Source organism: Canis lupus, chromosome 6 (genome assembly GCF_048164855.1).
Source record: "Canis lupus baileyi chromosome 6, mCanLup2.hap1, whole genome shotgun sequence".
NCBI classification, from domain to species: Eukaryota; Metazoa; Chordata; class Mammalia; order Carnivora; family Canidae; genus Canis; species Canis lupus.
In genome coordinates this window covers 43003016-43286443 of record NC_132843.1, presented here as the reverse complement: position 1 = coordinate 43286443, position 283428 = coordinate 43003016, and the positions used below count along the sequence as shown (strand labels likewise).

General features: G+C 51.9%; 2 protein-coding genes and 6 long non-coding RNA genes across 12 annotated transcripts; 4 read left to right on the top strand and 4 right to left on the bottom strand.

The window, feature by feature from the left end:
- Positions 1-1859: 1859 nt before the first annotated feature.
- Positions 1860-4458, top strand: LOC140634706 (uncharacterized). Its single transcript, XR_012032096.1, has 3 exons — positions 1860-2183; positions 2331-3433; positions 3534-4458. It is a non-coding gene; the product is annotated as an uncharacterized lncRNA (long non-coding RNA).
- Positions 4459-21767: 17309 nt separating this feature from the next.
- On the top strand, positions 21768-35780 carry LOC140635494 (uncharacterized). 2 transcript variants are annotated; one of them, XR_012032810.1, is made up of 3 exons: positions 21768-21907; positions 22419-22678; positions 35608-35780. It is a non-coding gene; the product is annotated as an uncharacterized lncRNA (long non-coding RNA). The 2 variants fall into 2 exon arrangements; XR_012032809.1 differs by lacking the exon at positions 21768-21907 and having other exon boundaries at positions 21930-22678.
- Positions 35781-52257: 16477 nt separating this feature from the next.
- On the top strand, positions 52258-145413 carry ITPKB (inositol-trisphosphate 3-kinase B). 3 transcript variants are annotated; one of them, XM_072830203.1, is made up of 8 exons: positions 52261-52528; positions 53796-55883; positions 130681-130780; positions 131981-132194; positions 136605-136809; positions 138279-138380; positions 139977-140048; positions 142147-145413. In XM_072830203.1, exons 2-8 carry the CDS (start codon positions 53988-53990, stop codon positions 142360-142362), a joined length of 2805 nt encoding a protein of 934 aa, XP_072686304.1. In that variant the 5' UTR covers positions 52261-52528; positions 53796-53987; the 3' UTR covers positions 142363-145413. The 3 variants fall into 3 exon arrangements, 1 of the variants encoding a protein (XP_072686304.1); XR_012032803.1 differs by lacking the exons at positions 138279-138380; positions 139977-140048; positions 142147-145413 and adding an exon at positions 108622-108802 and having other exon boundaries at positions 52258-52528; XR_012032804.1 differs by lacking the exons at positions 130681-130780; positions 131981-132194; positions 136605-136809; ... (1 more) ...; positions 139977-140048; positions 142147-145413 and adding exons at positions 108622-108802; positions 110486-113216 and having other exon boundaries at positions 52258-52528.
- Positions 67879-69681, bottom strand: LOC140635493 (uncharacterized). Its single transcript, XR_012032808.1, has 2 exons — positions 69326-69681; positions 67879-68174 (listed from the first exon to the last, which is right to left on the bottom strand). It is a non-coding gene; the product is annotated as an uncharacterized lncRNA (long non-coding RNA).
- On the top strand, positions 98182-99944 carry LOC140635491 (uncharacterized). The gene is made up of 2 exons (XR_012032805.1): positions 98182-99274; positions 99518-99944. It is a non-coding gene; the product is annotated as an uncharacterized lncRNA (long non-coding RNA).
- A 175-nt stretch (positions 145414-145588) lies between the features above and the next one.
- Positions 145589-149112, bottom strand: LOC140635492 (uncharacterized). Its single transcript, XR_012032807.1, has 3 exons — positions 148699-149112; positions 147232-147539; positions 145589-146208 (listed from the first exon to the last, which is right to left on the bottom strand). It is a non-coding gene; the product is annotated as an uncharacterized lncRNA (long non-coding RNA).
- Positions 149113-162349: 13237 nt separating this feature from the next.
- On the bottom strand, positions 162350-218945 carry STUM (stum, mechanosensory transduction mediator homolog). Of its 2 annotated transcripts, none has more exons than XM_072830202.1 (3): positions 218626-218941; positions 168010-168189; positions 162350-163360 (listed from the first exon to the last, which is right to left on the bottom strand). In XM_072830202.1, exons 1-3 carry the CDS (start codon positions 218819-218821, stop codon positions 163326-163328), a joined length of 411 nt encoding a protein of 136 aa, XP_072686303.1. In that variant the 5' UTR covers positions 218822-218941; the 3' UTR covers positions 162350-163325. The 2 variants fall into 2 exon arrangements, with proteins under 2 accessions (XP_072686303.1, XP_072686302.1); XM_072830201.1 differs by lacking the exon at positions 162350-163360 and adding an exon at positions 166387-166499 and having other exon boundaries at positions 218626-218945.
- A 20039-nt stretch (positions 218946-238984) lies between these two features.
- On the bottom strand, positions 238985-239818 carry LOC140634705 (uncharacterized). Its single transcript, XR_012032095.1, has 2 exons — positions 239730-239818; positions 238985-239267 (listed from the first exon to the last, which is right to left on the bottom strand). It is a non-coding gene; the product is annotated as an uncharacterized lncRNA (long non-coding RNA).
- Between the last annotated feature and the right edge of the window lie 43610 nt (positions 239819-283428).

The window sequence follows — 283428 nt, the reverse complement described above, 5'->3', positions numbered from 1 at the left end:
TGGCTCAGTTGGTCAAGCATCCGACTCTTGATTTTGTCTCACATTATGATCTCACGGTGGTGAGATCAAGCTCCAGGCCAGGCTGTGAGCTTGGCACAGAGTCTCCTTGGGATTCTCTCTCTCCCTCTCCCTCTGCCCCTCCCTCCCACTCCCATGCTCTCTCCCTCCCTAAAATACATATATCAATAAATAAATAAAATCTTTAAAATAGGCTTCCAGGGGCCAAGTTTGTTCACTCATTCATTGAACTCACACTGAGGGACAGACACGGCTTGAGGCACTGGATGTGTAATGATGGATTGGCAGCCATGGCACCTGACCTCATGGAGGTTATGCTCTATACTCCAGAATCTAGAAAAGGTACAGAGCAGATTTACAAACTAATGAAAGAATTTCTGATTGTAGTAAGTGCTTTGAGGAAGAAAATATAGGGCTCTGTGATGAATAGTGATTGGGATAGGGGGCCTGGCCCTGACTGGGTGGTTGGGGAGGGTCAGAGGAGGGAGCCTGGCCGGTGGATGAGTTTTGTGGCATCAGGGAACAAGAGGAATCCAGAAGGACTCAGGTTCTGGGCTAGGGTGGATTGCAGTATCACCTAATGTGACCAGAGAAAGTACAGCAGGTTTGTAGAAGAAAAACTAGGATCCCATCTTGACATGTTAAAATCTTTTTTTTTTTTTTTTTTTAGCTAGAGTGCTCAGGGCGGGTGGGGGCGGGGGGGGCAGAGGGAGAGAAAGAGAATCCCCAGCAGGCTCCATGCTCAGGGTGGAGCCCAAAGTGGGGTTTGATCACACAAATCCTGATATCATGACCTGAACAGAAATCAAGAGTCAGATATTTAACTGATTGAGCCACCCAGGCACACTCTGACATATTAAAGCTGAGTAGGACACCCAATTGTGCTTTATAACCCCTAATACATACATAGTGAGCATCACAAAGCATTAACATCAGGCATATTGACAAGAAAACGCACTGACCTTCCAGTAGATGTGTGGGCAAAGGGTGAGAAAACACAATTTAGAAATGGGAAGTCAGAGCGCCTGGGTGGCTCAGTCAGTAAAGCATCTGCCTTCGGCTTAGGTCATGATCTCAGGGTCCTGGGAGTGAGCCTCACATTGGGCTCCCTGCTCAGCACAAAGTCTGCTTCTCCCTCTGCTCCCCATTCATGCTCTCTCTTGCTATCTCTCTCCTTCTCTCTCAAATAAATAAATAAAATCTGTTAGAAATGGGAAAACAGTGAACAAACATGGGAAAATATTCAGTATCACTAGTAGGCCAAGAATCCAGCTTGAAATACTGATAAGGCCACACATTTGTAACTATTGAATTAGAAAAATACTTTTTTTAAAAATTTTTATTTATTTATGATAGTCACACAGAGAGAGAGAGAGAGGCAGAGACACAGGCAGAAGGAGAAGCAGGCTCCATGCCGGGAGCCCGACATGGGACTCGATCCCGGGTCTCCAGGATCGTGCCCTGGGCCAAACCGCTGTGCCACCCAGGGATCCAAAAAATACTTTTAAAAGAGGAATATCCAGCGGAGCCAGGGCGGCTTGGGTACTCCTCACACATTGACGGTGATGTCATAACACGGCACACATACTTTGGAAAGAAATTTGCCAAGTGTCAGAAAAACTCCTATATCCATTGACCTCATTTTTTTCACTTTGGGAGTTCTTTCTCTCTTTAGGAAAAGAGACTGTGTGCCCCTGGTATCGACCACAGGGGAAAATTTGAGCACAAAGATGAAGCAGTAGGGAGACAGTCATGGATGTGGTGGGCCATCTGCTCGGTCCCAGTGTGACAAGGCCTTCATCCACGACAGCGGGTTTGCTTGGGGTGGTGGGAGGTTCCTCCTGGCCACTGCGTAGATGCCCATAGAAGCAGAGGAGGCAGGGAGGCCACAGCCGGCCTCGGGCCTCTCGTGGGCTGCAGGCCTGGGCGCCCACAAGGAACTCATCTGGGTGCTGCATGTTCTTCACGCCCCCGCTCTGCATGGGCTTCGTCTTCAGCACACTTGAAATCGCAAGTGAAGTGGCTCAAGGTCATCTGGCGTTCAGCTTCTCAGCATGCCGTGTGGTGTTCGCTGCAGAGCACACCCCCAGCTGCTGACACGGTCACTAGGCAGTTTCCCTGGTGACTGCTAAAGCCGACCTGGAATGCGCTCTCTGTCTCCAGTGGTGAGCTGGAAATCAGCGGTCTTGGGGGGACGGGATTGTTCTGTAAGAGTCAAATGACCTCCCAGTGTTTCCATCTGTGAGAGGAGGCGGGATCTCCGCCCTGCCTCCCGGAGAGCCTGGTGAGTACAGTCTCATGACCCCTTGCAGCAGCTCTGGCCAAGGACGCTCAAAAAATCGCCCTGGCGAGTCAAACTGACCAGAGACTGGCCAAGGGAATCAGAGGAGGTGCACAGGAACGCTCCCATCACACCACAGAAAACTGAGCATCCGGAATCACTTCACCCTCCTTCCCATGACCAGCCACCCTCCCCGGAGAGACTCCTGTGTCCAAGTCGGAGAGCACTTGGGAGCACCCCAGGACCCTGAACCAGACCTGGGTTGTGTTTCTGGGTGCCGCCAAGCCAGCAGTCTGGGGATGGAGCTGCCACAGGAGGCCAGGGCAGGTGGCTCTTTGGAGAAGTGCCAGGGAGACGGACGGAGCACCCCCAGAACACTCACTGTCAGCCTCTGCTAACCTGCTGGGTACCCAACGTTTTCTGGAACCAGCTGTGTTCACTTGTCCCCAGTTTGGTCTCCCAGGAACACAGCAGCTAGATGCACCTCCCGGTGGCCACACACCTGCACCCTTATGCCCAGTGTGATGCGGACATCTGGGAGCGTGCCTCCAAACACCACAGAAGCCTGGGATCACTGTGTAAGAATGCTCTGACACAGATTCTGAATGCGTGGTGCTCTGCGCTCCTCCACCCCCACCTTGCTCTGACACCCAGCCCAGGACAGGCTGCTGAGCCCTCCTTAGAGATCCCGACTTGGCTTGTCACCACCCCCCAGCCCCCACCCCCACCGCCGTGCCTGCTATGTGGATCTGGCTGCACTCCTCCTGCAGATCCGTGGCCCTGGACCAGTGAGCCGTGGCTGGAGCTCCAGCCAGAGAGGCCTGGATTTCTCTCCTGAATCAGGGAACAGGCCCTGGCAGCTGTGCGGAGGGCCAGGAAGACGGGAGCTGGTGGCGGGAAGGCTGCAGAAAGGGCAGAGCACCTCCGTAGGGAGCTGCGGGAAGCACCTGTTTCCCCCCTCCCCAAAGTGTGGTCAGGGGCTGGGTGGAGAAATCAGCCCTACAAGCCCCCTGGAGCGACTAGTGTCCTGAATCTCTACAACCACATTTATTCCAAGGCTCTCGACAAGGAAGTCCCCAGCTAGAGAGACCCTGCCACCCAGACCTGTGCATCTGATCCTGGCGGGGCTTACAGGTAGGGGAGCATCCCCAGGGGCGGGCCTGACTTATTTCCTCTGACGCCAGAAGGAGGAAGCCGGTGTTTCCTGTTGTCTCACTCTTGCTCTCTCTCTCAGATGCTTGAGGACCCAAGGCTGAGAGCCCCGCAGCAATCCTGATCCCATCACTGCTGGTCACAATGGAGTCCTGAGCCTCACGAGCCCCCTGCTCTGTACGGCCCCGAAAGGCTGTTTATTAATAAGACCCCTGGGTTCTCACCCCAGACTCAGTGAATCAAAGTCTTCAGACCTGGAGCCCCAACTCTGTGTTTTTAAGGGTCCCAGGAAATTCTGAGGCACAGACTGGGGTGGGGACCACGGAGCCTGGTTAGCCCATCATGTCCAGATATGGAGAGGCCCCTGCAAGGTGTCTTGCTGAAGCCACACAGCTCTTAGCGACAGTTGTGGCTGGGCTCTTTCCTCCCCAAACAAGGTGAAATCCCCAGGTAAGACCCTTCCTTGCAGTCATGCTGGCACGAGGGTGCTGATCCTTCCCGGTGCTCCTGGGGAACGCAGTTGACATTTATTTAGTATTTGAGCTAGGCCCTTGGACGTTGCCCTTTTAACCACACCCCGGTGGAGGCACACAATTATGTATATATTAAAAGTTTTTAATCATGCAAAAGGAGGACAGAAAGACACTCCTGAGACAGACTTTCCATTTCTGGCTGCATGATCAATTTCCTGTCACTGGATGTGGTTCCCGGCTCACCTCCCTAAGGCTCATACCAGGAGAAAGCTGGCGCTGACAAGCATTCTCTGAAAAGGAGAGTTCGTTTCTTCTACTCTTGAGCCTCAAAGGAGCCAGCATGCAGACAGGGACACTTGGGTGGCTCGGTGGTTGAGCATCTGCCTTCGACTCAGGTCGTGATCCCAGGGTCCTGGGATCGAGTCCTGCATTGGGCTCCCCAGAGGGAGCCTGCTTCTCCCTCTGCCTGTCTCTCTGCCTCTCTCTGTGCGTCTCTCATGAATAAATAAATAAAATATTTTTAAAAAAGGAGGAATAAGGCATATGGATATCGAATTGCCATCTCTGTGATAGATAAAGCTGATATTGGAGAACATGGCTTGTCCTGGAAGTGAGTAGGTCCCCCCTACCTTACAGTCAACTCTGGACCAGGGCAGCCTCCAGATGGTGAGAGAGGCAGATGCCAGTTCCCCTAAACCATGAACCATGGACCAGCAGACCACAGTGTGTGCTGTCTCCCGGGGCCGAGTCGGCAGGTTGGAGGGAGACCAGGGCGTTGCCCTAATGGTACCTGGAAAGCTGGTCCTTCCCACAGTTGGAAGGCAACATGAAGAGAGGGGAATCACCGAAGGGGTATATTCCCTTCCTTGCTCAGCTTCTGTTCCCTGCATGTTTCCCTAGGACCTATGCAGGGAGGCGACAGTGGGCTGAGGCCTGATTAGATGTTCCTCGTTCTCCATCCTGATCACCTTACACCTGCCCACCACGCCCGCACCTTCCTCCCTCGCCTGCTGCCAGACGTCATCACCTCCCATCTGGGTCACTCCAGCGGGCCCTTGCCTTGGTCTGTTTGGGCTGCTATGACACAATACCACAGACACAGTGGCTTACAACATAAACAGGGGAAATTTACTTCTCACAGTTCTGGGAGGTTGGAAGTCCAAGGTTAAGGGGTGGGCAGATCTGGTGAGGACTATTGTAGTTCATAGATGGCTCTTCCTGCTGTATCTTCATGTGGCAGAAGGGGCGAGGGGGCTCTCTGGGGTCTCTTTCGCATGGGCACTAATGCCCCCACGATGGCCTCACTTTCAAGACTGCTCATCTCTCAAAGGCCCCACCTCCCAACACCACTTTGGGCTAGGTTTTCAGCATATGAATTTTAGGGGGACACGACATTCAGACCATGGCAGATCTCCACTGTAATTCACCTCTCACACACTCTTCCAGAAGCACAGATCTGGCCTTGCTATTGTGCTTCTAACACCCCCCAGGGGCTCCTCATGGGTTACAGAACAAGGTTCTGATTAGCCTGGCCCTCTGCCAGGGAAGAGCCCCAGTCTTCCAGTCAGGGGGACAGTGCAAGGACAGCGTGGGTTCCAGTTGCCAGGCCTGAAATGTCCTCAATCTGGGTTCCCTGAAACTGTAGCTCAATGCATTTGTTGAAGCTCACCCAAGTTGAAACGAAGAATCAAGGTCAGGTTCCTCGGCTTAGCATCAGCCCAGAAACCCAGACGTGTAACATCCACGGTCCAATGGCTGGATGTCTGATGAAGCAGATCGAGCGTGTGAGGACATGGGCGCGTTTCCCCAGTCCGACCCACGCTTGGGGCCTCCCATGACAGCCTCAATGTGGGGTCCCACTGGGTCCTCACGTGCATGGCACAGAAGGTCGAAGTTGGCTAACAAATCAGTACTAGCTCAGGCCCTCTTTTCTCTTGGTCCACGAGGGACCCCACAGACTTTAGGATGAAGCTCAATTTTGTGCTAGTGTTCACCATGGATGCTTCCCCTCCTGTCACAGATGGTGCCCCTACCATGGCGGAACTTTGTGTTTTCACCCGAGTAGACCAAAGCGGGAGAAGCAATGCAGGAGGGGACACCTGGCACACAACCTCTCACCATCCCGGGGGCCGTCCACCCTGGTGTTCACACTCCTGCGTCTACCTCTGCTCTCTCCTGAGCGACCTCAGGGCTGATGACTCACTGCCCTCCCGCCCCTCCTGGCCCCTTGCAGCGGGGTATCCAGGGGTCACTGCTGTCCCCTGTCCAGTGTCCTCTGGATGTGGAAATCAGCCCAAGAGGTGTAAAGTAAACTGTCCTCTGATGACAGATGGTTCTGGGGTGGAAAATAAAAGCAATGGAAGAATAATGATAGTAGTTATTCCAACTCCTTTTTTTTTTCCTTGTGGGGAAATGTCATACATAAAACAGAAGGAAGCGAGATTTTGCCATAAATATATCTTCCCAGAAGACTCCAACAGTGGCTCTGTTGAGTGGTCAAGGACTGATCTGGCGGAGCTAGTATATACACAGTCAAGGAGGAGAAAGAGGGCCCGGCCCAGGTCCTCGGAGGCCTCGACAACCTCTGCAGGCATGTCCTGGTGGGACCTGGCCACCCCAGACAGAGCAGATGGCAGAAGCCTCTGACAGCAGGAAGAGCCACCTGATGGCCTTGGGGTAGCCAGTCCGTGCTCACCCTGGCACCCCTCCCTGCCGGGGCCGAGGGCCCATCTCTGGATGAGGAGATGGGCAGCCAGCTTCCTTTTCAAGGGTCCAAGTGAGCACCCGACACGGGTGAGGAGGGAGGGTGGCCAGGTGGTTCCACTAGTGTCAGCAGGGGGATAGACCAGGTTCCAAGCCCATGCCCCTGGGGTCAGCTTGCTGCCATTTACTTCAAAGCACGGGGGGGCTTTTATGGATTATACGCTCATGTTCCGTCTGGCTCTCTGCCTCCTTGCGAGAGCGGAAGCTGCCTGTGGGTGGGGACTTTGTCATCCACTGTGTCCCTGACACCTAGAACTGTGCCTGGCACATTTAGGTGCTCAATAAACATTTGAAGGAATTGACCAATGCGTGGCTCAGTAACCAGTAACAAACACGATAACCTGACTCTCATATGCTATACGGTTCTATTTTGTTTTATTTTAAAATTTATTTATTTGAGAGTCAGAGAGAGCAAGAGAGAGAGCAAGCTGGAGGCAGGCAGGGGGTGTGGGGGAGAAGCAGACTCCCTGAGGAGCAGGGGATTCAGTCGGTTAAGCATCTGCCTTTAGCTCAGATCACGATCCCAGGGCCCTGGGATTGAGTCCCACATCAGGCTCCCTGCTCAGCAGAGCGTCTGCATCTCCGTCTCCCTCTGCAGTCCCCCTGTGCATGCATTGTCTCTCTTCCTCTCTCTCACAAATAAATATATCTCTTAAAATTTTAATTTATTTATTATTTATGATAGTCACACACAGAGAGAGAGAGAGAGGCAGAGACACAGGCAGAGGGAGAAGCAGGCTCCATGCACCGGGAGCCCGACGTGGGATTCGATCCCGGGTCTCCAGGAACGCGCCCTGGGCCAAAGGCAGGCGCCAAACCGCTGCACCACTCAGGGATCCCACAAATGAATATATCTTAAAATTTTTTTATTTTTATTTTTTGGGACGCCTGGGTAGCTCAGCAGTTAAGCGTCTGCCTTCGGCTCAGGGCGCGATCTTGGAGACCAGGGATCGAGTCCCACATCAGGCTCCCCGCATGGGGCTTGCTTCTCCCTCTGCCTGTGTCTCTGCCTCTCTCTCTTTCTCTATGTCTATCATGAATAAATAAATAAATAAATCTTTAAAAAAAATTTTTTTTTCTTATTTTGAAAGCACCGTATGGGCTGATTCCTCCCACAAACCATGGTTGACAACACTGCCCTCACTGCTTTGTGACCCCCACCCAGCATGTCAACTTACCTCCCTGGGCCACCAAAAGAGGGGATGAAATTGCACGATGCCTGTGGCCCCTTCTGTGTCAGGGACCTGCGTCTCTACTGCAGTCGAAGCCAGGCCATCCATGGGCCAGGTGTCCTGGCTCAGCAGTGGGGGACAGGCCTAGGCTGGCAGAAAGAGCCAGGACAGGAGGGCTGGGCTGGGGTGGAGCTCATGGGACCCAACTGCTTGCAGGACAAATGGGCTCTCAAGTCAAAGTGGCCTGTAGGCCACCCGACCCAGCTTTTATTTGGCTCTGAAGGGACAGCCATGGCCACCATGGGACATGCCTTCCATCTCAGCCAACAGATACTTACTCTATTGTGGTTCTGGTTAAAATATTCAAAGCCTACCAAATCGGGTAAGATAACCAGGTGGAAGAGAACTGGGTGGACTTTCTTTGTTATGAATCCTGGTGGGTGTTCCTAGAGGGACAGCTCTGACTCTCAAGCCCACCCCCACCGGCCACTGCCCAGGGTTTGTCAGGGGATGGAGGCAGGAATCCACGGAGGTGCATGGAATTGTGCACCGTGCACAGAGACAGACAGATGTGAATGAGCACACATCCAGCAGTGCTCTGCCACCGTGTGTGGCATGAAACATTAATGATCCCACTGACTCACTGGCCAGGTGACACCATGCACACCTCTTGCTTACTGACCTTCCACTTGGCCCTTCTGCCCCCTAGCTAGACTCAGTTGCTCTCCTCTCTGGGTCGGTGCCATCTCAGAGGTAGGGGTGGTGATGGAGTGGGTACCTGTGCACCCCCACGCTGTAGCCCTGCAAGCAGAGGGCAGGAATTCAAACCCTCACCCCCACCCTCCGTCTTGGTTTCCCTCAAGGCTATCTCTGTCTTGGTTTCCCTCTCAGGTTACTCCTGATTTTACCTTTAAACAAGATTTTTGTTTGAGCAGCAGAGCATCCCCCACTTCCTAGAGAACCCTGTTCTTATGGTCCCTCCCTGAAAGCCAGGAAGGGGTCCATTAAAGGACTGGTTCAGAAAGTGGGCTCTAACTGGAGGCCTCCACGGGGCTGCTCCCAGTGCACACACATGGAGGACAAGCAGGGTCCTGAGGTCACAAGCCCATGACCACCGCACCGATGGGGAGAACTGAGTGCAGCTCCAAGCTGGAGCATCAGAAAATCTGGAAGATTCCAAGTCATCTCAGCCAGTGAAAATGCTTTCAGATTACTTTGCTTTGTTCAATCTTACCTCAAACAAATAGGGACCTTCTTCTTCTTCTTTTTTCTTTTAATAAGATTTTATTTATTTATTCATGAAAGACACAGAGAGAGGCAGAGATACAGGCAGAGGGAGAAGCAGGATCCCCGCTGGGAGCTGGATGTAGGACTTGATCCCAGGACCCTGGGATCATGCCCTGAGTCAAAGGCAGATACTCAACTACTGAGACACCCAGGTGTCCCAGAACCTAGGCCTTTAAATGTCACGTGTGGACAAGGATCAGCAGATAACAAGGAGAAAATTTTAAAAAGAAATATTCTTATTTCCCAGAGTATTCTCCCCAGAACATTTATTCACTTAACATTTACTGAGCACCTACTGTAGACTGAGCCCCTGGCTAAGCATTAGGAATATAAAGTTAAAGAAGACTCACCTCTTACCCCGGAGGACCTGGCTGTTTAGTGACGAGTGACTTGAGCGTCTAACCTGGCATGATGAATACCAGAGTAGAGATGCATGGCTACACAGGGGGAGCTGGGAACACAAAGGAGACGGACTGAGTCCAGAATGGCAAGAGCTGGGGTAGGAGACAGAGCCTCAAGGAAGACTTCCTGGAGGACTTCCTGGAGGAGGAGGCAGTGGAACTCAGTTTCGAAAGATGGGTGAGGACGGTTTTGCCCATTGCCTTTGACATCTAACCACTGAATTGGGTCCCTTAGGTCAGAGGTCCTACCCAAGAAAGATGGCCAAGAATGGAGCCAGCTAGAGACACAGAGGGCAGAAAGGATCTCCAGGACCCTCAAACACCCAGGACATCTCAAAAAGATGAGAGAGTGCTCATCTCTCTCCTTGCTGGCCTCCTTGGAGGCCTATTTTTAAGATCATTCTGAGGCGAGTCCTTTCCAGGGCTGGTACCTTTGAGAGGGGCTTTGGGGCCCGTCGACATTGGGTTTGTCTCTTTGGGACCTTGATGCCTCTATAAGCTGTTGGTGTCTGGTGGGTAATCAGGTGGCACATTTATGTGCTGAGCACTTATTGTGTACCTACTGTGTGTCAAACCCTCCCTGAGCCAGTGGGGTCCACCTATGAGTCAAGAAGCCCTCAGCCCCAGAACCTGACAGCTTATTATGTGCACTTTGGATGATCTCAAGTAAAACAAAGTACCTCAAATACGCTTTTGCTCGCTAGAGCTCATTTAGGATTTCTTTCTTTTTTTTCTTTTAAAGATTTTGTTTATTTATTCATGAGAGAGAGAGACACACACACACAGGCAGAGGGTGAAGCAGGCTCCATGGAGGGAGCCTGATGTGGGACTCGATCCCGAGTCTCCAGGATCAGGCCCTGGGCTGAAGGCAGCGCTAATCCACTGAGCCACCCAGGGATCCCAATCCATTTAGGATTTCTTAAAAAGGAAAAAAAAAAATCTATTCGACTATCCTTTTTTCTTCTTTGGCAAAGATTCCTTCTTAAGAACTGCAGTGTTTCTGCTCGCTTGCTCAAGCATCCAGTGTGTTAATAGACTGTTTTCTTCCTGTGTTGCTTTTGTTAAGAAAAATGAAGGGAGCACCCCCTTTCCTTTCTCCTAATGACGCAGCCGCAGCCGAGCATTTTCAACCTGACACCCCCTCCCCCTGCCCCCTGCCCCACCACTTCCTTTCCCCACCTCTTCCCAGACCAATTTGGCATGTTTCCACTTTCCATCATCAGGTCCAAAGTGCAATGTGACAACCCGGTAGCTCCTGGGACTCACCCCTGCCCTGGGCGCTCTAACTTCCTCGGGTTCGCTTCTTCAGCACTTGCACTGGGGGCTCATGCGGTGGAATTGAGCAGATCTGAGTTTGAATCCTACCTCCAGCACCTACTGCTCACTCTGACTGGGTTTCCTCCTCTATACAGCTGAGCTGAACCACCAAGCCCAGTGTGGACTTTCTTAGGCTGGCAGAGATCCTGGGGGATGCAGTTCAGCATGGGAGGGGGCTGCCATGAAAATCTACTGGACATAAACACAGGGAATGAGTCTAGCATCAAGGCGATCAGCCGCCAATCACTCATCCAGCTGTGCAGACCTGGTATCCATGGAATGGGGCTCCCACTTCTTCCCATCCCATCCACCCTCCCCAGGGAGGCCAAGGTCAGGGACGATCCAGATGACTTTATCCCATGTGTTCTGGGAAACTCAGGACTGCCCTAATTTCTTTTTAAATATTGTCTGCAGATGTCCTCATCAAAATGGCCAAGAAATCCAATGTGTCGGCATCTGTCCAGTGCCCGAGACTACCCTACATACCGGGACTGGCACAGCGTGACCTGTTCCAGCACGGGTCCCATACTTCATTTCTAAAGTGCCATTGGTAAAGCTGTGATGTCCCTGGGGGACAGAACAGGAAAGGGTGGTTAGGTCCATATGGCCGGTCTCACCTGTGAGAAGCCACTCTTTGCTCAGGGCTGCGGGGACATCTGGGATCCGCAGTGGGCACTGTGCAAGAGCAGCCACCCTGCACAGGCCACCTGCCTTGAGCATGACCACTCACAGGCCGTATTCTGTGTATGGTCTTGATCAATTTTCATAATAATCCTGCAAGGCAGGCCCTGGCTTAGACTTTTCTAGGTTGCCAGGGGGTAGAGACAAATGATGTTTGCCCCGGGCTGGGGAGGGCGATTGTAAAGACATACCAGAGATGAAGAAACACAAGGTCTGTGGTGCCTGGACATCAGGACCTTGGGGAGAATCAGGATGGTGTTTGGGATCCTGCGGTGGCCGGTGTGTGTGCGGGTCCCGCCCAAGGGACACCGCGGGCCTGCAAGTGCCTCTCTTGCCCTCCCCCCCGCTCCCCCCCGGCTCTGTGCCTTCTACATCCCTCCCTCTGCTGCTGCTTCTGCTACTCCACAGATGCCCTCACTGCTATGTGCCCGATGGGAGTCCCCTCTGCATGGCTCCTCCACTGATCTCTGGGACAGTGGCTGCGGCCCTCCTGCGGGCCCACATCGAGGATCTCTGCTTATGGCCACAGGGCTGCCTTGGACTGTCCAGGTTCCCAGGCTCAGTCAGCAGGGGGGAAGGTGGGCTGCATGTGGAACGGGGCCCCCCAAACTCCGAAAGGGCCAGAGTTGCTGTTCTGCACCAGAGCTGGTGCAGGTGTTTGCTTTATTCAGAGATGAGAAAATGGGCCTCTGGGAAGAGTCAGTAGTGCAGGCAGAGCAAGGGTCACACTCAGCTCTGCCTTCTGCAAACCCTGTCACATCTTTGCTTCCTGTTTCTGTTCACCCATGCACCGTCGGAGGGAAAGGGGCTTCTCCTGACTTGAACCTGCTTTCAGCACCCATCCTGCTGACCCATCAACCCCAAAACAGCTCCCCACAGTTCTGCTTCCCAGCCGTTGACCTAGATCTGAAGATCCCTCTGCCAGAGTCCCTAAGGAACTAGCCAGTGAGGGTCCTGGCGTCCAGAGACCCCAGGGGACCTGCCATTGGCCTGATGGCCAGATGAGTCTAGGGGTGGTGGAGGCCAGGCCTGGGCTGACGGTATGATGGCAGAGCTAAGGGAATGGAGGGTCAGTAGGAACGGTGGCGCTGGGTGGCTGCAGGTCACAGAGTGCAATGCAAGTACGTGCAGGCCTCCACGTTATCCTTCCACCATGGGACCCCCCGATCAGCAGCTGGTGAGGTTTTGGCCCCAAATTACAACATGTGGTTGAAGGTATCACATTGAGACAGTGAGACAAACCATTCAAAATCAGGGCTGCCCTGGAAAATCCAGTACGTCTTGTGGTGTTTGGGTTGGGGTGTGCGGTTGGGTCAAACTTCGTTTTCGAGCTTCAGTTAACCACAGGTGGCTGGGGCCCAGGAAGGAGGTGGCTCTTGCAAAGAACTAGGGGCCGCCCTCGTGAGAGGCACCCTCCTCCGAGCAGCCAACTGCTTCTCAGTTCCTGCAGTGAGCTCCCGCAGATCGAGGGAGAAAGCTCTTGTCAGCTCATGAACTGCTCAGCTGTTCCTCCCATTTTGCAGATGAAGAAATAGAGGCCTTTGGAAAGTTAGAGGGCCCTTTCCAAAACCATAGAGCAAATGAGGAAGCTAACCCCAGGGAGTCCACACGTTCCTGTCACGTAAGACTCGCTCCTTCTGTCCTATCTGTCCCCAGTGAGGTATGGTGCCAATGTCCAGTGCTGGCTCCATGGCAACTAACAAATAAAAAGGGTGAAACTCCAGCTCAAGAGGTATATAGTCTGCTGGTGACGATAAAACAGGAAAGCAGAGTGGGACTGAAATTTTAGCCCATCTCTGCTCTCCAAGAGTGCCCCTGGGAGGAGTCAGAAGAGCCACCTCTTAAAAATCTGCACCATCAGTGCCCTAGGAGGTGAGCGGCCCCAGGACCACGCAAGCCTGACAAAGTTCTCTAACACTGAGACAGTGGGCAATAAGGAGCAGCAGTGTGTTAGGGAGCTCCCGGGTGCGGGAAGCAGGCCGGGGTGTGGTGGTGGGAGGTGCTGCAGCATGGCCTGGGCGGGGAGGGCTGGAGGAGGCCCTGTCACCACCCACAGCCTGTGCAGGAGCTGGCTGATGACAGGCGACCTCACCTCTACCCTGGCTGTCACAGCCCATCCCAGCCTCTCCTCTGCGGCAGGTAACCCCTGCCCCAGATAATGCAGTGTCTCCGTCCCAGTGTGGGTGTTGGCTAAGGTCTGGGGACCCCTGGTTCCATGCCCTCCCTCTCTCCTGTATCCCCAGCACTCGGCAGCCTCTCCACAGATGATTACTGGAGGACCGAATGGATGAGTGGATGACTGATTGACAACCAAGTGACCAGTCACCACGCCGGGCACTCTCAGAAAGCCTGAACATTTTGTTTGCTTCCAGTTTAGGGTTAGGGTAAGGATGAGATGAGAGTGATATGCTTTTCTATACTCCTCTGATCCCAAAGACTGCTTTAAAAAAAAAAAATCCATGTTCCTTTGGGGCCATTTTGCTTTCTTCTTTGTTTTCCTCTTTCAGTTTCTCACCATGGAAATAAAATATGGTCATTACAAGGATTTTAAAAAGTAGGATGAAAAGGGGCACCTGGGGCAGCCTGGGTGACTCAGCGGTTTAGTGTCTGCCTTCAGCCCAGGGCATGATCCTGGAGTCCAGGGATCAAGTCCCGCGTTGGGCTTCCTGCATGGAGCCTGCTTCTCCCTCTGCCTGTGTCTCTGCCTCTCTCTCTCTCTCTCTCTCTCTCTCTTTCATGAATAAATAAATAAAATCTTTAAAAATATTAAAAAAATTTTTAAAAGTGGGGGGCACCGGATGGCTTAGATGATTAAGTGTTGGATCCTTGGTTTCAGCTTAGGTCCTGATCTCGAGGTTGTGAGACCGAGCCCTGTGTTGGCCTCTGTGCTGGATGTGGAGCCTGCTTGGGATCCTCCACCCTCCCTCTGCTCCTTCCCCCCTAAGAAGAAAAAAAAAAAAAAGAAAAAGAGAGAAAAAAAGCCTCAAGAGGCTGGGAAAAAAAATCACTCGCGATCTCATCATGAAAAGGGTTCAACACAGCGTGTTGGCAGATTTTCTTCAGGACGCTGGTGTCTCTTGGGGACAGAAGGAGAATTTCAAGGGCCTTGGCCTCAGGTAACCCTCCAGGGCCTGCGTCTCCACTGTCCCTTGCAGCCATCTCTTGGATCCACAGAGGAGCCATTCCCACATCTTTGTCCCCTCCCTGGCCCAAGGGCTTTCCGGAGACTGTGGGGAGCTCTGGCTGGGCTTGATGGCGATGGCAGGCTTCTGGGCTTGGGCGTCCCCCCTGCAGCCTGGGGGCCAAGCAGTCCTAGTCAGCATATAGGTGTTTGGGGCTCTGTTCGTCTCTTGCCCTATTGTCCATTCTTGACTTTGCCCGAGGCCCTGTCTGGGCCAGGCCTTGACACTTCCAAACCCCCGAATCAGCCACCAGCATATGGCTAAAGTGAGATGGAACAATGGAAAGAGGTTTGGTCTGCAGGCTCCATGTACACAGCTGGACTTCCCAGGAGGAGTCTCAGGCCACATCCATGTGGGAGTCAGTGATGTGGTTGATTAATTATGTCTGCCCTGGGCCTGGCGTGGGAATATGGGATGGAAGCCCTTCCTGTCATTCCAAACATGTGAGGGTCTAGGCCTTCAATGAGCATGATGGGAAAGGTGGGTTAAATTCAGAGTCCAGGGCACCTGGGTGGCTCAGTGGTTGGGCGTCTGCTTTGGCTCAGGTCATGATCTCAGAGTTCCAAGATCAAGTCCCGCATTGGGCTCCCCACAGGGAGCCTGCTTCTCCCTCTGCGTTTGTCTCTGCCTCTCTCTCTGTGTCTCTCATGAATGAATAAATAAAATCTATAAGAAAAATTCAGAGTCCAGTGGTATATGCTAACGTGAGCAGTATTATTGGAATTCCCATGAGGGAAGACTCAAATCAGGCTGGAAGCTCCTGAGAGGAAGCCAGACAATGGCCGGGCAGGGAGGGGACCAGAGCAGGCTCCAGACTAGGGAAAGAATTTGACAAAAGCACCATCATGGCTTGTCCAGGGGAATGCGGACAGACCCGCCTCTCAAAATAATTATAGAACCTCAGAGAACGCGCAGCCAGAACTTAACGGGTAGGTTCAATCGTATCTAGATCAGAGGAAAAATGCATTTAAGCTTTTTTAAAGCGGTGACTGCTATTTTTAAACTAGTGAAATGTTTAAAAACACAGAGAGGAGGGAAAAGGCCCAAAGAATAATATAAGAAAAAGTTCCTCTTCATTGTTTGCATTTTGTCATATTTGTCTCCAGTCTCATTTTATTTTTATTTTTATTTTTTTTCATTTTATTTTTAAAAGTATAAAACATGACATGTGAGGCTTTGGCCCCTCAAACCATCACCCCATCTGATTCCCCAGATGCAAGAACCATGGCTATCAGAAATGCAAAGAGCATTTCTTTTTTTATTATTATTTTTTTAAAGATTCCATCCATTTATTCATGAGGCATCCTCAAAGACCATTTCTAGGATATGTTAAGTATTTCTACATATCCCCCTATGCACACTGAGACATTTCTCAATGACTTTTCATGCCTTTAGTTTTCAAGAGTCAGGGTAATTTTCTGTTTGCAATCAGCACAGACTGGAGCCTGCCCTGGCCAAGCACTTCCCCTTGAACACCGTGGAAATGCTCCTTCCGTCGACCCCCTGGTTGCCCACCCCTTCCTGGGCAGCTACCCATTCTTGTAGGTTGAACACTTCCATTTGGCATGTGTTGACATAATTCAGGAGAATTCTCGCCGGACTTTCTCTGTGTCTGTCATACCATACAACACAGAGCTAGGCTTGACCCGGAAGGTTGGTGCTCAGAGATTGCCAACCAAGTGTGTAAAACCCTTCCATGGGATTTCCTATGCCACATGTGGGACACTGATAACTCACTCCCTTTTCCTATGTTGTAGAAGGCATTCTCAACTTGGGGTCTTACAGACCTCAGAGAGTTTGTCACTAGGACCATATTTAAAATAATTGGATTCTTTTGTAACCTTACATGTTTTATTTTATTTCTATAAAAACATTATTCTGAGAAGGGGTCCACAAGCTTAATTAGCCTGCCAAAAGGGTCCTGGCACCCAAAAAAAGAGGCTAGAAATCCCTGTTTAGCTGGGCATGTTGCTGCCTACAATGAGATGACACTTCCTAGTTCGTTCTGACAAACATTGTGTTATAGAAATGGTGTTTGCCATTTCTTCAAAGAGCCCTTAAGAAGAGGAAATCTGTCCTTCTTTCTCTCTTCCTTCTTCCTGATTCCAGATTGCAGACATAATGGCTGGAGCTGCAGTAGTTATGTTGGGCCTTGGGGATGGAAGCCACAGATGGCAGCACAACAGGATAGAAGACCCTGACAACGTAGAGGGCTTCATAGCCCCAGACCAACTATCTCCAGGCTGTGTCATATGAGAAGGAAGTAAGCTTCTAGTTTACTGAAGTTGCTATTATTCTGGGCTTCTGGTATTTGCCGCCAGGCCTAAACCAAACTAATGAAGCAAGTTTCTCTGATGATAAATTGAAAATGGTATTGTTTATCTGAAGAGTTTTCAGAAATCACTCTCATTCTAGAGAAAGAATCATTTCAAACCTAGATGATGACTCCTTTAGTGCCTGATCTTACCTCGCATATTTAAACAAGACTGAACTGGTGGAAACATATTTTATTCAGAGTTTCCAGTTTTGACACAGCTAATGGAATTGATGACCTTTGAAACTAATTTTTCAGCCACTTCTTTCACCTACTTTGTCTCCTTCAAAGAGCATTTGTGAGTAGCCTGGCTTTGTACTGACCGGGTTCTTCATTTATGAAAGTGACTTTTCCTTACATCTTCAGAATCTTTAAAACCAAACAGTGAAGATTCTTCTGGCATGTCCATTACATTATTGATGGAGTCAGAATACGTGTACAATATCATAATTCTCAATGACACACTTTTTAAGGATGCTGTGGTTATGGAAAGGTAGAGAATAGCAGTGCCCATCCTCAGAAAGATGATGATGTAATTGGGACAATACGTGTGAAAAGGTAAACTGCATAGGACATGTGCCACAAGAATGGTGTCATCAGTAAGTGATAAGGTGACTTGAAAGAGGAAACAATTACAGTCCTTGGGAGGAGGGTATGGTTAAGAAGCAAGGAAAAGGAATGACCTCAAGGACCAGAGAAATGAAGGAAATGGGTAGACCAGCTGGCTGGAACAAAGTCTAGCTCTAGTGATAGCCCTATAAAGTCTTTTCCTCCTCCTCCAGGTAGAATCCATACACCTTTCCATAGAGCTGTGTCTTTATATAACTTTCTGAAGGCCTCTTCTTCTTCTTTTTTTTTTTTTTAAGATTTTATGTATTTATTTGAGAAAGAGAGAGAGAGAAAGAGAGAGCGCACAAGCAGGGCAAGCAACAGAGGGAGAGAGAGAGGCAGGCTCTCCACTGAGCAGGAAGCCTGATGCAGGGCTCAATCCCAAGACTCCGAGATCATGACCTGAGCTGAAGGCTGATGCTCACCTGATTGAGCCACACAGGTGCCCCACGAAGGGTTCTACTATCATAAGAGGGTGATTATCCCCATGAACTCTCTTGGGGAATGGACATCCTTATTTTATAAGCACCACACCTACATGGGCTTCTAAAGTTCTCATGAATGAATATGATTTCTTACCAGTGTATAGACTAATATTTAAAATTATGTAAACAATTGGGGCACCTGGGTGGCTCAGTCAGTTAAGTGTCTGACTTGATTTTGGCTCAGGTCATGATTTCAGTGTTGTGGGATGGAGCCCTGCATCTGGGTGTGTGCTCAGTGGGTAGTCTGCTTGGATTCCCTCTCCTTCTCCCCCTCCTTCTGCTCACATTTTCTCTCTCTCAAATAAATAAATAAATAAATAAATAAATAAATAAATAATGACCGATTCGATAGCATTTGGTACATTCACAATGTGGTGTCACCACCACCTCTCCCTGGCTCCACAATATTTATTTCCACCACTCCAAAGTGAAACTCCAAACCCATTAAGCACTTTCTCCCGTCTTCCCTTTTGTCTGGCCCCTAGCAACCACCAATCTGTGTTATGTCCATATGGATTTACCTCTTCTGAATATTTTATGTAAATGAAGTCAAACAATATGAGATCTTTTGTGTTTGGCTTCTTTCACTTACCATAATGTTTGCGAGAGTCATCCACATTGTAGAGCATATTAGTACCTCCTTCTTATGGCTGAAAAATACTCCATCCTGTGCACATAATACAATTTGCTTATCTGTTAGTGAACTTTTGGGCCATTCCCTTTGCTTTCAGCAAGGTTCCTACAAAAGGAACTATTTGGAAAACTGTAAATTTAGACAGGGTCTCATAAATATGAACCGAGATCCTCCTGGGATCACCATGTCAGCCCATAACACCCTCAGTTTGAGAGTGCACTCAGCTCCCCCGGCAGGGTTCGGAAAAACTCATAATTATAATCCTCATTTGTTTCTCAGCTTTACAACTTTGTGAGACAAACAGGATGGAAAAAATTTTCCCCACTTTATAGATGAGGAACCTAAATGCTGAAGTCAGGGGGCCTGACTGGAAGTGGTAAGAGTCAGGATGCAAGCCAGGTCTTATGACCAGATCTAGCCCCTACTGAGCACTTACCATTGACAAAAGCCACAGTGAAGGACAGAGTCTGGGTAGGAGGGAGCTTTGTGTGTCAGGAATAAATCTGATGGTGGATAAATGAAAGGAAACAATTGCAAGTCTGTAAAAGCCGGAATGAGCCTGGTCCCCAAGGACAGAGAATGTTTTTCTTGACCCAAACATGCCACCCTCGTTCTCCATCTTCTGCCCACACATCAAAGCATCTGACCAGGAATTCACATTTTGTCCCTGTGGGTCCCCTTCCTGCAGACTCGGGAAGGAGCTTTCCTGAATGTGGTGGGCATAGGGAGGGCAGAAAATGTTTGGAATGGGGGATCGGAGCATGCTGCCTATCACAGAGAGGTGCTCAGGCAATGTTAGCAGAATGAAGGAATGAATTGAATATGGTTCAAACACTTTTGAATCTTGCAACTTTTTCTGCTAGGCGATCCATTCTTTTTGCCTTGAAAACAAAAGCCAAAATCTCCATCAAACAGTGGCTGTCTACAGGTCTGAACCTGTGCCTCACACCCTCCTCTAGGAGAGGAAGGGGAGTAGAGCTTCTTCTGTGCATCAGTGGGATGGTAGCTAGACTGCTGTAGTAAAGAGACCTCAACATCAGAGGTTTTAAGAACACATGTGTTTAGAGATGCCTGGGTGGCTTGGTGGTTGAGTGTCTGCCTCTGGCTCAGGGCGTGATCCCAGGGTCCTGGGATCGAGTCCTGCATCAGGCTCCGTGCATGGAGCATGCTTCTCCTTCTGCCTATGTCTCTGCCTCTCTCAGTGTGTCTCTCATAAATAAATAAATAAATAATTAATTAATTAAAGGGAAAAAGAACATGTGTGTTTAAACCCCTCTCCTGTACAATTACAGGAGGTTAGGCAGCTTTGCTCTGCCTGGTCATTCAGAGACCCAGGTTCCTTCCAAGTCATTGCTCTATCACTCCAGGGACACTGTTGTCATCTGCTCACCAAAGCTTTTCCTGCAAGTTCCAACTGCTCAGTTGGTGGAAAGAGAGAAAAGCCCTGGGGAGGGATGCCTCTTCTCTCGATATCCTGCAGAGGTTGCATGTAGCACTTCTACTGAAAGATGAAGATCTTGATCTTCATCACCTGAGCATGCTAGCTGTAAGGGAGGCAGGGAAGTGTAGTTCAGCTGTATGCCCCAGAAAAAGGGGATAACAAGCTTTGCATCTTTACCCTCTGCCATATGCTTGCAGCTTGCTTCTAGAAGGTAGCATAGAAGGGTCACCTCTATTCCCAGGCAGAACGTCTCGCTCATTGGCTAGAGTCTTTTTCCTGACCTTTTCACTTTCACATGGAAGGAATCAACTTTGAAGGATGCATAGAACCCCAGGCTTGCCTGTGGGAGGAAGGACCCTGGGTCTGGAGAGGTGGAGGAGAGGGAAACTAATGGTTTCCATTGAGAGGGATGAAGCAAGCATGGCCTGGGTATGAGAGACACTCATTAATTCACCAGGGTGGTCTCCTCTGAGACTTGGAAAAAGTAAATCTCGGCCAAGACATTCAGCTTCCTGCAGTGGGCAATGACTACGTGGAGGTTTTTTGTTTTGTTTTGTTTTTTTAAGATTTATTTATTCATGAGAGAGAGAGAGAGAGAGAGGCAGAGACATAGACAGAGGGAGAAGCAGGCTCTCTGTGGGTAGCCCGATGTGGGACTCGATCCCAGGACCCTGGGATCACACCCTGAGCTGAAGGCAGAGGCTCAACCATGGAGCCACCTAGGTGCTCCAGTATGTGGAGTTTTCAGAAAAGTTTCTGACAATACAGGGATTTATATAAATTTTCAAGGTGATTTTAGGGAGGATACCAATGCTCTCCCAAATGCACACATGCACACACACCCAGTACATTCCTACTGGGGGCCCCTGGTAATTGGGGAAGTGGGGCTGGCTGACCCAGCCCATGTCTTATGCTGATTGACAGCTTGGAAGTAAGCCCTGAACACCCAGGGAAGCTGGCCCAAGAAGATCTGGTCTCCATCAGGTGGCATCCATGTCTTCTCAGCCATCTGCCATGAACTGTCCAGCTGTGCTTGCCCTAAGCCAGAACCAGTTCTCTCAGACTTCTGGGACTCTCAAAAACAAGAGCTCTCTCCTAGGTTCTTAGGACAACATTGGGATGCTGTTAGGGAAGAAAAAACTGGCAAGCAAGGAATGCAGCACATGGCCAGCCGTCTTCACGATTCAGAGGCTGTCAGGACTCCAAGCCACCCCGGCCTCCCTGCCTCTGGCCTCCTTCACAGCGCAGTGGCCAGCAGTGACAACTGGGATCGCAGCAGCCCGTGTACTGGCCCCGCAGCAGAGCCCCTCCAGGCCTCGGCTTCCCACCAAGGAGGGTTCAGATTTCTCCATTTTATTCTTCAGAAGATCAGCTGCCCACATCGCGGAAATTTTGATACCATTTCCAGCAGCTTCCTGTTCATCTCATCCCTAAGAAGGTGCTGGGGATTGTCTCAACAGTGTCAAAACGCGAGATAAATTTTCATGCCAGCAGCAGGCCAGAATCACCAGGGGTTGGGGGTGGGGCAGAGGGACAGGACGGGAGTGAGCAGTCTCAGGCTGACACACTGCAGACCAAAGAAACACCGTTAGCTCTTTTCCGGCTCCAGGAATAAAGACTCCCCCAGAGGGCTGCACTGTTCTTCCCTATTATGGAGATGCGGCTTGGCAGAGGAGCACCGTTCCCAATAAACAGAGGTGGGCAGCACCCGTTCCCCGTCTTTTCCTTTGGGAGTCATACAGGCTCCAGTGGTAGCAGAGAAATCCTCCCCACCACGGCTTTCACTTTGTTTAAATCGACAACACCTTGTGGGGTTTATTGCTGTTCTTGGGGCCCGGGCCTTATTTGGTCTTTGGAAGCGACCAAACATCCCTGCTGAGTCATGGCCCTCGTACTGTGCTGGTTGGTACATGGGGGAGAGAAGGACAGAGGGGTTTTAAAAAAAAAAAAAAGAATTATTTATTTGAGCGGGTAGGGAAGGGGCAGAGGGAGAGAGAGAATCTCAAGCCAATACCCCGGTGAACAGGCCATGTGCAGGACTTGATCCCAGGACCCTGAGATCATGACCTGAGCCAAAATCAAGAGTGGGACACTCAAATGACTGAGCCCCCCAGGCACCCCCCAGAAGGTCCTTCAAAAAACTCAGAAGATGAGGCAAAGACACAGGGGAGTACATATGTTGTTTACGTCCATCCTGGTGTTATGAAGGGCCATCGCTTTTGTGGACACAGCGGACTCTCTCTTTGATGAGAAGGGAACTCTGCAGGCTGATGTCACTGATGGAAGGAGAGGCAGGGTGCGCATCACAGGAGACGTGTCGTCACACACACTGGGTTCCGACTCTTGGCAGCTCACCTACTGGCCGTGTTTCCCCAGGACAGCCATGGAGCCTCCGTGAGACTCAGTTGCTTCGTTGGGAAAATCGAACTAAGAACACTGCAGAAGGCAAGGGCGAGTGGAATGTGGCGGTATGGACAGGGGTCGCTTGGGGTCGCTGGGGGGTTGGTGCTGCTGGGCCATGGGCACAGGGCCTCCTGTGGTCACAGTTAGCTTTGGCAGATTTGCCATGGGTCAGGCTCAGGAACCTCTTCTCACTCGCCACGAGGGTGTGTGTTCCCACAGTGGCCAGTTAAGGCCACCCTGTCCCACGGAGATGGATGTATAGACCAGAGTGCCCAGGGTTGATTCAGAGTGAGGAATTCGGTCACCAGCAGCACCGGGCAGACATTCCCAGCTGATGGTGAGTAATGGGGGACGATGTCTGGTAGGCGTGGCTAAGCAACAAGGGGAACCAGTGAAATCTGCTGAATGCAAGGGTCTCGTATCCCCACCCCACGGTCCCACAAACAGCCTGCACTGAGATTCTCCATCGTGCAGATTTATTAGCTCCCCAGCCAGGGTCCTTTCCCCCTTCTGACAACACATTTTTATCTAGGCATCACCAGCCACACCCCATGGGCTTCAGAGCAACAGACTCCACCCCCCGGGTCCCACTCCAGACTGGACCATGACTGGGGCCCCAAAACCCATAAAAAATTCTATACTCCCACCAAGTCAGCAGGAGAGGCAGCTACATGATTTCGTCTGACCCAGTCAGGATGGATCTCAGGAATCTTGCTGGAAATGTGGGGGCAGACTGCTCTCACTTCTGTCCTCTGTAGGATGTGGATATGCTCCTAAAACAGCTGCAGGTGATTTAGCTGCAGCTCCAAGAAGGGCAGGCTGAGGATTAGGCTGACCCATGGGGGAGGGCGTAGCTGAGAGAATAGGAAAACACATCTGGAATCCTGATTAAGCTGTGCCTGAAGCTACTTCCTCCAGACAAACGCTTTTCAATCAAAGAAGGGGGGGAAGGGAGGGGTGGCTTGGTGGCACTACCCTTTGGGGCATTTCAGAGATGTATAGGGTTCTTTTGGTTGTCACAGTGATTGGGGATGGTGCATGTTCCTGGCACTTCATTTGCAGGTGCTAGGGATGTTAAGTATTCTGTAATGTGTTGACTTTTCTACTCAACGAGAACTCTGTAGTCCTGCAAGACTTATGTATGTCTTATTTGACATCAATGTTGGTGAAAACTCTGTTGTTTTAGTCTGGGTTGTCCCAAGGAGCAGAGCTCAAAGTATAAGCTTATGTGTGGCTTATTTAGGAGGCAATTTTAGGAAGCAGAGAGAATTTAATGATAAATTTTATATGTCAAATCAACTGGACCTCAGAGTGCCCAGACATTTGGCTAAACATTCTAGGTGTGTCTGTGAAGGTGTTTTTGGATGAGGTTGACATTTGAATTAATAGACTGTATAAAGCAGATTGTTCTCCTTAATGGGGTGGGCCTCATCTAATCAGTTGAAGGCCTAAATAGGATAAAAGGTTGAGTTGGCTGTGTCCAACTCTCTCTGCATCTTAGAGCTGGGACATGGGTCTTCTGCTGTCCTGGATTCAGATTCCTTTTTTTTAGAATTTTTTTTAAGATTTATTTATTCATTCAGAGAGAGAGAGAGAGAGAGAGAGAAAGGCAGAGACACAGGCAGAGGGAGAAGCAAGCTCCACGCAGGAAGCCCGACGTGGGACTCAATCCTAGGTCCCCAGGATCACACCCCAGGCCGCAGGAAGCGCCAAACCGCTGCACCACTGGGGCTGCCCTGGATTCAGATTCTAACTGAAATGTACATTATAGGCTTTCCTGCTTCTCAGGCTTCAGACTTGGATAGAACTACACCATCAGCTCTCCTGGATCTCCAGCTTGCTAACTGCAGATCTTGGAAGTGCCCAGCCTCCATCCTCATGTGAGCTAGTTCTAGTTCCTCATAATAAATAAAACACCTGTGTGTCACACACACACACACACACACACACACGAAGGTATATACAGGTATATGAAAGGATATGTACATAAAGGTTTCCCCCACTTTTTGAAAGTTCATGTTATGTACTTTTTTTTTTTTTATGATAGTCACAGAGAGAGAGAGAGAGGCAGAGACACAGGCAGAGGGAGAAGCAGGCTCCATGCACCAGGAGCCCGACGTGGGACTCGATCCCGGGTCTCCAGGATCGCGCCCTGGGCCAAAGGCAGCCGCTAAACTGCTGCGCCACCCAGGGATCCCCATGTTATGTACTTTTTAATGAAAGATCTGCGCTAGTACCTGTTCTCACTAACTGAAAGATATTCACAGACTATTTTCACTTTTAAGAGAAAAGGTGAAAAGAAAAAATTGCCTCAGCATCCATTTTGCAGGAGGCTGTTACAGGGGCAGCACCTGGAGCAGTGAGAAGGGCCCCCCGGCTCCTTCCTCAGGACCCACACGCAGCATCTCAGCATCGGGCCGCCAGAACCTTGAACTGTGTCTGTGAGCCTCTGTGCTTTTTCTTGACTTGGTTTGTGCATCCATTAGCAAGATGAGTCCTTATGGTATTAGAAAGGCCTGCAGGGGTTATTTTTGGGGGTCTGGGAATGCTCAAATAATTTTCCATATAAATTAAGATAGCTGCTTCTTCATCGTACACCGTTGGGCTCGTGAAAGATTTTGTAGGAACACTTTACTTTCAGATAGCTGGGGAAGCCCGCAGATGTAGGTCTCCCATCATTCTGTTTCTCTAAAGAACACTGACTAATCCAGAGGGTGACATAAAGAAGGAGAAAGGCCACTGGTAGTCATAGGTTCAATCCTGCCTGAAGAAGGAGAGGCGAAGGCATCCACCCATGGTTCCTTGCTGGCTGAGAATATCCAGAGGCTACACTCCTTGCCACCTCCTCTCTGTGCATGTGCTGTAAGAGAGCCCCCCTGTATTATGCTGAGTGAAGTAAGTCAGTCGGAGAAGGACAAACATTATATGTTCTCATTCATTTGGGGAATATAAATAATAGTGAAAGGGAATATAAGGGAAGGGGGAAGAAATGTGTGGGAAATGTCAGAAAGGGAGACAGAACGTAAAGACTCCTAACTCTGGGAAACGAACTAGGGGTGGTAGAAGGGGAGGAGGGCGGGGGGTGGGAGTGAATGGGTGACGGGCACTGGGGGTTATTCTGTATGTTAGTAAATTGAACACCAATAAAAAAAAAAAAGAAAAAAAAAAAAGAGAGCCCCCCTGGGTGATGCCTGGGTGGTTCAGTGGTTGAGTGTCTGCCTTCGGCTCAGAGCATGATCCCAGGGTCCTGAGATCAAGGTCTGCATCAAGCTCTGTGCACAAAGCCCTCTGCCTATGTCTCTGCCTCTTTTTCTCTGTGTCTCTCATGAATAAATAAATAAAATCTTAAAAAAAAGATATATATATATAAAAAGAGAGCCCCCCCTCCCCTCCAGCAGCCACGACATGGAGAAGCCAGAACAGAAAGTCGGAGTCCTGGAGTGTCCCCCAGGCAAACCCCCCTTTGCTAAAGGCCGAAGTCTGCACAGGAGTGAGCAGTACAAGAGCTGGAATACCAGTCTGGCAGGCAGAGTATCGGTCCCAATCCCCAGAACCTGTATGTGTTGCCCTGCAGCAAAAGGGACTTTGCAGGTGTGCTCGTGTGCAGGACTTTGAGGTGGACAGATTGCCCTGGGTCATCTGGTGTGGCCTGATGGCATCACCACACCTCTGATAAGAGCGGCCCCTGAAAGTCTGAGTCAGAGAAAAAACAGCCTCGGGAACTCCTTGACTTCAGCACAGAAGCTGGTTTGGGGCTTCTGGCTTCTAGAACTGTAAGAGAATAAGCATGTTAAGAGTGACTTAAGCATGTTAGGAGTGGCTATGTTTGGTGGAAATTTGTTACTGCAGCCATGGAAAGTGCATACATGAGGAGGGTCTGAGCGGACACGGGGCATCTGATACACCTGACTACAGACAATGGAGCCCAGAAGCTAATCCATTCAAGTGAAAACCCAGAGCACCTTTCCTTTCTTTTTCTTTTTTTCTCAAAGATTTTATTTATTTATTTGAGAGAGAGAGCTCACACATGTGAGCAGGGAGAGGGGCAGATGGAGAGGGAGAGAGAATCTCAGGCAGACTCCATGCTGAGCGGGGAGCCCAACATGGGGCTGGATCCCACAACCCTGCAATCATGACTTGAGCTAAAACCAAGAGTCAGACATTTAACCAACTGAGCCAGGTAGGTGCCCCCAGAGCACCTTCTCCGCAATGTACAGTAGACAGGCTTTCCAGGGAACACTGGCCTCCACTTTATCCAGAGCTTCACTGAGAGCAGGTCCCCATTTCAGGAAATCCCATCAGCTAAGGCAGAGCTCCTTGTGCTAGCTGACCCATGAATCAACACCCATCACTCTGTGCTTGTCACAGTCATGCTGTATGGAGCTTCCAACACAGGCACCAGTATCTTACACCCCTACCACCACCTATAAGACAGGCCTGATATTTCGCAGGTGGCATCCTGCCACCCCCCACCACTTCATTCCTTCGGAACTACACTCTTCCACCAAGCTGTGATTCAGTCTAAAAATTACTCCCCGCCAAGTGCTCTAAGCAGCCCACTCCGCTGGAGTCGGTACCCAAAACCATGCTCTTCCAATTCAGAACAGGTAGATGCCTTGGCTCTAGGCCACTCCATTCTCCCTACTCTGGGGCCTTGGCTCAGACCCCTCCTGGGAGGCCCCCACCCCCAAGGTGGTGACCAGAGCCTCTTACCATCTTTCACTGGGCTGCTGTGCTCATCACATCTGTCTCTCGGTTTGCAATGTGCCTGGCGATTTCTCTCTCCCCCTCTAAATGCAAGCTTCTTGAGAATGGAAGCTGTGACCTGTCCCCTGATGGGGAGTGGGAGCTCAATAAATCTTTGGTAAAACCAGGTGTGCAGAGGGACACAAGGGTCACCCGCTGCCGAATGGCCCTCAGTTGGGGGAGTCACGGCACAGGTCAGGGCCAGGGAGGGGCCAGGGATGCTTGAGATCAGCAGCATCTTACTCAGGACTCAGCACAGTGAGTCACAGGACCAGTCAGGGCCATGGTGGAGGATCCAGCACAGAGGTGGGCTGCAAGTGTCCTGGGGGACATGGACAGGTGTCAGGGGTCTGGGTAGCAACAACTGCGTGCCGGGTGATGACACTGGAGGCCGAAGTGGACGGCTGCTGGGTGGGCTGGGCATCCTCCCTGGGTGGTCCCAGTCCGGTTCTCCAGCTCCCAGTCAATTACATGAGTTCCACCTACCCTTCCAGTAAACCCCTAGCCCCAACCTGTCTCAGATTCTTGCCTACTCACCCCAGCTTCCTTCTTCCCATGTCTCGCATCAGACCTCCACCTCACCCCCCCATCCCTGGGTGAGATCCACCCGGCTCCCCAGTGCTCCCCCTGCCCCGCACATATCGGGGTTCAGTTCCCGGTTTCCCCTATGCTCTGGCTGCCCCAGGATACTGCCCTCACTCCCCAGGCCTGCCGGGATTGTTGGGATTCCCACTCCCGTGAGACAGACCCAAAACCTGGAGATGCTATTAGCTCAAGACCCATGTTCTTTTGTTCATAGGCTCCTATGTTTCATTTCACTCTCCGGCACTATGTGTAATGAGAAACTATTTTCTTAGTTTAGAAGGAGTGCGACCTGCCCAGGGTCAGCTTTGGTTTCTCCCCGCTCTGCCCAGGGTCCCACCAGGACCATAGGAAAGTGACATTAATCTTTAGTGATTCCTTATTTTGTTAACCTGTGAAGGGCTCCAGGCTCAATGAAATTCTCTTGATAGAGGAGAGTAGAGAGATTAGTTCTGCGCCCCTGCCACAAGGCCCGGAATGCGTGCCAGCCCTGGTCCACATGTAACGGAGAGGCTGTCAGTGTCTCACCAGCTCTGTGCTGGGCACAAGCGTCCCCAATGTGTGAATGCAGAATGGAGGCACAGAGGGACTTCCTAAAGGTCACACAGCTAGCGACCAGCAGTCCTGGATGCTAAGCCCTGTAAGATGGAAATAAGAAGCAAAAAGGCAAATGAGGGAAGAATGAGGAAAAAGAGAGCAGCAGAGTATAACACCTCCTGGAAAACCATTAGGATTCCCTAATGAGATAATCTTCGTCTTCCAGAAGCTGGGGCAAAGAGCTAGCACAAGGGACTGTGGGCCAAGCAATACACATTTTCCTTAAAAAAATAAAAAGAAAGAAAGAAACTACTCTAGGTTTTAAAGTCCATTGGCTGGGGGACCAGAGAGAACCATCTCCTGTCCCTTCTCCAAAACAACAAACTTCCTCTTACAAAAAGGGGACCACAATGGCGATTTAACACAAACACAACTCTTCTGAAAAAACTTGCATATAGCATTTCACCATACCACCAGAGCCTCAGAGCTGATGGCACTGGGTTGTGATAAAAGACAGAGACCCACGTGGATGCAGTTTTGGGTCTGGATGCCTCCCAGGCCTCGGAGTGCAGGAGACTGTCCTCAGCCCGCACCCCATTCTGCCCGGCAAGCAAAGTGTGGTGTATCCAACAACACACAGGAGGCTTAGTCCCTGGGCTCTGGGGCTCAGAGCTGACACAGCGGGGTCTGTAACCCTAAAGGTCCATTGTGTTGACCAATAGTGGTCAGGCCCCCAGAGAAGGGCTTCTCCATTCCTCTTGCCCTGTATTTTCAAAACACAAGGTGATTCCATCTGAAGGCCACGAGCTTATGGGCTGTGTGGCTGCCAAAACTGCGGATGGATGCTGTTTCTGGAGCAGGGACATCTGAGCACTGGAAGAATGTGGGTAAGAGATGAATTAGTTAAGTGGCTCAGCCCTCTGCCCAGTGTGGGTGGGACGTGCTCATGGGCCACACAGCAGCATTTCCAGGAGGGCCTCCAGCACCGTGGGCTCCCAGGCGTGGTTCTGGAGGCCCTCAGAGAGCAGTTTGCCTCAGCTGAGCAAGCCGGTCATGGAACATTCTGCAGTGCTAACCAATCCTTTAATCTGTATACACAGTTGGTGCTCATGACTTGCAGTGATCGTGGTCTGTAAGATCACCACAAACATTGAGTGACTGATTCCAAACTGTTGTTCCTACTGGAAACGCAGGACCAGATTCCTACGTGTCTCTGCTCACAGTATCTTTGTCAACTGATTGGTACATACCTTGTTTTATGTGTGTTTCTGTATAGAGAAACCATATTTAGTACATACTGTTGTTTCACTGACCTTGAACTCGTGCCTGAATAAGACGTAGCTAACACAGTTTTCTCTATAGGCACTTCACAGCCTTCTATGTTCAGGATTGCTGCACTGCACACCACTCTGTGCTTGGGGACCAATTCAGACAGCAAAGCCACGCCCTAAAAAGCACAGAAAGTTGAGAAATGTGGGACTAAATAGACCACAGGAAGGACACTTGTTCTCAGCACTTAAGAGTGAAACAGGAGACAGAGTGCCATCTTATTGGACCTTAGCTTGGAGCACACGCATCAGGCGATCCGTCATCATGAGGCTGGGCATGTCTGCAAATGACTCAGGAAGCACTACAAGTATTGATCAGGGGTTACAAAAATGTTAGTGCGTAGGTGAATTCATACACACACAATGATGAGTAAGAAGGATGGCGTGTGTGTTGATCCCCATGTAACTGGCATGAAATGAGACCCCGACTTTCTTATTATGTTAATTAGTGAAGTATGGAAGGCTAAGATGCAAATAGTTTTATTTTTATAAAAAGATGTAATTAAATTTAATTAAATTAATTAAATTAAATGTAATTAAATTAATTAAATTTTCAAGAGTTTATAAAAATTTTATTTAAATAATTTTGATAAAAATGTTTATATTCATTAATTAGAATGATTTGGTCTTCACATTTATTTATTTTTTTATTTTTTTATTTTTTAAAGATTTTATTTATGTACTCACGAGAGACATGGAGAGAGAGGCAGAGACACAGGCAGAGGGAGAAGCAGGCTCCCTGCGAGGAGCCCAATGCCGGACTCAGTCCCACGACCCCAGGATCATGCCCTGAGCTGAAGGCAGAAGCTCAACCACTGAGCCACCCGGGCATCCCGGCTTTTACTTTTAATTGGCAAGTTTATATATTTTATTTTTTCATTTTTAATTTTTTTAAAGAGATTTTTTAAAATTTTATTTATTTAGCTTTTTAAAGTAGGTTCCATGCTCAACATGGCTTAAACTCACAGCTCTGAGATCAAGAGTCACATACTCTACTGACTGAACCAACCAGGCACTCGATATCTAAGTATTTTATTTTATTTTGATATTTAAGTATCTTAAAAGAAAAATAATTTTCGGCACCTGGATGGCTCAGTGGTTGCATGGCTGCCTTTGGCTCAGGTCATGATCCTGGAGTTCCAGGATGGAGTCCCACATCAAGCTCCCCACAGGGAGCCTGCTTCTCCCTCTGCCTATGTCTCTGCCTCTCTCTGTCTCTCATGAATAAATACATAAAATTACATTTATAAAAAAATTAAAAAGAAAAAGAAAAATAATTTTCTAAAAAAACATGTCATTTTATGTTTCCTTTATATTTTTGTGAAAATATACTAAAATTTTGTGAAAAAAATAAAATTTTGTGTACTTTGAATATAATTGCTTTTATTATTTACCCTTTAGATCATTACTGTTTGGAAAATAAATTATGTGAATATCTAATTATAATTATAATGAATAATGTTACTAAAATGAAAACAATTTATATGGAGGGGTGCCTGGGTGGATTAGCTGGTTAAGCATCTGACTCTTGGTTTCAGCTCAGGTCATGATCTCAGGGTCATGAGATGAAGTCACATGCCAGGCTCTGAGCTTGGGGGGCAAGGTATGGTCTGCTTGAGACCCTCTCTCTCTACCTCTCCCTCTGTCCCCACCCCCTGACTCTGACTTTCTCTCTCTCTCAAAGTCTTTCAAAAAATTTATATGGACCAAATACTATGATAATATGTGAATTATGCATGTCTTTATCTTGTTACTCATCTAGAAACCACCAGTCCATCATCAAACAGCAGGCATGTCCTACAATAATAAAATGTGGATGTCTTTGATATTTTGGTGACTTATGGTCACATAAAAATCATAGCTTTACACATATTTTTAAATGTTTTTGCTATAAAAATAATACAAGAGTGGAATTTGTCTTATTTAGGAGCTTATTGGTGTGATTTATTGCCTCTCACTATTTAGACACAGAGCATGAGGGGCTCTATTTGTGCTCTTGCTCTGGGGCCCACGTGCATCAGGTGAGGGGCTGTTACCATGGAGACTGAGGGTTTTGGGGTGTTTGGTGTGTCATGAAGAGCAGCAGCCAGCCCAGCACACATGTTGATATTCTGGTCAGGCCCAAACCTAAACTTCAGAACAAGGCAGAATGATAGCTTCGAATTAAGCTGGAAACCCCAGCAACCTGCTAAAGGTCATCCCAAGGCTGGAGAAGCCACCTGGCGGGCCGGTAGGGTTAGTGGAGGGGTTCAGAGCATGCAGGCTGGCCCTGATGGGAGGGCGGAGGCAGGGGGAGGATCCCTGTGGAGGCTGGTTGGGTGGGGGGTGGGGTGCAGAAGTTCCTTTGCTTGCTTGGCTGATCCGAACAGGGGCTAAATACCGGGCACCATCCTGCTCTGGAGGGAATGCCACACGCCTCTCCAGTGGGGCTGCATCCAGGTCCTGGGTGCACTCACAGCTCCACCACTCTGAGCACGGAAGGTTCTAGGCTGCCGAGCCGTGTCCTGGGGCTCCCACCTCTGACTATCCCTGAGCCAAGGCTCCTCCTGAGTGTGTCTGCAGGGAGCTGAGGACCACGCATGGAGGCTGTCCTCCCAGAGATGCTTCCAGCCGGGGTTGTGAACCCTCTGAACAAAGATTTAGGGGAGGTGAAGCCTTGGGGAACACAGAAAGTGACCTGGGCTCTACTTCCAGTTTCTCATTTCCGTACTAACTAGCTGTGCGACCTTGGACGACTGCTTTAACCTCTACGGGCCTCTGCTTCCTCATCTTGAAAACAATAGCATAGTCTTAGGTGATTTTTAAGGTCTCTCTGGCTTTGGAACTCCACGGCTGATCTGCCAGAGGGATTCCTTCTGTGTGTTTTGGACTATGTCCAGTATCAGGATTACTTACTCCAAAAAGCAGTTGTTCTTTTGTCTGTTGGCCTCAGGGGGAGCCCGGAAATTTTATGATGTTATGGGCCAGGGAGTGACTGGCAGCCGGGGCCCCCTGTCTCTGCGCCCTCATCACTGGAGATGGCGGAGACCCACCGATGGAGGTCACCCCAGCCTCATTCTCTGGTCACCCTCACTACCTTCAAGGAAGGGCGCATAAGACAATAGCCTCTTTGATGGCACCAAGTCTATGGGACTGTGACAAGCACCCCTTGGGTTCGGCTTGTAACCTTTTTAAGCCGTGACATATCTTTATCCATTTATTCCATAAATATTTAAATGGGGGTTGATACTACCTACATCATAGTATGGCTGTCAAGAGTGAGCAGTTCATAGAGAACTGTGGATGGTGCCCTACAAAAAAATGCCAATAAACTTTAGCTGTGGAGCACCTGCTACAGGCCAGGCACGTGCTAGATGCCCGATGCCAAAAGGAGGAAGGCCGGCCCCCATGGGAGCGGATGGAGGGGAGAAGGGCATGCGCACAGCAGCGAACCGTGGGAGATGATGTAACCCAGGAGGAACAGCAGTTATGGGGGTGTGGACAGGGAGGTGCTGATCTCTTTTGGGGCGGGAGAGAAGAATGGAAGGTCTGGTGGACATCCGTGGCTCCCCTACACCCAGTATCTCATCCCTTCCACTAGGCAGGTAGGGCTGATCCCAGATAAGAGCCGGTGACCCATGTATGGCCAATCACAGTATCTACATCCCCGGCAACAATCACTGGCTCAGGGGTGAGCAGGTGACACACAAGGGGACAATCAGAAAGTTACTGAGGACTTTCATCAGACCTACCAGAAAAGCTTTCATTCTCTCTTGGTCTAGGATCGTGAGTTTTAAGGAAAAGGCATGCCTAGAGCTCCTAGTGACTATCTCTAACTGTAAGTAGAGAGAGACTGAACCTATGTCAGAGGATAAAGCTGGGAGGGAGGGAGAAGGACAGGGAGATAAAAGAAACAGAGAGACACAGAGAGGAATCATGGCATTCTAAACCTCTGGAGCCAGCTATGCCTGAAGCTACAACCACTCCTAGTTATATCAGCCGGTAAAGCACCCCTTTGCCAAGACTAGATTATGTTGGGTTTCACACATTTGCAATAATCAGCCTTGGCTAATACAGAACATTTTTGGCCTACTTTAAATACAGAAAAATTTAAAGGAGAGAACATGTGAGCTGAAATTTGAAGAACATGCAGAATTTTATCAGATAAAGAAGTAACATTAATCCTTGGGATTCAGGCACAAATCATTCCCAGGAATTCTTGGGATGTCCCCCAAATCATATCCTGCATTTTCACACTTAATTTACTTGTTTTTAAATGTGAATGAATGACATAATAACAAACGATGGGTCATGTTTCTGTGGTAGGGTTTTATAATAGGTTTTTCAGAAGCTGCCCTTTTTAAAAAGGATATAATAATAAATGCACAATTTATGGTTGTTAAGAGGAAATATATGATGCTTGTAGATTATATATTTCAGTAATGAAAAAAATCTCTACCTGAAGTAGACATTTGTAATGGAAAACATTGAAAGGAGAGATGATGCATAGAAAATAAATACCAAATGCAAGTCATTTAAACAGAGAAGGCATTAATTGCCCTAAAGAACCAGCTCTGGGATGCCTGGGTGGCTCCGTGGTTGAGCATCTGCTTCTGGCTCAGGTTGTGATCCCTGTATGATGGAGTCACGCATGGGGCTCCTCGAAGAGAACCTGCTTCTCCCTCTGCCTGTGTCTCTGCCTCTCTCTCTCTGTCTCTCATGAATAAATAAATAAAATATTTTTTAAAGTGTTTTGTTTCCTTACCCTGATTTATGTTTTGCCTCTGAACTCAATATTGTTTTTGGTAATTCAGACTTTAGACCATCAGCAGGTTCCATGGCCACAACACTTTCGCTTCCTGTGTCTTTCTTCCCAGGGTCCAGCCAGGCGGGTGGGTGTTCAGCAGAGTCCATGCACTCTGGCTGGTGGGAAGGCAGGCTGCTCATAGCCCTGCTCCACCTTGGGGGTCTCCAGGCAGCTTTTGGCTTTCCCCCAGAATCCACCCTCTGTCTAAGACCATGCAGGGGCCAAACCCCCTGACTTCTGGACAGTTCAGTGTCCCTCCTCTCCTCATCTCTGTCCCCACCAGTTCCAGGGCCCTCAGCCACCCTTACCACTGAGCTCTGCCCCCAGTTTACCGAGACCATCTGTCTCTGCATCTACTTGTGTGGGCTTAGAGGGTGGCTCCAGGAGAAAGAAGCCCTGGGGGATGTGGGGCCACCTGTGTGCGCCCCTGCTCTCTACCACCTCAGCCCCATGTTGCTGGTTGTCCAATTTCTAGAAACAGGTGTCTCAGCTGCTTGCCCATTTTTTTTTGTTGTTGTTGTTGTTGTTTAAGCTGCCCACTATTTCTAGTACCTGTCCCTCCGACATGGCCAGATATGAAAGCCCTTCCCTGGTTTCTAGCAGAAAATTGCATTATTGTTTCTACACACTGTCCAGGTTTATAACATGTATGTTCTATTAGGCAGTCTTTCTTTTCTTTTTAGCAACAATTCTGTATTTTTAAAAAAGATTTTATTTATTGATTCATGAGAGACACAGAGAGGGTCAGAGAAATAGGTAGAGGGAGAAGCAGGATCCCTGCAGGGAGCCCAATATGGGACTCGATCCCAGGACCCCAGGATCACGCCTTGAGCCAAAGGAAGATGCTCAACTGCTGAGCCACCCAGGCATCCCAGCAACAATTCTATATTTAAATGGATTCAGTATTCTCCCCCAGGTCTTTTACAGTGATCTCTCCATTCTTGGTTCTTCATTTCATTCATTCCCTACAGGCTTGATTTTATAACAAGCAGGTTATTTTTTTTTTTTTTTCCAGGAAGGACTAAGGGTGCTCCATTCCCTAAGCCCTTTGTGAACACCTGCCTTTTGTCTTCCTACTGAAGTGGCACCTCGTCTGGCTATCCTTCTTGGTCATGCTCTCCTTACAGTGCTGCTTTCTTCCCTAGTTATTTCCCTAGTGATTAAAAAGACCTTGTGAAATGTTTAGAATATTGTTTCCTTTATTCTTCTGAAATATTGACACCTGCAGGAATGTGAATAATGTACAGATGAAAAGTCATCATAACACACCGCATGAACTCATCAGGCAGCTGGAACCTGGAGCGTCGCTGCTGTGGGTGCTCTCTCTGTGCTCCTCCCATGCTCACCTCCCACTCCAGTCCTCACAGGGAAGCACTACCCTAGTTCCTTCGGAGATGGACCGTGACATTATCTTCCAGTGATACACCACCTAATTTTGTTTGCTTTTTTTTTTTTTAATTTTGTTTGCTTTTTAATGTGATAAACACAGCCTGTTTCTGAGACTCGGCAACACGGATGTGTGTGTTTGTGGTTCATTTATTATGGCTGCGGTAAGGAGCATAATCAATGTATGAATTTATGAATAAACTGCAATGTCCTTACCCATTCAGCGGACAGTCAGGTTGCTTCTGTTTTTTTTTTTTTTTCCCCTACCACAAGCAGTACTGTTACGAACATTCTTGTGCCTGACTTCCCGCATAACTGCGATCACTTTTGTAGAATATATATAATATATCCAAGTGTGAAATCAGTAAGATTGCACCCAAGGTACACATTCAGGTTTGCCAGCTAATGCCAGATAGTTAGAGGTTAAACAAGCCAGCAACAATGGTAGACGGCCTTCCCCTGGCTCCATCTCCCTACCTGGAATGTCACTGTATGTGGGAGACAGAGTCCCATGGCCTGTTGTTGCTCACCTGGAGTGGTTTGGTTTTTCTGTGAAAATGGTTGAAGAATTTTTTTCTAATTTTTTAAAAAAGATATTTTTATTTATGCATTCATGAGAGACACACGCACACAGAGAGGCAGAGAATAGGCAGAGGGAGAAGCAGGCTCCCTGTGGGGATCCCAATGCAGGACTCGATCCCAAGACCCCAGGATCATGCTCTGAGCCAAAGGCAGATGCTCAACCATTGAGCCATCCAGGTGCCTCAAAGAATCTTTTCTTCATCACCAAAGTCCACTCATTTCTGCCTGACATTTTCTAGGAACACGGTTTATTCTGCTCAATTGTGCACGCAGCCCTTCTTTTCAAGGAAATTTGACTGATCATACATCTGCACACACCTTTGTCCTGCGTGTTGGGCTCTCTCCTCTCAGGCCCATCAATCATCCTTTTATTTAATACTGCTTTTCTCTCTCCAACATCTATTTCTTTCCTGTTCTCATTTATATTCATGGTGATGATCATAAGCCTCTAACCTCTCCTGAACATCACAATTCAAATGTCAACAGTATTTATTCTGTTCTTATTTCCAGTTGATACTTTAATTCTATCATGACCTTGCCTTGGGATCTCCCTCCTCCTCTCTCTCATCCTGCTGTTTCGTTGTCTCATCTCTGAGTCCTCGTTTTGCTGGATTCGTGTTCAAATCAAGCTGTAGAGCACAAACTCCTGTCTTCTGGAACTTTCTTCTGATGCTTGAGTTATGATGTCTTCTCACGTGGAGGCTGGCCTTTGCCTGCTGCATCCCCCCTTCCCTCTGTGGCCTGTTTTCATAGCTGTGAGGCTTCTCCTTCCCATCTGCTCACACCCTGGGCACCCGTTGGTTTAATTTGTTCTGATGGAGGGTGGGTGACTTCTTGACTCTGCCCTCTTATACCTGAGATCAGTTTGTTTTTCTCTCTGTGTCGTTGTGGGTTCAGGGGACCTCGGGGACAGGAAGCTCAGTGGATGGAGTGCTGGCCGTAGAAAGCTGGGGTCTCTCCCTCTCTGCACTTTTGGAGATATGTCTGGCTGGGCAGCACACTGAAGGTTTTCATTGTTGCCGGGCTCGGCTGGTTGCCCCAGAGCCCTCACTGGTCAGAATCAGCCCCACATTTTACCCCTTTCTCCCTAACAACCATCTCTACTACCTCTCAGTCCACAGAGGAAATGCACATGGATACCTACATCCTCGGCTTTGAAGGGTACTTTGGGGGTACTTGTCAGAATCCTCAGGACCTTCTAGATTCTCCACCACAGCTTCCAGGGGAGGAGGGACCAGGCTAGCCCCCTGGGCTTCTCTACTCCTTCCGGCATCTTGTTTCTTGTCTTGGTTAATGGTTTTTGAAGTTTATTGTACTAGCTATCCCTCATTCCTTATTTCATTGCTGTTGATTGTTATTATTATTATTATTATTTTTTGCTCATTCTTTATTCTTTTGGCTATTTTTGAAATAACAGCAGAACAAAACTTTACAAGAAATTTCCAACCTGCCATGTCATCCAGAAGTCCTTTACCTGTTGCACATTATCTGGCCACACCACAAGAATATAAATTCCATACGGGCAGGAGTCTTGTTTGGTTTATCCGTATCCCAAGGTCCTCAAATAGTGCTTGGCATATCGTAGGTGCTCAATAAATATTTGTAGGAGAGATGGGTAGATGGATGGGAAGCAAAGAAATCAATTAGGAACTGTTGTCACATCCCTGGCTTTAATTCTACTTTTCTCTCTCCAACATCTATTTCTTTCCTGTTCTCATTTACATTTATCGTAAGCCTCTCCTGAACATCACAATTTAAATGTCAACGGTATCTATTCTGTTCTTATTTCCAGTTGATACTTTAATTCTATCACGGCCATCTATCACGCAACGATGAGGTGAGCCTGAACAACAGCAGCAGAGATAGGGAGAAAGGGGTGGATGGGACACACACTGGGAGCCAGTATAGAACTGAGTGAGGTACCCTAGGTAGGGGAGGGGCAGTGAATAAGAAGCACCATCCACTGTTAATTGTAAAGGCCCTAGGATTTCTAGCTTGGATGAGCGAGTGCTATCACTAGGTTCTTAGTTGAGAGCAGGAGCAGAGATGGTAGGTTCTCCTTGAACTTGCAGGGTCTGATATCACTGGACTGCCTTGGCCCTGGGGGAGACATTCAAGATAGAACAGGACTGGATGGGGCTATGGTGTCATCAGCAAGGAGTTAGCTAAGAGAGTGGGGCAGAGGAATGAATCACACACTGGCATTTAAGGTGAGGGAGGGACCGGAGGCAAAAGAAAAAAAGAAACCAGATTCCATTAAGCTCCAGCTCCCAGAAGTGTTTCCAGAAGGAAAAAAATGACTATGCTGATGTCCCATTCATGCCCAGTTTGACTTCCTCCAGGCCCACCTTCTTCCCTATTCTGCTACCATTCACCCCTCACTCAAGTATTTGCAAAGTACAGGGGAAAAAAATGCAGCTTTAGAGCATCTCAAAAATGTGAAACTGCTGCCTTTAGCAACAGGAATGGTTCGATTCTTTTTGCATTCACTCAAGGGCACAGTATGAGTCATGTGAGGTTCTGAAAATTCAGCAGGAACTAGGCATTTTAATACCCTAATTGGCGAAGTAGGGGGGCGGCGTAGACACACACCCAGCAGGAAATGCTGAGTGTCAGACAAGGGACAATCCCGGGAAGGCTTACTCTCAGGTTCTGGAAACAGTAACATCAGCACACGTTGTGACTCCAGCCGAGTCAGCTGTCTCCCTGCCTGGGACCCAGACGTGGGCTGGGGATTCTTCCTGGGACCCCCAGCGTCCCCCACCCCCACCCCCACCCCCACCCTCTGCTTCCTACAGCCTGGGACTTATTTCAGGGCCGCGTTGATGATTTCATCCGAGTCCAAGTCCCATCTCTGCGGGCGGCACTTGGGGCCACATGACCTGTGTACCTTGGGCATCGTCACGAGAAAGAGACATTCGGGATTCTGGGCCTAGTTGGGTTGCCTTGGACTCCAAAGGGCTTTGTTATTGAATTGCCATGTGCAGATCTGAACCGGAAAGCCTGGCCCCGTCAGGCAAGAAGGGGTTCCTGTGTTACGAATTCTTATTCTTCTTCAATCAGCTAGCTGAGGCTTCAGAGTCAAGGTCAGGTGTCACGAAAATTACAATTATAATCACTAGTGACAGGACTGGCTAGCTATTGCTAAATTAAGATAAATTTTTCTATAGCTAATAATTATTCTTATTTATGTACTTATAATGCTCTGGGACAGACGAACTTCGACACGTGACCTCATGAGTCCTGAAGGTCATGGTCAACTTCATTTGATTTCTGAGGAAATACGTTCACTCATTTACCACTTCAGTGAAATGTGTCTCTTGCTGGCTGCCAGTTAAAAATGGGAGGAAGGATTCTTGTCTATGGGAACAGGAAGCCATAGTGCAGGGGGCGTTTTATTTCAAAATTTGTTGTTGGTGTGATAGTCATGGAAGACTTTAATGATGCAGAGTTTATACATAATTCTATGTTTGCACATATTTAAGTAGTTTTATACTAAAAAAGAAGAAGTTGTCAGTACTTTGAGGTACTTGAAAACACTGTTCCCTTAATGTGGGACAATGGATTGGTAAACTTTGGGTGCTAATGGTAAAATTACTCTCTTACACACTTAAAAAAAAGCCACTTGGGGCACCTGAGTGGCTCAGTCTATTAAGCGTCTGCCTGCAGTTCAGGTCATGATCTCAGGGTCCTGGGATTGAGCCCTGCATTGGGGTCCCTGCTCAGCGGGGAGTCTGCTTCTCCCTCTCCCTCTGCCCCCTATTTGTGATCTCTCTTTCTCTCAAATAAATAAATAAAATATATTTTTAAAAAACCACTCTATGGTGGTATAATGGACATACAAAAAGCCTATCAGACACATGCATGGGACTCTGAAACAGAAGCAGGTCCACAAGAGCCTCCGTGGTAATGGGAGCAGGTGGCCATGGCGGCTGTGCCTGGGCTCTGGCCACAGGACCAGCTATGTTGATGGTACCTTGGGTGGCACGGGACTAGTTCTCCACACAGTCTGGGCTCGGGAGCCTCCCTCTTTCCTGCCCCATTGTCCAAACCTGATTTAATGGCATTCTTCATGATTTTATGAGATCCTCAAGATCCTTTCTTGTTTTATCCTGATCTTCTGCTTATGGAAGCAAAGCTCAGTGTCTGCTGCTGGCCACAAAGAGCCCCATCCAGTGCAGGGCTCTGCTCCGTGACACTCCACAGCAGCGAGCCCCAGCATCCACAGCAGGCGGGCACGTGTAGGGACAGCTGGGGAGGGGGCCACTGGAAAAGCAGTGGCCTCACAAAAATCTTAGCCTCTAACAATCTATAATCTTTTACCACTGAGGCAGCCTTGATGTTGGGTATGTCTGCGAGAGCCCTGGACACAGACCGCTAAGGAGAGACCTGGAGTCCAGGCTGTGTCGCAGCCAGGGCTCGCTGCGTGTGTGACCCCGAGCAAGTCCCTGAAGTCCTTGGTTTGCACCATCGCTTGGCTATAACACGGCCTCAGTTACTGGCCGAGTTCTGATGTGGCAAGGCCTGTGCTACATTTTTATATCTGCCCTGGAGGCCTGTGGGGTGAGTGGCAGTAACCCTACTTTGCAGGTGAGGATGCTGATGCTCAGACAGGCTACCTAGCTTCCAAATTCACCAGGCTATACTGGGTGCGGCGGGGATTCAAGCCTGCATCTATCACAGACTCTGAAATCAAAGGACCCTATAGATAATAGGAAGAATGACGAAGAGGAAAAGTTCAGCTACCCTACTTCTTGTAGGACCACAGCGATATCCTTATATGTGACCTCCTTGGGGAAGCATCCCTTTAACTGCTGGATGGGTCCAGATTAACTCCCATCTCACAGCCCCCGGAGAATACCCCTGTCTGATTTTTCCTGGGTTATTTGGAGACGGTGTTAAGATCCGTCTCCTTCCGCAGAGACAGATGCTGCCAAGAGTGCAGGTGTTCACGCCCCTGTGCGGTCCCCTCCCCTGGAGTGTGGGTGGGACACAGGGCTTGCTTCTCAGCCAGAACTGAACAGAAGAGATGGGCCACTGCTCCTGTGACTGTGTTAGCAGACTGTCTCCAGTGCCTTCTCAGCTCTCGTGATCTGATGAAGCAAGTGGCCAAGCTGTGGAGGCACAGATGGCAAAGGATGGAGGGCAGCCTCTGGCCAGAGCCCGCAAGCAGCTGAGCCCCACCACCAACTCTGAGCGTGGAAGTGGACCCTTCCCCACGCAAAACCCCAGCCTGGCCAGTACCCTGAGTTCCTGGTGAACTGTTACGGGGCTCAATAGACGATTAGCTGCCAGCCGCTCAGAGGCAGGTGTGGGGTCCTCTGGGTCTTCAAGGTGTCTGCCCAGGACAGCAGCCCCCAGAACACTCGTGCCCCAAAGGACAGGTTTCTCAGGTCTCTGACCCTTCCCTTCCGATATGTCCCTGTACCCCACATTGCCTCAGAGACATGGTTCTAAAATACGGATTTAATTGTGTCGCTCCCCTCTTTAGACTTGTTGGTGGCTCCCTATCACTTTAAATAAAAATCCAAACTATTTAGCCTAGCAATCAAGGAACGTCACTGCTAAGTTCACCCAAACTGCTATTCCAGGCTCTTCTGGGCACTGCTACTGCCCCCTCCCCACTATGCTCCCACCACCTGCACCTGCCACCCCCAGCTGCTCCTTCCTGGCTCAGAGTCCTACAAGTGCTGTGCCCCCAGATGGAAGATGGTCTCTCTTCTTTGTCTGGTGAGCTCCTACTTAACTTTCACAGCCTTGATCAAATAACCCCCTCTTTTGAAGCCCCCCCACCTTCTCCCCAAGCCTGAGATCAGCCCATTACTGTGCTTTCCTGGAACTTCAAATGCTGTTAGGCCACGCATCACACTGAATTATAGTAATTTTTAAGGACACCTCGGTGGCTCAGCAGTTGAGTGTCTACTTTCAGCTCAGGTTGTGATCCCGGGGTCCTGAGACCAAGTCCTGCATCAGGCTCCCTGCAAGGAGCCTGCTTCTCCCTCTGCCTGTGTCTCTGCCTCTTTCTCTGTGTGTCTCATGAATAAATAAATAAAATCTTAAAAAAAAACATTTTTAAGTTCGGCCCCCTTTATATACTTGTATCCTTCTTCATGTCTCCTCACCCCTCACTTTCTGCCTGGAACACACGGGACTGCTTGATGAGTAAATGCCTGGCATTACTAATAAACCCAAGGCTGAGATGAGGCTTTCCAGGGGCAGAGGATAGCTAAACAGACCATGGCCATGGGGCACAGGACAAGCTCCATAGATACATGAAGTGTTAATGCAGGGAGGTCTGCAAGCACTAGAGATACAATCTCATGTTGTTGACACTGTCCCTTCACCATAAGGGACAAGCAGAGGGCCCAAGAGACTTCCTCTTTCTGCTGGAAACAGCCACCTAGTCTGTGTTAGAAGGCTGCAGAGTAACCTCTCCTGAGACTTTGTTCTTAAAGACCTGGCATGAAAACTACACCTCCTTCCTGTTCCTAAAATATTAAATGGTGGAACAGGCTTGATTCAAAGACCCTCCCAGCTCTCCTGGGCATGCTGATTGTGACCACTCAGACACAAGACTTGATAACCTAACCACAGAGAAAACGGTTTCTAAATTTCATGTAACGGGGTGCCTTGGTGGCTCAGTTGGTAGAGTGTGTGTGTTGGGTGTTGGGGTGTGAGTTAAAGCCCTCCCCTCCATACTGAGTGTAGAGATGAATTAAAAAGAAAACCTTTAGGGTACCTGGGAGGCTCAGTCAGTTAAGCATCTGCCTTCGGCTCTGGTTGTAATCCTGGGGTCCTGGGATCGAGTTCTGCATCTGGGTCCCTGCAGGGATCCTGCTTCTCCCTCTGTCTGTGTCTCTCATGAATAAATAAAATCTTCTAAAAAATTAAAATTAATAAAATCTTAAAACATTTTTTTCTCACCACTTATTTTTGTCCCAGGTGGGGAGGGGAGCACAGATGTCACACAAATCTAGTTATCCAGAGAAAGAGGAAGGGAAAAGGTGGAGACACTGTTCCTGACTGCTTCCCTGTCTAAGCAGGAGCCCTAAGAGCAGGCTTTAAGTCACAGTCAGGCCCCGCATGTGGGAGGGGATCCTTGGAGAAGGAGCGTGTGTAGTGAATACCATACAGCCAATATCTAAAACCAATAGCAAATTACTCGGTTTAAATTTAAAAGAGGTGTTGACACCACATTTCAACATGAGCGTTGGCTAGGTTCGCGTTTAGATATGAAAAGCAGGAGTACATCTCTTCAGTCTATCTCTTATCAGTTCATGGTTGATTCCAGACTGGAAAATATATATATACATATGAATAAACCACTGGCTCAGATAATGGTTGATCCATGGTTTTGGGTCTCCATGCTTGGGTCACAGCCAGTCCAACTGCACAGAAATCTGTTACTCGAGGGGTTGGGAAGTCAGTTTGAAACGAGATCATTTTTTCAGTGTCCCATGGAGATGGAGGGTACCTGTGCCCTTCTGTGCTTTGCTGAAGGGACATTTCCAGTCAGCATGGTTTCCTCTTCCCAGCCCCACTCCGAATATCTGGATTTAGGAAACTTAGAAAATCCTGTTTGTTCCCCTCGCCTGAGTAGCAGACATCAAACATTCAAGAAATATTTATCAGCCTTCTTAACATCGGGCACTGCAGATGCAAATTGGAACGAGGCTTCATTATTCCCTCCCTCCAAGGGAGGGAGACAAAAGGTAGCAGATTCCACCAGAGTGTGTAGTGAGGACTGGGTGGTTAGTAAATGTTTCAGGAAGGAAGGAATGAAGAAGTTGTTAACACAGGGAACCCCCGATGCTATGGAGTGTGTTCGGGAAGACACCTAGCTAGGACCGCAGGGTATTACAGTAAAATCTTTCCTGGGGGCACCTGGGTGGCTCAGTTGGTTAAGCATCTGATTCTTGATATCAGGGCGTGATCTCAGGGTCATGAGATCGAGCCCATGTCTGGCTCTACGTTCAGTGGGGAGGCCACTTGAGAGTCTCTTCCTCTTCTCTGCAGTCCGCCAATGCTCACGTGCTTGCTTGCTCTCTCTCTTTCTCAAAATAAATAAATAGAAATAAAATAAAATCTTTCTTCTTCATATCAACCTAGAATCATAGTAATTGCTATTTGCATTTTGCCCTTCCAGATGCTGACATGGATTGGTAGTGGCAGAGGGCAGCAAGACTCTGTGTGTATGCATTTAAAATAAATAAAGCTGTCTTTTCAAAAACACTATTTTTTAGGGGCCACTGGGTGGCTCAGTCTGTTAAGCATCTGCTGTCGGCTCAGGTCATGATCCCTGGGTCCTGGGATGGAGGCTCCCTGCTCAAGGAGGAGTCTGCTCCTCCCTCTGCCTCTCCCCCTGCTTGTGCTTACTCTCTCTCTCTCTGTCTCAAAAAAAAAAAAAAAAAAAAAAAAAAAAAAAAAAAAAAAATCTTAAAAAAATTTTAATTGTATTTTGTAAAGACTAAGGAATTAATTATGAATAAACATTGATGTAAGGCAAAGTACTAGGCGGCCAGGGGAAGATGGGGTTGTTCACGGAAACACTATGCCTGCTCACATAATATGGGGCCGACACAGAACCTGCCAGCTTTGTGGGAATGAGGTCTGGGAGGTCCCCAACAAGTGAGGCAACACTCTGCCTCTCTCTGCCCACTGCTGTTCCAGGCGCCGTGTTCTCTGATCGGGACGTGACCATTCCGTCCATCCTTCTGCTCACCCAGACACCCTTTGCTCATTTCTGATCCCTCCCTCTCAGCCCCTGCTTTACCAGGTTCACCTCTTGGTCTTTCTGCCGAGCTCTTGGAGTAAGGATTCCAAGATTCCATGAGAGGCCTTGCATTTTCACGCCTGGTCATCAGCCAGCCTGTGGTTCACTGTGTGTGGGACTCATGCCCCTTAGTCTAATTAGCTAGGAGCCCAGAGTGTTTTTTTTTTTTTTAAGATTTTATTTATTTATTCATGAAAGACACAGAGAAAGAGAGAGGCAGAGACACAGGCAGAGGGAGAAGCAGGCTCCATGCAGGGAGCCCGACGTGGGACTCGATCCCAGGTGTTCAGGATCACGCCCCGGGCTGAAGGCAGGTGCCAAACCACTGAGCCACCCAGGGATCCCCAGAGTGATCTTTTAACACCAGCATTTCTAACAAGGAGCGAGGCAGGCAGACTCACTTGGAAGGGCATGTGAGCTTCGAACAGGCATCTCTTATGTCATTTCACATGCCTGAGTGTGGGCATAGCCAACTGGATATCATTAGAGTTCAGAGTTTCTGGCTAGAACAGAGAAAATGCTCAGAGGCCCCAGAGCCCTCCATCACTGTTGTTGTCAGGGGATCACAGCACTGTTGGCACAGAAAGGAGGATCTCTGGGTGCAAAAGAAGCTCATTGTAGAACAATGCTTTATCGAATCTCTGCATGCATGCGGCACATTCTTAAATCCACTAAGTCCTGGTAAAGGGAAGTCCCTTCCCCTGCTTGTCCCCCCCAGCCAAGCTCCATGGTGGGAAGGACTTCCCACTGTCTGAGAAGGGGAAAGGGCACCCTTCTTAGTGGTGCTGATTCCTTTTTTTTTTTTTTTTTGCATAGTGATTTGATTGGCTGCTTGATTCATCTATTGCTTTGATTTAATTAACGTGTATAGTTACTCTTTGTGTGGCTAAGCCCTAAGGCTAGAGATATATAGATCAAGGCTCTTTCCTGGAAGAGCTCACCATCTGGTAGATGGGGATATTGAAGATGATTACACAGAGCATCAAATAATTTTACAGAGTCATAGATGATGGGGATGGGGAACACAGAGTTGTTCCGTGAAATTTTATGAGAGCATCAATGATTTAATGTTTTACCCATGGGAGATATTCTGTCTCTGGCACTGTGCTTGGCACTAGAATGAGGCTCATAACATCCTCATCAAAGGCTGTACCTACTCACAGCTATGTTTTTTAAAAATCATACTGATTGAGTTATGTTCATACACGATTCAAGTGCACATATTTGTCACTTTATTTTTTTTTTAAATATTTTTTCTTTATTTATTTATGATAGTCACAGAGAGAGAGAGAGAGAGGCAGAGACACAGGCAGAGAGAGAAGCAGGCTCCACGCACTGGGAGCCCGACGTGGGATTCGATCCCGGATCTCCAGGATCGCGCCCTGGGCCAAAGGCAGGCGCCAAACCGCTGCGCCACCCAGGGATCCCATTTGTCACTTTATTATTGGAAAAGTTTTCACTTGTGAAATCATCCGGGCAACCAAGATGGTGAACATAGCCATCACCTCCAAAACTTTTCATGTGCCCTCTGTCTTCCCTGTCTCCTGCGGCTCCCACAGCCCTCCATTTTCGGGCAGCCAACAATCTGCTTTCTGTTATTATAGATTTGTTGGTGTTTTCTAGAATTTTCCACAGATACAATCATACAATGGGTACTCTGTTTTGCCCAGCTCCTTTCACTCAGCGTGATCATGTTGAGACTCACCCATGCCATGTGTGTATCAACAGTTTATTTCTTTTTGTCCACGAGTAGGACAGTCCAGTGCCTAGATTGGCCACAACCTGCTTATTCTTTCACATGTTGACAGATATTTGGGCTATTTCTCAGTTTTTGGCCAATCCAAAGAAAGCTGCTATGAATACTTGTGTACAAACCGTTATATGGGCATATGCCTTTCATTTCTCTCATTTATTAAGAGAGAGAGTGAGGTGAGGAAGCTGGTGGAGGGGCAGAGACAGAGGGAGAGAGAATCTCAAGCTGACTCCTCTCTAAGCACAGAATCCCATGCAGAGCTTGATCTCACGACCCTGAGATTATGATCTGAACTAAAATCAAGAGCGGGATGTTTAACCAACTGAGCCACCCAGGCGCCGCTGTATGTTTAGCCCCTGAAGAAACTCTCCAACTGTTTTCCAAAGTGGCAATGTCACTGATATTCCCACCAGCAGCATATGAGAACTCACTTCCTCTACATCCTCACCAGGTATGTTTTTAAAATAGGCATGTAAGGGTGTTTCATTGTGGTTTAAATCACATTTCCCTATTGACTACTAATGTTGAATATATTTTCAATGCACATTTGCCACTTCCATACCTCCTTGGATGAAGGGTCAGCCCAGATTTCTGCCCATTTTTTACATTCTCTGATTATTGAGTTTTAAGAGTTCTATATATATTCTATATAGTATGACTTTAATCAAATATACACTTAGCAGGGCATCTGAGTGGCACAGTCAGTTGAGCAGCTGACTGTTGATTTCAGCTCAGGTTGTGATCTCAGGGTCCTGGGATCAAGCCCCTGATCCAGCTCCTTGCTCAGTGGGGAGTCTACTTAGGGATTCCCTCTCCCTCTTGCCCCTTCCCTGCTTGCTCTCTCTCTCTCTCTAAAATAAATAAATCAATCTTCAAATATACATTTTGCATATATTGTCTTCCAGTCTGTAGCTTGTCTTTTCACTTGTTTCAAGAAGAGGGTTTAATTTTAATGTAATCCAATTTGCCAACTTTTTTTCTTGTGGATCATGCTTCAGTTTCCTAAGAAATATTTGCTCAACCGAAGATCCCAAAGATTTTCTCTTATATTTTCTTATAAAAGTTTTATGGTTCTAGTATCTAAGTATAAAACTTAGATCTATAAGTCATTTTGAGTTAATTTTGTATATGGTACAAAATCTGGACTTGTACCATTGTGGAATTTCATATGGATATCCAGTTGTTACACTGTTATTTGTCAAAAGACTCTTTTCTCCACTTTTGTGTACCTATTTCTGACTACACATTCTGTCACATTTGTCTGTTTGTCTAACTTTATGCCAACATCATGCTGTCTTGGGAAGACAGCTTTATAATAAGTCCTGAAACCAGAGAGTGGTAGTCATTCCACGTTGTTCTTTTACACAGCTGTTTCGTTGAATCCAGATCCTCTGTATCTCCCTTGGAAGCTATAAATCAGATTGTCAGTTTCTACAAAAATAAAAAACCTCTGGGAAGATATCGATCAGGATTGCACTGAATCTGTAGATTAATTTGGGGAGAACTGACATTGTCACAATCCTGAGTCCTCCAGCTCATGCACGTGGAGTATCTCTCTGTTCTTTTAAGGCCTTGGAATTTCATCGGTGGTGTTCTGTAAATTTAATTCTGCGGTATCACACTTCTTCTACCATGGTCATTCCTGCGTATTTCATAGTTCCTGTTGTTAGTATAAGTATTATTCTTTCAAATTTTGATTTCTGATTTTTCATGGCTAATCTAGGGACACATGATTGTGAAGTCTTGATCTGTTACGGCTGTCATGGGCTGAATTAGGTGCCCTCAAAATGTATGTGTTGAACTTCTCTTTTTTTCTTTAAAGATTTTATTTATTTATTCATGAGAGAGAGAGAGAGGCAGAGACACGGGCAGAGGGAGAAGCAGGCTTCAAGCAGGGAGCCCGACGTGGGACTTGATCCCAGGCCTCCAGGATCATGCCCTGGGCTGAAGGCGGCGCTAAACCACTGAGCACCGGGTCTACCCCTGTGTGTTGAACTTCTAATTCCTAGTACCTCAGAATGTAGCTATATTTGGAAGTAGGGTCTTTAAAGAGGTAATTTAGGTAAAATTGGGTGGGCCCTAATCCAATATGACTGATGTCTCATCAGAAGAGGAGAGTGGGATACAGACACAGGGAAGACCATGTGAAGACACAGGGAGAAGATGGCCAAGAAGAGAGGCCTCAGAAGAAGCCAGACCTGCCATCATCCTGATCTCAGACTTCTTGCCTCCAGAATTGTGAGCAAATAGGTTTCTTTTGTTTATGCCACTCAGTCCATGGCACTTTGTTGCCACAGTCCTAGCAAATTAATATACTCGCTAAACTCACTTACCTACTAGTCCTAGAGCTCTATTGTGGACTCCGTAGGATTTTCCACATAAATAATCGTAACAACTGTAGATAGAGTTTTGCTTTTTGCTTTTCAATCTGGATGCCTTTTATTTCTGTTTCTCATCTAACTGAGTAGGACTTCCAGTACCATATTGAATGGGAGTGGTAAGAACAGACATCTTAACTGCTCCTGACCCTATGGGGCCAGCGTTCAGCCTTTCACCACTAAGTATGATGTTAGCTGTAGGTTTCTTCAGAGATGCCCTTTGTCAAGTTGAGGAAATTCCCTTTCTGTTCTTAGTTTCATAGCTATGATATTTAAAATTCCATCTCAAAAGTGGGAAAATGGAAACCCTGGAAAAGCTAGGCAAACTTTCCCTATCGTTTCCCTATCGTTGTAGGTATCTAGTAAAGGATATGGAGAAATAGTCACAAGCACTGATGTTAGATCCAGACTGTGCAGGTTCAAATTCAAGCCTTGCGACTTGCCAGCTATGGGCTTTGGGGGTAGATTACTGTGCCTTATTTATTTCATATGCAAAATGGGGATAATCAGAGTAGCTAGTTCATAGGGTTCTGAAGATTAGAATGTATAATCAGTGCCTGACTAATAAGAAGTGCTATATAATATTTTCCTCCTATGTTCATTCTTTTGTTTTAAGATTTTATTTTATTATTTGTTCATGAGAGACACAGAGAAAGAGAGAGGTAGAGACACAGTCAGAGGGAGAAGCAGGCCCCATGTAGGAAGCCTGATGCGGGACTCGATCTCGGGACTCCAGATTACACCCTGGGCTGAAGGCAGGTGCTAAATCGCTGAGCCACCCAGGGATCCCCCATCCTTTTCTTTTTTTTAAGATTTTATTTATTCATTTGACAGAGAGAGAGAGAGAGAGAGAGAGAGAGCTCAAGCATGTGGACTGGCAGGCAGAGGCAGAGGGAGAGGGAGAAGCAGACTCCCTGCGGAGCAGGGAGCCAGATGTGGGGCTCGATCCTACTACCGATCCTACTACCCCGGGATCATGATGTGAGCAGAAGGCAGGCATTTAACTGCCTGAGCCACCCAGCACCCCAACCCCCTATGTTCATTCAACATCATGGAAGACAGCTAGATTCTGCTTCAGGAGGCAAGTCGACTGTGCTGACTTCCAGGTACAGGTTTTGCTCCATCTTTTCGCCATTCATTGTGCTCTTGGTAGTGCAGGTAGAACTTTAGACTGCCAGAATTGTCATCTGGCTCTACCTCCAGCCCAATTCCTTCTGTGTGCCACCTCTGACCGGGTTCTGGCTCCTTTCTGAGCAAAAATTCTTCAGGCTAATTATACATTCCAGAAGCCTGAATTTCTCAGTTCTGGGAAAGGTTGCTGACGTCTCTAGCTGTGAGGTGACAGTGAGATTTCCCAGGGGCTGCGAAGCTAAATTTCCATGTTCACTGTATGCATTTCTAGGTCTTCCCTAGCAATGACACCTGATATGGGGGTTTGCATCTTCCGGAACAGTCAGAAATGAAGTCCATAGAATGGGTCTCCTGGGAACTGGCAGCTCCTCTTTCTTGCCACTAGGGAATTAGGGTCAAGGATAGGCCTGAGGTCCCTGCCCTAGCAACTGCCCAGATCCCCACTCAACACCTGAATAAAGCCTGGGCTCCTTTTAGTTAGCCCCATCGTGGGTGGGAGAGTAACTAGGCTCCATCCTTTCATGGCATATTTGGAGAAAAAAAATTAGAAAGGACTCAAAATGTCTGATTCCCAGAAATTCTTAGCTGAAAGTGCTCTTGGTTTCAGATTTGACATGAGTCTTTTACTGATTGAGCAGCAGGCTGCTTTGCTCACTTGAACAATATTGTTCCATAAACAAGCAAGAGATGCATTTGCTACAAACAAGGTCAAAATTTCCATCTAAATTTTACCTAAGAGGAATGTAAGGACTGATTCAGGCTTTAGATTTTTAAATCTCGGGAGCCTGGCAGCTGTGTTTTCACTCTTTCTACTAAATGCTGTAGTTTAGGATTTAGAGCATTATGAAAAACACACTTGCAGCACCAGAGCTCAAAGGGGGTTTGCTCCCCTGTCCTCACCCCCTTTTTATTGTTGATGGTGTGTGGGGGGGGGGGGAAGGCTCTCTAAAATGATCCAGCTACAAGAGACTGAAGGGTCTCAGGCTTTCTTAGTTTCAGGAATCCCCCTTTTCTTAAAATAACTGAACATGAAGTACAAAAATATGCCAATGTCACACTTGCTGTGCGCATTTAGTAAGAGATAAGTATGCAAGGTCCAGGCATGTTTATACAACTAGCAATCGCTCTGCAAAACCATCAACAGCTCACAGCCCAACAATCTTCCAAAATACTACACGATGCATTTAAAATCTGCAGCTTTGCAAGGAGGCGCCCACAAAGTACCTATTTCGAATTTGCATATTTGTATATGAGAACACACACCACACGGTGGATACACGATTTGAGCCGGTTTTAAAGGCTAAACAGGTCCCCACGATTTGCTTTGCTTAAACGCACACTCAAAACTTTATTAAAAACATTTTTCAAAAATAAGCAAGACATCAGCAAGGCTCGGTGGAGGGGTGGAAAATGAATCGTGTATCTTTAACCCGCAGAAGTTAAAAGACTTTTTTTTTGTTGTTAGCTAACAATGGAAACTTTTTTTTTTTTTTTTTTTAAGTGTTTCCCTCCCTCGGTCTTGCCAAGCAATAGAAAAAAAAAAAAAAAAAAGAAGAAAAGAAAAACTTGTTCCGCTGAGTTCAACCCCAGACGGGCTCACAACTTCCTTCCTGCTTTCCTCCCCCAAGCCCCCGCCTCTCTCCCTCCTCCCTCCCCACCCCCCCCACATTTTTTTTTAATCGCACATTGAACAAACACTGAAGTAGCCGGAGCGGACAGTGACAGGGGGGATCTGCGCGGCCGAGCCGGGCGTGCGGGGCGGCCCCTGCCCGGGAGCAGTCGCCCGGCCATCGCGCCCCCCCTTCTTGTCTTCCGTAGCTCGCTGGGGAGGTCGACCGTGAGCTTTTTCACTTTTCAAGCCATCTTGTTCCTCCGAGGTCTGCGTCCCTGGGCCGTAGAGTCTGCACGGGCCCGGGCAGCGGAGACCTTGCAGGTAAGTTTGGCGGCTTTCTCGCGGCTCCTGCCCGCGCGCCCTCTCTTCCCCTGCCGGGCCGTGCCCCGAGCCAGCCTGGGCGCCCCGGGGTCGGGAGGGCGCGGAGCGGTGGGCTTCGGGGCCGCGGAGCGGGTGTGAGCTGGGAGGGTGGCGGGAGCCGGGGCGCGGGACGGGAGGGGGCACGGGCTCGGGGCGCCCCCCCCCCCCGCTGGCCCTCCCGGGCGGCCGCCACCCCCGGCCTCCGCCTTCCCCGCGCGCTCCGGGCGTCCTGGGCTCGGGGGCCGGGCCGCTGGGCTGGCGCCGGGCGAGGCTGCCCGCCCGGGATGCGGACGGCCGGGCCCTGGAGCGCGGCGGCGGGAGGGGTGCGGGGCCGGGGCTCCCTCCGGGCTGCGGGCGCGCGGGTCCCAGCCGCGTCCTCGGACAGGGCGTGCGGAGGGCCGCCTCCCCGTGCGCGTCCACACACACACACACACACACACACACACACACACACACACACCCCTCCACGGGGGGCGGCGGCAGGGGCGGCGAGTATTGGTTCCGGTACCGGGGACGTGCAGCGCCTCGGCCCCGGGCGCGCGCAGGCGCGCCCACACTCCCAAAACACACTTGTTTGGGGGCAGGCGACGAGGCCAGCGCTGGAGACTGCCTTGGCGGCGGCCCTGCGGTGCACCCAGGCCTTCGTAGGCCGAGGGGCCCAGCCCCGAGCCCGGGCCCGGGCGGGTTAACGGCCGGCGCGCAGGCGTCCCCCTGCAGCCCGGCGCAGGTAGCTGGGGAGGCTGGTCCCGCTCGGGTTCCCCCCGAGAGAGTCCCTGGGGCCCGGGAGGGTGGAGCGGCGGATGCTGCGGCCCCGGGGAGCGTTGCCCTTTCTCCCGTCCGTAGCCCGGTTTGCTCGGGCCGAGGAGCCCCGCACAGGGCGGACCGGCCGTCCGCACCCTCGGAGGCATCCGGGTCCGCCGCGCCCGCGCGCAGCGTGCGGAGAAGCCGGAGAAGCCGGAGAAGCCGGAGAAGCCGAGCCGCCGTCCGCGGGCCCCCGCCCGCCCGCCCGCCCGTGTGGCTCGGGGGGGAACGGTTACTGTTAGGACGTTGTGGGGACCCCCTCCAAGCGCACCACGGCCTGGGGGCGGGGAGCGCCCGCGACACGCCGCCGCGCACCCCCGGGGGCCCCGACGTCCCGCGGCGGCGACCCCCGACAGCGCAGCGCCCGCCGCCCCTCGCCCCTGCCCTCGCCCCTCCCGTCCTGACTGTCGTCCTTGTGTCTCCACAGCGGCGCTGTAGTGTATGGAGCTCTGGGCGGGGGCTGGGCCCTCGGCGGAGCCCCCCGCCCGCAACCCCGGCCATGCCCCCGCCTCGGCGCGCCCAGCCGCGGCCGCCGGGCCTCCGGGGCTGAGCCGGGAGCCGCGCGAGGAGGAGGCGCCGGCGGCGGAGCCCGCGCGGGAGCCGCGGCGGACCCAGTACTATGGCTGTGTACTGCTATGCGCTCAACAGCCTGGTGATCATGAATAGCGCCGAGCAGGTGAAGAGCGGCGGGCCCCGGCCCAGCGGCAGCGAGACGCCCCCGCCGCCCGCGAGGGCCGTGCTGAGCCCCGGCAGCGTGTTCAGCCCCGGGAGAGGCGCCTCCTTCCTCTTCCCCCCAGCCGAGTCGTCGTCGCCCGAGGAGCCCGGGAGCCCCGGGGGCTGGCGGAGCGGCCGGCGCAGGCTGAGCGGCGGCGGCGGCGGCGGTGGCGGCGGCGCGGGCAGCCTGAGCAGCCCGAGTCGGGCGGGCCGCCCGCCGGGGGACGGGCAGCAGGCGGTGACCGCCGCGTCCCTCTCGCCCCCGGGGCCCGAGGAGGCCCAGAGGAAGCTGCGAATCCTGCAGCGCGAGCTGCAGAACGTGCAGGTGAACCAGAAAGTGGGCCTGTTCGAGGCGCACATCCAGGCGCAGAGCTCCGCCGCCCTGGCGCCCCGCAGCCCGCGTTTGGGCAGGGCTCGCTCGCCCTCCCCGTGCCCCCTCCGCAGCAGCAGCCAGCCCCCAGGGAGGGCCCTGGCCCAGAGCGAGGAACGCAGGACAAAGTCGTGGGGGGACCAATGTCCGGAGACGTCGGAGGCCGGCCCTGGCCGGAGAGGAAGGGCGCCCGGCCTGTGCCTCTCCGAGGGCGGCGAGGGGGCGGCCCCTCTTCCTGGCCCGGCCGCCCTGTCGGAACCAGGGGCGCGGGGTGCAGCAGCTTCTGCAAGAATGGAGAAGGGGAGCCCCGCCAGACCCCACTGTGGCTCACCCAGACTTATGGAAACTGACGAGAGGGTCTCTCCGCCCTCGGGAACACGCAGCTGCCCGGCTCCCCCGTCGGGGCTGCCCGGCGTCCACTTAGCGATGGCCGCAGAGGTGGCAGCGGGAGCCACAGCCAGTGGGCCACACCATGCACACGACCCTGGCCTCCCCGAGCGGCCGAGGGAGCCCCCGGTGCAGAGTCAGTGGCAGCCTCTGGGCAGCGCCACAAGCCTGGCCCCGGAGAGGGGCGGGCCCCTCAGCGGAGAGCCCCCCGGGAAGATGGGGAAAAAAGATCCGCCTGGTGGCGGTGGCGGTGGCGGTGGCGGTGGCAGTGGCGGTGGCGTGCGGGGCTCCGGGGCGCCTGAAGCCAGAAGGCCCGAGGACGGGACTGTGAACGCACCCTCGCAGCTTTCTGAGAGCCGGGTCAGGCCACTCCCAGACCCGGGCTCCTCCGGAGGCCCCGAGGTGACCCGGGGTGGGGCCCCGGTGGTTGGGGAGCCCCCGCAGCACTCCAGGGGGGCGGATGAAGGATCTCTGACGCCCACGACCACCCTGGGCTTGCTCGGGGGCCTCCGCTCAGGGGCCTCCACCCGGGAGGTGGAGGCTGGAATTGCCTCTGGTGGAATGCTGGAGCCTTTGCCTTCCTGGGAAACCGCAAAAGATCCGAAAGAACCTCCGTGCCTTTCAGGGGACAGGGTGGCCGAGCCGGTGGAGGCAGCCCATCTGGCCTGGACGTGTGGCACAGGGGTACCCTCGGAAGGCCCTTGGGGAAGCCCCCAGCAGGACAGAGCCACCCAGCCCAGCCCTGAGCTGCTCTCCCCAGATCAGAAGGACCAGCCTTCCCTGAAAGAGGCATGCAGCCCCAGCAGTATACCTGCTGTCATCATTACCGACATGGGTGCCCAGGAGGACGGGACCTTGGAGGACCCACAGGGAAGCCCTCGGGGTAGCCTGCCGCTGAGGAAGCTGTCCTCTTCCTCTGCCTCCTCCACTGGCTTCTCCTCCTCCTACGAAGACTCGGAGGAGGACATCTCCAGTGACCCTGAGCGCTGCCTGGATCCCAACTCTGCCTTCCTGCATACCCTGGACCAGCAGAAGCCCAGAGTGGTAAGTCTCATTCTGAGATTTTCCCTCAACTCATTTGCATGCCCCTCTTGTTTGTCCTCTCTACTGAGTCCAGAGGACTCTGATCAGGGCCCTGGGGCAGTCTCCACTTACCAAGGATCCCCTCCTGGGGTGTTTGCTGGGGAGGTACCTACACACTGGCCATGCACTCTGTAGCTTGGATAGTGAATTGAGTCACTTCGATGGCTACTTCCATGTACGTCATAAAAAACAGTATTTTACGGGACCTCCCTGTCAGGTCACCACTCACTTCTCGGGGAGATAGTATACATGAGTGTTACCAGAAGCTTCCCGATTAATCCTCGAAGATAATGAACAGAGCTGCTGAGCATAGCTTTTGTCTGATCAAGCGAAACACTTAATTGTGTGATACGTTTGGGCGAAGGAAAACTGACAAGGTCATCCAGTTACCTCTGCTTCTACTAATAGACCAGGAAAATGAGCCAAGTGATTCTGTGACAGGGCTCCGAAACCTGTAGATATGCTTGTGGCCCGTGGACTGGGTGAAGAACCACCCAGCCTCAGGTGGTTAAGTCAGGACATTGCAGTATTTGTGGGATCTGTGTAACCAAGATACAGTTTGATGTATGAATTAAAAACAAAACTCATGCTTTGAGCTACGCAGACAATTTTTTAAAATAACAGAATGTTATACTGGGTTGTATGCCTGAGCGAGGCACTGGGTGATCCGTCTAGGGTAGATAGCTCCTAATGCATGTGCTTATGCTTATTGGCCGGTATTGGTACTTCTCAGGTATGTTTTCAAATGCATTTTGTTTGTTTTAAGATTTTTTTTTTTTTTTTAATCTGAGAGAGAGAGAGAGTGAGAGAGAACAAGTGAGGGTAGGGGCAGAGGGAGAGGGAGACTCAGACTCCCCGATGAGCAGGGAGCCTGATGCGGAAATTGATCCCAGGACCCCGAGATCATGACCTGAACTGAAGGCAGATGCTCAACTGACTGAGCCACCAGGCGCCCTTCAAGTGCATTTGTTCTGATTGATCATACTGACATCTTATTCTGGTCATGGCAGTAGACAGGAGTTTATTTCTATTACGTAGTGAATCTCAGTTGCAGGTTGTTTTCACTCTGAGGAGGATCAGTGTTTTACAGAAGACGTTGAAGTTGAAGCTAGCACTTCTGAAAAGGTCCGGACTTTCTCTGACTTTTCCAGAGTATGGGGAATTTCCTAGTTCAGTGCTCAAGGGGGTTGGGGGAGGGGGCGGTTCTTGTGCTACCCTGGGGGAAAGTCTGCCTTTTATCGTAGTAGGTAGCCTTCTGACTTCATCTCGAAGATCAAATACTGTTCATCGTCCCCCAGTATCTCTGACCACGGCCACTCAGAACTTTAAGCTTCTACTCTGCATCCTTCTCGAAGGTATTTTGGACCTCAAAGCACGCCCCTCTTCTTGACTCCCACTTAACTCATCACAGTCTGAATTTTTGAAGACCAGGCGTTGCTTTTCCTGAGACTCCGCTTGCTGCCAACAATAGGGGAGGCAAATGTGTATGCAAAATCGGGCCCCATCACCCTGGCGTTTTGTGGCAGGCCAGGGCTTGCGGGCACGGGACTCCAACTTTGGGGGAGGGATGGTACACCTGGAAAGAGGTGGACAAGCTGTAAAGTGCTGCTCCTGGCAGGTGGGACTCACATCTCTCTACCTTGGTGCCGGCAATTACAGGCCTAGTGGAGGGGATGGTCCTCCGTTCCACTCTTCCCCTTGGCTTTTAAAACCCAGAAGTGTCACTGGCACGGCCAAAGTTGCTTTAACTTGTTCTCCAGCTTTCCACTGGGCCTTTCTAGTGGTGGATTAGCAGCTCCTATTAGCTGTTTCTCAAAACAGCTTCTGTGTCCCGGTGTGTGAAAAGGACTGTTGTCAGGAAGTCAGCTAAAGGGGAGATCAATAATGACGGGTGCTAATTTTTTTTTCATTTGCCAGAGGGATGCCAACTGAGAGGTCAGATGGTTGAGTGGTGTTCTGTTAGCAGACAGGTCCCCAGGTAGAGGTGAGGCGACGGGGGGGAGGTGGTGGTGGCGGGCAGGGTCTGACAGTTGAGCCTCCTACTCCTGAGCTCAGCTCAGGTCTTGATCCCAGGGTCCTGAGTTCAAGCCCCACATTTAAAAATAAATTAATTAAAATGAAAATTTAAAAAGGAGGCCTGCCTGGTATCCAGCCTCCTTCCCACCTTGCCAAAGGTTTTCAGACACCCACAGAGGAGAGCCAGGGAAAAATCCCCTCCAGCTTCACTCTGAGTCACGTGAGGCCGGTGGGGAGGGGCCAGTGGGGAGGGAGTGTGTGGGGGAAGGGTGGGCAGCCAACTGGAAATTATGGGATCTTAGGGACTTTTCAGCTTTTGGGTGAATGCTTGCACGATAAGGTGGGTTTTCTTTTTCTTGTATAGATTGTTATGGTGGAACCTTATCTGTGATTACTTGATATTGCTATTTTGTCTACAGAAGGCCAGACATCTTGATCAACTGGGCCTTTTGGCTGTGCTCTCAGTGCTTTATAGATAAACCCGAGCGGGTGCTGTCTGAGGAACCCCTTCTCTTCTGGGGACTCTGTTGCTTCTGCCTGGAGGGCTGCAGTCCACTGCGGGTGCACAATTCTCAGCCCTTCAGACTCACGCACGCTCCATCCACACTTACCTGCACACACACACACATACACACACCTGTCATCCTCACGCTCGCTCACATCCACATACTCACACACTCATACATGCTCACACTCACCCACTCATACACTGACATACACTCACACTCACATACTCACACACCCCCACCTGGTCACCCTCACATATGCTCACACTCACATATTCACACACTCACATGTTCATGTTCACATTTAAGTGCTCACAAGCCTTATCTTCCCACGTTCACATGCTCACACACCCTCATGTTCATGCTCACACGTGATCACACTCACTCATTCACTCTTATGTGTTTGCTCTCATAGTGCACTCAAGTGCTCACACTCATTTCTCACGACCTCACACTCCCACATTTACCCTCAGTGCTCACAGATACCCTCATACACACTCCCCCTCATGCATGTTCCCCCCACACACACTTCTGCTCACACACGTTCCCCCTCATATACATTCACCCTCACACATGCTTACACATACATTCACACTGACTCCTGCACGTTCCCCTCACACACACCCTCACATATTCTCACACACACACTAACACCCACTCTGGCTCACAGATTTGAAATGACACGTTCAGCCTGCCAGTCACCAAGTGCCCCTGTCCCAGCCCCACACTGAGAACCCACCTTTCCTCAGAGTTAACCCTGTCGTGCTTTGTGTGGCGCCTCCTCTCTTTCTGCGGAGGAGTGACTGTGGGGAGCTGTGCTGGCCGTGGCCACAGTCCAGGGAAGCCTGAAGCTGGGTCTCTCCCACTCATCATGGGTGGAAGCCCCAGGGGCCTGCGGACCGGAATCCCAAAGCCCTCCCTGTGGTTGCAGACAAAGTGAAAAGCAGGTAGCTTGGGAGTGCACTCTGCAGATTCTTTAGCCATTTAGATTATGCACATCAGCAGCAGCCTTTTCACTGGTGGAAATGTGCTGGGAAGGCTGGTCTCCTCCCTTGCTTCCACCAGCAGGAGCTGTGCAGACAGCCTCAGAAACACCCACAGTGTCTACGGCCATACCACCCTGAACGCGCCCGATCTCGTCTGATCTCGGAAGCTAAGCAGGGTCGGGCCTGGTTAGTACTTGGAAGGGAGAAACACCCACAGTGTAGGCTTTTTGCTTCTGACAGCCTGACACAGAGGCCTGTCCCTGAAGGAGAGGGCTCCCAGGCTTCATACCTGTCTGTTCGTAAAGGATCAGATGCTCGAAATTGGCTCAGAAGTGATTGTATTATATGCCTTGTGTCCCAGGGCTTAACTTAGCCACGCTCACACTAACTGGTCTCTGCCATCTGAACAGAAGCGAATTGCACTGAGCAAGGGTGGTGTTCTTGCTTTTTGTTCTTTAAGACAACTAAAAATCCCATCAGCACTTCTTGCCTTCCCTCTGTCATTCCATTAGGAAACCCCAGGCTTAATGCCATGAGTTAAGATATGCATGCATCTTACTCTAAAAAGTAGCATTTATTGATTTCTTCCAAAATTGTCTTATCAATTATGTGTATGGAAAGCAAAACAAAACCCTGGCCTAATTGCCTAGGGGATCCATAGAGTAATATCATACAAAATCCTTGCCCTTCTTAATGCTTGCCGTTTTTTGAGGTTTTATTTATTTATTTGCGAGAGAGCAAGCATGAGCAGCGGCAGAGGGAGAGGGAGAAGCAGACTCTGCAGAGCCGGGACCCCAGTGCGAGCCTGGATCCCAGGACCCTGGGATCATGACCTGAGCCAAAGGCAGAGAGAGACTTTACCGACTGAGCCTCACCAGTGCTTACTATTTCTTAAGGGCCCTTGGAATTTCGTTTCCTTTCCTTTCTAAAAAATATTGAGTAGTTCTGTGTTTTTTTGTTTTGGTTTGCTTTTGTGAGAGACAGAGAGAGAGAGAGAGAGAGAGAAACTAATACACAGAGTAAGAAATTCAAACAATTTAAAGTGGTTTTATGTGGGGGTACTTAGCTGGCTCAGTCGGTGGAGCATGTGACTCTCGATCTCAGGGTCATGAATTTGAGCCCGACGTTGGGTGTGGAGCCTACTTAAAAAGAATTTTTAAAAAAAGGTTAAAATGGTTTTATGTGGTTTTGAGAAGAATAAAACTTTTATTTTGGGTAAACCGAGTTAAAATCTAAAAGTGTTAGAGGGGTACTTACCAAAAAAAGAATGTAATGGTGAGAACTTTTAAATAGAAAATCCTTCTCTAGATGAGATTACAGAAGGCTCAGATTTGTGTGGTTTGGAGTTCGGGTGACACATGTGTCTGCCTTAGATGGGGCACACTTTTCTCCCGTGTCCGTGGGGAGGATCTTTCTGACATGGCCTCAGCTCCTTTGACCCTTGCGATCTGGGACGACTCCGAGTCATCCATGTGAGGTTCAGGTGTTACTCTGCTCTGTTTAGGGAGAAGGAAACCAAGACTCAGAGAGGGAAAGAGGCCCCAGGACGACCTCTGTGGTGCAGTTTCCTCCTTTTAAAATGTGCATGTTGCATGAAGATGATCCCCTGGAGGTCTGTCTAGTTCTGTATAGGCAGACCTGGGGCTGTCTGGGGCTGTTTAATTCTAGACTTTTGAAGTAAAACTCAGCATCTGTGAAGTATGCGTCAAGGTGTCTGAAAGTGTGGCTCTCAAACAGTGAGGCTGAAACTGGGCATGTTTAACTTTGTGCTTTTACTTAAGACCCGTTAATCAATCTGCCTCTCTTTACCTGAAGAGTGCTTCTTTGTCCTATCACATGGAAAAAGCATCATCAATTCTCGATGCCATACCTGAGATTCTCTCTCTCTCTCTTTTTAAAAGATTTTATTTATTATTCATGAGAGACACAAAGAGAGAGGCAGAGACATAGGCAGAGGGAGAAGCAGGCTTCCTGTGGGAGCCCAATACGGAACTCGATCCCAGGACCCTGGGATCACGACCTGAGCCAAAGGCAGACGCTCAACCACTGAACCACCCAGGTCCCCTCATACCTGAGATTCTCGTAAATAATCTCATACCCAAGATTCTCACAAACGTAATGGTTGGATACCAAAATGTTAACCTGAAAAGTAAAAGATGCACTCCATCACCTGAGGGCTTTGACCCCCTTAGATATTTGAGTTTGCAGACAGGTGGTCCTGCACAGAGCCAACACTTCAGATGACTGTTTTATCAAAGGGGAGCTATAGAGAAAAAGAGAGATCGATGTGGAGGCATCACAGAAGCACAGCTTAGGGTTTACCTGGCCTTTGGGTTTCACAAGTTATTAAACTAACCAGGTGCTGCTTTTAGAGAGCTGCATTTCAGGTGTCAAATAAATCACTTTCAGGGCTTTTGTTCTTAAAGCGCTGAAGTCACTTCTCCGATTTTGTTGGCATGTACGGTCGAATGTAGTCACAGATTAGATTAGTTCTGTGTTGTTTATTTATACTCCTAGGGGTATCGATAAGATTGTCGAGGCTTGTTTTATTTTGGCAGGTTTCAACTTAGTTAGCTAAAGGAGGAGTTTTGAGGTATTTAATGGGAAGAATTTTATATTTTGGTAGAAAAAACTTGTATAGACTTCAGATCATCAGCAGGTGATTCAGAATTAACTTTGAACTCCTAGACCATGTTGTGGTCACGCCTTTGGGGTGGAAGGTTCTATGGAAGGTCTGGGCATTGCAGGTTGTGCACAGTGGGCCCTGCAGGGATTTTTCCCTGGCCACATAGAATCAGCCTGGGGAAAGATGTATTTTTCACGAATTGAGGAGCATACTGTTTAGGAAATCAAACCAAACCCAAATGTGAATTCTTTCATAATACAAAAAACCATTCAGAGCACCAACTGCCTGCCATTTCAACAGCTGGATATGTGGGATTTTGTATGTCTGGCCCTCCTGAGACCATGCACTTCATGGAATGGCATACTGTTGACTTCATGGATCGAGGTTATTGGCCCTGTAGGTGGTCCCGACACACAGAGCAGGAGCACCAGCATTGTAGCAGTCCCTCAGACACATGGTTCCAGGCCACCCCGGGGGTTGGGAAAAACCTGCTGTCTTGGTCTCACACTCGACTTGCTATCATTCTGCCACCAACCTTGAGTCCCACTGTGCTGCTCCCAGACCCTTGGTCATTCATTTTCCCAGGAGTGAACTATGATTTGAAAGACAGTTCAGGTCTCCTTGGCTGAAAGACACCAGGGGTGTATATGATCCCATTAGGAAGTTGAACCTCAGTTCTTGGTATTAAAAAAACAAGAGCTTTTTCCATAGTGTATGTAGTTCTCATAAGGCAGAGCTGGATCCGGGAGAGTCTCTAAAGCTCATATCCACCAATACCCACATTTTACAGATGAGGAAGGCAAGGCCAGAGAATGTTCAATGCAGTGACAAGACCACATTTACTCTTCTTTTCACTTAAAAAACTTGATTTAGGAGCAGCCCGGGTGGCTCAGCAGTTTAGTGCTGACTTCAGTCCAGGGCGTGATCCTGGAGACTCAGGATCGAGTCCCACATCGGGCTCCCTGCATGGAACCTGCTTCTCCCTCTGCCTGTGTCTCTGCCTCTCTCTCTCCTCTCTGTGTATTCTTATGAATAAGTAAATAAAATATTAAAAAAACCCTCAGTTAGTATATAAGCTCCTTGCTTCTGTTGGGAGATCAACCTGGGCTTTAAATGTAGTGCATGTTTTCAAAAGATTTGTTAAAGGGAGGGAGGGAGGGATGGATGAGCTATGGTACCCTTGCAGCATTGTCTACCCATGAAGGAAAAGGTCGAATCATCTAGAAGGTGGAGAACAAAGGAGAAGAAAGAGGATGGAGGTGAACTCATTGCTTCCTCCTGTGACCTCACTGCCATAGAGTTAAGGGTGCCTGACCGGGGTTGGGGAGACTCGGTGACATCCCTGTCTGCACCTGGCCTGCTAGCCCCCAGGGAAGGTGGAGAGAACAGGTGTGATGTTGCGGGCCTCTGAGTGTCAAGGGAGGCACCGTTGTCCGCAGCAGCAGGTGCTAGTCGAGGTGGGCTTGGGAGACCTTCCCAGTGTCTGCTTGGGAAATCCGCTGGGCCCCTTGCCAGAAACGCTCTGTAGCAATGCTCAGATTTTGTTGTGCTTCCATTTTCATCCCAGTGCAATCCTGGGAAGTGACTCTGCCCCAGCCCAAAAGGCTGCAAGGCAATGAATTTCTCAAAGGCCGGTATTTCCAGGCCAGCTGTGAGTCCTCAGGCCGTGGACCAGGTGGGACACCGGGAACCAGGCTGGCTGCCTCTTCCGTCTCTAGTTCCTGGACTGGTTTCCTCGCGTCCAGTCTCAGAGATGGGAGTCCGTTAGGGCTGAGAATCTGGGGGACACACGGTGAAATAGGTCGCCTGTAGGAGTACATGCTGCGGGTCTGTGCTGGCACCTTTCACCCTGTGTTCACAGGGGAGACCCCTCTGAGGCTCTCCCTTGAAGGCCACACCTGGCGGGCCTCTGATGAAGCGTGACTTGTAAGAAGTCAACACACAGACTTTTGACTAACTGGTGTGTTTCTCGACCATTCCATTGAGAATTAGCTGTTAGAAATCAGATCTTTCCCCTCCGTTGAGCTTTACTTGGGCATTTTATTGGCTTGTTATCACTTCATGGAAGCCCATTCAGTGGAAGTGTCTTCTGCAGGCCTCTAGTCAATACGACATTTTTTATTTCCTGAAATGTTTACTTCTCTTTTGTATTAAACCAGCTAAGTTTTACAAGGAACCAGAAACTAGGAGCTACAGCCAGTAAGCAAGCAGAACCAGCCTCTGCAAGTAATCTCTGTGTATAATTTAATGAGGAAGGGGGGCTACGTTTTTACTCCCCACCCTGGAATAAGTTGGGAGACTTCTCACCCAGCCCAGGGTGGGGGTGAGGGGTGAAAAAGAGCCTCCCTCTCTGAGTTTGCTGTTAGACTGTTAATCTAGCTTTGTGTGTGTGTGTGTGTGTTTGTGTGTGTGTGTGTGTGTGGTGAAGTTCAGGTGGAAAGGGAAAATGAACTGATACAGCGTCTCAAACAGAGGCCTGGAGATTATTTCCATTGACCTGGTGACTAAGATTAGGGGTGGCACAGTTTAGAGGTGATAAGGTATATTACTGGTGTGGGGTGAGGCCCCGAGGAGCTCCTCCCTCAGGGGGCTCTCCCCTTGCCCACGTTTGTAAAGTTGTTATTAGTGCATCAGAGGGCAGGGGTTAGGGGACTTGTGCCTTTGGTTTTGGGGGCACCCACAACTATTTAGTTGTAAAGGGTCCTCAGCATGCTGCCCCCCTCACCACTTTCACCAAAATGAATAAACTGGTGTTTTCCAAGGAGAAGCTTTTTATCCGACCAGCACTCATGGCTTTCATACTCTGCAGGGAGGGTCTGGCCTGCCACAGGGATGGGGAAGGAGGTATCTGCTGGCTGGCCATCCCCCAGGGCCATCTGCAATCTCTGTTGGTATAATGCCAGCTGGTAGAGCCTGGGCAGGTCCAGGGGAGGTCACTGCACCCCCCAGGCAGTTTCCAGCAAGTGTTTTTCCAATTTCACTGACATTCTTTCCAGGCTCAGCTCAATTTGTTTTCGCCTTCTCTATGGCAATTGATGGCTGGGTCGTAAAGTGTGTGATTCTGCAGGATCTCCTGAGAAGGGCTTCCTCCATAGCTGTCCGGGAGCTGATGCTTGTCTGATCCTCTGCTCTGTGTGGGTGTGTACTGTTGTGTAGTGTTTTTACAAGTTAGCTACCCGAAGCGTGGATTTAATAAAGTGTACCTCTTAGCTATGGGGAGACGGCTCCAGCTGGGTTAGAGAGAGGAACTTGGAAGTATCACTTCTGTAATGCTTATCTAACCTGAATCTGGTAGCAGGAAACTGAAAAGGCCCGTGTACGACAATGACATAGACAGTTTGATCGCTTAACAATGTCAAGTGGAAAATCCAACCGCAGCCGGTAGCTTAAGAAATGGCTAGGACGTTTTGTGGGGACAGCAAATCCTGACACTCAGGTTGCTGAGCCGAGGGTAGGAAATGTGCTTGCTGCGTGGTGGAGCTGGGAGGCTGGGAAAACACTCTTGAGGTTTGGGAAACTACTGGAAGATAGTAGTATCTCAGGATGCAGAGATGGCTGCTGTGGGGGACATTTTGAATGCCTTGTAGTTGGTATTTTATTTTATTTGTTTTATTTTAAGGTTTTACTTATTTATTTGAGAGAAAGCACGAGAGCAGGGGGAGGGGCAAAAGGAGAGGGAGAGAGACAATCTTAAACAGACCCTCCACTGAGCAGGGAGCCTGATGCAGGACTTGATCCCAGGACCCAGAGATCATGACCCGAGCTGAAGTCAGACGCTTCACCGACTGAGCCACCCAGGTTCATAGTTGGTATTTTAGTCTAAGATGTTTTGAATGCCTCTTCCACCCTTCCCTGCCACCGTCACAGTGGCACGGCTCATTAGCATTGAGTATCTTATTCATTCCAAGTCACTGGGCAGGTGGCAGGTGCAGGGCCTCCTCTGGGAACTCTGCTGGGTGCATTCCTGGAATGCAGTGTGTTGGAAGGACCTGTGCTGCTCAGATTCGCACCTGGCCTCTTTGGGCTCTGGCTCCTCATCTGTGAAATGGGTATATGGATAAAACCTTTCTAGCTCACGTGGCCTTTGCAAGGCTCTAGTGAGGTCTCGTCTGTCATTTTCAGAGTGTGAGTCTTTCCTGACTAAACTAGTTTTAATTATGAGCACCAGGACGCTGCTTTGAAAGCTTTCCTGAAAGAGGATGGACAAAGGCAGGCTGCACTCATGCAAGATGGTCCCACGTCTGTGTCGCCAAACCAAAAGTTGCCAAGGGCTGTGTCGGAAGCAGTCCCCTCTTGCCCAACTGGGCCAGTCTTGATGGGGTTGTCGCCGTGAGGGCAGGGAGCAGCAGTGAGTAGGCATTCTGGGATCCATGTCCTACTTTACATGAGCCATCAGTACAGCTGCCTCCTGCCTGCACCACCATCTCAGCCAGAGTGGACTGCAGACGAAGCATCCTGCCTGGGCTTTGCGGTCTCGCACATAGGTGGGGAGCAAAAGTGATGGAAGTTCAAGAAGCCAGAGCAGGTGCCAAGGGGGCCCCAAGGTAGGGGTCAATGTTCCTGGCACAGGGCTGTGAGCTCCTGAATAATGGAGAGGAGACCATGCTCATCTAGAGTTTGAGGATACTTAATGGGGGCGTTGGTTTTCTCCAATATCACGCAGTGTTTTTCTCTTCTGCGTCCTAGAAAGCTAAAGGGAGGAATCCAGCGAAGCCTCCAGTTTTTAGAGCAGGTGTTACATTCGGCAGGTAATAGACTGGACATTCCCTAAGTATGGCTGGGCCCTGGGCTAGATCCAGAAACTTCTGTATATAGCTGGCTACCTGGGCTGACGAGCAAATGTTGTGCCCCAGTGGCTGCCCAGACATCAGGCACTTATGTGCCATGTCTGTGTCTGTCTGCAGACGCCTGTGCTGGAGAGAGAATGGCCTGATGCATGCTTTCTCTGTCCTTAGGGATCTGCCCTCAGAGGCAAAGCTGATGCCAGCAGATGGACTCAAGATTTGTGAAACTCAAGAGCAAGTCTTATGGCCATAAATACAAGCTCGTAGATGAAAGAGGAGCTAATAAATAATGAGTTGATGTTGGCAGGTGACACAGGCAGGCAGCTCCTGTGCGTGTTGTGCAGCCAGGGGAAGGGAGACGGAATTGGAGCACTGGCCCCCGGAAAGGGAGTCTGATGAGACCTTGAGGACGCTGCCACCTCTGTTAGAAGTGGCCAAGCAAAAGGACTCTTGTGGATCCAAAGGCTTTAGGAGGTTAGAAAGGAAGAGACAAGTTGCTCCCTGCACCCCCTCCTCAAGCCTTAATGCCCTGCACTGAACTCCATGCAGATTGACAGGCAGCTGCTAAAAGATGCAGTGTGTACACAGTGCATGTAAATGTGATGTGGAAGGATGGAAGGCCGCCTGTCCCCACCCCAGTTGACTGGTGTGGCCTCAGTGGGTTGAGTGCAAGCTGTGGGACTCTAGAGAAATGCCTTCCTTTCTGGCCCTCATTTCAACATCTGTAGGATGGGGCTGATGGTACCACCTTCGGGTTATAGGGAGGGCTGCTCTGATGGGTACAGGAGTAGGACAGGCGCAGGAAGCAGGGGCTCGGCCTGCAGACCCGAATTCACAGCCTCATTCTTTCCCTGAGTTTGTCCTTGGGGGGACTTCACTTCTCTCCACCTCAGTATCCCTGTCTGTCTCTCCTGGCTTGTTGAGAAGATGAAGTGAGCTGCGCAACCCGTGGACCCAGCGGGGGAAGGGCCTGAGTCGGAGTCGCCGTCGCTGAGTGGGGGGGCCCCCAGTCCTATCTCAAGTACAGCTCGTGCAGGATGACAAAACTGAAGGCAGGATTTACTCCCCAAAGAGGTTTCTCCATTGCAGGAGAGGTCAGGCTTTGTTACCAGGGCTCCGAACTTGGAGTCTAAAAAAACAATCCAACTCTATTCCACTGCTGGCAAGAGGTGTCAGGTTACTCCCCTGGGACCAGTCTCTTTTCCTTCTGTTTTTGAGGTGGAAACTGGCCGAGGTCATCCAGGCAGGGAGAGGGCCCAGCATTCATTCCGGAGTGTGGAAAGCCCCATCCCTTCTCTCCCTCCCCTTGCTCCTCTGTTCACCCATCACAGCTCCTAAGAGAGAGAATGGAATATATATGCATATATGAGATGCCACTACTTTGCATAGTTGAGGCTCTCAGGGCCTGGGGTCTCTGAACAAGTGTTTTAACTGGGCTTCCCCATGCCATACCTTCTGGCAGGCTGGGTGCATGCCCACTAGAGCAGGCTCTTTCTCAGATTAAGGAGATGCTTTCTTTCACGGCACGCACCCAACCGAGGCCCCTGAGGACCCAGCTGGCAGGTGTCTGCAGGCTGCTTTGCGCCGCCTGCACCTCCTCTGAGGGGAGCAGAGGAGAGCTTGCCCAGTATCCCCTGGGTTACACTGCTGCTCCTTAGGGCCGGGGTGGTGGACGGAGCCCCAGCCAGGCTCTGGCAGGACTGGGACTGTGTGGTGACAAGTCTCACCAGAGCAGCACGGGCCTGGGCCAGATGTGGCCACAGCCTGGGGCACCCCGCCTGCCAGACACGGGCTTCTGCTTCACTACACATGGAATACAGGATGTGCAAATCCTTCTTTCTTCCATGGCTGTGATGTGGAGCTGGCAGCCTGCCTGCCGTGTTAACCCTTGGGGTCCCTATCTTTCCTGCCTGCCGCTGGTCCCCACAAGCCTCTGGGCAGTGTCCAGGCCCTGAAGGGTCGGCTTCTTCCTGTGGCGTTTTGGAACCATACCCCCTTCCGGAGAGATGTGTCTCTGGCCTGGCCTCTGCTTACATCTTCCTCCAGCCCCAGACTCCTGCCCTTTGCTGGGATCTAGAGGCTGGCGTCTGGGAGGAACGAAACCACTAACAGAGCTTGTTAGTATGTGGCAGCCTTGACCTCAGAGGTGGTATGAGTGGCAGGGCTCTGGACAGAGGCTCTCTTATTGCCCCAACCTGGAAAAATACACAGTGCCCTAATTAATTTCCATCGCAGGATGAAGCCGTAGGGAGCAGTGTCTGGGACCCTGTTTGCCTTGCGGTATCACACTATACATTAAAAACGATCCTGCTCCCTCGGGAGGGCTGCCTTCCGCCTCGCTGCAGGCTGCTGATTCACAAATCCAGAGGCTGAACACAGTTCTACAGGCCTGGAGGCCCTTCATGGTGTCCCTTTTGGCCTAGCCTCGATGCTGCCGCTGACCCTAGATGCCACATAGCTGGCGGGGGAGGCAGGAGAGGCTCACCCAGAAGCTGCAGTTGGAGGGAGCCCCGGGTCCGTGTGGGTCAGCCCAGAGGGAAGTGCCCCAAGCATCCCAGTCTGGCTTCCCGCTGCCCTTTGGGAACACATGACACTGACTTTGGAAAGAGGATTCAAGAACCTCAAGAAATAGTTCACCATGACCTCACAACCAGGTATTCTAGAGGAGAATGCAAGTCCTGAATGGAGGTGCCCCTCCACGGGGTCACGAGGGTGGCTCAGTCTGTGGAGCATCTGACCCTTGATATCTGATCAGGTCGTGAGTTTGAGCCCCATGTTGGGCTCTGCGCTAGACGTGGAGTCTACTTTAAAAAAAAAATCAATCAAAAAATAAAAATAAAAAACATAAAAAATCAACTGCATGAAGGACAGGATGGAAGTAACTTGGCTTGTCAGTACTTCTTGTGAAAGTCACCGGGAGTAATGATGTTATTAAAGATTCATAAATTGGGCAGCCCTGGTGGCTCAGCGGTTTAGCGCCGCCTGTAGCCCAGGGCGTGATCCTGGAGACCCTGGATCAAGTCCCACGTCAGGCTCTCTGTATGATGCCTGCTTCTCCCTCTGCATGTGTCTCTGCCTCTCTCTCTCTCTCTGTCTCTATAAATAAATAAAAAATCTTTAGAAAAAATTAAAGATTCATAAATTAACTGTGTGGTACAGCTGTTAAAAGGGCTGAGCTGTCTTGGGGTGCACAATAGTCATAAAATAAGAGTATCTATTATGTGCAAGGCACTGTCTATAAATCACTTCATTTAATTTTTGCAAGCAAGCAGACTGCCAATCAGATGGACACAAGGCTGCTATCTGCATAGCACAGCCAGTAAATGGCAGGCCTGGGACCCCAGCCCTTCCTCCCTGCCACCCATGGGTCAGTTGGTCGGTCACCGGGAGGACAGAGGAGATGCTGCTCTGTGTGCAGGGAGGGCTTTGTTCAGTTCTGGGCCATGGGCTTCATGGGGATCAGGGACTGGCTGTCTTGTGTACAGAGGAGACGGAGGGTCATTGCAGAAGCCTTAGCGATGGATGGTTGAGAGCATTTGGGTTGCTTATGCCTTGGACACAATCCATCTGGGGGGCAAGAGAGTTGGCTTCACACAGTTGCCCTGGAGTCGTGCTTCAGTCTGGTTCAAGATCAATTTTCTATTCTCAGAGGTGAAACCAAGAGAGGATTCTTTTCCTTTTCAGTGAATGGGCCTTTGTACAAAAACACTCAATTGATAGAACTGCAACAAAGGGGAGCTTCTGGAGCTGCCTCGGAGCTCCCAGGCCTGGTGGGGAGGGAAGCAGAGAAGTTAGAGCTCCTCGCTGCTGCCCACGGAGCTGGGCAGTGAGCCCCTGACTGTGGAGAAGAGGAGGGCCCCCAGGCATTCCAGATCCTTCTGAGTGACACAAGCTGTGTGTCAGACATACCAGTGACACCTATACTGGAATTGAGGGCATCGTGCGGCAGTACCTGCCTGCGGACCTCAGTTAAATTAGGAGATGTGGTACCATCAAGAGAAGAAGGTTTATTCCAATGGGACTGGTAGACAGGAGGCCCAGGCTTGCACTACCTGGTTGTACTGAAGTTCCTTCCCTGCAGGAAGAGACTGGCTTGGCATGGCTTTGGTGGGCAGAGCTGAGTAGGGGGTTGGGAACTGCAAGATGCTGTGGTGCTTCCTTGCATGGGGGCACCACAGTGCCACCATGGGAAGGTGGCCCCCGTGAGCATGGAGGAGGTGCCCGAGGGGTGGTGAGCAGACACCGCAGACCAGGCGAGCCCCTGTGGGGTGAGCACCATGCCTTCCAGGGGACCTTAGTTGGAAGTGGGATTGCTCACCCTTGCTTTTCACTCATCTTGAGACTCTGATGAAGCCGTCACTCTGTGTTGTGTGTAATGTCTAGCCTCCACGAACAAAGCTGCCAGGAACACGCACATGCAGGTTTTTGTGCGAACTGTAAGCTTTCACTTCTTGGTGATGACGAATGCCCAAGAGTGCAATTGCTGGGTCATATGGTAGTCACATACTTAGCTTTTTAAGAATCAGCCAGAATGGGATGCCTGGGTGGCTCAGCGGTTGAGCATCTGCCTTCAGCTCAGGGCGTGATCCCGGGATCTGGGATCGAGTCCCATATCGGGCTCCCTGCATGGAGCCTGCTTCTCCCTCTGCCTGTGTCTCTGCCTCTGTGTGTGTGTGTGTGTGTGTGTGTGTGTGTGTGTGTGTCTCATGAATAAATAAATAAAATCTTAAAAAAAAAAAAAGAATAAGCCAGACTGCATCCGGAGTGACTGCACTCCTGTGTGTTCCCACCGGCAGCGTGTGACCGGCAGCGTGTGAGCAGTCCAGGTTTCCCAGATCCTTGCCAGCACGGGGTGGGGGAGAGGGTCGGGGTGGGGGGATGGTTACTGAACTTTATTCTAGCAGCTCCAGAGTTGCATGGGTCTCTTATCATGGTTTTAATTTGTTTCTCCCTATGGCTAACGGTGTTGAACATTTTCTCATGTGCTTATCATCTGTACGTCCTCTTCGGTGAAATGATCTGGCTTTAAAAAAAAAAATCCCCAGAGGTGCTGTAAAACACGGGCAGGATGTCAAAAGCCTTGTGCATTCGTCATACACACACACACACACACACACACACACACACCACCCCATTGAGGGTGCTGCCCTCTCTATGCCCTAGGGAGGTGCTTCATCACCCTTCAGGTCCCATCTTGCCCCCACCTCCTCTGATCCAGAATAGAGTGATGGCCCCCTGCAGCCTCCCCTCTGCCATGGACCCCACCCACCCACACCATCACCTGCCTGCCCCTGTGGCTGCAGGATCCCACCAAGGCTGACTCACAGGGCCGATATTTAAGAGAAGCTGTCTGTTAATCATTGGGCCTGGAATAAAAAGAAGAACAGGCAGGAGCATGGAGTGTCTCCTTGGCACCTGGCTGGGCCTCCTGTTGGGCCTCCCCAAGGACAGTGGCCGAGGAACAGCCTCCCCTTGGAGCTTCCCCTTGGGTCTGTTCAGCCCGGCCTGCACTTTGCATTTAGTTTTGCAACACTGTCCTGCTGAAGGTCCCAGAAATGCTTCCCCTTTTGTGTTCACAAAACAGAGAAGAAAAAGTATGTGTATCATTTAAAACTGCTCCAAACCGTGGTGACCCAAGTACTTTTTCTGCTTAGAACCAGCACTAAATCACCCCCTTCACCGTGGGCGGGTGGGCAGCAGGGTTGGTTTTCTGCCTTTTGCCTCCTGTCTTGGGAGAGGCTGCAGGAAGTGGCCTTGAGTGTTAATGGGGTGGCTGCCAGCTTGAGGGTCTGCTGGAGGGTCTGGTCTCCACCGGGAAGCAGGGTGGGGATGCCATCTGCTTAAGGATGCATTCACCTTTGCTTCTCTGCCTGGTGACAGGCCTGTGACTTCACAGCGTGTGAAATGCACATCTTCACTTGAGTGACTCATAAAAAAAAGGTGGGGCTGTTTGTTCCTCCGTCTAATGAAGTATAATATTTGCAAAATCTCCTTTGGTAAATTGGTACCAACAATCTGTCACAAAGGAGGAATTGTTTTCTACGTGGGCTTAGAGGATTTTTGGAGAACGAGTGGAGGATTTTTACATGAGGCTCTGAGTCTGGGTGGTGGAGATGGTCTCGTGCAGGGACATGAGCACAGGCTTTCCACTCAGTCCCTATGGCCTACTAGAATATTCCAGCACATCTTAGCAGTCATTTGATGGGGCCCAAGATCAAAAAAAGGAGCTGAATCACATGATAGTTTGGTTCAGAATCTTTTTCTGGTTTGGTACTTTCTGAAAGCCAAGTTTGACTCTGGTTTGAACTTATTCGATGCTCTTAAGGGAAGAAGGAGGAAAAAAAAAAACACAAACCCTTGTTACATTCCTGGTTCAAATTAAAATTTGATATTTATGCTTGTTTTGAGGTTGAAGAAATAAAATGTGCTATGGCTCTTGGTGAGTAGTTCATTTTGATTCAAGTCACTTCTCCAGATAGCATCACAGTTATAAAATTTATTTCCTGTGAACCTGCATTCTTCCAGGATAGTGTGTGTTAGTCTCATTTCTTAGATATTCTAGTTAACTGAGAGTTACTATGAATTGCATTCGTACTTTGCAGTGAACTGGAAGTCATAAGATACTCAACACTCAAACCAATAGAGGTTTTACCAGATGCACAGACTGTCTTTTGGGGACCTGGAGGAAGGTTTTAACCACTCCTTGCAATTGGGGTCAGCTCTTTCCTTACATGGTCCACAGACACGTATTGGGTGTTGGCCGGATCCAAGTTATGCTAGCAGGTGGAGATGTGTGTGTAAGTAAAGCATAGTTCCTACCTTCTTGGAATCATAGTTCAGGGTAGGAGGCAGATCACAAGAGCTCACACCTATTAGGCATCTATCATGGGTGGGCATTGAATGAAGAGTTAAGTGACACGCTTAAAATCACAGTAATGCAAGAATCATGACATGAACTCAGGCTTTCAAACTGTAGAAGAGGGTTTCTCAAATTTGGCACTGTTGACATTTGGGACCAGATAATTTTGTGTTTTGGGGAAGCTATTCTGTGCACCCTAGGATATTTAACAGCATCCCTGACCAGCAGCACCTCCCCTGATTGTGGCAACCCAAACTGTCTCCACACACTGACAGATGTGCCCCAAGAGGCAAATCGCCGCTGGTGGAAAGCTGGTGCTCTAGAACTTGTCCTGGTAACCATGGACACTCCATGCGGCCTTCCCAGTGGTGATGCTGCAGTACTGTGTCCAGGCTTGTGTGTGTGGGAAGGTGGGCAGGGGATAGGCCCATCCAGAGTCCTGCTGGAAGCAGAGGACCAAGGCCACTCTCTCTGGGGCTGCCAGGAAGAGAAATTGCAGATAGTGCTATTTGTATGGAGTTTTGATGGAGTTCACCTAGGCAGAGGAAGGGGAACTATATCCAGAGTAGAAGGACGCACACACAAGCACGAAAGTGAGACACAAGGTAGTTTTAAAGAATGACAATTAGTTTGCTGCAGAGCCTCCCCTTCCCTCCCTCTTGCTGTTGTCTTGCTGCCTCCTTTCAAGCAGCAAGCTGGTTCACATCCACCAGAGGATTTTTTCAATCACAGGTTTGCATTGGTCAGGACAGGTGAGACTCTGTTGCAGTAACAAACAGCCCCACAATCCGTGGTTTCAGACAGCAAAGGTTTACTTCTTGCCCATACTGCAGACCTGGGCTGGGTCAGCTGTGCACTCTGCCATGTGTTGTCTTCACGCTGCCACCCAGGCTGATGGGGCAGCCACTCTCGAGCATTGCTGGTCACCATGGCAGAGAGAATGAGAATATGGTGAATCCCATACTGTTTCAGAGAGCTTCAGCTCCAAGAAATAGCACGTTTCTCTTCTGTTCATATTTCTTTCTTTTATTTTTTTCAAAAGATTTTATTCATTATTTGAGAGGCAGAGAGAAAGAGAACATGAGCTGGGGGTAGGGAACAGAGAAGAGGGAGAGGGAGGAGCAGACTCCTTGCTGAGCAGGGAGCCTGACATGGGACTCGATCCCAGGACCCCAGGATCATAACCTGAGCCAAAGAGAGATGCTTAACTGATTGAGCCACCCCTCTTCAGCTCATATTTCATTGGCCAGGTGAGTGTTGTGTCCTCACCTAACTTGAAGGGGGCAGGGGCATTGAGTCCTACCATGTGTCTAGGAGAAGAACTGGAAATATCTGGGGACAGCACAATGTGTCGGGCCCTGTACCTGAGCCGTGTGAGGGTGGGCAACTTGTCATGGCTTTGAGGGCCTCCTAGCTTGGCCTCAAAGAATGGCCTGATGGCAAGTTCAGTGAGAAACTGCTGAGCGAAAAGAGAAAATTAGACCATCAGGATTTCAAAAAACTAATTCTCTGAACAAGTCAGGGGGGAGGTCCCTGTGGTTTGGGACTGGTCACAAGCCCTCATTTTGGAGTTATGATGTTGGGGTGGGAGAAGGTGTTCTAGTAAACATGGCTGGGACACGGTGGACTGTGTCTGCGAGGTGGGAGTAGTTGATCAGGACCCCAGGATGCTTTCTCTGGCTGTTATTGTAGGAAACAGAACAATTTTGAAGCCCGAGCCAAGTGTCGAGCAAGATGGTATTCTTTGTGAACCATGGATTTACGGGGTTGTTTGGAGAACTGCGCCAGGTGTGAGAAAATGTGACTGAGGCTCTTTGGGATGCTTTCAGAAGGCCGAGCAAATTCCTTATAAAACTGGGAGTGTGTTCCTTGTTAGAAACTCATTCAGACCACGACTCTGTCCCAGGCCCTGGAGCGGGGAGATAGAGACAGAGCCTGGCTGCGGTGGACCTAAAATGGGATAAAACCGGAAACCTGTGGGGAGGACACAGTCCTTGTCACCCCTCGACAGGGGGCACAGAGGACTTAGACACATAGAGCTAAAAATAGTGGCTGTTGGCCAGTGACGCGCTCTCTCCAGACCTGGTTCCCACTCTATTTCTGAACCGGTTTTCACCATGGTGTGCAGTGGGCCGGGGCAAGGCAGGTGGACAGAAGGGGGGCAGGGGGCCACAGGCATTGACTCCAGGGAGACAAGATTAGTAGCAGCCAACTGGGAACTGGGGAGGTAGGGGCATTCCAGAGATGGGGAGAGGCCGGAGCAGCCAGCTGGTCCAGAGTCTCCTCCCCAGCGGGGGCTTGCTGGAGCAGGCACATGTCTGTGTGTGTGTACAGGAGTGTGCATGTAAGAGTGCAACTGCACATGTGTGTGTGGTGTGGGTGGAAGTGTTCATGCATGCGCCCCCTCAGAGAAGGGCTGCCCTGGAAGGGTGTGCAGAGGACCAGCCTGTGGTTTGCTCCCTGTCCCCCATCTGGTAATCCAGGGCACCCATGACATGGTGGCTCCCCAGCATTTTTCACACCCACAGCCTGTACCGTTCTCTCACTCTGAGGGCAGCAAAGCGCTGTTGGCCTTCTAGAAGCTTTGGCAGGCTGTGCAGGACCAGGTAATATAAGACTGGAAGGAGCCTGAGCAGATAGGTGGCGGCTGAATGCAGGGCCAAGGCAGCCAGGGCCAGGACAGCTGCCCTTCCGCCCAGGCCAGTGCTTCCTCCACCCAGACCACCATCCTTTCAACACCTTGACTTTCTCAGCTGCAAAATGGGTATGCTTCATTCAGCTGAGCAGGAAGTGCTTGCAGATGTGCCTGCTCTGGGAATTTGTTTCAGTAAAGGGGCCCCAGCGGTGGCATTTGTGGCTTGGCTCTCTTCACCTTCTGTCTGCACTGCCCACTTAGCGTGGGGTGATGAGGAGGGCAGGGACCTGGGCTGCTGTGGACCTCACCAGGGCCTGACGGTGTTCAGCCAGGGGCCCGGGCTCTGAGAAGGGAGACCCCGGCCCCTTGGGGTGGTCGGAAGGTAGTTCACCAGGCACTTGCCCTGGGCTTCGAGGTCTCCGGAAGACACAGGTACTATATATAAAACCACGACGACTATCTCTCTCTTGCTACGTTTCCACCCTGGCGGCTTACTGTACACCACCACAGAAGTTTCCTGAAGCCCTTCTCCCGGGGCCCTGGGGCCAGGCTGGGGCACTTGCTGTGAGACACTGAATAACCCCCCACCCCCCCAGCCCAGGAAGGCTTGCTGCAGGGCTTTCTTAGGAAGAGGGAGGGGAGCTAACGGTTTCTAGAAAAACACCACCCGCACACGGGGTGCACCCATGGGGGGCAGGATCTGGGAGTACAGCACAGTCCCAGACTGTAGCAGGAGGGGGCGTGCAGGAGGACTGGCTATGTGGCAGACACCCTGGCAGGTGCAGCTCAGACCATGGACAGTGGTCCATGAACAGTGGTCCTGAGGGATTCTGTTGGTACTTGTTGCCTCTTCGATAAGCGAGAGGAGGTCCACATGGGCTCTGGTGACTTGGAACTTCCCTGTGCAGCTTTTCCAACTGGGGCATTAATGGGGAGCACTCTTTATTTGGGACTGCCCAGCCCCTGCAGGCCACTTAGCGTCTCCAGCCTTGGGGTACTGTTCCCCAGAAGATCCTCCCCCTCAGCCACCGTGCACCCCTCCCTGCACATCCAGACACCCTCTCGGGCCCGGGCAGGTGGTTTCTGGTTGGCAATCACTGCAGGGAATTACCTATTTTGGCATAATCTCAAGAAGATTTCAGGCAGTTAAGGGATTGGGGAGGAGGATTGGGGGAGCGGGAATGTCAGGCCAAGCAGTATCTTGTCACCTGGGACAGGGTGTTGGCCAAAGTTTTTTAAGTGATGAAGTTACGTTTTTTGTCCTCTTATGAGTACTGGGAACCACCAGTAAACTGAAGAATATTTTGTGCCCATTTCCTTTCTTTCCTTCTTCTGTCTTAAAGTACTGTCACTGCAGGGTTGCCTCTGGGTGTATGACCAGCACAGTGCAGGCCTCTCGTGCCCAGGGTCGAACCCTTGGGGTTTAATGCTGCGTAATCACTGTCTTGAAATAATTTTTTATTTTTTTTAAGGATTATTTATTTATTTATTTATTTGAAAGAGAGAGAGAGCAGGAGCAGGAGGAGAGGCAAAGGGAAAGGGAGAAGCAGACTCCCTGCTTAGCAGGGAGCCCAATGTGGGGCTCGATCCCAGGACCCTGAGATCATGACCTGAGCTGAAAGGCACTTCACTGACTGAGCCACCCAGGCTCCCCTTGAAATTCTTAATAATTCTGTCTTTGAGTGTGTGTTTTGTAAATGAAGCCCCCCGCACAGGCCCCACCCTCCCAGCAGCTGCTGACGCCTCAACCAGGACCTGGGTAAGGGCTCTGGAGGTCCGGTGTCCCCACTGCTGGTGTCCCCAGATGGGGTGAGCCGGTCAGCCCCACTGCAGGCTGGCAGAGCTGCACAATGAGCCCCATGGTCACTCTCCTGATCCAGGTTCCCAGTGGGAAAGAGGGTTCCCCTGAGGGTCTGCATTGGCCTAGAGATGTCAAAGAGTGGAGAAGTGGCAGTACCAGGGAGAGACTGCAGAAGAGGGGCTTCCATTTGTTTGTCCTTCGTGCCTGGAGCTCCTTCTTACCTGCACTTTCTGGTTGGTTTTCTCTATGTCTCTGTGAAGAGCCGAGGCAAGCTACTACCAGGGAGCTCCGCTGCCACAGGAGAGTCCCTTCTGCTCTGTTGAAGGCCTGGGGTGCCAGCTGCCCCAGCCCAGGCTTCTTTCCTGGCCATACCTGTTGGCACCATCTATAGTGGGCAGCAGGCCAGAGGCCAGAGAGGGGCAGGGCCGGGAGCTTGCTCTGGCTTTCACTGGGACCTGGCCACATCTCATGGCCAGCTGATCATGAATCTTCTGGAGTCAGTGAGCTGTGTCTTCACGGGTACTCGCTCAGGCCCAGCTCTGTGTTCGTGCTGGCCCGCAGTGGGACCCCACAGGGAGCATGGGCAGGACTTAGGGGCCAGTTTCATTAAAGGATTGTTTGTAAGCAGGTGGATAGTGCCACGGTGAGCAAATCACACAGACCTTATCCTGGGCCTGGGCGACTGTGGAAAAAAACAGCCAAGTGTGACCTCAGATAAGGTGAGTCTGTAGTGGGTGGGCAGGACAGGTGAGGCTGATGTGTCCCCACCCCCCGTGCCGCTTTTCCTGGCTTGTTGACAGTCTTGGTGGCTGCATGTTTAGATGGGGTAGGGCCAGGGAAAGATCATGTCTTCTGCTTCATCTAAGACGTTCTTGGGATGTTGGATGTCAGGGGCCCCACCATTCCCAAACCAGCCAGGGCCATACCGCAGGGATGCCCAACCCCTTTGTGTCACCCGAGCCTTGTGTATTGCTGTAAAATGCATACCGGACCTTCCCATGCATCAGAAACCCCGTGAGGCTGGATGCACCCAGGGCAGCCTGGAGGCTGAGGGGCAGAGAGGCCCTTGTCCCTACTCAGGTCCCTGGCAGAGAAGAGAGACCCCTGGAGCAGAGGCACAGAAGCCTCCCACGTGGGACACATTTGTACCAAAAAGTGACTCGTCGTTTATCTGCAATTCAAACTTACCCGGGTGTCCTGTGCTTTCTCTGGTAGCCCTCCCCAAAGGGCTGTTCTGAAATAGCCTTTGTGAAATGTGTGATTCTGGAAATGGGAGCGCTGGTGGCCAGGAGGTCCCCTATTAAGGGACCAGACATCTGGCACCCTGTTGCCCAGTGCTGTCACCAGCTTGCCATGTCATCAGGGGTCGTCCTTAGGTCTGTACAGTGGGCACAGGGCCTTTTCTTCTTCCGCTGCCACTTGGCTCATTCCCAGGGTGGGACACGATAGCAGGTCCTGGCTGGCACCTGCTGAGGACCCCCACCTCTCTAGTTACAAAGCACTTAGCTCACATAAGAGAAAATTGCAACTCTGCTGTCTTGAACAATAAAGAAAACGTGTAATTCCACCTTCATGAGTAAGTCCCAGCAGAGACAGCTCCAGCGCTGGGTAATTCGGTGGTGCACCAAGTGTTTCTGGGGCCTGGGTCCCTCTGCGTCAGCTGTCCTGAGCCCAGGGCATATTGACCTGCCTCCTTTCCTCTTGGGGCCACAGGACGGCTGCTGCGGGGCCAGGTGTCCTGTGTGGACACCAGAGCGTTCCCTGGAGGAAGCAGAGGGGACGGCCCTTCCTTGTGTCCCAGGTGTCTTTCTCAGAAGACCCCTCCCCCCCGCAGCAGACATCCATCTGTCTCAATGACTAGAACGGGTCACATGCCTGTGCCCATGTCAGCCTCAGGCAGAAGAGTGACTCAAGACCATTAGCATTTATCGCTGGAATATCTCCAGTGAGCACACATTTTGCTGAGGTTCCTTGCGGGGGGATGGAGGCACCCAAATAAAATCAGACTCCTCTCTCTGTGGCCCCCTTGTCCTAGAAAGGGTTTGAGGCACTGTTGATTTTTTTTCCTCCGTCCTTTTTAATTTTTAACATAAACTCAGATATTACTGAGAAAGAATCTAATGGTAACCACAACAAAATGAACGATTTTAACTCATTCCAAGTGTACTTGGGTTTTTTTTTTAATTTTTTATTTATTTATGATAGTCACAGATAGAGAGAGAGAGAGAGGCAGAGACACAGGCAGAGGGAGAAGCAGGCTCCATGCACTGGGAGCCCAATGTGGGATTCGATCCTGGGTCTTCAGGATCGCGCCCTAGGCCGAAGGCAGGCGCCAAACCGCTGCGCCACCTAGGGATCCCTGTACTTGAGTTTTTGATAAGCTGCATAACTGTTGTACATAATTATAATCTGATTGTACTCATTTTATCTTTTGATTTTATCATTTTAATGTTAACTCATATGTTCAGTGAGAATATCATATAATAGTAATACCAGCACCAAACTTTTATTTATTTTTAGGCAATTTATTTATTTATTTTTTGGAGAGAGGGAGCATGGGCACGTTGAGGAGGGCAAAGAGAGAAAGAGAGGATCTTAAGCAGGCTCCATGTTCAGCGTGAAGCCTGACTCGGGGCTCGATCCCACAACCCTGAGATCATGACCTGAGCTGGAATCAAGAGTCTGATGCTCTGGGATCCCTGGGTGGCTCAGCGATTTAGCAACTGCCTTCGACTCAGGGTGTGATCCTCGAGTCCCTGGATCCAGTCCTGCATTGGGCTCCCTGAATGGAGCCTGCTTCTCTCTCTCTGCCTGTGTCTCTGCCTCTCTCTGTGTGTGTCTCTCATGAATAAATAAATAAAACCTTTTTTTTTTAAGTGTCTGATGCTCAACCGACTGAGCCACCCAGGCGCCCCAGCACCCAACTTTTACCAAGTACTTCTATGCCAAGCACAGCTCTGAGTGTTTTATATAGATTATTTATCCTAAATCTCACAGCCACTCATTGTTTTCAGAGGAGGAAAACAGTATCCAGAAGTGTGGTGCCGCCTAGTTCCTGAGCCAGGGCTTTGAACTTCTGCAGGAGTACGTCCTCATGCTCCTCCCTAGGTACAGCTGTCACCGTGTGCAGCCATGGGCATTTTTGTGAAGGTTACCTTTCTCTTCTCCTCGTGGTTACTTCCTTGGGAAGTGTTCCTTTGGGGATGTCATCCTCAGTATCCGAGAAGAATGAGCAGCTGCCTCCTCGTGCCTCCTGTCTGCAGAGACTAAACCAATGACATAGCCGTCCACAAAGTCTAAGGGCTGCGGTTCCTCCACCACCACTGGCTTTTCTTTATATTTACTACTGTCTGACCGTCCCTTCAAGTTTTAATTTGTAATTCTTCAGTTTTCAAGTGGGACTCTCTATACTTCCGTGTGACAATGGCCCTAATTACTATGTAAACTCCTACTGATCTACACTGAGCAACTGTCTAGCTGTCCTGTGGCAGTGATGGCATGTGTTGATAGCATTTTTATATAGCGGGCTCTCAGTTGCTGTTTACAAATATTTTTCTGTTCTGTGGTTTGCTCTTAAAATCCTACTTTATTTGCGGCTGTGTTTTCATTCTGACTTATTTTAATAGTTTTTTTTTTTTTTTTTTTTTTTTGCCCCTTGTGAAATCATTCTTAATGGTGCTAGCCTGGAAGTAGGGACAAACTGGTTTTTGAGGGAGGTGTTTTTTACTAATTTTTCTTATGCAACCAACCTTTGGGATGGGTTCTTAGAGGACTAGACTATGTCTCACCATAAGAAAGGGTCTTTTAAAAACCTCTTTTTGAATTCCCAAGAAGCCCTGGGCTCAGAGCAGGTGCCTGGGTGTTAGCTAGCTGGCCTGTGGCCATATCCAGCCACCTCCAGTCTCCTGGGCATCGAGTGGCAACCGACACACCCAGGCCCAGAAAGCCAGACAGAGTGGCGGCTGGAAACTTCATGGAATCCTTGTAATTAGTAAGGGAAAAGGCCTGTTAGCTCATGTGGTGTCCTCCTCCTCCCACGGGCCCCAGCCAGCTTTAGAAGGTGACATATAATTTGCTCCATTGCCTGGAGCATTCAGTTGAATTTTTATGGGGCTCCTCTGTGAAACCCAAGAGCTGGACCAGATCAGTGATTTTTAACCCCTTTTGGGTCTTGTGTCATTTTGGAAAGTGGTTGAAAATGGTGCATCCTCCCCGCTGGAGAAATGCATACTTCACAAACCATTCTGTTCGCTCTTGCAGGACATCTGTGGCTGGAAGCCCATCTCAACTCCAGCTACAGTCTGTAGACTTAGAACCCAAAGACTTGATCTCTGAGCTCCCTTTCAGCAAGTTCTAGAAAGTTTCCAGTCAAGGAACCTGGAAGTGGGCAAAAGGGAGCTGCTGGCACTCACTTGGAACAACACCTGTCCAGCCCCCAAAAGAGTTTCACTATCACTATCATATTTGTTACTTGTTTGCTATTATTTGTTATTTTTCAGGGTTGAGTTCAACTTTGTGATACTATATCCTTTCCCTTCACCTGACTCTAAACATTCTGTACTGCCTATGACTGAAACTATTGAAATCCTCCAGGTTTGTGGGGTAGCAGCTTGTGAATGCTCTTTGACCTTTGAAGCACAGGGACGGGGAGCGGGGATATCTGCCCAGATGCTTCCCCCCTCCCCCCGCCCCGCGGCACGCAACTCCCAGCAGCTCTCAGCCTTAACCCTCAACAGCTAGGAACAAGGGAGAACAGGCTGGTAGGGGCATGTTTTGTGAGTAAATGGGTGCTTGGGAATTGGGAGAGAGGGCAGAAAATTTCTTCTGGTTGATCAGAGTGTTTTCCCAGAAAGTCTGGGCTTGGTTAAGAGGCTTTGCTTCAGTTCCAGGGACTTTTCAAATTCCTGAAATGACCTGTTTGAGAGGGAGCTGCAAGGTGTGGCTCAAAGACCTGTTCTCAGGGTCAAGAGAAAAGTCTCAGGGTAGTTTGGCAGTGGCTGGAGGGTTGATGCACACAGCCTCCAGCATCGCCAGCCCAGCCTCCTGGAATGAGGTGGAGGCGGTCACAGATACAAGTCTTTCTGGTTGGAGGCCGAAGGGGTGCGTGCACATACACGCACAGGCGCTTCTGAACATTTGGATTTGACTCAGGAAGTTGACAGGACAGGGGAGGCAGAGCTGAGAACCCCAACTTTACAGTTCTGAAGTCTCTTCCCTCCCTCTAGCCGCCAGGATGTTTCTGCGAAATGTGAGGCGAGTGATCAAGGCAATTAGCTCTTAAATCTTCTAGGAGATCTTGGGATGATGATGCTGTGTGGACGAGTGACCGGAGTGCAGGGAGCCTATGGATCTGCTTTGCTCCGAACCTTAAACACTTGGGACCAAGCAGGGGCAATGCTGTGAATCTTTTTAAAAGCGCTGCCGCACTGCAAGCTACCTTGCTGGTAGCTCTCCTCTCCAACTCGAAGTTTAACGAGGCGTCTGTTTTCTCAGTGGAGAAGGAGCTTGAAGAACTTCCAGGAAGTGTATTGCAGCTCTCGGGCTTCACATGGGCCAGAAACTGTGTGAAGTCGCTGACTGTGTCCCCTGTGGCCCTCACCCCGGCCTGGTTGCTGCTGCAGACCATCCATCACAGAATGTTTAACTTGCCAAAGATCTCTGGAGATTTAAAAAAAAAAAAAAAAAGGCTGGCGGTGGAGTTGCCAGAACGATGCACGGCTCTGGCTCAAGCCGCTGCACAGGCTTTCTCGGTTGCTGTGCGTCTCCAGGGCGTTGTCACAGCCTTTCTGTTGGTTTCTCCCGAGTGACAAAATGTTGCCTTTCCCCAGTCTCCCAGGAAGAGCTCACAAGGCCCGCGGGGGCGGGGCTGCCAACGGGGGGTGTTCTCCAGGCTCACACCCGGGCCCGGGGTGCAGCCGGCGGGGGCGGCAGGCCCAGAGGACACTGGTCGCCCCTAAGGCGCAACGTGCGAGGAGTCCGCGGTCGGCCGTGGGCGCCGTGGGGCGCGCCCAGCGCGTCTCTGAGGTCTCGGGCCGCGTGCGAACGTCTACCTGCCGTCGGCGGCAGAGACGGGGGACTGCTCCCCGGGCCGGGGCCGGGGCCGGGGTCGGGGTCGGGGTCGGGGTCTGCAGGCCGACGCCCCCGCGGGGCAGTGCCATGGCCAGGGGCCCGGGTCGGGCCCACGCGGGGTCCGCAGCGGGGACACGGCCCACGTGGCTTGCGCCTGGGCGGGGGAAGCACCAGCGGGAAAGCCCTCCCCGCGTGCCCTCCGCTGCCAGCCCCGAATGCAGCGCCCCCTCCACGGAGGCCGAGGAGCTGCGCACGCCCGGGGCTGCCGCCGGACCCCCGGAACCCCGAGGGGGCGGCGACTGGGCCCGTCACGTGAGCGCGCCGCCGCCGCCGCCGCCGCCGCCGCCGCCGCCCGTCACGTGACCGCGCAGGCGCGCGCCCCGCCGCGGAGCATGCCGGGAGGGGGCCGCGCGGGCCGGGGCTTCCGCGCGTGGGCGTCGGGGGGCGGGGCGGAGGCGCGGCGGGGAGGAGCCCCTGGGGCGCGGGCGGGTGTAGACCCTCGGGCCCCTGACCCCCGACCCGGGCCCTCGGAGCGCAGGGCCCCCCCCCGCGCGGCTCAGGCCAGGGGGAGAGCGGGGGGCGGGGGGGGGGGCTCTGCGCGCTGCCTGCCCCCCGGCGCCGACTGCACCTGCCCCGCGGCCCTGCACACGCGTCCCCCGGCGCCCGCTGCCGGCTCCTCCGTGCCCGCCGCCTGCTGCCCCTGCTCGCTGCCCGCCGCCTGCTGCCCAGTGCTCGGTGCCGCTGCCCAGTGCTCGGTGCTCGCTGCCCGCTGCCCAGTGCTCGGTGCCCGCCGCCCTCTGTCCAGTGCCCGCCGTCCGGTGCCCGGTGCTCGCTGCCTGCCGCAGCGCTGGGTCTCCTGGAGACCCCGCTAGACCTCAGGCTGTGCTCTCAGGGCGCGTGTGGCCAGCGCCAGGCGTCCTGCCTGTGTGACAGCGGGACCCAGCCTGGCCCTGAGAAGAGAGGGCAGCCAGCAGAAGGGGGTCCTGGGGGTGAGCCGGGGGGAGGTAGTTTCTCTGCTCCACAAATACCCAAAGCCATGTTCTTGTCTCTTTTTGCTGTACTTTCCCTGGTCTAACGGAGGCACTTGGGGCCTTTTCGGACCCTCTCTAGGCAGGCAGGGCTAGGGTAGGAGGCGAGAGGAAGACCTCTGATAAGGGAGCAGTTGGTGAGTGGACATGGCTATTTGGCTCTGACTCTTGAGCAGATTTAGGAAGTGTTTGGGTGCTGATGCTACGAGGCCAGTTAGCTGGGTTCAGTGGATGTGACATTGACCTGTCATCACAACCAGGTTGGGTAGTGAGGGCCCCTGCGCCTTGCTCATTCCAGGCCCAGCCAGCAGCAGGCCTTGGCCAGGCTCCCTCTTCCTCCGAATCCCCACCATGCCAACCATATATGGAGCAGGTCTCCCTACATCTGTGAAGCTTAAGGCCCAAGGTCCTTGGAGAAAATGGGAAAGTCAGCTTTTTGAAGAGCTCTTAGCAAGATGGCAGAGCCTGCAAGTTCCTGTGGGAATTCTGTTGGGTTGGTCCGTTCTGTTCTGCAGAAATGCAACTTCCTCAGAAGCAGGAGTTGGGTCTGACCGAGCAGACCCCGTGTGGCTGGCTTTGGTTTGGATTGGAGGGCCAAGAACGTGTGAAGTTCTTGGGGGTGTGTTCATGTGAAGAATCAGCTGGGGCTTCTTGAGAAGTCTTGTCCCCATCTATGTCCACAGAACTGGTTTCGGACTGCCTGTTGCTGTTTCTTCTCGAAGGTACTGTGTGCTACCACGTCATGCCCCATGTGATCTAAAAACCCAGAGGCAAAGGGAAAGCTGCAAGTGATAGTAGACCTAGATCCAGAGGAAGACACAGACCTTTCCAACATAATGCATTTCTTCTAACTGCCTTCAGCTTCTCATTTTGTATTCTCTTCCTTCCTTGCTTGATTTCTGTCTAGGCACCTTCTGGTTCTATGCAGAGGAGGTTGTGTTGAGCAGTCAGGCAGGGTAGCCCATGGGAAAGAGAAGCAGACTGAGGCTGAGTTTCCATCATGGCCTGGCCGATTACTAGTACCGTTTTATTTATTTATTTATTTTTTAATAATTTTTTTTTAATTTTTATTTATTTATGATAGTCACAGAGAGAGAGAGAGAGGCAGAGACACAGGCAGAGAGAGAAGCAGGCTCCATGCACCGGGAGCCCGACGTGGGATTCGATCCCGGGTCTCCAGGATCGCGCCCTGGGCCAAAGGCAGGCGCCAAACCGCTGCGCCACCCAGGGATCCCACTAGTACCGTTTTAGGCAAGATATTCTTCTGTGAAAATCCTTCTTGCATTGGGTTTCTGTGGAGACGGAGTGGCATGTGTAAAGTGGCTTGCAGACGTGGTGAGTGGTACCAATTGTTTTATTTTTGAATTAATGAGGCTGTGCCATCCTGGGTGCTGTGGGGAGTCTCCCAGCAAGGACTGCTCTTAGAGAGCCAGCAGAGGAGAAGGGTGAACTGTCGAGTGCTCATATGTGCCAGGCGTCCTGCTAAGTGCTTTGAATATTCTGGCTTCCTCAGTCCTCACAACAGCCCTGTTTGGTAAGCGTTGTTCCTAAAACCCTTCTACAGGTGAAAACACAGAGGTATGTGGCGAATGAGTAACTCCTTGAGTATAAGGGAAAATTCTAGTATGTGAACACAGGCAGCCTGGCGCCAGAGTCTGGGCACTTCATTGCCATGCCCTATTCTGCGTCTCAGGGCAGGCCATTAGCATCATGGGGAACGGGCATTGTCAGCAGCCTGCAAGGAGCCTAGCGATACTGAGACCCTCAGGCCCTACTCTGGTTGTCCTGCTGTGCCCTCCTCTTCTCTCTGTCATGGTGCTGCTCTGACCAGGATGCTGCTGTCTGCAGCTTTCCTGCTAAATGGATGGCCCACTGAGTACTTGCCTTGTGGCCAAGACCTTCCTGTTCTCCTGGCATGATGGGTCCTTAGTATCAATGTGTTAGAAAACTCAGGCTGGGGGCGCCTGGGTGGCTCCGTCGGTGAAGCATCAGCTCAGGTCATGATCTCAGGGTCCTGGAATCAAGCCCCGCGTCGGGCTCCCTGCTCCTCAGGGCATCTGCCCTCTTCCTCTGCCCCTGCTCATGCTTTCTCTCTTTCTCAAATAAATAAAATCTTAAAAAAAAAAAAAAAGGCTGAGGCTGTTCCTGGTGGGGGACAGTGAGAGCCAGAGGCTGTTGGAGGGCCTTGGAGAAGTCATGGAGCCTGAGGAGATCGTGAGGCAGTGCTCCTTGCTCTTATCCACCAGCTCTTCACTGGGCCCTCCCCAGCAGCTGACTCCAGACTCATGCTGGCTTTCCAGCTCTTCTCTGAGCTGCCAAACACAGACTTCTTAATTTGAAGCAAGTAAGCGCAACAGGTTGGACATGGCAGCAGCCTGGGCTGTGAGCAAAGGAGCAGAGCTGGTACCCCCAGGGCTCTCTTTGCAGACCTCCAGCAGGTGAGAGTGTCGAGTCAGCAGGACGGAGGAGAAGCCAGGTCTGGAGCTGAGCCATGAGAGGTTGCCTCCTCAGGGATGCTGCCTTTTGTCCTGCTCTGATCTCTGAAGGAGTCAACAGCTCCTTTGCCTTGGGCTTGGCCTCCTGGAGAAGAGTCTTTTCCATTCTTCTCCAGCTGCTGGTGAACCTGTAAGGTAATGAGCTACTCACGTGTGAGTGACCAACGCCTGTCCCCCAGGCCTCTGTCTTTTCTGGTGAGGTTTAGCTGGGCCTTGCTCTGAGGCCAGGAGAGGCAGAAGGATTGGAAAGGTACACACCTTCCTGCCTGGTGGTCTTGCAAGGGTGAGCCCCTTCTCATGGGCATCCATGCCCCATGCCCTGTGCCCTCAGGCCAGCTGTGTTCAGCTCAGAAAGGAACTCTAACTGCCGCTTGGGGGGCCTGAAGGAATCTGTGACCTTTCTCAGCTTTTGCAACAACGGAAATTTCCCAGACATCTGCCCTCTGCCAGGCACTGTGCTGGGTGCGGGGGAAACAGATCCTTCAGAGCTTCTGTCCTGAAGCAACTGTCCATTGTGGGTGATCCCTCCTGCTCCTTGACAGCTACACCCATGACATTTAGGGGACAGAATACACAATTTGAACCGGTTGGGCAGACAAACCCAAAGTCATTTTCAGCCCACGGCATTGGCCCGCCCCACAGTAGCGTCACATTTGCGCCATCTGGAGTGTTGTGCACGAGACTTGCCTCCCGGGCTGGTGGGAGTGACCAGAGGTGCCCCAAGAGGGTGTTGGCTTCTCTCTGAGACCCCTAACATCCAGATGTGAAGGCACATCTGTTTTGCTAACTGTTCTTGCTTACTCCAACAGAGAGTCAGAGAAACCTCCCTGGAGTGATCTCTGGGGAGATGCTTCAGCTCTCATGGGCGTGGATAAGGCACTTTTGGGGGGGAACATGTAGCAGGGGACTGGCCACAGTGGCAGATTCTGACTACCCTCCAGGACTTGGTTTTGACAGTTACTATCTCCCTTGGGTGCTTGCTCAGCATGGGGTGGGAAGGTTGGGGGCCCATAGCCCCTCCGTCCTAACCCCTCAGAGCTGTGTGAGGTGGCCTAGGAGACCCCACTGGCCCTCATTGGGTGACCTAGCATGGGGCCCAAAGTGCCAGGCAAGGTCAGAGAACCCGTTGTTCCTAGGGCAGCTCTGGGGAGGAGAGGTCTGGGTTCCGCACACAGGAACCTGAGGACTCTCACTCTTTGGCAGTGCCACCTGGGGCAGTGGCAGGGCCACCAGCCTCTTTCCTGCAGCTGCCACTACCTCCCCCCAACAGTGACCCCCACCTTGCCACCAGAAAGAGTGACCAGGGCGCCGATCCATATGCTGGCAACTGCAGAAAGCCGGGCTCTCCCTGGGGATGTTAATGGCAGCCTTGGTTTGCTGAGTTTGGGGAATCAGGTGCAGAGTGACCCCACCCCCCGACTTGACTTCAGGCAGGGGGGCGGCTAGACGAGGAAACTCTTCCCTCTGCTGCTCTCCTGAGCCCCATTCTTTACAGCACTCGCTTATCGGAAAGGAGGATGTTCTCTTTCTGGTGTTTTCTGCACTATGTCTTTGAGATATTTTCAGATTTGCTAATGGTGGGGAGGGGTGGGGAGAAGAAAGCTCACGTTTGTTGACTGTTCTCCAAACACTGCATGCATCACACCTTACGCTGATTTCCGTCATCTGTCAGACCAGGAAACAGATTCCAAAAGGTTAAGCAAGTTGTGACAGGCACGTAGCCTGAATCGGTGGATTTGTTCTTGGACCTACCGGCTTCTAGTTGCACTTGCCTGTGTTTTCTGGTTCGATGAGCCGTACTTTGTTGCTCTCAGACAATAACACCTCCAGCTTCCAGCGAACCAGTTGGTTTAGTGGTTGCTGGTATGGTTTGTTCCCAAGAGGCCTGGATGAATGAACATCAGGATATGTCTTCTCTGTAATTCGGGACATTGTCTCCGTCCTTCCTGTAGGAGACTGACACCATGGACTGTGATCTGTGCCCAGGATGTTTTTCTGGGAGTGGGCACAGGTGGTGTCTAGCCCCTCACGCCCAAAGCTGGTGGATACTCCAGCCTCCTGCAGAGGCCCGGGCCACATCACCCCCACAGTGTCTCAGCTCTGAGAATCCAGTACCTTCGTCAGTGTGACAAACACTTAGAAACTCGGCAGAGCCCTCACGGATGTTAAGATTTGCATTGTTGACTTATCTCATTGTTAATGCTGGCACTGAATTCTCTGGAATCTGTCACCGTTAAGGGTCACAAAGGGACCCTGAGAAATGGTAGCAGTGAATACTCCACTGAGGAAATGGTGTCCTCGGGAAATGGAAGAGACAGTCCAGGTGGTGGCTGGCATTTGGGGAGTAAAACATCGTTGCTATCAACCGGCCAGGGTCGCCTGTCATCACAGATGCTGGCTACCAGTGAACACTTGGCTCGCACAGATCGAATCCTCATTTAATTTCATGAGCAGAACTGGAAGGTGGATATTCTTATACTCTTTGCCTCCATACAGAAGCTGAGGCTTTGAGATTAAATAATGGGCCCCAGATCTCATTACCTGGGAGAGCCTGGATTTTCACTAAGTATGTTGGATTCCAAAGACTGCTGGGTGGGGAGGTGGGTGGGTGAGTATTGGGCTAAACAGGGGCCCTGGGTGAAGATGCAGCGGGGAGCAGTATGGGTGGGAGTGAGTATCAGGCTGGGCAGGAGGCCAGGGACATGCCAGCCCTCCCCTTCTCTGCTTCACCCTCACCCTCTCAGGGTACCTGCAGGCCTCACCCTGTGTGGTAAGCCCTGCCCAGGCTTCTTTTTTGTTTATTTAAAGATTTTATTTATTTTATTTATTTATTCATGACAGACACACAGAGAGAGAGGCAGAGACACATGCAAGGAGCCCAATGCGGAACTCAATCCGGGGACTCCAGGATTACAGCCTGGGCCAAAGGCAGGCGATAAAATGTTGAGCCACCCAGGGATCCCCTGCCCAGGCTTCTCCACTCTCCTCTGATGCTTCTCCCAGGCTCTGCTCTCCCTGTCCTCTCTCTTCCTTCCTGCCACCTGTCCTGTCCTGTCTGCCAGTGGTACTGCACAGTGGGCTCCTCAGAAGGGCAGGGCCAGGCTGGGGCAGGGGTTGGGGGTCTGCAGGTGAGGAGGGGAAAGCATGGCAGAATGATACCAGGGCAGCGGGGCTGGTGGGGGGCAGTGGGAGATGCCAGGACTGCTGCCCATGGGCCCCTTCCCCTGCAGTTGGCCACACCAGCACCAGCCTGACTGTGCATGATGGGTATCTTTAAAATCAAAATACGGACCTTCGGGCTCTTTTATTATTGATTTTGTTTGCCACTTCAATCAGGATACTTTTGATTCTTGGTTTCTATGATTTGTCATATTCACTGTCCCAGCTTTTTGAGAGCATAGGAGGAATTAACACTTGACTTCAGAAACTGGCCCCATACCTTTTTAACTGTGGACCTTGAAACGGTGGGTTTCTTTTCTTTTCTTTTCTTTTCTTTTCTTTTAATATTTTATTTATTCATTCATGAGAGACATAGAGAGGCAGAGACACAGGCAGAGGGAGAAGCAGGCTCCTTGCAGGGAGCCCAATGCAGGATTCAATCTCAGGACCCCGGGATCACGACCTGAGCTGAAGGCAGACGCTCAACTACTGAGCCCCTTGGATGCCCCAAACCCAGTGGGTTTCAACTGGGGTGATTCGAGAATGTCTAGAGACCTTTTTTTCATCACAGCTGTGAGGGGAGTGCTGCTGGTGGTGTGTGAGGTAAGGTCAGGGATGCTGCTAAACCTTTCACAGTGCACAGAGGAGCAGAGAATTCCTCTGTGCAAAACATCAGTGTAGCTGAGGCTGAGAAATCCTGAGTTTCTTCAACTGCAAAAAAAGAGCATCATGAGACCTGGCCCCCTGCCTTGGGGGGTGAGGAATATGAATGCACTTGGTGTAACCGTGAAGGGCTGTGTGTGTGTCCAGCTCGTGCCCTTATCAGTTATGATCAAGGCACTTCACACCAATCAGTATGTGGCTGTTCATTCATAAATCCAAGGAGCGTTGATAGAAAGGTTGACCAGGAGTAACTCGGGAAGGGCCCTTCTGGGATCCTCAAAGCAGCCATCCTCGAGGTTCCTAATGAACAGTCCATGATCAGTAGCCTCCAGAGTGTGGTTCAGATCTCTTCAAGATTGTTCGGCCACACTCAGATGCAGATTTATGTCTGTTTTTTTTTCATGCAACTCGAGGAGACCTAAACACATTCTCTGTGGCATTCTTTCTGGTTTTATAGCCTACGCCAGGAGAAGAAATGAGGTTGGTTTGTTGAGACTTTCTTGCTAAACCCATTTAGACTGTGAGCAATTTCTGCTTTTTCCCTGTAAGTATTCACAAATCACTCATTCTATAATCCAGCCAGGCAGAAGCTTCCAGAGTCCAATTTGGCAAAAATATGAGACAAATATTCACCGGTCTTTGGTCTTTTGACCCTTCTCTGTCTCCCATGCGGTCTTAAAGGTTGCTAGCAGTAGTTCTGTGAGCACAGCGTTGAGGTCTTTCAGGGCTGTCCTTGAAGACCAAGCAAGCATGTGAGGGGTGCCATGGGAACCCACTGGGGCAGGGCCATGGGATCATGTGAATTCTCTTCAGAGCATCAGTGTGGGGCTCTACAGGGAAATGTGAATTCTCCAGAAGAGGAATGAGCTAGAAACCAACCCCACTGATGCATAAGTTCTTCCTGACGCAGCCCACGATATCTACTGGCTGCAGAAACCCCAGCAGTTTTAAAACTGCAGACCATGACCCTCAAATAGGGGTCAGTATTTGGTGGTCACAGCCCATCAGTTTTAATGCAATGGAGTGGAATAGACCTCTCAGAGTGCATTGCACAAAGCAGTGGTAATACTGGTTTGCTAGGTTTCTGTTACCAGTTCTGGGGGGGTGGGGGGGCCTCATTGGCATGCCGTCACTGTGATTGCTTACGATGGGTCCCAGGTAACCAGGCTGGGTGAGAGCAGGCAGTGGTCTGTAGACCCACATAGGAAGTGGTTCTCAAGTCTAGAAATTAACTTCTGCCACCATGTCTCTCAGCTGTGTGTCATCTCTGAATGTGCAGGGCGCTCAGCATTGCCGGATAGGTGCTCGGCTGAGGCCAGCAGGGCAGGGGCGGGACGGGTGGTGGAGGGGCCCAGCTCCGCATCTCCCACCTCCATTCCCCGTGGCCATTCCATCCCCTTCCAAGCAAGCAGGGTTCGGTGCTATCTGCCCCCAGAAGGTCCCCGGAAGAGTCTGTTGTGGGGGTGCCACCTGGACGGAGCTCCGAGGTCCCTGCACAGAAGCAGCGCCCAAATCAGGACCAGGTGCTGTGACACTTGAGCCCAAAGCAGCCGGTCAGGGAATTTGGCTGTGGCAAGTGACTCTCCACCCCTCCCCGCCCCCCACCCTTCCCCAACCAGGCCAGGGTCACAGGTGTGGGCTCAGGAGCCAGCTGTTGGGATTTTACTGTCTGCTGGTCATTGGTGCTTGGTAGGAAAAGGAGAAATGAAAGACCATGTTGACACTGGTAAAAATGCACAAAACAGGGTTGTTGTGTGGGGACTATCTCCCTCCCTCCTTTCTTCCTGCTAAAGAAGTTAGCAAATTCCTCAAACCTAGAGATTTGTATGTATACTTTGGGCATTAATAACTCTACAGTCCTAGATAGATCTCTTGGCTCTCTTTCCTGACAGTCATCCAGGGGGCAGTTTGATGAGGATTTGCCCGACCCTGAGGCTCAGAGTCTCAGAGGTGCCACAGGTAGGGCCGAGTGCCAGACTCTCTGGACTAGGATGTGGGCCTTGGATTCCAGATCCAGCCTCAGCCACTCTGCCTAGGGTTGGGGGAGGATCAGCACTGGTTTATGTGAAGGGTTCCAGGGCTGCAAAGCCAGAGTGCTTTTTTTCGAAGCTTACCCCTTTAAAAGTGATTTCCACTTTCTTATTTATTTTAAGATGCTTTGGGACTTGTGTTTATGAGATCTCTTCCCACCATTTCATGTGACTTGGGACATAACGCAGAGATGATGTTCTTTTTACTCAGATGGAAAACTGGCCTGGGCCGGGGCCTACGGAAAACTTGGAAAACTTTGGAAGCCAGGCAAGCAGGATCCCTCCCCCCGCCAAAATAAAACCCCAAACACACAAAACAAAACAACAAAACAAACAAAAAAACCCCAAACAGTTTGTTCTGAGAGGCAGTCCAATGTAATAGAGTGTAAACTTTGGGGTCAGGTGACTCACGGGTGGTTCTAGCTCTGCTCCTTGGTATATTGCTGAATTTCTTCTTAAAAACGTGACAGCTGGGGCACCTGGGCCGCTCAGTGGTTGAGTGCCTGCCTTTGGCTCAGGGCGTGATCCTGGGGTCCTGGGATCAAGTCATGCATTGGGCTCCCTGTGAGGAGTCTGCTTCTCCCTCTGCCTGTGTCTCTGCCTCTCTCTGTGTGTCTCTCATAAATAAATAAAATCTTAAAAAAAAAAAAAAAGGAAGTGACAACCACAGGGGTTGTGAAGGCTCTGGGAGAAGTGAAGACACGACAGCTGCACACAGTAGGCCCTTTGATAAATGCTGGTCTCCTTGCAGACCTTTTATCCCTGTCCTACCAGGGCTGTTACTGTTCTTCCCTGGCTCCTGGTAAGTCACCCATTTGGGCTTCAATGGGTGCCTGGGAGCCCAGAACACCCAGGGAGGGCTTCCTTGGACTGGCCGTTGCCAGCCTTTGGAAGGAGGGCCTGTGAAAGCAAGTGCAGCTCCCAGCACTCCTTCATACCTGGGTTTTGCCTTGGAGTCATTTAAACCTGAGCTCATCCTGTACAATGACATGATGGGGGGAGAGGGAGGCAGTCTGTATAGGGCGCTGGCCTTTACAGCATTATTAGTGTTGGGGAAGAAGCTGAAATGGGTCATTCTTGAGAACAGAGTTTTCCTGAAGACACGGTCCTAGGACTAGCAGGTGTCTGTTCATTTTCCTCCATTAAAATTACTGGCTCTGCTCGGTATCAGGCCAAGTGTACTAGGCAAATGCTGCTTTGCAGATGATGGGAGGGGGTTCTGTTATTCTAGGTCCTCCACTTCCTGCCCAGGCTGAGGCACTCAGGAACACTCGGGGGTTTTCCTGGGGCTGGTTTTAGAATGCTGCACATGCCGAGTCCTCCCCAGACCTGCTTGGCCCTGCCTGCCATGGTCATCAGGGGTCTTATGGCCTGAGGTTGGGAAGAGAGTAGAAGAAATCAATCTTAAAAAAGTGTCTATGTTTATTTCAAGGGAAACAATGTGCATCCTTACCCACAAAGAGAACAAGCTAGTTTGTAAAAATTGGAGTAAAATACACATCACATAACACTTACCATCTCAATCATTTTATTTTATTTTTTAAAGATTTTATTTATTCATTCCTGAGAGACACAGGGAAAGAGGCAGAAACACAGGCAGAGACAGAAACAGGCTCCCTGCGGGGAGCCTGATGTGCAATTCCGTCCCAAGACCCCGGGATCATGACCTGAGCTAAAGGCAGATGCTCAACCACTGAGCCACCCAGGTGCCCCCATCTCAACCATTTAAAACTGTATTTCTGTGGCAGTGAGGACATTTGGACTATTGTGTAACTCTTACCACCGTCCATCTCTAGGGCTTTGCCATCTTTCCCAATTGAAACCCTGTCTCCATGAAACAGCTCCCCTCCCCATAACCACCATCCTCCTTCCTGTCCCTGTCACCAGCTCCTCCAGGTGCCACCTTGGGGTGGAATCACAGTGTCTGTTTTTACGACGGGCTTACTCCTTTTAGCACAAAGTCCTCAAGGTTCATCCAGGTCATCGTAGCAGATGTCTACACTTCCTTCCTCTTTAAGGCTGAGTAATATTCCGTCGTGTGTATCTGCCACCTTTGTGTGTCCATTTATCCATCTGTGGACACTCGGGCCGTTCCTACCTTTCAGCTCTTGTAAGAAGCCAGTTTTGGCAGATGGTCCTCTGTATGACTAAGTGAGATATGTGCGGATATCTTTGAGTGCCTGTCTGCTGGAGTTTATGTAAGTAGGGCAGAAGAGGCCTGGTTCCTATCTGGAGAAGCTCTCCCTGCCACCTGGCTTGTGAAAGGCTCTTGACGAAAGGGTAAACAGGGAGCGCTTAGAGGCCAGACTCCAAGTTGGACACACACGCAGCAAGCTCCTGCCTTGGGTCCTGGCTGCGGTGGAGCTTCCCTGCACCCAGTGGCCAGTGCATCCTGCATTGGGGGGATCTGCTCCCTGCAGGGCAACAGTGGTGGGAGGGCAGCCTGGAGGTGGTGGCCCGGGCCAGCACCAGCTCTGTCGTTTCCAGGTTGGGGGACTCTGGCTAAGTACTTAGCCCCTCTCAATCTCAGCCTTTGCATTGAAGAGGACTTTTATGTGTGTGTATCAAAGGCAAAACATCAGGGGTGCCTGAGTGGCTCAGTGGGTTCAGCATCTGCCTTCAGCTCAGATCATGACCTCAGGGTCCTGGGGTTGAGCCCCACATCAGGCTCCCTGCTTAGCTGGGAATCTACTTCTCCCTCTGCCCCTCCCCTGCTCACGTGCTCTCTCTTGCTCTCTGTCTCAAATAGATAAAATCCTAAAAAAAAAAAAAAGGTAACACATCAAAAGCTGTCAGCCCAGTTGGTGCATGCTCAGAAAATCTCGTGTTTCCCTCCTCCTCCCTTCTCTACCCCAAGTACCTTACTGGGAAAGACCTTGTTTGATTTACCTCCAGGAGCCCCCTGGCCTAAAAGGAATCTGACACACAGTAGGGCTGCTAGTTGAACACTTGGAACATTATGCTCAACACTCTGTGTCAACCAGTGGCTCTTCTACAGTTGGACTTTGCAAAAATGTTTTGAGCAAACACAGCACCATGGCCCGAGGACAGGACCTCCGAAGGGGACCACTTCGAGGGAAATATAATTTATTCAGATGGGTAGATTCTGGCTTGCCTGAAAAACAGAAACCTAATATTGGCACCAGGACTTTTTTGGTCATTATCTCCTTCGCTGTGTTTTTTAAAAGATTAGTGGTTGAAGCTATAAAAATATGTTGGTTGTCAGATGTCTTGGCAAGAAAACCTATCCCGATGGCTTTAGGAATTTTTGTAGAGCCAGACATCTCTTCTGGGAGAGGGCTGTTTTGGTCAAATCGCTGGACAGTACCTGGAGAAGGTCAGAGCACAAACTTGGGCAGCTTGGAGCTGGTAGCCTGAAATGTGCGTGTCTGTGAAGTAGAAAGGATTGGGTATGGGGGGGATTGAATAGTGGCTTGTGGTGAACTCTTCATGTTGGTCTGGGGATGATGTCTTTTGACTTCAGTCTGGGTGGCCTTGGGCAGAGGGCTGGACACAGGGGGCCCTTGAAGCTGAGGAGCAGCTGTCATGCCATCCGGCCCCACTGGTGTCTGGGTGGCCCCATCTCTGCACCAGGCTAGGCCCCCAGGTGAGTGGATCTGCTGGCAATCAGGGAACTCTGAGCTCGCTCATGCACCTATGGCTTCCATGCAGATGGCTGTTCCAGGCACACCAGCCAGTCTCCTTGCATCCTAGGCTGGTCCCCAAGCTGAAGATCAGAAACTGGGCAGCTGGGTGTGACATGGCTGGGCGGGGGGAGGGTCGGAGACCCAGCAGGCCGGACTGGCACCTCTTTCCAGCCCACTTTTGGCAGCCGGTGTGGGTGGTGGGTGAGACATCTGCTTTCATCCAAGGATGGGAGTCATTCACTCGTGGCTCCTAATGAGCGCTCTTCACAGGTAGCTTATAGTGCTGTGGCCCGTGGCCCAAATATTTGGCAGCATTCTGCCCTTTTTCTGCCTTCCCTTCTTGACCAGAGTGTGGCTTGCACCACGCCGAAGTGTAAATGACGCGATGGAGAATTTCATTTTTTAGTTCATTCCTTTTGGCTCACTGATGGCAATACTAGAAACCCAAGACATGACTTGTGTCCCACAGCAGTGAGGCAGGAGTGGTCCAAGCCTTCCTGCACCCTGCGGGTTCTGACTCCAGCACCCCAGCCCAAGGCTGGCTGCTCCAGGGGGGCTCTCATCGTGGCAGCAGCTCTGTACCCTAGGCGCCCCTCGGCATGCCACACTCTGCCCCAGCACCCCTGGCCCTGGTCACCATCCGTTCTCACCACCAGCAGCCCCCAGGACGCAGTGGCAGGTGCACGCTTACCACCCAGGACAACGCCTTAGCAGGGACTGGACACACACCCAGGCCCTCTGAGATATCCTCCCCCCGACATCGTGCATAGCTACTTATTACATTTCAAAAAGGAATGCTAGTTAGATAGGAGGTGCAGGCATGCCCTGGAGATAGCCTTTTAGTGCTGGTAGCTTTGGAGAGTACCCTGGCCTGCGAGTTTACTGAGGTTCAATGTCGGCGTGGGTCTGTGCTGTGGTGCGGGACCATCACGGCGCACCTGGAGGGTAAGTAAGGGCAGTGCAGAGTTTTCTGTGTCCCCTCCAAGCTTAAGGAGGCTTAGACAGTCTGATCCTTTAGAAGCTATCCCCAGTTCCCCAAAGCCCGAGGTGGATCCCAGCTCTGGCCTAGGAGATGCTGTAGGGGGCCTGAATCTAGTAACTGTACCTGTGTGAACCTGAAGCAACTTTCTGCTTCCTTTGGTAACTAACCATGACCTCCTTTCCAGTTAGTACCAGTTGTGCCCAGAGATGAAATGAGGCCCACCAGGTGTCTGGAGGATTGGAGACATTCAGCCAGCAGAGCCTTGCTGTTGATCTCCGGGGCAGAGGCTTCTGTGAGCTGGCCCCTGCCTGCCCGCCTCCACTGCCTCCCTGTCACAGCAGACAAACTGTCGGGAAGCGTGCTGGCCTGGCCTCCCCTTGGTTTCTCCCGAGGGTCCCTGGCGAGCCGTGTGCGTGGGCCTCCCCTAGCGTGCCAGTGGGTTGTTCTCTCATCCTGTGGCAGCAGCCTGGTGAATCTGGAGCTGGCATCTCCTCCACCCTCTTCCCACCCTTTACCTGCTGCCCACACAGTCCTCAGCTCCCCATCACCCCATGCTCACCTGCCCGGGGAGAACCTCTGCCCCCTGTGCTGCCTGCACTCAGAAGCCAGCCCCTCACTCCCTCAGATCTAGAGCCTCCGGACCAGAAGGGGATTTTTTTTTTCTTTTTAAGCTTCCACAGCGTGTTTGGACTTTTCATCAGTTCATTTTACAGATGCTGCACTCAATACTTTGTACGTGCTAAACATTCCAGCTGAGCGAGCCTCAGGACCTGCCACGGAGGAGCTGGAGGTGTAACTTGTCATGGAGATATGCAATCAGATTGTGGGGCTCAGGAGCGGCAGGGGCAGGGTGGTGTGGCATGGCTGGGGAGGGAGGACTTGTGCCCTGGGCGTGCTGGGAATCTCCCCAGCTGGCATCTTTAAAGGTGTCTCAGAAGCAGGGACAGTTGAGCCAGGTGTTGGGTGTCGACTTGGATGTTTGTGGCTAGACAGAGAGGGAAACAAGATTCCAAATTGAGAGATCCCACAGCCCAAACCTGTGACAATGTGGCGGGACCGGGAGATGGTGAGTGGTACCTAAGGGAGCTGGGGGTGAGGACCTGGGGTCTCTATACCAAGGGTGCTGAATGTGCAGCACGTGCCAGCTGGATTTTGGAATGCGCACTCTTGAGCAACTAAAATGTTCTGTGGGCGACAAGAGGACCTGTTGGGTTTTGAGAGTGGCATCAACAAATCTAGGTATCTAGAGAGGTGGTAACTCTGAAGAGAGGGACTTTGGGGTGCCTCCCTTACCATGTTGTTCCCGTAGAAGGACTGCTTTCCTCCTGGTGCCTGAAGACCATCTTCTTCATCCTCCACCTTGCCTTTGGAGTCTCCCCAGGCTTTAAAAGGGAAGCAGAAATCAGTAGTTTCTCATGACCCTGTTCTGCCGTCCCTGGGGAGGACCAGCGGATGAACCCGATGCCAAGTCCCACCTTGCAGCCCCGCACCAATGCCACCTCTGTGTGGAGGGAGGGGGCGGAGGGTGGGAGGCAGGAGCCCTGATGGGCAGCACAGTGGCCCTGGTGCCTGTGGACTCTGATCCCACTGGTGTGCCTCCGGGCAATCCCATAGGCCCCCTGTGCCTGGCTCTTTGTTTCTCTGCCTCCACATGAATGACTGCCTGCCTTCTGGAGGCTCCGTGAAGAGCCCAACAAATGCCCTCTGAGAATGTCCTTGTAAGAGCATGAGGCCTGGCATCCTCTGCATTCACTTGTGTCCTTCCCGAGGGCTTGCTCACCAGCTTCCTCTGTGGCAGAAAGGACTCTCCGCCCCAGGTGGGCTCTTAGAGATGATTCTGGGACAGGAATGATTTGGGGTTTGTATGGACTGAATCTGTGGGTTCCCCTCTCAGGAAACTAGCTCCCTTTTGTCCCCCTCCCCTGGCTCCCTGGCTGGGGTGGGCTGCTTTGTGGATCCAAATGTAGGCAGTCCATGCAGACTTTGGAGAGGGGACAGTGGGGTGTCCTGGTTGGGCTCATCCCCTCCTGGAAGCCTTGTACCAGGCAGGCCACCTGCAGAGCACCTGGCAACCAATGAGCATGTTTCTCTTACAATGAATTCTTCGGGTGGGGGGCAGGGGGGACAGGAGTGCTGTCCTTCCACATCTCCTTACTGGGAAACACTTAACACTGGTTCCACTCCCTTTTCCTTGGTTCTGTTCCTAAGAGCCCTGGCGTCAGAACCTCGTGCCAAGGGTGAGAACTGGCTGCCGTATGGGCTACCTTTCTACTGCTACATTGATTCTCTGTGTTGAAACTTCCCCTGAGACCCAGAAAGCCAGACGGTTTGTCAGTTTGGGGCATGCCCCAGGGTATTAGCAGGACACCCATGCCTTCTGTAGCTGGAATTGAAGTTTCCACTTTGGACCAACAGCTTATAAACCCTCCAGCATTAGTGTTGCTAAGATGAAAGCTGCTTCTTGGGGCACAGACTTCTGTAAGGTGCTTGGTGGTTGGATTTTAGTCCTCTTTCACCCTGGCCTTGGGCAGGTGGCTCTGCCTTTTCTCAGATGGGGATACAGGAGAGGCAAAGCAAAGAGGTGCACAGTTTTAGGATCAAGACTCAAAGGAGTCACCTCCCCCTCCATTGCCCCATTTCCCAATTGGATACCACCCAGCAAGCAAGGGGGAAATGGGCAGGGGGCACGGGGACATGGCATGGTGGACGGCAATGAGTTCTTGGCATGCAGACACGGATTCAGGTCCCAGGTTTGCTTCTAAGGAATTCTGTGACCTCGAGCGAGTCCGGGGATCTGCTGAGCCTCTGTGTTCTTACTGGGGAGTCGGGGCATCTTAGCAGCCATCACCTGCTTCACAGGGCTGTTTTGAGCATCATGAGAACAATATATGTAAAAGAGAGCTCCATTGAGTGGACGGATGTGAAAGGAGAACAGAGAGAAAGGAAAAGGAGAAACAGCCCCATTGGCAGCAGGGTGTTTTGTGCTGGGCTGCTCTGGGCACGAACGGGAAACTGTTGTTCTGGAGCTGGGATTCCCCGATCCTCTCTGTCTTGGGACACCTGTCAAGATTCCCAGGGTTTAGCTCTTCCACCGGGTTTGCCCATGTTTGTAGAGAACAGGTGACAGGTTGCTGGGCAGTGGCTGCCCCTCTGGGGCCTGGCTGCCCGCAGAGCGTCACCGGGTAAAGTAGGAGGGTGAGAGTGGGTGTGGGTTCCCCAGGTGGACAGACCCGTCTTGGGCAGAGCTGCTTGGGGTGACACAATCCAGTCTAATTGCCACCCACTTTGGGAGGTGGAGCTGTGGCCAAATGCGCTGACTCTCTCTAAACCTACGCCTCCTCTGAGGCTGAACTTGGACATAAAGAGAGGCCTGGAGGTGGGGATGCTGGAGCGCCAAGCAGGCTGAGTCCCACCCTGCCTGTCTCCCTCAGCCACGTTTAGTTTCTTGTGGTTGGCACTGCTCCTCCCCAAGGAAGTGTGATTCTCGCTCCTTCCTGGGGTCCCCTTCTGAGGGGCACTGTCAGCCCACAGCCCCTCTTCTCTTCATACCAAACACAGGCTAAGCCCCAGTGCATTTGGTTGTTCACAGCTCTTGGCATCATCCACCCAGTACCTAATATGTGCCAGGCAGTGTCCTGGTACAGTTAGTTCTTAAAACAGCCCTGCGGGTGGTGTGTTATCACCCCTATTTTACAGGTGAGGAAAGTAAGGCTCAGGACCTGTAAGTGGCTTGGCATCAGTCACATGCTGGGCAAAGTGCTAGAGCCCGGATTCAGACTTCTGCTTCCTTGGCTCTAAAACTTTGGCTCTCCCTTGCCACCTTGCCTGTCACTCCTGACAGGAGAAGCAACAGAAGTCCCTCTGGGATTTCTTTGTTCTCAAGAACCCTCGCGTGGCTTGCTAAGTGTTACTCACTGTTTCCAAGTTCTTTTGGGGCCAATGTGACAAAACACCAGCCCAGTGGTTCTCCCCTAGGAAACATGGGGGAACTTTGGAAGGTTGGAAACGTGGGGGCCTTCACCAGTCCTCTGTGCCAGACTGCAGTCCACACCAATTAAGTCAGAATCTCTTGAGAGCGGGACTCCGGAACAGTGGTCAGAAAGTTTGCAGGTGACACTCATGTGTTGCCAGGGTCACAGACCGCTGCACTCACCTGCCAGCCTCTAGCTGTTGGTGTTCCTGTGCTCCTTTGAATAATGAAGGTTGAAATGATAGCACCTGCCTGGGATCCTTTAAGGGGCCGAAATATCCTCCAGCCCAGCCTTCTGGGTGGCCTGCCTATCTGGCTACAAACTTTCCAGATAGCTCTGCCATGACTTCTTATTTAATGGCATCATTCTTCCTGGGAGCTTCCACGCAGCATCTGAACTCCCAGCCCGGGGCCTGGGAGACAAATGTTAGAACACAGTCGTTTTGAAGGGGGAAGTGAGGTATGGTCAGGCGAGTTGTATTCTACAGGGTTGCCAAATGATGGTTCGCTAACAGCCCTGCACTCCCTTTCTCAGTGCCTCTGTTAAAGCATTTAAATATTGCTCCCATGGGAAAGAACAAAGCTCCGATCCAAATCTGAATGATGCAAAAATATGCAAATTGGTTTGTAAAAAAAAAAAAAAACATGTAATTTTTAAATGTAATCTTTCACCTTGATATAGGAGTTCCTCTGCAAGGCAGTTGAGGGGAGGCTGCCTGACATCTGGCAGGCCTCGGTTGGATCTACGCTTTAGATTTTATCAGCTTCTCCACCTCAGCTCCATGCTCTTGCCAGCACCACTGTGAAGACATCAGGATGGATGCAAGCTTTGGCACGGTGCCACGCACATGTGTCCGTGCCACACATGTGAATTCCTTCCCCTTCCATCTCTGCCCCATTTTAAAGATGCTCTGCAGTAGTAAATTTGCTAGCCAACCCTCTGGTGAATGAAGGAACGCTCCTAAGAGCAGAAGCACTAGTCTAGGCCAAAGTGTGATGTGATCCTCAGGGTGGAAAGAAAGCCATCGGGCTTCTCCCAAGGAAGGCGTAGCAGCCCACGGGGCTGAGAAGTGCCCGATGATGGACCTTCTCACTAGACCACTGGGTCTGACATGGTGAGGGGTGGCAGACGGTCAGTTTTCTGACCAGGGTGCTCAGCTGAAAGGCCGCCAGTGGTGGCATGAATCATCCTACAATCCTGGGCGAATTCTGTTTTCAGAGGACACTGTCAGGTGGAAACACTTCGTTCCTAAGCAGACCACTTTCTATTTGGGGACTCTTTCATGGGGCTCTGAAGGAACACGCCCACTTAGCCTACTCACAAGGGGTGTGTGTGTGTGTGTGTTGGGGGTATGATGAGGTCTTGCATTCATCAGCATGAGTTTCAACATTCTCCGGTTCTCCCAGGGACAGGTTAGCTCTGGTGGCCAGTGGGTTTCAAGGTAAGGGGGCAGCATGAATCCTCAGGTGAGAGCAGGTGTTAAAAATGCCTCTTGGACGGTAGTTCCCTGCCTCTGCCTTTCCTCAGGCTTGACTGCATCTCAAGCAAGCTGAGCTTTTTCCCTGAGAAGTCCCTAGATTGGATGCTGGCCTCTTTGCCAACGTCCTGGCTCAAGGGCCTGGGCCCTTTTTTTCTCTCCTTCCCCAAAGTGTGAGATATTGCTTCCTTAATAATGCCAAGGTATCATGGGTAACTGCACAGCAGGTGGTGGTAAAGTCCAGGCTGCAGTCACGGTTTCTGCACAAGGACCCAAACACCAGCATTTGTCTCATCCGGGACTGTGTCTGTGCCTGCTGCCAGGACTCAGCTGCCCTCAAGCTTTCCCACCTTCCACCTCTGCCAAAAGGGATTTAGAACATCGATGCTGCCTCTCAAATCTCAAGAAATGCCATAGAACTGGAGGTTATTATGCTGAGTGAAGTCAATTGGGAGAAGGACAAACACATGGTTTCATTCATATGGGGAATATAAAAATTAGTGAAAGGGATTATAGGGGAAAGGAGAGAAAAATGAGTGGGAAATATCATGAGAGGGTGACAAAACATGAGAGATTCCTAACTCTGGGAAACGAACAAGGGGTAGTAGAAGGGGAGGCGGGCGGGGGGATGGGGTGACGGGGTGACCCGGTGATGGGCACTGAGGGGGGCACTTGACGGATGAGCACTGGGTGCTATACTCTGTGTTAACAAATCGAACCCAATAGGGATCCCTGGGTGGCGCAGCGGTTTGGCGCCTGCCTCTGGCCCAGGGCGCGATCCTGGAGACCCGGGATCGAATCCCACGTCGGGCTCCCGGTGCATGGAGCCTGCTTCTCCCTCTGCCTGTGTCTCTGCCTCTCTCTCTCTCTGTGTGACTATCATAAATAAAAAAAAAAAAAAAACAAATCGAACCCAATAAAAAAAATACAAAAAAAAAAGAAAGAAAGAAAGAAAGAAAGAAATGCCATTCGGATTTCAAGAAGGGGGGAGCGCTCTGTCCAGGGTCCGGCTGATGCTGATGCTGATGCTGATGCTGATGCTGATGCTGATGCTGATGCTGATGCTGATGCGGGCCTCCCCAGCCGGCGGCCCCGCCCTCCGCCACGCCCACCGCGCATCGCCACGCCTCCCCAGCTTGCCGCCTTCCCGGCTCTCCGCTTCGCCCCGCCCTCCTGCGCTCGGCCCGCCCCCTCGGCTTCGCCCTGCCGCGCTCCGGGGCAGGCTCCCCGCCTTCACTATTGAAGTGCGCCCCGGGGCGGGTCGCCAGGAGGTGGTTGGTGCCCTTCAGCAGGTGCAAGCGCAGACGCGGGGCGCGGGTGTCCATCTCAGTGGGAAGCACCAGGTCTGGGGTCTTCCTGCATGTCCCCCTCTCTCCCTCCAGCATTGCTTCAGTGAAGTTGAGACATGGGAGACACAGAGAGAGACAGAGAGGCAGAGACACAGGCAGAGGGAGAAGCAGGCTCCATGCAGGGAGCCCGACGTGGGACTCAATCCCGGGTCTCCAGGATCACGCCCTGGACTGAAGCCGGCGCTAAACCGCTGAGCCACTGGGGCTGCCCCCAAAGTATACTACTCTTTTGTGTCATTCTGATAAGGAAGAAAATCTGCATTTTTCTGATCCACTTTCTCCCTAAAAAACACTTCAGAAGGGAAGCAGGATCTGAACGTGGGTCAGTCCCCACAATTCAGCTTTTTTTGAGACTATCCCAAACCACAGAATTTAAAGGCCAGCCATTATTAGTGAGCTTATGTGATTAATCCTTCGATTTTGTGGACTGACAGAAGTGGATGACTTGCTAGGGGGTACAGAGTCAGCTGCAGATGCGGGATGCAGAAGAACCCAGGGCTCTTCCCCAAACTCCAGGAGCACTGAGGAAGACAGCCCTTTTTGATTGGAGATCTATCATAAGGCATAGAAGCGGAGAATTATATGACAAAGGAATAGTTTTCCCTGGAATTCTGGTACATCCTCATCTCTTCTTACAAATGGAAACAGTGACATTTTACAAGATGTAAAATGGATTTTGCCCCTGCCCCCACTATTGGAAGGAAACACCAGCAAGTGGATGGAGAGGCAGAGGGCTCTGGCTTGGAGAGGCACCCAGTTCTTTGGGACACATGGAGTGATCTCTGAAGAAGTTGACCTGGAGACTCAGCTAGCCCATGTCCCTTCTCCGGGGCAGTCACCTTTGCCTCTCAATAGCACCTCCCCTGGGACCTGCCCCCTGAGATGCCCCCCTCTTTCTGGCATCCACTCTGAACCTGCCGTTTGTTTCTTGCTGGGAATATTGACTCCTCTGTTGTCACTTCCTGGGAGACCTCACTGGTCACACGGGGAAACCCCTTCCCGGAGAGCAGCTATGAGCCTGGTTGTCAAGACTATGTGAAAACCTGACCAAAGCCTTAGCCCAGCCTGGCTCCTTTTGGAATATATAATTCATCTTTTTTTCTCTCTGAGACAAGTACTGTTTTAAAAATAGGAACACCTAGAGAGTATCTAATGTGATCTCACTGTGCCCCAAACTCATTTTATAGATGGGGGAATGGATGGGACACAGACAAGCCCACCTGAGGACACTGTGTTTCTAACCAGGAGACCAGGTTAAGCTGGTTTCCCACAGGGGCTCAGCCCCTTCCTTGTGGCAGGGCACTCTCTGCAAGTGTCCACCCAGGCCTTGTACCTCCTTCCCTCTTGGATGAGAGTCTGAGGCCTTGCAACACTGGGTGGGTGTCTATGCGCAGTCCTAAGTCTGCATGGGGGCAGGTGTTCATTCTATGTCATGCAGTTTTGTTTTCCAAAGGCCATTTTTGTCATGCTTAGTAACTGTGATTGGGTGGTTGGTTCTTCTTCAAGATTCTTCATGTGAAGAATGTTAGTTAAATAATCTTTGTCAGCTTCCATGCACTGTGTTGGGTTTGGACTAGTGTCGAGGTGTGGCCAGAGAGCACATTCTGGAATTCAACCAATCTGTTTATTTTTATTAAGTGTATTTTCATTTATTTATTCATGAGAGGCAGAGACACAGGCAAAGGGAGGAGCAGGCCCCATGCAGAGAGCCCAATGTGGGACTCGATCCCGGGTCCCCAGGATCACACCCTGGGCTGAAGGCAGCGCTAAACCGCTGAGCCACCCAGGCTGCCCTGACCAATCTGTTTAAATAGACACCACCACCTGACTAGCAGCACTTTTTTTTTTTCTTTTTTTAATCCCTTCACTTGATGTTATTGGAAGTATTCAAGTAATGCCTCTACAAGCCTGGTCTAGCAGGTGCACACATGGGATAGATAATGCATTCGGAGACGTAGGCAGGTGACGCTAATCATCCTCTCCTTAACCCCGTCCCTCTCAATCACTTTAGCTGCATTCTTCTCCTGGGCAGCTGAGTTCTTCAAGATTGTTTTGGCATCAGTAATGCGAGGGCGATTGCTCCCTTCAATGAAGGAGGGAGGGTTGTGCACATATTAGGTGTTATGTAAACGGCAAAAGTAATGTGGAGGCAACATATGTGCATTAAGGCTGCAGATTTTGCCATGGATGGAGGCAGGGGGTTCTCCAACTTTCCACCCTTTCTCTGGGTTCCTCCATCTTGCAGGCTCAGGCACAGCGCAGAGCCCAGTGGGGTGGGCAGGCATGCTGCTGCATGACGAGCCAGGTCCAGAAGGCACGTTGGGAGCACGGCTCGGCCACCTCCATCCACAGCCAGGGTGTGTCTGAGTCCCAGAGCTTCTGATCCTGGGGCTGGGCTTGTGCGATGTTCAGATGAGGTTAGAGGAGGAAGGAGAGGACTATTTGAGAACCCCCCTTTCTCTATCTCTCTCTCTCTCTCTTTCTCTCTCTTTTTTCTCCTTCTCCCCCCCCTTCCTCCCTCTCTGGAGGAAACCTCAAACAGCTCCTCCTGCTTCTCTCTTGTACATACACCTCTTCCTGCCTTCTCTACCTTGACATAAAGGTCTCTCCCCAGCCCGGTGGCATCTTGCCTGGGTGCTATTAATAGATGAGGGTGGCTCTGCCAGGCCATGAATCAGAAGGCCGTCCCAGTTCTGCTCTCTCGCGGGGATCCTGGCAAACTCTGGCGGGGCTGACTGGGTAAATATCCTTTGTGAGCAGAATAAGCCTTTGTGTGTCCTAGAAACTCCTGCTCTCCTCCCCGAGGGCAACACCCTCCTGGAAGGATGATGGGGATGCCTTTGGCCTCGAGACCTTAGGGAACAGAGCTCTAGGTTTCCAAACCAGCCCGGGGTGGGGGGGGGGGCGGCGGGAAGGGAGGGCTGGCAGGTTGGGCCAGGGAGCTGCGAGGTGCTCCAGGGGAAGAAGTGGGAACAGGGAGGAATTGTGAGACCGTATTTAGCTCTGCCTGAAAGGCAAAACAATACGGTTAGATCTGTCCTTGCCAAGGTTCTAAAGCAGAAATGAGTGAAAGAAGAAAAATGGAAGAATTATAGTTTCCCTATTTAAAAAAGAAAAGGTCTGGGGCACCTGGGTGGCTCAGCGGTTGAGCATCTGCTTTTAGCTCAGGTCGTGATCCCGGGGTCCTGGGATCAAGTCCCGCATTCGGCTTCCCGCAAGGAGCCTGCTTCTTCCTCTGCCTATGGCTCTGCCTCTCTGTGTCTTTCATGAATAAATAAATAAAATCTTTAAAAAGCAAAATAAAATAGAAGTCTATAAGTACTTACCACTTCAGGGACTTGTTTTTGTAACTCACTTGGATAAACTTAAGAATGCCTCTGGGTGGCTAAACTTAAATTCTTTTTAAGTCAAGGTGGGACCTACACCCATTAATGGGTGAAAACAAAACACCTGCAGGTTCAGGGGTGATTCTCATGGCACTTTTGCTAGGTACCTGGCTCCTGGACCATGCCTGGGGTTCACAAAGGATTTTCAGAGTTATGGCCACCTCGCATGGTTGTCACAACAACGTTGGGAGTGGGGCAGGGCCTGACTTGTCCTTATCCCTGTTTTACAGATGAGGAAGCCAGGGTCTGGGAAGGGTGAGCTGCCTGCCCAAGGTCACGTGGGACCAGGGACAGAGAGGGTGCTGTGTTTCCTTAATGGTCCTGCCTCCTGCTGAGCAGAAATCAGCACGTGGCTCCCAAGACCCAAGATACCCTGGAACTCTTGCATCAAGCTACTTTGCCAGCTCTCCCGTGAGTGTGTGTGGACCTGCCGCCTGTGGCTTTTCTTCCTTAGAAATTACCTGTAGGATTGAAACCAAGGTGGCCAGAAAGCTGTCCTACCTGGCTGGAGCAGCAAGGATTGGCATGGGGTGGCCACGATTATTCTGTCCCTGCTGCCCTTAGACATCAGGTTGCCTTGCAGGTGAGCATGAGTTAGAGGCCTGTGTACAGAAGGCACCAGGGCAGCAGCCAGATGTTCATTTTAATAAATGGAAACTATGACTCAGAACTGGAGCCAGCCTGACCCTCCAAGCAGGCAAATTAGTCATTTGAGGGTGAAGGCTTGGTCTTTGGATTGGAGAGCATGTGGGAGCGGGGGCCTGTTTCCTTAATTTCTCCCCGCTTCTTGCTGGTTGTGCTTGCATTCCACTGATCACGCTCTATAGGATGTTGGACAGCCATTCTGCAGAACCGTGGGCAGAATTATAAGGGAGGCTCAGCAGGGTGAGGTGGGGCAGTAGGCCCTCAGAGATGCAGCTGAGGGATGAGCTCCAGAAAGCTTTCTGAAGATCTGAGTGGTAGTAGCACCCTGCACTCACATGAGCCGTTGGGTTTCCAGGGAACCTCTGACTGTGTGCCTTATTCCTCCGTATGAGTCTCACAACAACAGAGGATGTGAGCAGAGCAGTTAATAATATCACCGGTTCATACAGAGGAAGTAGAAACTGAGAAGCAGGAAGGTTGAGTAATTTCCACAGCGAGTACATGGCCCGGCTGGGACTGCAGCCTGGGTCTTCTGACCCTTCCTTCCTCCTCCCCTGAGCTGCCAGGGGCTCCCAGCCTCCATGGGCTCAGGTAAGGAAAGCAATACTGAGACTTTTTCCAGTGCCAAGATGTCTCTGGAAAAGAGCAGACCTGCATCTAGGCCCTGATCTGTGCTTTAAGGTTTGGGGTAATAATAGCACAGAGTCTCCGCCACTCAGCTCTGGGGAGTGTTTGTGCAAACGTTTCCAAGTGTGGTGGCTTCTTACACGCTGCTAGTGGAAAATTGTAAGAGTTCTATTTTCCTGTTTCAAGCGAGCATTTCCCCCCTGGGGTTATAGTAACCACTTCCTCCTCAGCACCCAGTGGAACGTGGTAAACACCACTTACAGCAGAGTATTCCCTTCTGAGAGCTTCACTGGGTTCCTTTTTTTCCTCTTGTCTTTAAGGGTGCGCAGACACACACACACGCACACACGATTCTGAAGGACCAGGCCCCTTTCCCTCCGGTTTAGAATTTTCAGGGTAACTTGCATTGCCCCCTGGAAACAGAAAACCTGCACATGGATCAGATGAAGTTTTCACCGAGGTGCTTTGTCATCCTGCTTCATCTTCGCGGGGCAGGGTGGGGGCGAGGGGCACTGGGTTGGATGGAGTCAGTTGAGTCTGGACTACAGAGTCGTTGAGCATGGGTGGGGGGGGACCATGGGGTCAGCCAGAGGCATGGGGGCGACCAGGAGTGATCAGCAGGAGACACGGTGGTGAGTTTCCTGGATGTGGCAGAGGGAGGCGAGCAGCCCTGCTCGGTGGTCAGGTGATAAGGAAAAGGAAGCAAATAAGAGATTCTCAAGAAACGGAAAGCAAAGGTGGGGGTAGTAAAAAAGTTCAAAGAGGGGCTGTTAATTTTAGATATTTTTTTAAATACCTTAATGCTTTTTTTCTTCTTTAAAGATTTTATATATTTGAGAGAGAGAGTGAGGACAGAAGGAGCAGGGGGAGAGGGAGAGCGAGAAGCAGGCTCCCTGCTGAGCACGGAGCGCCATGTGGAACTCCATCCCAGGACCCTGAGATCATGACCTGGGCGCAAGGCAGATGCTCCACCCACTGAGCCACCCAGGCGCCCTCCCTTCAAGAAACCTTAACACTTTAGAAACATTTGCAATCGCTGGTCTGGGTCAGAACTTCTGAATCCACCTGTGTCGCCCAGAGCCTCTGAAACTATGGAATTCCTTCAGTACAGACTTACAGTGACATGCAGCTAATGGCCCTTGAGTTTGGGGGGTGGCAGCCGAGCTGGGGGAGGCGCACAGGACAAAACCTCCGACTGTCCCCTGGCCAGGCTGTGACTGAGCTGAGGCAAGTGAGTGCTCTGAGTCTGTGCCGAACCTCGGAACCTGTACGCGTTGTTCAACAGAAAGCAGAAGAGCAGGTCTCTGCACACGAGCCGGAGCTTCCTGCATCGCTGGTCCATCTGTCTAGTGGGAGGGCCATCTCTGGACGACTCTAGCCGTTTGTTATCCCACCGCCCTCCACTGATGTTTCTGGGCTCCTACAAGTCTGCGGGGTCCCATTCAGGGAACAGTGTCCAGGCCTGACCTCATGAGACCCGTACACAGGGGAAGAAAGCCCTGCTTCTCCCTCAGACGAAGGGACATTCTGGAGGCGCTGTGCCCTCAGATCAGATGCTGCGGGGAGGGTGTCCTGGCTGGGGGTGGCAGCAATTTATTCATGTTACCTGATTATATGGTGATCTGCACATTCTGTAAATTGTATAAAACAAACTAACCATATTATAGACGTTTTGGAGATAAAGGTGTGACGGAAGGTGTATATCCTCATAACTAAACATAGCGATTCTATCAATTATTTTTTTTTATTATTTTTTTTACTTTATTTATGATAGTCACACACACAGAGAGAGAGAGAGAGAGAGAGGCAGAGACACGGGCAGAGGGAGAAGCAGGCTCCATGCACCGGGACCCCGATGTGGGATTCGATCCCGGGTCTCCAGGATCGCGCCCTGGGCCAAAGGCAGGCGCTAAACCGCTGCGCCACCCTGGGATCCCTATCAATTATTAATTAATCGGTCATCGTATATTCCATCTTAATTCGAGAAGGATTTGAAGGTGCTTACCAACATACATGCAGCATAGCACAAGATAATCAATAGCTAAAAAGTCAGAGTAAGAGGCCAAATAGTTTTGTCACATTCAGTATAAACATAACATGCAGAAACACATAACGATTGTGCTATTCTTATAAATTGGTGTATTTCCTCCCAGCCTTTTAACATATGTACGTGTCGGGGCACTTGGCGGGCTCTGTCGGTGGAGTGTGCCTGACTCTTGGTGTCAGGGTTGTGAGTTCGAGTGCCGTGTTGGGTGTCAACATGACTTAAAAATAAGATCTTATAAAAGAAAGTATGTAAGTATGTATGTGTTTTATAGTTTATCCTGCTTCCTCCCCTCTCCCCACCCCCCCCAACTGAATATCATACAAAATTTTCCATGTGTCTTTCTAAGGCTCAGGATTTAATGATAAGTCCCAAGGATGTGCCCCTTACTGACTTGATGGTTCCCCTATTGTTGGACCTTAGGCTATTTTCAATGCCATTGTGAAGATAAACAATAGCATCATTAACATCTTTGTGCTTGTAACTTTTTCCATAGTTCCTTAAGTAGATTTCCAGACTAATGGGAGGTTCGAACATTTTGATGGCCTTTGACACAGATCCCTGGGCTGCTTCTCCCAGTGTAGTGTGCACTTGGGGGGCTTCCAGCACAGTCTTGGTGCCTTCCTCTGTGTCCTCCTCCCCCTGAGGCTTGTGTTGCTATTTTTCTGGTTTCTTGCTAATTTCATAGGGAAATAGCACATTGTCATTTTCACTATGGGTACGTTGCCAAGTTTAGCTCTTGGCGTCTGAGGGGTTTTTTTTCACCCATCTGAGTTTTTTATGTACAAAATATATTAACCCTTCTACAGTAATATTTTGTAAAATACTTTCTCCAGTTTATGTGACTTTTACTTTGGTTCAGGGGAATCTCTTTGCCTTTGATCCCTAGAAGTTTTACATTTTAGATAGTCCAAGAAAGCTCTGGTAACTGTCCTCTCTGGTTTCTGCCCATTTACCTAGAGACTGTGGCCCCAGGTCATTAGCCTGGCAGTTGCCTGGTGGGGGGATTGGCTGGGTTTTCCTTTCTTGAAGCCTCACTTGTGCTCCACCTAAAACCACTTCAGGAAGCTGAACCAGTAGTATTATCCAGCATACCTGGCACTTAGAGTGGACTAACACTCTTCTTTCCTGTACAACAAAATTAGTTTCAGTAATAATCAGGAAATAAAACAAATAATGAAAATGGCCAGTAAAGGATGGTAGACAGTGAAATCTTCTACTCTTGAACTTTGTATATATGATTGCACTGGTAAAAACAAAAACAAAACTGTGTTGGGGGGGAGGTAACAGATTTAATAATTGTTATTTTTTTAATCGAATGTTATGTAATTCCAGTATAGCTAACAGTGTTATATTATTTTCAAGCATATGATATAGTGATTCTACACTTCGTATAGCACGCAGTGTAATACTTGTTAAATACGTTAATGCATGTTTAGGAAAAAGGGAGAGAAATCACACTTCTCTATGAGTCTGTGGTGGTAATAAATAAGTATGCTGTAGTTTCTATATTGAGTCTTACATTTGTCAGACCTCGTAAGACCTGATCTCCTCTGCCAGTTTACGTTCAGTGGACAGAGCCGGGTTTGTCCATGTTTTCCTCTATAATTGGCTGTGGTGCACTTCTTATTAATTTTTAATTTTGAATAGTTTCTTCCAGCTGAAGCAGGAGAAATATAAATAGAAAAAAATCTTAAACATGAAGACAAATTTGGCAGAAATTCACAAATTTCCCCTTTCACGGTAAATCCAGAAATTGTAATGCTGTCCTTTATTTCTCCAGGATTTATTAAACATCTCTGCTGCTGAGAAATTTTAAACTTCAGTAACGCTTCAAGGGGCCCCCTAGAACAGCAGGATGGAAAGGGGGAGTAGCCCGGTCGTGCTTCTCTCGGTTTTCTGAGCTCCCATCGTTTCTTTCTGGCCTGCTCTGGAGGTTCAGGGCGGGACGTGAGGACACAAATCTGGTGCCAGGTGGAGCCCGGATGGATTCTGCATCCTGTGAACTTGTCCTGAAGCATGGAGTCCCTTTGTGCATCTGGTCCGGGGGTGCTGACTTTACTCCAGATAGTTTTTGAAGGCTCTTCTGTGTGCGGTTGAGTGTGTATTAAGGATAGCTAACGCCTCTGGGAATTTGAAACTTACATATGTTATTAAAATAAAACAGTTCACACAGCAGGTGTATAGAATAAGATGGAGGCTCAGAGGACTGGAACGAAGGCAAGTGTGCATGTGTTCATCCACGGTGCCAATCCCTCGTGATAGCAGAAAGCCAATCCATTTCATTATTGTTTTGTTTGTTTTGTGGGTTTTTTAGATTTTATTTATTTATTCATGAGAGACAGAGAGAGGCAGAGACTTAGGCAGAGGGAGAAGCAGGGTCCTTGTGGGGAGCCTGATGTGGGACTCGATCCCAGGACCTTGGGATCACGGCCTGAGCCAAAGCCAGACACTCAACCACTGAGCCACCCAGGAGTCCCTTATTATTGTTTTAAATTCCCTTCAATTTGCCTCCTTAATTGCTTGCCTCTGAGATCAACTGCCCAGCTTGGTGCTGAGCTAAGCAGTTCTTATGGGCCTTTTTTGTGTCTCTGCTTTCGCTCATGCTTTTTTCCCAGGCCCCAAATCCTGCCCCACTTCACACACACACACACACACACACACACGCACACACACGCACACACACACACACACACACACGATCATCTTCCTCATCTTTCATTCTGTAGCTTAAATGCCACCTTTTCCATGAAGCTTCCTTAATTTATTTCCCATCTCCCAAAGAAACGAACTCCCTGTGGCCCCGTGTCTGTGCCTCTATAAAGTCACCAATACTTCTGACCCTCTCATAGTTATTCAGCTCCGTGTTTATCCTCGTAATGGGCTGTGGGCTCCCCAGGACACAGCAGTGAGCCCCATACAGCACATGTTGTTGGGTTTAGGTACATATCATCCCAGCCAGCAGAGTACAAGAGGAGGGAGAAGTAGGCAGCAGAGCCCCCCAGATTTTGGGTTTCTGGAGAGCCCTGGGGGGTGTTTGTGGGACCAGCATGAGCCTGGTGTGAGGAGACCCATCCTTGTCTGCTGAGCTGTGGTCTGGGTAGTCGGGGGTGTGAACTCCAGCTGCATCTTGCTCTGATGTCGAGTATCCCCCCAGGTGCCTTTAGGGGCTCTGTCTTCCTCATGTGCCCAAGTCCCCCCACCTCCGGGCAGCCCTACCCTAAGTCTATAGGAGAAAGCCACTACGACAAGTGTCATGTGTGGCCAGGGCTGGCCTTGCTATCAGAGGGTGTGGGTGTCCCGAGGGAGGCAGGCCAGGGCTGCCCACTGGGTCCTGGTTCAGAGCTCTCCCTGCTTGTCTCTTCCCCTGGGGGTGCTGGGACCTCACACGAGCATCTGTTCTTGATCTCCGGGCGCATGTATGGCTTCCTTCCCTGATTCAGGACCCACCCTGCGGCCCCCAGTCTTAAGTCAGATGCCATGGTTGGGGCTCGGGGTTTAGGCCAGTCTCCTCTTCTGCCTTCCCAACTAGGCTGAGTCTTGGGGGACTCCCAGCCATTCAGTTACCAGGCACTGGTTGATTCTTGACCCCGAGAAAGCTTGGGGGGCCTAAGGACTAAGGGTGGATGAGCTGTTTGCTGCTCTGAAGGAAGGCTCATTCCACTGCTGGTGACCCTGTGGTATAACCAAGTCATGTGAATGCGCTCAGAACTGGGTGGGAAATGGACATGCAAGGTCTGGAGCAGAGGGGCCTTGGGGGGTGGGGGGTACAGGGTCCCTTTGCTCATGCATTGGGCTAAGGGACACGGGGTCTGAGGAAAGTGCAAGGTGGCAGTGATGCCTGAGCAGGGTTTTGAAGGATGAAGAAGAGTTCTCTGGGCAGGTTAGGTAAGGCATCTCTGCCAGAGCCAACAGCACAGATGGCTCAGAAGTGCCAAGCTGCATGATATGTCTCGGCAAACAGGCCGGTTTTCCTTCAGCATGGGGGTGCCTGAGTGGGGGCAGGTGAGAGCCCTCAGGGATTGTCTGACACAGAGAGTCTGGTCCTCTCTGTGTCAACACCCAAGGTGTAGTTGGCCACCACACTATGAAATACTCAGAGGCATGGGACTCTTTGGTTTTCCCCTGACCTTGAGTGTTGAGTTTTATAGCCAGGATGTCACGTCTCGATGCCATCATGTCTCTGTCCCAGACTGGGCTGAGGCTGGCAGTCCCTTATGGCAGGTGCCCTGGTTCTAAATTCTGCTCTAACTGATGTGGGGCAGAGGCAGTCAAGGCCCATGCTGTTCAGCTGTGACTGAGCATTGTTGCACATATCTGGGTGAGCAGACAAGGGAGTGCCAGCCATGGCGGCACGGGTGGGTGGTTCAGAAGTCCTGGGTTCTATTTCAGCTCCCTTAGGTGGCTGCTGAGCCATGTCTTGGGCTTCCGCTCCTCTCTCCCCAGCTACTCTTCTAACCAGAGAGGCCAGCTCTCCTTGGGTTTTTTTTTTTAATCCTTTGCCCTGAATGGCCAGGGCCTTACCTTGCATATGGTATAGTCAAGTATTCAAAGCATCCCCTGGTTTTTCTGCATAATCCTCCCTACAGTCTAGGGCATGGGCAGTGCTGTAAATTTTCCTCTTTACCTGCAGATGAAGAAGCAGAGGCTCAGCGAAGTCAGTGATGAGTCTGTCCACATCCACTTGGCCAGTGAGCAGACTGCTTGGGTCCAGTAGAGGTCCTAAGACCATCCTGGCCTCTTCTTCCTATTTGTCTTTAAATCCAGGGGTTCAGGGACTCCTGGGTGGCTCAGTGGATGAGTGTCTGTCTTCAGCTCAGGTCATGATCCCGGGGTCCTGGGATTGAGTCCTGCATCGGGCTCCCTGCTTCTCCCTCTGCCTATGTGTCTGCCTCTCTCTTTGTGTCTCTCATGAATACATAAATAAAATTTTTAAAAAGAAAAAAACCAGGGGTTCAACTCACATGCTGTCAGGCGCTGGGCAGATGATGATCATGTAGGAACAGGGCCTGGTGACAGGGTACGGGGAGACCCATCCCATGGTGTGCTGCTCAGCTCCCGCCCGCCGATGGACCCCACCCAGCAGGCTGGGCCAGGCATCTCAAAGACAGTTGGAGATCTGGGTTTTTGAGTGAAATGTCCCGATTTTACATGTCAGCAACTAATTTGGAAAAAAAAAAATCTTAGCCAAAGAAACTAAATCGGCTGCCCACTGGCTGGAATCTGCCCCATGTGATCTGGTCACTTATCACTAAGTGGCTGTACTCTGGGTCTGATTTAGGGTTGAGGGGGAATGTGAGCAGACTTCCCTGTGAAGGGGAAGGAGAGGAGCTAGTGTGGGGAAAGGAGGAGGAAAGAGTCTGGGAAGCTGCGGGTCTGGTCCATTCACGTCCTGCTGGCCAAGAGCTATGTAAATAGCTCAGCCGCCTGCATTCCCAGGGCACATACTTTCCATTTCCCTCCTGGGTCACCCTGAATCCTGGGGTTCTTTGGTGGTTTGTTGCCTTGCTTCCTTTTCCAAAAATTGAAATGACGATGGCTTGAAAATATTTTCTTCAGTTGGGTTTTTCCTTGGTGACTTCACTCAGAGGCAGATGTGCTCTAATAATAGCATTGAAAGTTAGGGGGAATAAGTCAGCCAGCTGGTTCTGTTCCCCAGAAGTGATGTTACAGTTCCTAAATGTGGGCCGTCCCCGGGGGCTGAGCCTGCCAGAGGGCTGTGGCCACCGTGAGACTCCAGAGTCCCTCACTCTGCGGGACAGAGTCCTGACGGCTCTCAGTCGCCGGAGAGGATGGCTCTCTCTCACTTCATCCCTCGTGGCAGCCACCGTCTGCCTTCCTCCAGGACACGTGTACCACCGGGCATGAGGCAGGTGCAGGTCTCATAGGGCGCTGCCGTCTGCACCCACTCAGCTCCCACCTCTTGCCGGTGCCCGGAGCCTGGGGAGACCCCATCTCCCTGGAGCAGCCCTGACCTCCAAGTGCCTCTGCAGGTCCTCGGCCCCAGGGCCAAAGTCCTTGGCGGGAAGGCCTTCCCGAGCTCGTGAAGCCTGGTCCCCCGCCTCTGGCGTTCCAGAAGACATTTTTCAGATAACCCACTCACCTCTCTGGAATAGTGTTTTATTTCCTGTAAGACAGTAGGAAGGAGGCGAGCTGAGTTGGAGAGTCCAGAAGCTTTCTGTGGGCCATGGGGGCGACAGGGGACTTGGGTGTGGGTCAGGCTTGGAGGCACACAGGCCATCCTGTACTGTGTTCATGGGCCACTGTCCTGGGACTCAGGGAGAAGACAGGAAGGCCGGCAGAGAGCCCATGCTGCTGCTCTGTGAAACCCTTCCTGTCTGCAGTCATCCCAAGAGCTGCTGGCAGATGTCTCCAGATATGATAAATGCCACTTCACTGCAGCCTAAAGCCCAGAGTGAAGCGGGCAGTCCGGGTGTTCCTGCTTTTGGGGCACGAGAGTTCCCCGCCGCGGCTGGCCGTGCAGGCGGGAACCCCAGGTCTGTGCTCTGACTGGGCCTCCAGCTTCTCTGGGCATGGGAGGCCCGTGGTCTGGCTGCCTCTCAGCAGGCCCGGGCTGCTAGGGAAAGTGCTAAGTAAGCACTCAGGGCCTGGTTGACAGCGATGCACGGGGAAGGGCGATGAGTCAGTGTGTTTATGAAAATCACACGTACCAGCATAGACATCAAGATGACCCGGGGGACAGCCGTGCTCAGAGAGCTGACGAGTCTTGCTCGTACTTGGGGGTTCACTGCTGTGTTTTCTTGACAACCCATTTCCTGTGCCTGCAGTGGTCGACGCATGAACAGATGCATGGCTGCTTAACTGAGACAGCCTCTGTCCTGACGGCCTCCGGTTGGGAGAGGGAAAGCTGGTGATGCACGGTAGAATCCAGAGCCATATGCCAGCCTTCCCTGAGTACCAGCTCCCTCAGGCACCAGCCTCCACTGGGTACCAGCTTCCACTGGGCACCAGCCTCCCCCACGCACCAGCCTCCCCCACGCACCAGCCTTCCCCGGGCACCAGCCTCCACTGGGCACCAGCCTCCCCCACGCACCAGCCTCCCCCAGGCAGCAGCCTTCCCCGGGCACCAGCCTTCCCCGGGCACCAGCTTCTCCTGGTACACCAGCCTCCCCTGGGCATCAGCCTCCCCTGTGCTTACCCTCCCCCCGGGCATCAGCCTCTCCTGGGCATCAGCCTCCCCCAGGCACCAGCCTTCCTGGGCACCAGCCTCCACTGGGCACCAGCTTCCCCTGGCGCACCAGCCTCCCCTGGGCATCACCCTCCCCCGGGCTTCAGCCTCCCCTGGGCTCACCCTCCCCCAGGCATCAGCCTCCCCTGGGCATCAGCCTCCCCCAGGCACCAGCCTCCCCTGGGCAGGGCTGCAGGTGCTTCTTTGGAAATGAGCTCAGGGTTTCTGACTGTCTCTGCAGGTCTGTATCCGTTTGCTTGCCGCCACTTAGCCACAGGCAAATCAGTGTGATCTGTCAGAAATATGAATTGCACTACCACATCTTGCCTGGAAATACTTCCTAAATATAGTTCAATATTTGATACTGCATGTAAGTTCTGGTGTGGCATTCACGCTCCTCCTGAAAAGTTTCCATGTTAGAAATTCCTTACGTGGGAGTTCCCAAAAATCTGGCTTTGGAGTTAGCCCAGAGTAACCCCCTAAGCAAATCTCTTACAAGTACTTTATGGGTTCTCAGAAGCTACTTAGAAGGCTGTATTGTGTCCATGAACATTCTTGGCCCAGAGAGGTCAGCTTTTAAAGATTTTATGTATTTATTTGAAATGGAGCGAGAGAGAGCACAAGCATGAGGAGGGGCAGAGGTGGAGGGAGCAGCAGACTCCCCACTGAGCAAGGAGCCTGACTTGGCATGATCCCAGGACTCTGAGATCATGACCTGAGCCCAAGGCAGGTGCTTCACTGACTCAGCCACCCAGGCACCCCCTCCCGGGTATTTCTTTGGAGATACCCTGAGATTGAAATTACGAGTTGTAAATCAGAAAGCCTGAGAACACCACTGGACAGAGCAGAAGTCTTCTTCAACCTCTAGCTTGCTAAAAGTTGACCTCTCTGGAGGCACCTGGGCAGCTCAGTTGGTTAAGCAGCTGCTTTCCAGCTCAGGTCATGATCTCAGGGTCAAGTCCCGAGTTGGACTCCCTGCCTGGCGGGGAGCCTGCCTTGTACTCTCTTGCACGTTCTCTCTCCCAAATAAATAAATAAAATCTTAAAAAAAAGAAAAAGAAACACCCAGGAGTGTGAAAGAGCCACTAAACCAGGACAGTTCTGTGTTGGTAGTGGTGTTGTGCTTCTGAGAGCTACAGGGATGGGCAGCGATATTTTAGATTCCTCAAAATTTTGCAGATGCCTTCTTTACATTTTCCTGGTGGCCTCAATATCATACTCCTGTGTGGGAGAAAGACGGGCGGCCTGGCCCTGCTGCCAGGGGAGCCTCTGGGAGTGAGCAGAGGGACTTCTTTCAAACCATAGGTCCCTGGGTGACAGTCTGCAGGCAGCAGAAGAGCCGCTGGTGGCACAGGTTGGTGGCTCACGGGCCAGGCCTCCTCTCACCTGCTGTCTCGAGCACCAAGCTTTGTAAAGTAGTTCCTGGGGCTTCTAGAACCTCCAGAAAGATGATTAAGGCAAGCCCCTAGCTCCTCCAGGGTTCATTCTGTGGAAGGAATGGGACCACTGTGGGGACACACTTCCTGCCAGCTGTGACCTTCACTCTCTGCATGTCCCTCAGGGGGTGGCAGGGTCTGAAGGCCAGTGCTGGGGGATAGAGGGGGACATGAGCAGACTGTGCACCACAAGTCTGCGGAGCCAGCATAGACAGAGCCCCTGCCACTGTTTTATCCCCAGACGAGGCACCCCCTCTGGGGCTCAGGGACCAGACATGACCCACGGGAGGTGTGCAGCACTCACTCTCCTGGTTGCTCGTGTCTGCCAACCCGTATTGCACGCAGAGAATTTAATCCTGAAAACAGTCCTGCAGGCCAGGTGGTAAGCTGGAAGCTGGAGCCCAGAGGGGCTGCTAACTTGCCTAATACTGCCAGCTGGCCGGAAGCAACAGGTTTTAACCCTGGAACTCTCCGGCTGTGGCTCACATGCCACCAGTGACAACAGAGCAGCCCAGCGGCTGATGATGCGCTCGCACCCTGGAGCCAAGCTGCCTGGGTTTGAATCCCGCCTTGGCCCCGTACTGGCTCTCAAACCTGGGGCAAACTGTCTAAGCTTGCTGTATCCCCATCTATAACCCTGGAGAACAAGAGTCCCCATGTAGCAGGTCGAGGTGCTGGTGTCTTGCATACACTATGCTCACCAAGCACTGCATCTGGCCCTACTACTCACTACTAATCAGCTACTTGGTACATTAGTGGGAGCCACGTGCTGTCTGCACCACCGTGCCACCCACCTGGGCTTGGCCTCGGCCTTGGGCTTGGTCTCGGGGAGCTGGGAGGGAGGAGTCGGGGCCTCCAGCACCCCAGGCCAGTGGGACAGGAGGTGGTGGGGGGGATGCTGTGTAGCCCCGCCCTTCCTGCCAGCGTCTGCTGACCAATGAGGACCTTCGGTAAATTTCCACCCTCTGTAACTGGGCTTTGTTTCTTTGCATTTTACCAAAGTGAAAATAAGTTCCTTGGGGACAGGCCAGCTGAGGCAGGGGAAGGGAGGGAGGGACCTGGTGTGGGTCGCAGGGGTGGGCTCCCCCACCCCCACCGCCACCGCCACCCCTAGCTGGGCAGGGCCCTGTGTACCCTTTCCCAGAGGAAAAGCTGAGCCCTTCTGTCCTGTGAGCTTTGTCCGCTGGGAGGTCAGCTGCTGGAGGCCACCCTCCCCACCCCACGGCTCTTCCCGGCCAGGCCTCTCCCGGCTTCCTCCCATTGTTGGTTCCCGGCCCCTGGTCTTGCAGCCTGGAGACCCCCTGGCTCCTGGTGCGAGAGGTACACTAGGCCTCTGTCCATGCAGGGCGCTTCCCTCTGTCTTACCCTCCCTCCCTCTGTGTGTCCTCCTCTCTCCCTCCCCTACCTCCCCCACCCCTCCTGTTTCCTCTAGCTCTCCATTATTTTTAGTTCTTAAGAGGATGAAGCCCAGGCGGGAGGAGGAAGGAGGAGCCAAGTTAGTGACCTTCTAGACCAGAGATGGAGCATTCCTGGGCCTCGCCTGGTAGGGAGTGTTAGGAACATTTCCATTTTGAGTGAAGGATACCTCCATTCCTGGCTTGCCAAACAAAGGCTGAGTTGGCAGGATTGCAGGTCTCCTGGATGCCAGCTCCTGTAAAGCTAGGAATTGGGGGTACCTGAGTGGCTCAGTGGTTGAGCTCAGGACTTGATCCCAGGCCCTGGGATCCCCACAGGGAGCCTGCTTCTCCCTCTGCTTGTGTCTTCACCTCTCTGTGTGTCTCTCATGAAAAAATAAATCTTTTTTTAAAAAATTAAAAAGCTGGAAATTGGGGAGGCAGGAGGTCTGGAGGATGCACTACTAAGAAGACCTTTCCGTGCTGAGTTGATGACCTGAGTGAAGGAGAGGGGGTCCTCTGAACCCTCATGCATGCCTGTGAAGAGATCCCTGGTGCCCAGGGCCAGCCAGGCTGCCAGCTGCCTATTGGAGCCATGGTGGGTACAGAGAACCCTAGGCGGATTGAGCAGGAAGTTCCTGCACATATGCCCCTCCTGCTCCCTGCACTTGTCTCTAGAAAAATCCAGGCCCTGGCAGGTGAGTCTAAGGAAATGTGAGCCAGCTTAGGTGTATCTGGTCTTGTAGGAGGTGGGATATGGCAAGGCCTGGGCCCTGGCTGTGTGCTGGGCCTGTGAGATGTCCTCATTGCTCACACAGCTGGTGGTGCTGTCGTCCACTGTGTGTGGACAAGTGCTAGGACAAGCGCCCAGTCCTCCAGAAGCTTACCCTCTGCTGGCAGACACAGGATGGTACACAGAATCCTGAGGCACTCATATGTACCCCTGGGGTTCCAGAACAGGCATGTGGCTGGAGTGACCTAAGAAGCTCTGTGGAGAAGTAGGGCCAGCTCAGAGATTCCAGTGGGATAGGCTGCAGGGACAGGTAGGATGCCGATCAGTGGGGGTGAGGAAGGAGGGCACTGCAGGCGGAGCGTCTGCACCTGCATGAGCAGAGACGCGGGGTGAAGCAGGTGTGCGGCAGGTGTGCGGCAGGTGTGGAGCAAGGAGGGGGCTGGCTGAATAGGAGAGGATGGGAGAGGCCGAGAGAGAGAGAGAGAGAGAGAGAGAGAGAGAGAGAGAGAGACTGTGTGTGGGAGTGAGGGCGGAAAGGCATCTGGGACTGGCCTGTGTCCCTAGGGGGCAGTGAGCACTCACCAGCTGGGCCAGGACAGCCGCCCTGGCAGAGATCCGGGTGATGGCAGAGGGGGAGTAGCTCTGATTGAGGACCCCTGGGTACCAGTCTGGGTCTGGGAAGGCAGCTCACCAGGAAAGCAGAGCTGGGCAGCCGTTCAGGGGTTTCCTGGCTTTGGCCAGAAAGTGCCGCTAGGCATCGACCGGCCAGAGTGATTCCCTCAGACAGGATCAGCGGGGCTGGGCTTGCATCGGGAGCACCCACTTCAGGCAGGAGCTGTAGGTCCTGACCAGGTCTACACCCCTGAGCTGGAGCATAGAAGCCCTCATGGGAGTGGAGAGGACGGAGCCCTCACCCCGAGAACCCTGGGCCAGTTTCCGCCTCCCACGCCTGTAGCGGCCAAGGCAGCCAGGCCTGGTGGGGTGGAGAGGGCTGCCCACCCCTGCTCTCCTGCCCCAGCCCAGCCACATGTCCAGTGCAGGGGACGTCAGCCACCCCACCCTCCATCGGTGGCTGCTCCAAAGGGCAGGTGGGAGAAGGTGTGCGCAGCCATGACCTCTGTGGTCGGTGGTCTATGCCCCCCTGCCGGGAACCCCCCCATCCGGCCTGGGGAGCATCACGTGAGGAGGCAGAAATAAAAGAAAACATTCCTTGGGTCCTTTTCGAAACGTGTTTTTGCATTTGGTTTTTAAGAGAATTGTCTTGTTTGTTAAAGGGGGGAAAGACGGTTAGTCTTAAAGCCCAGACTCTTTATTTTTAGCCGGAGCTACCTGCCCTGCCAAGTCCTTGGGCTTAATTTTTCCGATCCTCGGGGTCCTGGTTTTGAAAGGCCTTCCCTCCCCCTTGCCCTCGCCCTCCCCCGCCCGCCCCCAAGTGCACAGCTCAGGCTGGCAGGGGCAGGTCTCACTCTGGGCCCCAGCCAGGTTCCTGAGCAGGGCTCCAGGAGGGGAGCCGTTGGGCCAGGGGCCCCTACCTGCCCAGGCATGCCCAGCTGCCCAGCTGCCCGCTCGGGAGGCTTTGCCAGGCTGAATACAATGAACAAAGTTGGCTGGCCTTGGCATGGGAGAAGCGCAGGCTTTCCCCCAGCGAAGGAGGGAGGGATCACCAGGGAAACCCTAACTGCTGTTTCAGAGAGACCAAAAGAAGGAAGAAAAAAGCATTTTTCCAAACATGGACAACTCCGTGACTTTCGCTCAGACTTTTGCAAGAGCAGAACAAAGGACACTGACGAGGGGCAGGCCTTCCCTGAGCAGGGGCCTCCCGCATCCACTTTCAGCGCTTGGTTACATGCGGCCTTGACTAAGTGTGTGTCAGGGAGGCGGCTCTGGGAACAGACTCTGAAGGGGGCAGAGCAGGCCTTCAAGGAGGCCCCCCCACATCAGAAGAGCCACTCTTGGGGGAGTGGCTGATAGCCCCAGAACAGGGGGAGAAGATTGGGGGAGGTGGGGGCTGGTTGTCCTGTTGGCTGAAACAAAACAAAATGCTCGGAATTAAATTAAACCAGGAAGCTGTGTGACCTGGAGCACATTACTTATCCTCTCTGAACATGTGTCCTTGCTTGCGGAGCAGACATAGCTCTATCAGTGTGGGGAGGAAGGAGGTCATGGGAAATTACAAGTATGCCTGACAGTACATCAGACATGTAACATGCAGTATCTTGGCCTCTTTCTCCCACAAGCCAGGTCATTAGCTCTCACTAACACACATGTGCACACACGTATGCCACAAAGCCAAGTCTCTTGGCAGTTTTGGAAAGTCCCAGGGTCCAGAAAAGATTCTCCTTTTCTGACATCTTAAGAGATTTCTCCTCATCTATTTTACTCTTAAAAAACAAAACAAAACAAAAACAAACAGATTCTGTATAATTATCTAAAAAGAAAAGTTAGGGGCACCTGGGTGGCTCAGTGGTTGAGCGTCTGTCTTAGGCTCAGGTTGATCCCCGGGTCCTGGGTTCGAGTTCCACATCGGGCTCCCCTTGAGGAGCCTGCTTCTCCCTCTGCCTGTGTCTCTGCCTCTCTGTGTCTCTCATGAATAAATAAATAAAATCTTTAAAAAATAATAAGATAAATTTAAAAAAGAAAAAGTTAGCCAACTGGTCAAACTATTTCAATAAAAAGGGAAGTGCTGGAAGACAAGCAGAAAATTGAGGGAAGAAGTTAGATGGGAAAAGGTTAAGAAAAGCCCCACTCATTATAAAGAGGAATGTGCTCAGCCATCTCACTGTTTACCCCGCAAATACTGTTCTCTGGTGGTGCCTGGCCCACTTCCACCTAGTGGGGTTATTTGGGAAGATTCTTCTGCTTTGGGCAATTTTACTGATTTTCTGAACCAGAAACTGCTGTCAGCGCCCGGGCCTGGGTGGCTCCAACTGTCCCTGGGTCGCTGTGGGGCGGGGGGCGGGGGGGTGGTTGGGAACTGCTCCCGTGGGCTCCCGGCTGCCAGGAGCACCCAGAGGGGAGCATTGCAAGCAGTTAATCACACCGTTAGCTCATCTTCTTGCCACCTAGCGAGGTTTGATGTTCTGGAAGCTCCCAGCTGGATTCTCGCCAGTCTGCTGTGCCTTAGAGGCAAAAACTATTTCAATTAAAAAAAAAAAAAAGACACAAATAAAAGCAAAATGAACACCTGAGGTTCTGTTGCCCCGGGACAGTATACAGAGCACAAGCATTGGTATTCTCACCTCGGTTCTCCCCTGAGCCCTGTGGGGCAGGCAGGACACATGACATGTCCTGGAACCTGGTTGACAGATGAGAACACCGCAGGGGACAGGGGGTGCTGGGTTTGAAGGCTTGCGCAGTGCTGCAGCTTGGAGATGGCTAAGCAAAGCACCATCCTAACTCCAAACCCTGGACTGTGCTCTGCTTCATCATATGCCTTCTAGAAAGGAAATCCTGCATGAAGCCTGCCGTCCCGGCCCCAGAGGCAGAGCCATGTGGGATCACCTGGCACCATCAGTGGGAAGGGAGGCTGGAGGAAAGGCCAGCTGTGCTGGGCCGAACGAGGGGCTGTGCAGAACTGTGTTCAGGAGCCTGCTTCTCCAAACAGCCCCGGCATTGCTGCGGCCCACGGGAGAGGAATGTGGCTCCCGAGCAGCCTGTAGCTGCCTGGAACCCTCAGCTTGCTTCAGGGTGGGGGTGGGGCTCAGACCAGTTCCCGATGGGCTTCCAAGGGAAAGGGGGGTCAGAGCTGCATAGGGTCAGCTAAGTCTTTTGCAGGCATTCTTGGGAAGAGTTCCCAAAGGTAGAGATGAGCACCCTGGCAGGTGTCTGTGGGAGGGTGGGGAGAGGTATGAGGGACCCATGGCCATTGGCGGAGGGCGAGCAGGTCGGGATCCAGATGGCCCTGCAGGCCCAGGGTCACCTGCTCCCGCTGACCAGTTGGGCAGTTTTCCCCCTCAGGAGGCAGGGCCAGCTGCCGAGTCCCCAGTGCCCCCAAAGGGGCCCACGCTCGGTTCAGGCTCTGCCGTCCCCATATTGACAATCCCACTGAGTTTTGGAGGAGGAATCCTGTGTGTCATGTCTCTGGTCCTGTGTGGGTGGACCAGCTCCTCCTCCTCCCCCAGCCCAGCTCTGGATCCCTGCCTCCCTCCTCCTCCCCCTTCTCCTCCTCCTCCTGCTCTATCCTTGTGGATTTTGTGGGAGACAAAGGCCAGACCCCGAGGTGATCCCAGTTAGACCTTCCGTTTGTTGGAGACTGTTTCCCTGCAGTGTGAGTAGGATGTCTAGGGGCACAGCCGGACGATGGTGTTTTCTCAGGAGCCACGGGCATCACAGGGAGGCTTGGAATCTGGTTTAGAAAAACACACAGGATCAGACACTAGCCAGGCTTCCTCCCTTGGGTTCAGCCTGGGCCCTGCCTCCTGCTGGCCAGTGGGTAGTTTCCACCCTGGGCTCTCTGAGGCTCTGGGCAGCTCTGAGACTGGGGCCAGAGGTGGCCTGGAGAACCGTAGGCCCAGAAGGCTCCCCAGCATAGAAACCTGTGAGCTCTGAGGTCCCACGTGTTGAAGCAAGGTGTTTGCCCCACGTGGATGCTGGTCTCCAGGGAGTAGGTCTCACATCTGCTGTGCGGTCACACATGCTGTGCCCCCAGCCTCTGGCTCCTGCTGGCAGGTTATGTAGGGTGGATGAAGTCTGAGCTGCTGGGACAGGCTGGCTGGCTGTGGCTGGGGAAGGCTCATCTGGGGTTGGCCAGATTCACTGAGACTCCTGTCGCCTCCTGCATGAAGAGGGTAGGGGTTTGTTGTCAGGTTTTTTCCTCCCACTACAAATCTCTCCACGTTCTCTGATGGTTTCAGCTCAGGTCAAGTCAGGTGCAAGGGGATGGAGCTGCCTGGAGCAGTTTCCATACATAATGCATCTCCAGGTTGCTCCATCTTAAAGGATCCCCTCCGGCGTCCTGTCGGTTTCTGGTCCTTTCCTTCTAAATCACCCCCATGTAGCTGGGGTACTGCATGAGACCCCACCTTCAGAGAGCGAGGTCAGGCATGCAGCAGGTCAGCAGAGAGCGGGGCCCCACACTCACATAGAAAACAGCAAAACCCAAACTATTTAACCCTGGGATGTGGTCCTCTAGGCATTTGTGTAGCTGGGTCTCATCCAAGTCCACGAACCTGCACCTGTTAACCCTGACAATGTCACTTTGGTTGGCCTTACCCCGAAGCACAGAATCAAGGTGAAAGCCTGGCCTTTGGCGCCAGACCTGCTTGGCCAGGCGGCAGTTTTGTGGCTCTCTCCTTTCTCCCAAACCGCTCCCAATATATCCCAAGTGCACCACTCCAGCCACGGTCAGATCTGACTGATGGGAGAGGCTTGCGTTATCTGGTAGCTAAGCTGGAAGTGGCACCTGCCCAGCACCCCCCTCCCAAGTGGGACATACCTGGGGGTTTGATGGCCAGCTACAGAGCATCTCCCAAAGGCTCTGGACTCTAATGCCAAATGAGCACTCAGAAGACTCCCCCAGAGCAGAGCGGCTGGATGCCCAGGGGACCTGCCGTGAAGAAACCTCCTTGTTGCCCTTCCTGTTCAGTCTTGTCTGCTGGTACCTTGTCCAGCGTCCACAGGGCTGGAAGGAACAGGGCCCTCCCCAGATGTTTGGCACAGCAACTGTTGAATTGGTTTGAGGTTCCCAGGGTAAGCTGGCCCTGCTGGCAGGGGCAGAGAATGGATTGACTTTGGGGAAGCAACCCAACTTGGTGAGCCTAGGATTCTTCCGCTTACAAAGAAAATGCTTCTGTCTATTGTCAGGTTGTTGTGAAGATCAGACATGAGTCTGTGAGATGCCTGGTCTAGCATCTGTCTGGCACCTGGTCCAACACCTGTCATATAGCAAAAGCTCCCTGAGTGGTGAGCTGTGAATGCGGGTGCCTGGCCCAGTGCTGGTGGGCAGGCATACAGGGCTCTGCATGTCCAGGGCTCTGCTAGAGCTGCCAGCTTGCAGCGAGCTGGGAGCCCTCCCCTCCTCACCGCGATGCTCAGCAGACCCAGGAAGAACACCCCCACTTCTGCATTAGAGAAGCCAAGCCCCAGGTGTGCGTGTGAGGAAGTCCTGAGTCAGAGTTGAACGTGCCGCAGTTGGCTAGCCCAGCTCCTCAGATTGACCTGTGTGCACCTGCAGCCCAGAGAGGCCAGCAGGGACCCGTCAGGTGTACAGACCTCTGGGGACATTCTAGGATGCATCTGCTCCTGGGGGCTGGCAAGCAACAGCGCTGCAACCTCCTTTTCTAGGCCCAGCTGTGACCTGGAGATGCTTTCTCGGGTTGGCGTTGGTGGCCACATTCGGTACCACTTGGGTGCCCCTAGTGTACCAACCCACAGGATAGGAACATTCTACCGCCTGGGGTCACCTTGGTGTGGGAGAGGATTCTCGTGGCCTTGGCCTGATTCATGCTGAAGGCATGCTTCCTTATGTTGGGAAGGGAAACTGAGTACCCAGTTTGTTTACTTAGAGCGTAGTATGAACTGTCTGAGGGCCCCCGCCCGAGCACCCCCTCCCTTCTGGCTCAGACTCTCCCACACATACCCCATTCTCATGGGAGTGGCTTTCCCACCTGCAATCAGGGGAATCCGTGTGTTGCCCTCTCTTACAGGTAAGGCAGTCGGGCCACCGGGAAGGTCAGAAGCCCGTCCAATGGCAGTCAGTGAGCAGGGGATGGAGAGTCAGGACTCAGGCCCAGGTTGACCTGCCTCCCTGCACCATCACGCTGCCCAGCTCCAGGCTTCCTGGCCCAGGGTCCAGAGCTGGCCTGGCCTGCTCACCCTCGGCTGCTACTGGACCAGTGGTTCCAGACCTGGGCCGAGGCTCTGTCCCATGGGCCCCTGCCTGCCATGGTCTGCTCCCCCCAGTCTGTCCCCACAGTGCCTCTGTCGGGCACAGCCTCCACGAAGGCCTTCCTTCCCAGCACTCCCCCATCTTCACATATACCTCCCTGGCCGTGGGACCAGTCCTTTCCGGGTACTCTGTTGCCCCCGAGTCTACAGATACAATGTGAGGTGATACACTGCAGCCAGTGACACTGCCCTGGAGGGTTCAGCCATCCACAGGATCTGGGGGACCAGCTGTCATTACCCTCCCCTCGCCCCCCACTCACTAGGCAGAGGAGGAAACTGAGGCCCTAGAAGGGCATGAGGGTGGAGGTGTGGGCTTCGGTGTTCCCTGATGGGGAAGTGGATGGGGTGGGGTCCACCCTGGCCTGGGAACATGTGCTCTCCTGCTCCCATGCTGCACCTGTCATACCCTTGTCCTTTGTGAGCTCTGCTGCAGGGAAGGGACTGGCACATGGTGGCCAACCGTGCACATTGCCTCTGTGCCTACCTTAACGTCTTCCGCACGAATCTAGGAGGCCACTGCCCGCCTCATCTTGTGTTATGAGGTTTTTTCTCATCGTTTATGGGGACTTCTGGGTGCTCAGATAAGTAACGCCTTGGCCTTCCTTAGCCTTCTTTGGTGATCTCCATCAGAAGGATCTAGAAAAACAACCTTGCCAGTAGAGGCCCAGCCCTTCTGTCACATGGCCTCGTGTAAGAATAGACTCGGTCTTGATGGTGGGGTGAGGGTTTCTGGCACCAGGAGAGATTGCCAGGTTCAGTAGGGAGCAATTCTTCTCCTTAAACAGATTTTAATTTGAAAGCCTGCTGACAGGAGCAGCTGAGTCTCAGCAAAGGGGGAGAAAACCCTGGCAGCTGATTTAACCTTGAATCCACCTTGGGCACCACCAGCCCCTGTAGGGATGTGGCGTGTGTCCTTTGCAGCGGTTGGAGGGCAGGGGAGGAGCTGTGTCTTCGGGGGTGCCCACCAGGGAAGGCAGGACCCCTCCTCCTTGCCCCCTGCCGCAGAGCTCCTAGCTTCTGCCTCTCCGAGCACAGAGCCCTGGAGCCCCCATGGGTTCACTCTGTAGTTTTCCAGGCTGGGGACCCGCTTTCTTGGGAGCTCGGGGTGCTGCCCAGTGTGGGCTCCCATGCCTTTCTGGGGCTCCTGTGTTTGGGACATGCAGTCTTCCCTTGATTGTCTCTGACTTTGTCTTAAAGTTAACTCAGGGATGCATGGTCCTGCTCATCCTGGGGCCACAGGCAGCAGCGAGTCACCTTGCTCTGAATTCTTCACCCTAACCAGAAAGTACTATGTTTCCCTTTCTAATGGAGTTTTTTTTAATTTGCTTATTTCTAGAGCAAATCATGGAGGAAAATAAAAAACATGGTGCACTGGTCTCCCTTTGTCATGTCCTTCAAGAAGAAGTACCCCTGGATCCAGCTGGCAGGACACGCAGGTAGCTGCTGGCCTCTGGCCTTCCCTGCCTGATGATTAGTTCTGTGGGGAGGCACCCAGTGCATGAGGGAGGGGGTGCCTGGCCCTGGATGCTCTAGAGATGGAAGCATCTGGAATAGGTTGTCTCTTAGACTTTGTGGTCTACAGTCTCAGCCAGGCTGGCCGCACGTGGCCTTCAGGCTGGCCGCACGTGGCCTTCAGGCTCCTCCCCAGGGCCCATGCCGCCCCTTCCCCAAACACTCACATGTCTTCCCCTTCCTCTGTCCCTCTGACTCTCCATCTCTCTCTCCCCCTCCGCCTCTCTTCCCCCCAAGCTCAATAAAAATGTGAAATCATCACTCACAGCTCGCCCACCATTTGTCATGCTGGATAAAGTGGCCACGTTGAGTGTTTCATTGAGCGCCCACTGTATCCCACATCACCACGGCCTTGGGGGTCATGACATCCATGGAAGTAGGCTATCTGCCCCAGAGGAGCTTAGAGGTGGTGGAAGATGCAGGCCGGTCACCCCACAAGCAAAGGACAGTGTATAGAGTCTGAGGTCCAGGTGGCTGGGGTGCCCATCAACTACAGGGGAGGAGGGACATGTGTCCTCAGAGCCCGAGAACTGGCTAGTCTACATGTGGGGAGGTTTCGGTGGCTGCCCTGGACTTGACCTTTGTGACCGCAGACCAGCACAGGGTCTGACATTTCCTTTATATCCCCAAGGCACTGGGGCAACACCCTTCCTGAGTAAAGACTTGCCTGACAGCGTGGCTAGGAAGGAGCACTGCACGGGTGGAGCACTGCACGGGTGGGCTGGGCCATGGACCTCCCGCTTCTCAGCTGCTTTCCCTGTCCTGGAACTGAACCCAGCCCTATCAGGACCTCTTCACTGCCTGAGCAACAGGACTGAGGGTGGGGTGGGGGTCCCGATGGTAGCACACAGAGGCGTGCGTGGGCCTCACTACCCGAGCTGGGCCTCCAGCAGTGAGGGCCCGTGTCCTTGCATCTTCAGACCAGGAGCCTGGGGTTCTTGGGAAAGCTGGAGGCCCAGCCCAACTGTGCAGCCTGGGGGGGCGGGCGCTGGGACTCGCTCCCCTCCCAAAGTGCTTGCTCCGCAGGCGGGGAGCTGGGGGGCACCCTCAGCCCTGTGCTGCCGAGGGGGCCTTGGGGAGGGCCTGGGACAGGGACCAAGGTCCTCCCCCCACCTGCTCTGCAGGGAGTTTCAAGGCAGCGGCCAACGGCCGGATCCTGAAGAAGCATTGTGAGTCCGAGCAGCGCTGCCTGGACCGGCTGATGGCCGATGTGCTGAAGCCCTTCGTGCCCGCCTACCATGGGGACGTGGTGAAGGACGGGGAGCGCTACAACCAGATGGACGACCTGCTGGCTGCCTTTGACTCGCCCTGCGTGATGGACTGCAAGATGGGCATCAGGTGAGCCAGGCCCCCGAGCACACTTCAGCCGCCGCCGTGCCCCTGCCCTGCCCTGCCCACAGAGGTACCTGATGGGCCTCTGGGGAAGCTGGGCATTCCCAGCCTGCCCCGAAGTCTGGTGTGCGCCAGAGCAGGCTAGTGGTCTGATGGGACCACTGGAACCCCATCCCACCCCAGTCGTATCACATTATAAGCATAAGGGGACAGGACCCTAGCTTTGCCCCTGACGGCCTCCTCCGTTGTCCAGAGCCAGTGGCTATGGGGCTGGATAATGGGGCCCGGCTTGGTGCTGAGCTTCCCTGGGAAGGGCAGGTGGGCTTGCTTGGGGTAGCAATGTGGAGGCTCTACAGAGAACCTGGGCTAGCGGCTCTTCTCAGCACCCCTGTACCCTCACCCGTGGAAAGGGGGAGCCAGTTAGTGGAATATGCTGGTTTGCTGACAAAGATTTGCACCTGCCATCCGAGTGCTGTGGAGCAGGAGGCTGGGAGCCTGCCATCTTGGTGGGCGTGGAGTGCTCTGCCCCCCGCAAGGCAGACCACAAGGGGGTGCTAGGGCCTGTGCATGGAATCGGGCCCCACCCCTGGCATCTGCCCAGGGAGATAAGCCAGGAGAGGCTTCAGGAGGGAAGGAGACAGGAAGAGTGGCTAGGAGAAGAAAGGGTGGTGCAGAGCCAAGAGGGTCCCAGACCCGGCCACCAGCACTGTGGGCCCCATTTTGGCGGCATGGTGTTCTCATCCCTCTTGCACATGGAACATTCTGACCCAGGAGTCATGGAGCGGCTCTTCTGTTTGCAGGTAGGGCAGTCAGCCACATGGTGTCAGGGTGCCATGCTCACCTGGGGGACGTCCGGCTACAAGTGCCCAGACTGGGCAGCCAGATGCTGGGCTCCTCCATCCGGCCAGTGGCTCACTAGGGAGATTGACGTGGTGGGGGGGGCGGTTCTGGGAAGCAGCTCCAAGCCGGGGGCCTGTGTTTGCTTGGGATGGTGGAAGCGGTTTTAGTTCTTACAAGAGGAGAACAAGGAAGAAGGGTGTGTGTGTGTCCATGTGTCTGTGTGTGCACAGGAGAGAGGAGGGCCAGACAGCCAGTTCCCTTTCCCTCCTCCCTTCTCCGAGGACTGTCATCAAGTCAGGCCCTGCAGGCAGGGACTAAGGGACGGTGAAGACATCCCACTGTTTGCTCATGCGTGTCCCTGATCTCCCTCCCTCCCTCCCTCCATCCAAGGCCCTCACTGCTCCAGCCCACAGGGAAGAAACAGAATGTCCCTCCAGCTACCAGTCGGCCACTGCTCTTCCCAAGAGTCTTATTTCTGTCCCCGGAAGGCCCTCCCACGGTACAGCAGGATGAACCCTCTTGAGGGAAGACACATAAATATTCTGATTAGTATTCACTCCAACCAGGACCCCAAAAAATACACCCTTGGGGATGAATGTGTGGCAGGTGGGTCCTGACAGTTGTCCAGTGTACCTGTCTATTCCCTGGGAAGCTGCCAGGGATGGGCACCCCCTCCACCCACAGCTGCCTCCCGTCCCCTGTGTCCTGCAGCTTCTGTCTCTCAGCACCCCAGTGCTCTTGGGAGAGACCCAGGATGACCAGGCAAGACAGCATTGGCCCAATTGTGGGCCGGGCCTGGAGGCAGTGGGGCAGGAGGGGGATGGTAGGTCTCCCCAGAAGCCTTCTCCTCCCTGCTGCGCCCTCACCGCCACCCAAAGGCATGGGTCATGGTCCAGTCCAAGCAGGGTCCACGCAGCCAGGGAGAAGCACAGCCCATGTCTGTACCAGGCCCTGCAGACCAAGCCCTGAGGGGGCTCTCTGTGACCCTGTGTCCCTGCAGGGACTGCAGTGCTTTCCCAGCTGTGTCTATCCGGGATCCTTGACCTCACAGCCTCTCCTAAGACCAGCAGCCCGTGACCATACACAGTGGGGGCCTGTGCTTGCCAGAGGGATGAGGCCGGTAGCTGCCACCGACACCAAGTCCCGGGCGTGAGGGGTAGAGACTAGTCAAAAGGAACTGGTGGGCAGGCTGATCAGCAAACCCAGCCTCAACCATTTTGGAGGCCTGAGGAAGAGGGGACACAGGCACCTGTCAGTGTCCTAAACCAGGAGCATTGTGGGAGCGGGGATCCACACGGACATACGCTCACGTTGGTCTGGCGGGTTTTCTTAGATGTGACTTGCTAGGCAGAATCAGAAGTGTTTTCCTGACATCGGAGTCAGGGCCAGTGGGTGGAGACCAGGACTGTCGGCAGCTTTTGAGGCATAGGCATGTAAGCTGTGGGCCCCCCACGGGCCTGCTGCCTTTCCTTCATGGTGAGTGGCTGGTCCCCATGGCAGGCCCTGCTCCCTCATGTGAGACAGAGGGGCCACCTCCCTCCTGGGGCGGTGGGGCCGGTGTCAGGGAGCTCAGGCCCCACCATCCGGCTGCTGACCATTTCCTCTGCCAGACGGAACTCAGATGGACCGGCGGGGGGTGGGGGTGCTTTTTAGAGAAAAGCCCACTCAGAAAGGACTGGAAGCCAAGGTCTGCTTCCTGTTTAAGGAGCTAGTAAATGCTCTTTGCAGAAGTAGAGCCACCCACCCACTCCAGAGGCCCCCACAGTGTGCTCAGGAGCATTCAGGATGGCCAGCTGCTCCCGGCCACACGGCATACACACACCAGCGTGACGGGCCTCCATGCAGAAGCGTCCTGCCCTGCAGCCTCTGCCTTCAAGCTCCTGTCGTCACTGACCTGGCTCTGGAGGCACAGTGGTGTGTGCATGTGCATGCACATATGTGTGTGAGAGCATGGGTGTGTGTATGCGCATGTGTGGGTGTGTGTGCACATGCTTGTGGGTGTGTGTGCATGCGTGGAGGTATGTGTGGTGGGTGTGCAAATGTGGGGGTGGAGGTGGGGGTGGGGTGTGTGTACACATGCAAGGGGGTGTGCACAAGTACAGCCAAGGGCTGACAAAAGGTTCTAGATGACCAGGCCCACGTTCACATTGGAGGATTTGGCTTTTATATTTAATACAGTGGTTTCTGGAAACTTGTTCTTCAAAGACATCATGAGTTGACCTGTAGTCTGTTCTGGGTCCCAAACCAGCAGCTTGGAGCAGGTGTGATGGAAAGTGGTGGAGCAAGGCCCTGGGATGGCGGGGAGGAAGGGGCTGGGCTACAGTCCACAGCTGTTCACCGTGGGCAGCTCCCACCCGCAAAGGTGGGAGGGAGGGATCCCTGGGTGGCGCAGCGGTTTGGCGCCTGCCTTTGGCCCAGGGTGCGATCCTGGAGACCCGGGATCGAATCCCACATCGGGCTCCCGGTGCATGGAGCCTGCTTCTCCCTCTGCCTGTGTCTCTGCCTCTCTCTCTCTCTCTGTGACTGTCATGAATAAATAAATAAAATCTTAAAAAAAAAAAAAAAAAGGTGGGAGGGAAACCTCTCCACTGCGGCTGCAGCTTAGTACTGTGATCTTGTTTCAGGAGGGTCACGGGCAGCAGAGGAGCCCAGGACCGGGGACGGGGGGTTTGATTGGGGAGCAGGGATGTGTCTGACGTGCAGGAAGCCGATGTGTGCACAGGGGTGGCTTCCCACCTTAGTTTGGTGAGGGGGGTGAGGGAGGCATTGCGGGGCCAGGGATTTGGCCTGTGCTGCCACTGTCTCCCCGGGGGGGTTCCCGAGGGACTCCTGCCAGTTGAGCCAGCATGTAAGGAGGGCAGGGCACTGAGCCACTGCATTGGTTGCATTTCTTCGGGTCTTTAGGGGGCTCAGGGGTTCAGGTGTGAGGAGGCAGCTGCTGCGCCAGGCAGGCTGAGCCGGCACATCTACAATAGGACAGTGGCCTTGGGGCCCCCGGGCGCCCCTTCCCAGTCCTGGGCCCACACACACACACACACTGTGGCCCCTTCAGGGGCTGCCTTCTGACCTGGCCTTTGTACTGGAGATGTCCCCTCTGGAGACAGCCAGTGGCATCTAAGGCCTTCCCACCCCGGAGGACTGGGGAGGGAGTGGGGCCAGAGGGACAGAACTAGCTCTGCCATTGCTCAGGTGCTGGCTTTGGGGATGCCTGCTTTATGGAAAGGTTGCAGGAGCCAAGCGGGGTCCTCTGGGGCCCTGGGCAGACTCTGCCCTCAGCCCCTCTCCCGACCTCACCCCAGCAGGACGAGCTGCTGAGCTGCCCTGCCTCCTTGCACCCTGCCCTGCTGGCTTCCGTGGGGAGCCCTGGAAGGGAGAGCCCCTCAGCTCTGCCAGGCCCCCTCAGAGATGCTGGCAGGGACACCCCATCTGCAGGGCTGCCCGTTCTCTCCCCAGCCTGAGCAGAGTGCATGACCATCCCTCCCAGTGAGCATGCCCCGGCCAAGCTGAATGCAGCCCCTCGGGCAAGGCTGGAACTGTGGTCCAGTCAACAGCCCCCGTTACCCCCTCCCTGCACAGGACCTACTTGGAGGAGGAGCTCACCAAAGCCCGCAAGAAGCCCAGCCTCCGTAAGGACATGTACCAGAAGATGATCGAGGTAGACCCTGATGCCCCAACTGAGGAGGAGAAGGCCCAGCGCGCTGTGACCAAGCCCCGGTACATGCAGTGGAGAGAGACCATCAGCTCCACCGCCACTCTGGGCTTCAGGATCGAGGGCATCAAGGTGAGGCTGGCGGAGGCCTGGGCCACCGGCTCCCAGCTGAGGAGGGCACGGAGGCGCCCACCTCCACCTGCAGGGCCGTGGATGGGCGAGCCATAGTCCCTGCAGCCTCGCTGGGTTTCTGTCCATGGCCCGCTCTGGGCCCCGCTGCCTGGACCGGTGTCAGGGTAGGACGGCTGGGAGCTAGCCAGCGGGCTGAAGGCTGGGCGCCTCTGCAAATGGTCCCCTGGGGACCCAGGCTCCCGCCAGCTCCAACCTGAGAAAGCCATTCGCTGTTTCCTTGTCCTCTTTCTTTTTTTGCACTTGGCCCTCAGACTGGCTGCAGATTTCATGTGTGCCCCCGCATAATGCTCATTTTCCTTACCTTACCTATTTGAAACAATCCACTGTTCCCTAAACTCTCCCTCACAAGCTGGACATCCTGGCCTCATTCATTGTCTGACCAGCCCTGGGAGAAGCCAGCTGTCTCCACCAGCTCTTTGCCTGCCTCTCTTCTCCCCTCCCCTGCCTCTCACCTCCCTTGCTCCAGGAGATGCCCCACAAAGAGCTCCAGTGGGGAAGACTCCCCCAAGATTTGCCAGCCACCTGGCTGTCCCTCTGCCCCAGCGTCTCGCCTAATCTTTTTTTTTTTTTTAAAGATTTATTTATTTATTCATGAGAGACACACACAGAGAGAGGCAGAGACACAGGCAGTGGGAGAAACAGGCTCCATGCAGGGAGCCCGATGTGGGACTCGATCCCAGGACCCTGGGATCACGCCCTGAGCCAAAGGCAGACGTTCAACCACTGAACCACCCAGGTGTCCCAGCGTCCCGCCTAATCTTTCAGAGGCAACCGCATTGCATTAACTAGCCTCCAGCCTGGTGGCACACAGACCCAGGTTTGGCTCCTAATGGAGCCATCCTCACTCACCTTTTGTCCCCAAGAACAGAGTTCCTCCCAGGAGAGCTAAGCTCCATGTGCTTTCCTGGAAGAGCCTGGAACAGACATGGTGCCAGACTAAGAAGACAGAGCAATCTCTGGCACTGGGTGGACCAGGGAGCAGGGATGGGCAGGCAGTATTATATCTGAGCTTCCAGGGAACCCACGATAAAAGATCTTACATTACAAAGGGATCCTCATTGACTTTGGGGTGGGGAGCCCCTCTCTTCTGTCTGGTGAGGGAGGGCACCTCTGGACAGCAGGGACCCCTAGGCACTCGGGTTCCCAGGGCCAGACCCTGGGTGAATCTGAGACCCATCTGTCTCGCTCCTCCATCCCTGGTGTCCACACTCCCAGGCCTTCCCTGACTGTCCACACTCTGCCAGAGACACTGCCACCACCACCCTCCCTTGTGGGGCTCAGGACTGGTCCCCTCTGCACTGCTGCCCAACTAGCCGCTCTGTGTTCTTGGATTGCCAGGTGGGCAGGTGCCACACCTGCCCATGGGCCCTCTGCTGACCCCCCTGGGCGGGTGTCCTTCTCCTTCTCAGAAAGAAGACGGCTCTGTGAACCGAGACTTTAAGAAGACCAAAACGAGGGAACAAGTCACCCAGGCCTTCAAAGAATTCACTAAGGGGAACCGCAACATCCTGGTGAGTCAGGGCCCCCCACTCCCGTGCCCTCTGAGGCTCTTGGCCAGCCCTAGACTGAGCCAGGCCACCACAGAACACGCCGGCCCCAGGCTTCCGCTGGGCAGGTGAAGAGGAGGGCGACTCGGTTGCCAGCAGCATTCGAGGGTAGATGGGGGCCCTCAGGGGGCCGGGTCTCTGCCTGCCGTCCACCTCATGGCTCCAGGGTTGGTTCCCTCCTGTATGGGGATTGTCTGCTGTGCGCTTGTGTGCTCACCACATCCGCAGGGTGGCCCTCTGGGGTGGGGACATTCTTGTCCTCACGTCACAGGTGAGGAGCTGAGAGGTCAAGGCACAGCTAGCTAGGAAAGGACAGAGCTGGACCTTGCATGTGGGTCGGCCGCCTGCAGCCTGCTGGCCCCCGCGCTCCCCAACACTTCCTGGGCCGGCCAGGGCTCCCCCAGGCCCTGAGCCTCCCCCAGGTCCTATGAAGCCACAAGAGGGAAGTGTGTCTGGGGCGGGGTCACCCTATCTTCCCCAGCAAGAACTGACCGGTTCTCCCTGAGCTCCAGGTGCAAGTGGCACAGGTTTGGGACAAAGTGGTATCACGTTTGCCACTGCAATAGTAGACAGGCTGGATGGAGGCCTTGCCCTCTGGGGTCGGGAACTTGGCCCTCCAGACGGAGGTAGGGTGTGCTGAGCCTCTGCACCCTGAGGGAAAGGCACCCCGGGATGGACCCAGGCACACTAGGGACAGGGGCCCCAGAGCCCCTGGGGACAGGCACTTTCTGAACGGGGGTGGACCAGGACAGCCTTTCCTACGAGCAGACTCCTCGCTGGCCAGACCCAAGGATCTCCCTCCCTCCTTTTCAGGCGGGGGAGGCCCTCCTTAGCTCCTGGCAAGGAGGCTTTGATCACGGGGTATGCACCCAAACTCTTCCACAGCCCAAACCCTCTTTTTTCCGGGTCACCTGCTCCTCAGCAGTGGCTGCCACAGAGCACAGCCCCACACCTCTGCTGAGGGCTTATTTGCGGGGCCAAGCCCCAGGCCGCAGCGCTGCTGCAGAAGGGCATCCGGGTACCGTGGGAGCCTGCATGTGATGGGCTTCCCCGTGGCCCCTGGGGACGGCAGGCACCCCCAGAGCCAGCACAGCTCAATCCCCAACGGAGGGCTCTGCAGAGAGGCCACCATTAGAGGTATTTGTGGCTCTCCCACTTGCTCTGTCCTTTGGAAGGTCAGGGGCATGGAAGTTTGTATTCTGGAAGACACCATGGCAACCAGGCTGTTGGGATGCGGCCTCCACTCTGCTGGCGTTCCAGAATAAACTTTGCCCTTGTGTGCAAGCTCACAGGGGCTGCAGGGCTGTGTGGAGGCTGTCCCTCCTACACCTCCCGCTCACGAGGGAGCACGGGAGGCCCCCGCACTCCCTGACACTGACAAAGCGTGGCTGCCTACCTCGCCTGGGCCTCAGTCTCTGGCCCTTCTAGATGAGGGAGACTGGAAGAAATCAGGGAGTAAAGTCCCTTCCATTCTGACACCAGCAAGTCTAATGGGCCACATGGGGCTTAAAAGATACCCAGCCCCCAGGTGTCCAAAACTCTGGCCATTTCTGTTCCCAGATCGCCTACCGGGACCGGCTGAAGGACATCCGGGCCACCCTCGAAGTATCTCCTTTCTTCAAGTGCCACGAGGTAGATACTGGGCTTTCATCCTCCTGGGTAGAGAGCTGTGCTCTGTGTGGTCAGCCAGGGCCCTTGGGCCTGCCCACCTGAGTTGTGAGCGTGCCTCCCACGTTAATAGATCTGCTGTTCTAGAAGCTGGAGTGGCATTTTTAGGACCATGCAGCCAGAGGCAGGCCACCTGGGATCAGGCCCCTTGCTACCTGCAGGAGCCTCATCATCATGCATCTGCCTCCTGGACGGAGAACGCAGGGCCATCCTGCCTGAGCGCTGTGTTCACCATCCTCTCACGTCTCCCTCTCCCTCCCAGCTTCTGAGGTTTGCCCATTCCAGGTGGCTGTGGCAGGACTTCTGTCCCACATGCCCCAGGGTCTTAGGGCAGAGCTCCTAGAGCTGCTGAAGCAACCACCCATCACCACCCGAGATCTTCTGAAGGGGGCTGGCTGGTGTTCAGGCACCACTTTTGAAGCAGAGCTAGAACTTTCCACCTTCTCCTGCTTTTGCACCTGTTGGTCTGCAGGGGCAGCAGGCAGCAGACAGGGAACCCAGACACCCAAGAGAGGTTTGGAAGTTGTCAGCAGGTCTCCTGGAGGGTCTGTAAGACCTGAGGTCAGAGTCCAGGGCCCCCGGCCCCTAGAGCGTACATGTACATTCACATACCCATGCACGCTGCTCCCCCAGAAACAGTTGCTGCCATGCCTGGGTGTGTGTGAAAGCAGGGAAGCCACGCTCCCTGAAGGCTTGTGGCTCCTTCCAGAAAGCAGCCTCTCTCAGGGTCATGTTTGGAAGGAGCCTCCACCTCAGCCCTGCCCAGAGAGAGGGCTGTGGGTACAGCAAGAGAAACAGGAGACAGGAGATCCCAGGACTCCGGGCATAGGGAGCAGCCCCAGAAGGAGGTGGGCCAGTCCCAGCTTGGCCTCATGACATCTTTGTGCAAGTGACACAGCTGGTCCTTGGATATTATCCCTGTCTGGCCCCGTGGTCAGGGTGCACCTGTCCCACGTGGTGGCTCTTGGCGGGTGCCTGGGTAGGACTGCCCATGAGGAGAGACTGGGGTGCCCAGAGGGCAGACGGGGCGGCTCCTGGCCTAGCCATTCTCGGGCTGCCCCTCCCTCCCCTCGTCTTCATGGAGATCCAGGTGTCCAAGCCCTCTGCTCCTCCCAGGGCCTCTGGATTCCCTGCTGGAGCCTTCCTCCCCACCTCCCCACTGCAGCCTGCCTGCCTGCTCCAGGGAACAGGGGCTGTGGGCCTCTGAGCCCCAGGACCCACCCCACTGGCCAAAGGACCCCACTCCCCCCCGGTAGCCCCATCTTCCACTCCTCTCCTCTCTTCTGCACCTTTGCTGTGATTTCTGGAAAATTGTTTTTGCTGCACTCTCTCTGGAGTCTCATTTGGAAGCTTCAGGTCTAGAAAGAGGCCAGATTAGCTGAGGCTTCTGCATTTTCCGTCTGGGAAGAAGCAAGCCCCCTCTGGGCTCAGCATTTCCAGGGGCTCTTCCCTATCCTTCCCAGGGCCCCCGGCAGGACCCCACACCCTCTCCCCACACCCCATATCTTCCCCAGCCCCACACAGTGACCTGGGGGAGGGTTTAGGGGATGTGTTTGTATTGGGGAAAGCACTTTATTCCATGCAGTTGCTCTGACCTGGTCTGGAATGTGGGGGCAGGTGAGGGGGCTCATTAGTGCCCCAGGTCCCCAGAGAAGGGTCCTAGGCCTGTCTGTGCAGGTTTTGCTGGCGTTGTGCTGCTGGAATCTGGGCCTCACTGACACCCCTTCGGGGGCTATGTGCCCCTGTGGGCAGCCTTTCCTCTGCCCTTGGGTACAGAGTGTGCAATCTCCTCAGCGCCTCCCTTCTACCCACACAGTCCGGGGGTAGGAAGGGCATGATGAGGTCCCGAGGTTTAGCCGTGGCCTGCAATAGTGGAGAGTGTGCAGGCCAGGGCTGCGGGGTGGGGGTCTGTCATCCCATATGTCCTCACGGAAGGTGGAGGCTGTCCTGGTAGCTGGTGGCCTCTGCCCCCTGTGGGGGCGGGAGGGGGAGCTGTCCCAGGTGCACCCTGGCTGCAGTGTGGCAGGCCCTGCTCAGCTCCCCGCTCCTGGCTCCCCTGCAGGTCATCGGCAGCTCGCTCCTCTTCATCCATGACCAGAAGGAGCAGGCCAAGGTGTGGATGATCGACTTTGGGAAGACCACGCCCCTGCCCGAGGGCCAGACCCTGCAGCACAACGTACCCTGGCAAGAGGGGAACCGGGAGGACGGCTACCTCTCCGGCCTGAACAACCTCATCGACATCCTGGCAGAAATGTGCCAGGGCGCCCCACTCACCTGAGCCCCCCTCCCACCTCCCTACCCCACGCCCGCCTCACTGCACCCTCCCTCCTCCCCTTCTGCTTCCTCTCTCCTCAATTTCACCTTCGTGTCCACCTGGGTGCAAGCCCCAGAACTGACCCTCCCGATCTGCACTACAGGATACATTGTAGAGAGGAGACTCAGGTTTCCAAGAGGAGATGAGAGATTTTTCTGGTGACTTTGCTCTTGGAGCTGGGGCTTCAGCTTCTCTCTATAAGTAGGATCGCCAAGCAGAAGCGGAATGCCCAGACCCAGGCTCCACCGCCTGCAGGGAGGCTCCGTGGGGTTTAGATCTGGAGGAAGGCTCAGGTGCAGTGGGGTGGGTCCCTAACGCCAGAGCCTGCCGCAGCCGGGGCCTCGCGTCCTACGGGGGCCTGCTGCCCCCTGGTGGCCGGTGCAGTTCGTGCCACTGCCAGGCTCAGCCTGTGCATGTTCCATCCTCCGAGGCTGGGGGCCCGGGTGAGGGGCCTTGTAATAACCCTGCTTCAGCAGGCGCCTGGCTGCAGGCTTCTGGTAGTTGGGGCACAAAAACCACTGGGAACTGCATGTGGGCCGTGAGTAAAGCACTCGCTGCTTAGCGGCCTGGGGCGCCCACAGACGCGTGGTGATTTGCTCAAGCAGGGACCCACCCAGCTGGTAGTGCCAACCCTCCAGCTTTGGGCCAGACCCCAAGAGCCAGGAGAATGCTGCTGTTGATCAGCTATGCTCTCTGACCTAGGCCTTCCTAGGAGGGGGCGGGAGCTGTGTTCTTCCATCTGATTATCGCCCTCTGCATTCAGAGGACACTGCAAACCTGAGCTTCCAGGAATGTCACCCAACCCTCAGAGTCACTTGTGCCTCCAGCTCCCTACCTTGCTATGGCAAGGTCTGGGGCTCTGGGTGGGGTGGCCCAGGGCACGCCAGCCCCCAGAGGAAAAAGGACAGGACCTTTAGAGCACACTCCCCTTATATCCCTTCAACTCCTCACCACCACCACCTCCCCCGGTGCGTAGCTGGGTTTCATGAGTTGAAATCCCCAGCAGATTGGGGGCAGGGCTTGCAGGCAGTGCTGGGCAGGTCAGAACAAGGTTTCTGGCTTACTGGCCTCATTCCCCCCAAAAGTAACTCCTAAGGCCTGAAAGGCTCAGACCCACATTTCCCACAGGTGGTGTGGGCAGCTCCCAGGATGGGTGGTGGGTGCCAGGGGCAGGGAGGGGGTGCTCCAGGCATCTCCTCCTGGTGCTTCTAGGTTGCTTGAAGATTACTGGGGAGCTAATTAAGTCGTATTTTAATTTTCGAGCAAGCCTATTATTGAGAAGAATGTAAAATTGGCATGACTTTTGAAGAACAAAGACCTCAGTTTTGTGTCCATTTGGCGATGTGCCCCTAGGTGCACCCCCCTTGCCATTGGAGGCGCAGGAGTGCCCAGAATTGTGCTCTGACCTGTCAGCAGGCCCTGGGGCCAGTTGCTCTGCTGGGAGCTGTGTCAGGACATGGTGGAGACATGTGTACCCGGATATGTGAGCCTGGAGGGACCGATCCAGAGGCAGGACTTCCTGGGCTGCCCCCCTGTCGCTCCAGGGTCTCTAGGGGGGGGGGACCTGTGACTTCCCCAGGCCATGCCAGCGTTTCCCCTTTCCTGCTGGGTGAGTGACAGTTGGTGGGGGCGGAGGGTAAGACACATGAGGATGTGTAAGTACAGATTTTAAAAAAGGAAATCGCTCTGAAGCTTCCTGGCTCTTGTTCAAAACCGTGGTGAGCTCCCGCGTGGGGTTTTGCTAAAAGTCACACATACCCCCCCCCCCCACCAGCGGGCTGAGCACGAGAGGCCTCGTGACAGCATGTGACCCGGTGAAGGCAGGAGCACCAAAGCCAGCTCTGGACCTCTGGGGCCGGAGTCACTCGCCACCGCACAGAAGGGGCCTGGTGGTCCGCGCACCTGAGGTCTGCGGGGAAGGGACATTGCTCATTCAGACATTGAGATTCGTGATTCCACCGCACTGGGCTGGCCAAAAGCCACCTCTCTCTATTGATGAAGAAAGTTTGCTGAAGCAAATTAATGCTCTGAACAAAAAGTGCAGGGGACCAGCTCAATATACTTAAGAGAACAAATTTTCCAAGCACTTTAAACAGGCGCCAATTGTTGGCCAACAAAGCGCTAAAATGCAAATGATTTGTTTGTTAGAGGAGGTCCATGGTGGCCCTCACTGGTAATAGGTTGCTTTAGGTCACATTCTAGCTGTGAAAGTGGTATGAAGTGGCATCTTCTAGGATTATGCTCTTCCTTAGGGGTTGGGGTTTTGTATTACTTGCCAGCTCTCCTCTCGCACCTCTTCTCTCCAACTTCCTGCCACCCTGCCTCCCCGTTGTCCTAGAGGGTTAGATGGATCTGGAGTGGAGTTTCCTAGAACCCTTCCCAGCCTAGCCTTGGGTCCTGGCAGCTCAGGTGCCAGGAGGGCGGGACAAGCCATGTGCACCTGTGTCCAGGTGAGCGCCACCCTCCCCCCCCCACGGGCATTCTCAGTGTTCAGCATGCTTAGCGTATTCGAGGAAGGTTTCTCAACTGCTCGTCCCCAGACTTGCCTTTAGTGTCATGTAAGAAGTTTTTAAGTTATATTTATTTTTTTTCCGGTTTTTTAATTGCACAAAACACTAAGACTGGGAGGCTGGATTCTGTTTGTTTGAAAGCTGTGCCTTCTTTCTGAACTCCCTTTCCTGCTTGGTGGAAAGAGCCCAGACACAGCACTGCCCCCCCCAGATGGACTCTTTCCCCTGTGGGCTGTATCTAGCTGTGAGATTTCCCCGCATCTAGGCCACCCTCCGTGTGTATATAACCCAGGCCGCTGGTTTGGGAAGAGGCAGGGTGTTCGCCCCCTGCCAGGGCCTTTCTTCTGAAGGAGACGACTCCCCAGAGGGTTCTCCTTCCCTCTGCACCCCTTTTGCCAAGACACCTGGACAAAACAACTGTTACAGACCCCCCTCCCCCATACAGTGCCTGTTGAATAGATCGCATTGCTCTGTACCTTCCCGAATAAAGGCCCAAGAGACCGCAGTGCTGTCTGCTGTGCAGTCCTTTTGACCCTAAACCCCGGAGAAGCACCTTGAGGTGGGTGGGTGGCAGTGGCACTCTTTGGAAACCAGAGGATTTCACTGGGGCTCTGAGGACCCCCCAGAAATGGGAGCCCAGATTGAGTAACATTTTTATCTGCAAAGGATTTAAGACAGTCTTCAAATTTAATCTTTCTAGCCTTGTCCACACAACCTTTATACAGTAATTCAGGGCGTGGAACAGCCACAAAGAAGTCCTTGTCCCCCACCCCCCACTCTCACCCCCACCATCAGCCAGGGAGGGGAGTCACCAGGAGGCCATTGCACATGTAGCCTAGCTCTGCAAGGTGAAGGGCTGGTGGCTTGCCTCTGGCCCACTTGGGGCCCTGATCACCTCCAGGAACAGGGCTCTGTAGTCTGCGTGTTGCAGATGGGGAAACAGGCCAAACCGTGTGACCCGGTATTAAACGGGCAGCAGAGATTCGGATCCAGACTTTGCCTGGTTGCAGACCTGATTCTGTCTTTCTCCTTCCTGGGGAGCATCTGCAGGTAGAAAGCCTGTCCCGTCCTGGGTCCCAGGCTCAAAGCACAGGGCTCTGCTCTCCTTGTCCACCACTTCTGATTGCTGGGGCTGCTCGCTCTCACCTCGCTCACCCCTTGCAGAGGTGTGGATGCTGGGCAAAAGCAAGATGCCCCAGCCACCGTCTCCCACAGTGATGGTCCTACCCGCATCTTCTTGGGGTTTGCAGCCAGTCTGTCCACGCCATTGGGATGTCACCCCGAAGGCCAGGTCTTGCCCCTGATGAATGGTGTTTGTTCAGCGTCTAGCAGAGCCAAGCCCAGGACAGGTGCCTAGCCGTGTGCGCTGGTGAGCGCCCTGAGCACCGTTGGTGACTAAGGCTGTTGGGTGTGTGGATGCCCTTCCTTCAGCAGGAGGACGACTCACTGTTGGCGTGGGCTCCCTGGCCCCTGGGACCTGCACCCCCCTGCAGCTGTCCCTCCTTTTATACTCTAGACCTTGTCATTGCCCGAGACCAGCTGGCAGAGCACCAGCAAATACTACCTGGAATGCATGAGTGCCAATCCTCCTTCCACTCACAACTCTGTCCTCTGTGGCCCCACAGGGCTTGGTGATCACCCACCAGAGATGGGGCCTCCCCGCCTTCAGACCAGCAGGCAATCCAAGTTCAAACTCCCACTCCAAGGTTCTGCCTCCGTATGGTTACTGGCTGTGCCAGGACTGGTCTGGGGCCAGGGAAACCTATTGCTTTCCAGGTCACTTCTGGCACCAGCCTGGCGTGGCCTGGGTTGCCTAGAAACCAGGTAAAAGCTGGCATTTATCAGGGAGAACTATCCTGAGGGGCCAGACACTGAGGGGGTGTGGAGCAAGGCTGGGACAAGCCAATGGGCAGCATCAGCAGGCGTGAGCCACTCTTCTGTCTCAGGACGTCTTCAAAGAGGCCCACAAACTAGTCTCGGGTCAGTCCCAGGAGAGTCAGGGATAGGAGTGGACATGCCCGTGCCCCTGCTCTGCCTCCCACTGGTCATCCCGTTCATAGGGCATCATCTCGGGTGGCACTGCTAGCCTCCTCAGTTGCCATGTGGGTCAGTGCGGTGACGGCAACAGGAGCCGACTGGGCCCTGACCGTGTTGGCAACATGGGCCATTGCTGCACTGCTCCGATCTAGAGTGCTCTGTGCACCGAGATGGACCAGACTTTTCCAGTAAACACCAGAGGGTAGTGCCCATCCTGCCCCCACCCTCTGGCCATTCCTCCATTCTGTCCCTTGCATTTCTTTGACTGAGGGTCTCACCCCCTTACCTAGTTGGTCAGGAAGCTGGAGTCCCATCAAACGGCCAAGTCTGGGGAGGAGAGAGAGACAGAGGAAAGAAGCTTCCTGAAGGTAGGCAGTGGGTTGGGGGAGTGCTGGGCTGTCTCCAGATGGGGGAGCAGCAGGAAATCTTCCTCAAACCAGTTTGAGAACCAGAAGTTGGTAGGAAGCCTGTCTCTAAGCAGTGGCAGGCCTGGCGACCCTGGCTCCTCTTCTCACATCAGCCGGGACCCCAAGGTCACTGAGGGTCCTCACTGAAGTCTGGAGACTCACTTGGCTTAACAGAGTGGTTTCTCACCTTTTGGGGAATCACAGATGCTTTAGATAATTTAAAGGAAACAACAAACACTTTTCCCGGAAAAATGCCCATAAGCATATACACAGTTTTATATACAAATTCAGGGACTCCTGGACAACCCTCTGTCCCCACCAAAGCCTCTGGAGAAATCCCCAGGTGGTCGATGGGCCCTGGCTTAAGAATCTTTGGTTTGTAATACCCTTCCCGGGATGGCAAGGTGCACCACCCCCCTCGCTGCAAGGGTGTGTCTGCCATTGGAGGCCGTCTGGCCACGGGCCCCCCTTCCCCTCTCTGAACAATCCAGCCTTCTGAAAGGCATCACCTTAGAACTACCTATTTTTGTAAATAAATCTATTGGAAACAACCATGCTCATGTATTTACGTGCTGTCTACGGCTGCCTTCACACTGTAACGCTGGAACTGATAGGTGTCCCAGTTATTCCGTGGCCACAAGGCCTGAAATATTCACTATCTGTCCCTTTATGGGACAGTCCCCCAATCTTTGTCTCACACTGACAGCGGCCACAGGCAAAAAACGACTCCAAGCCTGGCACCACACTAGGTGACTCATGACCCTTAGTACAACCTTTACAAAAATGCTGTAAGAGGAGCTTCCTTAACCACATTTTGTGCATGAGGAAGCAGAGGCACAGAGAGGGTGAGTCACTTATTTCACGTCACATAGCTGATAAGCCAAGAGACTCAAGCTTTTCCCATAACCCCACACAACTGACTACTGACGAAGCGGCAGGGTTTTTCCAGGCACGGAGCTGCATCACAGAATTTTAGGGGTGGCCTGTGGTCAAGCCAGGAGTCCTGGTGGTGGTGACTGTAAACCTGATGAGGCCCTGGAGATGATGACCTCAAGCATGGCCCTCTCCGAGGGGTGAGGCTGAGCTGCAGGACCCAGGCTTTGGCTCCGGCCCCCATGGCCAGCAGGCAAGACCTGGAATCTGCCAGAGTTGGGCAGGGGGGTGCAGCCTCCAAGGAGCTCCTGGGAGGCCCTGTTTGCTCTAGAATCCATATGACCCTGCACGTAAGCACAGCCCACGCAGCCTGCCTTCCCCCAGAGACCCCCAGCGCACAGACACACAGAGTCATTCCTGCCCCCACCCCCCCACCCCCCCACCCCCTGGAGCCTGGGCAGAACCAAGTTCACCTGCCGCTTCAGGGGCCGGCTCACATGCCTCCCACAGAAACACAGAAGCTGCATTGTGTTCTCTCAAACGCCAGGACACAGTGTGCAGGTCATCTCCCTCTCTCCCTCGACAGCGACGGCGGTGGCCTGCCCCTGGCATTTAGCGCACCCAGCACAGACAGCCCTGAGGAGTGAGGCCAGGGCAGAAAATTCAGTGAGAAAAAAGATTTCGCACCTCAGTCATGTGTGAGCGCTTGCAGCTTGGGTTTTTTTCCAGCAGAAAGAAAACCAGTCTGATACAATCCTAACAATAAAAAGAAGTTTATCGGGATCCCTGGGTGGCGCAGCGGTTTGGCGCCTGCCTTTGGCCCAGGGCGCGATCCTGGAGACCCCGGATCGAATCCCACATCAGGCTCCCGGTGCATGGAGCCTGCTTCTCCCTCTGCCTGTGTCTCTGCCTCTCTCTCTCTCTCTCTCTCTGTGACTATCATAAATAAATAAAAATTAAAAAAAAAAAAAAAAAAAAAAAAGAAGTTTATCTTCTCATGGCTCCAGAGGCTGGACGTCCAAGATCAAGGACTGGTTGGTTGGTTTCTGGAGAGCCCCTTCCTGGCTTCCCATAGACCTCACGTGGCCAAGGGTGAGCTCCACTGGGTCTGGCTCAGGGAGGGGCACCCAGCCGCCCAGGCAGGGCCCACCGCTCCGCCCTCCCCCGGGCTCTGCTCCAAACACGGTGCCCCTGGGGTGGGGCTCCAGCGTGGGAGCCCGGGGGAGCACTGGGCAGCCCCCCACCCTGCGGCGAACTAACAGGCAGTCGGCTCCCTGCTCCACCTCCCATCCCCTACCTCCCAAACTTGTGAATGAGTAAAGCGGTTTTGGGGGGTGGCGGTGGGGTCAGAACATCCCTAAGTTCTGTGGTTTTCAATGCGGCGCCATGGATTTGGGTTATTTTAAAAATAGTTTCTGCAAATCATGGGCAAATGGTATCACACTGGGACAATTTGCCATCGGCAGTGGCCCTGTTTTACTTCAATGGAAGTCATGCTTTCTGAGCACACCTGCCTGAGTGAAGTGGAGCCTGCCACCCACAGAGGTGGTCACAGCAGGCTGCAGGGCACAGGGCCCCCTTCCGGATGGTCGTGGGCAGGACAGCCTTCCAGAAGAAGGAAGAGGGGGGAGCTCATGCACTCGCTGGTTGCTCACGGCCCACCAAAGTGCCCTGGGGCAAAGTTTCCCTGTTTCCTGGCTTCCCCCAGCCTGGCTGCACCTTTGTCCTGCTGGGCCACAGCGGCCACAGCAATGACGTCGGAAGCTCTGACAGCTAGGGGGGATGGTGAGCAGCGCACATACCAAACCTCCTAAAGGGCGCCACAACAGTGGACGTGTGTACCCTTGGTGTCTTTACCTGTGTTGTATAAATTAGGAAACGTGAGCAAGGTGCGCTGCTAGCAGGACCAGAGCCGGGATCAGAGCCCAGGCGTGCATGGAAACGGACAGGTGAGCAGGCTCGTGCACTCGCTGGGAAGAGTGTTGTGCTGGGGGTCTGCGGGGGCACAGGCAGGGTGCCCGTCCCAGGAGAGGGACAAAGCCACTTCACAGAGGCTTTGCAGAGGAGGTGCCACCCAAGGTCAGTTTATCCAGAATTATCCAGAAGGGCTGGGCGGTGGAGGGAAATCACATGCGAAGCCACTGAGGCACCAAGAGGATGTGAGGTCTGCAGCAGCTGCAGGTGGCCAGAGGGGGCTCCGTGTAGGGCCCAGGTGGGGGTGAGGTGTGCAGCTGTTCTCAACAGTTCTCCTGCCATGGCACAAGGAGGTAGCATGTGACGGGATCCCCCTGGGGGCTGGGGGCTTGGGGGAGAGGAAGCACAAGCGAGGAGGCTGGGCCAGAGGAACACTGAGGTCAGGCCGTGGGCTGCAGAGGTGTGAGAAGGGTTTGTGGGCACCCCTCTGCGGCAGCTGTGGCTGTGTGGGGGCGGGGGGACACCTGGGGACACCTGGTCTGAGCAGCTGGAGGCTGGGGTGGAGGGAGGGGTGGCAGAAGGAGCGTAGTTCCCCCTGCCACCCAGTTAGAGGGGACACCCCCATGGGGGCGTCGGGGACAGCCAGACACTTAACCTGGAGAGTGCCAGAGCAAGTCCCCGGGAGCCTAAGGGGGGGTGCGGCACTCACAGGATCCCATTCAGTGACAGAGTAACCTCGGAGACCTGTGAGCTGCTATTTTCCCCCTTCCTTAGTGTGTTCTGTTTGTTCACAGCGTTCTCCACGGGCATGCTCTCAGAACCAGAAATCCACGCATGTGGAAGGAATGGGGTCCTGGCCACTCTAGTGTCCCCCCTGTTTCCTGTCCTCCCACGCTTCTGCCCAGCCAGCTCGGGGTGGGGGGCCCTACTCATCCTGAGCATGGTCTGCTCATCTGGCTTCCAGAAACCTTCCCGCCTGTTATAGCAGGGTGCTCCAGGGAGGAGCGGGCCTCTCAGCTGGGGTGCCGTCCTGCTCCTCCCCACTCACTCCCTGCCCTGCCTCTGGCCTGCTGGCTGCTCAGGGGGCCTCACACAGGGTCTGCTGCCTGCCCTCTGCCCGCAGCAGTCCAGGGTGCAGGGGGTGTGGGGCCCCGGGCCTGGTCGGAGCAGGGGCCGCAATGACAGGGGGCAGAGGTGGGTGCCCAGTGCCACGTGCTCTATCCCTGTGTCTAGATCTCAGCGGGGCGACCAGCGACCATCCAAGGACACAGCTGTGGTGACCTGGCTCTACCCCATCCCGCTGCTCATGCTAGGGCCCTGGCCCTCCGCACCACACCCCTCCACACACACACACACACACACACACACACACACACAGCCCTTGACAACTAAAACATGTGAGCTGGGATTCCTCCATCAGAACAGGGTGTGTCTGGAAGCCAGGTCACCTGAGCAGTGGTCCGAGGGGCCACAGGTTGTCCACTGTGCAGATAAGAAGGGGAGGTAGATGCAAGACAGAGCTGGTGGTCCTGCAGAGACAGAGGATGTCCTGCACCCTCCTCTTATCCTGGGTTCTGGGGAGATCTGCAGAGCTTGACGGCGGGGGTCGGGGGCGCGAGTAGACGTCCGCAGGAAAGTCAGGTATGGCTCAGCCAACACAACTCTAACAGGTCTTCACGTCCCGTGGAGGAGTAAGGTGGAGTCCCAGTCATTGGAAGAATTACAAGGAAATTTCTGACCACTTACCTGGGAGATGGTGGACGAATTCACAGAAAAGGTAGAAGGTTGGGTGCCATGCCCTTGAGACTTCACAGTTCCTCAGAAGAGCCACATCCACTGAGAAAGTAATTTTCAGTCAGCAAATACACTTTATTTCAACTACTTTTCTTTATCTTCCAAAGTGTTTGAATGAATATATATGGCTACTATGGCAAAAAAAAAGATACATTTACTAGCTCAAGTCCAGTGCATGGGATTCTGCAAAATCAGGCAGGCCACCAGCTGCATAATTGGCCAGAAGTGAATCTGGAAAGCAAGCCAGGGAGGCAAGTTTTGGGCGAGAGGGTGTCCCCTTCCCCACGCGTCAAGCCAGACTCCTGTGGGCTGGAGAAAGAATCTGAGATTGACTCTGACTGCACACTCCGGGTCGCAGGGGGTCACCCTGAGTTCCTCAGCTCCAGGCCTTGGGAAATCTTTGCAGGCTGGTGACCTGTAGGCCAAGGCCGCAGTGAGGCCTAGCACCCAGCGTTTTCCATCTTGGCAAGGTGCGGCTCAGGTATGGCCTCCAGCCCTGCCCCCAAATGCCCTGGGGTCCCAGGCCTCAGGGCTGCCACGTGGCCACATTGAACAATGCCTCTTGGGTCCCATAAGGAAGCCAGAGCAAAGCTGGTAAGTGAAACGCTTTCACTGAAATCACAAGATACTTTGGAAACCCTGTCAAGCCTCCAAAGTTCCACCACCCTTCCTGAGGCTTGGCTGTTCATTTTCTTCCAAATGTTTGCTCTCTTTCTGTCTGGCTGGCTTCTCTCAGAGCTACAATTCTTTGAGCCCATAGGCCTGTTGGCGCATGCTTATTTGCATGGCTAAGTAACCAATGCTTCGGACAGGCAGGAAGCCAATGGAAACAAATCCTGTTTCTATAGTAGGTACAGAGAGGACTCTCTACAGAAAAGAATTTCTATTTTAGGTAGAAGGCAGCAGGTGTGCCTCATTAGCAATTGACCGTTCCTAATTCCACCTTTCCTGGACAAAGTAGCATGCCTAAAGAGGGCCAGGGTGGCATGAGGGAATAAAATTATTCTAGGACTTGCCACCATCTGGGGCTGAGTTTTGTGTCTGAGAAACCCGGTTTTCTCTGCGAAGAGGCTTGGGCCTTACTTTGTGGGCAGTCCAGCAGGGCTGGGCTACAGGACACCCCCGAGGGCCCGGGATTGCTCAGAATTCCCAAGGACTTCTCAACGCCAACCTCTGGCTTCAGTTTGCACATGGGCTCAGCAAGGAGATGTTTGATCTTGGTCCTGGAACTTCCAAGCTGGTTTCTTATGCTTTAACCAGATAGCAACTCCCGGCATGCCCAAGGTGTCCTGCCTGGCCCTGCACCCACCTGGACCTGCACTACCCATGTTTGCTGCCAGGTTGATGGGAAAGAAAGCATTTGTTCACGTATGTTAACCTTTTCTGGAACTTTTTATATGGAAAAAAAGTTTCATTCAACATGGCTGTGCATGTATACATTTTTTCTTTATTCTTTAAGTTTTATTTATTTTTGAGTAGTCTCTACACCCAACGTGGGGCTCGAACTCATGGCCCGGAGATCAAAAGCCATGTGCTTCACCAGCTGAGCCAGCCAGGTGCCCCTATAATTTTTGCTTTAAATACTGTGCCCCAGATCCCTGGGTGGCTCAGCAGTTTAGCACCTGCCTTCAGCCCAGGGTCCTGGAGTCCCAGGACCAAGTCCCACGTCTGGCTCCTTGCATGGATCCTGCTTCTCCCTCTGCCTGTGTCTCTGCCTCTCTCTCTCTCTCTCTCTCTCAATCTCTGGGTCTCTCATGAATAAAGAAAACCTTTTAAATAAATAAATAAATAAATAAATAAATAAATAAATAAATAAATACTGTGCCCCATTATAGGAGGGGACAGGTGGAGTGGGAAGGTGGGAGACTGAGGCTGGGGCCGAAAGCTTATAATGCCTAAGTGCCAACTCCATCGCTGGTTGCAGGTGGAGAGCAAGTGTACGTGTGCCCCAGCCTGGCACGTGCATGTGGGGGATGAGGAATGTGTGTGTCCCGTATGCAAAGCCCGAGTCTGTGCCACAGGCTGTGGCAGCGTGCTAGGTAGCTGTGGCTCTCCAGCAGAAAGTGGAGACTGCTGAGCAAATACTGTGTTAGGATTCTGTTGTTATTAGCAAGAGAAGCTGACTTTGAACCAGTTTGCAGACAGGAAGGAAGGAGCCCAGGAGGCAGGGAGGGGCCACCGGGAGTACCTGCTGCTTGTGATGGGAGGGACAAGTCTAGGACAGGCCTAGGGGAGGCAGGAGTGAGGGCTTTGTCCCTCTGCGTCCCTCTGCATGCTGGTGTCTTGTCTGGTTTCCTGTCTCTACAAGGCAGGGACCTTGGCCAGAGGTGGCTTCTGGCCTCAGGACCAAGAAGGAAAGATCCCATAAAGCTCAGGAAAGACCTCAAGCTTTGCAGGTTAGCTCAGTGAGAGGGACGAGCCATTGATTGGGCTGGGATGGGGGGAGTTGAGTGATGGGCAGCCTCTCCCAGTGTCACATGGGTGGTATGAGGGGAACAGGTGGCCCCTGGAAGAGAGAGGAGGAAGGCAGAGCAAGCAGGCTCAGTGTGTCTCACCCTGCTGGATGTGGTACCCCCCGGGGGATGCAGTTCTTGAGCTGGGCCTGAGGAGCCAGGGAGGATTTGAGGGTGGGGGGGGAGCAGGTGCAGATTCTGGGGACCCCGGATGCTAGGGGACAGGATGCTCAGAGCAACAACACGGGTTTCTTGGTGATAACACCCATTCATTCCCACTTCAGCCTCTTCAAAAGATCCTGAATATGTTTCGGGTTTCCCCAAAAGCCAACAGCAGAGGGGAGTCCTCCATCCCCTGACTTCTGGGCTCCCCTCCCGGCCTGGAACCTCACGTGGATAGCCTCTAAGAGTTGGCAAAGTGCTTCTCTCCTCCACTAATGACACTTTAAACGTTTCTTTGCTTTCTAGAGTTCAGGGGGGTTTTGTGTTTTGTTTTGTTTTTTTTTAAACATAGCTATTTTGGGTGGAAATGAAAATACACACAGCTCTGATTGGAAAGACAGCTGCAGGCTCCAGCTCTGAGCACAGGCTCCTCCTTGTCTGATGACTGGCCTCAGAGCCAGAGCCCTTCTGGGGCCCTGAATGCCGTCGGCAGGATGCGGAGGCCCTCCGCCAGGGGATGTTCAGGCCTGCCGGTCTGTCATGTGTCTCCAGGTATCCGAGTTTCCTGGGCCCAGGGTATCTTGCTGCCCCTGAGCCCTGGAAGCATACCCCTTTCACATGGCCAGCCACTGGCTCTGTCTCCTCTTTCTGTGGGGTCCCCCTCTTTTCAGTAATTCCTAGCTTATGTCACTGTGTGAGAAGGCCTCAGTGACCTGGTAGGCAGCCATCCTTCACTTTGGCAGGGGAGAATGGGTCGGGGTCACGCCATCCTGCTCTTCCTTCCTCCTAGCACCCCCTGTCCCCCACAGGAGGAGACAGGCAAGCACGAGCCTGGCCCAGAGCCCAGGGGCTGGGGGTGCGGAGGATTTGGGGGCGTAGGTGTCTTCACATAGCTCAACTCCCCCCCGCCAGGGACCCCTCTGAAGCTGCACAACCTGTGGAAAGCATTCTTGGCAGAAAGCATCCCAGCACTATCTGAGCACAGTGAGCATTTGCATCAAAAAAAGATCCTGGGATGTGCCTCAGCTCATCCAGTCACCTTGGACCTGGAGGCTTGGTTTTAGCAGATTCCAGTCAGCCTGAGGCACTGGCATGTCTGGGGCCCTGGAGGGTCACCCCAGTTGAGCCTGGAGTCTCCAGGACAGGCTGGACTTTGATATGGACCCACTTGTGGCCAGAAGCCCTCTAAGGCATCTTGGCCCTTGAGAAGACAGTGTCTCCCACAAGCCAGGCTGGAGCATCCTGTGTAAGGGGTGTAAAGGGACCCACCCAGCGGTCTCAGGGGTCTCGGGCTGCTGTGAGGAAACAGTAAGAGGTGGGGCCTGTCGCAGGGGGGTGGACCAGGTGACACCTGGAGACCCACCTTCCATGGCTACTGCAGGGCGCTGACTGCAGCTCTGCACATGAGGCTTCTAGAACTCCACCTGTGGCTCCTGGTGCACTTGACTTACCAGCATGAGGGAAGAGTGGGGTGCTGACAGCCCAGGGCAGCGCTTTCATTGGGCCGTTAGATTCGGCCCATAGATTTCTTCTTGTTGGATCACATCTGCCTGTCAGGAGCTTTCTGAATTCCCATTTGTTCATCTAATCTCTATACTGTCTTCATCCACAGATTCTATAAGCTATTCGGGCCTCCACCCCGTTAGGAAATGCCAGCTGGGATTCGCAAAGGGGCTGTGAGCATGCATGTGTGCATGCGTGTGTGTGTGTGTGTGTGTGTGTGTGTGTGTGTAAGAGAGAGTGCATATGTCAGTGCTCCTTCTCCCCTCCCAGCTCAAGTCAGCTCAACTAGTGGCTCATTATATGTCCTCCTCACCTTGTCCTAACACTTCCAGATGGTTCCCTCCATAGCCAGTCTACGGCTGAGCAGGAAATGAGTCCCATCTCACCATGTTCCTGGGAAACCCCATGGGGGCCCAATGCCCGACTTGGTGGGCAAAATCCTCCTTGCAAGGGATCTGATTGCCAAAGATGGGGGCCTTTGGGGGTGAGCTGTACCAGCTCCCCAGGAAAACAGGTGGGGGGTGACAAGGATCTGAAGGAGCACCGGGCCTGCCCTGGGGAAGGACAGCCTGCGGGCTGCGAGGATGTCACAGAGACAGGCCTCAAGGCAGTGGCCTACCAGCTGGAAAAACGAGAGCACACAGGGTTTGAGAAGCCACTAGAAAGGTCACATGAGTGTTTATTACATAGAAAAGAGGGAAAGGAAGAAAGTTTCTAAAGCCATATTTCCAGAATTAAAAAAAAAAAAAAACTTGGAATGCCAAAGAGATGCCATGCTTTGTATATTTATAATCAGAATATATAAATATGTACATGGAGATATGTACACAGGGGTCTGTTGTCATGCGCGGTGTTTCCCATTCCGGGTATAGCAATGGTGCTTGAGCTGCGACTTCCAAAACTGGCAGGGCACTGGGGAGGTCCGGACCCTGCTTGGTGCCTCGAGGGAATGTGGGGACCTAGGCTTGGTCCTGAGGGCATCGGGAAGGCTAAGCTGCAGGCCGGCCTGGGCCCCCAGCTGCAAGTCTGGAAGCTTCCCTAGGTCCCCAGCAGTAAGGTTTCTTCCTCTTGTGGAACCAAGGAAGGCTCCAGTCACTGGGATGGGCTGGAGACTCCCTTGGCTGCCTGGGATCCCAGGGGAAGAGGCTGGAGGTGCAGGGAGGCCCCTGGGGTCTGAGCAGAAGTAAGACGAGGAAGCCCTGGGAGGTCAGGAGTGGGTCTCACCAGAAAACAGAAACGGACAGAGATTCCTTTAACAGGAGGAAGAGAGACCAAAACAAAGTTGATCCTGTATCAAAGCTGCAAAGCACAGCACAACACTCATCCAAATACAAAGGCAGCTAATAGGCATGAACCAGTGCTGTTTGTACATATGTTGTTTTAAAAATTTTGGCACCAAGTACAACGGCATGTACTTTAGCTTGTGCAAAGGGCCAGCCAAGTCAAGTGTTCCCACGGGGTGCCCAGGCCACTGAGGCCCCTGCCACCCACTCCCTGGTTGGGTCACCAGGCCAGGTGCTAACCTAGAAAGCAGAGGGCAGGGGGCATGACCTCTGCCCCTTTCTCTCCTCACTGCTTCCCATCCAGGGCAGGGTGGAGGGTTGTGGGGTGGACTGTCTGCAGCCCCAGAAGAGCCCAGAAAGGGATCAGGGTCCCCTCCTCTCTGGGCAGACCCACATACCATGTTATCCCTGCCACAGAAGGCCAAGCTGGGTGGATTGGTGGCTGGCACTGCTGAGCCATGGGCCCTGGGAAGAAGGGTGCCTGGCCCGGAGGTCCTTTGGATAAAGGGAACTGTGTGCATCTGGGCCCTAGGTGAGTGACAAGGGCAAGTGCTGCCCGCCAGGGCCCACGCTGGAGGAATGGCTCCTGGGCAGTGTGAGGGGCCCCTCTGTGGGTGTTAAGGTCCCAATCCTGAGTCCTACCCTCACCCAGCAGCCAAAGGGGCTGTGAGCATGCATGTGTGCGTGTGCGTGTGTGTAAGAGAGAGTGCATATGTCTGCTTCTGCCCACCTGGGTGACAGTGGCCTGGACGGGGGGTGGCTGGCATTTTGGCAAATCCAGGCAGGCAGTGAGAGGGACTGAGGACTAAATCCAGAGAGACAACATGCACTGGAAAGTTGGGACACATATGAGGATGGCCCTGCCATCGGCCTCCCCGCCGTGACAGGATCAGGAGGGAAGAGTGGAACGGCACGCCCCTGTGTCTGGATCACTGGAAAGAGTCCTGACACCAGAGCTGCCAGTTCTGTGTCCATGGGGCCTGTGCAGGAGGGGGCCTTTGCCTCTCTGCCGGGCCCCGGGCTTGTCTCCCAAGGCCTCTGCTCTGACAGAAACGGGAATAGCATTGGCTGCCCGGACCCTCCTTGCCCCTAACCTACAGATGGTCAAACTGAGGCATGAGACAAGAAGAGAGCCAAACAGCACTGAGGATACAAGTCGCCCCAGTGTTTGTGGCTTGGGGTTCCTCACCATGGCCACAGGGATTAGGGCAGATTCATGAATCCCACATGGCTGGCATGCCTCTATGATCCGTGGACATCCTGAAGCTCTCAGAGCCCACCAAGTGATAAAAGTGGAACCTGGACCATCGCCCCCCCCCCCCCAACCTCAGGCTAACCCTGCCTCCCTTCCTGCAGCATGGCCTCCTGGCCTTCTGGCCTCACATAGCGGCCTCCATGGGGTGATCTGCTGCCCTGCCTCCGCTCACCTTGCTGTTCTCCCTATGCAGGTGGCCTGGACACTGCTCTCCAGGAGCCCCCCCAGGCTGCATCCGTACCCATTGAGTGCTTGCTGGACACACAGATACGGCACAGGGAGCCCCACTTGCAAGAACTGCCTGCGGGCGGCTCAGCAAGACTGTTGAGAAGAAGGAACCCAGGCTCAAGCCCCGGGCAGGTTGGTCGGGAGCATATGGCAGCTGATGGTCAGCAGCAGCCCCTGCCACCCGCGCCCCCGCCCTGCTCCCTTGCATGCAAGGTCATGGTCTCCAGGGAAGGTCAACGCAGCAGGGGGTGCTCTAAATGTGCTCCTCCAACTCCAATGTGTTCTTCCAACTCCAGTGCCTCTGCTGAGAGCCTCAAGCCAACTGGCAAAAGGCGGGATACTACAGTAAACCGGAGGCCACCAGCAGGGAGGGGACGCACTCTTAAATGATACATTCCTGAGCAGCTGACATGATGCAGAGGCAGCCAGCATCTCTCACAGCATAGAAACACCCAGGGGCACAAAAGCCTCAGGAGGCCCCACCCTGGCTCAGCCCCAGGCCCAGCAGCCCCTGTCCAGCCAACCCCAAAGCCACCCTTGCAAACTCACCCCATCTGCGCAGGGTTGGGGGTTCCCAAGAGAACACCCTGCAGATTTTTTTTTCAAGAGCTGAATTGGCACAAAAGGACCACCTCAGTGGACCCCTTGCTTACTCCTGGAGAGCCTCAGGCCCTGGGAAGGCGTTCTCCTGGGCCTGGGGACTCGGCCCCACCTGGTGCAGGCCTGGGCTTGGCATTTGGCTCTTCTGAGGTCTGGGGCCCTGGCCCCCGCCCGGGGAAATTCCAACAGTGTGGTTTCCTCTCCCTTCTGTGCGCGTCCTCCCCACTGCTCCTGGGCCCTAGTGGCGTCTGCATGAGGCTGGAGTCGCAGCCATGGCTCAGGGGGGTGGGGGAGTCAGAGTGCCTGGAGCCCCTGGGCGGTGGCGGTGAGGGACCCCATCCTCCGTGCCAGGCCCCAGGCAACTCCTTTGCTAGCTCCAGCCCTGGTCGCCGCTCCGGGGTGTGGGTTGGAGGGTGGCCCAGGATGGCACGTTGTGGAGGCTCCCAGTCCTTGCCGAGGAAGCTTTCCCTGTCATCTGCTGCTTCCACAGGGGCCAGGCGTCCAGGCCTCCCGGCGCCCCACAACCCCCTTCCTTCTGCGGCAGTGCTCCGATGCCGGCCGTGAGTCAGCTGTGCCGCCCTGAGCTGCATGTCTGGGCTCGGGCCTTGCTCTCTGGGCACCTCGGTCCTGACATCTGGGAACTCAGCATCCTGACAGCACCCCTGCCAGGCTTCGGGCAAGGGGCCTCAGAGGTCAAATGCGCCACGCTCCGCCTGGCAAGGGCCCAACATTATCTAGGCTGATGCATGGTGCTGGGGCAGCAGAGGGAAGGCATCTTGGTCCAGGTCCCTTCCAGCCTCCCCTCATGTGCAGCCAGGGACTGGCTCCGGGGCCAGGCAGGAGGGGTGCAGGGACTGGCGGGGAGCCCTCTGCCTCCCACTGCCCCCACAGGGGCCCTGGGCATCCCAGCCGGACTCAGAACCAAACAGTCTCTGCTGCGCACAGGATGCTCCCGGGCCACCCAGGCCTCCTTCTTGCTCCAGAGAGCCACCACTCTGGTCCCAGTGCCACCATGACGTCCTGGGTGTATCTCACGGGCAGTGATGTTCCCTGCATGCCTGCGATCCCAGCCCCAAATACCTTAGCTGAGGAGTACCCTACAACAGTCTGAGCAATGAAAGGCCCCACCTCAAGTGTGCCCTGTGACCTCTGGGCTATCGCCCACATGCTGGGCCACCAGGGCAAGCCCAGCTCTGTCACCAACAAGCTGTGTGTCAACCAAGCACTTGCTGGCATGAGGATCCCACTTTTCAGCTGCCTGGTGTTTAATAAGTGAACTCTGGCCTTCCAACGGCCTGTGTGGCCAGCTTGGCCTTCTTGTGAAACACTGGCCACTGCCCCACATCTAAAACGGTGACTCTAAGGCCACAGGCCACAGCACAGTAGAGAGTCGCTATCTGGAGCTGCTCCCCTGCACGGCAATCCTCACTGACTGGGTGTGCAGAGGATGGGGGTCCCCCCATTCCTCACACCCCTCAGCTACCCGGGAAGGGCTTCCTCTGGAGGCTGACATCCTCTCAAGTTTGGAAGCAGCTGGTAGCTGAGGGGAGCTGCAGGAGCTGAAGTAGCCTTGGGGGCCCACGAGCCCCTGTATTAGCCATCCCACGCCAGGGATCTTGGTGACACCTGTCACTCAAGAAAACTGCACCTATATCTGATTGCCACTAAACATGCAACATAAATTGTTCTTTCTTCTCTACCTCTCAGCAGCCACCCCAGCCTGAGGCAGGAAAGAAGGATCCTATGCTCCCAGGGCGGGGGCCCCACTCTGCCACACTCCGAGGGTTTGGGGCAAGGGGCCGTGGGAGGGTGGCTGGGCCTGTCACGTCCCTCAGCCAGAGCTCCTCTAACCTGGCTACAGAGGCTCCCTCGTCTGACGCAGCCTCCTGTGGAGCAGCCAGCAGCCACCTGCTGTCTTCTTGGCCCAGACGGCACCGTCCTCACACACCAAAAGCTTCTGGCTTTCTGGATCAAACCAAATCTGATCCCCCACCTTGAAAATGCACAGGATTCCAAACACAAAGAAACAGCAGAAACCTGGCTGGGGTCAGCCAGAGAGGGAGGCAGGAAGAAAGACAGAGCCAGGTGCTCAGAAAGTGGAGCCTGGGCCTGGGCAGGTGGACGGTGGGGGCAGGATCAGGTGGGGTACAGAGAGCCCTCCTCTGAGTCGGAGCTGGGGGCTGGGGGGTACTGGCTGCAGGGGATTTGTTTTCCATGGAAGCAGAGAGCTGCCCAATCCACAGCAACACAGCAAGCCCGAGGTGCTTCCCTGGCAGGACTGTAATCAGAAAGCCCAGTGGGTGAGGTAAGCGGGCAGCTGCCCCCGGCTAAGGGTTAAGAATGGAGACTCAGGGGCCCCAAAGCAGCTCTCGGGGGGTCAGGGGCCTGCCCACACGCAGGCTCCCCAGGCACGCCCATCCAGCCACAGGGAAAAGACCAGACCGGTCCCTGCTCCAGCCCTGGCGGCACTCTGAGTCTCTGACAGTTAGAAGCCCTCTGGGGAGTCCAGTGGGGGTGCAGACAGCTTCAGGCCAGTCCTACTGTTCAGCAATTACCACGTCAGAAAGCAAATGAAAACAGACATGGAGAGGCTCAGCTTGTCACTGTGACTTTGGATCGCCTGTCTCTTCATTTCAGATCAGTACCCGACCCCCAGCGGCCCCAACGCCTCCTGTGAGCTCCTTCCCCCGCCCTGGGGTCCGGCTCCCTAACAACCAGGTGTACAGGTGCCCTGGGGGCCCCAACAGACCCTTCCCAACGGGAAAAATCTCTGCATAACACCAGCAGAGTCCCAGGGTCTCGTCTGCAAGAGAGCAGCAAGAAATCTACCCGTACAATCTTTTTTTTTCCCCAATTCTAAATCCCCAAAAGCTCTTGGCTGCTCAGTTTTCTTCCATAACTTATGCCAAAATCGGTCCTGAACCAAGCAAGGTGAGACTATGTATGGTTTTTATTGAACCCAAATCGTCTGACTTTTCACAGGATTCTTTGCAAGAACAGTCACGTGCTTGATGGTGGGGAGCTGCTTTAGAATGCTGGGGTGTTAGGAAATGCACAATAAATGGCTCTTATTCTTTCTCAAATCCAAGTTTTCTGATTTCAGAGACCCATCCAGCCCCAAGGATTTCAGGAGAACGGCTGTGGACCAGGAGTGGTGTTAAGTATAACGTGAAAGGCTGCTGACCTGTGCTTGCTCACACCTGTGCTGGGGATTCTGTGTATGGACACCTGGCCATTCTAGCAGTTTCACCCATGGATGGAGTCACTGGCAGCTTTCTAGGGAAACAAAGGTCAAAACACACCCAGGCCCAGAGATTTCAGTGGCGAGAAGGGGGTGGGTGAAGGGTTGGCTGCCACGGGAGTGCAGGGCCAGGAGAGACTTTCGGGCATCCGTCCCCAGGCAGTCCTGGGATGGCTGAGGGCAAGCACTGGGCTGGAGTGTGTGCATCCTCACTCCTGCCCTGGCTCGGTCCCCGGGGAGACCACAGTGCAAACATTCAGACAGGGGCTGGGGACCCAGAGGAAGGCTCGGCCACATCCTGACCTTCGGTGAGCCCCTGCTGCCTGGCCTGGAAGTCCCAGTGTGCCCTGGCAGTGGGCAGGGAGCTGTGCAGGGCAGGGGCGAGCCACGCATTCCAGCCTCGCTGCCAGTAATCTGGCCCCCACTCCCCACCACTGAGATACACTGGGTGCCTGTGTCTTTCTGGAATAGGGGGAGGGGCTGGCAGTCTCACAGCCTGCCAAGAAAAGCAGATGCGTTTTCAAAATAAATAATGTTTTTTAAATCCCCCCTTTCCACTCCAAACCCAGGAAATGGCAGAAGAGAATATGTAAAGGTCCTGGTGCCCACTGCTGCCTGGTGCAGCCCTCATGGGATCACCCTGGAATTCTCGGTGGTTCCTTCGGGCTCACAGCTGCTGTGGGATGCCCTGCTCCTTGTAGCCTGTGAGGAAGAAGCAGAGGAGAGATATTTAGAAGCCTGCTTCCTTTAGGATTGCTCCAGGAAGTGCCTGTGAACTGCCATATGGTCATGAGATCTTATTCACACCGAGGTGTGAATGACTGCTATACTCAGGGTCCACCTGTTCGCAAGGGCATGGACTTTACAGTCCCGAGAGAACTGCGGGACTTTGGGTTTAGCGGGGATAGAGGACAGGAGGGCATTGGGGTGGGGGTGGCAAAATGATCAACGTGCCCCTGAATGCACATCCCTGAAGCCACTGCCCAAAAACCCGGCCTGGCATGACTTCCCGAGGCAAGTCTTGGGAGAAAGTGCTGAGCCAGCCTTCCTCCCCAAGCGCCAGGCATCTGGGACATATGGACAGAGAGGAGGACAGAAAGAAAAACAAGAAGGTGGAACACCGAAGACTGTCACCGTGTGCGTGTTCCACTAGCCGGACATCTGGGACACAGACAAACATGAGTGAAGGTGCCGAGCCTTTAAAACACTGTTGATCGTCATGAGACCGGTGGGGAAATTTAGCCGTGAAATATTTAGAGATGAAATTATGAGTTTGGAATTTGTGAGATGCCCCCCCCAACCCTGCCATGAGCTGGCTTCTGGGCCCCCAGAGGAGCTTCTGTGGACTGGATGGTTGTTTTCTCTCATTATTTACCAAATTATTCACCAATTTTAAGCCTAAATAGAGTGGGGGAAATGCAGGAAAGAGATAAGATGTCACAGATAAAGGACAGTGACCATGAGTTCCTGAAGCCGGGGGTGAGGCCCGAGGGACTTAGGACGCTAGGCTCTCAACTTTTGTCTGCTCTACAACATTTTCCAAAATCAAAAGCTAGAAATCCAAACAAAGACGCAAAAAGAAAACACCACAGAATAAACAGCAGCACACAACAATAAAGAAAATAGATAAAAACCAGAAAGAAGATAAAAGCCTGGCAGCTGGCTGGGGTGAGAGTGGGGGAGGGGTTCAGGGGTGCGAGGAGGGGAGCAAGGGTGGGGGGGTGGCAGGCAGCGCCCATCAGCAGACTCACCTTGGGAAACTGGGACAACACAGGGATGTGAGGCGGCAGGAGGGAGAGGAGGAAAAGAAAAAGAGAAAACAGGGTGAAAACAGAGGCCAGAGGGCCTGGCTGAAGTCTAAACGGTGGCCGGCCATGTGCGTGCTGTGCCCGTGGTCCAGGGGCCGGCAGGTGGGTGCGGGGCTGCAGGGGTGCGGCCCCGGCCCTCCCCTCCCCTCCCCAGGTGCACAGCCTGCAGCCCCACCTAGAAGCCCCCTCAGGGGCCACCTCCTGCCCCTCGCTCTGGGTTGCCGTGTCCACCTGCAGAGGGACGACTGCAGGACACACTCGGGATGTGAGGTGCTCCCTCCTGGCCCCAGCTGGGCTCTGCTGGAGCCGCATGGTCATCCCGCATAGGGACAGGAGCCACGTTCGCAGAGCCTAATGCCTTGGGACAAACCGAGGCCAGGCCACGGGGCAAATAGGTTTTGTTGTACAGACATCTCAATCCACAGGCGGTGGCACCCGAGCCCCGTGCGGAGAACACGTGGATGGATGAGCAGAAGGTGTCACGATGAGGTTAGCGGTGTCTGCCGTGGGCGTGGCAGCAGGGAGAGGACGGCAGAGGAAGACCACGTATCTCTCCATCCTCCAGCAGGATTGGCTCTTGTTGGCTTGTTATTATCAGAGCGGCTTGTAAAGTCCCTGGCTTTAACTTCTACCTAGATCCCTTCTTGTCCTCTTGGGGGGTTTTCTTGATAGTGTGTGTATAGATGACCCCCCGGACACTCCTGTATGGAAGTCATCCTCGGGGCGTCTGGGTGGCTTAGTCAGTTAAGTGTCTGCCTTCAGCTTGGGTTGTGATCTCAGGGTCCTGGCACTGAGCCCCAGGGTGGGCTCCCCACTTAGCAGGGAGTCTGCTTCTCCCTCTCCCTCTGCCCCACCTCCTTCCTGCGCTCATTCTCTCTCTGTCTCCTCTCTCAAAAAAATAAAAATAAAGGACGCCTGGGTGGCTCGCTCAGTGCTTGAACATCTGTCTTCAGCTCAGGTCATGATCCTGGGGTCCTGGGATCGAGTCCTGCATCAGGGTCCCTGCAGGGAGCCTGCTTCTCCCTCTGCTTATGTCTCTGCCTCTCTCTCTCTCTGTCTTTCATAAATAAAAAAATAAATAATAAATAAGTCAATAATAAAAAATAAATAAAAATAAAATCTTAAAAAAAGGTCATCCTGCACTGTTTCCACTGAGAGGTTTCCTTCATTTCTGCAGGAAGAGCCTGGAGTGGCCCTATCCAACTATCAATTAGGACAGATGAGTCATTCACAGGACCTCCCTTCAGGGTGGGCATCCTGGGACATGGACGCTGCACTGTTGCTCAGAGCCATCTAAGCCTGCAGCCCCATCTCAAGGGTGGCAATTCCATATCCTTCCAGGGTGAGTTTCCTTTCTGGAAAAGCGGGAAGGCACCCTGGGGAGATGGGTGGCTGAGTCTGGCAGGCAGAAGGGGTTGGTGGGCAGCAGTGAGATGTGGTGGGTTTTCTTGTGCAGCCAAGTCTGAAGAGTCGGGCACAAAAAACAGCATCCCTGGAGCCTGTGTGCAGACGCCCAAGAAGTGTACTGGCCACAGCAAAGGCCTGGGGCCCTGGAGCAGGGTGGGAATGTGGGTATCCTGCAGCTTGATTACACCAGACGCACCAGCCATAAGATAGGGGTTTCTGACTGAGCCCACCGTCTGGGGTGATGGAAAGAGAAGTCACCAGGTCCCCATCTTGCTTCTTGGGGTCCACAGTCCCTCATCTAGGACCTGACTGGGGGGCCCTTTCAGTTATCTCTAAGACACAGACGCTGTGGTTCCTGGGTTTTAAGGGTAACCAAGATAAAAATAACCAGAAAGCTCTATAGATTAGACGCCAACTCACTTTTATTAAGATGTGGGTGTGTTCCACTTTAGCAGAAAGTTCCCTTCCTAACATGTCCAAGTGCCTGGCCAGACACTGGGGTGATATGGGAAGAAGAAGTCGAAGGAGTCAGGTCTTGCAACTGCAGCTGAGGATGCTTCCCAGAGCAGGCCTCCCAGGTTCTGGCCGGGAAAGGGTCAGAAGCCTGCAGGCCGTGCCACAGGCCCCTAGGGAAGTGACCAGCATGCATCACTCCCTGCCTGTCTGCAGTGCTCTGCAGGCCCTGCTCAAGTGCACAGGGAGAGGCTCCCATAAAGGGCCTGCCTTACTCGCTGCCTTCTCAGCCTACTCCCTTCCCGGGGTCCGTGTGCCTCGATGTCCTGACAGGGCAGCGCAGCCCTGAGAGCAGCCCGCGCAGCCTAGCCCGCTATGGGGCCAGCCCACCCCCAGCTGCCAGCCAGGGCTGGTGTTCCCCTCCTGTTTCTCTGGCTGCCCTTGCCTCCCAGGGCCTGCCTGGTTTGCCCTGACTCTGGGATGTCCCGACACAACATCCACCCACTCCTTCCCTGACCTCTGCTGCTGAAGACCTGCATCCAGGCAGCCACTCTGTCCAATCCACTGGCTCTGCTGGATCTCACTCAGGCTCCAGGGCTTGCATTTTCTCTGGCCGAGTGGCTTGCCTGGTCACTGACCCGAGGCCTCGCCTGGCCCTGGCATCTGTGTGTGCCCTGCATCCTCTGAGGATCCTGAATGCACAGTCCGCTACAGGTGATCCTAGATCATTCCTCTCCTGTCTCTGCTGTCCTTCTCTCTAACATTGACAGTCCAGCCTATGAATGGTTTTGCTGCTAGGACACCAGGAGGCGCCTGGGGTGTGAAGAGAGGCAACGTGGTGCCTGAAAGGATTCGGATTCTCCTGGGCAAGGGCCCCGTGGACAGGGGCCCTGTGCCATAGACAGACGTGTGAAAATGCAGGGGACGCACACGGGGTGCCTGGCCACCCGCGGGGCTGCTTCCAGGCACGTGCGCTGTCTTTCTGGGTTGTTTCATAGATGGGAAGTCGTTTTGGTAAACTTAACTTGGTTCCGTGAACACTTTCACAAAACAGTTTTGTGTCTGAATCATAAAGTGCTAAGTGATTGGCAAAGGTCCCCTCAACAATGAACAAAGCTTAAATCAAAGGAAGGAGAAAACCGTGCTGTCCCGGCTATAAAAACAAAACAGAACAACAGCCGCAGCTACAGGGTTTCCTGTGGGTGGAGAGGCCACATACACTTTCCTTCTTTCTGAAAACTGCATGATGGAGACGGGGCCGCTAGGCACAGGGTCGTCACCTCACATGGGCCACACCCCAGCTACCCAGGGTGGTCAGGGGCTGTTCCTTTGACAAATAGGATGCCCCATGCGTCCAAGCTGAACAGAAGCTCTGTCCTGTCTTGTTCACATCCTCTGGGTGAGGTTTCTATGGGTCTGCACTTGGGACTCCCTGCAGGCATTGGGCTGGGAGTACAGGAGAGGGGGAGGGAGGGTCCCCTCTGCCAGGCGGCTGCAGACTCTAGTGACAAGGACACAGGGGAGCCCCCTTGAGTGCCCAGTCTCCGGGGAGGAGTAGACCTCGCCACAAAGCACCAACACCCGCAGGAAGGATCACAATCACCCAGACCATTGGGCTCCTGACCCTCCTCCAGCCCTGGTCCAGCCCCTGACCCAGAAGGCACAGTACAGGTGGCTACTCACTGGCAAGGATGACCATGTCCATGCCCCAAAAGATGCTCATGATCCAGCCCACCATGACGATGGCCGTGAGGGTCTGGATGAGGGCCGCTGCAATGTTCAGCCAGAAGACACAGCACACATGCCTGTCCGGGAGGTCGGTACGGGCTCCGCACAGCACGGCAAAGGCCGAGACAAACGTCCCTGTGAGAGGCAGGATGGACAACCTCCTGAGGGCACTGGGGGTACAGCCACACGCGTGCTTCCAGCTGGCCTGGGGCCCAGCCGCCCACCCCCTGGCAGCTAGGAGAGGGGCGACCCGGTGTCCAGCACCTTTCCACTCAGACCCGGCCTGCCTCTCTTCCCCGTGCTGGAGGGGCCGATGTACCAGCCGCAGGAGGCCCGGCACAGTCCTGGGACCATCACAAGCTGTCCGTCCCATGTGGGAGCCATAGTGCAGCCACCTGCAAGGACACTGAACAGCCCGGTGGAAAAGGTATTGATCTTGTGTGGCAAAGGCTATAAAGGGCCTAGCAGTTCAGAAGAGTCAGCATCACTGGGGTGACACAGGAGCCACCCAATAGAGGTAAATTAGGAAGTGACCCCCAGCGCACACACTAATTGCAAAGGGATGGGAGCTCAGGCCCCAGGTGCCTGCAGAGTGGAGAGAGCACAGGCCAGTGCCAATCCTTCAGAGACCCTCCTCTGATGGTGTTCCCCCAGAACCTCCAGACCTGCGGTGGGGGCGGGGTGGGGTTAGAGCCCAAAGCAACATAGTGTGTGTGTCCAGCTCCCTTCCCTGGCATGACTTCTCAGATCCCTGCAGGTGACAGCGCTGCCCTTAATGACATTTCCCCAGAGTCAGGCTCTTCTCCAACATGGGCTCTGAGCCTGCAGCACCCCTCAGGGCAGCCGGCCTGCTGCCTTCCTCTGGTAGGGACCCTTTGCATTGGGCTCACCAGATAATCCAGGGAAACCTCGCATCTCACATCACATCTGCAGACCCTCCCCTTGACTGTATAAAGTAACATCCACATAGGTTCTGGGGGGGTCAGTGTGTAGACATCTTTGGGGGAGCATGATTCTGCCCCCGCACTAACACACCGCATTAACCAGATGTCCCTTGTGCTTCAACACCTGGAGTCTTGCTGCCCTTGGAGAGACAGCCCCTCAGGGCTAGCTGATTCCTAGACCTGGTACTCGACTCCCGAGTCCAGAGCCCACACCTCAACCAGCTCCTTTATGGACCCTCACACTCCAGGCTGCGAGACCCCCACCCTGATCGCTCAGGGCCAGATTCAGGACAGCCCCCTGAAATTGTTCAAACTGGCCAGCCCCTAGCCTGCTGACCCTACCTTGTGTGCTCCTTCCCTGCAAACTACAGTGAAGGCCCATGTTTGCCCCTTGTGACCTCTGTCTCCTGACCATCTCTGGCACCTCCTCATGTGGACCCCTGCAGCATGGCGTGACCCCTCCTTTTAGGAAGTGTGACTAACTATCCTTTCAATGACTGTCATTTCCTGATCTGTTGGCCTCTCCATATCTAAATAATAACAAAACCTACATTTTAAAGTGCATGCACACTACTGGGTATTTACCCTAAAGTTACAAATGTAGTGATCCAAAGGGCACCTGCAGCCCAATCTTTATAGCAGCAATGTTCACAACAGCCAAACTATGGAAAGAGCCCAGATGTCCATCGATAGACAGATAGATACAGATGTGGTACATTTATACAATGGAGTATTACTCAGCCATCAAAAAAATGAAATCTTCTCATGTGTGGAATTTAAGAAACAAAACAGAGACTTAGAAGAGAGGGGGGGAAAAAACAAGACGAAATCAGAGAGGGAGACAAACCCTAAGAGACTCTTAATCCTAGGAAACAGAGGGTCACTGGAGAAGAGGGGAGTGGGGGGATGGGGTCACTGGGGGATGGACATGAAGGAGGTCACATGATGTGATGAGCACTGGGTGTTATATAAGACTAATGAAGCACTGATCTCTACCTCTGAAACCAATAATACATTATATGTTAACTGAATTTAAATAAAAATTTTAAAATGCAAAAAAAGAGACTAAAAAAATCCCTAAAAATAAGTGCATACATTCAAGAATCAAGTATCCTGTGCAAGGTCATGGTCATAGGCAGGGACTGACCCCACGGCCATCTGAGGCCATGTTCTTGCTGGCTGTCTCTGCCTCACAGCAAGTGCAGACGAGAGAGCAGGACATTTGCAAAACCAGTCAACAGACCAGTAACCATCCTCACACTCCCCCTCTTCCTCTTCCTCTGGAGCTCCTGCTCCTCAAGGAAGCTGCCTTGGCATCCATATTTCTTCCTCTCTGCACTCTGGCTCCTGGCCCTTCCCTGCCCAACCCTGGTGGCTCCCACTGGCTCCCAAGGTGGCCTTTCCCTGGCTCTACACCCATATGCCCCAGATCCAAGGCTGATCCCTCAGGTCCATGTGCTGATTCCCAATCCCAATCCTGCCCATCCTCCTCCTCTTTACAATCACCACCAATTGGGTGTTTCTGCCTCTTGAGGGCCTGATGGTCCCTCTTAGACCCCAGGTGGCATCCCATGCACTTTCTGGCCTGTGCATAGTAGGTGGAATGTAGGGATCCAAAGAAATGTAACCAGTGTTAACTGCATCCTCAGACCTCCTGCTTTGTCACCTGCAGTATTTGTTAAAACTATAGACACCTGGAGGGAATGATGTCACCAGGATGATGACACAGGTCCTTGCTGATATCATTTTGCTTCACAACAAGAATAGCCAATGACTATGCATGAGCAAAACACCACTAGAGGATCCCACCCTGCCCACCCAGAGGTCTCCCCTGAGCATTGCAGGTCACTTCTGGGGGCCCCTACTCTGATCTAGCTGTACAGGGATTGCAGGCAAATCTGTGGGGCCGGAGCACCGGAATCTGACTGTGATGCGGGTGGGAACATCCAGCATGGATCTACGACAACCAGCAGAGACCTTGGCACATGGAGTTCACACCCGCACAGCCCAAGTCATCATCCCAACAGTGGAGAAGGTCTACCTACCACATGTAACCCGAGGGCTGGAAGGAACACGTGGAAGCCATGTGGCCCTCTAACCCTCCAGCCAAGAGACAGGCGGCAAGCAAATCACCCCCAGGGCAAAGCCATTGCCCATCGTAGAGGGTTTCCCCACTCTGCATAGGCAGGAGGATTAATTCATGGCCAAGGCTGGGGGTAGCTCCCAGACTCTCCCAAATGGAGAGTCTGGGAAAGTGAGAGGAGCCCCCCTACCCCCACCCAGATAAGGCATGAGACATAGGGGCAGCCCTCAAGGGATGAGACATGGCCCTAGCTGCTATGGCTCTCAGCCCCATTGGACCAGAAGAGCCTGCGAGCACACCAGGAAGCTGTATTTGACTGCTCCGGCTGGGGAAATGGCAGGCAAAGCCAACAGAGCAAAGCCAATGTACCTGTTCATCCAGGGCATTGGGGGCATTGCCTGAGTGAAAACAACAAGCAAAAAGCTTTCCTGGCATTAGAGCTGCTTCTCCCACTGCGCCAGGCAGGGAAGCTAATTCTGCTTTTCCCAAATACAGCCAGTATTTGGCCCGCCCGACCAGAAACTTCACCAGGCCATCCTATAGCCCTGCTTACAGAGCCTGCCTGACCTGTGGCTTTCCCCATCTTCAAAGTGAAACTGATAACCACACCTGGGAAGTCAGTGAAAGAATAAAGTGGGAAGCATCACACTTCCTGATGTCAAGCTAGACTATAGAGGGGTGTCTGGGGGGCTCCATCAGTGAAGCGTCTGCCTTCGGCTCGGGTCATGATCTCAGGGTCTGGGATCAAGCCCTGCATGGGGCTCCCTGTTCAGCAGGGAGTCTTCTTCTCCTTCTGCCTTTGCCCCTTGCTTGTGTGCTCGCTTGCTCTCTCTCTCTTGCTCCCTCTCAAATAAATAATTTTTTAAAAAAGATATACTGTAGAGCAATAGTAAGCAAACCAATATAGTACTGGCATAAAAACAAATAGACCAATGGAACAGAACTGAGCGCCCAGAAATAAACCCAGGCATATATGGTCAACTAATCTTTGACAAGAGAGCCAAGAACACTCAATGGAGAGAAGACAATCTTTTCAATCAACGGCGCTGGGATAACTGGATATTCACATGGAAAAGAATGAAGCTGGACCCCTACCTCACACCACTGACAAAAATTAACTTGAAAGGGATCAAAGACTTAAATGTAAGACCTGAAACCAAGAAACTACTGGAAGGAAACAGACACAAAGCTCCCCAACGTGGGTCTTGGTGACAGTTTCTTGCATGTGATACCTAAAGCTCAAGCATCAAAGTAAAAAATATACAAGTGGAACAACATCAAACTAAAAACTTCTGCACAGCAAAGGAGACCATCCACAAAGTGAAAAGACAACCTGTGGGATGGGTGAAAATATGTGCAATCCTTATATTTGATAAGGGGTTTATCTCCAAAATACAGAAAGAACTCCTACAACTCTGTAGCAGAAAAACTACTCAATTAAAAATGGGCAAAGGACCAGAATAGATGCTTCTCCAGCAAAGACATCCAGATGGCCAACAGACATGAAAAGATGCTCATCATCACTCAGTATCAGTGAGATCCCACCTCACACCTGTCAGAATGGCTAAAATTAACGACATAGGAAATAACAGGTGTGGGCGAGGATACAGAGAAAGGGGAACCCTCTTGCACTGTTGGTGGGATTGTAAATGGGCGCAGCCCCTGTGGAAAACAGTATGGAGGTTCCTCAAAAATGAAAAATAGAATGGCCATATGGTCCAGCATTCCAATTTGGGGAATATATATATTTAAAAAATAAACACACTAATTCAAAAAGGTATCTGCACCCCATGTTCACTGCAGCATTACTCACAGCAGCCAAGACACGGAAGCAACCAGTGTCTACGGATGGATGAACGGAGAAAGACATTGTGGTACGAATGTGTACAATGGAATATTATTCAGCCATTAAAAAACGAGGAAATCCTACCACCGTGCAAACATAAAGCCTTCATTGCACTAAGTGCAGTAAGCCCGACAGAGAGAGACAAATACTACAGGATCTCACGGGTACCTGGAATCTAAAACAAAAACTAAAAGTGAACTCAGGATAAGAGATGAGACATGCGGTTACCAGAGGCGGGGGTGGGGGGGGAGCCGGAGGGAGGGGGTCAGGAGGTGCAAACCCCAGGTGCGAGGGTCGCAGGCACTGGGGGGTCACGTAGCGGACACTGCTGTGGGGCGCACACAAAAGTTAAGAGTCGATCCTGAGTTCTCACCGCAAGGATGAAAGTTTTTTCTCTCTTTGTCCTGTGTCTGCACGAGAAGCTGGGTGTGAGCAGGACCCGCCGCGGTGATGGTTTCACAACGACTATAAATCAACCCACCGCGCTCTACGCCTCAGACTTACACCGTGAGGGATGTCAATTATTTCTCAGGATAGCGGGAAACGATGCAGATGCCTGAGTCCCACCTACGATCCAAATTTAGATCTGGGGGTGGGGGTGGGGGGCAAATCTTCATTTCTAAGCAAGTTTCTCCCTCCTCGCAAATGCCCACTCAAGTGTGAGCTGCACGGATCAAACAAGGAACCGGCCCCTCCGTGTTCCCGGCACAGAGCCAGCCAGGAGACTCGGGACCTGGAGGTGATTATTCTCTCACCCATGGACAGCCGGTCGGGGACACAGACAGCTGCTGGATCCTCCTTCCTAGGAGATGTAGCTGGTTGCAGCACTTAGGTCTCTCTGCAGCCCATCCAGACACCTGACTCGGTCCATGCCCTTGGACTCCCCCAGATGAGTGAGGAAGCTCCTTATCCCCACCTGATGGAGGAGGAAGGGAGCGAGGGTAATGCCCCGGTCTGCAGAGGGGGGATGATGGAAATGGCACTTGAACCCCAGCCTCCTCCCCCAGGCAGGAGCAGGACAGGGTGCTGTGGGGGCAGGGCCCATGACATGGCCAGGGGTGGCCAGCTGCTGGGTCCTGGCCAAGGGTGCTGCATGCCCAGAGAAGGTGCATGCCCCTAAGCTGGGGGCAATGGAGCTCTGGCAGGGTTTTGAGCAGGAGGGCGAAGCAGGAGAGCGATACAACGGAAGCAGTGATGGAAAACCGTCATGTGTCGGCAGGGTGCTGGGTGAGTAGGCAGTATGTGAGATGGACAAGCAGAGCTGCGGAGGGATGGGGCATGGACTCAGGGCTTGGGAGTGGACACAGATGGAAACAGGGGACTTAGGGCCCCGCGGGAAGTGTGCCTCAGTCCTTAACCTCTGCTGGCATACTGTGCATGGTGGGAAATGAGATAAACACATGCTGACACCATTAAAAAAAGGAGAACACTAGAGAAGTGGCATGATGACAGAGCTGAGCAAGAGCAGGTGGGGGAAATATTAAGTAAAAATAACACAGATGCCATTCCCCCCACACCTACAGTGTGCGACACCGACACCGTGTACCCTCCCTCTGCCTACCTTACCTCTAATCCTTACAGCTCAGAGCTAATTATTAACACTCCCAGTCTACAGATGAGGGGGGGTGGGGCCGGGCAAGTCTCAGAAAGGTTGAATGATCCGGCCACGCAGCGCAGCCTTGATTTAGACCCAGATCTGTCAAGTTTAGAAGGCTGAGCTCTGTTTAGCCAGAATGTTGCATCTTTACATTAAAAAATAAGGAAAATTAGTACAGCTGCTGTGGAGAACATATGGAGGCCCCTCAAAGTAAAAATAGAAATACCAGATAGTCCAGCTATTTCACTTCTGGATCTGTACCCAAGAGAATTGAAAGCAGAGTCGCAAAGCAGTATCTGCACCCCCGTGTTCACAGAGGCATTGTTCACAAGGGCTGAAGCATGGGAGCACCCCAGGGGTTGAGAGGTGGATGAGTGGATAAACAAAAGGTGGTGTACACATACACTGGATTATTCATCCTTAAAAAGAAAGGAAATCCTGACACCTGCTATAACATGGATGAACCTTGAGGACATCGTGCTGAGTGAAATAAGCCAATAAAGAAGGGACAAATACTACGTGATTTTATTCATGTGAGGCACCCAGAGGGGTCGAATTCATAGGGACAGAAGATGATGGTGGTGGCCAAGGGCTGGGGGCAGAGGGAATGGGGGCTTAGTGTTTCATGGGACAGAGTTTTAGTCTTGCAAGACAAAAAAAAAAAAAAAAAAGATATCCATCTGGAGATGGATGATGGGGTTGGTTGCAAAACAGAGTGAACAGACTTCATGCCACTAAACTATATGCTTAACAATGGTTAGGATGGGGCGCCTGGGGGTGCTCACTTGGTTAAATGTCTGCCTTCCTCTCAGGTCATGATCCCAGAATCCTGGGATAGAGCTTCAAGTCGGGCTCCCTGCTCAATAGGGAGCCTGCTTCTCCCTCTCCCTCTGCCTGCTGCCCCTGCTTATGCTCTGTCAAATAAATAAAATCTTTTTTTAAAATGGTGAGGATGGCAAATTTCTTGTTATGCCTATGTACAATTAAAAAAATGAAAAACATGAGTAAAGAAACCTCATCCTTCCTGATTTTCAAAATATCCTTGAAGCCCTCCACCACCCTCCTGCCCAGCCAGAATCCCTGATGGGAAGCCCTGGAGCAGACGGTGCCCTGACCTGTGGCCAAACCTCAGCCTTCCTGCCTCCTTCCGCTGGGCTGAACCACATGAAATGGCCATTTCTGTGGGTTGATCCTCAGCTGAAGAAAAGAAATTTGCTATGGCTTGGCCTGCTACATGTATGGATATTTTGAGCATAACAAAACTCTGTCCTTGAGCTCAGAAGTTCTGAGTTAGAAGCCATCTGGTCCATCTCTTGTCAAAAGATGGAAGCTCACCAGAATCACCAAACTGATGAGAGGCCCCTGGGCCTCTACATGCATCTGCCTGCCTGCCATGGGGAGAGGACGGCCCAATGAATCCGCTGCTCTGCAGAACTCAGAGTTGTACAAAAGGCAACACCAGCAAAGACCCAGGCTCTGCAGGGAGGAGACGGGTTGGCCCACATTTCGTCTGAAAGAGGAGGCAAACTCAGGGCACCTGGGTGGCTCAATCAGTTGAGCATCCGACTCTTGGTTTTGGCTCAGGTTGTGATCTTGAGGTCTTGGGATTGAGCCCAGCATCAGGCTCTGAGCTCAACACAAAGTCTACTTCAGATTCTTTCTCCATCTGCCTCCCACTCACATTCTCTCTCTCAAATAAATAAAATCTTAGAAAGAAAGAGGAGGCAAACTTATGTGTGTGAGGTGTGGGGGGGACTCCTGGTCACTCCTTTCACCCACATGGACATGTTCAGGATTACTCTGGGATATACATAGAAACACAAGCACCGCGTACACTTACTGATTTGTACAACATTTATATGCACATATGTTACCAGCAGTTGCTTTCATTTGGATAAATTATTCATCAATTATTAATTAGGATCAATAATTTTACTAATTAGGAAATGATGGTAATAGGTCCCTTTGGCCATATAAAGTTAAAAGTGCTATAGAAAGTAAGGATTAAGTGAATGGATTTATAATATAAAAACATCATTTTAATCTTTCCAGCAGTAAGTTTAAAGAATGATTTTAGCACATTTTCATATGAAGAGGTGTTAATTGTTTTAAATGAGTCTTACCCGCTAAATAAAGAGCCCTACCCAACGGCAATGTGTTAGTTCTAATTTATCCCTCTGAGTGCCAACCTCATGCCAGTGAGCATTCCGGAGTCCGGAGCTAGAGCCCAGCCAGGCGGGGGGAGCCCCCCCTCTAGTTCACACACCAGGTCACAAAGGGAAGAGTGACAAATTCTGTTCGGTTGTATCAGGGAAGACTTCACAGGCAAGTAAGTGATTGTGGGGAGAGGTCTGGAAGCTGATGGAGATGGTCCAGGGAAGAAGGAAAGGAAGAGCATTCCAGATACAACCCAGCATGTCCCTCTAGGAGCTCAGAGGGTGGCACAGGGTACAGAGAGGGGAGCGATGAAAACAAGGCTGGCTCATACTCTGTCAAAAAATATAATAAGTTGGGGTGCTTGGGTGCTCATTAAGCATCCAATCTTTTTTTTTTTTTTTTTTTTTAGCATCCAATCTTAATTCCAGCTCAGGTCACAATCTCAGGATCATGAGATGGAGCCCTGTATCAGGCTCCATGCTGGGTGTGGACCCTGCTCAGGATTCTCTGTCTTTCACTCTCCCTCTGCCCCTATCCCTAAATAAATAAATAAATAAATAAATAAATAAATAAATAAATAAATAGGATACCTTCATAAATTAAAAGAATGGGGTCAAGGTGGGCCAAGGGCCTTGCTATGGGGTTGGGCTACCCTCTCCAGGCAATGGCAATCAACAGGGAATTATACATTTGGGTTTTAATTTTATTATTTTTTTAAAGATTTTATTTCTTTGTTTGAGACAGAGCAAAAGAGAGAGCACAAACCGGGGGAAGAACAGAGGGAGAGGGAGAAGCAGACCTCCTGCTGAGCAGGGAGCCCAACGTGAGACACAATCCCAGGACCCTGGGATCATGACCTGAGCCGAAGGCAGACGCTCAACCGGCTGAGTCACCCAGGTGCCCCTCAGGTTTTAATTTTAGAACAAACACTGTGACCCCAAGGGGAGGACGGGGCGGGGTGAAGGGCTGAGGCAGGAGGCTGGGAGGAGAGACATCGCCAAGATCTCCATGACAGGCCAGAGGGGGGACACAAGGAGTGGCAGCAGGGACAAGCTGGGAAGGACCCCAGGAGGAAGAGCACGTCATCGTGTCCCCAGGACCGGGTGACCAGCTGCATGACGTGAAAGGAAGAGGAAGAAGGTCCAGACAGGTCTGGGCTTCTGGTTTTCCACACTATGCTGTAAGGGGGGGGGGGTCCCTGGAGAACTGGGGGGCATTGTCCAGGAGAGCCTGAACAGGCAGCCCAAAACCATACCTGTGCATGAGCTCCCTAGAAGGCTGTAGAAGGCAAGGACAGAAGGTCAAGGCAACAGCCAGGGAGACATTAAGACCCCCAGATGAGCAAGGACAGGGAAGGTGGGAGGGATGAGGGCATAAAGGTGGGGGAGCAGGGCAGAGGGATAAGGCTTGGGGTCTCAGAAACAGGAGGCCGACTCAGGGAAGATGAGCCAGGGACAGGCCCCTGTAGCAGAGAGGGCCAGTGACAGGTACTGGGTGGGAGCATGGCCACATGGAGGCTGGAGAGGAGCCCTCGGCTCGGGGTCTTGAGAGCAAGCCAAGGTAGGGGCAGGATGTCAGAGGCCTGGGAGAGAATGAGGTGTGGATTCCAGGATAAGAGAGAGGACTGACCACTCTTTCAAAAAGGATATTCAATGGGCACCTGGGTGGCTCGTGGTTGAGTGTCCATCTTTGGCTCAGGGCATGATCCAGGGGTCCTGGGATCAAGTCTCGCATAGGGCTCTCCAAAGGGAGCCTGCTTCTCCCTCTGCCTATGTCTCTGCCTCTCTGTGTGTGTCTCTCATGAATTAAAAAAAAAAAAAAAAAAAAAAGTATATTCTAGAAACGTAAGCCAGTTTACCCATTGGGAAGTCAGTGCATGGCAGGAGAGGCTGAAGCCCTAACTGGGCAGGTGCAGGTGGGTGTGAAGCCTCCTGATAAGATGAAGGGAGGAGGAGAGGAGAGGAGGAGGGGAGGGGGCCTACCGCAGTTTTCCAAACCAGTCTGCTTCGCAGCGAGAACTGGGATCTCTAACAATGCAGCTCTAGGGCCCCACCTCCAGACCACCAGAGGCATAGCGATGAACCTGGGAATGAGCTGTTTAAAAAAATAAAACCCACCTCACCTGACCCTGATGTACAATCCAGTTTCAGAAGCCTTCTCTGAGGCAAAGAGAGATCGGCCTCTGAGACACAGAACCCAAAAGTTGCACACCCTCGCAGGAAACCTGCACACGATTCCAGCCATTCCCACTGCCCAACAGTGTCCCCACAACGCAGGGCCGACCTGGGGAAATTACTCTCTGCTGCACAGGCAGGACAGGGAACTCTTCCAGGGGGCAGGGGGTGGGGGGAGGCCAGGCCACCACCTGGCACAGAGGGGGAATGATACCAGTGAACTGCCACCCAAATCAGCCTGTGACCAGACCGTGAACGCTGGCCTGGACATGAGCCTCGCACACAGGTCCTACTGTGACCCCAAGGGAGGAAGGCCTGACGAGGACCCCAAACACACACAGAGACTTAGAGCAAAGATGCCCCAGGGCTTTGCAACCACAGCCCTCTCTGGCTGCCACAATTCATGTGGGAGCTGTGGGAGGTGCTGGGCTGGAGAGGAGGTCTCAGGGAAGGTGATCCCAGATGCCATCTGCAGCTGGCTCTGCATTCAGAGGCGCCGCTGGCCACGTGCATGTTCCCTGTCACCCTCCAGGAAGGGCTCGCTGTGTACAGCCCTCTTTCGGGCAGAACTCTCAGGAGATGTAAAGGACAGCTCGGCCCAGACTTTACAGCCGATCTGGGAGGATATGCCACTCCCTAGGACAGAGGTCCCATGGCTACCTGCTGTCTAGTCCAGACGAGAATGAGACAAATGGAAGGTCACACTTGGGGTCACACTCTAAGCAGCTTTGCCTCTTAGACCTCAGGGGGCATAAGAAGTAGCAGAGTTGGTTTTAAAACACCATCCTGGGCCCCAGCCTCCAAGACCCGAATGCAGCATGTCTGGGCATCCAGTTCTTCATCACATCAGTTATTCCCACCTGGAGGCAGAAAGGGAAGGACAATAAGCTCACAAAGGATTCTAGAAGGAAGTTCAGGGCAGCGTGGACATACACAGGCCTTTGGTGAGCCGCAGTGGGCGGCAGAAGAGGAGGCCTTGGCCTCCGCAGGGCTCGGCGCATCCTTCCATCCTGCACACATACACCCCTCCATGCTGCTCTGGGGAAGGGGCAGGATGGGGCGGATCTGCCGCTTGTGTTCACATGGGAAGGCCCCACCGGTCTGCAGGCTTCAGCTGCGTGCGTAGAGCAGACTGAAGAGAGTGAAGGAAGAGAGGGACAAAGCAGGAGAGGGCGGGGTGCCAGAGCAGGTGGAGCGGGCCAGTGCGAGTCGTGGAGGGTGAAGGACGGTTGCCCAGGGTTCAAGGCTGCGGAGGGCAGTGGGGACGGCTGTGTCCTGGGGCTGGAAGCATTCTGTGGACCCAGCACTGCCCTGAGCCTCATGCCCTGCCCGGCAGGGAACTTGCAAAGCAGAGACTCTATAAAAGCCAGAGACAGAGGAGCACAGGGCAAAACACAGTTCTGGGACTCTAGTCATCCTGACCACACTCAAAGTTCCTGGAAATGAATCTGCCCATGCCTTCGACCGGTCTATGCTGGACCAGTGGTAAAAGGGTCTGTGGACGGTCTTCCACATCCCGACGGCACACAAACCCCCCAGTGAGGTCACTCGTGCCCATTGCACACTAGAAGCACAACATCTCCCGGCAGTGACCAGACTGCCCCCTGCGGTCAGCAGCTCCTACTGACCCCTCTATCCATTTTTGATCACTTACAGATGAGGAAGTGCACTTATTAGGACTTAAATATTTCTGAGCACAGGTATCAAAGAAGAAAACCAAAGGAGGGCCTTGTGGTCCCTCCACAGGGAGGAGGTGGAGGACATTCCGAACAAACCTCTTGGCATTCGACCTTGGCTGCTGCCCCATGCCCAGTCCCTCCAGTCCCAAATGGGGGGAAGAAAGCACCAGGTCGGGGTACACACTCCAATTCTTTCTGGGGCCACAGCAAATGTGGAGGGCTCGGGGAACGGTGGCAGCAGAAGCCTTCAGGTGGATGGGAGGTCACAGGTGACACTCGGTAGCCACCACAGCCATGGGGTGGGCCTTCATTCCCCACCTGAAAAGGTCTCGTGGCATAAAGGTGGTCGGGCAGGGAGCCCCCTCCACTGCTACAAATAAATCTGTTGTCCTTCTGGAGGACGGAGAACCAGAGACCAACTCCGTGTCCACCGTGCCTTCACCGCGACACCAGGCTGACGATCCTGCTGGAGGCTAGGTTGACAGGAGCCGATAATTAATTTTAACAGCGCTGCGTGTTGCATCAGCCTCCCTGCACTAGTTTGCAAAGCTCCCCTGCCCTCCACCATGGCCTACACCCCCAAGTCCATGCAGAGCAGAACAGGACGCCTCAGGTCTCTCTCAGGGGGCCCAGGGTGGCCCTCTGATCTCCCCCAGGATGTGGAGCCCAAGTAGAAATGTAAATGCATGACTCCAGGTTCCCCAGCTCCGAGCTGGGTCACGATGGGTTCTGGGCATGAATGCCAGAGGGTGAGCTAGGGGAAGTGGGGAGGGGGAGCACTGGAAGGTCTACAGGGCTGAGGCCCTTGGGGGCCAGGTTTGTCCTCCCCACCTTCCAGCAGGGCCGGGGTTATAGCTGGTCAGTCAGGTGGACAAGGGCAGGGAAGGACAGGCGTGGGAGAGGATGACACGCTCCCGTCTGCTCAGAATCTGCAGCCTGATGAGATGAAATTTCCATGGATGGGCAGACACTGAGATTGGAAACAGAGAGGGGCTCGGCCCAAGGTCACAGCTGCTGGGAGCCTCGAGATCCATGCAGGGAGAACCCACCACATGAAGAGCCCATGGGTGGCTCTGTGAGCAGGGATCCCCAAGTCCTGCAGTGACCCCTGGCCTTTGTGGGCATCGTTTAAATATTTTTTTAAGATTATTTATTTAGGGATCCCTGGGTGGCGCAGCGGTTTGGCGCCTGCCTTTGGCCCAGGGCGTGATCCTGGAGACCCGGGATCGAATCCCACGTCGGGCTCCCGGTGCATGGAGCCTGCTTCTCCCTCTGCCTATGTCTCTGCCTCTCTCTCTCTCTCTCTGTGACTATCATAAATAAATTTTAAAAAAAAATTTAAAAAAAAGATTATTTATTTATTCATGACAGACAATGAGAGAGGCAGAGATATAGGCAGAAGGAGAAGCAGGCTCTGCAGAGTCTGCGAGGAATCTGATGCAGGACTCCATTCCAGGACCCCGGGATCACGACCTGAGCCGAAGGCAGACATTCAACCACTGAGCCACCCAGGTGCCCCTGCGGGCGTCCTTTATCCACAGGCTCATGGCTGAGCCTCAGTCAATCGTTCAGGCCTCCAAGTCACATCTGTCATTCATAACACATCTACCGCACCCTCAGCTCTGAGCTTGTAAAAGGAGTCACCGTGTCCTTATCCACTCAAGTGCTGAATGACCTGGGCCTCCAGTGCCAAGTGTGCATGAAGCCAGGCGTGCCAGGCACCAGGGAGGCTCACAGCCTAGAGTGACAGCCCCAGGAGGGTAGGATTGAGCTGTCCCCAGGTGCCCTGAGTTGTGCCACACACCCGTGGCATCAGGAGGACAGTGCAGCCCTGCATCTTGCCCCTGAGCCCACAGCAGCAGAGGCTTCCTAAGTCTCCCAGGTCCTGAGCCTCCCAGGTGCACTGCAGACAGCAGAGGAACATTTGCAGTCAGGGTCCCCAGGCCTGGACACCCACATTCCCAGGCACAGAGCTGCCTCTTCCTTACAATCATCTCCAATCATTTTGTCAGTTTGGTTTCCCCACGTACCATTTATGAAGCACCTGCTGGGTGCCAAGAACTGGGCTAAATCCATGTGTGCCCAACAAAAAGGCAGCATCCCGGCCCTCAAAGATCTCCCAGGGTAGTGAGGACAAGTAAGCCACGGAACACAAGGCCACGTAGTCGGTCCTCGGAGATGGGCAGAGGCGGGATGCTGCCCACAAAGCTGGGCCCCGGAGTCAGAATGCCAAGGGCCCGAATCCCAGCTGAACCACAAATATGCCATGAAGCCTTGACTGGAAACATGATGTGTTCAAACCTCAGTTTCCCCATCTGTACAACGAAGATAATGATAACAGCCTGCCTCACAGGGTGGGCGTGAGGACCGAAGTTGTGTGTGTGAAGCACTGAGAATACAGAGTGGCCCTGTGGGGGGGATTTGTAGGTGAATGAAGGGGGCCGCAGCCCTGTCCCATGGGGGCAGGTGATCAGGAAAGTCTTCCCCAGGAGGTAATACCTGAGCAGAGCCCTGAAACAAGGAGTGATGTGCTGGGAACATGGCAATGAGCTGGAAGATCCTAGTCTGTCATCGTGATTTGTGGCCAGTGGTGATACTTTTCACTCCACCTCCTTAAGAAACCTGTTACAACTGCAAAGTTCACTCTGCCAGCTGCATGAAGCCCAAGGCCTGGGGCGTCAAGCACCAAGTCTGCAAGGCCGTCCAGCAAACAGCATCTCAGTGGCCATGGAGAAGGCCACGTAGCAGTCAAGCAAACTACAAGATAGAAGGCAAACAGACACTAGACACAGAAAACAAATGTGGCTGTGTGACAGTGCTGGCGCTGTGCCAAAAAGCCCCCGAACTTCCAGGAAGGCATCTGGGACGCAGCCCCAGATCAGAGAGTGCCATTCCCAGTGAAGCAGAAAGAGCCAGGCTCTCAGCTGAATAGATGGTCTGAGCTGACCTGCTGGAGGTGGCACAGCGGGGGGATGCTAGGGGTTCTTGTTCAGAAACCAGGAAAGGACTCCAGTCCCAAGGGACCCCAAGGAGCCACACTGTGCATCATCCAGGTGGCTGCATGACGGCAGTAGAAATGGGCGGCTGGGCTACACTGGCGCCCCAGCCTCCCAGAGGAGCAAGGAGGAAGAAGGGAAGCGGAAGGAGGCCCATGGGGCTCACGCTCAGCTGCACCCCGCTGGGCCGGGGACTCCTCGCATGCCTGGCAGATGCACCTGCTCCTTCTTGGAGCCAAGCAGTGCAGGGTAGCACTCCCAGGCCAGAGACAGCATCCTGCAACAGCTCAAGGGAGTGGGCTCAGGATGGCCTTCTCCAAGCACTCATGCCATGGGGACTGCCACACTTGCAGGGAGGGGACCAATGCTACTAGAAGGACTGGATAGTACTGACACGGGGCTGTGGGGCCACACAGGACATGGCCTTTGACCCACACAACTGGAGGCCACGGCCTGGGATGGGGAGGCTGGGCCACTCTGACTCCTGCAACTCCTGGACACAGGACTGGAGGTCTTCTTGCCACCCCTCCAGCCCCTCTTCCCTGGAGGGATGACAGGCTGGCTGGGGCGCAGAGAAGGGCTGCAGCCGACCACAAGGCGTGAGGGAGGAGAGGAGAGCTCTCTAAGGATCCCTCTAGGGGCACAGGGACAGACTCACAAGCCACCAAGGAGGGAAAATAAGGAACTGCTTTAGGCCGTCCTTTGGGCTAACCTGCTCCCTCGATGGTCCCCAGAGAAGGGCCTTTCTACCACCCAACGGCAAGGTAGCAGCAGCAGCAGGATCAGGGGTACGAGTCCATGCTGCACCGAGCCCTCAGGAGAGAGGGACATTCCACCAAACTGACCCTGCCCACTTCCCCCCACAACCCAGGGCTGCCTCCTCTTTGAACAGATAAGACCTAGGACAGAGGGTGCATTCCCCGACTAGAATGCACTAGAATGCTGGAGTGGCCCCAATTCTGGAGAAATCCCCCTGTACCTACGTCCTTCAAAATGTGACCCAGCAACTCCTTCTATCACAAGGCAGTCTCTGCTTCCCCACTCTCTGGACTTGTGATTTTCACAGGCCGACATCATGTGGTATAAGTGGCATTGTGCCGGTTCTGAGTGGAGGCCACAAGGGCTGCGTGGGCCTCCACTTGCTCTTCAGATCTGTCCAGCCTCCATAGGATGGGTCCAGGGAGCCCACTGGAGGACGAGGCCCAGACATCCAGCCACCCTGGCTGAGATCAATTAAGCTTAGAGCCTCTAGATCCCAGCCCAAATGCAACCCACAGAATGTGGACTAAACCAGTGGCCATTGTTATAAAGCCACTAAGTTTTGGGGAGCAAAGTCAACTGAGGCACCAGCTGTGCCCGTTTTTCCAAACCTGGTGGCCCCCAGGACAGGGGAAGGAGAAGCCACCACCTGGGCTTCTGCTGGTGCCCCTACCCTACGACTGCAGAATGCCTTTCCAGAACAGAAGAGCCGAACAAACATGTTCTGGTTTCCCATGGGTTGTCCCTTCCAAAGAGCCCACCTCTGGGGCAGCACTTCAAGACTCACTTGCTGGTTTCCTACAGAGGCAAAGAACAGAATGGATCTGATAAACCTACTTTTTAACAGGAAACTTAGATCAGGAAAGAATCCAGAATTGCAACCAGCTTTGTCCTGATGGAGGCCTTCTGTCCCCAGATCCAGGCGTCTTAGACTTGACTTCCACTGGAGCAAGGCCCCTAGGACCACAGCTTCCAAAAGGAGAGCCAACGAGGCTGCACGGGGAGGGGCAGGAGGCGGTGATGCCGATTGGGAAGACATGTGAGTAGGGTGGGAGAACACAGGAGCTGGGTGGGCAGCAATTAGAAATGGAAAACAGGAGGAGTTCAGTGGAATCCCAGAGAAATCCTGGCAGCTTTGGAGGGAGCACATGCTGTGCCACTAAGGAAGTCCAGGTAATGGCTCTGCCTGAGTCACCATAGCCTCCCAGAGACCCGAGGGACCAAGCCAGGCCAGCTGGGGAAGGAGCTCGCTTAGCAGGGTGGTGGGGTGGTAGGATGGCAGGCCAGCAACACCAGCTCCTCCCCGAGCACCCCACTTCCTACCCCAGCCACCTCTTCCCAGCTGCCTTTGCTGGTGTCCTATTCTTCTCCCCGCCCACTGGCTGGCTCCCCGTGCTCCCCAGCCTCTCTGCTTATGCTCCCTCTCACTGCACAAGCCACCGAGCGCTCCAGCTCAGAGCCCAGAGCCCAGGCGGTTTGCAAGCAGCCCACGCTCCACCCTGGCCCCACAGCTCAGATCACCCCTTCGTGCTATTTATGTGCAGATCTCCTCTCACCATGGCACAAGACTTGTCTGTTCATCTCTGAGGCCTTCCGAGTTGCCTACAAGAAGAAATGGCACATCAAAGACGCTTAAACACCTAATGAATCTGAACTTCCTAGAATCCCTTCGTGTGACTATAGTGAAGACAGTTCCCAGGTAGATGGCGGTTCTGAGAAGGTACACCTGGTCCTCTGCACTAGCTATGAGCCCCTTGGGGTGGCACAGCCCCGAAATAAGAACACCGACTCTCAACATGGCCTGCTTGGATTTGAGCCCCGACCTAACCACTTATCAGTGTCCTGTGTGACCTTGAACAAGTCACTTAACCTCCTTATACCTTGGTTCGCTCACTTGAGAATGAGAGCAATAATCTCCACTTCTCTGTGTTGTTCTGGACATTACAGGACATGCAGGTGCTTAGAACAGCAGTGGGCACCCCATGGGCACTGTAGAAGTGTGCGTGTTAGCTCGTCCTTCACCAAAGCTGGGTTTGCATTAACCCCCTTTCCGGTCTGGCACATGGCAGGCCTTTAGTGAGGCTTCCTGAATGAACAGATCTCCACTGAGGCATCAGCTGGGGCCTGGAGTTCTGTGCTCCTACAAGACTGGACAAGCTGCCCTCCTGTCCTCTTCTCGGGCGTCACATGGCTGGCACTGGGTGGACCATGTGCTCCCTGAGGGTGAGCCTGGGCACTTGGCTTACTTTGTAGGGACGTCTCCACCACTGGGCTCCCGCACCACCACCCACACCACCACCACCCCCCACAACAGGTGGCATGCACAGGAAAGTGGTGCCCTCGCGGCCCATCCTAGCTGAGAAGCCCATGGTTATTCAGGCAGAAGAGACTGATCTGCCCTGCTTGGTCCCTGCGGTGAGGGACGGGCTGAGGTACCCCCCAAGACAAGCAGGCTGCCTACATGCCCTCTGACCTCAGCGCCACGTGGTAAAGGAACATGGAGCTGCTGTCCTGGCTTCCAGCCCTCGTCAGGCTCCTATCACTTAGGACCTTGGCCATCACGCCCTCTCTCTGAGCACCCTCCCCCCGTCCCCTCCCCCTGGAACGGTTCTTACTGGTGTTATTATGACTGGCACCTCACAGAATTCAATCCACGGGATGCTTGGGCTGGGCACCACTTTGCCTTCTGAATGACCCTGCTTCTCTGGTGGTGGCACAATTCAGCAAATAGCTTCCTCCCCCTCCCACGGGCCTGGCAGGGTCTGGGAAGGAGACAGGAAAGGGACAGAAGCCTTCAGGGGACAGACAGCCTGACAGCAAGACACCAAAGCCCTGCGGGGAAGGCTACTAAGCAGCACAAGGACTGTACATCCCCGACCATCACACACAAACTGGAGCACACATCTGGGGAAAGGTCCCCGAGGGGCTTGGTGCCAAATCACAACCCCTGCAGAGAGATGCCAGAAACAACAGAAGATATGGGGAACCCCCGCCCTTAGCCCCAGAGCAGGTGCATTCCCTCTCTGAGCAGCTGACTGTTCACACTCGTTCAGGTGGAACTCGAACCCTGCGCAGTGGCCCCGGGACCCAGGTCAGGGTGCAGAGTTGGGGGTGCCTCGCGGGTTCCCCCTTGACAGAAGTCCCTTGACAGATCAGCCACTGTATTCACCTTGCTTGGCTGCAAACATCTCTGGCCATTTCCAGAAATGAATTTCACCCTTCTTGGGTGCATTTTTGGAACAATTTAGAATTTTCAAAAGACTGCGGTGCTGAACATGACAGCAGCTCCCCAGGGGGTGCTCAGCGTGTTCTGAGCAGCAGCTGCCCCACTGGAACTGCGGAGACTCAGGACAAGTGTCTCCATAAATGTGCATCTCGTAAATGAGAACGGATTCCACTTCTGAGTCACCCCTTCAAAGGTGACAGTGTTCAGAGGCAGTTCTGCTCTCATATGTTCTTTTCCTTGTGCTCCGCCTGGGGATGGGCACCCAGGAGGTTTGGAGGCTGGGGAGCAGTTGCAGCCTTCAGTCCCACCCCCTCCAACCTCATCTGGAAAGGGGAGCTTGGCACGGAGTCAGGCCTTCCCTGCACTTCCCACTCGCATGTCCCCCACTGACGTGCCCCAGGCCACCTCCATGGGGCTCGGAAACACAGGTGCCAAGAGACAGGGTCACTGGGACTCACACAGCACTGCCGGGTAGTGCTAGCTCTACCCACTGAAGTCCTGGGGTGGGAGAGTGTGCATTCAGCATAACTGGCTCACAAACCAAACATGGTAACATACTCTTCGTCATCTATATTTACAATTAATGGCAGGTTTATGTCATTATTGTGAGTGGTGAGTTGCCCCTGATTTTATGCATTGTTTCCCAAGACAAGCAATGGAAGGATCCAGTATCACTACCTATAGGTGATGTCTCTTAGGGTACCTTGGGTTGGAAGTGACACAAAGCCAGAGCAGTGCTCACAAAGCCAGCGGTTTCCCTCTCCCTTCCTACCTCAGGGGACCCCCTCCCAGGCAACCAGATGCTCCGAGTCACCCTCCTCAATGCCATGAACATGCTCAATGCCACGGAGCTGTACGCTGAAAAATGTCGACAATGGTAATTTTATGCTACATATACTTTAGCACAGTAGGAAGAGTGCCCTTGGGACGTCCGCTAACTCACCAGTTACCAGAAACCTTAGGAAGAGGCAGGTCTGTGCCCAGGATGCACACACCCAACGCAGCCACCCTGGGGAGCCTCCCTCGTGTACGATCCCATCAGGACTGAACTCCATTCTCGCACAGCTTCTGGATTTGGGACAGAATCCCTTTTCCTTCCCTTGACTAGCATGCCAAACTAATTAGAGAGGACCGATGCACAGGGATGTGGGGTGTGCCCACCAAATCAGGGCTCCGGGCCACCCGGGAGCACCTGGGCTGGGGACCCCAGGACACACTGTTCCAGCACTGTCCCTCTAACTCTGCTCTGCAGCTACCCCGGCCAGCAGCTCCAGGAGACTGTACATCACCCCCTCTAATGAGGTCCTTCTGAGCCCTGCCGTATGGACAAGCCATCCATCCACCTGCCAGTGAGCCACTGGGAGAGCAATGCTCCTCCTGGTGATCGTCTGATTGCTGAGCCAAGGAGAGAATTACAGGGCCAGACAGGGCTGCTGCGACAGTGGACGGATTTCTCAGAGCAGGGCTCATTAGGTGGAGGAAGACTTATCTGGGGCTTTGCAACCCTGGGCAGTACATTCTGGAGCTGGGGCGGGCAAGACTCGGCCCTGGGCCAGATGCCAAGGCAGGCTCTGGGGAGAAGCTCACCAGCAGACATTTCCTATTAGGGCAAGAAGACTGCAATGTGACAGGTTGAATTTGTGTTCAGAGTGTGGTTCCGTTTGATATTCCGGCAGTGAGAACTAGCTTCTGTGGACTCCAATCCGCCTAATGGGGGGCTGAGAACAGGTGGCTGGTAATGGTACACGGTTCCCGTGGGAATGACCATTTATTTCTTCCTCCTGGAGATGGCACAGGGAGGTCTTGTCCTCTGCTGGACTCCCAGGAGCACCCTCACATTTCCCCCCATGGCCACCACGTAGGAAGAGGCTGGCCCATGCATCCATTTCCCCTGTACCCTGCCCCTGCTGTCACCTGGCCACTCCCACTGAGCTCCCTAGTGCCAGACACCAGCCGAGGCTAGCCACTGGCTTTGGGGACCAGCTCACCTGTGTCCTGCCTGCCTCTCACATCACCCACCCAAGAGCCCCACCTGGAGAGCCAGGCCAGGCCAGTCTGTCTTTCCAGGAGCTCTCTGCCCCCCAGGGGTGGTGGTGGTGGTGATTAGGCCCCAGTGCTCACTGTCACTGCAAGCTTGCTCTGTACTCCTTATAAACCGCTTGAGGTGGATGCTGCCTGCAAGGGAGTTGGTGGGGCAGCAGCCAGATGGGTGGCTGCCACTGCCAGGCTGTCCCTAACTACCAGGCTCTAACCCCAAGCAGGTGGATCAGGGGCTTACCGTCTCCGGCTCTCCTTCCACACGATGACGGGGCTGACATCACCAGTACCTGCTGCACAGGTGTCTGCTTGGGTTGCCAGAACCAAGTACCCAGATGGGGCAGCCTAAACAACAGGCATTCACAGCTCATAGTTCTGGAAGCTGGTAGCCCACAATCAGGGCGCCAGCCAATGTGGTTTCTGGTGAGAGCTTTCACCTTGGCTTATAGACACCTGTGTTCTCATCTGGCAGAGCAGAAGAGAGCAAGCTCTCTGGTGTCTCCGCTTCTTTTTTTTTTTTTTTTAAGATTTATTTATTTATTTGAGAGAGAGAGAGAGCACATGGGGTGGGGGCGGGGATGGGGGCAGGGGCAGAGGGAGAGAGAGAAACCCAAGGAGACTCTACACTGATCATGGAGCCCGACATGGGGCTTGATCTCACGACCCTGAGATCATGACCTGAGCTGAAACCAAGAGATGGACCCTCAACAGACGACTGTCCATCCAAGCACCCTAGTGTCTCTTCTTATAAGGGCATCAGTCCCATCATATCAGAGCCCCATACTTAGGACTTCATTTGACTTTACCTCCTCAAAGCCCTATCTCCAAATACAGACATTGAAGGTTAAGGCCTCCACATATGAATTTGCAGGGGGGACAAAATTCAGTCCATGGCAATTAGCCAGATGTGATGAGCAAGTGAGTTAATACACACAGAGCTCCTGCAATGGAGCCAGGCACATGGGAGCCCAGGCATGTGACCCAGACTCTGTGCCCTTCATCCTGATAGTGGGGACTCTGCCTGTCTCATAACTGGCGAGGGATGGGCACTCTATCCACTTGTCACCAGTGAGTACGGGGCAAAACATCCCCTGGGGGCTTGTGAGGCCCCCAGCCCCAGGCCCTGATCCCCAGCCCTATGCCCCGCTCCATTTCTCTGGCTCACTCACCGCCAGAGCCTGACTCCCACCCACTCTGGGGTTCCAGAATCCTATCACTGCCACAGGCCCGATCCAGCCCCAGGGACGGTTAGATTTCTCGATAAGAAATTCCACAAGGGCCCATCCCTTCACCCTCAGAAAGGCTCCCACTGCTCACACAGGGCAAAGACTAGAGGACGGGAACCAGACTCATGGGCCACAGTCTATTAGGCAATGTGAGTAACCCCCCGCCAGGGAAACTCCTCAATGCCACCTTGGGTCTGTGTCAGGGACAATCTCTCCCAACACCACGTCCATTTTGCAGGGCTGCAGGCCAGGTGCAGTCACCATGTCCCCTTCCTGGCACCAGGATGCTCCCTAACCTTGACTCCCCGAAATGTGCATTTCTGTGAGGTCACCATGACCCTTGCCTTGTCTGGTCACCTGTCATTTTTCATTTTTGCCTACTTCACTCAGTTTACTCTGGAAACACCTGTAGCTTCCTATGGGGTCCATCTGCCCCTCACTCTCCAGCCATGAAATCTGAGCAGGACCAAGCTTGGCCCCCAACTCCTAAGGTGGGTGTATACCACAGGCCTGGTCAATCCAAGCACTCTGGTCCCCAGGCCACACTGACTGGCTCAGAGATGGGCACATGACTCAAGCCAGGTCAGTTCACTGGACCAACTGGGAAGAAAGCCCCCTTTGGAATTCACTAGAGTTCACTGGAATTGCTAATTTAAAAGACAGAGTCACCACGGAGAACCTAGAAGCCACCGAGTAGAAAGAGCCCACCTCGAATTCAAACAATATAGGGCAATGGAAGTAAGATCAAGAGTTGGGAAGGGAAACTGAGCCCAAGGACATTCCCTGAGTGCCTGGATCCAGCCAGGCCTGAAATCCAACAGTCAGTGGAGCAATACCTTCTCTCTTCTGTTTAAGCCCATTGACCTGGTTTCCTGATCTTCTAACAGAAAGATAGTCACCCACCATCATCTGTTCCAAGAGCACTATGTGCATTAACTCTCATGCTATGACGACAAGCCTGGGAAGTCAGTACTATTACCATCAGGTTCAGAGGTACAACAAGCTTAATGGACCTGCCCAAGGTTAGAAGGGGCAGAGCCACGGGTGGCAGGCTGGTGCCCCGCTCTGGGAAAGCTGCGGCATGCAGTAACCAACCTGTGCAGGCCTCATGACCAGCAGTATCAGAACTGCCCAGATAACAGTTCTGGTTGCTAAACTGACTCAGCTGGTTGTGCACAACAAGCCAAACGGCATAACCCTCAACAGGCCCAGGGCCCAGGCACGGCCTCCAGCCTGCCTCCCCCAGGGTGCTGGGTGGGGGGCCAGAGAGGGAAGGTGTGGCCACCTCCCACTGCTGGTTCTCACCCTGGCTCTGATGCTGCCCTGTGACCTGGGACAACCCCTCTTGCCTCCAAGCCCTGGGATCCGTGTCTGCAAAATGAGACACATGGTTGGCACGTTCCCCAAGAGCCCTTCCAGCTCTAAGTTTCTGTGACCCTGGTCGTGCGAAACAGAAGAATGCCATTTGGGCAGAAGCGACCCCATGGGGCCTGTGGCCCTCCTGCTCAGCCATGGGAAGGAAGCACCTGGGTGACATCTAAGGCTCAGAGGCTGTCCCAGCAGCCTGGGGGTGGCCGTACCCGGGGCAAGGCAGCCAGAGTGCCTGGCCAACATGAATCCTGCCCTGCGGCAGACCCAGGGACTGTGGGGACCCCAGAGTGCTTGTCCCCGCCCTCCGGAGGCACCCCCTGTACCCTTGCACCGCATGCACAGCCTCTGCGGGGGCCTCTCGCTGCCACTCTGTCGCTCCCTGGCCAGCTCTGCCTCCTGTCTCCCCTGGCACTTGGCCACACTGGCTCCACTGGACAGTTATAACCTCCCCACGTCGGGTCTCCCAGCTGCCACTGAAGCCCAGTTTCACGAACATGACACTGGGGACCCCATTGAGAGCCTGCTGCATCCAAGGCACCTCGTAAAACACCTGCTGTATGCTAAGTGAACGTAGTTGACATCAGAAAAAAAAAAAAAAAAAAAAAGGCCCTCATTCATGTTCCCCAAGAAACTCATGGTTCATGGCTCTCGTATTTCCAAGATCGAAGGACATTCCAGTGACCTTGACCCTGGACATCTGTGCTTTGCTGTGAATGTCCCTCTGTGGGCCCATTCTGTGTGGGCCTCTTGGGTGAGCGGGCTGCCCGGTCCCCACTGCGGCCCCAACATGCCCGTGCCCTGGAGTAGCTCTTTATTGGCTATGCTTCTTCACCAGCATCTCCCTGCCTCTCTGTTCTGCCCATCTGTCTGTCTATGCCCGAGGGGCAGCTCTGACAATGCGGATTCTTTGGGTTGGGTTTTTTGGTTTTTTAAAATAGGCTCCACGCCCAACAGGGGGCTTGGACTCACGGTCAAGACCAGAGAACAAGAATTGGGTGCCTCACCACCTGAGCCACCCGGGGGTCGTCCTCCCACAAGGCAGGTTTTTAAGCAACTTTGTTAACAGGCCTCGGGGACACAGCTGTGGGGAGAGGATCTACAAGATAAACCCATGGTCCCCAACCCTCTGGGGATCCGTGAGCTGGGCCTCTGTATTTACACTAACCTCTAACTCAATTCTAGCATTTCCTTTCATTAGAGATGCAGACAACAGCAACAATAATCATCAACAGAAATCACAGATATTTCCGTACGCTGGCCCAGCTGGGGAGATTTCTCAAAATATCATTGACACTAATCACTATTTCAAAGTGACAGCACAATTCGACCCATGGCTGGATCTTCCTGTTTAATAAATTAAATATAGAAGCATGGTGTTTCGCTATACAAATTTGGGGTTTTTTAAAAATAATTATTGAGGATAATTTTGATAATTACTTTTCCGTAACTTCGGTTTTCTTTGTGATTCTCTGTATTAAAGGCACTTAAAATGTATTTTTAAGAAACTCACAGCTCTGAGAAGGGGTCCAAGTCTTTACCAGATAGCCAGACAGCTAAAGGATCCAATGGCTCCAAAACAAGGTCTGGAACCTTTGGATTTGAGTCTGTTTTTTTGTTTTGTTTTTGTTTTTTTGTTTTGTTTTGTTTTAGGATTCTATTTCTTTATTTGATAGAGCAAGCGCCAGTGTGGAGGGGCAGAGGTAGAGGGAGAAGCCGACTCTGTACTGCGCAGGCAGCCAGATGTGGGGCTCGATTCTACAATCCTGAGATCATGACCTGAGCTGAAATCAAGAGTCAGATGTTTAACTGACTGAGCCACCCAGGTGCCCCTGGATTTGGGTCTAATATCTCCTCTGGACTCAAACCTGGCACTCCTCCAGTTCAACTCTAGAAGGCCATTTGGAGGCTCCGGGTGCCAGGGAGGAAGGAGGCGTAACCAGAGAGAGGCCCCCGGGGAGATGCTGGTCAGAGAAAGGGAGCCCCAGAGAAAGGCTGCTAGGCAGCCTAGCAAGTGGGTTAGGGACTTCCACCCACCCTCAAGACCATTCTGGTCCACACCTGATCTCTGGTCTACACCTGTGGCTATGACATCAGCTCAGGAGTTCTGAGCTTTTTTCTCCTACTGGAGGCACTCTGCTTAGATCTTCTCTTCTCTTCTCCAATTTTTATTGTATTTTATATGGTGCTTGTGGGCATCACTAGATGTTCTGACACTGCCAGCGTGCTCTGGATGAGCCCCGTTGCTAAGAAACAAATCCCAGATGTATCTTTAAACACACAGCTCCATAAAAGCACATTCCTCCACACTCAGCTCCATTCTGCTTGTTCTTGGGCCACTTAGGTTAAATCAGCAGCTGTTCTCCAAAGGTCTCATTCAGAGCCTCAAGGAAAACCCAATAAACTGCTCTAATTACCCAGAGGAGCCATTCTCAGAGCTCAGGGTAAAGGCTTTGGGCAGAAAGGAGGGCACCATGCTGGCCACAGCTGCCTGGAGACTCCGGGCAGGGTGCTTGTGAAGGAGGGGCCTCCAGGAGGCCCCCACTCAGGCAGAGGGGGTGAGAGGGGTCCTGATAAGTGGACACAGCCCAGGGGACCAGCAAGCCACAGTCCTGTCCTTTCAGTATTTCTAGGAACCACTGGGCTCACCAGTCCTTGCAGAGCAGTTCCAAGTTAAACATGCTTTAGACCAAATCCGACCACAGCTTCTCTCCCTGGAAGGCCCTAGGCTTCTGTGGTATTTCCACCAGATAGTGTGGACCAAGGCCTTGGGTGTGGGACCCCACCCTGCCCTCCCTGAAGGCCCAGAGGGCGTGCAGGCAGGCCCAACTAACAGCACTCCTGGTTTCCTCCTCCTCCTCCCCCAGCTCGGCTACCTACTGGGACATTTTAGGGAGCCAAGGACCAAGGCTTCCCAGGAGTGAGTGTTTCTCAAAGGGAGTGCTTTTGTAAAAAAAAAAAAAAAAAAAAAAAAATGCAAGTTCCCTGGTCCTGCCCCACTCCTACTAACACTAAATCAGACTTTTCCGGGGAGGGAGGGAGTTGGAATTTCCTGGGAGATCCTGATGCATTGTGAGGGTCACAGGACTTCCCATGAGCCATGTCCCTGGCTAGTTATTCTGTTTTGAAATGTCTGAGCATCTGCTGTGAGCCAGACAGTACACGGTGCCCTCGGAGGAGCAGGGTGGAGGGCGGATGGTCCTGTCTCCACTGGCCCACAGTCTAGCGGCCCAGCTGGTTCTCACAGCATCTGTCCTCTCACAGCAGCCCCACCCCAACACACGTTCCAAGACGAGAATGATATCTAGCTGGAAAAGAAAATAATTAAAACATGGCCAGAGGACCTGAACGGACATTTCTCCAAAGAAATACAAGTGGCCAACAGGTACAGAGACATCACAGATCACCAGGGAAATGTGAATCAAAGCCACAAGGAGCTCTCACCTCACAGATGTCAGAAGAGCAATCAGCACAAAGAGCAGAGATAACAGGTTCCTCGAACGGGGAGGGAAAGGGACTCTGGTGTGCTGTCGGCGGGAATGCCAACAGGTGCAGCCACTGTGGGAAACAGCGTGGAGGTTTTTCAAAAAACGGAACCACCATGTATGTGATCCAGCAATTCCACCTCTGAGTATTTACCCAAAGGGAGTAAGATCACTGCCTTGGGGAGAGCTGCACCCCCATGTTCAATGCAGCCTGATAGCCAAGCTAAATGTCTGTCGATAGACAAACAAAGAAAATGAGATACAGGGATGTCGGGTGGCTGAGTAGGCTGGGTGTCTGCCTTCGGCTCACGTCGTGATCCTGGGGTCCTGGGATCAAATCCTGCATCAGGCTCCTCACAGGAAGCCTGCTTCTCCCTCCTCCTATGTCTCTGACTCTCTCTGTGTGTCTCCCATGAATAAATAAACAAAATCTTTCAAAAAACAGAAAAGAAAAGAAAAGAAAAGAAAAGGTGGTACATACACAGTGTAATATGATTCCGCCTCAAAATCAGAATGAAATGCTGCCATTTGCAACAACGTGAATGAAACCTGAGGGCTTGAGGCTAAGTGAAATAAGCCAGAATCAGAAAGATGCACGCTGTGTGATCTCACACATGGAGCTAAAAGAACGCCAAGCTCACAGTGACAGAGAGTAGAATGGTGGCCACAGGGGGAGGGGGAAAGACAAAAATCAGTCCTTTGGAGCCTGGAAAAGACATGTAATCTTCACTATGCTCCAAGCACTATTTCAAGCAGTTTATGTGTAACAATCCATTTAGTCTTCAAAAGAGAACTGTGAGCCGGGTCCTGTTACTGCCCCCATTTTGCAGATAAAGAAACCAAGGCACAGAGAGGGTAAGTAACATGCCCAAGGTTACACAGCTATCCCATGGTAGACTGGGACCTGGGAGGGGTTCCCTCAGCAAAGTAAACAAGTTGTACCCAGCAAGGGGTCACCAGGATTCAGGGAAGCACTCACTCACAAAAATTCTGGATCTTTGGCTCCCCATCATCAAATGCCCTTCTGCTCAAGGGCCCCCAGGGAACCTATTTCTCCCAAGTCCCCTCCTTTGAGTGCTACTTCTGTTTGCTGTTTCCTCCCAAAGGATGAAACCTTGCCATTCCTGGCCAGGGGAGGGAGGGCCAGGCCTTCCTGCACCCTGGAGCATCACAGAACATCTCGGAAGGCCACGCACCAAGGGCAAAGCTCCCCACTGCTCCCTGCACCTTGCCTCAGCCCAGGGCCCACCCAATGCAGAGGGACGTGACCGCCACACACACCCCACCCCCATCCATCCTGGGATGCTGCATTTTTGCCTCTGCTGGAGCCTTCCCTCTGCTCTTCACCACCTGCTGCCAGCCCTGGCCCAGAGCCAAGCTGCCTGCTACTGAGACTTAAAAAAAAAAAAAAAAAAAAAAAACCTGTACATTAACTATGTGTTACAAGAGGAGGCTAGAGCAGTGCGGCAGGCCCTGTGCAGGTCCTGATCCCAGCTCCGGCTGGGACAGGGAGCCACTCTGCAGCAGCGCACGTCACCCCAGCTGGCGCTGCCAGCCAGCCAGGCGTGTCCCCGCAGCCCAGGCGGGGAAGCCCTGCAGCAGAGGCGCCAGCTTACTGCCTGGCGGCCCCAGTGGAGCTCAGCCCAGACCCCCCAGAGCCTCCCTCCTCCAGAGGCACAGAATGGCAGCACGTGCTTCTAGCTCATCTTCGTCCTCTTCAGAAGACACACTCGACAAACCCGAAGTCAGCAGCAGCAGCCCCCGTGGCCACAGACTCTGCAGACTGGTCAGTCCACTGGCCTCTTCCACCTCGTGAGGACAAGGCTGTGCATCACGCAGCTGGTGCTCTGCGCCTTCCTAGCAAACTTCTGAGCGCACCCTTGCTCGGTGCACATTCCGGGCACAGGTGTGCTGGCTGACACGTGCACACGCAACCTCTCCCAGACACCGGGGTTTGGCTTTCAAGAGATAGAGATTGGTACTCCACCACCGGGGGAGTCTGGCACGTTCTCCTCTGGGTGGCCCTGTTCACATTTCTGGTACTACATAAATAAAAACAGTCAATGCAATGGCTTTCTAGTAATTCATTATTCCTCATGATTCATGATTCTGTATGATTCAAATCCCTCCACTCCGTTACACAGCGCCTGGCATCAAGTGCCCGGCCCGACACTGCAGAGTCTCTGTGCAACCATCTCAGGCTGACACACTTCCACCTGCAACATCTTTCCCTGGCCATTTCTTTCCCCAAACGTTCTTAGTTATTAAAAATTCCTCTCTCATTTGCTCTGCCTCTCCCTTGATGTTTCTGGTATATTCCATTCTCTGGGAAATGAAGCGTAATGGTGAAGCCTCTCTGTGAGCCAAAGCAAATGTCTAGCATCATTGATAAAAAGTTTGGTGCCACTGGGACCATCTAACTCTTCTTCTAATTAAACATTAAACCTGCTTTTTCTTGACAACTGGCATTCTAGAGGACTATAAAATGCTTTCTTGTTCAAGGTCTTCTTAACAGCTAATATTTTTTACATTTTTCCTTCATATTATTTTCCATTGCAAATGTTCAGCATTTTAGCAGTATTGTGAATTAAAATGGGATTTTTTTTTTTTTTTGGATGAATCTGATGCAAAGGGAAAGAGTCTCTTTAGGCTCTCTACCACCCCTCGGGCAGCTCGAAGGACAGGTCCTCCAAAGCTCCGTGAAGCCAAGGTTTGGCAAGAGAGTATAGGTCACCCTGATCAGCCAAGCGGGCACCCACGACCCACCACTCGGTTGGCTGGCTGCCTTCTCCCCTGACCAGGCCCACTCCCCAGAAGCCTCGGGTGCCTCGGGTCAGGTGTCGGGGTTAGGGGTCCAGGTCTCTGCTGATATGGGTCCCTGGAATTTGCAGCATTTGAGGGAGGCAGCAATGGGGTGGCTGCCAAATTCACCACCTACTCCCCCCCCGCAACACTGCGTATCAACCTCAGCCTTCAATGTGCAAAAATCCCCACAAAAAATCATGTTTATGGAAATTATATCACCATGGCAACTGTAAAGGTCTCACAAGTATTTTTAAAATAGCAAATTAACAAAACCCACTTATAAAAATCTAAAATCTGTTCCTTTATGAGCATTAGTGAATATACAGATTCTAACAAACACAAAATGTGTTTTTGTGGCATGAGGGCCAGAAGTCGGTAAAAAGGGCTCCTAACCTTGGATTCACTGGGGACGGAGGGCTGAATCTGTGAAAACAAACTTTTATTTTCCTAGTGAGAGCTCGCACTTTGTATTTATTCTGGAAAATGACACCAAGATCTCCTGGTGCAGAAAAATGTGGGTAAGAGACCTGCATTGCTGAAATACTAATTTTTTACTTTCTATTTTCACATCACTGATATTATTACCTTCCCCACTCTGCAAGACTATTTCCATTTTTAACTCATAGGTTTTTAGCAATTGCATAAGGTTCTGCTGCTGTGATTTAGCCTGACTGAATCTCTATTATAAAACCTGCTCCTTAGAAGCCTGCACACAAATCACACAGGAGGGGGAGGAAGCCGGAGTCAGATGAACCCAACTAAAACCTCTCTGCTTTTTAAAAATGTAATTGGTATGGCTGCCAAAGGGGCTCCTTGCAAGAACACGGTGCGCTGGTCTTTGGTGTCTTTTGTGAAGACTTAAAACGTAATGGGTGCGTTTTGATGACTCTTCTCATAAGGAGGAATCACTCGGGGGCTTAACAACTCAAACACTGGGGATTCTTTCTGGGCGAGGAGGAAGAAAAATCAAACCACGCAATGAGGACTACATTCTTTAGCAGGTCCCAGGCTCCAAAGGGGCCAGGTGGGGAGCAGAAGGGAATGGGGCTGGGGCACAAAGCAAAATGCTGGGTCTCAGGGAGTGATCAGTACACTGGACAGAGGTGGTGACTGCATGTAGCACCTTCTTGTTATCTGAGGAACTAAAGCAGAGGGGCTGCGCCGGGTACTAATGGTGCCAGATGGTGCATCTTCCAAAGTGAGCATGACGATGGAGAAGTAACCATAAGTGTCACTGATGGATAGGAAGGAGTTCTTAGAAGTTGGATGTCTGCAGACTGGGGCTGGGGGGGAGAGGGGCAGGAGGGAGGTGGAGTGGGTGGCAGTCTAGAGGGAAAGGCAAGAGAAGCGGAGGGCCCCAGGCAGAGGAGGCAAGGGTGCTCCCGGGATGGCGGAGCTCCCAGAGCCTGACTTCCCTCAAGGAAAAGTCAGGCCAGAGCTGCATGAACCAAGCACCAGGCCCAGATCCGCCCAGAGGAGCCAGACCGAAGCTGGTTGCAAAGCAAGAACATGAAAACCATAAAGAACACACAGAAGAGGACCCCTGGTTGGGAAGCCGGGGAGTCACGCTTAGCCCTGCCCCCGGCCCACTTGGGAACGTGGCATCTCACGAGCATGAGAGTCATTTGGGAGCTGGACGCCCACTCTCCTCAGCCAGCAGGAAGCTCTGGCTCCGAGTACTGGCTGTTCCAGAGTTTCCAGGCGGAAGACTGTGTTAGAACCAACTTCTGTAGGAAAACAGGAGGTGGGGGGCTGTTGTGATGCCAAGCTGGCAGGTCAGGGTCCCCCAGCCCAGGGAAGGGGGAGCTTGCAACAACTGGCTCTGCACTAAGGGTCCCAGCAGGAACTGGGCTTGGGCCAGGCTCTTATTTAAGGGGCTGTTGCTGGGATCCCTGGGTGGCGCAGTGGTTTAGTGCCTGCCTTTGGCCCAGGGCGCAATCCTGGAGACCCAGGATCGAATCCCACGTCGGGCTCCCGGTGCATGGAGCCTGCTTCTCCCTCTGCCTGTGTCTCTGCCTCTCTCTCTCTCTCTGTGACTATCATAAATTAATTAATTAATCAATTAATTAATTAAAAAAATAAGGGGCTGTTGCTTTCACAGAGGTCTGAGTGGGGCAGGGGGAGCCCATGGGGAAAGTGAAATGCTGGGGACCCATGGCAGTAGAAGGCCATTCCCAGGCTGGGCTCCTAAGGCCCAGGGAGACAGAAGGGGGTATTGTGTGATTCCATAAAAGGCTGGAAGGCAGAAACCATGATCCCAGGCAGGAAGCTGGAGGAGCCAACCCCAGACCTCTCTCCCCATCTCGTCCATCCCCTGCCAGGGCCTCCCATTGCCCAACACACCTAGAGAAAGTGAGACAGGCGGTAGAGATCAGCACCCTGGGGCCCAGAGCAGGCCAGGGAAGAGATGCAGGGTGAAGGAGACAGGTGGTGAAAGCCTCCTCTCCTGCCCACCTGTGTAAGGGCAAGGCTCACTGCTCCAGAATACGAAGGCATGAAATCAGCCAGAACCAGCAGAGCAAATGACCAGAGCAGAGCCTCCACTCGCCTCCTGACTTAAATAAAGGTACAGAATGCCTGTGGCCCTGATCTGATACTTTGACTATCTCGCCACCAAGAAAGAGGCAGGACTAATAAGCCTAGACAGGGATGGCGAGCTTCATCAGGCCACAGGTACCCTCATGGCAGAGCTGGAAGGAGAGGCCAGGATATGGGCTCTCAGCGCAGCCGAGGCCATGCTCTCCTCCCAGCTCATTGTCGGTCAGCATGTATGCTGGGATCCTGCTGTGGGCTCTGCACTGGACCATCACTAGGGGAAGACACACAGAAAAGGTATCATCAAAGAGACAAGGCTAACCCACATGATACATGGGGAAGCCAAAAATGATGGGTAGACCAGATAATCCCAAAGGGTAGCTGCTGGATTTCAAAGCACATTCTGCACATTGTCCTACCTCTTACCTCCAGTCCGTGTTAATGGTTAAGAATCACAACTGGAGCTGGTGCCAGTTCCCTGATGGCTGGGGCTGGTGTGGGGGGAACCCTGAACAGAATGTGAAATGATGGGATGCAAACAGCACTGGAGAGACCTTCCCCCGGTCTGCCTTCAAGGAGTGCTTTGGTCAGTCCCCAAGCATGCGTGAGAACCTACACAGGGAAGGACTGGCCCTTGAACCCTCAGGGGAGCCCACACAGGGAGATCAAGAACATCCCACAGCATCAGCTGCATTGGGCTCAAGGGAGAGCTAGCAGGGAAGCCAGAACACACAACAGTCCCATCCAAGAGTGGGCGCAAACTATCGGGTATCTTGCCAAAGCCATGGCTGTCTCTGCTTCCCTTCAGTTCAGATCCATTCCCACGCACCGAGTCCCCTCTTCTCAGTATGTATCGGACTCAGAGTCCACCCCCAGGTACTGAGACCCAAGACCAACCAAACCAGGCCTCACCCACCTTCGAGCTTTGGTGATGTCCTCCATGGCACCCTTTTCCCTTTGAACCTCTAAGAACCCCAGTTATTGGGGCCTACAATGGTTGTGTTTTTGCTGTTTATTTTTCCACCTCTGAGTCAGGCCACAGAGTGATTCCTGGAAAGATTCCACTTGTGTGTTCAACCACAGGACCCCTCAAAGCAGCCAAGGCGAAGGGGAAGCTCTCCCACGCTCTCCTGGCGTGATGGCGTGACGTGTCCAGTGGCTGTTGCTTTGAGACTGGTTTCTTTGAGGTCCATGAATGATTCTCAGACTCCACAGGGAGATGTCAAGTGGGAATAACCAAGAAAAGAAAGACTTCTCCAAAATAGATCTGTGGCATTGGGATCTGCTCCAGCTCTGGCTGCTGTATTCAGATTGCTGGTCAGCCACACAAGCAATGGGATTAGTCCCAACCAGCCACTGCAAGGGAAGCCCGCTGTGTGCTCCTTCTATCTCCCAGCCTCCGGGGAAACTCATTTCTGTCACACTTGAGCCTGTGTTGATGGGGCAGAGGAACAGCACATACTCCCCAAGAGCTGCAGTAAACTTCTGCGTGACCTTGGGGTTTACACGGTAAGAGTTTCCCTGGGGGAACCTCTTCTGGGGGTCTGGGCCCTTCATGCCAATGCCACCTGCACATGACTTTGTCCCTGCAACCCCAGATGGCCCCTGAGTCAGTCAGAACTGGCAGGCTGTACATGGTAAGACACAACTTACTTAGGGTACAGTACTTGGGAATTTGCTGCAATTGCTACGTCTGAACTGTAGGCTTTTTAATATATAATTTTGTGACTTTTATTTTTTTATTTTTTTTTTAATTTTTTTTATTTATTTATGATAGTCACAGAGAGAGAGAGAGGCAGAGACACAGGCAGAGGGAGAAGCAGGCTCCATGCACTGGGAGCCCGATGTGGGATTCGATCCCGGGTCTCCAGGATAGCGCCCTAGGCCGAAGGCAGGCGCCAAACCGCTGCACCACCTAGGGATCCCAATTTTGTGACTTTTATTTTTAAAATATAATTCTGTGACTTTTATTTTTAAATACTCCCAAACTTGCAGAGAAGTTTCACGAATAATAAGGGGAACTCCTGTCTACCCTTTACCCAATTCTTAATATTTGGCTACATTTGTTTTGTCATTCTCTTTCTCTCCATATTATTATTCCTTTTTCCTGAGCCATTTGTAAATAGGCTGCATTACATTGTGGCTCTTCATCCTGTAACACTTTAGTGTGTTTCTAATGACAAAGTGTCTGTTCTTCCATATTCATAGCACAGTTACCAATTTCAGGAAATCCTAACATGGATACGGTATTTATCTAATCGACAGCCCATATTCCAATTTTGCCAATTGTCTCATAGCATCTTTCTGGGTCTTCTTTTTCCCTCCAGTATGGGATCCAATCCAAGATTATGCTTTGCATTTAGTTCTCAAGGTTTTTTAGGCTTCTTTAATCTTTCATGACAATGATGTTTTTGAAGAATATCGGCTAGGTATTTTGTAGAATGCCCATCAGTTTGGGCTTCTCTGGTTATTTCCTCAGTAGATTCCGGTCATGCACTCCGAGCTGGGATACTGCACAAGTGATGTCCTGTCCCTCCCAGGAGATCCCACCAGGAGGTGGGTGATGTCTGGCTGTCCCACTTTGGTGATGCTAACCTTTTAATGCTTCATTGAGATATAATTCACATAGCAAAACATTCACCCATTTGATAATTTGGTGTGCAACCACACACAACCAGTTTTAAGACATTTTTGCCACCTTGGAAGAATCCCCATACGCATTAGCAGTCCCTCCCCATGTGCTCCCAGCCACACTCCTTGGCTGCCCTACCTTCCACCTCTATGCACCTGCCCATTCTAGACAGTCCATATAAATGCAATCTGCACCTGCCCATTCTAGACAGTCCATATAAATGCAATCATACGGAGTGTGGTCTTTTTTGACTGGCTTCTTTCATCTGATGTCATATTTCTAAGGTCTAGGCGATGTGATTCTGTTCACCGTCAGGATGCTGTATGATTTTTCCCCTTGCAAGTTATAAGCATTCTGTGGAGGCACTTTAAGACAATGCAAATATCCTGCTCCCCACAAGAATTTTCCCCTAGATTTAATTTGATAGCTATTGCCCAAACCAATCTTTCTTAAAACGGTTTACTGAAGTTGATCATCTCCACTGTCCCTGTCCCCCACTTCTCAGCCATTAGCTATACCATACCACTTGGAAGGATGGATGATGGCCCTGCTCTTCTCAGTAACCTCGTGACTGTCCCAGTGACTTTTCCACATAGAGGCACTCTGTCTCAGCGAAGGGGCAGCCAACATCGGTCTTCTGCCCCATGTCCCTCCCCTGAGTGGCCAGGACACCAAGGACTACTCAGAGACAGACTCACATGTACTGGTGCAGCATCCCTATATCCTGCCTCCAGCCCTGAGAACCTTATGTGCTGGGAAGGCCGAGAAGTGACATGAAAGCCTGTGTCCCTTGGGTTTGGGTTCACTGGGTTAAAGGAAGAAGGACCCACTCTCCACTCTGCCTTCACAACCAGAAATCAGTATGCATATAGTTCAGCTTGCATGCAACAGGGGCACTAGGCACCCAGAGAGGCAGAAGGTAAGTGAGGCATAGTCCCCACCTTCAAGGAAATGATTATCTCCTAAGATTAAGACAATAGGGGCAGCCCGGGTGGCTCAGCAGTTTAGCGCCACCTTCAGCCCAGGGCATGATCCTGGAGACCAAGGATCGAGTGAGTCCCATGTCGGGCTCCCTGCATGGAGCCTGCTTCTCCCTCTGCCTGTGTCTCTGCCTCTCTCTCTCTCTCTCTCTCTCTCTGTATATTCTCATGAATAAATAAATAAAATCTTAAAAAAAAAGATTAAGACAATAGAGGGGCGCCTGGTCAGCTCCCTCAGAGGAGCGTGTGACTCTCAGTCACGGGGTCATGAGTTCATGCCCCACGTGGGATGCAGAGATGACTTAAATCAAACTTAAAATATACTTATAAAAGATTAAGACAACAGAAAAACCAGGATGTCGGGGGGAGCAAGAGGAACATCCTAAGTGGCCTGACAGTCCCAGAAGGAGGAGCTCACCACACAGAGAGCTCAGGAGGCCATATGAGGTGGGCTTGACAGCTAGACTAAAGAAACCAAGGAGGGAGAGTGGGTCCAGGTCACGGGGCCCCGCGGGCTCACTGTGGGGTATGAACTGAGCCCATGGACAGCGGGGAGCTCAGAAGGTTTCAGAGCAGAAGAGGATGTGGTCAGAGCTGAGATGGGAGCAGAGCTGTAATCCGAGAACACAGACCCTGCTGTCACAGTAACGTCATGCCCTCATGCCGGCCACACTGCCCTGTGACCTGGGAGTGCCTGCGACCATCGAGGGGCCGGCGGCGCTCCCTCTGCAGCCAGGCCCAAGGGGACGACTTCTCACAGGCCCAGGCGCGGCCAGAGCCCACCTGTACCCATGGGGAGGGTCTCTCTCCACCTGGGAAAGGCCCTGGCTTCTGCACCGGTGTCATGCTGCCATGTTTTCCTTGAGGTTTTCCTTCCTGGCTTCGAGATGCTTCTTGGTCTCAGAAGCCTCCAGCTGCCTGCCTGCATGTGCCCAGCCGCTGCACCGACGTGCACCTGGCCCACCCAGACGTGGCTTCCCGCACCAGCCGACCTCAGGCAGCAAGGCCAGAAGCTTCCTCAGAGGCACCTGTATTAATGTGTTGTCACATTCCACGTCCTACGTTCTAAAAGAATGTGGTCAGGGAGTAAGACTGGAAGATGGGGCAGGGGAAGGCTCAAAAGACGATGAATTTGCTAAAACCCATGGAATTGGACACTCTGAAAGAGTGACTATTATGGTGTGTGTTGTGGACCTCAGAGATACGGCGGGTTGGGCACAGACCTCTGCAACAAAGCAAGGGTCACCACCAAACAAGTCAAATGCACTGTTCAGCTTCCAGGGCACGTGAACGTTATGTCCACAGTCTACTGCGGCCTATTCGGTATGCAACAGCATTAGGTCTAAAAAAAGTAAAAACAGGAGCGCCCGGGTGGCTCAGCCTTCAACTCAGGTCATGAGCCCAGGGTTCTGGATCGAGCCCTGCATCAGGCTCTCTGCTCACCGAGGAGTCTGCTTCTCTCCCTGCTTGTGCATTCTCTCTCTCTGTAACTCCTCTCTCTCAAATAAATAAATAAATAAATCTTTTTTAAAAACTTAAAAAAATAAATAAAATTTAAAAAGTACATAGCTTAATTTAGACTTTGTTGCTACAAAATGCTAACCGTGTGAGCTTTTAACGAGTCACAATCACTGATCACAGGCTGCTATAGCACATACAACACTGAAAAACCTGAAATAGTGCACCAATCACTGAAATGCGATGCACAGACTTAGGAAGTGAGCAAATGCTGTTGGGGAAAGACTTGCTCCGTGAGGGGCTGCCACAGACCTTCCCTCCACGGAAGATGCAGTACCTGCGACCACACGCAGTAAAGTGAGGCACAAGAGAACAAGGTGCCTATGAAGCCATCTCCCTAGGGTGTCATGAGGGAGGAAGAGCTGGCAGCGACGAGAAGGCCCTGGTGGCAGAGGTTAATGGTCTCTGGCAGGCTGTTCCTCATCAGGTCTTTGTAAGGCCCAAGCACACATTTAATTCGATACGTGGCAATTATGTGCTCCCTACACTCCAGCACTGAGGGGACAGGAGGGCCTCAACAGGCATTGGCAAGGTGACACCGTGGGTCAGGGCGTTGGGGGCAGACGAGAACCATCCTGGGTAAATGAAGGCAGTGGAACAGCCCTAGAGCTGCCTGGCCCTGGGAATTCTGGGCCATTTCCTTGGTCGAGGTTTTAGGGCAGGGTGTTCTTCACCAACACCAAATTATTCTTGGCATTGAAGCCAAGCTTCTCAGTGAACGGCCAAAGCCCATGGGGTGGTTGGCTGCACCAGAGAACCCAGGCCAGGCCCACCCCACATTCCAGATTCCAGGACAGCCCTGGTCTTGCAGCCATTCCATCCAAGAAAAGCCCCTCTCCCATGAATTTCAATGAATGCACAAGAAATCCCTGTGTTTGGTCATTTGAAGAAGAAAATACTGTCCCCAGACCATTTCTCCTGGAGGACCTGGGTAGCTCAGTGGTTGAGCATCTGTCTTTGACTCAGGTAGTGGTCTCAGGGTCCTGGGATCGAATCCCACATCAGGGTCCCTGGTTCTCCCTCTGCCTAGGTCTCTGCCTCTCTCTGTGTCTCTCATGAACAAATAAATAAAATCTTTTTTAAAAAAAAAAAAAAGCAAAATAAATAAAATTTAAAAAGAAATTTGGCTCTTGATCAGCAGAGCTTGGCCTGGGGTGCTGAGGCCTGGCACCTGGGTCTCACTGGGAAGCTGCCATGTTAAAGACACACCTGTGCAATGTACATCCTGGTAAGGCCACATCCACCCCACCCAGAGGATGGAGTTTCACAGCTCTGTGCCACCAACAGGTGCCTCAGGCTGTGAAGTAAAGGTAAAGTCTGAGGTGGCATTTGTGTGTGCACATGCAAGCACACACTCATACTCACACTCATCAGCAGCTCCACGCACTCACAGCCTCTCACCCAACAGGAAAGTCAGTGTTGAGCCCCGGGTTTGGGGTGTGCACCGGCACCTCCAGTGTGTCAGATGTGTGGCCAGGTCTCAGCTCTGAGGGTTTAGAACACTCCAAAGAAGGAAGCACTTACGGGTGTCCTGCCCACCCTGGGGGGCCCCTGGGAGGATGGCCCCAGAAATAACCTTGGAAGAAAAGGAAATTTTGCCGAAGCGAGTTGGTGACAATAACCCCCTCTGGCCACAAGTGATGAGTTCCATTCTGTGGACGGAGAAGCAAAGACTCAGAGAGTTTAAGGGGCCTGCTCAGGGTTTCGTCTTCTTTGACTGGTCCTCGGCTTGAGTACACAGTCAGGGCACAGTGCCCACCTGGCAAGCAAAATGCTGCTGGAGGCACTCAGAGTCACTTTCCTCTGCTCAGTGCTTGGGTGACACCTGATTGAAACACAAACTTCCTCAGTGGCATCTGCTTGCTGACCCCTTCCAGCAGCCCCGTCCCTTGCAACATCTCAGAAGAAATGGGGGCACTGTTTGCCCAGTGGGTCTGAATTTGACCAGTCACCCCCGACCTAAGCCACAGTGGGACACACCCCATGGGAGACTCGCGGAGCAGGTGTCATTCAGGTTCCAAGAGTGGCAGGGCACCTCCAACCCCATTACCACACCTGACACGTGCCCTGCAGACACTGGATTATAAACGATCCTGTGGTGTCAGCAAGTGTCACCACAGTGGGGTGTAGACATGGCAGTCCCAGGCATTTCCAGCACTTGGCCATTGTGAAAACACTGCCATATCCGCATGACACCATCATAACCCCGTGAGAAGGAGGTTTACTCCAGATAATGCTTATTCAGTTTTTCTAACTACAAAAGTAATACATTTCATCTCATCTTAGGAAATTTGAGAAATACATAAAAGTATCAAGAAGAAAATAACCTCCAGGCTCTCCTCACCTGTTAACATCTCAGTGTCTTCCAGTTTTACCTACTTGTCTTTTTACCTAGCTCTACCTGGTATGCACTTGATTTCAAGATTCCATTGATCATAAAACACACCATGAATTTAGTAACAACTTTTTAGGAAAGAAAGAAAAAAAAAAAAGAAATCATTTCTCTGACATCAGATTCACACTTAAAAACATCCACACTGTAGGGAAAAGAGCTGCCTTAGAATCATGGAAATAAAAATGATGTGAGAGCCTGCGGATGGCACAATTGCAACCTACATTTTTCCCATTTCTCCTAAAGCTTGCTGCCCCAACATCAGAAACGTTTTGCAAACACCATTTCAATGGGTAAATAACATTCTCCCATCCTTCTATTGTTGCTGTTTGGGTTTGTGTATAATACTATTTTTATAGTCATCTCTATGCCCCACGTGGTGCTTGAACTCCCAACCCCAAGATGGAGAGCCAGATGCTCCGCCCACCGAGCCAGCCAGGCGCCCAGGTTTGTTTACAATTTTCAATGTTATTAATAATGCTTCATGGCACATCTTCATGCATAACTTTCTGTCTCTGTTTTTGATTGTTTTCTTAGGGTGAGTTCCTGCAAGTGGAATTACTGCTTAAAGGGTATGAACATTTGAAGACTCTTAATACCTAAGTGCCAAACTGGTTTCCAGAAAAGATGTCCCAATTTACATTCCTATCAGCCATGCATAAAAGTCCCTTCTTTTTCCATGGCATTGATACTTAAACTTAAAAAGAAAGAAAAGCAAGTAACACAGGTATTCAGCTTTTTAAAAATCAAACAGAAAAAAACCGGGGGCTTTTAGAGAAAAGCAATAGTCCCTTATACTCAGAGCTCTCCCTGCTGAGTCCAGCTTCCCAGAGGCAGGCACTTCTATTTATGGAGCCCCTATCATGAACGAGGCACTATTCTACGGTGCAGGGATACACAATGAGCAGAACAGACCAAAACCAGCCAAACAAAAAACAGACAATAGAGAAAATAAGCTAAATATATAGTATGTTTGATAACAAGAGTACTCTCAAGGAAAAGGAAGTAGGTAAAGGTAGGTATGTGGGGAGGAGACAGAGTGGGGAGGAGGAGAGCTGCCATCTTTTAGTAAGATCATCTGGGCAGGTGTTTGGACTGAACTGTGTCCCTTCAAAACCCACAGGTGGAAGTCCTCACCCCCAGCACCTTGGATTGTGACTGTATTTGGAGATAAGACCTTTTTTTTTTTTAAGATTCATTTAGTTGTTTTAGAGAGTGGGGGAGCATGGGAGAGGGGAAGGGGCAGAGGGAGAAGCAGACTCCCTACTAAGCAAGGAGTTGGACGTGGGGCTCGATCCCATGACCCTGAGATCACGACCTGAGTCAAAGAAACCAAGAGTCAGATGCTCAACTAACTGAGCCACCTGGTGCCCCCGGGAGATAAGATCTTTAAAAAGGCAATTAAGTTAAAATGAGGTCTTTGGGGGGACCCTAAACCAGTATGACTTGTGTCTCTAAAAGAAGGGGATACTGGACACAGATGTGTGCTTGCACAGAGCAAAGACAGCGTGAGGACGGGAGAAGGTGGCCATCTACAAGCCAGGCAGAGAGGCCTCAGGAGAAACCAGCCTTGCCTGCACTTGATGTGGATGCCCAGCCTCCAAAAGTGTGTGAAGATAAATTTCTGCTGTTGAAGCTGCCAGTCTGTAGTGCTTGTGGTGGGGGCTCCAGCACCCCAACACAGGCAGCCTTGCTGAGTCTGTGACATTAGAGTAAAGCCCTGAGTATGTGAATGAAGGAGCCACATAGGTATCTGTGGGATGAGTCCACTGGGCAGAAGGAACAACAAATGAAAAAGCTCTGAGATAAGAAGGTGCCTCTTAAATATTTGAGGAATTGCAGAGGCCAGTGGGGCTGGAACAGAGTGAACAAGAAGGAGAGGAGCAGGAGGTGAGTCCCAGGGACAGAGGGTGGCTGATGCTATGGAGCCCTGCTGCCTCCTGCAGAAGCCGCTGTGGCCAGCGAGCCCGGGGAATGGGGCTAGTCTAAATGGAGACGTGCTGTAAGTGCTCAGTGCACATCAGATTTTGAAAACTTAGCATGTAAAAGAGGAATATTAGACATGTCATTAATAATTTTTATTGATATGCATTGGATGATAAATACATTGGCCATATTGACTTAAATAAAGTATACTAGAAAAGTTAATTTCACCTGTTCCTTTTTATTTTTTCTAAAATAGGCACTAGAAAATTTTAGCTTATACCTGTAGCTCAGGTTATATTTCCTTGGGAAAGTTCTGGTCCAGGGACTTGTGGGTTACGATAAAAACTTGAGCTTTTGCTCTCGGTCACATGGAGCCATTGGAGGGTTTCCAACTCAAAAAATGACATGATCTGGGGCACCTGGGAGGCTCAGTCAGGTTAAGCATCTGACTTCGGCTCAGGTCATGATCTCAAGGTCCTGGGATCCAGCCCCAGTCAGGCTCCTTGCTCAGCGGGGAGGCTGCTTCTCCTTCTCCCTCTGCTCCTCCTCCACCCTGGCTTGTGCTCACTCGTGCACTTGCGCTCTCTCTCTCTCTCTCTCTCTCTCTCAAATAAACAAATTAAATCGTTTTTAAAAAATAACATGATATGACTTACTCATGTTTTCAAAGGATGGCTCTGGTGGCCATGTTGAGGGCAGAGCACTAGGCACATCAATAAAGATGTGCAGACCAGTTATGGGGCAATTGCAATAATTCAGGAGAAGATGGGACATGGTCCAGCAAGGCAAAAGCAGCATAGTAAGAAGTGGTCAGACACCGAATAGATTTTCAAAGCAGAGCCAGGGGAATTTCCTGACAGATTACGCATGAGGTACAAGAAAAAGAAGTCAAAGATGAGTCTGGGTTTTTGGCCTGAGCTCCTGGAAGGATGTCAGTTGTTGTAAGGAGGGAAAAGAAGGGAGAAGCAGGTCTGGGGAACAACAGTGGGAGCTTGGTTTTATATTAGTTAAGTCTCGGGTGCCTTGTGATTTCCAAGTGGAGATGTCAGGAAGTCAGGTGAGTATAAGACTCTGGAGTCCAGGGAGAAGTCTGAGCTGGAGATCTGGCTTTGGGAGTGATCCTTATAAAGATGCCACTGAAAGCCAGAAGACACTATCAAAGGAGCTAGTGGCGGGGGGGTGGGGGGGCAAGGTCAGAGAGAAGGCCAAGATCAAGAGCCCCAGGGCCCTGGGGACCACCTAGTGTGGAGGCTGCCAAGACTACCAAAGAAAACAGAGAAGAAGCTGTGAGGTCCAGAGAACACCAGGAGAGGGAGATGTTCCAGAAGCCAGAGGAAGATAGTATTTCAAGGAGGGAGCAGGCACTGCGTCCAATGCTACTGAGTGCTCCAGAAGAAACAGAGACCTGGCCATGGGATTTAGCAACCTGGACATGCTGGGGATCCTGAAAAGTATAGTTCAGGTGAGTGATGGAGACAGAATGACTACAGTTGGTTCAAGAGAAAACGAGAGGAGGGAGATTGGTGACTGCCAAACCAGGTAACTCCTGCAGGGAACTGTATGTAAAGGAGAGCACAGAGAAATGGCAGTGGTGGGAGGGGGACGTAGGATCAAGGGAGGCTATTTTTAAAAGGTGGGAGACAATGTCAGCAGGTGCGTGTACTGCTGGGAATGAACCAATAGGTAAAGAAACAATGGGGATGTCAGAAAGAGTGGGAATTCTTCTGATGTTTTTCTAATCTTCAGAGTATACTTATATTGCTTCTTCATGTTTTAGCCACATTAGATATTGACTTTCTCCTAGGATATGTAAGATTAGCTTACTTATATCAGCCCTCATCCTCCTGCTGCTCTTGTTCCAGTATTATCCAAGTGTATCACTATTTTCCCAACGTCCCAACACAGCCTTATTTCAGTTCAACCACTGATCACCTTGGTAACCTTTATTTCTTGGTCTACCAACTATAGACAGCATCTTTTGATCCCCTCACTTTATACGAGGTGGGTATTCACATCTCCACTCTACCGTCTCCATGTCAGTTTTGGTAGGTTGTTGCTAGGATGATAACAATGTTAACAACCACAAAATCTCAGCAACTCGTGCTTATTTCTCATTCATATGACATCTGTGCCCTGCTTCTGATGTCCTTTTTATTCTGGGAGGCAGACTGAAGAGTGGCCCCCGTCTGAGACCTGCCATTCTCATGAGAGAAAGAGAAGAGGAATGCCAGAGCCTCACAATGCCTCTTTAAAAATATATATTTATTTATTTATTCATGAGAGACACAGAGAGAGAGAGAGAGGCAGAGACACAGGCAGCGGGAGAAGCAGGCTCCCTATGGGGAGCCCGATGCAGGACTTGATCCCAGGTCTCAGAATCAGGACCCAAGGCGAAGGTAAACACTCAACCGCTGAGCCATCCAGGTGCCCCTCTCACAATGCCTCTTAAAGTGTCTGCTCAGTCATGGCATATGTCACTGCCATTCACATTCAATTGGCCAAAGCAAGTCACGTGCCCAAGCCCGGTATCAGTGGGCAGGGAAGGAAGTATTGCCCTCCCACAGGAAGCATGGCCAGCCATATGGCATCAGGTGGGGATGTGCCATCCTCTTTTCAGGGAGGACAGTGAATAATTGGGAACAATAATCTATCACAATTCACCTGTCAACTTCTACAAGCTTTAGTTTTCATTATATATTGTCAAGATGGAAAAACTTTACGTCTTCCTGTATAGCTATTATTAAGCAGTATTCGATGCCTTATCTATGGTTGCTTTTATTTTTTTTTAAATTGTTTTTTAAGGTATTTATTTATTTATTTGTGATAGTCACAGAGAGAGAGAGAGGCAGAGACACAGGCAGAGGGAGAAGCAGGCTCCATGCACCGGGAGCCCGACGTGGGATTCGATCCCGGGTCTCCAGGATCGCGCCCTGGGCCAAAGGCAGGCGCCAAACCGCTGCGCCATCCAGGGATCCCCTATGGTTGCTTTTAAAAATTGAAAACCGGGATGCCTGGGAGGCTCAGTGGTTGAGCATCTGCCTTTGACTCAGGTCAAAATCCTGGGATCCTGGGATGGAGTCCCACATGGGGCTCCCCACAGGAATCCTGCCTCTTCCTCTGCCTATGTCTCTGCCTCTTTCTGTGTGTCTCTCGTGAATAAATAAATAAAATCTTAAATAAATAAATGTTGAAAACCCCTAAGCAGCACTTATATTATTATGACTAAGCAAATATTCTTTGCTGCACAAAGAGGCTAAGAGTATATATTGTGCATACTGTTCCAATGACACAGATCCTATGCACTTAGAAGAGCCCTTTTTATATTCCATCATTTGCTGAATATCAGGCCACATTTTGATTTACTTCATATTTGAGCTATGCCTTTCATCAAAAATTTTTGTTTTTCCTTAAGTTTCTGATTACCTCTCCTTTTTCATTGTTGGTGGAAGAAACATGTGTTTTCTACACTGTATGCCCAATATCCTCCAAATTTTTTCTCATTCCATTAATCGTTTGGGATATTTTTGTTCTTCTTTTTTGAAGTCTGCTGTCCTTCTGATCTAATTGAGCAGGTTGCTTCAGTTTGGGATCTTAACACTTTTGCATAGCTTTTTGTCTTTAATGCTGTTACTAATTGCCTTCTGTTTTTTATCAAAGGTTTAATTTCTGGCAGTTCCCCATAATACTCTTAACTCTACAGAATGTCCCCTTCTCACACCATTCTCAGAAAACTCTTTCCTTTCATTTATTTATTTATTTATTTATGATAGTCACACAGAGAGAGAGAGAGAGAAGCAGAGACATAGGCAGAGGGAGAAGCAGTCTCCATGCACCGGGAGCCCGACGTGGGACTCGATCCCGGGTCTCCAGGATCTTGCCCTGGGCCAAAGGCAGGCACTAAACCCCTGCGCCACCCAGGGATCCCCAGAAAACTCTTTCCTGGAGCTTTCATCCTCCCACTTAAAGAAGACTGACTGCTCTCTCAGGCCTGTTGAACAATTATATCCTCAATTTTCATGGCTGCCTTAAATTGGATCCGTTGTTTCCCAGATCTCATATCTTCTCTCTTGGTTTACTCTCTCATTTTACTGAAATGCATACTTAAGTAACTTCCTTAAAAAGGTAAAATAGGAAAAAAAAAAAAAGGTAAAATAGGATGTAAACTTCCCTGGCCTTTGCATCTTTAGGACCATCACACTTACATATAAAATAAGGCACAGGACCAGATGATCTCTAATGCCTATTCCAGGAGTATGATTCTAGTCAATACTCATTCATATATAGCATGCTATATCAAGGAGAAATTTAAAATGGTTGCTGTTTTCAAGGAACTTACATCTAGAAAGGCAAAAAATAAACTCCTGAAAAAAATAATAAAAAGTCAGCAGCAGATGCCACAAAATAGGGCAATATTCAATATCAGTTTGAGCCTCAGGGCTAGAGGAAAGACAGAGAGAAGCTGAGCCAGTCTATGGTGCTCTTACCAGGGAAGCAAGACTTGAGCGTTAAAGAGTAGGCAATATATTAGAGATAGATTAAATATTTATGAATATTCAGCAGTAGATTTATGGCCAACGTTAGTCTAATGGAATGGTTAACGGTCAAGGGAGGCTCTCCTCCCTACCACTGCCCTGTCACCATCTGAGTTATCAACATTTTTGTTTCACCAAGTCAATTGAGAAAGATAAAATTTTTAAATATGAAAGTAGAACTTTGCCTGTGGCCAACAGACAAACTCTGTTCTGGAGCATGACGATGAACTTTCATTACACATATGAATTATGTATAAACTTAAAAATGCCCTATTTTTTTGGATTATGAAGTTACTGACGATGCTCTTTATTAGTAGTGTTTCACTGACCAGGACGGGGTAGGGGGCATTCTCTTTACCATCATCCATTTTTTTAAAAGATTTATTTATTTATTTGTTTAAGAGAGTATGTATGTGTGCTGGCAAGCAGGGGGAGAGGCAGAGGGAGAGAGAAAGAAGCTGATCTCACAACCCTGAGTCCTGACCTAAGCAGAACCAAGAGCCGGGTGCTTAACCGACGGAGCCACCCAGGTGCCCCTACCATCCTCCATTTTTAAAATTTGTTTTGTGAGACACCTGGGTGACTCAGCAGTTGGATGCCTGCCTTTGGCTCAGGTCGTGATCCCGGGATTCGGGATAGTAGAGTCCTGCATCGGGCTCCCTGCATGGAGCCTGCTTCTCTCTGCCTATGTCTCTGCCTCTCTCTCTCTCTCTCTCTCTCTGTGTCTCTCATGAATAAATAAATAAATCTTTAAAAAAAATAGAATAAAATTTGTTTTGTATTGTTCCAATGAGGAGTCAGAGTGACCATAAATCGCTGCTTTTTTCCATCCCCTCCCAGGAAACGAAATATCCCTCTGTGGCATGACAGCACTGCCTGTTGCACCAGAGAAGGCTCTGGGGATTGTAAGGATTGGGCTTTTCCCACTGGATGAACCCAAGGCATTCGCATCATAGGAAAAACATGCCTTCATCCAGCTCCCCAACCCCACTGTCCCATTCGATTTGCAAATGAAGATAAGACTTGCAGAGAAGAAAGTTTTCAGAACAAAGAAAGAATCTTTGGGTCAAGGGTCTGATCAGTTTCCAAAGAGTAGGGATAAAGAGAGGACAGCAAGTGCTTGGGGCCTTGAGGTTGAGTTCCTAAGCAGGGTCTAACCTCCTGCAACACCTCCAGGAGGCTTTCTCCAAACCCTGCTTCCACCTAGCAAGAATTAACTGTGCTCAAACACTGTTCTTGCTGCCATGACAGCATTTATTAAATTCAAACAAAGTTTGCATCAATTTTCCCCAACAGTGTGTGTGACACCTCGACTGACTTATTCATCACCACATCACAGTGCCTGGCATGTAGTGGTTGCAGTGTTTGTTGAATGAATGAGAGCAAATGCATTGAAAAAAAGCTGCATTTCATAAAATGACAGAGCCAGACATAAATATTCAGTTTTCACAGGAGCTTCACATAAGCCAAAAGGACCTAGAGAAGGAGATCTAGGCCAAGGAGATGATTTCCAGGTTCTGGGCCACTCATACCATTCACGGAGGACAAAACAAAACAAAACAAAAAATCACCTGCAAGTTTTGTCTGGGCTGCTTTGTCACCCTGGGCTCTGCTGCAGGTTCAGGGGAGCAAAGAGATCAACAAGGACTCAAAGCACCCCCATGCACCCAGAGGTGGGGGCGGTACTGAGCTCTGCAGAAGAGCCAAGAGCAAGAGGAATGAACCCACCATCCCTGGAGCACTGCCTCTGTGCCCAACCCCTAAGCTTCCTAGAATTTCATTCATCCTCTCATAGCCCAGAGTGACAGGCATCCTTGACTTCCAGGTGAGAAACACGACCGGTGATCAGGAGCCCCTCCTTCATTGTGGAGAAGGCAGGGGGGGTGGGGGGGACTGTGTGCCCAGCAAACTGTCCAGTGACAATGACCAGCAAAACGAAACGAAAAAAAAAAAAGCCTGGATACAGTCATTGAAGATTCAGAAATCTATACACCCTTGGCTCACTTGTTTTTATTAGTTTTGCAGTTTGCTAATTTTCCCTGTATTTTCTTTTGGCTTCTCAGATAGGTTTCTTACAAAAATCCTATAGGATTCTGATCTAATGGAAGGGAGGTGTGAAGAGGAAAGAGCAGGATGCCCAGGGCAGGGGCATAACCTAAGGAGGGGAGGGAGGGGGAGGAAGGCCTGCAGGGGTCCACAGCGGGGCAGCTGCGTCCTTCTGCAAGTGGTCTGCTGGGGGAGGAGGAGCATAATCCCCTCCCCCAGCAGCGGTTTGGGGCAGCTGCTCTTATGGAGCAGCAAGGCACCTGTTTCCCCAAAAGACCATACAGGGCGCCATTTACTTCACCACTTATAAAAAGTGGAATGAAGACACATCCCTGCTCATGATCTTCACCTCCCCAGAGGGACAGCCAGGCAGTGCATTTGTACTCCAGCAGGTGGGAGTCCTCCCGGTGTCTAACTGTGCAGGGAGCTGGAGAGCCGGCCTGGTGACACGGCCCCCCGGGGGGACAGGCTGCAGAGGTGCCACGAGGGGAGATCCCCGCTGACGCCCCCCCTACCTTCCGGCTGAGACACATCTAGGGCCCTGGGCACCAGGACGAGCGAGCACCAAGGGGAAAGTGAACACGTCCCGCGTGGATGGGTGTGACCTTCGCTACCACGGCCACGGCCGGGGCCCCGGGGAGCTGGCTCAGCGCGGGGCCGTGAGAAAGGCCAAAGTAAAACAGAAAACCGCTTCCAGCTGACCTCTGTTCTTGGGAACTTGGAGCCGTGCGCTGGCAACCGGCTGGCGCAGGGGCAGACTTTCTCCGGGGAGGGCACAGGGGTGCCTGCCGCTCCAGACCCGCACGCAATCGGGGTGTGTTGGGGGGGAACCTCCTGGCAAGAATGGCGAGTGGTCCCCAGCAGGCCAGCCGGGAGTTAGGCGGAGGCGTGCAGAGAACCGGGGTGGGGTCAGGAGAGGGAGGGTCAGGGAACCGTCCCATTCCCTCCTCTACATACCCCTAGGCACCCCTACCTCTGGGATGGACTCTTAAAATGTGGGGCACCGGGGACCATCAGGGCGCTCCGGGCACCCGAGTCCCACAAGGGATTACACGGGCGCGCTCCCCACTTTCTAGGGGTCACCTCTGGCCGAAAGCGGTCCAGCCGGGCATTCCAACTAGCGAGCCGGTCCCCGGTGCCCCCGAGCCCTGCGGCGGCGGCGGGCGGGACCGCGGACATCCCGAAGGAGGCGGAGGACACCCGCCCCCGCACGGTCGGCTCCGCGCGAAGGCAGGCGGCTCGCGGGGAGTCCCGAAGCCCGGCTGGGGCCCCTCTTCCAGCTCCTCCCGCCGCTGGGCCCGCGCCCCTCAAAGGAAGGGGCTCGCGGGGGGCGGGGGGCGGGGGGCGCGCCGGGGACCCGGGGCAGGATTTCGGGGCTCCCGGAGCGGAGCCGCGCGGGGGCCGAGGGAGCCGTCGGTGCCGCCGCCCGCGGGCCCGGGGTCCCCCGCAAAGTTCCGGCTCCGGGGGCCAGACCACGGCGCTCACAGGTGGGAGGAAGGGAGCGCGCGTCGGGGAGCCCACTCCGCGCGCCTCGGCCGGGCACCTGCCGCGGGAGGGGGTGGCGCTGGGAGCGCGGCGCCCGCGCAGGGCGTCCCCGGGGCGCGGGGGGCGCAGCCGCCGCGTCTTACCCAATCCCGGCACGAAGGTGTTGAGGAAGAGGCAGATGACGGCCACCGGGAAGGGCATGTAGGGGATGGCGGCGCGCAGGGGGCCCTTCTTCTCGCGGACCTGCACCACCACCCCGCTGGACGAGGACGCGGCGCGGGGGTCCGCCGCCGCCGCCGCCGCCGCCGCGGTCTCGGCGTCTTTGTGCGAAGGCTCCATGGCGGGGCGCGCGCTGGGCGGGTGGCGGCGGCTCCGGGCCCCGGGCTCCGCGCCCAGCTCCGGCGGCCAGCGGCTCGTCTACAGCCCGCACTCCCGCGTCCCCACGCGCCCGGCCCTCCGCCGCGCTGCGCCGCGCCCACACCCCGGCGCGGGGCGGAGGGGGCGGCGCGACACCCGGCGACGGCGCCCCGACGCCCCTCCCCGCCGGGCCCCTTCCCCGCCCCCTCCCCGCCTCCCCCTACAAAACGCCACTGACGGATCCTAGCCGAGGCTGCCGAGTACAAGAGCCACGCGCGGGGAGCCGGCGCGGTGCAGGTCCTGCCTGGGAGGGTGGCCGCGCGCCCCCGGGGCGGGTCAGCTGGGACGCCGCGGAGGGGTGGCGCGCTGCGCGGGCCTGTCGCCGAGGTGGAGCGCAGTCCTTTCGCCGGGAGGCGCCCGCGAGGCTGCGCCGCCGGAGGCCGGGGTCGCACGGCGCCTGGTGCCCACTAGGCCTTCAGCTCTCTCGGATTTAAATGGATTTCGTCCCAGTCGACAATAGAGCTGCAAGCAGGAGACACGGCTTTTCAAACAGGTTCAAGACTGCTTAGGATGGGACCCTCTCCTGCACACACACACACACACACACACACACACGCGCGCGCGCGCAGACGCGGAAGGCGGGAAGAAGTGCACCTGCTGCGGGAAGCTGGGATGGTGGGGACCAGCCCCTGAACCGTCCTGGAAGAAAACCTGGCCTTTTGTGTGCTCGACGTGGTGGTTAGGAAGCCAGCGAGGACACAGCGCCGTCTGGTGTTGACAATGTGACAATCGGTAGAAGCCAGAGGGTTCTCCTATGGAGTCCTAGCTGGGGGAGCAAAAGGTCCCACACTGAATTAGGGTTTTGGGGGAATGTTTTTAAGTGGGCTTCCTGCCCAGCATTGGAGCCCAGCGCGGGCTGGAACTCGAGATCCTGAGATCAAGACCTGAGCTGAGATCAAGAGTCGGAGGTTCATCCTACTGAGCCACACAGGCACCCCTGAATTAGGTTTTTTTGAATAATGCTGCCCTCACCTCATCTCCACACCATTTGGGAAAAGTGACTGGATGAAAGCAACTGCCTCCTACCTTAGGGCAACGTTCAATGAGTCAGAATTACCCAAATATTCATCCCAGAATGATGGGAAGAAGGCAAATCGACTTCCTTCCCCGTGACCCTCCTTCTCCAGGAATAATAGTGACTGTATGACCCTAAAACAGCACAGGAGTCAGAGGAAGGACACTGAAAGTCTTTCAGATCATACATGATTTTCCGGGTATCTGAATAAAATGATTTAAAAGCAGATGCTCAGCGGGGGGTAGTGGTGACACCATGGCCACACAAGTACCTTCATGCTCATATCTAACTCAGGCCTGGCAGGCAGAGTGAGCAAGGTATAGTCTCTATTGGGCCACTGATTACCTGCGTGACTTAAAAGAACTCATTGAGCCTTTTCTGGGCTCAGATTGCAACATCAAAGCAGAATTTAATATGCATTTATTGAAGGCCTAATACCACTCAGGTTCCGGGGAGAGAGGAAGGAGGTAAACCCAGGCTCTGCCTTCAAGGGTCTAGTAGATGAACTGAGCACAGTGATAGAATCGGACAGTGACAGATGTCCTGGCTGTCGTAAGCTGAAGGTGCTGAACAAACGAGGGCGTGTCTGCGGAGCTGCCACCCACTGTGGTTGTACAGTGGCTAGAGCCAATCTTGGTCCAGAATCCATATGGATAGGATATTTCATTCAGAGGCCCAGGAAATAGCCCACATTATTTGAATATTCTTTCACAGAGCACCTGGACTACTTTAGGGCCATGCAAACACTATTATTCCTAGAAGGGGAAAAAAAGGATTTCAAGGAAGAAAGTGGATTTACATCTCCCAATTTGCCAGATGATTCACTTAATATCTGGATGTCAGAAAGACATCCAGGCAGAGCAACAACACATACAAAAGCATGGATGGAAGTCTAGGAAAGCAGGGAACATTCCAGGGATTACAGTTATGTCTCGGGCTGGAGCTTGTGTGGAAGGGATAGGAGTTGGCTCAAGTTGGCCAAAAGCCCAACAATGAAGGGCAAAGAAATCTGGACTTTATCCTGGTGGCCCTGTTGGGTCACTGGAATGTTTTCAGCAGGGGGCAGAGTGACATGAACGTTGCAAGTTACTATTACTATGTAACAAACTACCCCAGAATTTGGTGGCTTGACACAACCTTTTTGTAATGATCACAAATTCTGTGGGTCAGGAAATGTCTGGAGGCTCAGCTGTGAAGGCACCAATGGTGGCAGCTGGAGCAACTAGGAGTGAGGATTCCTTTCCAGAATAATTCTCAGCTCTGAGAGCTGGCTCAACCAGGCCTATTCCCTAGACCTCCTTTTAGCTGAAAAAAATAACAATTTTGCTGAAATCCACTTCCAAACTGTTTCCAGGCACCGTTCTAAGCACTTTACACATTTTCACTCATTTCACTCCAAGAAATTCATACAGCAACTGGAATGGCTCCTTTTGGCAAAGACTGGCATTGTGGCATTGGCAGGAGAAAGACAGGTTTTCTTCAAGTTCTATGTCTTTGAATGATGTCTTCACCTCTCTTAGCCTCAGGCTATGAAATTATAATACCTAATCCCATTTGTGTATGCATAAGGATTAAGTGAGAGAATATGTGGAAAGCACTCAATAAATGCCAACTGAGTGAGGAGGTTTTGCATCCCAAGTGATAGCCAACACAGGGGCGCCTTGGTGGCACGGTCAGCTGGGTGTCCAACTCTTGGTTTCGGCTCAGGTCATAATCTCAGCATCATGAGACCGAGTCCCACATGGGGCTGCACACTCAGTGCAGAATCTGCTTGAGATTCTCTCTCCCTCTGCCCTTCCCACTCATACTCTCTTTCTCCCAAATAAATAAATAAATCTTTAAAAAAAAAAAAAAAAAAAGGAAGAAGAAGAAAGAAAAAAAGCCAACACAAATTTCGCTTTTAGGATAAAAAAAGGAATTTATATGATGATTTTTGGATGTATCCACTTGGAGAGGCTGAATTTCAGTCCCCAGAATCCCCTTTCCCATTTGTTTCTGTTCCAGGTGGGCTACGGGTGATGATCCCTGTCAAGGGCTGGAGGACAGAAGGGAGGCCATGGCCGTTCAGTGGCAGATGTGCACCTCCCCCAAGGCGCTCAGTCAAAAGCTAACATAGGTGCTGTGGTGGAGGAATTCTGCAGGTGTGGTTAGAGCCCCTAAGCTATTAACTGTAAGTGAGCCAAGCATGCTCCCTGCTCTTGGGATCTTCTTTTTTCGGTGTGACCTATGGATGTCTGGCTTTGACCTTGCCACGGCATTTCAGCCTGCTTGCCATCTTCCCACCCTGAGCACCTGCCCTGTGGATACCAGCTTAGCCAGCCCCTACAATTAACAAATCCGTACCTCCATATACCTGTCTGCCTCTCTATCTATCATCTATATGATTCTGCTAGTTCTGCTTCTCTGGTTGAACCCTAACTGCTATAATGGGCTCATGTGGCTGGAAGGTCCAAAGAAGGCTCAAATTATGTCAGTGAGTCATCTAATCAGTTAATACTTCTCTGTCTCTTTCTGTGTCTCTCTCAAGCTCTGTCTGGCCTCCGCATGAGGCTTCATTCAGTCGACTAGTTCTCCCTATGTGAGGAGGAAGAAGATGGCCTCTGAACAGCTGGGACTCACATCTTACCAGGCAAGCCCAGCAGAAAGACACATCTTTCTCTCCAAGGGTCCTCTTGGATCAGTCACTGTTGCCAGGGTACTGTGGCTGGATACTCAATTTGACCAGGCCTGTGATGAGGGGGATTCTAGAACTGATAGCCCCCTCCACCCTCAAGGATTGGGTAGAAGTACAGCCAGAACAGGGATGTGAGTATGCATGCTAGACAAACAGCCGTAGAGACTGCAGCCTATTCTGTATGACAGTGAGTGGGTTTCTGGATAATTAATCTTCTCAGCCACTGATCTTGACCTACAGGAGCCATGTGTTTGGACTTCCTTCCACAGGCTAACTTGCACTGACACATCCTCTGGTTGCCTTTCCCAGATGCAACATACTCCTGTGAAATCAAAGACAGAGCCCAGTCTGGCTGGTACCACATCTCACACCACTTTTTAAAAATATTTTATTTATTTATTCATGAGAGACACACAGAGAGAGGCAGAAACAGAGGCAGAGGCTGCCTGCAGGGAACCTGATGCGGGACTCAATCCCAAGACCCCAGGATCACAACCTGAGCCAAAGGCTCAACCACTGAGCCACCCAGGTGCCCCATCTCACACCACTCCTATACCCAGCTGTGTGATCTTGGTCAGAGCACATCATCTCCCTGTGCCTCCATTTACCCATTTGTGTAATGGAAATGGCCATGCCCAGCCTTCCCATTCCTGAAGACCAGGAGTGTGAACTTAGAACCACAAGTTAGAAGAGGAGGATTATTTCAGATCTTTCAATCTGGCGGTTCATATCTCTGCTCCGTCTAGGAATGGAACTTCTCATCCTCCTTCCCAAAAAGATGTTTGCCCTCCCCACTGTTCCCCTGGAGACCTAATGCTGTAATATTTGCAGAGGAACGTGATGACAGAAAGTTCATAAGGCCAAGGACAACAAGAGAAGTGAAGGCATGGGACAACCCATGGTCCCAGCTTCCCAACAAGAGGCACACTGGAGCCAGTGTGCTCTGCTGGACTCAGAGTGGTTCCTGTTCTAGAGGAGAGGCACCCCTCTCGGTGGGTGTCCTTTTGTCAATTTAACAGGGTGAGCATGATAGTAATGTTGGCAGTGAAGCAGTAATAAGACCAGGCTGTCTAGATTTGGACACCAGCCATTTACAAAGATATTTGGAAAGCTGGTGCTCACAAGAAGTCACCCTCACAGGGACAGGTGACGGTGGCAGACCTAACCCATCCTGCAGGAAGCTGAGCTTGGGCACAGCATCTCTCTGTGGGGGGAGGACCCAGAACCCACTTGAGCGCCAGGGACACTATTACACCACCTTGCTCCTTGCCCTACCCGGTCTTCAAGGACCGAGGAGAGAATCATTACCACCCTGAATTCTGAGCCTCAATGACCTGAGAAAAACATTAGTTAAGAGGAGCTCCCGCGAGGGCAGGGAGGAGACGTCTGTCTCTTCAAGAGTCGCAAGACAGACAGAGCTGGGGTTCACCTTGGCAAGTCCTGCTTCTTATGCAAACAGTTTCTCATTTTTCTAAAGTTGGTAAGGCTGCAGCTGCAGACCAGGTCACCAAGAAAAATGTGAAATGCTATTAGGAGAGAGAACAGGAAAGCCAGCAAAAGCCTTTCTGATCTAAAACCTGCTATAATTGGACAGATTTGCATTCTCCTTGGAGAACCAAGGACTCCTAGATCCCTGCACACTGAAGCTTGAGCCAAGTTCTGAGCTGCACCAGAGACAAAGGGGGCCTGTCCCAGCAGGCTTCTACCTACATGGGGCAGTACCCAGCTTACTGGGCAGAGGGGTTGTCCTTGGAGGGAATGGAGCAGCATGAAGCGCACCTGGGATACGTACTAGCTAGTAGTAGTGGTATGTAGTACTAGCAGCGGCAGTAGTAGGTAGTAGTAATAATATGTAGTAGTAGTAAGAGTACATAGTATATAATAGTATATGGTAGTAGTATGTAGTAGCAGTGGTATGTAATCGTAGCAGCAACAGTTGTGGTATGTAGTAGTTGTTGTAGTATGTAATAGTATATTGTAGTAGTATGTAGTAGTATATACTGTGTAGTAGTATGTAGTAGTATATAAGTAACATGTGGTAGTATGTCATCATAGTAGTATGTGGTAGGTATACTAGTAGTGTGTAGCAATATGTAGTAGGATATAGTATGGAATAGTATGTAGAAGTATGTAGTAGTAGTGTTTGGTACAAGTATATGGTGATATATAGTAGTACTATGTAGTAGCTACTAATAGCATGTAGTAATAGTATGTGGTAGTATGGAATAGTAGTATGTTGTAATAGCATGTAGTGGTACCAGTACTATGTGGTAGTACCTCATGGCAGTATATGTAATAGTCATAATATGTAATATTACTAGTACTATATAGCAGTAGTATGTAGTAATGTGTTATAGTAGTAGTAATAGTAGGTAGTGGTAGTAGTAGAATGTAGTAGTCATAGTATAAAATACTAGTAGTACGTAGTAGTAGTCTGTAGTCCTAGTATGTTGTACTAGTACTATGTAGTGGCTCAGTATGGGAGCCATTAGCCATCTGTGTCTATGTAAAGTTAAATTAATTAAAATTCAGTAGTAAATTTACGCTTCAGTTACCCAGCTGCCCCGGCCACCATTCAAGTGCTCTGTGGCCACATGGGCCCAGTGCCTGCCATATTGGATGGCACACATGGAGACCATTTGCACCCTCTCAGGAAGTTTGGGTGGACAGCACTGAGTTAGAAATAACTGGGCTGCATGTGAGAGATGCAGCCTCAGACTTGCCTCACCAAGATGTTGGTTTATTTCTCTATTTCATAAAATTCTAGGTCAGTAAAGTAGCTCAGTTCTGCTAAGTGACCAGGACTGGCGATGCTCACATGGTGTCCTCTGCGTCAGGGAGCCCGGTTCCTTCTGTCTTGATGCTCTGCCATTCCTGGGATGTTCCCCTATCCACGTGGCTGGAATGGCGCACCAGCCAGGGGAGGGGGAAGGAGAGCACACTCCCTCCTTTGCAAGGCACCCCTGGGCTGTGCCTCCATCACTCCCACTGGTCTCTGCTGGGCATAAACTGTCACATGGTCTCGTCCAATGACGAGGGAGGCTGGGAACCCTTCTGCTGGTGGGTGAAGAGGAGCCCATGGGGGGGGGGGCACACAGCAGCCCCTCCCTGGCAGTTCCGACAGCAAGAGCCCATGCCCACCAGCCCTGTGTTCCTGCAGCTGTTCTGTGTGTTGCCGTTCTCTCCCCTTCCTTCCATCCCTTGCCCCCCTGCACCCTTTCTGTGTAGCGGGCCCCGCATCCAGCTGTTCCACACATTTGCTCTCCCTTTACCTTCGCGGCCACCCTGTGAACAAGGCATTCCTTGTGCCCACTTCACAGACGGACATGTCGTGGCTCAGCAGAGTGAAGTAACGAGAGGGGCCACATGGGTCCCGGAGCTCTCCCTCGTGTTTACACGGTCCACTTGTACTGCCTTCCTACCTGCCCTGGGGCCCCCTGCCTCCCATCCCCAGGGTTCCTGCCACCCCTCTCTCCTGCACTCCAGCTCCCCCTCCACCAGCCTGCTGGCTGGCCTTCTGTCCCATGTCCAAACAGCAGGCCAGCCTCACTTGGCCTGCCGCTTACCAGTTCCACGCTGCTCCTAATAAATCCATCAAGTTGTAATCAATCTATAGATCAGCTCTCCTGATTACATCTGGTGGAGATTAGGTTTGCGTATTTACAGCCAAAGACTCAGGCAATAAAGCACAGTGACAGGACAAATGAGGTGACCTCAGAATACCTGACCTCTTCTTCCCCTGGGGTCTGTCTGGCCAGGCCCTGGCCACAGGTGACTGGCTACCTGCTGTTCTCCTCCCCACCTGTCCCCAAGGCTAAAGGCTGTGGGGGTCACAACAGACATCTGGCCTCAGGCTGGAAGTCAGGACCCTAAAGGTCACAGAGAAGAAGGTCTCTGGGGGGGACAAGACTTGTGCAGAGCATCATCCTCCCACTCAGGAGAACCCTTCCTCCTCCGTAGGTAATAATTCTTTCCCTCCACTTGGGTACAGGGGCAGCAGAGGCCCTCTGAGAGCTGGCCAGCCTGGAACTAGTCTGGAAACTCTGCATTTGGTCTGGGCTATTCCCAACCAAACAGGAAGGGACCGCAGACAGCAGGGGGACACAGCAGTGGGTTAGGGACCAGAGCGGGGCCGGGGGAGGGGGGTGGGAGGCACACTTGTGCTAGGAGGACAGATGAGAAGATACTTTGGAAACTAAAAATCAGCCTCTTTCCCCTCTCCCTCTCCAGAAGCAGGCTGCCTGGTTGAGGCAGGCACCCTGACCACTCACCCGGCCCTCCTGTGAGGCCCCTTGCCATCCAGCTTGGACCTCTGGAGCCTTCTGCCCCACCCCCACCCTCTTCCCTGCAACACCCCCCACTCCCAGGCTGTAAACAGAGGCTGCACACCCTGAGTGTTCGTTCAATGTGAACTGACTTCGCCCACTCATGCAGGCACCAATCAATTCATATGTCTCCGCGATTTCCTCACTCAGCTTCCCGGAGTCCCCCAAGCCATTCCTGTCTTCTCGGAAGCTGTGGGTGTCCTAGAACCGATGAGTCGCCAGAGGATGAGAGGAGCCAGGGAGAAGAAAGGAGAGAACTGGGTTTGGGAGGTGGGAGTAAAGAGACAGAGAGGGTGGGTGCCTTCCACCCTAAAGGTAATCCATGCCAGGGCATGAGGTGGCTCCTGCACCCTTACACTCACTCACCTCTGGCAATCAGAGTGGAATGGATGATGGGGATGAAGGCGCGCGCCTCTCGTGAAAAGCATGGTGTGATGTGTAGACTTGTCGAATCACTATAGTCTACACCTGAGCCTGATGTAACACTTAACTAGAGTGGGGTTAATAGAAGGGAAGGGAGGAGGGAGAGTAGAGGGAAGGAACTGTAGGGGCGCCTGGGTGGCTCCGTGGCTGAGCATCTGCCTTAGGCTCAGGTCATGATCCCAGGGTCCTGGGATCGAGTCCCGCATCACACTCCCCGCAGGGAACCTGCTTCTCCCTCTGCCTGTGTCTCTGCCTCTCTGTGTGTCTTTCATGAATGAATGAATGAATGAATGAATGAATGAATGAATGAATAAATAAATAAATAAATAAATAAATAAAACCTTTGAAAGAAAGAACTGTAAAATGAAACGAAGAGAAGCAATCAACCACAAAGCCGCCCACCTAGAAGGCAGGGGCTGCCAGCCCCAGACCTCCTCTCCTCACTGAAGACGTGTGTCATGCGGAGACGATACCCTGTGTCTTCTTACTGACCTGCCTCCAAGTGTCTCAACTGAACTCCCTCTGGCCCTAAAACCGGGCAGCTTGGCCTGGTACCCCCGACCCTGCCAGTGACCCCTTCAGCTGGGCTCCCAGTGCCTCCAGGGGCAGCAGGCCAGGGCCAGGGCCACTCTACAGAGTTGTGTGGTCTCATGTCTCCTGTGATGACACATGGGGACACGAAGCTCTGTGATTCTGGTAGGCACCACAGACTGGTCTCTCCTGGCGTTCGGTTCATGGGCGTGGGTTAGTTTGTTTCCCTCCTAGGCAGGCAGCTCTTATGTCAGTACCTCCCAGGCTTCTGGGGGGCCCTGGGGCTGCCTGCCACAAATGGCCTCCCAGGAAGCCCTTGGACTGTGCCCAGGGGCAGCTCCTCCTGCCCGGTGCCCAACCGCCCCCCCCACTCCAGGACCCCTGGGAGCTGCAGTTTAGGGATGGGTACCAGAGACACTTGCATTTGCAACCCAGGCCCATGGTGAGCAGTGTCATGTCTGACACTCCATGGAAGACGATCCTACTCCTGCCTCTCACCAACCATGTGACATGGAGCAAAGGACAGAGACTCTCAGGGACTCAGTTTCCATACCTTAAAGACAAGGACAACAACAGTACCCAGCTTGTAAAGTCGGCATGAGGACTTCCTCGAGAGGACTCAGCACGATGGCTGCACATAGTAAGTGCTCAATAAATGGTACTGCAAGGTCGTAGGAAATATATATATATTTCTCTGCCCCCGGCTCCTATAACCCTGTAATAAGGGTTCTTTGACCTCCATTTGTGACTCAGGGCTCCTGAAACCCTTGTCAACTTCTTGGGTGACAGGAGAGTCTTTTGACTGCCATTAAGAGGAATGACTTGACCACAGGGGAGGGGACACACCCCACCTCCACCGAGACAGAAGCTCTTGGGATTGGGACCCTCCCAGACTTCACCCTATGTACCCCTGCATTGGGCTATTCATCTCTTTTACATCCTTTAATATACTGGTAAACATATTTCCCAAGTTCTGTGAACTGTTCTAGCAATGAGGGGATCCTTGGAACCTCTGATCTATAACGGGTTGGTCAGAAGCCTAGGTGACAGCCTGGACTTGCAATGTGTCCCAAGTGGACGTGGGGATGGGGGGCGATCTTGTGGGACCGAGCCCTGCAGGGCATGATGCAATCTCTGGGTCGACAGCATACTGAGCCATGTCATAGGACACACAGTTGGTGTTGCATTCGAGGACCAGAAGTGGCAGAAGTATGTGTTCAGCATGAGTAGAAAAGGAGAAACACGGGGAAGAAACAGGGAAGGGAGGACTCGGTTTTTCCATACACAGGAAGGTAGAAAACTGAGTTTCTCCTTTCTGGGTACGTATTACCACTGTCAACACAAACACTTTATGGAGTAGACTAGGACAATTCCCTTGGTACCAGCTTGTCATCTCATTTGCAAAGCAGAGACACATGGAGTGAAGGGGGTTTATCAGGCTAGTTGTCTTCTGGGGTGGCGGTAGGAGGGAAGCATGCCCCCAGAACCTTCCGAGAGATGACCTCATAGAGTCACTAAGTAGGTGGGCATCTAAACCCATTACCAGCTGAGAAGAGCAATCTGGAGGAGCTGGGCATGTGGAGGAAGGCAGGGAGCAGAGGGCCCAGCATGCAGGGAGAGGAATTAGGGGTCTGGAGCCTGGGGGTTTCCCAAAGAGGATGTGAGGGATGCAGCCTGGAAGGCCTCCACGATTTCCATCCCCTGTTGTTCACACCCCTTCCTTTGAGCCTGGGTGGAACATGTGACTTATTCTAGCCAATAGAACATGGCAACCTTAGAGTGATTTTGCCGATGTAATTAAGGTGCCAAATCAGTTGATTTTGAGTTAAAGAGAGGTTGCCCTGGATGGGCCTGACCTAATCAGGTGAAAGCCCTTCCAGGAAGACAGGGCCCTCCCCAAGGTGAGAAGCTCTTCCTGTAGGCTTGATGAAGCCCAAGGCCATGTCAAGGAGGCCCACATGGCAGGGAGCTGAAGACAGCCTCCAGCCAAAGCCAGCAAAAAGCAGGAGCCCTCAGTCACAAAGCTGCCAGGAGAGAAAATCCTTACAGCTCCAGAGAGAAGGAGAGGAGGTAACATGCAAATTGCAGCTGGTGAGCCCCCAAGCAAAGGACTCAGGCCAGTGGAGCCCAGGCTCCTGACCCACCAACACTATGAGAGAATAACGTGTGCTGGTTCGTGTCCTCAAACTTGTGGCCATCTGTGATAGCGATAGAAAACGTAAGGGAGGGAAGGCTGCCTGGGGTGTGGGGTGGGGGGGCCGCCTGGGGTGGGGAGAGGACCTGGGGCAGGGGGGTGACCTGGGGGGGGCAGCCTGGGGCAGGAGGCAGCCCAGGGCAGGGGGTGACCTAGGGCAGGAGGGCAGCCCGTGGCAGGAGGCGGCCCCAGGGCAAGAGGACGGCCCAGGGCAGAGGGTGACACCTGGGGCAGGGAGACAGCCTGGGGCAGGAGGCCTAACCCTGACCACCTTGCTGACCCTCCTCTATTTCTGTCTTGAGGTGGAAAGAGCCCATGTCTGTGGGATCTGCTCCCCTGAAAGCTTTCTCCCGAACTGCAGTGAGGAGGGTGTCCTCCCTGCATCGCGCTGGGCCGTAGGGGAAGATCCCATCAGATCTGGCCTGGTGCCCTGCCCCTCCCTCGGCACTCCCAGGGGTGGCCACCCTGGCATCCCTCCTGCCTGTGTCCCCCAGGGTCGGCCAGGACAAGAAGGGCCACCTACTCACTCGACTGTCATCCATGAGAACACAATTCACAGAGATGAGTCCCTATGATTTCAGCCCCTGAGCTCTTTCCCACTGCAGGCCAAGATCCCTGCTGCCCCCTCTCCCCCAGCAAGTGCCCTGACACAGGGACCCGCCAGCTGGGAGGCGATGTGCTTGGCCTGCCACAAAGGGCAGTAAACAGACCAGGTTCAAAGGAACTTATGGTCATTTGGTCCAGCCCCCCGCCAACTCAGTCCATCCCCACCAAGAGGTACTCCAGGCTCTCTTTGGATGCTTCCCAAGACAAGGAACTCATTATCTTACAAAGCAGACATCGGCTTGCTGAGCAGCTCCCATGAAAGCTCTCCATCTCCCACTGGCCCTGCCTCTGGGTCTCAGGAGTGAGTCCTCTATGGCCTATACTATGAGCTCCCCACTGTCCTCAGAGGTGTAGACTGCTACACGGTGGCCCAGGGACCCATGCCTCCCAGGATCATGGCCTGCAAGTTCCCCTGGCTCATGACTCCCAGTCTGGCCATGTAACCTGCTTTGGCCACTAGGATATTAGCTGGCATGAGGCCTGACAAGCCCTCACAAACTGGGGTTTGCTCCTTAGAAAGTCCCTTCTCGAATGCCAGCTGCCATGCTGGGGACTCAAGGTAGGGGTTGAATGGTGCAAGGCCATGTGTGAGGGGGTGGGGAGATGAGAAGCCACCATGGCCATGCCAGCCACAGGTGGGCCCCAGTGGGACACCAGTGTTTGAGTCACCCCAGCAACCACCCGACTGGGCCCAGCCAGCCTACAGAATCAGAAGAAATAATAAATTGTTATTTTAACCCACTGCATTTCAAAGTGGGTTGTTTTGCTGTGATAGATACTACTGAAAAGCACTGATAGGCTTTTTCTAGGAGCAAGTTTCCGGATCGTATGGCCGGCTGAGCATTTTCAACCCAGGTCAGCCACTTGCAAAGAAAACAGATCAGCTGGCTCAGCTGGGAGGGAGGTGACGTCTTTACTGGGAACACTGGGAGCCCTGCCGCTTAAAATTTGAATCCGAAGAAGCCAGTCAGAGATGGGGAGGATGTGGGAGCTGTTGGCTTAAGCAAGTCAGAGAGGCCTGGCCGGTTGACAGATTATCCAGAACAGCTTGGTTCTCTGCACCAAATGGAATTATGGTTCAGTTCAAGTTCTTTGCCGCTTCTAAATTACTTCTTATTTTATTACCCTACAAACTGCCAGCCAGACATGCGTGAATGCTGTTTTGGATATTCTGGTTGTTCCCCAGAACTGTGAGGGTTCAAATCATGCACCATCCCCAGGGGTTTGGGAAGAGATGCTGTTTCTTTCAAAAAAAAAAAAAAAAAGAAGAAGAAGAAGAAGAAGAAGAAGAAGAAGAAGGAGGAGGAGGAGGAGGAGGAGGAGGAGGAGGAGGAGGAGGAGGAGGAAGAGGTGGTTTGGGTACATTTTTGTGGTAATGGATTCAGAAGTAAAAACACAGCAAGATCAGTGGAGGTCTGTAAGAGCATCGTGAACAGGGAGATTTAGTGTGAAATGTTCTGGAAAGAACATTGGCCCAGCCTCCAGAAGCATGCTTGGAGCACCCACAGCCCCTACCTCCCTGGAGCTCAGTGTTGATGAGGAGAGCGGGACAGGTGAGCCAACAGGTGCCAGGTGGTACAACAACCAGTGAGTCTCAGGCCAGAGCAGGACCTAGGGGAAGCTCTGTCTGAGTGGAGAGCTAATGGGCCAATAGAGCAATCCAAAAGGGAGGAAGGACACTGAGTGGAAGAGTTTACTTGTTCCTGATTCGTATGTGTCCATCTCTTCATCCTTAAAATTAGAGAACCATCTTATTCCGGTGGGCAGCATCTGGCTAAGAGACGGCATTTCCCAGCCCCCCTCGTGGCTAATAGCGAATGAGATATACATGGAAGTGTATAGGGTTTCTTAGAAGGAGTCCTGTCTCACCTAAGAGATGCAGCCTGGTTCCTCCATTTTCCCGCCTTGAACATGGACCCGATGGCCTGAACTCCAGCAGCCATTTTGTACCGCGAAGTGAACCTCAGGAGGGAAGCTAACTGCCAAGAACGACAGGGCAGAAAGCTGAAAGGAGCCTGCGTCCGGGGCAGCCGTGGAGCAGCACCAGCCCTGGAGAGCCTTCCTTCCAGCTGCTTTCACATGTGAAAGGGTAAAGGTCGCATTTAAACTACCTGTGTGGCTGGGAGCCTGCCTCTCTCTCTCTCTCTCTCTCTCTCTCTCTCTCTCTGTGTCTCTCATGAATAAATAAATAAAATCTTTTTAAAAATAATAACAAAATATTAACCACCTGTGTGTTGGTGTTGTCATGTACGGCTACACCCAGCCCCGACTGATACTGCCTCCTGTGCGGGGGCCCAGCGGGGAGAGAGCCCGAGGAGTGGTCCTCTGTCCACAGAGTGTGAGTGTCCACAGAGGGGGGTGAGGAGCCGGAGAGGGAGGTGGGATCACACTGGAGCTCTCGGGCCAACAGGGCGCAGTGGGGCCTGGAAATTGCTGGCCCTGATGAAAGGGTTTTATTTTGTTTTTTGGGTTTTTTTTTTTAAGATTTTATTTATTCATTGAGAGACAGAGAGAGGCAGAGACACAGTCAGAGGGAGAAGCAGGCTCCCCTCAGGGAGCCTGATGTGGGACTTAATCCCAGGACCCTGGGATCACACCCTGAGTGGAACGCAGACGCTCAACCACTGAGCCACCCAGGTGCCCTTACTTCCAGTCTTCATGTCCCTCCTCTTCTCTGGTCCTGCAGAACTGCCCACATGCTTGAGGATAGTAAACCTTGTGATGGAGGGGTCCTGGTCTCACTCCTGGATCTAAAGAAAATGCATCTATTTTTCCCCTTACAAGGATCTTATGTTAGTGTTTTATAGATACCTGTTATCAAAGAACTTGACCTGTATTCCTTAGAAAATTTTTAGCATGAATCATGTTAAAATTTATCAAAAATAAATCTATTGCATAGACTGAGCTGATTAGATGGCTTTTCCCCTTTAGTCTGCTACTAGGGTAAAGTTATATCTGCAGTTTTCTGGTGTTGAACTGTCCCAAACCTCCAGGATAAACCTAACTTACATGTAGTGTATTATTTAATGCTGTGTTGGTGTTTTATTTACCAATATTTTATTTAGTGTTTTTGTATCTATATTCTTGAGTGAGATGGGCCCATAATTTTCCTTCTGATAAAGTCTTTGGGTTTAGTGTCAGCATCAGCGGAGGAAGGTACTAGCATTCAGCTTTAATCTCTTTGCACAGAAATCCCTGAAAGCTCGTTTTCTAAGAAGATTTTATTTATTTATTCATGAGAGACACAGAGAGAGGTAGAGACATAGCAGAGGGAGAAGCAGGCTTCCCTGTAAGGAGCCTGATATGGGACTCGATTCCGAGACCCAAGGATCATGCTCCGAGCCAAAGGCAGACGCTCAACTGCTGAGCCACCCAGGCATCCCTCATTTTTAATAAGTAATCAATGACAGCTGGTGAGGAGTGCTTTGTTTCCCTAAGCATTTAAATATCAAGTCCTTAAAACTTATTTTTGTAGCGTATTCTTGTGGGTCGACATCATAGTCACCAAAATGTAAAAATCTGTCTTATTTTTTTTTTTAGATTTTATCTATTCAAGAGAAGAGAGAGAGAGCATGAGTTAGGGGAGGGCAGAGGGAGAGGAAGAAGCGACTCGGCACTGAGCAGGGAGCCCAACACGGGACTCAATCCCAGGACCCCGAGATCATGACCTGAGCCCAGAGCAGACGCTTAACCACTGAGGCACCTAGGTACCCTCTGTCTTGTTTCTTTAAAAAGGCCTGGGGAGTACCTGGGGGGCTCAGCAGTTGAGCGTTTGCCTTTGGCAAACGAGAGTCCCACATAGGGCTTCTCGCAGGGAGCCTGCTTCTCCCTCTGCGCATCTCTCATGAATAAATAAATAAAATGTTAAAAGAAAAAAATAAAAAGACCTGGATACGTTTCTGGTTCTATTCCCCCAGCACCTTCCCTCTTTGACTCCTCAGAGTGATCCACGGGTGTCCCACACACCTGTGAGACTTTGCCAGCACCCCACGGCCTGGCAGGTGGCTCCTGAAAGCCCAGAGCTGGCTGGATCTGACAGGTGGGTTTAGGCAAAGCGCAGAAGGCTGCCGAGTTTCTTAGGAGAAAGTTCGTGTACAGCAAAGTTATCCCAAGTTGTGGGCTCCTAGGTGAAGGCGCTACGGTCATCATTGACATGCAACTTTCTCAATTTGCTTCTGAGCTGGCAACTCCGGGTGCAAGCACTCAGCACTATGTGTCCCTGCTGATAGGTGCTGCTCGGCTCGGGCGGCTCCCCGGGCAGGGCCCTGCCTCCAGCAGCTCTGCGGTCCTCCCAGCCCCGCGGCCCCAGTGAGAGGCTCCGGGAAGCCCTCCAGGCCGTGAAGTCCAAGAGCAGGAAAACACCTGCACCTGTGCCGCCTCCCGCCCTGCACCCAGGGCATTGCTGGCTTCCCTCCTCTCATCTCCAGCAGCACAAACCTAAGCCACACAGGCCACCTGATCCCCCCTGCCCGCTCCCTCGTGGAAAGCCAGGGGGCCCCATGTGCTGGCAACCAAGCCAGGCTCCGCTTGGGACTCCACACAGCGACTCAGCACGACCTAAGGGGTTCCTGAAGTCCGAGGAGTCGTATCATGAGGTGGCTGGTCCCCTAGAGAGAAAGGCTTGTGCTTTTTTTCCTCTTGCCCTTTCTTTCCTTTCATACTAGAAGGAGAGAAGAAAAGAAAGTAGGAAGGGAGAGAAGAGAGAAGGGAGGAGGGAGGGAAATGACAGAGGAGAGAAACATGGGAAAGTTTTAAAAAGAGAAATTTGGGACACCTGGGGGGCTTAGTTGATAAACATCTGACTCTTGGGGCACCTGGGTGGCTCAGTGGTTGAGTGTCTGCCTTTGACTCAGGTCATGATCCTGGACTCCTGGAATAGAGTCCTGTATGGGGGTCCCTGCAAGGAGCCTGCTCCTCTCTCTGCCTGTGTCTCTGCTTCTCTCTGTGTCTCTCATGAATAAATACATTTTTAAAAAATCTGACTCTTGATATTTGGCTCAGGTCATAATCTTAGGGTCATGAGATGGAGCCCTGCATCAGGCTCTGCCCTCAATGGGGAGTCTGCTTGGGATTCTCTCTCTGCCCTTCCCCCTGCTCACACACGAATTCTCTCTCTCTAGCCCTCTAAAAGAAGAGAGAAAGAGAAATAACCCATGGTTCTTCTACTCAGAGACAGCTGGTATTAATACTTGAAGGAACAGGGGTGCCTGGGCAGCTCAATCACTTAAGTACCTGCCTTCTGCTCAGGTTATGATCCTGGGGTCCCTGCTTGGTGGGAAGTCTGCTTCTTCCTCTGCCTCTGTGAGCTCTCTGACTCTCTCTCTCAAATAAATAAATAAAATCTTTTAAGAAAATATTTGGAGGAACAATCATGCCTCACCTAATGTCTTTTAATTTTTCCCAATTAAGAAAATAGAAGTAAATAAACAGGGCTTCAACAAAATGGCCATCATCAACACAGAAGCAATCCCAGTAAAAGAACTGGCCTCCTGCCATCCTGGGGCACCTGGGTGGCTCAGTGGTTGAGCATCTGTCTTTGGCTCAGGTCATGACCCCAGGGTCCTGGGATTGGGTTCCGCATCGAGCTCCCTGCATAGAGCCTCCTTTTCCCTCTGCCTATATCGCTGCCTCTCTCTGTGTGTCTCTCATGAGTAAATAAATTAAAAATTAAAAAATTAAAAATAAAATCTTTAAAAAAAAAAAAAAGAACTGTACTCTTTAACCTGGTATCAGAATTCTCCCCCAAAATAGCTCTCTTGAACTACTTGTAGGGGGTGGGGTGGGGAGAGGCCCCCTCTCTCTGTCTTATACTTTCAAAACCAGCTCTTTAATATCTGTAATTCTCCCCGGTCACATTCGTATCTGAGAGATGATAAATGTATTATGCAGCGTCTCCAGCAGCCTCACAAAGGGAAGGGACGAGTCAAAAACCAATGTGGCAGATTGGAGACAGTGGCAAATCCTTGCATCCGCCAGAAGTCTCATGTTGAAGTCCTAACTCTCAGCATCCCAGGACACAACTGGTTTGGAGACAGGGCCTTTAAAGAGATGATTCAGTCCAAATGAGGTCAAGAGGGTAGGCCCTCCTCCAGTGTGAAGGGCCCCTGGAGGAGGAGGGAATCTGGGCCCCAGGGAGAGACACCAGGAACGTGAGGACACAGGGGAGAGACCATGTCAGAAGGGATTCATCTGTAAGGCAAGGAGAGAGGCTCAGAAGAAACCAAGCCTGCTGGCTCCCTGGACTTGGCCTTCCAACCTCTGGAACTGTGAGGAAGTGAATTGCTGTCATTAGGTGTTTTGTTATGGCTGCTCTAGCGGATCGTATGCTGGCTGTGCAGCCCTGGGCAAGTCACTCAGCCTTTCTGAATCTCTCCTATCCATCTGCAGCCTGGGTCATCACAAAGATGAGTACCCATGGGCAACACCATGATCTCCAGTATACATTAAGTGATCAGTGCAAGGTGCAGAGTCATGCAACTAGAATGCTTCCCTCTGCATTTAAAAAAAAAAAAAGTTTTGATTATCTACTGCTGCATAACATAACAAACCATCCCAAAACTTAGTGGCTCAGCACATCAACAAAGATTAATTCTCTCTCATGAACCTATGGTGCTGCTGGCATCAGATGGTGGTGGGGCTAGACCAGCCAAGGTGACTCACACACATGCCTGGTGCCTTGGCAAGGAGGGCTGGGAGGCTGGGGCCTCTCTGTCTCCACACGGCTAGCTTGGGCTTTCACACTTGGCAGCTGAATCCTAAATCCCAAGGGTGAGCTTACCAAGGAGGAAATGAAAGTTGCCAGTTGGCAGAGCATCCCTTGCCCTCATTCTATTGGTTAAAGCAGCCACAGAACCAACCCAGGTCAAAGGGGAAGAGAAATACTGGGAAGAGTGACAATATGAATACATACTTGCTTATGGTTTTTTTTAAATTAATGAATAGATAAACTAAATAATAAAAATCACTTGTGTTAGTAAAAGTTACCTAAGCAGGGTGAGAGAGCAGGATGCAGGAGCTAGAGATGGAAGCCAGACTTCTCAGAATATATCCTGTTATATAGTTTTGACTTTGAATCTATAATTTCAAAAACTAAACATGGCAATATACCTAAAACTAACATAACACTGTATGTTAATATTGCTTGAATAAAAAACTAAAAGTGGAAAAAATGGCAAAAAAAAAAAAAAAACAAGTCTTAAGAATTGAAAACAGGTGGGGCACCTGTGTGGCATAGACAGTTGAGCATCTGACTCTTGGTTTTGGCTCAGGTTGTGATCTCAGGGTCATGGGATTCAGCCCTACGTCTGCTTGAGATTCTCTCTCCCTTTGCCCCTCTCATTCATGTTCTCTCACACTCTCTCTAAAATAAGTAAATATTTTTTTAAAAAATTAAAAACAGGGGCACCTGGCTGGCTCAGTTAGGGAAATGTGCAACTCTTGATCTCAAGGTTGTGAGTTCAAGCCCCATACTGGGAGTAGAGATTACTTTTAAAAATTCTTTAATTTAAAAAAACTGATGGGACACCCAGGTGGCTAACCATTTTAGCGCCTGCCTTTGGCCCAGGGCATGTTTTTGGAGAACCGGGATCGAGTCCCACGTCAGGTTCCCTGCATGGAGCCTGCTCCTCCCTCTGCCTATGTCTCTGCCTCTCTCTCTGTGTCTCTCATAAATAAATAAATAAAATCTTTTTAAAAAATGAAAATTAAAAAGTAAAAAAACTGAAAACAAAAGGAAAGAAATTTACCTCACTGCTTATCAAGTCACTAGCTTAATAACACAGAGAAAATAATTATTCAGATGACTTTAGAATGTGGAATTACAATTATACAGTCTTGGTGGCATATATTCTAAGGACAAAACAGACCACAAAGAAATTTTATACTGTACTCAGCAATCTTACTGTTAGCCCAATATGCATATAGCTATTTTGAAACTATTATAGTTATATTGTGGAACAAGTCAAACAAGCAATTGTGTTGAATTCATTAAAAACCAAGCTGATTTTCAGCAAAGAGAAAAGAAATGAAAACATAAATTCAACAAAGTTAAGTAAAGAGCCTGTAATCTTACATTTGAATTGGAAATAATCACTATGAACTCATAATTTTTCCTTTAAAAAATATGAGAATAAAACCATTATATTTGAATTAAATTGGCATACATTTCAAAACCAAACAAAATCTATGATGGTAGAAATCAGGCAGATAGTCTTCCTTGTGAGGAGATAGTGCCTGGGAGGGGAGATTAGGGGACTTTCCAGGTACTCATCATCTATCTCATGATCTGGATACTGATTAAAGAAACATTCTCACTCTATGTGAAAAGTCATCAAGTTTAATGTTTATGATTTATTCACTTTCCTGTTAGAGGTGCTTTGCTTCAATGAAAAGTTTAATTGAAAACAAATAAAACCGTGGGCTCCAAGTGCTGTCAGGTCTGCAGGTAATGATGACCCAGCAGCAGTAACGACCACCAGTAACTAGCTCAGGTTCTCTAAATACCATTTTCTCCCAGAGTAATGCAGGTTCCTTGGAGAAACTGCCAATTCTAGGTCTGGGGCAGGAAATGCCCAAGAGGAGCTTGGGGTACCGTGTTGTACCTGAAAAAAAGGAAGCCCTGTGTTCACATCAGAAGGGCAGAATATGTACCTACCAACCTGAGCAGAGACGATCTGAACAACACAAAACAATAATAATTGCAGTAGATTGGAGGTGTCACATATATAAAAACCTGATTGCCCAAATGTTACCAGGTCAAATTCAAGGCTGCTAGGGTAAATCTTCACTCTGAAAATTGACTAAAAGGAGAGAAATGTTTCTTCATAAAAGGTTACCTCAGATAACAAATTGGAAGAAATGATGGAAAATGGAAAAATCATTATTTTGTAACCTACAAGGAAATCATGAATCTAAGCTGCCTAAGCCCATCTCGCAGGTATGACCTGAAGCCACTTGACGAGACAAATCGGACCCTGTGCCTCCTGCTGGGATGCGGGATTTGACCAAGTAACATTTGGGCACACAAGTTTTTATATGTGTGATGCCTCCACTGATCAACACACCCCTTCCTCCAGGAGATCTGTCCCCAGTCTTCATACAGCTCTGCCTAAGTAACACTCAGAGAAAGTATGAAACATGGAAGAACAAGTCAAATGACATCATAAGGAAGCATTCATTCCAAATCAGAATACATTCTACAGGGCAGATAGCCCAGGGTCTCTAAGTAAGGAAAGTAAAAAAGTGGAGGGGTCCAAGGATACTTAACGAGGGAATGAATCTGCAGACCTTGGGTGGCTGCTGATTGGGACAAATCAGCTGGTTTAGATAATTGCATAATATAATGGCAGAAGTTAATTTATGCTAGTATGATAATGATACGATGTTATATCTTAACACAAGAACATATAAAATCAGTTCAAAATGACTAAGATCATTTATGATCAAAATGTCATGACATCTAGGATTCTTTTTTTACAAATATTGTTTATCTTTTTTAAAGATTTTATTTATCCATTCATGAGAAACAGAAAGACAAACAGGCAGAGGGAGAAGCAGACTCCATGCAGAGAGCCCGACATAGGACTCGACCCCCGGTCTCCAGGATCAGGCCCTGGGCTGAAGGCGGTGCTAAACCACCGAGCCACCACCGGGGCTGCCAGACATCTAGGATTTCTTTAAAATACTCCAGTAAACAGGGACGCCTGGGTGGCTCAGTCGGTTGGGTGTATGACTCTTGGTTTTGGCTCAGGTCATAATCTCAGGGTTGTGAGATCAAGCCCTGTATTGGGCCCTGGGCTCAGTGCAGAGTCTGCTTGAGATTCTCTCTCTGCTTCTTCTCCCCTTCCCCACCGCTCATGCACACTCTCTCTCCATAAACAAATAAAATCTTTAAAATAAATAAAATAAAATATTCCAGGAAACAAATGAGCAAGCAGCCAAGTGGGCAGAACAGAGGAAACAGGATTGGCCATGAGTTCGGAGATGGATACACAGGGGTTCCTTACTATTCTCTCTTTTGTGTGTAGGTATGTTTCAACTTTTCTCATGAGAAAAAAGAGGTGATGTAGATACAGCGGTAAGTTCCATCATCTGGAAGAGCAAGGCAGCTTCCGGATTCTGGATCTAGGATGGAGATGGCAGCCTCCTGCATTGGTGCCCAGGGGCGGGGCTCAGCTCTGGACATCCTCCAGCCCAGGACACGACCGACCAACCCCAGAGGGCAGGGCATGGGGGAGGGGGACCGTGAAGGAGACTAAGTGCCCCAGAGGGTGATGGGTAAAGCACTGAACTGACTGACCACTCATGTGAACCTCTCTCTCTCTATCTCATACACACGCACACACACATAGATTGCTTATATTGATGACATGATACTCTACATAGAAAACCCAAAAGCCTCCACCCCAAGATTGCTAGAATTCATATAGCAATTTGGTTGCGTGGCAGGATACAAAACCAATGCCCAGAAATCAGTGGCATTTCTATACACTAACAATGAGACTGAAGAAAGAGAAATTAAGGAGTCAATCCCATTTACAATTGCACCCAAAAGCATAAGATACCTAGGAATAAACCTAACCAAAGAGGTAAAGGATCTATACCCTAAAAACTATAGAACACTTCTGAAAGAAATTGAGGAAGACACAAAGAGATGGAAAAATATTCCATGCTCATGGATTGGGAGAATTAATATTGTGAAAATGTCAATGTTACCCAGGGCAATTTACACGTTTAATGCAATCCCCATCAAAATATCATGGACTTTCTTCAGAGAGTTGGAACAAATTATTTTAAGATTTGTGTGGAATCAGAAAAGACCCAAAATAGCCAGGGGAATTTTAGAAAGAAAACCATGTCTGAGGGCATCACAATGCCAGATTTCAGGTTGTACTACAAAGCTGTGGTCATCAAGACAGTGTGGTACTGGCACAAAAACAGACACATAGATCAGTGGAACAGAATAGAGAACCCAGAAGTGGACCCTCAACTTTATGGTCAACTAATATTCGATAAAGGAGGAAAGACTATCCATTGGAAGAAAGTCTCTTCAGTAAATGTTGCTGGGGAAATTGGACATCCACATGCAGAAGAATGAAACTAGACCATTCTCTTGCACATACACAAAGATAAACTCAAAATGGATGAAAGATCTAAATGTGAGACAAGATTCCATCAAAATCCTAGAGAAGAATACAGGCAACACCCTTTTTGAACTCAGCCCCAGTAACTTCTTGCAAGATACATCCACGAAGGCAAAAGAAACAAAAGCAAAAATGAACTATTGGGACTTCATCAAGATAAGAAGCTTTTGCACAGCAAAGGATACAGTCAACAAAACTAAAAGACAACCTACAGAATGGGAGAAGATATTTGCAAATGACGTATCAGATAAAGGGCTAGTTTCCAAGATCTATAAAGAACTTATTAAACTCAACACCAAAGAAACAAACAATCCAATCATGAAATGGGCAAAAGACATGAAGAGAAATCTCACAGAGGAAGACATAGACATGGCCAACACGCACATGAGAAAATGCTCCGCATCACTTGCCATCAGGGAAATACAAATCAAAACCACAATGAGATACCACCTCACACCAGTGAGAATGGGGAAAATTAACAAGGCAGGAAACAACAAATGTTGGAGAGGATGCGGAGAAAAGGGAACCCTCTTACACTGTTGGTGGGAATGTGAACTGGTGCAGCCACTCTGGAAAACTGTGTGGAGGTTCCTCAAAGAGTTGAAAATAGACCTGCCCTACGACCCAGCAATTGCACTGCTGGGGATTTACCCCAAAGATACAGATGCAATGAAATGCCGGGACACCTGCACCCCGATGTTTCTAGCAGCAATGGCCACAATAGCCAAACTGTGGAAGGAGCCTCGGTGTCCATCAAAAGATGAGTGGATAAAGAAGATGTGGTTTATGTATACAATGGAATATTACTCAGCTATTAGAAACGACAAATACCCACCATTTGCTTCAACGTGGATGGAACTGGAGGGTATTATACTGAGTGAAGTAAGTCAATCGGAGAAGGACAAACATTATATGTTCTCATTCATTTGGGGAATATAAATAATAGTGAAAGGGAATATAAGGGAAGGGAGAAGAAATGTGTGGGAAATCTCAGAAAGGGAGACAGAACATAAAGACTCCTAACTCTGGGAAACGAACTAGGGGTGGTGGAAAGGGAGGAGGGCGGGGGGTGGGGGTGAATGGGTGACGGGCACTGAGGGGGGCACTTGACGGGATGAGCACTGGGTGTTATTCTGTATGTTGGTAAATTGAACACCAATAAAAAATAAATTTATTATAAAAAAAAGATTGCTTATATTGTTGAAGATGTATTAGAATCATCTTGCATTCATCCTTATTACATTAGTAGCCTGTGCTCTCTTAAATTTGTTTGCACAGATTCAGCACATGGAGCTTCATTACATACTCCCAGGTTTTTTTCAAAGTAGAAATGCCCAGGGCGCCTGGATGGCTCAGTTAGTTAAGCATTCAACTCTTTTTTTTCTTTTTAAGATTTTATTTATTTATTCATGAGAGACACAGAAAGAGAGGCAGAGACACAGGCAGAGGGAGAAGCAGGCTCCTCGCAGGAGCCAGAAGCAGGACTCGATCCTGGAACTCGGGGATCACATCCTGAGCTGAAGGCAGATGCTCAACCCCTGAGCCACCCAGGCGTCCTAGCATTCGACTCTTGATTTCACCTCAGATCATGATCTTAGGGTCCTGGGACCAAGCCCTGCATCTGGCTCTGCACTCAGTGGGGAATCTACTTCTCCCTCTCCTTCTACCCCTCCCCCGTTCAGGCTTTCTTTCTCTCTCAAATAAATAAAATCTTAAATAAATAAATAAATAAATAAATAAATAAATAAATAAATAAGAAATGCCCTCCCAGCAGACAGGAAAATCAACATGTGGATCAGCACCCCTCGTTTGGGCACCAATGCTGGTAGTCTAAGTGTTGGGGCACCTGCATCTGTAAGATGAGATAAGAGGCCAGTTCGGATCTGCCCCTGAGGCTGACAATGTCGTCGTAGGACATGAAATAGCAGAGAATTACACTGGCAGCTGCAGGATGAGGGACAGCTTGGGTGATTCTGAAGGAGGCCCTTCCCCTTCTCTCTTCTAATCCTGGACCATCAGTGACTTGTGCCCCAATGGTGGTGGCAGGGAAGGCCAGCCAAGCCCCTTGGGCTCTGGGCTCGGGACTCCTGCAGTGTCAGGACAGTAGGGAAATGACTCAGGCCCTTCTGGCCCAAGGAAACTACCTAAGCCTAAACCTTTCTTCAGAATTCAATTGGAAAATAAATCCTTAAAAAAAAAAAAAAGGAAAATAAATCCTTGTTTTAAAAGAAATGCCAACATTTCAAAACCCAAATGGACAAACTATTTCTCAACGCAGGAGTGTTCTTTGTCGGGTAGCTCATGCTTGTCGGGCTCCTGCCAGGGGTGAGCTTGAATATAGTTCTCCACCAACGGCTCTCCCCCAGAGAGACTGCAGATGGCCTACAAGCCGATCTCTCTTGTCCAGCAGTTAGCAGAACAGCATGGAAGAGTCTCAGTGCTTGCTAACTAGTCATATTTCAAAAGCAATGGTCAGGACCCACAGCTGGCTTTGTTGTTAGAGCTTGAGTGATGGTCAGGGAACAAGGGTCCTGTCACACGGCCTTCCATCTGCCTGTCTTCCTCTTTTCTCACTCCTCCCTTCCAACGGCTGTATCTGAGAATGCATGTGTGCGTGCATGTGTGCACGTATGCATGTTCATGTGCATGTGTGTGCTTATGTGTGCATGCATGTACACTCATGCGCTTGTGCATGTATGCATGTACATGTGCATTGTGTGAATGTGTGCACACTCGTGTGCATTTGTGTGCATGTGCATGCATGCTCGTCTGCATGTGTGTGTTTATGCATGAGTGTATTCACGTGTGTGTGTGTGTGTGTGCGCACGCACATGCGCACATGTGCTTGCACCTAGGGCAGGAGCAGATGGGAAAGGATAAGTCCTCCTGCCCAGCATGGAGATGATCTCTGGGCACTCCTGCTCCCTCCTCCCTGCACCCCGGGGTACAGTCTCCTGACTGTACAGGCAGCTGGGGGTAAAACAGGAAAAAAGAGGACCCAGTGAGCTGGCCAGAGTGCAGCTCTCCTCGAGGCTTTGTCACCCTGGGCCACCTGTGTGCAGGGCTGATATCCGCCTCAGCTGAGAGCCTCTGCAGTGCTCACCCCTCAGATGCAGGCAGCGGTGTGGGTGTTGTGAGATGCCTGCTGTGTGAATGAAAGCCCACTTAGGGACCACATCCTGCTTTCTGCCTCCCCAAGTCCCACTGACACCCCAGTTGCCTGAACTGGCCAGCAAGGTCCTCTTCTCAGGGCCAGAGGAGTGACGTCACGTGACAGCACCCCTCACCTCAGAAACCCCTGCTGCACTCGCTAAGGATGATTCTCTCAGAGAAATCTTGGCATCTCGGCTCCATGGAGGCGCTCTAATTTGTTGCAAAGCTGCTAATTAAAGCCACGAGCTGCCGCGTGCGGGGGCTGTCCATGTGCCGGGGTTAAGGCACTGTGTAAGCCAGCTGAAGCCAGAGTTGCTGGGCCCTGTGCTCAGTGGTGAGAGCTCTCCAGAGACAGGCCCAGGAAACAAATGAACCTCCAAAGACCCCTCTATAAAGTCCCCCTGGAGCTGTTTCTTGTTTTGTTAAGAGACCGAAGCCTCGTCATGAATGTCTGGCTACTTTGCAGACAAATGGGGTACACGCTCCAGAGCTGGAGCTCACTCTGCTCTGTGCCCAGGATGAGCTTCTGTTTTATGTTAATTGGGAGCTAATTAATGTCTCTAAGGAGAGGCTTTCAGACTTCCCTGCGGATTGAAGGATGGTTCGAGCAGGCAGTGAAAGGCCAGGGCAGCCTGGCTTGAGCTGGCAGGGACATTAATAGAACTTTCAAGACACTGGCAGCTTCAGAGCCGGTCTTTTGCCCACAGCCCCACGAGAGTGAAGAATGGAAGCCAATCCTGCACCTGCCTGGAGAAGGCGTGCCCAGGTCGTGCCCAGGCCACAGACTCACCCCAGCCTGGCTCCCTGCCTGGGGGTGGGGCGGGGGCATGCAGGGGGGATTTGGGAGAAGAAAAGAGGCTAGAACGGAGGAGAGCAAACAGAAAAGGGAGAGAGAACCAGGGAAGGTGTCTCTGGTCAGATGGGCAGGGGTTCACCCTGCAGCCAAGCCCCCCCTGAGAACCTCCCCAGGGCCCCAGGACCTTCTCTCTCTCTCTCTCTCTCTCTCTCTGTCTCTCGGTAGGGGCTGTCCCTCCCAGTTCCCAGGCAGAGGCATCTATGTGGAGATGGGGATCTTGCCCCCTCTTCTGGGAGAGTGACGCTGGGTGAGTCATGTCCCCTTTCTAGGCACCCTTGAGGGCTTGGTGGAATCAGCTAATGGATCCCTTCTCAGGGTGGAGGGCTTGGCCCAGACATCCAGAGACCCCCTTCCTGCCCCGGAGGGGCCCACACTGCCCATCGGGCTCCATCTCAACTGTGCAGCCTACATGGCCCTCTCTAGCGTGGCACCTCGCAGGCCCCCTCCCCTGGTCCTCCAGACGCCACACTGGGCTGCCAGTGCCCTTCACGCCTGCTGCCCTGGCTCTGGCTCTGCAGGGACTGCTTCCCCCCACCAAGCCCCACTGTGTCTCCCCCCCGCCCCGCCTTCTTTGGCTTTTCTTCCAAGCACCTTCCCTACCAGAGATCATCAAAGCCTGCCTCTGCCTGTTGCCTATCTCCCCGACGGGTGCCGCACACACACCTGGGACACTCCCAACATGGGATGCGTGAACGTGCTGCCTCCACCCCTTAGCACCGCAGCTCCCTCCTGCCTGCCTCCCTTCCCTCCAAGATCAGCTCCCCAGAACTCCCCACCTGCCTCTGGAAGCCCTCCTTGAGGAGGGCCTCCCCACTCAGAGCCCCCTTTGTTCTAATGCTCCAGTACCAGGATTTGGGGGGCCCACTTCCCGGCGGGTCACAGCAGCACCAGTGCCGGGGACTCAGGGACTCAGGGACTCGGACGTGCTCACAGTGCCAGCCCCGAGGCCCAAGTTTTAGACACGGAGATTCAAAGGAAAGCAAACGCATGCACATGCTTGGCACGAAAGAGAAAAAAAAATCTTCTCAAAGCCTCCAGCCCCCAGAGCTCCGCTAGTCCCTTCCGGGTACCACAGATGCTTAGTGACAGCCGAGATCTGTCTTCCAGAAGCAGGAACTAGGGAGTATTTCTGGCCCAATTAAGCTTCAGTGCTTGACAAGAAGTAAATGCAGCCTCATCTCTTTCCAAGCCTAATGTGAGAAACATATGTACCCTGTGAGCATCTGGGATGCATTGTCTGCCTTCCAGCAGGTGCCTCACCCCAAGGGCAGGGTGCGCCCAGGTCACAGGTGGACAGGCGGGCACGATGAGGGCATCTCCAAAGGATGTGACTGCTGACAGCAGCAGCCTCAGGCAACAGGGACCAATATCGTTCTACAGATGATCAATATTAGGAAATCCAGCAATTCTCTCCACTTCAGAGGCAGGAGAACTCTTCCTGCAGCTATCGTCATGAACGACCTCCGGCTTGTAAGTGCAGACAGCGCTGCCGGGCGTAAGGTAGAAACTTTCAGGCAAGATCGATTTGACACCATCAGTTTTCACAGGGAGTTCAGACTCGAGTCGTGATCTCTGATTGAACACTGGCTCGGGAGGGAGATGCAAAGACTGAGCAGGTGGTCTGGGTCAGGACACGCATTTTTGAAATAGAACAGCCCTACTCTATCAGCTTGAGTATGAGTGGCTTTCCTTCAGACAGAAACCACAGCAAGCAGGTTGTCCTCAGTGTGAAGAAAGCCTCTGTCGCCACCTCCTCTAGGCAAGACCCACCTTGCCCTGATCCCTAGAAGCCTGTCCTTGGGATCAGGCTGGGGGACCCCTGATGTTTCCAACCCAGCCCCCCAGGGCTGAAAAGCCCCTCCTCAAGGAATGACCACCTCTCAGGAGGGTCAAAGCTCCTCTCTGTACCAACCACCCCTGGCCTTTGTGTGGACACTGGCCCTGCTATGATGAGGGTCCCACTTCCTCTTGGTCTCTGTGTGAGAACACAGGACAGCAGGCAACTGTAGTAGGGATGTCTCCACGCAAGATGGGTAAGAGGTTGGCATAGGAAAGGGAGGCAGGAATCTGCAAGCACTTTGTTCATTTACTTAAACACCTCCAAGCACTTGGCATGTAGTGCACCGTGTTCACTTCTGAGACCCCAGGGTCTCACATGTTGTGTGGCTCTGGGCAAACTCCCAGGAGCTGCTGGAGTGAGCATATGTGTGGTCAGGTTGGAGACAGACTCAGCTTGGACCGTCAGTGGTAAATTGGTTATAATAATATTAGTTGCCATTGATCGAGCACTGATTCTATGCAGGTGATTTCCAGACTTCTAACAGATGGATCCCACGGGTCCCCAGTGAGAAGTGTTATTAGCCTGATGTTTCCTCCTGGGCCCTGTCACTCTAACCACTCAGGAGCCCCTGTTGGCACCCAGGAGCTTCCCGGGGTCCCACAGCCCAGGGGTGAAGGGCCAGTCCTGTGTGCCACCCCCAGGACCCTGCTCCAGGGGAGCCCAGTTGGTTGGTGCTGGGTCCCTTCCGTGCATACCCCTCCGTTCATTACTTTGAAATTCTCCTGGGGACCCTGATCTCTCAGGGAGCTGCTGGCCTGAAAGGGCATTTCCAGCAGCCCCCAGGCCCGGGGATGATCAGTCCTCCCTACCCTACCCCGTGGGGGAGGTGCAGCTGGGAGAGTCACCTTCTGCCAGTGCAGAGGGAATGTCTCCAAGGCTGGGAGTTGGCCAGGCCAGCTGTCTCTCCTCAGAAACCCCAGAAACCAGGTAGGGCCAGACCCAGGCATCCCTAAACCAACTGCAGGAATTGGGTGAGCCAGGCTGCCTGGAAGAAGAGGCCAGGGCAGGGGCAGGGGATCTCTGTGGGCCCAGAAGTGAATTCAAAGCTGGAGGATGAAAAAAAAAAAAAAAGCTGGAGGATGGTCTCTGAGCATGGGTCTGTGGAGTGAGGCCAAACAGGGAAAGAAGGCTCAGAGACAGAAGCCGGAGGGGCTCCTGGGTGGCTCGGTGGTTGAGCAACTGCCTTCAGCTCAGGGTGTGATCCTGGGGTCCTGGGATCGACCCCCACATTGGGCTCCCCACAGGAAGCCCGCCTCTCCCTCTGCCTATGCTTCTGCCTCTCTCTGTGCCTCTCATGAATGAATAAATATTTTTTTTTAATTTTTTAAAGAGAGAAGCTGGAAGAGTAAGAACAATTTGGTGACGGGTTGGGGAGGTGGCTCAGAGCGAGAGATTCCTGTCTAACGATGGGTGTATTGTAAGGGTGCCTGTGGCCTACATCCCATGGTCCCGGTGCATGGCCTGCAGGCTCCAGGACTGGGTGTGAGGACAGGAGCCATGAGAAGCTCTGACGAGAGTGGCTCTGATTGAGGACAAGGAAAGGACGGCCTGGGCCCCTGGTCCTGTCCCCGGAGCCCCCCCACCCCCACCCATGCTGCCCAGCATGGCTCCTGTCCCTGCATTCTGATAGGACATCCTGGAGCATATGAGAAACAGTGAAGCCCTGTGGACCACCCCCTCCCAGGCCTGGTGCTTGCTTCCAGCCTCCTGCGGCCTTTATGTGTAGTTCCATGGATGTTTTATTACAGTTGGAATTAAATAACAGGAAGATAGCTCCCGTGGGCTGAAGAGAAACAATTAAACAAGTTTAATCAAAGGAAATGCAGGTGGAGCTGGCTATGGAGCTGGCCCTGGAAGCTTCTCTTGAGCTGGCCCTGGAGCTGGCCCAGGAAGTTTCTCCCTAGCTGACCCTAGAGCTGTTCTGGAGCTGGCCCTGGAGTTGACCCGGAGCTGCTCTGGAACTGGACCTGGAGTCGTCCTGGAACTGGCCCTGGAGTTGGTCCTGGAGCTGTTCTGGGGCTGCTCTGGGGCTGGCCTTGGAGCTGGCCCTGGAGCTGGCCCTGGAGCTGCTCTGGAACTGGCCCTGAAGCCAGCCCTGGAACTAACCTGGAGCTGCTCTGGGACTGGCCCTAGAGCTGGCCCTGGAGCTGGCCCTGGAGCTAGCCTGGAGCTGCTCTGGAGCTGGCCCTGGAGCTGGCCCTGGAGCTGGCCCTGGAGCTGACCCTGGAACTAACCTGGAGCTGCTCTGGGACTGGCCCTAGAGCTGGCCCTGGAGCTGGCCCTGGAGCTAGCCTGGAGCTGCTCTGGAGCTGGCTCTGGAGCTGCCCTGGAGCTGCTCTGGAACAGGCTCTAGAGGGGCTGAAGGTACTGCAGTGTCCAGCAGGGTCCACTGGCCACCACCTCACCCTTTCTTTCTGAGCCTTCCTATTGGGGAGCTTCACAGGTAGGACAAGCAGTGGGCCAGGTCAGGGCAGGCTTTCAGGGCCACCATGGGGCTCAGGGAGTATCAAACCCAGGCTCTCTATCTCTACCACCAGAGCTTCCCTGAAGAGGATAGAGACGAATGGGATTTGAGGCTGCCTCCCTCCTGCCGTAGGAGATTGAGCAAGGCCCAGGGAGGCCGAGAGAAAGAGGTTGGGGGCCGTGGGGGCCACGGCTTACCACCCTGGGCTTTGACACAAGCACCGGGGCCCATCAGGACCCCACCTCTGCTCATCATCATGTGCCCTGGCAAGTCATCCTAGTTTCTCATCTGTAAAATGAGGATAAAAGTTCCTGCCTCGTAGGGTTAGTAGGAGGAGTGAATGAACTCTGAGTGGCAGCTGACTCTGGGTGGACCTTTGCTGGGGGGCTGTGTCCATCTGCCTGTCTCCGACAGTACTTGCAACTGCATCCATATGCCTAATATATTATTTCTACACCCAGGTCACAACCTATCTATCTCCATATTCCCCCCCCCCTCGGAATCCTCCTCTGAGTTCAAGCTCTGAGCAGACCCCTCTATGGGGGCCCAGGCAGCAGCTGGAGATGGACGTGGACACATAACCCAGGACTGGCAGGACCAGCCCTTCCCAGGTAATGGAGATGCTTCATCACGGGTCACAGATACCCCAGACCCAATTAACTCCGCAGACTTAGGAAAGCTCAAGACAGGCTTGCAAATTAAATCCTGTTACGGGTTCCAAAAGGCACTCCTGCAGGAGTGCTGGGGGAGGGGAATGGCAGGGGAAGCAGCCTCAGGGCTCCTGCCTAGCTGCCTCTGGCACGCCAGGGTTTCAGGGTGTGCTGGTTATCAGACAAGCACACCCACCAGTTGACCCAGCTTTGTTGATTTCAACAGCAGCTTCGGGTGTTGGCACAGGAGAGTGGCAATCGAGGCTCACGACCCCACCCCACTCGTCTCTGGAAGGAGCATGAGTCACTTCTGGGGAAAGATTCAGGCAGACCTAAGCTGGCTCTCAGTCTGCCACCTACCAGCTGTGTGATCCCATACAACACAATCAACCTCTCTGAGCCTTGGTTCCTCTTCTGCATAAAAGGGGTGACAACAGCACTCAGAGGGCTGATGGCAAGATTAAATGAGATAATGTAGGCATAGCAGCTGCTCAACAGAGGCTCCTTCTTTCCTCTACTGGGGGTCCTCCAGATAGTCAGCATTGCCAGCAGATCACAGTGAGGCTCCCTCCTGCTCACTCTGCCACAGGGCCAGTGGGGGGTCAAGGCCAGGCCCCGCCCCAGGAAAGGTCCTCGAAGAGGAAAAATTTGAGTCCAAGCCCTGCAGGTGGATGAGACCCCTCAAATCCATCACCTCCAGGTCCCTGTGTCCACCTGACATCACCTCCAGGGTCTCTCTCTGACCCCTGCTTGAGCATCAGTCCTGTCCCAGGCTGTTGTAGGAGGCTCGACTGTCTGACTTGCTGGTACTCTGGCTCAGATTCCAGGACACTTGGCTTGTCCCTTTGTCCCTCCCTCTGCCTCTCAGTCCTCAAAATTGGATCACCACAATCTGCCTCGGTATCCCCACCTGAACGGTGCCAGGGGAATCCTACCTTCCCCCACACTCAGTCCCCAAATATTGAGCTAAACCCTCCTCCCAGGGGACGAAGCTCCCCAAGGTCAACTGCCTTTCGGCCTGGCCACTGCCACAAGTGCCTGACTCTGAGCATCCAATGTCTGCTGTGTGAGACTTCCACCTCCCTCTGCCAGCCCCCTGTCCCAGCTGCCTTGCTACCACCTGCTGGCAGGACCCCTCTCATCACCTGCTCTGAGCCCGCCTCTGTCATCTGCTTCCCCTTGCTCCCCTGACTCAGGCTGCGACAATCTTGTCGTCGCCCTGGGATGAAAGAATGCCTAGAAGTGCCCCTGACAGGGAAAGGCTTCTGGCTTAATGCCATAATGTCCCCCGTGTGGGAGGAGAGGTGGCATTTTATTTCTTATAGGTTCCAACTTCCGGATGCGAGAACCCCAAGATAGGACACCATCAGGAGTGCCAGGAGGGCTCAGATGGTGGGACGGGGCAGCAGCTGTGGCAAGCCTGAGCTCAGCCACTGCTCAGATCCATTAGAAGATGGGGGGAAGCCCTGGAACCCCAGCCCAAAGAACAAGAGGTGTGCTTCCTCCCAAATAGGACTACAGGTGTTTATCCTGTCCTCCCAAAACCCCCTCTGAGATGAAAGCAAATGCATTCTTTGAAAGTAAACCCAAAGACTAAGAGAAAATGAGAGGAGATAATTATAGATGAGATTTCAACAAAGCTTAAAGGAAGATGGAAAGCAGATGGAGGAGGGAAATTGGCAGAAGGAGCTTGAAGCTAAAGCTCCTGTAAAGGAGACTCCAGATGAGAAGCAAACCGGTTCACCTGCAGAAAACCTGAGACACTCGCGACCTCAAGGCAACAGGTACAGAGAGCTGTGGTCACGTGTAGCACTGAGAAGGGAGGCTTGTGTGAAAGTACAAGTCAGACCCCAGATTCCCTCCTCAGCTGCACCCTGGGCCAGAAGCCCAAAACTTATTCCTTGGAGAAGCAGAATGACGACTCTGAACTTGGGGTTCCAGGGAAATTAAGGTGGGGTGGGGTTCAGGACTGTGGTCCTAAGGCATCATGGGGAACATCTGATTCCTCTCTTCTGCACCCTACTCCCAGGCAAGCAGCTACAGGCTACTACCCCAGAGAGAAAGATCCCTGAAGACTGACATTTGGTAGTTTCCAGGGTAAAAGCCCACCAGCCCCCATGTACTGCCCAAGCATTCAGAGCAGTCGGCTTCATGGAACTTCTCTGAAAGATGGACAGACAGACAGACAGACAGTCAAGAACCAAAAGACATTTGAGGAAGGATTCCAACACGAAAAAGAGACCAAAACCAAGCCAGGTCTGGTTCCCTGAATCCCAGGCACAGTGCAGGGGCCAGGAGACAATTTCAAAGAGAATTCTAGTGAAATTCTCAGAAAATGAAGAGAAACTTTGCTCTTTATGAGAAAGGAAATCATGGAGAACAAGACAGAGCTCCTGGACAGTAAAAAAACAGGGGGATCCCTGGATGGCTCAGTGGTTTAGCGTCTACCTTCGGCCCAGGGTGTGATCCTGGAGTCCCAGGATTGAGTCCCACGTCAGGCTCCCTGCATGGAGCCTGCTTCTCCCTCTGCCTGTGTCTCTGCCTCTCTCTCTCCCTCTCTGTGTATCTCATGAATAAATAAATAAAGTTAAAAAAAAAAAAAAACAGGGGATCCCTGGGTGGCTCAGTCAGTGAAGCATCTGCCTTCAGCTCAGGTCATGATCTCAGGGTCCAAAAATAAGTAGAAGACCCTTAGGCTTGCAGAGAGCTGCGGCGGGCACCATCCAAGAGGCAGGAGCTGGGTGGCACAGCTTTGGCAGCAGCAGCATGATCAAAAACCAGCCTCTGTGCTCAGGAGCTGAAATACATAACAAAGAGTTTGCATGTAGAGAGGCACAAGTTTTATTGCTTTGCTGGGCAAAGGAGCTGCAGCCCGCAAGGGCCTTCAGACCTGCAAGCCTGCCTGGAAGAGGGGCTGGGGGGTTTATAGGGAAATACAGGATTGATCTGGTTTGGGTGGGAATTACATACATGGTGCCAGCCTCCTTCATCATGTTTTCAGGGTCGAATGGGGTTCCCGGAACAAAAGGCTAAGGAGGGAGGATGGAAGGCTTGCAAAAGGTTTACTTAGCTTAAAATTGAGCTTTGCTGAAGCATTAAAGCAGCTTTTTGATTTTTGTTCAACTTTATGCTTTTAAGCAGTTCCAGCAGTGCTAGAAGCCAGGAGACAGGAAACAATGGCTTCAGCATTCCATCATGCAGCCAGGAGGAGGCGGGGGTGGGCATCTCCAACCTGGAAATCTATATTCAGCCACTATCGATAAGCATGAGGGTAGAAAAAGACAATTTCCAGATATAAATGGACTCGAACAAATTGACCTCCCATGTGCCCTACTTTAAGAAACTCCTGTAGGATGTGCTCCAGCAAAACTAGGCTGTAAATCAAGAAAGGAAGTCTGGACTGAGAAGACAACAGAGCTGGGCCTGAGCAGAGCAGCGGCAGCTGGGCAGCGGACCTCGCAAGTGTGCAGCACGGTTTGGAGTGAGAGGGAAGTCTGCTCCAGGAGAGAGACCACCGGGAAAAACGGGATCCTTACAGCACTCAGTGAGTCTCGCCATTCAGAAATACTATCGCAGGCATTTGCTAGAACTGAAGGAGCCACTGGAAAACAAATGAGGCAAGGTACACAGACAACTAAGTAAAATTTTAACTAAGATAATTATTAATCCTAAAATAAAAAAGGAAATGTAATCACAGCATACTACTTGCTCTGCCATAAACATACTTGTGCCATTATAATAAGTAAACACTGACCATTGGTATTAACTAGGAGTACTGAAGCCGCTATCCTAGGAGGATAGGAGGAGAGGGCAGAAAGGGAACAAATCCTTGTCTCCCAATACAGCATCTGAAGGTGTAATTCCTAATTTGATTAATCAAGAAAAGCAATAGAAACATGTTACTTAGAAATACAGAGGCAAATACCAGAAGAAATAGCTCCAAGAGTGTATTATTAGTTTCCCAGTACTACATAACAAATGACCACAAGCTTCGCAGCTGAAAACCACAGATGGTCATGATCTCGCAGTTTCCCTGGGTCAGGAGGCTCGCGTGGATCCTCTGCAGGCTCATCAGGCTCCAACCAAAGCCTCATCTGGGCTGCATTCTCATCCAATGGCTCGATCTAGGAAAAATTCTCTCCCAAACTCATTCAGTTTGTCCACAGTAGCATATCTTTGTGGTTGAGTGACTAAGAGCCCAGCTTTTTACTGCCATCAGACAGACCTGCAGGCTACACAAAGTCCCCAGAAGCTACCACAGTTCCTTGCCATGTGGACTTCTTCACCATGGCCACTGACTTTGTCCAGGCCATAAGGAGAACCTCTTGCTCCAGTTTGCTACAATGGGGCCTTCTACAATTATAAACATGGTGGCAACACTCCATTGCCTTTGCCACATCAAAGGGTGTGAATTCCAGGAGGCTGGGATCATTGGAATCACCCTATGTTCTATTCGCCACCAAGAAGCGATTACAATTTCATTTTCTGATAAGCAATCCAAAATATATAAAGAGTATTAGTGACTCCCTCCCACCCATTCCCTAGCCAACCAGCTCTCTTCCCTGGGAGACCACAAATACAATCCGTTTCTCTTAGAACCTCACACACGAGTCTGCATATACAACACAGGTCCACACAGTCCTCACTGCTCACTCCTTTGGCCCCCTGCCCACAATGACATGGTCAGCCATGACTTCCCAGAGCACTAAGACACACATACATCTCTTTTTCTGTAACTAGCAGCATGCTGTGCAAACTCATCCACCCCTTATCTTTTGCACCTAGCATATCCCAAGATCATTTTATATTGGTACATAAAGAGATTCTTCATCCTTTTGCTGCTACTACCCAGCATTCATTGACCACTTGATGGACATTCAGAGCTGCCTCTGGGGAGTGGGACAGGAAAAGACAGGATCCATTGTTTTCATTGTAAGCTTTTTTACTACCGCTTGATTTTTTTTTTAATTTTTTTTTTTAATTTATTTATGATAGTCACAGAGAGAGGGAGAGAAAGAGAGACAGGCAGAGGGAGAAGCAGGCTCCATGCACCGGGAGCCCGACGTGGGATTCGATCCCGGGTCTCCAGGATCGCGCCCTGGGCCAAAGGCAGGCGCCAAACCGCTGCGCCACCCAGGGATCCCTTGATTTTTTTTAACACTGTACATATATTACTTTGATAATTATACTAAGGGCCATGGGATATCTTTGGGGACTGAGGCTAGCTGCATGGGGAAGCCCTCTTGGCCTTGCCACCATTAGAACAGGCCTCCAAGTTGCTTGGAGATGCCAGCCCCCATCCCACTCAGGCCTCTTTCTTCTCAATGGATCAACATTTATTGAGCATTTGCTATGTGTCAGGAGCTTGAAGGTCGGGACTCCAAGGGAAAAGAACAACTAATTCTCTTTTGAAGAAAGACACTCCACTCGTCCCTCTTAATTGCAAAGCCAAGCACTGACACGGGCCCTGAGTGTCCAGGGGGACCTGAGACCCTGTGACCCTCCATCTGCCATCTGGCTCTGTCCCAAGTGGATGACAGAGTGTAGTGTCTGTAGCAGTGAGGCAGACATAACAGCACCTTAACTGGAGAACACCACTGGGCCTTCCTGCTTTGCTCTCTGTGCCCATTCTCCCATAGTAATGCCACTTGAGGAAGCCGGTCACTGTCAGTGATGTGCACTGAGTGCCCTCCTGGGCATTAGGCCATTTAAGCCTCACAACAACCCTACAAGACAGTATCATCTTTATCCCCACTTTATAGATGAGGAAACTAGACCCCTGGGCAGTGCCAGCAGTCCACCTGCGGTCACAAGGCTAATAAGTGGCAGAGCCTGTATTTTTTTAAATTTTTTTAAGGCTTTTATTTATTTATTCATGGGAGATACAGAGAGAAAGAGAGGCAGAGGGAGAAGCAGGCTCCATGCAGGGAGCCCAGTGTGGGACTCAATCCCGGGTCTCCAGGACCACACCCTGGGCAGAAGGCAGCACTAAACCGCTGAGCCACCCGGGCTTCCCAGAGCCTGTATTTAAACCTGGGTATGTATAAATAAATAAATAAATAAATAAATAAATAAATAAATAAATAAACAAACCTGGGTCTGCTTGTCTCCAGGGGCCACAGCTCTTAATCTCAATCCTATAAATGGGCAGCACAGCATATTTTCTGTTCTCCTTCTAGTGCACATTAGCCCTATCAATGACCCACGCAACACTGCTATCTGCTGGCCCACATTTCAAGGGCCTGAGACCACTTTCAAATGCCTTCCTGAAATCAAGGCTGCATTGCAAACTGAGAGCCCATCAAGGCTTTCCCTGGAGAGCTTCCAGAGGTGACAGCAGCAGGGCCCCCGCAAGCTCCCTGCCCATCCTGCCCCTGCTTCATCCTTGGCCAGTAGGCCTGGCCCTGGTCAGGGAGCTCTTCTGCCCTCCCAGAAGCCAGATCACAAAGGCACTGCCACTTGGAAGTGACAAAGAGCAGTACAGAGGAGGTAGAGGGGGATGGCCGTTGCCAAGTGGTGAAAGTGAGATTAAAATGAATCTAGAAGCAGCTGGTGCTGGGGAGATGTACTCGTTTATCAGCCCAGGGCAGCGGCCCAGGGGACAAGCCAATGGGGCTGGTCTCCCCCAACAGGCAGCAGCTCCTCCTCTACCTCCTCCCATTCCCCTCCACCTCCCCCCTCTTCCTCTCCCTTCCATCTCCTACCTGCCCCTAATCCTCCTACACCCCCCTTCCCTCAGCAGGCTTGCAAACTGAAGCCAGCAGGCTTCAGGCCAAGACCCCAACCAGGAGGGGCAGGTCCTGGGGGTGAAAGAATCTCTTGGCAAGTGTGCCTGGCACAGGTCAGAGCTCTCACCACGCCGGTTATTGCTAGAGGGGTAGGTGTGGCTCAGTCCCCCAGGGCTCCCATCCTTCCAGAAAGTGGACACTATTATGCCAGATCTTCTGGTTTGTCAAAGAAGTTGGGACTCTGGATTTTGACTGAAATCTCCCAGATTTTTCATACTGGCAACGAATGCAATGGAAAAAAACCAAACACATGTGTGGATCTGATGAGAGCAGGCCATGGGCCGCCCTCAGACTGCAGGCCTTGCCCCAGAGCCCATGGTAGAAGTGCTGAGACCCTGATCCCGCTTCCACCTGGGGGCTTAGGAACCTGGCATAGTAGTTTCTGAGCCTCCTGGGTCCCTCATCCTCCACAAGCATAGATCCCGAAGCACCCCAGGGGTGTTGCACTCCAGCCGAGGCCTTGCACCTGCAAGGGGCCAACTGCCTTTCCAAGCTGGCAAGAAGAGCAGCAGAGAGAGTGCCAGGGGGCTGGAACGAGGTGCCCCCTGTGCCTGGTGGATGGAGCAGCAGGACCCCACCAAGGAGTATTAGAGGCCTCAGCAACCCTGGGCCTGTCTCACCTGAGCAAAAAGGCTTTCAACTGCCCTCCCCATCTCACCTCTGATGGGGACCCCAAGAGGCTCTGGTTTGCCTCCCTCCCCACTCCCCCCACTCCCGGCTGCTGCTGCCTTAGACCATGACCACAGTTGGCTGCTGTTTTTGATGGGGTGGCAGCAGGTACAACAGATCTGTCAAACCACAGAGGAAGAGAAGCACAGCTGTAAAGCTCAGAGAGCTCCCACAGCTGTAGTCTGCCGACTGCTGCCCCCAGGTCAAAGGGACAAAAGTGACCCCTGCAGCTCCCAGCAGTCTGTCCCTCCACCACTTCGCAACGGGGAGGAAACGGCTCCCAAGAGGAGCAGTGGTCCATCCCCTCAACTTCCTTCGCTCATAACTCTACTCAGTGATGGGGGCTGCTTCCCAGCATCTTCTAGAACCTTCCCTGGGGTCATTGCTCCCCGAAGGACTCTGGAGGAGTCCGCCGGTGTTTTAATGTAGGTGTTTTATTCCTTAAGACCCTCCTCGCAAGGGGAATGCCTCCTGTCTCTGAGAAGGGCGATCTTCTCTCAATGCCAAGGGCAGTGGTGGGAAGAGACAAGTCAGTATCATCATCTCCATCAGAATGGCACTTGGGTGGTTTCTGATGGCTTTACCGGCCCTGGAGACGGGCAGAGTCTGCCCCCGGGAGGGGGGGCCTGAGCCCATCCTGCCCGCAGCCCCCACCCCCCTCCAGCCCCGCAGTCTGCCGGAGGAGCTTTTTAATAGACTCCACCTGGTTGGGCGCCGAGGCGGAACGAGCTCCGGGGGCCTATCAATAGAACGCGGCGGAGGGTGACCAGGCGGCAGCTTGAGGGGTGGGCGGAGCGGCTCCTCCAGGCGTGCTGCGGGAGGGGGGGGGGGGGAGAGACCGCGGCTGCAGGCGCCCCCGCCCCCTCTCTCCGCCCCCGGCCTCCGCGCTCCCGGGCCCCGCGGATCTGGAGGTCCTGCCCAGGCTCCCCGGGTGGGCTGCGCGGCGGAGGAGCACTGGGCGGGGGCGGGGGGTGCAGAGGCGACCCCCCAGAGCCGCGGCCGCGCAAGGGCAGGGGTCCCGGACTCAGCCAGCCGCACCCCCACCCCCGCCCCGCAGCCTCGGGAACCCGGCATCTGCACCTCGCCCCTCTCCCTTGTTCCCCGGGCTGAGGGCGAGTTCCTCTTCCCCAAAAGCCTTCTCTAGAGCCTGCTTGCCCTCCGCAGGGCCATTCCCTGCGATGCTTCTTTACCATCAAACTTCAGAAGCCCTCCCCGCCCCCCTGGAGATGGGTCCTCACGGGCCACGCGGCGGATTTGGAGCGAGTCCCTGCTGGGAATTGCCCAGCAGGCTTCCACCCCCGAGGGCAGGGCTCCCCCATCCCGTCCACCGTGTCTCCCCGACACCTGCTGCCTGCCTGCACCCAGCAGATGCTCCGCGAATAACTGAATTCTTGAAATAAAGGTTTAAAACTTGCAAAATTAAACAATGTGTTGTTTAGAGGTACATACGTTTAGTAAAACTACTAAGAATTGAAAGCTCAAAATCAGGATGGCAGTCACCCTCACTAGGATGGCTATTAAAATCACAAGTGTTAGGGGTGCCTGGGTGGCTCCGTGGCTCAAGCTTCTGCCTTCAGCTCGGGTCATGATCTCTGGGTCCTGAGATCCAATCCCGCATTGGGTTCCCTGTTCATTGGGGAGTCTGCTTCTCTCTCTCCCTTGGCCTTCCCCCTGCTCATGCTTTCTCTCTCTCATATAAATAAATAAAATCTTTAAAAAACATAACTAATGTTGGCCTGGATGTGGAGAAATTGGGACCCTCCCTGGATGTGGAGAAAATGGTGTAGCCACTACTGAAAACCATATAGCAGTTCCTCAAAATATTGCACATGGAATTATATATGATTCCACAATTTCACTTCTGGGTATGTACACAAAAGAATTGAAAGCAGGGACCTTGGGACAGCTGGGTGGCTCTGGTCATGATCCCAGGTCCTGGGATTGAATCCCACATGGGGCTCCCTACAGAGAGTCTGCTTCTCCTTCCGCCTGTATTTCTGCCTTTCTCTGTGTCTCTCGCAAATAAATAAATAAAATCTTTTAAAAAGAAAGAGAGAGAGAGAGAGAGAAAGCAAGCAAGCAGGGACCCCAACAGGTGTTTGTACATCTATGTTTCACAGCAGCATGATTCATAATAGCCAAAAGGAAGCAACACGCATACCCATCGACAGATGAGTGGACAAGCAAAGTGTATGGCGCATATCTACAGTGGAATATTATTCAACTTTAAAAAGAAATGAAATCTGACACCTGCTCCAACACGGATGAACCTTGAGGACATCCTGCTCAGTGGGAAAAAAAAGCCAGTCACAGAAGGACAAATAATGTGTGATTCCACTCATATGAGTGGTCACATTCATAGAGACAGAGTAGAACAGTGGTTACGAGGGACTGGGGAAGCAAGGAAAGAGGAGTTATGATTTATTTCAGCTTCTTTGGTTTCAGTTTGGGGTAAGGAGAAAGTTCTGGAGATGGATGGGTGTGACGGTTGCACAACAGTATGAATATGCTTCATGTCGCCAAACTGTACACTTAAAAACAGTCTAATGGTAAATTTTATGTTATGAATTATTCATCTTAAAAATAGATACAGCAAAAGATGGTATTATTATACCACATTAAAAAAGAAAAAAAAAGATGATGTCCCAGCAGGGGGAGGGATGCATAAAGGAAGATGACATCACAGCAGGGGGAGGAGGGTGCATAAAGGAAGATGATGTCACAGCAGGGGGAGGGATGCATAAAGGGCACAAGTGTGCTGTGGGAAGTACCAGGGCTCATTCTATTAGACTTGTCTAGTTCACTGCCTAGATCCACCCACACCTGCCTCCTCCACAACTACATATGTATGCTGTGTATCTTGTTTCATTGATTCTAAGACACACATTTTTAAAATTTAATCTCTCTGAAATTGGGATGCATCTCACAGCGTGCTAAGAACAAAATAGCCTTGTGCCATAATTTATGTGGTAGGCGCTATCTTTCTCTGTGGCAGATAAAATAATGATGCTTCTGGCAATCAATGGTGCCTCAGAGTAGAGGAAACATAGGGTATGTATTTGTAAGGGAAATATTTCCTAATAAATGTTGATATAACCGCTTTATTGAACTATGATTCACATACAATATGATTCACCTATGGAAGGTGTGCAATTTGATGGCTTTTAGTATGTTCAGAGAACTGTGCAACCACCACCAATGTTAGAACATTCTCGTCACCCCCACAAGGAACCATGCACCTGCCAGCAGTCACTGCCTGTGTCTCTCAACCTCCTCAGCACCAGGCAACCACTAATCCACTTTCTGTCTCCACAGATCCACCTGTTCTGGACATCTCGTATCAATGCACTCAGATGGTAGATGGTCTTTTGTGACTGGCTGCTTTCACTTAGCATATTTTCAAGTTCCACCTATACAGTAGTATCTTACTTAATTTCCAAAGCGGTCCATTCACTCCTCAGCTCACTGGAATTCGGCTGTTCACCACTGCATTGAAAGGACCCATGTTGGGTGCCTGGGTGGCTCGGGTCATGATTCTAGGGTCCTGGGATCGAGCCCCACGTCAGGGTCTCTGCTCAGTGAAGAGTCTGCTTCTCCCTCTGTGATCTCTCTCACTCTCATCCTCTCTCAAATAAATAAATAAAATCGAAAGAAAGAAGAAAGAAAAAGAAAGAAAGAAAGAAGAAAGAAAGAAAAAGAAAGAAAGAAAGAAAGAAAGAAAGAAAGAAAGAAAGAAAGAAAGAAAGAAAGAAGAAAGAAAAAGGAAGGAAGGAAGGAAGGAAGAAGAAGAAAGAAGGAAGGAAGGAAGGAAGGAAGGAAGGAAGGAAGGAAGGAAGGAAGGAAAGAAAGAAAGAAAGAAAGAAAGAAAGAAAGAAAGAAAGAAAGAAAGAAAGAAAGAAAGAAATGACTCATGTTGGTCACAAGTCATTTCTTCCCCATCAGACAGTCTGGGGGCCATGCCTCAAGCATCCCTTAGAGCTCATTCTGCACAAACCCTGATGGAGCATTGACTACATGCCAGTTCTCCTGGGGATCACTCATCTCCTTCTCCCTGAAATGCTCCTCCCTTAAATTCCACACCTCACCTCTGCAGAGTGGTCATCAGGACTCGTCCCCTCCACGGTCTTGCCAGGACCTCCAGCAGCCCGGCGTCCTCAAGGCGCTGCAGCGGAGGAAGTTGTATCTCCAGCTCTGCCCTGTTTCCAGCCATCTGCTGGACCTTTCCTTCCAGTCTCCGCAGGTGTCCCGTATGCCACATGATGTGGAATCCCTCCCCTGTGTGACCCGCCGCTTCCAGCTCCTCTTACACCTTACACTTACATCCTGCCCAGTTCTCTCTCTTTTTTTTTTTTAAGATTTTATTTATTTATTCATGAGAGATACACACAGAGAGGCAGAGACACAGGCAGAGGGAGAAGCAGGCTCCTTGCAGGGAGCCAACATGGGACTTGTTCCCCGGTCTCCAGGATCACCCCCCACCCCCCCCCACCCCCCCCACCCCCGGCTGAAGGCGGTACTAAACTGCTGAGCCACCCCGGCTGCCCCTCAGTTCTCTTTGATTCAGTGAAAGCAAGCATTTGCTAGCTGTCCAAGTGCCAGAGGCATTTAAGAGGAGAAAAGCAATCCCTTCTCCCAGGGATCTTCCATTCTGGTTACAGAGACAGATGGTAAACAACGAACTTTGCAATATGGCAAGTGGGGATGTGATCCTTAAAACACAGTGGGCTGGGATCCCTGGGTGGCGCAGCGGTTTAGCGCCTGTCTTTGGCCCAGGACGCGATCCTGGAGACCCGGGATCGAATCCCACATCGGGCTCCCAGTACATGGAGCCTGCTCCTCCCTCTGCCTGTGTCTCTGCCTCTCTCTCTCTCTCTCTCTGTGATGACTATCATAAATAAATAAAAAAAAATTAAAAAAAAAAAACACAGTGGGCTTTGGGGATGAAATGGGATGGTGGGCTGTGTTGGACATTGTCTGTGTGCAGCCCTGCTCTCCATATAATCTGCCCATTATCCTGTCCTGCCTCTGAGCCCATTCTGTGCCTCCAAGGGCTCACCTGTAAGTGATTCTTGTACCCAAGCTCCCTGGGCCTCTGACCTCCTGAAGGATTAGGGAGAAAGAAGGGATGAGAGAGTGGGGTGTGGGGGTGGGGCAGTGGTGTGCTGATAAATGTTCATCAGCAGCTTGCCAGGGAGAAACATCCAGATGTGGAGCATTTGCCCCACCTCCATGGAGCAAATACTCCACCTGGAGAGATTTCAGATGACCAGCTTGACAGCAGGATTGGAGACACACATGTAGCAGGTGCTGGTGAGTCAATGGGAGCCGCCAGTTCCAATACCCCAGTGGTGTGATGAGAGAGAGGTCCATGGTGGAATGCACCCCATTTCCCATGGGGTCTGGACTCACACTGGAGGGTCACCCTTTCTCATAAAATGAAGACAGCTGATGTGGTCACACTGAGGCAGAAGATGAGTGCAAGGGATCTGTGTGTTGCCCTCCCCAGGTCCCTGGCCCCCAAGCCTGGTAACCCTGGCTCTCCGGCTCCTCTCCTGCAGTGTCAACCCCACCCCCCACGTGTATCTGAAGTACCTGCTGAACTGTCCAGCAGCAGGACTGTCCGTTGCTTTTCCTCCACTCTCTGAGAAGTATTCCTCATTCCTGTGAATTTCACTAATGCTCTTTCATTCCCATTTGAATCTTCTGCTGGGCCCATGCCAGGGAGCCAGCGCTGGCAGGAGCTGGTACAAAGTCCTCCTCCAGAAATCACAGTCGTCAAGGAAAACACCACAGTCCTCTCACACAAATTGCTGGATTTGGGGAGCAGAGTGGATAATTTACATACATTTAGAAGATGAATTCAAAATCCACTAAATCCAAGCCAGTGAAATAGAAATCAGTGTAATTCACTGCAATTGTACTTAAACTCGACATGAAGGCCAAATCTGTGAAATCATATTCTGAACTTTCTCCTTATACAGTAAACATCACCAGTGTTCATACTACCTGGTGTGCCAAGGGTCTGAGCAGATCCCACTCCTTCTGTCGTCCTGCCATCCACTCCCCTGGCTAGCCAGTAGCCCTTCTGTGTCAAGGCAGGCTGGCTGCATGAGGCCCGTGGTGTCCACACTCATGTCACCAACCTCTCTGGCTCCTTGCATCCTGTCAACCAGCCAATCTGCAGAGGCAAAGGCAGCTTGGAAGAGAGAATGGGCTCTTTTTGGGGAGGAGATTAGGATTAAGGCTGTAATTTACCTTGAGTTTGCTAATGGCTAATCCTATGTGTCAACCCGGCTGGGCCACAGTGCCCAGGTATGTGGTCAAACATTCTGCTGAATGTTTCTGTGAATGTTTTTAGATGACATTAACATTTAAATTAGGGACTTTAAGTAAAGCAGATTGTTCTCCATAATGTGGGTGGGCCTCGTCTAATGAGGTGCAGGCCCACATAGACCAAAAGACTGACCTTCCCTAAGCAAGAGATAATTCTGCAGCATGTGGCCTTCAGACCTGACCTGCAGCATCGACTCCTCCTGGATCTCTAGGCCCGCCTGCCCTGCAGGTTTTGGACTAACCAGCCTCTATAACCACATAAGCCAATTCCTTAAAATACACTTTAATATGACACACTCAGTTGGTTCCATTTCTCTGGAGGACCTGATATAAGGTTGGAATTGTGGTTGGGTTTAAGAGTTAAAGTGAGGGTTGGGATTAGGTTCTCTGAGGTTGGGATTAGGATTAAGGTTAGAGGAAGGGCAAGAATTCTGGTGGGGTGGTGTTGTGGTTGAAACAGGGATTAGGATCAGTGTAAGGTCAGGCCTCATCTCAGAGGAGGATTAGCATAGGGTCATATTGGAGTTAGGGCTGGATTAGGGTTAGGGTTAAGATTAGGTTCATGGTGGAGTGGATTTACGACTAAAATTGGGGTTAGTGTTATAATCATGAGTGATGTTATGGTTGTGTTGGAGAAGGGGCATGGATGGGATACTAATCAGGTCATGGTTTGAGGCTAGACGGGAAAATTGAGTCTGAATATGAGTTGGAGGACTATTTTGGCAACCGGGAAGCTTACTTGCTCTTCCTCCTTCTCCCCTTCCAAATGATCACCTAGGCATACCTCATTGGCTTGCAGCTTTGAACTTCAGGATTCTTCTGTAAAGTCACCAGATTTAGTAGTGGGATCTTTATTCCCCTGGGAAGTATCACCCACCTGCTTTGTGACAAGATATGCTAACCTAACATCCATTCCCCCTTCTTTTAGTAAGAAAGTCCAGAATTAGTTTGTGTTTCTAGCAATGCTCTCAGCTAAACACCCCATTAACAGTGTCTCACTGTTAGTGTGGCCTGATGACATCTGGGTCCACGAGAAGGACAGGACCTCCAGGACATCTCTTAGAGGAGGTCATGTGCTTCCCTCCAACACTTCTCCTCTGCTGTGAACCACAGCTTTATGACTGGTGGTGCAACTATCACCCTGGGCTGCCCAACGCAGGCCTGCTTTTGCAATAAGAAAGAAAGGGAACATTTCCGAACCTGTGCTGTGTCTGTGGCTGTACCATCAGTGCACTGAGTCATGGCCCCGTGGGCTCCTGTCCATATTTTATTGTCTGCATTCCTACGCAGTTCTGAAGCCTCAGACAGCACAATCATCGGCTCCCAGCACATGCATAGTGCCTGGTCAGTACCCCACAGAGGGTCCTTAGTGTCTTGTCCTTACTATTAAACATGGAACCTTGGGGGCACCTGGGTGGCTCAGTTGGTAAAGCATTTGCTTTCCATTCAGGTCATGATCTCAGGGTCCTGGGATCAAGCCCTGAGTCAGGCTCCCTGCTCAGTGGGGAATCTGCTTCTCCCTCTCCCTCTGCACCTTGTCCCCCCTCATGCTCTCTCTCTCTCTCAAACAAAAATCCTATTAAAAATAATAAAATAGGGAAGCCTGGGTGGCCCAGTGGTTGAGCATCTGCCTTTGGCTCAGGGCCTGATCCCTGATTCCCAGAATCAAGTTCTGCATTGGGCTCCTTGCACGGAGCCTGCTTCTCCTCCCTCTGCCTATGTCTCTGCCTCTCTTTCTGTGTCTCTCATGAATAAATAAATAAAATCTTTAAAATATAATAATAATAATAATAATAATAAGAAGAAGAAGAAGAAGAAGAAGAAGAAGAAAACATGGAATCTTGGCTTAGATATTATTTCCCCTTTTTACAGGTGCATGAGGCACCAAATGTGAGCCAGGAGATGGCTGTACATGGATGGGGACCCAGGCAGTCTGACCCACGCTCTCAAGCACCATGCTCTACCTCCTCCCAAAGTGACCCATTCATTCGGCAAATAACAATATTTACTGTCTGCTGAGCGCTATGAGCTAGGCTCTATTCCAGAGGTTCTCAACGAGGCATAATTTGCCTACAACCACTCTCGTGGAGGGTACTATGGTATGGAGGATGTAAAGGCCAAGGGTGCTGCCGAACACCCTACAAGGCACAGCACAGCCCCACACCTGATGAGAGGAAGCAAAAGAAGGACCCCGCCCCGGTGCCAACAGCGCCCAGTGGGCAGCCCTGCCCTACCTAAGCACTTCACATTGGCTCATCTCGTGAAAAACTAGCTTCGCCTAAGATGAAGTAATTCACCCAAAGTCACAAAGCAGGTGGTTGGGGTGATAATTCAAACCAGGAGGGCTGCTATAATAAACTACACCAACCCAGCGGTTAGAACAACAGAAACTTATTCCTTCCCAGTTCTGGAGGCCAGACATCCAAAATCAGTATCCCTGGAGCGAACTCCAGGCAGGCAGGGCTGCGCTCCCTCCAGAGGCTCGGGGAGAGAAGTCCTTGGCTGCTGGCCATGTCCTGCCGGTCCTCAACATCCCTCCTCCAGCTCCACACTGGCTGCTCCCCTGCGTGCCCACGTCTCCATCTGCCTCCCTCTTACCAGGTCGCACGTGGTTGCATTTAGGGCCCAGCCGGGGAGTTCCAGGGAGCTCATCTCCCCATCCCAAGACGTTTAACTTTTTTTTTTTTTTCCCAAGACGTTTAACTTAATCATGTTTACAAAGGTCCTTTTTCCCAAGCACAGTAAAAATTACAAGTTTCAAGGCTTGTGGTCTGACATCTTCGGGGGCCCTTATTCAGACCACCACACATGTATCTTCCCGACAGGCCTGCACCGTAGTCATATTTTGTCCATTTTACAGTTAAGCCAGGCTCACAAGGGGATGACGTAGCCTCAGGTGCAGGTGGCTGAATCTCTGATGTCTGGGAGCTTACGTCAGGAGAGGAAGCAAAAGCTGGGCAGGAACCCACACACACACATACACACATGTACACACACACACACAGGCATGTACACGCACAAACATTCACTGATCTGACCAGACTTGGCCTTAATCATCTTAAGTTCAGAAAATATTTTTTGAAGATTTATTTATTTAAGAGAGAGAAAAAGAGAGCAGAAGCAGAGGGAGAGGGAGAGGCAGACTCCCAGCTAAGCCCAACATGGGACTCAACCCCAGGACCTTGGAATCATGACCCAAGCCAAAGGCAGATGCTAACTGCCTGAGCCACCCAGGCGCCCCCAGAAAATATTTTTAACTGTAAATTGCATGGCATTTTTAAAGCACTAGAGATTACTTTTTAAGCCATTTCTGTTGACTTTACTTTGAAGTAAAGTAATATAATAACATAATAATATATAATATTATATTATAATGCAAATGACTGCTCTCAAGGATTTTATTTTATTTATTTGAAAGAGAGAGAGAGAAGGAGAGAGAGAGAAAGCATGAGCAGGGGGAGGGGCAGAGGGAGAAGCAAACTTTCCCCTGAGCAGGGAGCCCAGTGAGGGCTCCATCCCAGGACCCTGAAATCATGACCTGAGCCAAAGGCAGATGCTTCACTGACTGAGCCCCCAGGTACCCCTCCATTGGTACTTTATATACCAATACCTTATATTTGTTCTGCCTTTTTGTTTAGCACTTCATACCGAAATTAGTTCCTAGGCTCTACATGCTGAATCAAGGGAGTGGGGGATGCCCCCGGTGAGAAGTCAAACAGAACAGGTAAACGCCAGTAGCAGGACGCCTGGATGGCTCAGTCTGTTTAGTGTCTGAGCTTGGGGTCCTGGGATGGAGCCCTGCATCAGGCTCCCTGTACGGTCTGCTTGATCTCCTCCCTCTGCTCCTCTCTCCATTTGCACGAACTTTCCCTCTCTCAAGTAAATAAAACCCTTAAAAAAAAAAAAAATCTGTAGCTATTGGGCTCCAGGCAGCTTCAGGGAGAGGGCTTAGGACACCTCTTCTTCCTCTACCTTCAGGGGATGTTGATCCAAACATTAAAACACAGGTAACCACGCCTCATCAGAGAAGGTAAATAGATGGCAAAGAAGCACATGACAAGCTGCTCATCACGTGTCCTCAGGGAAATGCAAATTAAAAGAACAGTGAGACATCACTGCTCACCTATTAGAAGGGCCAAAACGTGGAGCCCTGAGGACCTCAAGTGCTGGCAAGGATGTGGAGCAACCAGAAGTCTCACTCACTGTTGGTGGGAATGCAAATGGGTGCAGCCACTTTGGGAGACAATTTGCTGGTTTCTTATAAAACTAAACATACACTTACCATGTGAGCAATTGTGCTTTGTGGCATTTCCCCAAAGGAAGTGAAAACTTATGTCTGCATGAAAACCTGCACATAGATGTTTATAGCAGCTTTCTGCGTAACTACCCAAGATGTCCTTCAGTGGGTGAGTGGATAAATAAACCGTGGTCCACCCAGACAATGGGCTAATATTCAGCGCTGACAGGAAAGGAGCCATCAAGCCATGAAGAGACCGGAGGAACCCGAAATGCATATTGCATAAGTGAAAGAAGCCAGTCTGAAAAGGTCACGGGCTGCAGGATTCCATGTCTCTGACATTCTGGAAAAGGCAAAGCCGTGGAGACAAAAGATCAGGGGTGGCTGGTGGGGGGAGGGAACCCAGATGGGGGAGTACAGAGGATTTTTAGTGCTATAAATATACTCTGTATGATATTACACTGATGCATGCATGTCATCATGCACCTCCCCAAAAACCTACAGAATGAGAGACACCAAGAGCAATCCCTAATGTATACTGAACTTTGGGTGGTTCTAGTGTGTCAATGTAGGTTCACAACTGAGCAAATGTCCTGTCTGGTGGGGATGTTGGTAAGGGGGGAGGCCATGCACCAGGAGGTTAGGTAAATGGGTACTCTATTCTGCCTCTCAATTTTGCTGCAAAATGCTCTAAAGAATGTAAAGTCTTTTTTTAAAAAAAACCTCGCACACCCTGGTAACCTCTCGAGATCATGAGACACTTTCATGTATTCATTCCTGGGCCAGCATTAGTTGAGGGCCTACTCTGTGCCTGGCACTATGGAAAGGCGGGGGGTGGGGACCACAGAAACATGTCCAGTCCTTGATTTCATGCTGCCCCATGCCTGAGTAGGAGCAGACTTTGCACCAGTGACCAGGAAGGAACCCAGCTTCAAGAGAGGGGTGGCCCCCACAGCTGTAACATCCCACCCAAGGCTGGCCTTCCTCTCAGATGAGGAGCCAACACCCCATTCCACAGGCTGCCCAGGGCTCCGCTCTCACTGAGCTGTGGCCACATCAGGAGTGGACACCATGTTGCCACCCCTCTGATCCAACACAAACCTGGGAGTGTGCTACCCAAAACAGAGGGAAACCACTGAAAATGATGTGTCCTAAGCATTTTATTTTTATGTAAATTTTTATGTAAATCACAGAAATATTCCTCCAACCTTTTATTTTTTTTATTTATTTTTTTTAAATTTATTTATGATAGTCACAGAGAGAGAGAGAGAGGCAGAGACACAGGCAGAGGGAGAAGCAGGCTCCATGCACCGGGAGCCCGACGTGGGATTCGATCCCCGGTCTCCAGGATCGCGCCCTGGGCCAAAGGCAGGCGCCAAACCGCTGCGCCACCCAGGAATCCCTCCTCCAACCTTTTAGTGTGGAGTCAAGGCCTTTCTTTGTGTGTAGATTTGCCATCTGGAGCTTTGAGTCCTCTTTCTTATGGGAAGCTTTCCTATAATTTATCCTTGAGATTTCCAGTTGCCACATTTCATTAGTGAAGGGAGGCTGGCTGCCTTCAGAACCTTGGTGTTTCTTTTTTCTTTTTCTTTCTTTTAAAAATTTTATTTATTTATTTGAAAGAGAGCACAAGTGGAGGGGAAAGGCAGAGGGATAAGCTGACTCCCCGCTGAGCAGGAAGCCAAAAAAAAAAAAAAAGAGAGAGAGAGAGAGAGCTGGATTCCAGGACCCTAAGATCATGACCTGAGCCAAACACAGACACATAACTGACTTAACCACCCAGGTGCTCCATTTTTTGTTTGTTTTTTAAGTTTTATTTACTTGATAGGGAGAAACCATGAGCTGGAGGGGCAGAGGCAAAGGAAGAATCACCAGCAGACTCCTTGCTGAGTGTGGAGCCTGATACTGGGCTTGATTTCATGACCTCGAGATCATGACCTGAACCAAAACCAAGAATCCGAAGCTTAACCAGCTGAACCACCCAGGTGCCCCAGAACCCTGTTTTGTTTTGTTTCGTTTTTTTGTTTTTGTTTTTTTAATTCATAGAGACAGAGAGAAAGAGAGAGAGAGAGAGAGAAGCAGAGACACAGGCAGAGGGAGAAGCAGGCATCATACAAAGAGCCTGACGTGGGACTCAATGCAGGGTCTCCAGGATCACGCCCTGGGCTGCAGGCGGCGCCAAACCGCTGCGCCACAGGGGCTGCCCAGAACCCTGGTTTTTCTTTTTCTTTCTTTCTTTCTTTCTTTCTTTCTTTCTTTCTTTCTTTCTTTCTTTCTTTCTTTCTTTCTTTCTTTCTTTCTTTCTGATAGTCACAGAGAGAGAGAGAGAGGCAGAGACACAGGCAGAGGGAGAAGCAGGCTCCATGCACCGGGAGCCCGACGTGGGATTCGATCCCGGGTCTCCAGGATCTTGCCGTGGGCCAAAGGCAGGCGCCAAACCTCTGCACCACCCAGGGATCCCGAACCCTGGTTTTTCAATGTGGTTTCCCCAACCTATCTTTCAGACTCCCACTGACTTATGTTTTTTTTTTCTTTCTTTTCTTTCTTCCTTTTTTTTTTTTTTTTTTTTTGTATGACTTGTTTTAGGTTAATCCTTCCCAGGCATTTAGGTTCATTTTCCAAGAAAAGTTTTTGCACTCAAGTTTTATCAGTTTACATAATATTAATTAAATTATATATAAAATGCAATTACAACTTCAACTAGCATAACCAGGTTTAAAAGCAACTGATTCTTGGTGAAAATATAGGTCAGCTATGGGAGCAAAATTGTGCAAGGTGCTGGTGGGTCATGGCAGTTACATTTTGCAGAGGGCATGGGAAATGAAAGCTCTGGGCTACGTGGAGGTTGGCTGAGAAGGCTCCCGCTCAGGGCTTGCCCTGAAAGCACACGAAGCTGGGGTGGGACGGAGCCAGGGGGTTGTGCATCAGGGCCGGAGGGCTGGGCCCCCACAGAAGGCTCTCCCAGGGCCCATATTGTGTTTCTGAGGCCGGGGTTAACTGGAGAGGATGAAGCCCAATGGCCAGAGCCAGTGGAGGGAGGCGAGGCAGGGCTCCCTCTGCAGCTGCCACTCGAGCATCTGGAAGCCCATTGGAATGAGTCTTTGCAAGCTTGTTCTTACCACAGAAGAAAAATCACTTACTACCCATTTCTCAGCAAAAATTCTCCCTGCTGGGCTCCCACTGCAGGCGATAAAGGAAAACTACTCCTTTCTGGCAGTGCTGGCTCCCAGCTGGTCTGGTCCGGCTTTGCATGGCCAATGCGGACAGCCTTGGACTGTCCGTGGGACTGAGGCCCCAGTCCCAGCACCCCTGGGCCTAAACCGGGAGGGTGCCTCCTCCTTGGGCACTTGTTTTCCTGCTACAGGAGGGGGGGTCGTGCTTCACCCAGGCAATCCCCAGGCATCACCCCGCAAAGTCCCCCATACATCTCCAGCAGCAGTAAGTACCCCCACACACACCCGCCAGGCTGAGGCTAATTAAGGGGTATGTCCATGTCTCAGTCTCAGGAGCAACAAGTGCTTCCGTTTTATTCCTAGGAAAATGATTTACTATAGTATTTTTATATTTGTGTCAATAAAGGCTTAGTAGAATAAGAAACCCCCATGATGATTTTTTAATACTTTGTTTTTTATTATTTTATTTATTTGAGAGAGAGAGAGAGAGCATGCACACCAGCTGGGAGAAGGGGTAGAGGAAGAAGCAGACTCCTCCCAGAGCCAGGATCCCAAGGCAGGACTCAATCCCAGGACTCAGGAATCATGACCTGAGCCGAAGGCAGACGCTCAACCAACTGAACCACCCGGGTGCCCCTCTTATTTGTGTTTCTTGCTGTATGTTAGTCTTGTGGCCCCACTAGATTGGCAGTGCTCAGGAACAGAAGCGATGTCTTTTCCCTCCTGAGCACCCTCTCCCTCTTCTTCCCTCTCACTGCAGATGCTCCATGCCCAGCACACTACAGATGCTCCCTAAATACACAGGTGATGAGTGCAGTGAGGAGACCTTAAGTTTCACGGGGAACACCTGGTTTAAATAAAGTCCCGCTGAAATTGACAGGAGTCCCAGGAAAGAGGCCTGACTGCCGATGAAATCCTTCATCCTCCCTGAAGGGTCAGGCTCAAGACCACCTCCCAGGCTTCCTGTGCAGCAAAGGAATCAAGGAACTGGGGAGGCCTTGGGAGATGGGAGCAGACAACGAGACAAAGGCTAAGCCCGTCTGCAGAAAGAGAGGGGAATGTCCCCTGTGGTGGTGGCCTTGGGCCAGGTGGGCAGAGGATCCATGGCCCTGCCTTGGAAGCCAGCTGTTGGGGGTGAGGAATAAGGGATGTGTATCCATGGTGGGTCACCAAGGGCAGGAAAGGATAAATGTCTTACATGGTCCACTATGGCAGTGGATGTCATCAATATGTCCATACAGACACCTGGACCTATGGGCAGCCACAACTGAATGAGGAAAAAGATAAGGACACCTACGTTTATCCAGTTCAGCAAATGAGGAGATGTGAGGAGTCCGGATGGTGAATACAAGCATCACCTCCACCAGCCTCATCCTGCCACTCCTCACAGAGGGCAAGTCCTGGCCCCACCAGCCACAGGCATGGCAAGAAAGAAGGGAGGAGCCCCAGGAACCTTTATAGCAAAATCATTTCTCTAAATGCCCCTCCTATGCTTAAAGCGTGTAGGCTACGCTGGAAACGAATAGCAGCTATACACATTTGCAGGAATGGATCTCACATAATGCTAGATTCAAAAAAAGCAAGTCTCTGTCGACGGACAGGTGGGCAAACAAAATGTGGTACATCCGTACCAGGGAGTGTGATAAAAAGTGATAAAAAGAAACAGTACTAAAAAAAAAGAAAAGAAAAAGAAACAGTACTGACCTGCTGCCACATGGATGAACTCAGAAAACATTACACTAAGTGAAAGCAGCTGGTCTCCAAAGACCGCTGACCACCTGATTCCATTCGTGGGCAAGGCCAGAAGAGGCCAATCCTGTCTTTTCTGCTCTGGAGATGGCAAGTAGATTCCTGGTCACTAGGAGAGGCAAGGACGGGGGGGTGAGAACGGGAGCTTATTTTCGAGGTGATGAAAATGCTCTAAGGTTGGCTGCAGTGGGGTTTGCACAGCCTGCAAACATAGGAAAACCACTAAACTATACTTTTTGTGCGTGAACTGTACGGTGCGTGAATTATATCTCGACAAAGTGATCTTAAAGTAACCAAAAGGCAAGTCATAGAAGATGTATGTTGTTCATTTAGGAAGGAGTTCAAGGGCAGCCCTGGTGGCTCAGCGGTTTAGCACCACCTGCAGCCCAGGGTGTGATCCTGGAGACCCAGGATCGAGTCACACGTCAGGCTCCCTGCATGGAGCCTGCTTCTCCCTCTGCCTGTGTCTCTGCCTCTCTCTCTCCTCTCTGTATATTCTCATAAATAAATAAAATCTTTAAAAAAAAAAAGGAAGGAGTTCAAATACAAGACCAAAGAATGTTTGGTGTACAGTATGTATTTCATGAAACTGCAGGGAAAACAGAGCACAAATCCTCTGGGGCGGGACAGAGATATGAGGTAAGGAGGCAGATAGGCCCCTGCAGTGGTGTTGGGGGTGACACCAGAACAAGGTGGGCAGGGGGCGGCAGGTGGCTGGCAGCTCTGCCTGCAGACTTGCTGTCAGCCAGTGGCAACGGTGGTATAACCGCTTGGATGTTTCTTGTACATTTTCCTTTCTTTTTTTTTCTTTTTTAATATTTTATTTATTTATATGAGAGAGAGAGAGAGGCAGAGACACAGGCCAAGGAGAAGCAGGCGCCATGCAGGGAGCCCGACGTGGGACTCCATCCTGGGTCTCCAGGATCGCGCCCTGGGCCAAGGCAGGCACTAAACCGCTGCGCCACCCAGGCTGCCCCATTCTTCTTTCGATGTAGGCAGAGAGAGACACAGGACAGAAATCTGTCTATGAATGGAAGAACTCTTCCGGTAAGTATTCAATGCAAAAGCCTAAGTGACCAGAAGAATATGGAGAGGGAAGGAGAGCATGGGGCTTGGGGGGTGGTGAGCATGGGGTGCTGGAGGCAGGAAGGAGCCATGGGGAGTACACCTGGCAACTACACCCCACAATGCCCTCCAAGAGACCAGAGTACTGGGTGCAATGACGCCTCAGTCATTCATTCCTTGTTCTCGTGAATGTGCCTTCAGATGTGACCCAGCGCCAAGTCAGACCCTGGGGACAGAGGACACTGCAGGGTTGCCTTGAACAAGTGTATTAGTATTAGTATTGATTAGTTTACATCTGTCTCTGGGTGGGGGGGAAGCACCTATGGTAAGGTAAGTGCTTTAATCTCTAAATCTCATTTTCTTCCTTTGACAGTTGGACTCTCTATGGGGGGGGGGGGGGGCAGGTGACCAGGTGAGAAGGCACCAGGAGTGCCCACATAACACCTGGGGCCATCAATCCCCTTCCCCCTCAAGTGCTTGTCCTCCATTAAGGGAATCACAAGATAATAGGAGTAGAAGTGCCCTGAAGGCAAAAGTCCTCTGTAAGCACAACTTGTCATTGCTATCTTTATTATTCTTTGAAAGTGCCTTGCGGACATGAACTCAACAAAAGAAATGTAGAAACTGCTTGTCCAAGGACGACAAGTATTTGATGCCTTTCCCACAGCTCAGATGGCTGGGGGAAGGGAGGTGGGCAGGGAGGCACGTCCAGTCCCTGTCCCTTATAGGTGCTGGCCTAGGGACAGCTGACTAAGTGCTCTCCATGCCACCAGAGAGGAGGGACCAGAGGTTCCACCGGGAAGCAGCAGGCTGGACTCCTGACAAGCAGGGCACGAGAGATGTGGTGGTGCCAGGTGGGACTGCTGCCTGCAGGGTCTGCCTACCCCCACCTGCGGGGGTGACTCTGTCACATGTGGAACTAGAACAGAACCTAGGTAGTGCTCTCACTGATCCAGGAATGAAAATTTCTAGGAAAACAGCCCAGAAGACTGCCCTGTTTTGACTGACCAGCTGCACCCCCCGGGACAGACACAGGCTCACCCATCCCCTGTCCTTAGCCACCACACCCCTCCCCTCCTGGCCAGGCTCTGCTGCTGAGAAGCACCTCATCTCAGCTAGGGCTTTCCCCAGGGTCACTCGAATTTTCTTCTGATCTGCATGACTGGTACATTTCTGCATGGGCTCTGAGCATCACCTCTATTCCTTCCCCACACACCCTCGAATCTTGCTGTTCCTCCTGTCGCTGGAAAAGTATGCTTTCGTCTCGATGTGCCTGACAGCCTGATTTGAACCTGTCACTGTTTCTGGCTCATTCACTCCCTAGCCACTACACTTACCTGCTTTTAAAAATGCACTCAAGGGGTGCCTGGGTGGCTCAGTCGGTAAAGGGTCTGCCGTCGGCTCAGGTCATGATCCCAGGGTCCTGAGATCGAGCGCTGCTTCTCCCTCTCCCTCTGCTTGTGCGCTTTCTCTCTCTCTCAAATAAATAAAATCTTTTTTGAAAAACAAATAAAATCTTTTTTTTAAAAAGATTTTATTTATTTATTCATGAGAGACACAAAGAGAGGCAGAGACACAGGCAGAGGCAGAAGCAGGCTCCCTGTGGGGAGTGTGATGCGGGACTCAATCCCAGGACCCTGGGATCATGACCTGAGCTGAAGGCAGACACTCAACCACTGAGCCATCCAGGCACCCCTCAAATAAATAAAATTTTTTTCTTAATTAAGATAAAATAATCCCTCATTTTCTCCACTGATTTCCCTGACTCCTTCTAATGGAATTTGTTTATTTGACTTTTCCTCAAGAGCCTGACGGGCGCAGAGCCAGGGCCTGGTATGTCAGGATTCCAGCTTGGCACTCTGTGGGTCTCCACGTGCTGACCATGTCTGCAGTAGAGGCAAGTGCGGTGGGTGGTAGGTGGGCAGGTGGGCAGATGGAAAGCCCTGCCCTGACCCCTTGCTTTCTCTCCCCACCAGCTCGAGGTCCTCACTGACATGGTCTCAGTGGCCACCACACACCGGCCTTGCCTGCGAGTAGACTCCCAGCCCCAGAATAGGTCCATCATCTTATAGAATGTGAAGGAGAGATCGCACAAACCTTAGGCTGAAGGGTTTCAGGGCATGAGATGAAAGATGCATCTTGATTCGTTGAGCTGCCACCGGGCTGGAGTCAAGAGAGTTCCAGGGAAGAGCCCACCCTGGTCACAGGAAGCATGCACCCCCACCTGCACCCCCTGCACCCGCATCCCCTACCCACAGGCTGCAGGGGTCCTAGCTCGGGATGCCCTGGACAGGCTTCAGAGAGGATAAGCAGGATTGTTCAAATGATGTGATAGATGTGAGGCTGCTTGAAGGAAAAGCCACCTCATGCAGGCAAGCCACAGGCATCACAATTACTATTGCTATCATTCAGGTGAAATGCTCTACAGGCCTGAAAGCTGATGAAGAAGTAAAAATAGACAATCCCACAAATCCTGAAGTGTGTCATCCTCTTCTTGAAGTCCGATAGTGCTGGAAACAGAAGAGGTCTGCAAAGCCAACAGGCAAACTCAGCTTTCCCTGTGTGGTTCACCCACCCTCTGCCCCATTCTGTCCCCGCCCCCTATAAGCAGGTGCCAGCTCACGGGGTCCAGCACAGGAAGTGCTGCTGATGGGCTCGGGAGATATCAGCTGGGCCTGGGGCCCAGAGTAGGGCAGGGCAGAGGCTGGGAGGCTGCTTTCTGCTTTTCCAAAACTGCCCTCAGAAGCCAAGATCCTGCTGCAGATGGGATTTCTCCCTCCCTCAGGGTTGGGTGGGAAGGCATGCTAATTAGGTGGCAGGGCCTGGTCCACCCTGGATGCCTCGGATCTGCAATGACAGCCCCTCCACCCTCCTTTAAGGCTGTCTGGAGGACAAACAGAACAGGTCTAAGTGCCAGCAGCCTGGCTGAACATCTTCAAAGGGAAATAGAGGGACACCTGGGTGGCTCAGCTGAGCCTCTGCCTTCAGTTCAGGGTGTGATCCTGGAGTCCCGGGATCCAGTCCCACATCGGCCTCCCTGCATGGAGCCTGCTTTTTTTTTTTTTTTTAATTTTTATTTATTTATGATAGTCACACACACAGAGAGAGAGAGGCAGAGACACAGGCAGAGGGAGAAGCAGGCTCCATGCACCGGGAGCCTGACGTGGGATTCGATCCTGGGTCTCCAGGATCGCGCCCTGGGCCAAAGGCAGGCGCCAAACCGCTGCGCCACCCAGGGATCCCGGAGCCTGCTTATATCTCTGCCTCTCTCTGTGTCTCTCATGAATAAATAAATAAAATATTTTTAAAAAAAATAAAAAAGAAATAGAAACAGAGTTAGCGGTTGTGCTGGCGCTTTGTCCTCAGCCCCCAGGAGAACCTGGGGGAGACCCTGGTTTTTGTGCCTCCTGAGAGGGGGCGTGGGCACCCACAATGCTGGGATGAACTCCCAGACCCCCCTGAGTGGGCCTTTGTTGTCTCCTGGGAGTGCTGATCACATTGCCCTCTGTGCTCCCACGTGTGTGTCAGATGTCGAGTGGAGCCCAGCTAAGTTGAGGGGCTGGGGGCAGGTATAGGTCAACCTACAGGAAGCCTCCTTAGTCACCAGCTTTGATGTCACTAGTGGAAACCAACCGGAGGCAGCCTTTTCCAATGACTTACATTTGTCACAGGATTGGTTCAACATGACAAAAAGGATCCAGTATAAAATCGCCTAAACGAATTCTTTTTATTTAAAACACACTTCTCTGGGATCTCTGGGTGGCGCAGCGGTTTGGTGCCTGCCTTTGGCCCGGGGCGCTATCCTGGGGACCCAGGATCGAATCCCATGTCAGGCTCCCGGTGCATGGAGCCTGCTTCTCCCTCTGCCTGTGTCTCTGCCTCTCTCTCTCTCTCTCTGTATGACTATCATAAATAAATAAAAAGTTAAAAAAATAAAAAAATAAAACACACTTCTCTGAAGTCAGAATTACAGGCCACACATACATTAACTTCTAGGTGGTATCTGCGATGGTTCCTTAGTCACCTTGTTTTTTTTTTTTTTTTTTTTTTTTTTTTTTTTTTAAAAGATTTTATTTATTTATTCATGATAGTCACAGAGAGAGAGAGAGGCAGAGACACAGGCAGAGGGAGAAGCAGGCTCCATGCACCGGGAGCCCGATGTGGGATTCGATCCCGGGTCTCCAGGATCGCGCCCTGGGCCAAAGGCAGGCGCCAAACCGCTGCGCCACCCAGGGATCCCCCTTAGTCACCTTGTAAAATCAATGCCCTCCCCTCCGCCCATCCCCCAGCAGGTGTGGAGGGAGACTAGGGACTAGGTTCTGTATGAAGATACACATCAGACACGGTGGATTACATGCAAAACAGTAAACACAGTTACACAGATCCTAGGTTCCACAGCTGTATCTGCTGGCTCTGTCACCCTGCCTTCTGGTTGTGGGTCTTCTGGGCATGCAAATTAGGCACCCAAATATATTAATGCAGTCAGCATGAGGTGGCTTTCATCAGAAAAGCCCTCATGGGCTGGTACTGACTCAGGCACTCTATGCAAATGTGCTTCAGTCTCCCTTAGAACAGAACAAGAATTCTAAGGGAAGTCTTGTCTCTCTTAGTTCTCTTTGTCTGTTTGTTTAAAATTTTATTTATTTGAGAGAGAGATAGAGAGTATGAGCATGGTGGTGGGGAGGGTTGGGGCAGAAGGACAGAGAGAAGCAGGCTCCCTGCTGAGCAGGAAACCCAGCGAGGGGCTCGATCACAGGACCCTGAGATCATGACCCGAGTGGAAGACAGGCGCTTACCCAAATGAGCCACCCAAGCACCCACTTTGTTTCTCTTCAGCCACCCATCCCAACAAGCCCCTTAGTGAGCTGGGAATGAAAGCTGACCCTAATCAGGCTTCCTCCCATCCCAAGACAGAGCTTGTAAACATCTAGAGTGCAGTGATCATATCTGTCTGGCTTCCCACCTCCCAGCCTGGCATCCCCTGTAAACAGCGGCACAGGGACACCAAATGGCTTTGGGTGATATTGGCAAAGCACATCCTCTACCAGAACCTGGTGTCTCTGGGTGCTGAGGGTCTGGAATGGACCAATTGGTGTACCTCATCCTCTGGCCACAGCAATTTGTTAGGAAAGGGACACAGAACCTAATTAGGGCCAAAAGTAGGCTTCCCTGAGATTAATTTATAAACATGGGGTACAATCCTTCTCTGTCTGGAGTTGCCAAGCTAGGAATATGCAAGGGGAGGGCAGCCAGCAGCCACAGCGCCTGCGTGCAAATGACACAAGAAGGGTGAGCTAGGTCAATGGAAACGAAGATCCTGAGAAAGTAATCTGAGCCTAAAGGGACAGCAACCCTGTTCTATATGCAAACAGAATTTTTTTTACAGGGCAGCTTGGTAGGACACGTGGGTGGCTCAGTGGTTGAGCATCTGCCTTTGGCTCAGGTTGTGATCCTAGGGTTCCAGGATCAAGTCCCACATCAGGCTCCCCACAGGGAGCCTGCCTCTCCCTCTGCCTGTGTCTCTGCCTCTTTCTCTGTGTCTCTCATGAACAAATATATAAAATCTTTGAAACAAACAAGCAAAAAAACAAGACAGCCTGGCTCTGATAATTGTGTATCCACGCTATGTTTTTTTCTGGTCTCCTCATGGTGTTCACATAGGCAGTGATTAATAAGTGTTCATTGACTTACTAATTAAAGTGATACACAGCAACAAAACCTTTTCTGCACCTTCAGTGGCCCTCATTAGGCAGCTAAATTAATCCCTTGCAGGCCAGGCCATAGGACACAGTTCCTGACTTACGTCACTGCAGCTCCTGCCCCACTCCTTGAAACACCTTGTACATAGAAAATGTCCAGGGATCCCTGGGTGGCGCAGCGGTTTAGCGCCTGCCTTTGGCCCAGGGCGCGATCCTGGAGACCCAGGATCGAATCCCACGTCAGGCTCCCGGTGCATGGAGCCTGCTTCTCCCTCTGCCTCTCTCTCTCCCTCTCTCTCTCTCACTGTGTGCCTATCATAAATAAATTAAAAAAAAAAAAAAAAGAAAATGTCCAAATGTTTCCTGGACAGTATTACTACCTGTTAACTCATCAACTGCCACCTTGGCCACCCAGGTCTGTGTAGTCAGGTTGAGAGCAGGAAATCCTTGTTAGGAAGGGTCCACTCAGCTTGTGGTCACTCTGTTACGATCGCCCAGAGCCCGCCAATAGTTCACAACCACAATCAGGATAATATTCCACATTTACACTTACCTAAGCATTTTATTTTTATTTTTAAGATTTTATTTATTTTAGAGATAGAGGAGGAGAGTGGGCAGAGGGAGAGGGATAGGCAGACTCCATGGTGAACACAGAACCCGATGCGTGGCTCGATTCCACGACCCCGAGATCATGACCTGAGCCGAAACCAAGAGTCGGCCGCTCAACCGACTGAGCCACCCAGATGCCCTGACATTTACCTAGGTATTTTAATGTAGGTACAGTTTAGTTATTCAGTTCAGGAGATCCAGATGTCCCCAGTTCTCTAGGGGTCATGAGGCCTTGGCCAACTGATTTAACCAAAATTTCAAAGGAATTATTTGAGGAACCAGAAGGACTATTTATTAATTTAGAAGGAGAAATATGACATTTAAGATTCAATTGACAAGAAGGTCAGAAACTTACATTGTCCACTCTGATCACTCTTCTTGGTAAGAAAATCTACTTGAGGAATTGAATTAAGAAAGCCATCAGGTAAATATGAAGCAAGATGAATGGTGTTGGGTGGTCACGTGGCTTATTTTCTCCAAGCTGGAATAACCAGATGATTGTGCTTGTGCAGTGGTCATTCGGTCATTTCTTCAGGCCAGAGCACCATGGACACACAGAGCCCCCACGGTTCCCTTCTCCATCTCCTCCCCCCCCCCCCCCCCCCCCCGTTCATTTGCCTGTTCTCATCGTCCAAGGCCAGTTTCAACAAGACTCAGAAGAGGGTAACCATGGAGGGGCATCTGGGATCTCAGTCAATTGAGTCTCTGTCTTCAGCTTGGGTCATCATCCTAGGGTGCCGGGATTGAGCCCCCTATCGGGCTCCCTGCTTATCGGGGAGTCTGCTTCTCCCTGTCCTCCTCGCTTGTGTACTCTCTCACTACCTCTGTCATTATCTCTGTCTCTCTTAAATAAATAAATAGAAGAGAATAACCACAATAAGAAGGACCTGCACCCCTCTCCGATGGGCATTGCTGATTGCTGACCCAACACGCATTCCCCACCCTCCCAACAGAACTCCAGTGCAGTTCAGGCATCATGCTGACCCCACACAACCCACGTGCTTCATGGGAAATCCAACTATCACCAGCATTAAGAGTAGGTCTGATCAATCTCAGGGCATCCTGAGGGTCTCCCCCTCAAAGTGGTTGGTTCCAGAAAGGGACAGTGACCTAATTTAAGCCAATGAGGTAGGTAGACAGCTTCTGGACATTAGCCTCTCATTCTTCCTGTGGAATGTTCTGTTTGACCATGAGGCTGAATTGGGGCTCCCATCTCCCACCAGGCTGAAGATGAAGCCAGCCCAGAGAACAGAACCAGAGGCGTTGGATGCTGTCCATCCTGATGTCTACCCCACCCTGGGATGTGAGCATGCAGGATGATAGCTGTCTTCATTGTTCAGTGAGTGGAGTTGTGTTTTTCATTACTTGCCTTTAGAGGCAACCGAGGTGAAACATTCCCTCATTTGAGGAATATTTGGGGAGACAGGTGTATTTGCTTGGTACCCTAAGGCAGAGCGTAATAAGCTCCTCTCCTTTCTCAGAGCTTTCATTAGACTCTGAACCAATGTGTATAGAACAAGGACCTTCGAGACCAAATCCTTAATTAGCTCATAACCTTCATTTCCTCTCATTCACAAAGCCTCTCTAAACAAAAGAGGACGCCAACCACCTCCATTTTGACCTTGGTCTGTACTTTATAACTTATTATGTTCTTCTCTGCAGCTTATCTCTTAACTCAGGCAAACACCCGGCAGGCAAAGCATCCCCTGATGGGAACTGAAACTGCCCCCTCCAACAATAGGAACTGCCCTGAGCCTCCTGACTGATCCCAAGACTGTGATTGACCGACTTCCACCGCCCACCTGCATGGACCCACCGACCTTTGTCCCACATTTTCTGTATTTAAACCTAGAAGTATTTCCAGAACTTTGGAGACTGTCTTTGAGACACTAGGCTGCTGTCCACATGGTGTGGGCCTCACTGAAATGAATTCCTCTCCTGTGTCACCATCACTCAACTCTTGACCTTTGATTTTGTCAGGGAGTGGTGGCCGAACCGGTTTGCCTGAGACCACCGGACCCTGGTGCTCTCTCCTACTCCCAGCTACACAAACCCAAGAGGAAAAGAACAGGAGGAAAGGTGAGTTAATGAATGAGTCATGCTAGGGAGAGTGTGAGAGTTTTCCACAGGACAGCGTGGCCTTCAGGGTCAGACTGTCCCTCTAGTCAACAAGAAGCTCAGCAGATGACAGATTCAGAAAGCTTGCAGGGTGAGGGGACCTTTCCAGACCTGAGCTGGGGGTCTGCTGCTCTGTCTGGGGTAGTAGGAGGGAGGGGAAGGGGAAAGCAAGAGTTACATTATTCTATGGGACGCCTGGGTGGCTCAGCAGTTTAGT

What these genes read in the sequence shown, in the direction of transcription:
- STUM (XM_072830201.1), bottom strand. Translation starts at nt 218,821, where the DNA reads ATGGAGCCTTCGCACAAAGACGCCGAGACCGCGGCGGCGGCGGCGGCG. An exon ending in CACCTTCGTGCCGGGATTGG is followed by an intron (nt 168,190 to 218,625) that starts GTAAGACGCGGC and finishes TGCCTCTCACAG; the next exon opens with GGACGTTTGTCTCGGCCTTT. An exon ending in GGACATGGTCATCCTTGCCA is followed by an intron (nt 166,500 to 168,009) that starts GTGAGTAGCCAC and finishes TCACTTCCCTAG; the next exon opens with GGGCCTGTGGCACGGCCTGC.
- ITPKB (XM_072830203.1), top strand. Translation starts at nt 53,988, where the DNA reads ATGGCTGTGTACTGCTATGCGCTCAACAGCCTGGTGATCATGAATAGC. An exon ending in CCAGCTGGCAGGACACGCAG is followed by an intron (nt 130,781 to 131,980) that starts GTAGCTGCTGGC and finishes CCTGCTCTGCAG; the next exon opens with GGAGTTTCAAGGCAGCGGCC. An exon ending in GACTGCAAGATGGGCATCAG is followed by an intron (nt 132,195 to 136,604) that starts GTGAGCCAGGCC and finishes CTCCCTGCACAG; the next exon opens with GACCTACTTGGAGGAGGAGC.